This window comes from Hyperolius riggenbachi, chromosome 10 (genome assembly GCF_040937935.1).
Source record: "Hyperolius riggenbachi isolate aHypRig1 chromosome 10, aHypRig1.pri, whole genome shotgun sequence".
Classification (NCBI taxonomy): Eukaryota; Metazoa; Chordata; class Amphibia; order Anura; family Hyperoliidae; genus Hyperolius; species Hyperolius riggenbachi.
In genome coordinates, this window is record NC_090655.1 from 119,731,044 (window position 1) to 120,019,401 (window position 288,358).

At 44.6% G+C, this 288,358-nt stretch overlaps 1 protein-coding gene across 1 annotated transcript; it reads right to left on the reverse strand.

Annotated features, from left to right (window-relative positions):
- Positions 1 to 1,602: 1,602 nt before the first annotated feature.
- Positions 1,603 to 139,723, reverse strand: LOC137534116 (inorganic pyrophosphatase-like). The gene is made up of 11 exons (XM_068255487.1): positions 139,542 to 139,723; positions 97,261 to 97,325; positions 88,613 to 88,666; positions 73,113 to 73,232; positions 49,875 to 49,961; positions 46,745 to 46,871; positions 33,991 to 34,118; positions 33,229 to 33,314; positions 16,613 to 16,682; positions 6,489 to 6,528; positions 1,603 to 2,026 (listed from the first exon to the last, which is right to left on the reverse strand). Exons 1-11 carry the CDS (start codon positions 139,600 to 139,602, stop codon positions 1,995 to 1,997), a joined length of 870 nt encoding a protein of 289 aa, XP_068111588.1. The 5' UTR covers positions 139,603 to 139,723; the 3' UTR covers positions 1,603 to 1,994.
- Between the last annotated feature and the right edge of the window lie 148,635 nt (positions 139,724 to 288,358).

Below are 288,358 nucleotides of genomic sequence, written 5' to 3' on the forward strand. Positions count from 1 at the left end.
CAGGAGGTGATTGATGGGTTCTCAAGGTGTGATTAGAGGGGGGAAATAGATGCCAGCAATGCACTAGCGAGGTGATCAGGGCTGGGGTCTGAGGGCGTTCTGAGGTGTGGGCGGGTGATTGGGTGCCCGCAAGGGGCAGATTAGGGTCTAATCTGATGGGTAACAGTGACAGGTGGTGATAGGGGGTAATTGATGGGTGATTGATGGGTAATTAGTGGGTGTTTAGAGGAGAGAAGAGATGTAAACACTGCACTTGGGAGGTGATCTGATGTCGGATCTGCGGGCGATCTATTGGTGTGGGTGGGTGATCAGATTGCCCGCAAGTGGCAGGTTAGGGGGTGATTGATGGGTGGCAGTGACAGGGGGTGATTGATGGGTGGCAGTGACAGGGGGTGATTGACAGGTGATCAGTGGGTTATTACAGGGAAGAACGGATGTAAATAATGCACTGGCGAATCGATAAGGGGGGGTTTGAGGGCAATCTGAGCGTGTGGGCGGGTGATTGGGTGCCCGCAAGGGTCTAATCTGATGGGTAACAGTGACAGGTGGTGATAGGGGGTGATTGATGGGTGATTGATGGGTAATTAGTGGGTGTTTAGAGGAGAGAATAGATGTAAACAATGGATTTGGGAGGTGATCTGATGTCGGATCTGCGGGTGATCTATTGGTGTGGGTGGGTGATCAGATTGCCCGCAAGGGGCAGGTTAGGGGCTGATTGATGGGTGGCAGTGACAGGGGGTGATTGACAGGTGATTGACAGGTGATCAGGGGGGATAGATGCATACAGTACACAGGGGGGGGGGGAGGGTCTGGGGAGAATCTGAGGGGTGGGGGGTGATCAGGAGGGAGCAGGGGGCAGTTTAGGGACTAAAAAAAAAAATAGCGTTGACAGATAGTGACAGGGAGTGATTGATGGGTGATTAGGGGGGTGATTGTGTGCAAACAGTGGTCTGGGGGGTGGGCAGGGAGGGGTCTGATGGGTGCTGTGGGCGATCAGGGGGCAGATCAGTGTGTTTGGGTGCAGACTAGGGTGGCTGCAGCCTGCCCTGGTGGTCCCTCGGACACTGGGACCACCAGGGCAGGAGGCAGCCTGTATAATACACTTTGTAAACATTACAAAGCGTATTATACGCTTCCTATCCGGCGATCGTCGGGTTAACAACCCGCCGGCGCTTCCGATTGGCCGGCGGGTTGACGGCACGGGTGGGCGGAGCCTATTGCCGGCGGATGCGCGCGCATTCCAGCGTGCGATCCCCGGCCAAAGAGTGCCCCAGGAAATGACGCCATTCTGCGTTACGTGGTCCTGGGGCTGCCACTTTGCCGCCGCCAATATGAAGTAGGCGGTCGGCAAGTGGTTAAGTATCTAAAGTTTAACCTTTTTTTCTCTCAGAGGTTTGCTTTAATGAATAGCAAAAGCATGGTTCAACACACCATAGTTTTCAGCCATTTATCTGCTCATGCATATTTATTTTTGTACACCCTTCCATGTAATACTGTTGAGTTTTTCTGTATATTTTCCCCATTTGTTGTCTCTTCTTTTCTTGTAACGCTAAATTTCATGGTTGTGTTATGAGTAAAAAAAAATAAAGGATATTAAAGAAAGACCATCAAAAGCAGCTTTATTTGTATCGGCTGTACACGAAATCTACACAGATGATGGTATATTTATTTTAATAAATTTCAGCATGTATATTTATTTTAATACATTTCAGCATGCTAGTTCAGTCTCTTGGCTTTACAAAACAAGCACGCATTGAACAAAAGCTCACATTGCTGATGCACGGTGGAGATTGCCGGTGCTACCAATATCCCATACAGAACTATAGGAGCTGATCAGTTCTAGCACAATGTTAAATATGGAACCATTTAGCGCTAATAAGGGTTAAAGCACGGTTTTACGTGGTCTTGTTTGAACTGCCAATATCTTCTCTATGTTGCATGTCCAAATGCCTGGGGAGAGGCAGGCAATTATAAAAGAGGTTTTCACCTGTTAATTAATTCTTCTGATAATAGAACCACTTGTCCACTGCATGTGCCATGAAACAGGAAAACCAGGAAAAGGCAAAAGAAAAAGAAAAACAAGTTAATTTATGGATGATAAATAAAGGGTGGTTACGCTTTGCATCATAAGCTATTCTTGTTCTCGTAAGTCTATCTACAAGCATAGGTAAGAGATTTAAAGCAACTACACAGCCACAAATTAACAAGGCATGTCCAGTGGTCAAAAAAAAAAAAAAAAGTTATACTGACTTCCCAGGGGTTTTATTTAACACACCCTCCATGTGACCACTTCCAGTGCTTTGCCATGCCCCCTTCCAGACGGGTGCCATGGCACACTCTGTATCGGAGATACAGAGTGTCAAAGAAGCGCCACAGCACTCATCTTAAAAGGGGTAGGGCTAAGCTCCGTGCGACCTCCATGGGTCTCAAAGGGCTAGTTAGACAAAAACCCCTGTGAAGTCAGTATACCGTATATGCTTATACAGGATCTTCTCAAAAAATTAGCATATTGTGATAAAGTTCATTATTTTCTGTAATGTACTGATAAACATTAGACTTTCATATATTTTAGATTCAAATACACACAACTGAAGTAGTTCAAGCCTTTTATTGTTTTAATATTGAGGATTTTGGCATACAGCTCATGAAAACCCAAATTTCCTATCTCAAAAAATTAGCATATTTCATCTGACCAATAAAAGAAAAGTGTTTTTAAAACAAAAAAAGTCAACCTTCAAATAATTATGTTCAGTGATGCACTCAATACTTGGTCGGGAATCCTTTTGCAGAAATTACTGCTTCAATGCGGCATGGCATGAAGGCAATCAGCCTGTGGCACTGCTCAGGTGTTATGGAGGCCCAGGATGCTTCGATAGCGGCCTTAAGCTCATCCAGAGTGTTGGGTCTTGCGTCTCTCAACTTTCTCTCCACAATATCCCACATATTCTCTATGGGGTTCAGGTCAGGAGAGTTGGCAGGCCAATTGAGCACAGTAATACCATGGTCAGTAAACCATTTACCAGTAGTTTTGGCACTGTGAGCAGGTGCCAGGTCGTGCTGAAAAATGAAATCATCTCCATGAAGCTTTTCAGCAGATGGAAGCATGAACCCACTTTTGAACCAGAAACAGCGGCAGAAGCGTCTGACCTGGGCTACAGAGAAGCAGCACTGGACTGTTGCTCAGTGGTCCAAAGTACTTTTTTCGGATGAAAGCAACTTTTACATGTCATTCGGAAATCAAGGTGCCAGAGTCTGGAGGAAGACTGGGGAGAGGGAATTGCCAAAATGCCTGAAGTCCAGTGTCAAGTACCCACAGTCAGTGATGATCTGGGGTGCCATGTCAGCTGCTGGTGTTGGTCCACTGTGTTTTATCAAGGGCAGGGTCAATGCAGCTAGCTATCAGGAGATTTTGGAGCACTTCATGCTTCCATCTGCTGAAAAGCTTTATGGAGATGAAGATTTCATTTTTCAGCACGACTTGGCACCTGTTCACAGTGCCAAAACCACTGGTAAATGGTTTACTGACCATGGTATTACTGTGCTCAATTGGCCTGCCAACTCTCCTGACCTGAACCCCATAAAGAATCTGTGGGATATTGTGGAGAGAAAGTTGAGAGACGCAAGACCCAACACTCTGGATGAGCTTAAGGCCGCTATCGAAGCATCCTGGGCCTCCATAACACCTGAGCAGTGCCACAGGCTGATTGTCTCCATGCCACGCCGCATTGAAGCAGTCATTTCTGCAAAAGGATTCCCGACCAAGTATTGAGTGCATAACTGAACATAATTATTTGAAGGTTGACTTTTTTTTGTTTTAAAAATACTTTTCTTTTATTGGTCAGATGAAATATGCTAATTTTTTGAGATAGGAATTCTGGGTTTTCATGAGCTCTATGCCAAAATCATCAATATTAAAACAATAAAAGGCTTGAACCACTTCAGTTGTGTGTATTTGAATCTAAAATATATGAAAGTCTAATGTTTATCAGTACATTACAGAAAATAATGAACTTTATCACAATATGCTAATTTTTTTTAGAAGATCCTGTATATAAGCTGACCCTCGTATAAGCCATGGGGCCCACTCTTCCCTCAGAAACCAGGAAAAAGTGATAAACCCCTTTGCATATAAGCCCCTTTGCCAATATAGCCCACTCCATAGTAGCCAGAAGTGCCCCCAGTACAAGTCAGAACCCCTCCCCATAGCGAGATGTGCCACAGGGATAATAGTTGTGTCTCAAGACGCCACTAGACGGGGTCATAGATATGAGACAGCGAATGCCACACATGAAGAATCCCTGATCCTTGCACGGTTGACACGTTGCTTGCACGCTCTGCTCCACAAGCCAGGGGACACAGGTAAACTTGAGCAGCGCACTCTGCACACCATGTTGTAGGGGATGGGGGGCACGGACACAGCAAGGAGCCAGCTGGCAAGAGCAGAATTACTAGTGCACGATCCTTACGCTCCTCTGCCAGTAACAAAACCAGCTCCACCATTCATTCTGCTCTAATGACTTGCATATAAGCCAAGGGGGTAACTTTTCAGCACATTTTTTTTGTGCTGAAAAATTAGGCTTATAAGCGAGTATATACAGAAACTTTTTAAGAGAACCCAGTTTATGCTGTGTTTACTTTTGGCTGTACAGTTTCTACAGAGTTTGTTTTTGTTTTTTTGAGTGAATAATCTTAACGCTCTGTGTTCAGAAAATGCTTTTGTAATGCAATTTTTTTTAAACAATTAGCTTTTTAATATGCTAGATATCTGATGCTAATGAAAAGGAATATACCTCTGTGAAACTATGCATTATAATATATTATTGTAATTTTAAGCCTTAAATCAGCCTGCTTTTTGTCAATGCATATGATGGTATGTTAGCATTACATCCCCCATACACAGTTTTGTGCATTGCATGTCAGTACTTTTTGCAATCAATATACTAAAACTACCTTGCTGGCTTCTGGCAGGTTGCATCTAATAGCTCCTTTTTGCCAGTAGAGTGGGAGTTCTTCTCCAGCAAAGCAGATCACCTGACCTGGTCCATCCCCTCCCGCTGAGAGAGACCAAAAACTTGCAGCTAGCACTGAAAATACTGTTCAGCAACAGTATTGTAATACAGCAATTCACCCTACCCAAAACCTCCCCAATGAGTTAATAAAAGTCATGTGAACCTTTTCATGCCCCATTATATAAGAGAGAACAGAGGCGCCAAAAGGATAAAAGGGGTTTTAAAGGAGCTTAAAAGCCAAAACTTGGTAATTAGAGGAGGCAGTGGTGGACTTACCCCCTCCAAGCAGACACAACACGACTGTACATTCAGTCTATTTATTAACGAACTCCAGATAAAACAAAGCAACGCGTTTCACGGGTCAGCGCCCGCTTCCTCAGGCAATAGAAAAAGGAGTTACAGCATCTAGCAAAACAAACGACACTCAGCGCCTTTGCCTATTTGTGTCTGCTTGGAGGGGGCAAGTCCACCACTACCTCCTCTAATTACCAAGTTTTGGCTTTTAAGCTCCTTTAAAACCCCTTTTATCCTTTTGGCGCCTCTGTTCTCTCTTATATAATATTGTATCCACCCTTGGTGGAGGGTTGCGACCCTTTCTACTATCTACAGAGAGCGACTTCTTATTCCTGAGTGGGGTCAGGATAATCTCCCCACCTGCCTTTACAGTGGTTGCCTATTGGTGACCCATGTTTGTGAGTATAACAACTATTACTCTTTGTCATTACCCCCTTTGTCAATACATACTACACTATTGAGGCTCTTGGTGTTCCTCTGTTTATCTCGTTTTCATGCCCCATCTTTGCCAGCAGTAACATACCACTTGCCACTGCTCTTCTATTTATTTATTTTTTAAAGAAATGTGGAGGGTGTGGCTAGGGTAAATGTTTTACATTGGCTTTTTTACTCTCTCCCTGCTTGTGTATGATAAAAAAAAAAAAGAGGCGACACACCACTAGCTGCAAATCATGCTTATATTGTGAAACAAACACTACATGTTACGGACTCGCAGGTCCTTCATCAGGTGCATAACATTATGCACCAGATGAAGGACATGCGAGTCCATAACATGTAATGTTTCTGTTCCACAATATAAGCATTATTTGCAGCCAGTAGTGTGCCGCCTCTTTCTTTTACATTGGTTTGTCCAGGACCGTTTGAGCTTGGTACCGGCCCTATTCCCAGGTTCTGTACCTGAGGTGCTGAATCCATGGGAATCCATTTAGACAGAGTATAAAAGAACTGATAAGACACTGCAGACCTGTAGTTCTGCAGTGCTGACCAGATGGTGCTCCTGCATATAACTCACTCAGGCACGGGATTACTCTGAGCTGTGGATTTCCATTCTAAACCTGACACGGGATTACCACCAAGGAGGCCAATTCTGCTAAACTACCTTTTTGACAATTTTTTGGGGCTACAAACACACACACAGCTGCCCAACATTTCTGCTTAGAAGGATGTATAAGCCTATGTACATACCATCCACCGGGGCAGATTTGGCGGGTCCACATGGAGGGGCCTGGAACAAATGAAAGTTAAAGAGGAACTCCAGTGAAAATAATGTAATAAAAAAAGTGCTTCATTTTTACAATAATTATGTATAAATGATTTAGTCAGTGTTTGCCCATTGTAAAATCTTTCCTCTCCCAGATTTACATTCTGACATTTATCACATGGTGACATTTTTACTGTGGGCAGGTTATGTAGCTGCTCCTAGCTGTTTTGGCTGTTACAGACAGCTGTAAACAGCCATTTCCTGTCTGTGAACATTGTTACATTGTGGCAGTTTGCCCAGAGTACCGCAGTACCAGAGTTTCTTGTGGGAGGGGTTTCATCACAAAATCAGTCATACAGCGCCCCCTGATGGTCTGTTTGTGAAATGCAATAGATTTGTCATGTAAAAGGGGGTATCAGCTACTGATTGGGATAAAGTTCAATTCTTGGTCGGAGTTTCTCTTTAAAGCAAAACTGTAACCAAGAATTGAACTTCATCCCAATCAGTAGCTGATACCCTCTTTCCCATAAGAAATCTTTTCCTTTTCACAAACTGATAGTCAGGGGGCTCTGTATGGCTGATATTGTGGTGAAACCCCTCCCACAGTGTGATGTCAGGATGACCGCCTCAGCCAATTTATTATTTTTATTTATATAGTGCCATCATCTTCCGCAGCACTGTACAGACTATATATTGTCTTGTCACTTAACTGTCCCTCAGAGGGGCTCACAACCGAATCCCTACCATAGTCCAGTGTTCTCCCCAGAACTTTTTTCCAGCGGGGTGGCATGAAAAAGTAGCCGGGTGGCATGAAAAAGTAGCCGGGTGGAGAAGAGATGACAGAATGCAATTCTGGCGCTTCTCTGCTTACAGCAGAGGACGAGGTGAGCTGATGGCAGCTGGGTGCTCAAAACTAGCTGGGTGGAGCACCCGGCTAAAAGAGCCTGGGGAGAACACTGTAGTCATATGTCTATGTATGTATTGTAGTCTAGGGCCAATTTGGGGGAAGCCAATTACCTTATCTGTATGTTTTTGGTATGTGGGAGGAAACAGGAGTCCCCGGAGAAAACCCACAGACATGGGGAGAACATACAAACTCCGTGCAGATAGAGCCCCAGCTGAAAGTTGAACCAGGGACCCAGTGCTGCAAGGTGAGAGAGCAAACCACTATGCCACTGTGCTGCCCAATAGTCAAGCATGTGCACAGTGCCCCACCCCCCCAAACTGCCACTTTGCAAGCGATCCACCCAGTGGATCCACTTGGCCGAGCGACAGCCAACTCAATTGTTCTCGCGCTCCCCTGCCTGCTGTCATGTATGAGGCACTCTGTTGTCGTCCGCGCCCCCCCCCCCTCCGCATGGCAACAGAATGCTTCATCAGCTACACGGTTGACTTTGCGTCTGTCAGGTGTTGGCCCATCGATCAGTGTACGGGCCTTTAGAGACACCAATTTATTGTGAGCACAGAGTATGATTACTCTACTCAGTCATCTCTCCATATCTGCCATCTCAGCTAATGGCACAAAACTACAAGCCAGAACAATGGTAAAGAAAAAAATGTGTAGGAGTCCTTTATGAGACATTTATTTCCGTGTAAAGAGCGGTTGGCTCCCTGTAAGTAATATGAGAAAACGGATGTTCATATTCTCTCCACAATTCAATATATACACGTAAACAGGTTTTTTTTTCCATGAACCAGAGTTCTCTTTTTATTCTTCAATTGTTTCTTCAGAAAGCAGGTGATAAGTGTAGATACAACATCAGACCTTCACTTCACATAAAAATAGGCATTTTTATGTGAAGTGAAGGTCTGATGTTGTATCTACACTTATCACCTGCTTTCTGAAGAAACAATTGAAAAATAAAAAGAGAACTCTGGTTCATGAAAAAAACCCTGTTTACGTGTATAAATTGAATTGTGGACATAATTTTGTAGGGGTAGAACCATACTACATTTTTTATCTTTGTCAGTAATGTTCATATTCTCTGCAGACAGCTTGCACAGAGAGAAATAGGTCTATGTTTATTCATCGCTTGAAAATGATTAAAATGTAAAACTTTGAACACTCCTGTCAACAGACTCCTTCAATATAGCACGGCAGGTGAAGGGGTATCAGACACTTTGCTTTATAAATAGTTTTTCAGATCTCCTGCAATAACAGATATAAGAGGTCCAGATCTTATGCTTGTCGATTATTTAATCACTATGTATAATTTGCTGTATAGGAATTACCATGTAATCAGAAAACCATTGTTGAATTGTCTCCACACAACGACCTGCAGGTCTTCATAAACAATGTGTCAAATAGGTGTTCTTTCAGTCTCAAGATAAATTATTTTGCTGCAGTGTAGCGGCTTTCTTAAGCAAGTTATACACCGTACAATTTGTGTTAGGCCAAGTAAATAATCAGCATCTTACTGATTTTCACTGAATGATATGAAGAGAAGGAACAAACGTCCCAATGATTGACAATGTCAAGACAGAAGGACAGTAAGGTCATCAGAAAACTGAGCTGTCTAATAGACAAAATACTGATTTGAAGAGTAATACCTGGTACACACTAAGCTAGTTCCCATCAGGTCAATGGGTTGAATCAATGTCCTACATGTCAGATTTGCTCCCAATTGAGAATGGATCGATTTTCAGATCAGTACTGCACAAAATTGATCCTGTTCTCAATCAGGAGCAGATCATACATGTGGGAAATTATGGGTGAAATACATCGATCGGACGAGAATTTGCTTTGTGTGTACTAGCCTTAGGCCTGGAACCCACTAGAAAGCTCAAAACGCTATCGCTTGCAAAATGCTACCACAAATCGCGGTTGCTAACGATTTGTGATAGTGTTTTGCAAGTGATTTTGGGAGCGATTTTCCTGCTCCTATACAATACATTAGAATGGAAATGCTCCCAAAATGCTACATGTCCTGCGATTGCGATTTGCACAATTGCTGTAGTGGGATCTGTCCCATCCATTTACACTGGCAGAGCGGTTAGGGAAATCACCAGCCATTGAAAGCGTTCCCTAAGCACTAAAAAAAATAAATGCTCAAGTGAGTTCCAGACCTTAAATCCTTTAGGATCTTGCAGGCCGTACTCGAAAATAAAAATGGTAATTATCTTATCTCACTCATTTATAAATGTTTAATATCTCCTGACAATTGCCCGGGCATGCATTTGGCTGCTGTTGGCTCTGCCCGCTTTTTCTAACCCTAACAACACAAACACTCAATGACGAAGTTTGTGAGCGTCAATAATTTGTAATATTCCCATTGAAATGATACAAATCTGATTGGCCGTTTGTGGCTCTACCCCCATTTCTGAATTTGATCCCCAGTCACCCAATGCCCAACTGTACCAGGTTTGAGGCTTGTGTCATTAACAGTGCAAGAATGGAAGCAATTTAAATATTCCCCATGAAAATTAACAGGTGAATTTTGATTGGCTGTTGTAAGCTCAACCCGCTTTCCTGAATATTAATCCCAGTCACCCAGTGAACGACTGTGTCAAGTTTGAGAACCTTGTCATTAACCGTGTAAGCATGGCTGCAGTTTATATTTTCCCATCCGCCCACGTTTTCTAACCTTGACATACAATCTCTCAATGACCAAGTTAATTAGCTTTGGAGTCCTTGGTATCAATAATTTGTATATTCCCATAGAAATTAAACAAATCTGATTGGCTGTTTGTGGCTCCACCCCTTTCAAGAATTTGAGCCCCAGTCACCCAGTGACCGACTGTACCAGGTTTGAGGTATCTGCTATTAACAGTATAAAAATGGCAGTAATTTAAATATTCCCTTGAAAATCAAGAGGTAAATTTTGATTGGCTATTATAGGCTCCACCCACTTCCCTGAATATTAATCTCAGTCACCCAGTGACCAACTGGGCAAAGTTTGAGAACCCTGCCATTATCAGTGTAAAGGCAGCCATACACTGGTTGATTGCAACCAGATCCCCCAACAGATAGATCCCTCTGTGATCAGATTTGATCAGAGAGGGATCTATTAGCTGCCCATTACTGCACACAGATTTTGAATCTATTTCAGCTTGAATTAGATTCACAACCTGTGTGGCTGATGCCTGCTCGCCACCCCCGTGTGCTCCCCCGGCCAGCAGTAATACATTACCTGTCCGCTGGCGTGAGTCCCCCGGTCCATGCTGAGACTTTCTCCGGCTGGCTTGTCTCCTCATTACTTCCTGTCCAATCCTGTGACGTGCAGAAGTACAAACAGTAGAGGGCGCTCTACTGTTTAAACTTTGCGTTGTCACAGGAGGAGACAGGAAATAATGAGGAGACAGGCCAGCCACAGAAAGTGTCAGCACAGACCAGGGACTCGCGCCAGCGGACAGGTAATGTATTGCTGCTGCTATGCTGCATCGGTTTATCGCCGCTAACGACGCGCTCCCGACCTACCATCGAGCAAAAATTTCCACCGGGAGAGATCGACAGAATCGATCAATCTCGGATGGAAATCGATCAACATTTGCGTTATCGATTTCAAAGCAGATTCAATTACAGTGATCAAATCTGCTGTATATCGGCGGGAAAGCGAAACAGTGTTTGGATAGCTTAAAGAAAATCTGTAACAAAAAAAAAAAAAGTTCCCCTGGGGGGTACTCCCCTCAGGCGGGGGAAGCCTCCAGATCCTATCGAGGCTTCCCCAGTCCACCTGTGTCCCACGGCGGTCTCGCTGACAGAGATCGGCTATTTCTGCCCATCTCTGTGCTGAGAGCCACAACAGCGCCTCCGCTGGAGCTAGGGAAGGTAAATTTATCAAGCCTCGTCAGGCTTGTCGAGCCAGGATTGCGGGTCACTTTGGGGGAGCCAGCGCTGGATTGCCTGCAACTACAGGGGAGGGGGAAGCCTCATTGGGGCCCTGAGGTTTCCCCCTCCCGAGGCAAGTACCCCCCAGGGGAACTTTTTTTTTGTTACAGAGTTTCTTTAAGAATGGCTGCAGTTCATATTTTCCCATGTAAAAAGGTTTATATTTTCCCAGTAAAATTTGTTTTGGCTCCGTCCACTTTTTTGTAACCTTGACACAGTCACTCTCAATGACCAAGTTTGTGAGCTTTCGGGTTCCTAGCATCAAAAATGTGTGAATAGAAGAAATCTGATAGGCTGTTTGTGGCTCCGCCCCTTCAGTGAATTTGAACCCCAGTCACCCAACAATTGACTGGTGCAAGTTTGAAGCCTCTGCCATTCATAGTATAAGAATGGCAGCAATTTAAATATTCCCCTTAAATATCAATAGGGAAATTTTGATTGGCTGTTGTAGGCTCCACCCACTGTTCTGAATATTAATCCCAGTCATTCAGTGGCCAACTGTGTCAAGTTTGAAAACCATGCAATTAACAGTCTAAGAATGGCTGCAGTTTACATTTTCCCATTGAAAATGAATGGCTGAAATTTGATTGGCTTTTCCTGGATTTGTAACTTTTCCTGGATTTGTAACCTTGGTCACAAAGTGACCAACTGCCCCAAGTTTGGGGACTCTGGCTTGATTACTGTGAGAATGGCAGCCTTTTACATTTTCTCCCATTGACATGAATGGGTGAAATCTGATTGGCTGTTTATAGCTCCGCCCAGGTGTGCAGGAGGGACGAGAGACCCCCAGAACATATCATCCCAGGTAGTAAGGGATCTGTATACCAAGTTTTGTTCAAATCGGTCAAGGCATTTGAGTGATTGCGGCACATACATACAATTTTATATACAGTGGGATGTAAAAGTTTGGGCAACCTTGTTAATTTTCATGATTTTCCTGTATAAATCGATGGTTGTTATGATAAAAAAATGTCAGTTAAATATATCATATAGGAGACACACAGTGATATTTGAGAAGTGAAAGGACGTTTATTGGATTTAGAGAAAGTGTGCAATAATTGTTTAATCAAAATTAGGCAGGTGCATAAATTCGGGCACAACAAAAAAGAAATTAAATCAATATTTTGCAGAAATTACAGCCTATAAAACATTTACTGTAGGTTCCATTGAGAGTCTGGATTCTGGTTGAAGGTATTTTGGACCATTCCTCTTTACAAAACTTCTCTAGTTCATTCAGGTTTAATGGCTTCTGCGCATGGACAGCTCTCTAACTCTTTAACTCTCACCACAGATTTTCAATTATATTCAGGTCTGGGGACTAAGATGGCCATTCCAGAATGTTGTACTGGTTCCTCTGCATGAATGCCTTAGTGGATTTTGAGCAGCGTTTAGGGTCGTTAGGTTTAGGGCAGCAAGATGATGTTTGAAGGTCTTTGGTGCTGGTCTGTGGGTTGACTCTTAACTGCTCTCACCATTCGTTGCTTCTGTTTATCCAAAATGTTTGCCTGCCACTTCAAGCCTTAACTTGAACTGAGCCTGTGGTCTTCCATTTCCTCAATATGTTCCTAACTGTGGAAACAGACAGCTGAAATCTCTTTGTCTTCACGTCATTTGAGAGTTGTTTTGAGTTGTTCTTCCCCGCGTGTTTACATTTTGCCGGCAAGCCGCGGTCGGCGGCTCTCCGGCTGTTCACGGAGACACCCTCCGTGAACTGACATGGAAAGGCCGCTCGATCAAGCGGCCGTTTCCATGGTAACCCGCAGACGACCAGTTTACGCCAATCGGCGTTAGCTGGTCGTCAAGAGGTTAAAGGGAACCTGCACTGAGTAGAAATATTTAAAATAAACACATGAGGTAACTTCAAATGAACATTACATAGTTACCTTGCCATCAGTTCCTCTCAGAAGCTCACCATTTTCTTCTGAAAATGATCCCTTCAAGTTCTGACAACATTTTGTCAGAACTGAAGTATATCAGTTGCTGTCAGGTATTTATCAGTTGCTGTCAGTTATAGCTGAGAGGACGACTGATGTGCCAAGTAATGTCTATGTTTCCCTATGGCTCAAGTGGGCAATGTTACAGTTTAACTGTGTGCTGACCAGGAAGCTGTTATGGGGTAATGGCCATTTTCAAAATGGAGGACGGAGAATTTCCTTGTTCACAGTGGACAAACAGGACGCGGAAAAGGGGAAAGAGATTGAGGAGTAGACTACATGGGAAGTATGACTTGTATATGTTTATTTTGACTTTTAATTTTCAGTTCAGGTTTTCTTTAAATACTCTCTCATAATTGGATTCACCTGTGTATGTAGGTCAGGGGTCACTGAGCTTACCAAGCCAATTTGAGTTCCAATAATTAGTTCGAAAGGTTTTGGAATCAATAAAATGACAACAGTGCCCAAATGTATGCACCTGCCTAATTTTATTTAAACAATTATTGCACACTTTCTGTAAATCCAGTAAACTTAATTTCACTTTTCAAATATCACTGTGTGTGTCCCCCAAACGATATATTTAACTGACATTTTTTATCTTAACAAACAACGATTTATACAGGAAAATCATGACGATTAACAAGGTTGCCCAAACGTTCGCATCCCACTGTATATAGATAATGGACATACTTAAAGAGAACCAGAGTCGGTGCGACGACGATCTCTGCCCCCACCCTCCTCCCCAGAAGTGCTATAGCTCCCCAAAATTAGCAACAAGGATTGACGCTATTTCGAAGTGTAATGGGGGGAGAGGGGGTTTTACTGTATTTGTTCTCATACACCTCGTTGAGGTTAGTTTTTATGTTTCAGACTAGTAGGAAGTAACCAATGAACAATAAAAGGTTTTAAACCAGCTTAAAGTAGGAAAGAATGAACCACTCATCTCCCTATATATTATTATTATTATTATTATTTAGTATTTATATAGCGCTGACATATTACGCAGCGCTGTACAGTGTGTGTGTGTGTATATATATATATATATATATATATATATATATATATATATATATATATATATATATATATATATATATATATATATATATATATATATATATATATATATATATCTTGTCACTAACTGTCCCTCAAAGGAGCTCACAATCTAATCCCTACCAATGCCATATGTCTATATTATGTAGTTTTTTTTTTAGGGGAGCCAATTAACTTATCTGTATGTTTTTTGGAATGTGGGAGGAAACCGGAGTGCCCGGAGGAAACCCACGCAGACACGGAGAGAACATACAAACTCTTTGCAGATAGTGCCCTGGCTGGGATTCGAACCAGGGACCCAGCGCTGCAAGGCGAGAGAGCTAACCACTACGCCACCGTGCTGCCCATTATATATGGCCACAAACCAATAATTTTACTATCAAACGTTAGACAATGGCCTCAGTTCACTAAGATCATGCTAGAGATAATAAGGCAAGAGAAAACTTACCTCCACACGTGAGAGAGTTATCTTACCTCTTCATTCCTTAAGTTACCTCTCCTGTAGTTAATTTACCTCCTCTGTAGTTAATTTACCTCCTCTGTAGTTATTTTCACATGCAGCTAATTAACAGCCTGTCTTTAACTCTGGAGTTATTTTAAGGATTGGAGAGTTAATTTAAAGACAGAAGAGTTAACTTTAGGCTTGCCTGAGGTAAAATGTTTCCTGAATACTACATGCCTTATCACCATGGTAACAACTCTAGAAGAGTTATTAAAGACAGGAGATAAGTTTAGTGAATTGAGGCCAATGAGTTTTGCAGGTAAACTTCCTACTTTCGCAAGTGTTTTTGTGCTTATCCCTGGCTAAAAAAGTTGCCTCTGAGGAAATTATGAGGCAACTATAAAATAAAGCAATTTTATTCTAGAGAAATAGCACCTTGATTTTTCTGGTATTTTTGAAACGTTATGTAAAACTAGTCCTAGAGGAAAAAAGCTATAATTACTCAGCTTTATTCATATATGCTAAATACTCTAGTGAATAAGCATACAGCATATATGGATAAAGAGGCTTTTGATCTCGACTCCTCCATAAATCCAGATAAGGGAGTTCTTTGGACGAATGCCTGTTAGAGAAATCTCTTATAAAATTCTGTACTTCGTACCTAGGAGATTACATAATCTCACAACATAATCTCACCACTACTCAAAGTTATGTTTTATAAGAAGATATTATTTTAATGAGCTACTACTGTTGCCTATATTGGCTGCATCTTGTAAATTCAGAAAATGTAATGTGCATATTATAGAAGTGGTCTATAACCTGTAAATGGCTTTAAAAAAAAAAAAAAAATCTATTCATGCAGGTATGATCAATGTGTAAGTCACATTTCTGAAGATGGTATATATAAATGTCATGCTATATGTGATCCTTGGATTTATTTTTACTAGAATAGATTTAATGGCATAGTTCACATATAACCATTTCCCCCGTAAAGTGCAATAAATCACGTTTTCTTTATATGGTACAACTTAACTTGGAGCATGCTACTGTATGGTGTCAGGCGACTAGTGATGGTCATGTCTAGGAGAACTCATGGAGAAGCATGTGATTGGTTTGATCAGCTGATATATTTACAAAACTCTGATTTGCGGTGATCACATTCTGCTTTAGCACATGATCATGACTAGCAAATCACCTGACCAAACTGATCAGATGCTTGTCCATAAGTTCTCCTAGACATGACCACCACTATATGGGGACAATGCAATGATAGCTAGGCAGAGAACTTTCTGGTCTGTCATAGCTCATCCTTCTAAAGGTGGCCACTAACGGTCCAATTACTAGCAAAAAAATCATTTGAGCGATCAGAAATTCTGATCGGTTTGGTTGTAAATAATCTTCATTGATAGGCACACTAGATTACAAACAATTTATAAAAATGTGGATTTTCTTGTTGGTTGTGATAGGAAGCAAAGATTGGTTTGTTGATGGTGTAGTGAACGATTTTGCTTCCGATCAGAATTATCTGATCGCGCAAATGATTTTTCCCTACAAACTGGATACTTAGTGGCCACCTTTAGTTACCAGGGCAAGTAGATGCTCCAGAATATATTTGATGTTCATCATTTAACAGCAAAATCACATCTTGTTGGGCAGAGAAATTAGATGCTGACGTAGATCAGAAAACCAGTAAGTGGGTTTCACAAAGCAAAGTAGATTGAGGGAAAATTCTCTTGCCTAAATTAAAATGGGTGGAAATATTTACTGAAAGGAAAACAAAAAACACAAAGTGGACTGGAGGAGTTCAGACAAAAATCAAAAGTGTATGCAATCGAGCAATAAACTTACAGTATTCACAATGCCTTGAGCTTCGTCTTGTTTGCAAATGAATGGACTTTCTTGTACGGTAGTGTTGGTGCTAAAATAGAAACAAAAACAGAACTTTAGAATATATCTTTTCCATACAGGGGAATGACAACTTCACATAGGTCATATGGATTATGCTAAATATAGCTTCTCTTGTGTACTGAAATCCAGATAGGAATGTATTAAACGTTTTGGGGGTTAGGGACATCAGGGAAAATTTGGTTAGTGTTAGCAACACTCTTTTAGGGGTAGGCAACTTTAATTTGTTAGGGGAATGTATTGGACTAAAAAAAGGTTAATGATAAAACAAAGGGTAGGGTAGGATTATGCATGAGAGAAAAGACAGGAAATGGAATTAAGGTTAGAGACACCTGAGTAGTGGCTAGAAAGACACTTTGGTTAGGGTCATATCTCACGTATATAGACTAGAAGCTGAAACCTCTTTAAAATCTCTGGCACAGCTGCTGCTAATGTTATTCAGTGGAGCTGCTGCTGTGTTAAGCCAACAACATGAAGCTCCATAAACTTGTAATTTTTACTCAAGTCCAGTATAGTTTCATCCATTCCTTAAACCCCACTACCTAACCTAGATATGTACCCCCAATCACCAAAACTATCTACATACTGCCTTAGAATTATGGGTTATGTTAGACCAATCACTCAAGGAGACTGCTGGTCTTCTTCTTACACTAGGGATAGGATCTTGCCTAGTGGATTCTGAGCTGCTGTGAAAACATGACATCCTCCACCACGAAAAGCGAAAGACCCTAGCTGGAAGGCGTACATAGAATAAAGGCACCCAAGAATTTGGGCACTGGGTAACGCTGATCGTAGAATATTGACAAGTTTACAGATATTCTACTAACATCTAAACTAGCCTAGCTCTCACACTAACCATCTATTCCTAACACTGACCTTTCCCTACCTACCACTAACCTACAGCCGAAGTGGTGTCCGGGTACAGAATAGCCAAACCCCATGCACTCGGTTACTTTTACCCCCTCTCCCCCCCCCACTGTCTTTGCTGATATTACAGTAATAGGTGCTTGGCTACACTATAGCTGAGCATCAGAAATTCAGTATAACACCCATTGGAATCGCCATAGCCGAGGAAAGCTTGGCAATACAATAAAAGAGTGCCTAATACTGCAACACCGTCACTATTCATAGCCAAAGTCCAGCTATACAATAGCCAAACTCCAGCTTTAGCATTGCCACATTCCCTACCAAATGCTGGACTTCGGCTATCTAATAGTTGAACTCCGCCGTGTGCGCCACAATTACCTTGTTGTCACCACCATTGCCACTGATTACATTCTAGTTTATAATTCAAAAGAAAAAAAAAAAAATCTCACAACACACCATTCGTATGGAAGAATAATTGTATCACTATTATCAATCACAAAAAGAATAAAAACCACAAAAACACTGTAGGAAAAAGATCGGGGGAGACAATTTGAAAACATCCCCTGAATTGGGGTAGGGTGGCTGCAGGGCAAGAATAACACGGTTGGGGCAGTAGCTAATCTGGAATGGTATAATCCCGTACAAGTAATATTACAGGCAATGGGGAATGAACCAAGTCCCACTAAACATGTATACATAGGCAGCGAATATAATTACACAGAGTACAGACAAATGCAAGAATCCATATGGCCAATAGATGTTCCAATGTATATAATCCATCAAAAAGTGCAAACAGTGCGTTAATCAAATGAGGTGCAATCATATAATAAGGGTTAAAGTGCAACCTGGGCATATGACGCCAGTAAATCTAGGTCTATGAGGCACAAGTGTGTACAAAAGTCACAAGCGTTCCCAGTCAGTCACTGTCTGACTAAAATTTGAGTAATGCAAGAGCATGGTTCAAAAAATCCACATCACCTGCCCACTGCCCCGCTCCGATATGCCGCAGCCACCCAGAAGGGGTTTGACATGTGCGTCGCCGGTAAAACACCGGCTTCCTCAGAGACCACATACCCTGCATCGCTCACATTCTCTAAGTACATCATGACTGTGTACGTCAGGAAAAGAGGAAGTGCTGCCTGGCCACGCAGCTACATTGATATGACGCCGCCGCACTGTCATGGCAGCGCGGCCAGCGTCACACCAAGGAATCAAGTCATGCGAAATATATTTTTGTATACAACTAGCATTAAGTGTCACGCAATCAGTTTCCTGTAAGCTGCTCTCTGTATGTAAATAGCAGGAGCTGCACAAGACTGGCAAACCTACAAGCTTGTTCACGCCATGTGCTGTGCTGTAAGATACAAAGGACAGAACATGGTGTGTGATCTGCAAAGGCATTGATAATGACAGCCTTATTAATAGTTACAACAAAAGCACTATGCTTCTGTAGGTCTCAATGATTTCATAGAATGAGTGCTGCAGTGGACATCAGTATGGTGACCGTGTGTTGCCTGCCTTTAATGATGTGAACACAACCTTACAATGTTAGTCATTACTGTGGCCTTTTGCCCTGTAGGAAACTAAGGGCCCGTTTACACAGACAGCAGCGCTCACAGCTGGGCACCGGGGCTCGCTGTGGTGGAGTCTGGAGAGGTGAGATCTTACCAATACAAGTGAAAATTAGAATAGCTCTACATTTACCTTTACTAACAATGACAATTCTGTGAGGATGAGCTAGAACTTTAAAAAGGAACTGTAGTAAAAATAACAATGATATTTTTTTACAATATTCATTTATTGACTATTTAGTCAGCGTTTGCCCATTGTAAAATCTTTCCTCTCCTTGATTTCCATTCTGAAAATGATGGCCACATCATTAGCCCTGCCAGGGGAGGTCTGTGGAATGCTAGTTTACTGAGTTCTGTGCACAGCGGGAGATACTGCTTGCTTGGTAGTTGGAAAGAGCAATTATTTCCTGCAATCCAAGGAGGTTTACAGACCGCAAACTGTCAGGGCCATGGTCCTGACATCATACTGTGGGACGTGTTTCGCCATACAGAGATCCCAGAGTTTCTATTTAACTATTTCAGGAGTCTTTTCTCAGTAACTACACTAGTGTGGCAAATCTACTGGAAAAAAAAAATAAAAGATTTCGAAGATTGTGAGACTAACACTGCTCATTCACTGTGCAGTTCCAAATTTCAGTATTAACTGTCACTTTTTACTTTGTGCTAGAAGTTTACATAGAGAGAAGAAATACAGGTCTCAGCAGGTGAATATTACATTATTCAGCATGTTCCGACAGGTTACATACAAATGGCTAATTATCTTGAATACTGATTACCCATTATGAGGGACTGAACTGAGGAGGAGTACAGGTCCCAGCAGGAGCATATTAATCAGCCATCATGACAAGACTGAACCAGCGCCACATCCTGTTTTAAGTTCTAGTGCAGCATCCAATTTTGAAATTCTTACAGTGTTAAAAAAACTGTAATAATTAGCCAAGCACAATATTTTGTGCATAGCAGTTTGTGCCCTCTGCAATAGAGCTTCTTATACTGGCTGAAGGGAGCCTATGTGTCCTGCACTAATATTTTGTGCGGTATATGGGCTTATGCTTATGAAGTTATTTTATTCATCTACATGTCTAAAAACCACTGTGTTTTGTTCGAGACTTTAGGACACAGGTGCCAAACTTGAGGCCTGTGGGCCGAATGATGCCCTCCTTGCCATTCTATGAGGCCCTCAAGAGCGTCAAATGTGCATCCTTGTAAACAGGAAAAGAAGGACAGCATACAGCCTTCCCATCCAGTAGTATACCAGTGACTGTTTTTGGTTGAAACATTGTTCGTGTGACCAGAGGTGCAGCAGCAACACACAGGACTCCCCAGAAAAATTAGCATGCGGCCCCCACCTGTAATCCAACCCCCCTTCCCCCTGTGGGGCTGGTAAAACACACCTACACATCTTTTACCCGACTCCATCTACCCACAGAGTGGCACAGCGGAGCAGTGCTATATTTACCTGCTCTATTGATGCGTTGTCTCTTCTGTTCTTCCCAGCAGCTGCACACTATGTGCTTCCATACCTCCAGCTTCCGATCATGTGACATGCACTAGGAGGCAGAGGTAAGCGGCATAGAGCATGGGGCTGTCAGGAAGATCAGAGAAGACCCAAAATAGCACTACAGCAGGTAAATATTAAACTGCTTTATTGCACTGCACTACAGAAGGCGGAGGAGCAAGGCCCCCACAATCACTACAATTATGCCACTTAGTTTGAGACTGTTTGACACCCCTGCTTTAGATTGTCACTCCTTTTTCTGCAGCAGCGGTTTCCTGATATCCCAAACAGTGGTCAATCATGCTGCTGCACTGCTTCCAGAACGACAGGTAGTGGGAGGTAGACAAAAGAATGCAACCGTAAAGTAACTATCTATTGTGGCTCCATCTCAATCAGCAGTGATGGATACCCTGCCACAGTGGAAGTTTACTTCACACCAACAAACATGGAACTTGATGCAGATGTGTAATGCATTGGTCAGATGTTTCAAAAGTTACAACCAAATCAGAAAAATCAATTTCAATCTCAAATAAAAAAAAATAAAAAAATTTGTATGGCATGTGGTAAAGTTCCCACATACAAACACTAACTCCCAATTTGCTAGAGATCTACCTCTACTTAGATGCTGTATTATGGCAAAGGCTAACTGTTCTTTGCTAACTACACAGTGTGTCAAATGCTGAGAACTAAATGATAAAGATAGCAGTCAACTTCACAGATGCACATGCATGTCGCTTTGGACCCTTTCACACTTGAAACATGCCATTGCAATCGTTCTTCAATCACACCGCAATTAACCTGAAAGGTCACAACACGTTACGGGTGTGCTGTGATCATTCAGGGAGGCATACTTTAAAATTAAATTATGCCTCACTTCTTTGTTAAACACGCATGGTGCACTGCAACTTGTCACCCCAACAGGACCTGCTACACTGCTATCACTGTGATAGCCCCATAGGACTATCACTGCTTCTGTGATGCGGTAAGTGTAAAATGGGCATGAGGGAGAGAGTCTTGATACCTGGTCCGGGGACAGACACGTTGCGTGGCATCTCAGCGTCTTCGGTCTTCTGCGTCAGATTCGACCTCTAGTGTTCGTGCAGGAAGTAGAGTGTGAGCCATAAAACACTACAGCCGTTGCAATGTGTTTGGCCTTGGATCAGGTACGATGCTGTTGCACCACCTCTGCTGGCGGTACTATGCAAGGGGATAAGGAGAGAGAGCGGTTGTCCACTAGACCACCAGGGAACATGCTATGGGAGAGGAAGGGTGGAGAACCACTAGACACCAGGTACGCTGTATAAAAGAGGAGGGGGTGGGGGTGGACCACTAAACACTAGGAGATAATTTCTAATCTTCTGTTTAAAATAACTTGCAGCACTTTGAAATTGACAAAAAATAAGTAAATAATAATAGGTGAAAAAGTACTGTCAAAATTATTCAGTGTACAGTGGGCTTGCAAAAGTATTTGGCCCCCTTGAAGTTTGTCACATTACTGCCACAAACATAAATCAATTTTGTTGGAATTCCATGTGAAAGCAATACAAAGTGGTGTACACGTGAGAAGTGGAACGAAAATCATACATGATTGCAAACATTTTTTAAAATTAAATAACTGCAAAGTGGTGTGTGCATAATTATTCGGCCCCCTTTGATCTGAGTGCAGTCAGTTGCCTATAGACATTGCCTGATGAGTGCTAATGACGAAATAGAGTGCACCTGTGTGTAATCTAATGTCAGTACAAATACAGCTGCTCTGTGACGGCCTCAGCAGTTGTCTAAAAGAATATTGGGAGCAACAACACCATGAAGTCCAAAGAACACACCAGACAGGTCAGGGATCAAGTTATTGAGAAATTTAAAGCAGGCTTAGGCTACAAAAAGATTTCCAAAGCCTTGAACATCCCACGGAGCACTGTTCAAGCGATCATTCAGAAATGGAAGGAGTATGGCACAACTGTAAACCTAACACAAGGCCATCCACCTAAACTCACAGGCCGAACAAGGGGAGCGCTGATCAGAAATGCAGTCAAGAGGCCCATGGTGACTCTGGAAGAGCTGCAGAGAGCTACAGCTCAGGTGGGAGACTCTCTCCATAGGACAACTATTAGTCATGCACTGTACAAAGTTGGCCTTTATGGAAGAGTGGCAAGAAGAAAGGCATTGTTAACAGAAAGCATAAGAAGTCCCGTTTGCAGTTTGCCACAAGCCATGTGGGGGACACAGCAACCATGTGGAAGAAGGTGCTCTGGTCGGATGAGACCAAAATGGAACTTTGGCCAAAATGCAAAACGCTATGTGTGGCTGAAAACTAACATTGCACATCACTCTGAACACACCATCCCCACTGTCAAATATGGTGGTGGCAGCATCATGCTCGGGGGGGGGGGGGGGGGGGGGGGGGGCATCTCTTCAGCAGGGACAGGGAAGCTGGTCAGAGTTGATGGGAAGATGGATGGAGCCAAATACAGCTCAAACTTGGAAGAGAACCTCTTGGAGACTGCAAAAAAGACTTGAGACTGGGCGGAGGTTCACCTTCCAGCAGGACAATGACCCTAAACATAAAGCTAGGGCAACAATGGAATGGTTTAAAACAAAACATATCTGTGTTAGAATGGCCTAGTCAAAGTCCAGATCTAAATCCAATCGAGAATCTGTGGCAAGATCTGAAAACTGCTGTTCACAAACGCTGTCCATCTAATCTGACTGAGCTGGAGCGGTTTTGCAAAGTAGAATGGGCAAGGATTTCAGTCTCTAGATGTGCAAAGCTGGTAGAGACATACCCTAAAAGACTGGCAGCTGTAATTGCAGCAAAAGGTGGTTCTATAAAGTATTGACTCAGGGGTCCGAATAATTACGCACACCCCACTTTGCAGTTATTTGTAAAAAATGTTTGGAATAAGGTATGATTTTCGATCCACTTCTCACATGTACACCACTTTGTATTGGTCTTTCATGTGGAATTCCAATAAAATTGATGCATGTTTATGGCAGTAATGTGACAAAATGTGGAAAACTTCAAGGGGGCTGAATACTTTTGCAAGCCACTGTATTTCCCTGCTACCTGGTGGTTTGAAAGGATATTTTTACCCACTGTCAAATAAAATGCAACTTGGAGAAAACTAAGGAGAAAAGGTTAATTGCATATGGTCCCAGGTATCTTGTATGATGGAGCGAGGAGGGGGGGGGGACCACTAGACCACAGGTATGCTGTATATGGAGGGGGGACCACTAGACACCAAGTACGCTGTATGGGGAGTGGGGGCCACTAGACACCAGGTACCCCAGTATGGGGGAGAAAGGGGGGCCGCTAGACACAATGGAACACTGTATAGGGAAGAATTGCTATATGGGAGTGTTAGTGGGTATCTTAAAAGTAGTGGCCTAGGTTTCTACCCTAGGCTTATACTCGAGTCAAACAATTTTTCTGATGCCTGAAGGAAAAACTAAGTACCTCGGTTTATACCTAGATCAGTTTATATTAGAGTATAAATTGTAGTTGAGAAATATTAAGTCACTTGTGATATACCCAGAGAGCAAAGAGTTGATGACAGAAAATAAAACAATTTAATCTTGTAAAAAGATCTGAAAATGTATGGGATTTAACACCTATGATCATTCATAGACCATGAGAAAGAAAAAGGTCTCCTGACATTTATGCAATTTCTATGCATACAGCTTAAATAAGAATGCAGGTTTCCAGAAGTTAATAAGTGCCAAACAATCTACAACACTAATTTAATCCTCCTGGACCATAAATCTTTGGTATACATTCTGTAAACAAAATACATTATACAGAAACAAAGTGTGCATTTTAGCAGAATTTGTGTAATGCCATGTAGGAACATTACCGTATTTTGAAACAATTATGCTAGAATTTATTTAGCAAGCCAAAACACTTGTGGTTTAACTGAATAAAACATCAAGTATAAAACACTGCTGATAAAACATTTATTTTCAAACAATAAGATTGGTTTCCTGCACTGTATTATTAACTGAGGGCTGGTGCACACCGAGCGGCTTTTTCCGCGTTTTCAGATCCGCTTGCGACTGCGGATCTGCTTGGTCAATGTATCTCAATGGGGTGGTGCACACCAGAGCGGGAGGCGTTTTGCAGAAACGAAAAATGCCTGGGTGAGGCATTTTTTGGATTTTGGATGCGTTTCTGCCTCAATGTTAAGTATAGGAAAAACGCAAACCGCTCTGAAAAACGGCACTTCAGAGCGGTTTTGCAGGCGTTTTTGTTACAGAAGCTGTTCAGTAACAGCTTTACTGTAACAATATATGAAATCTACTATACTGAAAACCGCAGCAGCAATCCGCAAAACGCTAGCAGAACGCCTCATAAAAATAAAAAAAAGCGTTTAAAAATCTGCTAGCATTTTGCGGATCTGCTAGCGGGTTTTGGTGTGCACCAGCCCTGAATGTTTATTTAGAAACTGCTTTTACTCCTTTTCAAGTATTTCCAATATAATGCACTAATCTTTAGAGAGAATTTGGCTTTTTGTGGCTACAATGGAGCTGCTTCAAGCTTTGTTCATTACAATAACTTGCATTTTGCAACAAACACACCTCCCTTGGTATAACAGTAGGTGGCACTCTGTGCTTAAAATCACATCGATATACTCAACGGGCAGGGGAATATTTTCAGTACATTTCTGAGAAGAATGCTGCAGTTTGTAAGACAATAAATTAGTAAATAAATGTGACTTGCCACTAAAGACTCCCTGAGGGCAAAATAACACATCAGACTGTGCTTTAATCAGTGTGACGATGGGAGATCATGTTGGAACGGACTTCCTATTTGTTGACTATTGCCTTGCAATTAAAGCAAGAACACCACAAAGTCAAGGATGCAAGTTCTTTACTATAACATTTCTTTGAAACTAATGACATATTTGAAGCTATATATAATTAAATGAACTGAATTATTAATTATATGGAGAAAAAAAATGTATATGGATTTTAAAATGAGATGTTAAATTCTCCAAAGGAAAACCAATTACAACTTTTATGCTACCCACCTCAAGAAAGCCTGTTTTCTTACTAACAATGATGTAGTGCAAAATCGTGTACTGACCCCATCTGTATAGATAAGTGTTAAAGGGAAGCCGAGGTGAGAGACAGATGGAGGCTGACATTTATTTCATTTTAAACAATTGCCTGCCAGTCCTGTTAATTTACTGCCTATAAAGGGAACCTAAACTGAGAAGGATATGGATGTGTCTTGTTTAAACAATACCAGTTGCCTGGCAGTCCTGCGGATCTCTTTGGCCACAGTAGTAGCTGAATCACACATCTGAAACAAGCATGCAGCTAATCCAGTCTGACTTCAGTCAGAGCACCTGATCTGCATGCTTGTTGAGGGGCTGTGGCTGAAAGTATTAGAGACACAAGATCAGCAGGAGAGTCCGGCAACTGGCATTTTAAAAGCAAAATCCATATCCTTCTCAGTTTAGGTTCCCTTTAATACTTTCAGCCATAGAAGCTTTTAAAATGAGACAAATATGGCAGCCTATATAGGTCTCTCACCTAGGGTTCCTTTTAAAGGCCCATACCCAGCACGCACATTTTCTGGTGACGTTTCATGAAGATTGGCCATTTTCCCTGATATTTGCAACATCTTGTAACATGGTTTAATTTAAATTAGTTAAACTACGTTTAGCAATTTACGGCAATCACAACAGTCATGACAGTTGCAATCACGGATGATCGTTCTGATCCCTGTAGATGCAAAAGTATTATGATTGTATCGCACCTGACGTGTGCTGTCATGCGCACCCATGGCAATGGATGGCTAAGGGAACAATCGTTCATCGAACCACGTGTCACCAGTGTTTCCCAATCCACCTTCTGCAGTCTTATGGATACATAGCTTAAGGCTTAGGGCTCATTCACACTACAAGAGCTTTTCTAAGCGCTTGTGATTTTAAAAGCTCTTGTTAATGTTATCCTATGTGAGTGTTCACACTGGATAGATGCAATTTTGTAAAAATCCTCCATAGGATTGCATTAGCAAGAGCTTTTAAAATCTCTGGCGTTTAAAGAGCTCTCGTAGTGTGAATCAGCCCTTACTCTACACGAGGCATGGTCAATGAGAAGCAAAATGTTTTTGAGATTATGCAGTACTATACAAATTTTGTATGCAAATTTATGCAACTTGAAAATGGACCAATTAATTTTACCTCAGCAGGATTTGACTGGTTACTTTCAAATTAATGCAGTATTATGCAAATTTATGTAGCTTGAAAATGAACCAGTCAAATCCTGCTGAGGTACAATTCGATTGGTCCATTTTCAAGCTGCATAAATTTGCATAATGTAGGATCAACTCGAAATCATTTGCATTTCATGCACCATCCCTACTCTACACATACGTATAGAAAGGTGGGCACACACTAGTCAACAGTTCTAGTCAATTTAAAGGATAACTGACCTGAGGCAAAGCTACCAAATGTAAGCAAAGAGGTATGTTCAGGCTGGATCCACATACCACTGTGTCCTCGCCGTTTCTCTCCTTGTTTTCTGTGGTTACTTTAATCACTCCTCGAAAAATTAGACTTTTGACCAAACTAACTCTCAGACAGAAAGAGGCAGGCTTGCTGTGATGTTCCCTCCTATCAACCTTCCAGTCCCTCTCCAAGGTATCATCAGCAAAAAACAAAAACAAAAATCAGCTTTCTCCAGCCTCTTGCAGCCGACTGTCCCACGCTGACAGCTCCGATCTCCGCCGCCATCCCAGGCTCCCCGCACGGTGCAGATACCGACCTCGAGGTCGTCCTTACTGCGCTTGCGTGAAGCGCCGCTGTCAATCAAGGCCACGGTGTCCCCGGCTTACTGCGCAGGCACAGAACTTCTGAGGATTGGACAATGCATGGAGGTATGTGGATCCACCATGAACATACCTAGTTAGTTGGGCCCCAGGTCTGCCATATTGAGTAGAGACAGCAAAACTGACTGGATCACTCTTAAGCAGTGTCAAGGTTTCCTCTAACCAGCACAAGTCGATAACATTTTTGTAGTGCATTACCTTGCATAGTACCAGGTTCAAATCAACTCCAATCAGATCACCACCAAAACAAATCATTTTATTGGGACCACCAACATTTGTTAGTGATTGTTTTAAAGATAACCTAAAGTAAAAAAAAATAAAATGAGATGAACTCACCTGGGGCTTTCCTCAGCCCCCTGCAGCCGATCGGTGCCCTCGCAGCTCCGCTCCGATGCCTCTGCACCCGCCGGCGACGACATCCGGTTTGGCCATCACCGGCCGACAGGCATGGGAACGCGAGTGATTGTTCGCGTTCCCAGCCTGTATATCGCCCCCTATGCTGCTATTGCGGCTTCCTGGCCGCAATAGCAGCATAGGGGGCGATATACACGCTGGGAACGCGAACAATCACTCGCGTTCCCATGCCTGTCGGCCGGTGACGGCCACACCGGAAGTGTTCGCCGGCGGGTGCAGAGGCATCGGAGCGGAGCTGCGAGGGCACCGATCGGCTGCAGGGGGCTGAGGAAAGCCCCAGGTGAGTTCATCTCATTTTTTTTTTTTTTTTTACTTTAGGTTCACTTTAACCAAACTGTGGTGATTTCAGCTATTACTTGACCATATGACAACTGGGAATACCTTTTCTTCCCCTTACACTTTCAATTTTTTTTTTAATTTTTTATTTTACACATTAGGACTTAATGAATAATCATCTGCTTTTCTACATGTAAAATTATTTAAAGCAAACCCGAACTGGTTGAGAAACAAAATGTAGATACTTGTCTAAAATGAGGAAAGCCTCTGATTGCTCCAGAAGCTTCACACATTCTCCTCCACCATATTGACCCTATCGCCGCTGGCTGGGACCCTCTTAGTTTGCCGCCACGTTTTCCTTTGTGCATGAGCGTGGTCATACTGCACCTGTAAGAGTATGGCCAAGCCTCTGCCGTGGCACAGAGTCACTTCTGCTTATTGCACATGTGCAGGAGTACTTGTGCAGGCACAGTACAGCCACACTTGTGCAGGAAGGGGAGTACAGCCATGAGAACATACCCAACATACCCAACAAGCTCATCGATATGTTCATTGGGTTTGTGCGTAGCAGCAAAGAGGTCATGAAGGAGGATATCCAGATGCTTTCCTCTAAGTGAGGAGCTTTTTTTTTTTTTTTTTTTTTTTTTGGCTGGTTCAATTTCAGGTGTAAACACAGACTCCACCAGGTTATTGAACAAAAGTAAAGGAAAAATGGAGAAACCATGTGTGAAAAACAAGTCACATGATTCAATAGCTTGTAGAAACACCTTTAACAGCATTAACTTTTTCTGTATGACCATTAGTGCCTGAGTCCACTGGCGCAGTTGTGTCAGCTTTTCTGTTACACATCAATGTTACAGATGCTGAAAAGCAGATAGAAGCAGACTTGAGTTGACTGCGTTAGTGGGCTCAGGCCCTAAGTCTGATTATTGTGGAGGAATTTTGTCCTAGTAGGCTTTACATTGCTGCAGGTCATTGAGATTTGTGGACATTCATTTTGCACAGCATTTTAAGGTCCCTCCACAGCATTTTGATCAACTGATGTCTGGACTTATTGGGCGATTGCAACAATTTTTTTTAAGCCATTTTGTTTGCTTGTCCTGTTGCATGACCCAATATTAGCCTGGCTTTGACCGTTTCACAAATCACCTTACAATTTACTTATTTTGGTGTACAGAGATGAGTAATTGTTCCCTGTTGTGGCCTACTTTGGTTTCCTCAGTACAAAAAGGACATGGTTTCATAAGTCTTGTGGTTTGTTTAGATGCAACTTTGCAACCTGAGCATTTCTTTTTTCTTTTGAGAAGAGGCTCTTTCCTGGAAACCTTTTTATAAAAGTCCCAAAATGTTCAGTCTTTTTCTAGTTGTACTGCCATGAATCTGTATCAAAAGTTATTCTAATTAGTCTGTAATTAGAAAACCTGCCAAGGACAATCACAGTGTCAGAGTTGCAAGAAGGGATGGGGAACAGCTGGTTAATGATTACTACTATTCAAAGCATCTATAGAAGTGATTATTACAAGCACAGGACCAATAGAGATAATACTGTGATAGAGGGTGGACCCTTCGGGCCCCTCTGGCCCAAGGGCCCCGATGCGGTTACCTCTGCAACCCCTATTGCTACGCCACTGTAAACACATATGAATGGCGCAAAGCAAGGTACCAAAACGTCTATATTTATACACAAAGCCACTGTTGCTGATTAGTTTATCACATGCATTTGATTAGCAGCACTTGGCTGCTACAAATGCTCTTCCTGTGAAAGTGGAATCAATATACTTTTTCACACATTCTGTATTTTGACCTAGTCTTTGTAAAATAAAGAATGACAAAAGTAATATGTTATGTGAAGTTCATCTATGGTGGTATGCATCTCTTTTTCAGACCTGCTAAGAACCAGATTTTTCCCCCTAATATTCAAAAGTTTAGAATTAAAAGAGTACTTTTTTTCTCATTACTGTACGTACTGGAAAAAGTAAGCTCTTCTTGCAAAGTTTTTTTTTTTCTTTTGTTGCACATACACTATAAAAATGATAATATTTTTTTAATGGCAAATTATTAAATTTACATGCGGAACTTGGCACTTTAAAGGAGGAGTAACTCCACTTATGTTACTTCTTACTTTTGTTTTTTTTTCCCTATGACAGGTGCATACTATAAATGAACTTCTGGGACTTGTAAGACAGCGCAACCTTTTTTGAATAGATCTTTAACCTCGTCTTTACACAGAGTTTCTGTGTCCAGCTTGCATGGGTGGTACTGCAGTCCATCAATTTGCTAGTCAGTATTGCATGCAACACACGTCTTGTCTCACTGAACACTTCCACGTGTCTATAAAGCTATTCACAGACATGAAATGTCACACAATCCAGCAGAGTGAAGTCAAAGGTAATGAAATCTGGCAGGTTGGCAAACCTTGCCTGATTGCTGTTACATCCCCTGTTGTAACGTATCATCCTAGGTGTCTGCGTGCCACCAGAGATGGAATTATACTCCCCCCGCCCCCCCACCCACTTACAGCCGTACTGTTTATATATACTCTCTGTTTAGATCATTTTACTTTTTTGGTTGTGTTTACGAACGTGGCTTCAATGATTATATTGATTGGAGAATTGACCCCATTAATCCACATCTTACTAGTATTTATAATAAAACGTACAGTGACAGTGCTCGTCATTTATCACATTATGTAAGAAGAACCAACACACAGCTTGGTTACTGAAGACAAACCGCTAAAGGTTGTAGAGTGGGGGTCAGAACAGCAACAAATGCAATTATTGAAGGTGGCATGGGCTGGCATGAGAGTTGGGGTAGTGTAGTACTGTAAGTAGTACGCTCCCCTTGAAGACCTTGGGTCCCGGGCATGAATCTTATCCAGAACACCATCTGCCCAGAGTTTGTATTTTCTCCCCATGTTTATATTAAATTATACACAAAGTACTTTAGAATTTTCAGAAGCATAATAACACAATACATAACCAATTCATAAGGGTAGGTTAACTACTATAATTTATGAAAGCATATGTGTATGCGCTGGCGTTCTCCTCGCTGTTCAACCAAATGTAAGTTACACATGGTTTTTGCTTAGCTGCTCCCAAGGTTTTAAATTTAGGTTAGGTCACTTGCCCGGAGGTTTGCCTCACCGTGGCGCAAGTGTCTAGTATAATATACCGTATTTCGCGCCGTATAAGACGCTCCGGAATATAAGACGCACACAGGTTTAGAGGGCAAAATCCAGGGAAAAAAAAAAAGATATAAACTAAACCTGGTGCGTCCATATTTCAGGAGCGTCTTGTACATGACCTCCCCCAAATGGTGTCCTCCTGTGTCCTGCTGTCTGCCCCCATGTGTCCTGCTGTCTGCCCCCATGTGTCCTGCTGTCTGCCCCCATGTGTCCTGCTGTCTGCCCCCATGTGTCCTGCTGTCTGCCCCCATGTGCCTGCTGTCTGCCCCCATGTGCCTGCCCCCCATGTGTCTACCACCAGGTTTCTGTCCCCCATGTGTCTGCCCCCAGGTTTCTGTCCCCCATGTGTCTGCCCCCAGGTTTCTGTCCCCCATGTGTCTGCCCCCAGGTTTCTGTCCCCCATGTGTCTGCCCCAGGTTTCTGTTCCCCATGTGTCTGCCCCCAGGTTTCTGTTCCCCAGGTGTCTGCCCCCAGGTTTCTGTTCCCCAGGTGTCTGCCCCCATGTGTCTGCCCCCAGGTTTCTGGCCCCCATGTGTCTGCCCCCCATGTGTCTGCCCCCCATGTGTCTGCCCCCAGGTTTCTGGCCCCCATGTGTCTGCCCCCAGGTTTCTGGCCCCCATGTGTCTGCCCCCCATGTGTCTGCCCCCAGGTTTCTGGCCCCCATGTGTCTGCCCCCAGGTTTCTGGCCCCCATGTGTCTGCCCCCCATGTGTCTGCCCCCATGTGTCTGGCCCCCGTGTGTCTGCCCCCAGGTTTCTGGCCCTCATCTGTGTCTGCCCCCCGTGTTTCTGCCCCCGTGTGTGATCGCCGGGTCCCCCCTGCTTGACCCCCTCCTCGTGTCCTGTCTGTGTGTTCTCGCCGGGTCCCTCTCTAATTGAGAAGAGGCAGCTGCTTACCTCCTCCATCTTGCTCGCGGCGATTGAAGACATCCGGCTTCTGTCGGGCGGCTTCCTCTAGTGCCGGGTTGTAATGACGCGTCATCGATGACGCGTCATTACAAGCCGGCACTAGAGGAAGCCGCCCACAGGAGCCGGATGTCTTCAATCGCCGCGGGCAAGATGGAGGAGGTAAGCAGCTGCCTCTTCTCAATTAGGGGGGCCCGAGCGCACACGTTGGGGACACGAGGAGGGGGGCAAGCAAGGAGGGGGAGGAGAGGCCACAGCAGGACGCACAGGCAGGGAATCCCCGACGGCGGGTCGCGGTTCGTATCGGCGGGTGTTCGTAAGTCGGGGATTCCCTGCCTTTGCCGTATAAGACGCAGGGACTTTTTCTCCCCATTTTTTGGGGAGAAAAAGTGCGTCTTATACGGCGAAAAGTACGGTACTTTGCATGCAAACCATATTGGAAGCTAAAGTTCCTCCTAGTTTAATAAATGTTAGCACTTGTCTTGGATGCAGGGCATGCATTTTTCAGTCTAACAGAGGCAGTGTATGCCTGTGCGATTAACCATTCAATTGCAACATATGTTTAGGGACGCGCAGCCTTTCCCCCCACCTTTTCTTAACTGTGTAACTATGTAACTGTCAGGTTAGCTGCTCCCAGCCCCTCCTCCTGAGTTTCCTGTTTGCATAATAAGTAGTAGCAGATTTGCATATGATTTGCATCTGAATTGAATGCAAGGTGTGCAGAAAATCTATTTAGGTGCTGCACACTGAGCTGGTGGTCATTTCAGATGCAGCCTTAGTGGTATGTGCTGGCTTTCTCCTCGCTGTTCAACCAAAAGATATGTAATGAAGCTGCATATTTTAATTGTAAATGCATTAAAAAGCAAACTGGGCAGCAGCCCAATTTACAATTCTCATATCAAACAATGAATTACAAACACAGGATATGGTTCACACAGAGCTTATTAGAAGCAAGAATTCCACAGATGTTTAGAAGCTGCCACGATCTGTATAGAGGAAGGCAAAGCACTCACCAGTTGATTTCCCCTCCATTTGTCTTTTTGGTCACCAGTGCCTTCCAATGAGCATGGGTGCATTTAATCACGTCTATGGCGAAGTCCTGTAAATATAATAACATACTAAAAGTAATCAAGACATTTTATTTGCTTCACTCGGTTTCTATCGTTACTTATTAGTTAGCAGACATTGAAAAGAGAACAGGACAACACAGTTATGTCTGAAATAAAGGCTTGCAGCATTAATTACTCTAGAAGCCGGCATAAATGAGATACTTCTCAGAGATCGCTCAGATGATTAATGCATTTGCAGAAACAGCTCATTGTTGTCATCACCCTCTGCAACTAAACCGGCATCTCTGCCTGAATTCCAGGCTTCATCCGCCTCTGTGGATGAACCGAGCTGCCATTCACGCACAGTATGGGCAAGCACAGAATCAGATATTAACAGGTCAGAAAACGCGCAATCGAATTCATTTTCTGATTGAGGGTGTTTATCCTAGCACTTACCCACGCAGCGTCTGAATGACAAATCCATTTACACACAGAGCTGAAGGCAGCCTGTATATTGGTGCAAGAAAGAGCTCAGATGAGTTTCATCTGTAACTCATCTCCACAAGCCTCCAGCTATAGAGGATATTGGTCTTATCACAAGTTTTGCAGTCATTTTAGGATGTAATTACAAGATTCAGCATACACGGTTATCTTAATGGGTCCGCTTTGTGCTTTATACGTATTCTTCACATATTCTGATACAAACTTAACAGGCATTTGGGGTACCTTATTTTTAAATTCTGCATCAAAGGCGAATTGGTTCTCCGGTTTTCCATCGGGCACTTTGTATCTTCTAAACCAGTCTACAGTAGATTCCAGATAATTGGGTTTCAATCTTCTGACATCTTCGATGTCTAAAGCAAAGCAAATTATCTTCAGCTATTAGGTTTAATTCAAGGAACGTAGAGATGCTTGGGGCTGCTATTTAGCAACACTTAACAATGGGGACTCTGGGGACCGAAGGTTGACAATAAAATAGATCTTCTATTCATTTTATGTTCACAGCTGTATTTTGCAGATGTCAGACTAATAAGGAATAATAAACCCTTTATTAACAAACACCAATAGGTAAGCGATACTTTCTATAGATGGTAAACAGTGCCTTAAAACAAATATGAAGCGAAGAAAAAAAACCCTTATGATATAATGAATTGTATGTGTAGTACGGTTAATGAATAGAACATTAGTAACAAAGTAAAGAGTCACATATTTTTATTTTCATTATATAGCTTTTTTATAATATCGCACCTTTCTATCACAGTAGCAGCTTTGTAACCACACTCTGGGCCATATGCAATTCACTTTTTCGCCTGAGTTTTCTTCTAGGGGATAATTTTTCATCTTCAATTTAAATTAACTTTTTAGCACTTTGCAATGGACAAAGTACCAAAAAGTAGGGTAAAAAGTACTGCCAAAATTATTTTGAGTATTTGTTTGCTTGCTGGTGGAGCCAAAGGCATTTTATTTACAAGCTGTGAAAATATCACCTAGGAGGAAACTCAGGTGAAAAAGTGAATTGCATATGGCCCTCTGTCTTTTTAGCTATAAAGCAAAGCAGAAATAATGACCTTTTTAACTTTCCTGCAGTAAAACCTTATTTAACCACTTGCCGACCGCCCACAGCCAATGGGCGGCGGCAAGGGCTGGGCCCAAACGGCCGCAATACGTCCATCGGCGGCGGGCGTGGTTATGCGCCGATCGCGTCACGCGATCAGGCGCCGGCGACAGGCTCCGCCCCCCCTTGCGCAGTAACCCACCGGCCGTTCGGAAGCGCCGGCGGGTTACTAGCCCTTAGATCGCCGCATGGAAACCGTAGAATACACTTTGTAATGTATACAAAGCGTATTATACAGGCTGCCTCCTGTTCTGGTGGTCCCAGTGATTGAGGGACAACCAGGGCAGGCTGCAGCCCCCCCAGGTAAGCACCCAAGCACACTGATCTGCCCCCCCCTTCCCTCTGATCGACCACAGCACCCATCAGACCCCCCCCCTCCCACCCCTCAGACCCCTGTTTACACCCAATCACTCCCCTAACCACCCTTCAATCACTCCCTGTCACTATCTGTCAACACTATTTTTTCTATTAGGTCCTAAACTGCCCCCTGGGGGCTCCTGATCACCCCCCCCCCCCACACTCTCAGATCCTCCCCAGCCCCCCCCCCCCCCACGTGTACTGTATACATCTATCCTCCCCTGTCAATTACCTGTCATTCACCCGTCAATCACCACCTGTCACTGCCACCTATCAGATCAGACCCTAACCTGCCTCTTACGGGCATCTGATCACCCTCCCACACCATCAGATCGCCCGCAGACCTACCCTCAGATCACCTCCAAAGTGCATTGTTTACATCTGTTCCACCATCTAATCACCCACTGATCACCCATCAATTACCTCCTGTCGCTGCTACCAATCAGATCAGACCCCTATCTGCCCCTAGGGCACCCAATCACCCGTCCACACCCTCAGAACGACCTCAGACCCCCCCACCCCTGTGTACTGTATACATCTATTCTCCCCTGTAATCACCTGTCAATCACCCGTCAATCACCTGTCACTGCCTCCAATCAGATAGGACCTTAACCTGCCTCTTACGGGCATCTGATCACCCTCCCACACCATCAGATCGCCCTCAGATCACCTCCAAAGTGCATTGTTTACATCTGTTCTTCCATCTAAATACCCACTGATCACCCATCAGTCACCCCGTCACTGCCACCAATCAGATTAGACCCCTGTCTGCCCCTAGGGCACCCAATCACCCGCGCACACCCTCAGAACGACCTCAGAACGACCTCAGACCCCCCAGACCTCCCCCCCTGTGTACTGTATACATCTATTCTCCCCTGTAATCACCCCATCATCACCTGTCACTGCCTCCCATCAGATCAGACCCTAACCTGCCTCTTACGGGCATCTGATCACCCACCCACATCATCAGATCGCCCGCAGACCTACCCTAAGATCACCTCCAAAGTGCATGGTTTACATCTGTTCCGCCATCTAATCACCCATCAATTACCCTGTCACCACCTGTCACTGCTACCCATCAGATTAGACCCCTATCTGCCCCTAGGGCACCCAATCACCCGCCCACACCCTCAGACCCCTGCCCTGATCACCTCGCCAGTGCATTGCTTGCATCTATTCCCCCCTCTAATCACACCTTGGGACACCCATCAATCACCTCCTGTCACCACCTGTCACCCCCTAGCACACCTACCCATCAGATCAGGCCCTAATTTGCCCCGTGTGGGCTACTGATCACTCGGCCAAACCCTCACATCACCCTCAAACCCCCTTCCGATCACCTCCCCAGTGCATTGATTTGCATCTATTTTCCCCTCTTACCACCCCCTGAGACACCCATCAATCACCTCCTGTCACCCCCCTAGCACTCCTATCCATCAGATCAAGCCCAATACAACCTGTCATCTAAGAGGCCACCCTGCTCATGACTGGTTCCACAAAATTTGCCCCCTTATAGACCACCTGTCATAAAAATTTGCAGATGCTTATACCCCTGAAAAGTCATTTTGAGACATTTGGTTTCCAGACTACTCACGGTTTTGGACCCCTAAAATGCCAGGGCAGTATAGGAACCCCACAAGTGACTCCATTTTAGAAAAAAAAAAGATACCCCAAGGTATTCCATTAGGTGTATGACGAGTTCATAGAAGTTTTTATTTTTTGTCACGAGTTAGCGGAAATTGATTTTTATTGTTTTTTTTCACAAAGTGTCAATTTCCGCTAACTTGTGACCAAAAAAAAAAATTCTTCTATGAACTCACCATACTCCTAACAGAATACCTTGGGGTGTTATCTTTCTAAAATGGGGTGACTTGTGGGGTTCCTATACTGCCCTGGCATTTTAGGGGCCCTAACCCGCTAGGAGTAGTCTAGAAACCAAAGGCCTCAAAATTACCTGTGAATAGGACGTTTGGCCCCTTAGCGCACCTAGGCTGCAAAAAAGTGTCACACATGTGGTATCGCCGTACTCAGGAGAAGTAGTATAATGTGTTTTGCGGTGTTTTTTTTACACATACCCATGCTGGGTGGGAGAAATCTCTCTGTAAATGGACAATTGTGTGTAAAAAAAAAAATCAAAAAAAAAAAAATAATTGTCATTTACAGAGATATTTCTCCCACCCAGCATGGGTATATGTAAAAATACACCACAAAACACATTATACTACTTCTCCTGAGCATGGCGGTACCACATGTGTGGCACTTTTTTGCACCCTAAGTGCGCTAAGGGGCCCAAAGTCCAATGAGTACCTTTAGGATTTCACAGGTCATTTTGCGACATTTGGTTTCAAGACTACTCCTCACGGTTTAGGGTCCTAAAATGTCAGAGCAGTATAGGAACCCCACAAATGACCCCATTTTAGAAAGAAGACACCCCAAGGTATTCCGTTAGGAGTATGGTGAGTTCATAGAAGATTTTATTTTTTGTCACAAGTTAGCGGAAATTGATTTTTATTGGTATTTTTTCACAAACTTGTGACATAAAATAAAATCTTCTATGAACTCACCATACTACTAACGGAATACCTTGGGGTGCCTTCTTTCTAAAATGGGGTCATTTGTGGGGTTCCTATACTACTCTGGCATTTTAGGGCCCTAAACCGTGAGTAGTAGTCTTGAAACCAAATGTCGCAAAATGACCTGTGAAATCCTAAAGGTACTCATTGGACTTTGGGCCCCTTAGCACAGTTAGGGTGCAAAAAAGTGCCACACATGTGGTATTGCCGTACTCCGGAGAAGTAGTATAATGTGTTTTGTGGTGTATTTTTACACATACCCATGCTGAGTGGGAGAAATATCTCTGTAAATGGACAATTGTGTGTAAAAAAAAAAAATCAAAATTGTCATTTACAGAGATATTTCTCCCACCCAGCATGGGTATGTGTAAAAATACACCCTAAAACACATTATACTACTTCTCCTGAGTACGGCAATACCACATGTGTGGCACTTTTTTGCAGCCTAACTGCACTAAGGGGCCCAAAGTCCAATGAGCACCTTTAGGCTGCTTACACACAGGGACGTTACAGGCGCACGTTAGTGCAGCCTGTAACGCTCCCCCAACGTACAGCAATGTAACACAAGTGGGCTGTTCACACTGCGCACGTTGCGTTACATGTAACGCTGCATGTTCTTCCGAAAGTGCAGCATGCTACGGCGTTACAGCGGCTTAAGCCGCGTTAGACTGTTTGCACATGCGCAGTCATGTTGGGGAGGAGTGGAGAGCGGCCAGGCACATGGCTAATTAATATTCACTTTGTACTTCCTGGCTCCTTTCCCGTGCCCCAGCCGAAAATCAAGATTCTTGGCATCGAATTTGGACCTGGTGACTATGGTCATCAAAATTGGGTTAGTAGGCTGAATGATGTCAGCACCAAAGTAGCACGATGGAAAGGTTGGAAATTGACCTTTAGGGAAAGGGTGGACCTGATCAAGAGCCATCTGGTTCCAATCCTCTTATATGTCAGCTATGTTGCAGTTTTGCCTCAATCCCTGTATGCAAGGATCTGTGATCTGTTTTTCCAGATGCTCTGGGGAAGTAGATTAACCTATTTTGGTTCCTGGACGTAGAAACTACGTCCAGGAACCATGCGCGCTCCCGCGGCCGATCGCACGCGCACTCCCGGCCGCGGATTGGGTAGCCACGGAATCAATGTATCGGGCTATGGTGCCCGATCACTGATTCCTCTCCCCCGCTGAAAAAGCGACAGCTTCTCTTGGAAGCTGTGCTTTTTCTGGCCGTTGCCTTCCCCCTGCGTCAGTCTAAGCGCGTGTTACGCTTAGAGTGACGTCATGTAAACAAACTCATGGCCGCCATCTTGTGGCCAAAAAGTAAAACTACAACTAAAAGTATAAATAATTGAAAACAACACACAATTACATTATACAACTATAGTTTACATCCCACCCTCCCAAAAATACCCAAATAAAATGTTTTAATATAAAAAAAAACCATTACAATAAAAAAAAACATGTAAATATAAGGGTCTAAACTTTTTATATATCAATGTAAAGATGAAATATTTCTATATTTTTTTTTTTATTTTAAACTTGTAAATAGTGATAGATGTAAAACGGAAAAAATGCACCTTTATTTCCAAATAAAATATTGTCGCCATACATTGTGATAGGGACATAATTTTAACGGTGTAATAACCGGGACATATGGGCAAATACAATATGTGAGTTTTAATTATGGAAGTACCGTATTTTCCGCCATATAAGACGCACTTTTTCTCCCCCAAAAATGGGGAGAAAAAGTCCCTGCGTCTTATACGGCAAAGGCAGGGAATTCCCAACTTGCGAACGCCCGCCGATACAAACCGCCGACCCGCCGCCATTGGGGATTCCCTGCCTGTGTGGGCGATCACTGTGCCTGGCTCCCCCGTGTGCCACAGCTTTTCCTTTCTATTTTCCTCCTGCCCCGCTCCATGTGCGCAAATCCCACGTGTCTCCGATATGCCCACCTCCTCCCCCCTTGTCTCCAATATGCCCCCCCCCCGTGATGCCCACCGTAAATCCTTCCCCCCTCCGGGTCTGCAGCTGTAGCGGCTTACCTGATACATGCCGCCGCGAAGTCTGCAGACACCCGGCTACTCCATGTGTTCCCTCTACTGCGCGGCTTGTACTGATTGCGTCATCAGTAGCCGCGCAGTAGAGGAAACATATGGAGTAGCCGGGTGTCTGCAGACTTCGCGGCGGCATGTATCAGGTAAGCCGCTACAGCTGCAGACCCGGAGGGGGGAAGGATTTACGGTGGGTATCTCGGAGACACGGGGGGGGGGGGGGGCATATCGGAGACACGGGAGGTGGGCATATCGAGAGACGGGGGGGGGGGGGGAGATGGGCATATTGGAGACACGGGGGAGGTGGGCACATGGAGGGGGGCAGGAGGAAAATAGAGGGGGAGAAGTGAGGCATTCGGGGGAGCCAGTCAAAGAAGGACATGTGGGGGAGCCAGGACACATGGGGACAGGACACATGGGGACAGGACACATGGGGACAGGACACATGGGGACAGGACGACACATGGAGACAGGACACAGGAGGACACATGGAGACAGGACACAGGAGGACACATGAAGACAGGACACAGGAGGACACATGGAGACAGGACACAGGAGGACACATGGAGACAGGACACATGGAGCCAGGACACAGGAGGACACATGGAGCCAGGACACAGGAGGACACATGGAGAGAGGACACAGGAGGACACATGGAGACAGGACACATGGAGCCAGGACACAGGAGGACACATGGAGCCAGGACACAGGAGGACACAGGGAGACAGGACACAGGGAGACAGGACACAGGGAGACAGGACACAGGGAGACAGGACACAGGGAGACAGGACACATGGAGACAGGACACAGGAGGACACATGTGGGAGACATGACAAAGGACACATGGGGAGAAGGGGCACACAGGACACATGGGGGAGATGGCGCACACAGAAGGGAGACATGGGGCACACAGGAGGACAGATGGGGCACACAGAAGGACAGATGGGGCACACAGGTGGAGAGATAAGGTACAGAGGAGGACACAACATGTTCAAAGATGCTCCTGGAATATAGACGTACCAGATTTAATATATATTTTTTTCCCAGGTTTTTGCCCTCTAAACTTGGGTGCGTCTTATATTTCGGAGCGTCTTATACGGCGCGAAATACGGTATGTATTATTTTAAATCTATAATGGCTGAAAATTGAGAAATAATTTTTTCCGTTTTTTCTTATACTTCCTGTTAAAATGCATTTACAGTAAAGTGGCTCTTCGCAAAATGTACCCCCCCAAAGAAAGCCTAATTGGTGGCGGAAAAAACAAGATATAGGTCAGTTCATTGTGATAAGTAGTGATAAAGTTATAGGCTAATGAATGGTAGGTGAACATTTCTCAAGTGAAAACGACGGAACGTGAATGGGTTAAACATCATGCGTAGAAGCATCACCTACAGAGCCAGGCGGGAGGGTGGCATAGACATGGTCAACCCAATTGTTTTCTTTACTCTGATTTTTATTAAACACAATCTTGGTAATATGTTTGCAGAGAACCAACCTGACTGGGTAGCATCTTTCGGACCTGGTTTGGGACTTACCTCAACAGTTGGGAAAGTGGTGGTCCAGTGAAGAGACTGGCGTCACGTTGTGTCTATCTTCCGACCTATGTTATGTGCTTGAGAAAATTAAGGCAGTGGGGATTGACTGTGGAGGATATCAAATCGGTCGAGAGGCGTGTCCTTACGAGCCGGGTGGTAGACTCATACTTTCATAAGCCACTGTACCTGAGAGATTGCCCAAGCGTAAAATTGGAGGAGGGTTTGCGACTTCTTAATTCACCGCGGATTCCAAATAAATTGTGGGATATTGCTTGGCTCTCTTTTCATGGCAAGCTTTACGTTAGAAGTAATGTTAAGTGCTTGAAGGTGGAGGCACGTGGATGTCCTCATGAGGAGTGTGGTGGTGTTGAGGAATCCATGGACCACTTTCTACTTCATTGTCCTTTTAACGTTGAAGTGTATAAACAGGTGGGTGGAAGCCTAGGTATTCCCTTTCTGGAGCGTCTAAGTTACGCAGAGTGGGCGTATGGAGCATTCAGACACCACCAGGGTTTTGATTTATGCACCTTATACTTAGTCAGCTTAGTTGTTAGGCAGCACACATGGTTGGCACAGTGTCAGGTACCACTTAGGCATAAAACCATTCCTGTTCAGGTGGTGGTAGGCAATATTCTGGGTGAGGTATCTAGGATCCGGGACTTGGAGAGGCGTAGTTTGGGCAGAGGTGCCTGGGTTCTTGGCAGAACATCAGGCCTCCTTAGCCTATCTCCGTCTCTTATGGGTGAGCTTTCTGTTTCTTATCACCCTTTTCAGTTTTTTTGTTTTTTTTTCATACCTTTTTTGATGATTGGCCGCAGACATAATTAGTGGAGCTATCCCTCCAACTAACTTATGGGTGTCTTTGTTTGTCCTGTGTTGATTTTGATATTTTTGTCTTGGTTTACCCCTCCTGCATAAATGGCAGAATGAGTGGTTATTGTTTCTGGTGATAGTCACTTGTTGGGTGTAGGGTGATGGATTCATGTTTCCTGTTGTCCTGTCTGGTTTTAAATGTAGATTGAGTATTCTTCTGCTCAGGGAGTTTGTGATATGGATAATTTATCAGCTTGTGTAAATAGTATTGTTGCTAATACATTATGTATAGGATATACAATGTATATATCGATTATGTATGTTTTGCTTTTGTGATCCTTTTGATCACGAATATCATTATTATTTATTGTATTGTATATTTTGTATATATTTTTTCAATAAAAATCAATATTCAGTGCACGTTGTGACGTGCAGTGTTTACTTCCTGGTGCGGCCGCTCTGTGCGGCGATTGGCCGGCAGGACCACGTGATTGATGCCGCATGCGTCCAAGAGTACGCATCACGGACGCCAGAGTGAGCTGCACAACGCGGCTCACTCTGACGTGCACATCGAAGAGCACCAGGCCTTGCGTTAGGTGCACTTTATGCGACCTTAACGTAGCACCTAACGCAACGTCTTGGTGTGCAAGTAGCCTTAGGCTTCACAGGGGTGCTTACAATTAGGCACCCCCCAAAATGCCAGGACAGTAAACACACCCCACAAATGACCCAATTTTGGAAAGTAGACACTTTAAGGTATTCAGAGAGGAGCATAGTGAGTCTGTGGCAGGTTTCATTTTTTTTTGTCGCAAGTTAGCAGTAATGGAAACTTTTTTTTTTGGTCACAAAGTGTCATTTTCCGCTAACTTGTGACAAAAAATAAAATCTTCTATGAACTCACCATGCCTCTCAGTGAATACTTTGGGATGTCTTCTTTCCAAAATGGGGTCATTTGGGGGGTATTTATACTATCCTGGAATTTTAGCACCTCATGAAACATGACAGGTGGTCAGAAAAGTCAGAGATGCTTCAAAATGGGAAAATTCACTTTTGGCACCATAGTTTGTAAACGCTATAACTTTTACCCAAACCAATAAATATACACTGAATGTTATTTTTTTTAATCAAAGACCTGTAGCATAATAAATTTGGGCAAAAATGTATACAGAAATTTTACTTTATTTTAAAAATGTCAGCACAGAAAGTAAAAGAAAAATCTTTGACAAAATTCATGTCTTTTTTGATGAATATAATAAAAACTAAAATTCGCAGCAGCAATCAAACAGCACCAAAAGAAAGCTGTATTAGTGACAAGAAAGGGAGGTAAAATTCATTTAGATAGTAGGTTGTATGACCGAGCAATAAACCGTGAAAGCTGCAGTGGTCTGAATGGAGAAAAAGGCTCTGGTCCTTAAGGAGTAGAAAGACTGTGGTCCTCAAGTGGTTAAAGAGAATCTGTAAGAAAAAAAAAAATCCCTCTGGCGCATACTTACCTCGGGAGGGGGAAGCCTCTGGATCCTAACAAGGCTTTCCCCTGTTCTCCCTCCAAGTGCCAGGGTCCCACGAAGGTGCAGGGAGGTAAAGGTTTACCTACGGCGAAAGGCAAAGTAGCCACTCTTCATTTGGGTTAAGGTGGAAATAGCTGACCTGATCGATCCACTCTACTGCGCAGGTGTGAGTTCTTTTGCCCCTGCGCAGTAGAGCGGATACAATCGGGCTTAGCTATTTCCGCCTAGCTTCAACGAAGAGCAGCTACTGCGCCTGCACTGGATCCTGGAGATGTAAATAAATCAAGCCTTGTCATGCTTGTCAGGTGGAAGATTCGGGGGAGCCAGCGATAGATTCCCTGAAGCTACAGGGGAGGGGGAAGCCTCCTTAGGACCCTGAGGCTTCCTCCTACCAAGGTAAGTATCCCCCAGAGGTTTTTTTTTTTGCCTTTACAGAGAGTCTTTAACCACCTGGGTGTTACAGACGAGCTCAGCTCGTCCAGTAACGCCGCGGTGGATTGCTCAGGCGCTGGTGGGCCGATTTGCATAATTTTTTTTAAAACATGCAGCTAGCACTTTGCTAGCTGCGTGTTTTCCTGATCACCGCCGCTCGCCGACGATCCGCCGCAAAAGAGGGCCCCCCCCCGCAGACCCCTTGCACAGCCTGGCCAATCACCGCCAGGCTGCGCTATGGGGTGGATCGGGACTCCCTCTGACGTCACAACGTCGATGACGTCATTCTGTTCGTCGTCATGGCGACAGGGGAAGTCCTACAGGAAATCCCATTTAGAACGAGATTTCCTGATGGTGGGAGGGAGAGAGCAGGGAGGGGGGAATCAAGTAGCCTGCGCTAGGCTAGCTACATAAAAAAAAAAAAAAAAGAAAAAAAAAAAAGGTCAAAAAACTCCTCCCGCGGCCGTGCTTAATCAAAACGCCAGGAAGGTTAAAGTCTCTCACCGTTTCTTGGCTGTTTAAGTGCTTCAGAAAACAGGACTAGATTAAACTCAGTTGGGTTGATTAGCTCAGAAAAGCTCTTTTGCATAGATAACTGAAGTTTAACTTTTACTGTGCTGAAAACAATAGGAGACTCTGTTCTTTGGTACTGATGCTCCATTTCTTAGCTGTACTACTCATACAATTCATTATCTTATAAGTAAAATTTTGCTTCAGGTTTGCTTTAAGTGCCACAAGGGTTCACACTGTACAGTTCAACACTGTTCAATGAACACCCCCCCCCCCCCTGATCTATTAAACGGATCAGTTTTTATTTGGGCATCACTTTGTCATCCGTTGCAGACTCACTTGCGCACCATTTGATGGAATGGACCAAACTGATCTGTTCGTATTGAGTAATGTGAACGTATCCCATTGATTAACATACGTTCTTTTTTTTTAATGACAGCATGAACCGTCCCATAGGCTGTCTGTTTCATTTTATGATCTTTGCTATAAAAAGTAGCAGCTAGAAACGGAGTACTCGGTTGGTAATGCTTTGATGTTTTCAGTCTATAGTGTATTATTTTCTTTACATGCCCAAAGTTATAATATATTCAGTCACACACTGTTCTATAGAGGAATACACTGACATAGGTCACAGGGAAGGCTTTCCTGTCATTGGTATGCAAGTATACTGTCAACTAAAAGCCTAGAAAGAATGAATCATGAATGCATGGTCAGTATTCATTGTTAAATTATTCAGTTGGGCAGACCAACTTGTGAAAGAGGTTCACCCTTACTCTGCTATACATGGTCTATGATCAGCATGCAAGCTGAGAGTACGGTCACCTAGGACAGTTCCAGCCTTGATTCTGCCTGACAATAGGATGGCGAGATGCTTTTTCTCAGCTACATGCTGTGATCACATCATCAAAACAGACTTCCATCCTCAAGAGAAATGCAAGTACAAGGCTCTGACAGTTCTTCAGATCAGCTTCATAGTCATTCACAAATAAGAGGAAAACATTCACATGTCTGGTGGTTCCAGGTATGCTTACGGACTTCTAAATATGGATTGTTAAATTCTTGCATAAGCCCATTTATGACCGGCTTTCGTTAATGGGACCCGGTTATGGTCATCTTGAAATTGCTGATTTTCTGGTGTTTGCCAAAGTGCTAGTGCAGGGTCTCCCTGTGGAAGCATACTTCCTGCACGGTTGCGATTTGTACCAAAGTGCACTTTACCCCTTTAGCAGCCAAATCAAGTAAAAACAAAAAAAAAAAAAAAAAAAAAAAAATTATTTGGCTGCAGTGCCAAACTTTTCCTGCCACTGGGGAAGTGTGCCTTCCCCAGCCTGGCAGGCTCGGCAGGGAAGTAGTGGTGGAAGGGAGCACTCATACATACCTGTCCAAACAGCTGGATCGTCGTCTTCTTTCTCCACCGTGGCAGCAATGTACTCCTAGCAGGTCTCCTCGGTTCCGATCACATGGTATGACATGTGATCGGCATACAGGAGACTGTCATTGTTACAGCGCCACCCGGTGGTGGAAGAGTCTCTTCCATCACAGGGTGGCTCTGCACCGCTGACAGTCTCCTAGATCCCGATCATGCGATCGGAAGTGACTGGGAGCCAGAAGAACTGATGAGACTGCAGAGTCATTGGTGGAGGAAGAGAAGCTGGCCGGAGCAGGTAAATATAGCTTTTTACCCCCACGCTCTAGGCAGCCAAAAGAGTTATCCTGTCAGAGGTTTACACTGCACAAGCAGCTTCAAACGAGTTCTTTTGTTTGAAGCTGCCATTGAGTTAAAGGAGAAATCCACCAAATGCCATAAGATGGTGTGGTAGAGGAGATTCTTAGATGACCCTGAGTTTAGACTAACGTGAGGAGTCACAGAAAGAGAGAAAACACGGTTTATAATTTACTGCAAATTTTTATCCGATTATATGCAATGTGTAGCTATATTTGCTTAGTTTATCAGTTCATTCTGTAGCTTGCCTAAAAAATGTCCACCATGGAATGAAAGTAACAGCACAAATATCTGAAGATGTTACTGCACAGGTAAATTGTTGCAAGGTTACTGACGTGGGTAAAAGATTACTTGGAACTGCTTACCATTATAGAGAGAGGCTTCGGGGTCTTCAACATTTATAACCATAATCTTCCAGTCTGTTTCTCCTTCATCAATAAGTGCTAAAGTTCCAAGGACTTTAACTTTAATGACTTCTCCTCTTTCACATACCTATGAAATAAAGCAGCCAAGGTATTTAAGGCAAACTTGCTTTAGCAAGAGAGATGCTTTCTCCCTCTGATGTGTGGGTGACTATAAAAGCAGGTTTAACAAAAGCATACTTGTATGGGGCCTTGGTAAAGTATTTCTGTGAAAGGGAAAATATAAAATGGCATCTGGATGATTTCTCATTTCATCTTGTTTATATAAAAAGCACCATTTTACAAATGAAAGTTTAATACTTAAAAGATACTTTAGTCTAAAAGAAAAACAAAAAACAGGGCACCAGGCATGTGTAGTGGGCTCTCCTTATGCCCACTGCTCCCCCTGTTATTCGGTACCAACCCTCCAAAGCTACTTCGTGGTCGGGAGGGTCGGCAAAGACTGCACAGGCTTTGCCCTGCGACGAGTGTCCTTGATCAGGCACCCACGGCCAGGAGCACTCTGCACTATGTAGTGCGCATGCGCAAGGTGCTTGCACGATCGAGGACACGCATCGCCAGACAGCGACTGTGCAGTCTTCGCGTACCCTCCCGACCAGGAAGTAGCTTCACAGAGCCAGTACAGAGTAACAGACTAAGGTTTCCTTTAATGCTCCAATTGCACCTGCATACGTGGGTGCATTCGGTGAATATTTTAATGCAAGCCTGCCATGAAAGAGGATATGCAATATCAGATTTAGGAAACCGGAGTTCTGTGAAAAAAAAAAATACATATCTGGGGCTTCCTCCAACACTCTTCAGGCTCATCGGTCCCTCGCCGTCCTCCCAGGCCATCTGAATCCTCCGCTAGGTAGCCTGGTAATTCCTACAGTCAGTGGTGGAGGAGGGGGTGGGGCGACTGTGCATGTGCGACTCGGCCGTGTGCCCCATTGCGCTCCTGTCGCCGGGAGCATTCTACGCCTGGGTAGTACTACTGCACAGGTGCAGAATGCTCCAGGTGACGAGAGTGCAACAGGGGGAGCCCACATGGCCGGACTGCACCTACGCCGACTGAATCAGATGAATTACCGGGCCATCTAGCAGAGGATCCAGGTGGCGGAGGAGGACGGTGAGGGACCGATTAGCCCGAAGGGGGCTGGAGGAAGCCCCAGCTATGTAGGTGGGGTTTTTTCACAGTCTCAGGTACACTTTAAGGCACAAAATCTTGAATGAGACTTAAAAGACCATGGCATTTGATTGGAACTCACCATCTGCAACTCCTAGATCTTAAAGAGGAACTCCAGTGAAAATAATTTAACAAAAAAAAAGTGCTTCATTTTTACAATAATTATGTATAAATGTCAGTGTTTTCAGTGTTTGCCCGCTGTAAAATATTTCCTCTCCCTGATTTACATTCTGACATTTATCACATGGTGACATTTTTACTGCTGGCAGGTGATGTCACTGGAAGGAGATTCTGCATGCTTTTTTGGCACTTGTAAACTGCTGTAAATAGTTGTTATTTCCCACAATGCAATGAGGTTCACAGGCAGAAAACTGTCAGGACCATTGTCCTGACATCACCCTGTGGGGGGGAGGGGGGGGGGGGGTTCACCACAATATTAGCCATACAGAGCCCCCTGATGATCCATTTGAGAAAAGGAAAATATTTCTCATGGGAAAGGGAGTATCAGCTACTGATTGGGATGAAGTTCAATTCTTGGTTACAGTTTCTCTAAAGTGTACACAAGTCAAAGCTTGGGCCAGAAATCACATACCTAAGAAGAGTGAAGCCTCTGGATCCTATAGAGGCTTCCCACTGCGCCATCCGGTCCACAGTTGCCGCGTGTGGATTGGCCAAATATTGAAGACAAGGGTGTATCGGTAATCTGATCGGGGATGCACTCCTCTTCTGGCACGAGTGGCCAAATGCACAGGCATGGCCATGCTCATGTCAGAAGAGGAGCACAGCCGCGATCAGCTGGAGAGTCCCAGGCAGCAGCAGTGGACAGTGTGGAAAGTCTCGAGGATCCAGAGGCTTCCCTTTCCTTAGGCAAGTATGTCACCTGGATTTGCGTTAACTACTCTCGTATACATTAATGGACATCTGAAGAGAGGAATATGGAGGCTGCCATATTTATTGCCTTATAAACAATACCAGCTGCCTGGCATCATGATAATCTTTCATGCATCAGAAGTCTCTGAATCACACACCTGAAACAAGCATGCAGCTAATCCAGTCAAACGTCTGAACTGCATGCTTGTTCGTAGAGGCAGAGGATCAGCAGACCAACAAGGACTTGCATTGTTTAAAAGGAAATATGTCAGCTTCCATATTTCTTTCACTTCAGGTATCATTTCCAATGTATTTTAGTAGTGAACATTATGAAGAAATTCTCTTCCAACCTTAATCCACGCCTTCATCACATAGCTGGACTATTGCAATGCCCTCTATGTAGGCCTTCCAAATAAAGACCTACACCGCCTGCAGCTAGTACACCGCCTGCAGATAGTACAGATGCTGCAGCAAGACTTAACAGCCAACCCCATCATTGCTACATAACACCAATCCTTTGCTCACTACACTGGCTACCCATAAAATGGAGAATCTTTTTCAAAATTGGCATGCCAACATTCAAATCCCTACACGACTTAGGCGATGAATAAAAATTTGTTGCAACTGTGTCACACCTCCCACAACCTCAGATCAAAAGGATCCAATAACTTGACCATCCTCAGAGGTCAACTAAAAACCTTTGGAGCCAGAGCTTTCAGTCATGTTGCCCCTACTCCGTGGAATGCCTTGCCAAACTTAATCAAGACAGCTCCAACCCTGGACAAGTTTAAATCAGAACTGAAAAGCCATCTGTTTAGTCTGGCATTTTGCTCACATAACTTTCCCCCCGTTCACATCACTATGTACTGATTTAAGACAAGCTTTTGCGCTTTGGGTCCTTAGGGAGAAAAGCGTTGCACAAATGGTTTGTTATGGTAGCAGGAAAAAAAAAATGCATTCCACATCTTTATTCAGCAATACTAGTAAAATATCAATATTCATCATTTCATATTTACCAACTCTTCATTACTCCCGTACCTTGGTCCCTATTTCGCATACATCAATAGGGTCATTGTCTCCTCCAAAACCAGTATTCTGATCAACGTGTGATGGATTTTCCCAAGTCTGAAAGAAAACAGCAACGGGATAGCTGTTATTTTCTGTAATTATGGCCACAGAATGCAAAGCTAGATAATTTAGGTTTGCAGAAAGGCTGGGAAATTATGTCTTTGTATAGGTAAACAAGCCAATTCAAAAGAAGAAAAACCTTTTCAGTGAAGCCAGGCATAAATAGGCCCAATATACAAATGCACCTCCATTAGGGATATCACAAGAGATAGAGTTTTGTTTAATTTTGAACTACATCCCGAACTGCCTGAGCTTATTTAAAGAGACTCTAACAAAACTGTGTAGAGTATGGCTCTCATACTACATGGAAGGGGGTAAATTGGTCTGTGATCTTGCATTTTCCAAAGACTTTTATCTCAAGTGTGTATGAAGCATTAGTCTTAGTCGTGGAGAGGGCTGTTATCTGACTTTTATTATCTCAACTGTAACACTTTTTCTCTGCCAGAGGAGAGGTCATTACTTCACAGACTGCTCTGAAAGACTCATTTTGAATGCTGAGTGTTGTGTAATCTGCACATATTATAGAATGATGAAATGTTAGAAAAAACACTAGATACCTGAAAATAAAAGTATGAGAATATTTTCTTTGCTGCTAATCTTCTAGTAATTATTCATAGTACACAACCAATTCACTATATCATATTTTTTTTTTCGCTTCAGTGTCTCTTTAATTTTAAGAATAATGAGATGTAGAATAATTTTTCAATGTATCTTAGTCACATTAGTCACATAAAAAATAAGTAGGGACAAGTTCAATCCATCGTAAAAAAAAAAAAAAAAAAGTCATTTTCAAAATTATGATCAAACTTAGGAAAGTTTCAGCAAGAAAACTTACAAAACACCCACTTTTGAGTGCCTGTTTCCACTTGTGCCACGCGTCTGCTAGACATGCATCGGCACTTCCGAGTCTGCGGGTACGCTATGGGATTCGCAGCCTCCCGCATCAGTTCGGATGGAACTGCTAGCACAAGAGATTCGGCCGACGGCGCTATTCATCCCTATGGCAGAGTTTCCCTGTGCGATTTGCCTGCGGGGAAACTCTGCGGATTCGACACTGTCTCAGTGTCAGTGGAAACGGGCCCTCAATAGCCTTGGTTGTTAGCATTCCATAATGGTGACATTGTTAGCATTTTTCTGACCTCCTGAATGCTCTGGGGTTATGCAATCAAAGAATGGCACTTTAACGATTAGCGCAGAAAAACAAAAAAACAAAAGAAAAATTGGTCTGCAAAAAAGCCAAAGGCGCACCTTGAGAATAATGGATTGCTGTGCATAGAGCTTGTTATCAAATGACATATGTGACTAATAATAATAATAATAAATAATAATAAGTTAAGCAATACAATTTTGATGTGTCTTATAGATTGGACCAGTCACAAAAATAGGTGCAGTACAAACCTAATATATGACCATTACTCCCCTTCCCCACCAATATTTGTAAATAAAAGAATAGCTTATGTTAGTAGGTTGTGAAAAGTGATTATTGTTTACTTGTGATAGGGATGGTATGCTTTTCTCCTGAATGCTCACGTTATGCTTCACACCTGCTGCAGTGCATAGCACAGTGCATGTACCAAACAACTAAAGCCCCATACACACTAGATGGAACTCTGCCGAGGTGAACGATAATGAGCACCTATGCCAAGTAATCCAGCGTGTGTACAGTACTGACCATTCATCTGACAAGGGTGAAGCCGAAAGATGGTTCACCCACCTCCCTCTAGATAATTTTGTCTTATTTTCAATCGTTTTTATTAAATTTTCATTAAAAGAAATGAACATCTTGTATCAAAATACAAATGATATGAAAGTATGGGTACAGTAACAAGATTAAACAGCAAACGCCCCTACTAGATTGACAATAGAGTACATGTTATTTGCAATCAATAGGGAACGTGTAAAAAAATAATAGATAAATGTAACAAGAAAGGTAGTTGTTTACCAGCTGTTAACATAATAAACCAACAAGATACTTTGTAAGGATATATTTGAAAAATATGGGGGGGGGGGGGGGGGATCTAGGAGATATGAAATTAGAGGGTCCCAGATTTTATGGAATTTACCCATGTTATTTAACCCGGCTCTTAGTTTCTCGAAAAAGAATGTATCCAAGTCTATTTTTAATAGAATCAAAAGATATGGACTGAGTATTCCAGGCTTCTGCAATTTTAATCTTAGTGGCAGTGAAAATGTAACTAACAAGTTCATTTTGGGTAGAGGATATGTTAGGGTATGGACAACCAAGCAGGGTACATAGGGGATCTCTGGGGACCAGAGCATTAATTAGAGAAGACGCCCATGTGCACACTCTCATCCAGATCCTACGGACCTTTTTACAGTTCCACCATATGTGGCCGAAGGTACCTGGCATTTTGCATGCCCTGAAGCATTCACCCGAATGACCTAAATTAAGTTTAGCTAGCCCAGGCCTGGGCAAACTTGGCCCTCCAGCTGTTAAGGAACTAAAAGTCCCACAATGCATTGCAGGAGTCAGACAGCCACAGTCATGATTCATGAAGGCAAATGCATTATGGGATTTGTAGTTCCTTGCTTCATTGCTTGGGTTAAACTCCTCTACACTGACCCTTATGCCCGGATTCGAATCAATGGATGGATCTCTGATGCCTTTCCCATATGGGAAATATTCCCAATGGATGGATCTCCGATGAAGATTGGGAGGAGGCTCTTGAAGATTCTGCTACGGTTTCCCCCCACATTCCAGACAGGCTACTTAGTCTCTATGTGGTGCATCGAGCCTACCTCACTCCGGTCAGACTAGCTAAATTCCGTACTGGATATTCACCCCTATGTCCTAAATGTGCCCTGTCCCAAGGCACCTTTTATCATAGGATATGGACCTGTCCCGAGGTAAACATTTATTGGCAGCAAATTATCAAATTCTTAAACAACAAAATGGGCTGCTCTGTTGCCCTTGACCCTAAACTCTGCCTACTTAATATGATTTCTCATGACACTCATAATAAGTACACAAAAACTTTTCTGCTTAATGTTCTGCATATAGCTCGCAAGGTCCTTAGACGGCACTGGATACAACCCTAGGTCCCTGAATTAATTGACTGGATAAGGGCAGTTAACTTAATTCTTCCTCTTCACAAGGCCATTTATTCACGTAGAGGGACTGAGCGCAAATTTCACGCCATATGGGATACCTGGGTTAACTCACGCTATACACGATGCAAAATCTGAACTGTCTATTAGATCTCTACACAGCTTGTGATGCTGCAGTTCGGGTGGGGTGGGGGTGGGTTTGTGGGGAATTCGTCTGCCTACTGTATATACATTTTCATTGTTTGATTGGGTTTGTTGCCATGTTATAACATGTCTCTTTGTTGGTCAATTTATTCTGTCATCTGAAGGCATCCTCTTCTGGACTTTTTAATTATTCTAATACCTACACAATATTTCAATGTTCTACTCCATTAACCCATAAGTCTGTCAATACAAAGTAATTGCCGCCTGCGTGCGGTTAATAACTACCCTGTATCGTACTGCATTATCTTCAATAAAGTTGACATGTTAAATAAAAAAAAAAATAATGGCTATAGCTGCAGTTTGGGCACCGTAAAAAAAAAAAAAAAAAAAAAAAAAAAAAAAATATTACGATGAAAACATTGTAATTTTTCCGCCAGCAGTAGCTGGCAGACAAATTATGTCTTAGGGCACATTCACATTAGGGAGATTAGTGGGTGATTCCCGCTTATCGCGAAAGAGCTAGCGCTTTTTAAAAGCGCTAATGCTATTCTACCCTATGACAGTGTTCTCACTGCCGCGACTGGCACTGATCGTGGGAGATTAAGATTAGCGCCAATCGCAAATGCGGTACCTGCAGCATTTTTGGAGCGAATCTGGAGAGATCACGGTACAGTGCTTATAAATCGCTGACCACAATTGCTCTGAAATCGCAGAAGCGTCCATCGATATTTACAGTGTTAATCGTGGTAAAATCACTTGAGCAAACCACTAGTGTTAAGCGCTACAGTTTTGCAATTTTAAGTGTGAAAGGGCCCTTACCCCTGAGTCATTGGCAGTCTGGAGGGGCAATAGTAATTAATGCCATCAGGACTTTTGCAGGAGCAGGGTAAGCAGTTTTTCGGCTCTACCCTGCGCTCAAATTTTGTTGGCACTTTAATTACATGAACACTTCAGGTAGACTATGTGTTACAAATACTGTAGTAATACAAGAGCTTTTGGAAAGTTCTTTACACATACCTTTTGTTAGCACATGTGCTGTTTTCACAGTGGACTGTGGAAAGGCTGTGAAAATCAAAAGAGCTGATCCACTGCTTGACTTTGCTGTGCTACCGTAGTATTAACCTCTCAGGAACTGAGAAGAAACACCAAAAGTGTAGTTTGATACTGAAATATCCCTGAAGTTGTTGAATGTAGGGAGCGGATATGGAAGATTTCAATTGTACTTGCTACAATGGCAACTTGAGATTTTCCAAGTGGTCTTATATAGCAGTGTCAGGGCACAAGATACAGCTAGTTGGCTTTATTGTGTTTGAAATTGATTAGAAAGGATTTAAAGAGGAGCTGTCAGCCAAATTATCTCAGAAAAAAACAACACATAAGTAGATAAATACTTCCTCTACTTACATAACATATGATTTTAGTGATTTTCTACAGGAAAAAAAAAAAAAAAAAAAAAAGAAGAGAAGAAAAGAAAAGAAATTCTTAGCATTTCCCATTTTCAGTGTGGCTATTTTAAAGCCAATATTTACATGTAATTTCCTCCCTTACTCTCCTCTGCCTGATTGTGTATGCATTGCCCGCCCTTCACTATAGAAAGTGGCCAATACTTTTCATGCTGAGACGATGTAGAGAGGAACAGAGGTATGGAAGGGGAAAACAGGAGGGAAAGATGCATCAGCCAATCAGGCTGCATTAGTGGAGTCTGAGGGGAAGTAGAGAAGCAAAAAAGGACAACCCAGCATGCCCTGCAACTTTCTTTTTGTGTACCAAATCTTGTGTGTACCAAATAAGAGTCAGGTAAACTGGGGAATGATCATTTATTAACAATAAAAGTAATAGTGATTTTAACTTTTGAATTGCCTGGTTAGCATCCTTATTACTTGTTTACCAGATAAAAATAAAGAATTGATTTTTGATTTTATGCCCGACAGTTACACTTCAAAGCTTAGCACTGTAAACCTCTGCCCCTAAAGCTTGTACACATGCAAAACAGACATTGACCGCTTGGGCTATCATGGGCGAGAATCTAGTGCGTCTTCCGAAGATGCTTAAAGAGAATCTGTATTGTTAAAATTGCACAAAAGTAAACATACCAGTGTGTTAGGGGACATCTCCTATTACCCTCTGACACAATTTCGCCGCTCCTCGCCGCATTAAAAGTGGTTAAAAACAGTTTTAAAAAGTTTGTTTATAAATAAACAAAATGGCCACCAAAACAGAAAGTAGGTTGATGTACAGTATGTCCACACATAGAAAATACATCCATACACAAGCAGGCTGTATACAGCCTTCCTTTTGAATCTCAAGAGATCATTTGTGCGTTTCTTTCCCCCTGTTCTCATGCACTGAAGTTTCAGGCTGCTTGTTTCTTCCTGCAAACAGCTTTGCCCTTGTCTGTAATTCTTCAGTATGTGAAAGCCCAGCCAACTCAGAGGACGATTTATCCAGCTTGTAAAAGATAAGAGAGAAGAGAGAAGCTGCTCTAATCCTAAATAACACACAGACAGTGTGCATACAGGGGCCTGGAATGGGGAGTTCATAGCAGAACCACAACACTGAAGAACTTGGCAGCCTTCCAGACACAGGCTGACAAGTCTGACAAGAGAGAGATAAGTTGATTTATTACAGAGATGGTGATAGTAGAACATGCTGCAGTAAGCCAGAACACATTAGAATAGCTTTTTGAACTTGTAGGATGATAAAAAACAGAATGCAATTTTTGTTACGGAGTCTCTTTAAAGGGAATCTAAACTGAGAACGATATGGATTTTTCCCTTTTAAAATAATACTAGTTGCCTAGCAGTCTTGCTGATCCTCTGCCTCTAGTACTTTTAGCCACAGCCCCTGAACAAGCATCCATAGCAGGTCTTCTGCCTAAAGTCAGACTGGATTAGCTGCATGCTTGTTTCAGGTGTGTGATTCAGCTACTACTATAGTTAAAGACATTAGCAGGAGAGTCAGGCAGCTGGTATTATTTAAACGGAAAAAATCCATATCCTTCTCAGTTTAGGTTCCCTTTAAATACCTGTTTAAAGCATCAGATGTAATTATAGCCCAGGTAAAAATAGCCCTCATGCTGCCAAGCAATGTACCAACTACCAGATGAAGTGGGAAGTGTCACATTGTGGTGGCATAGTTCCAACAACGGACTTTTGCCGTTTCAGATGGCATCTCCGTCCTTTGTCAAGTAGGTAATGCCCAGGCACCAAGGTTGATACATTGATGAACAGGTTAATGGTCTTTCTAGCTGGTCCACTGCATGATATACAATTTCTCTAGAGAGGGAATATGGTAGACAAGATGCAATTTGTATCTACGAGTTCAGTAAATTATGCTGGTGCCAAGACAGTCATTGATTATATGATCTGCTATACATCCACAGAGTTATGGTACAATCTGATATGGAATGCCAAAACTCTCTCCCCGAGACAAGCGGGCTGACCCCAGCCTGGGCTTGGGTTGCAAAAGATGAGTTCATCTACACTTTCAACAGGGAGACACAAAAAGGTCTGACCCACAGACTGTCTGGGTTCTTTCATGCTGACTTCAACCCTTGATCCAGGCATCCTGGATCAATCTGCTAGCCCAGCTGGACCTCAGACTCAATGTGGACTACGTATTAACAAAAAGGACTCTACCAACTTCTTGGACTTACAATTTCAATGGACACTGCAATTCCATAGACTGCTCAGGCTTTATCTAGTTTGTTTGTATATCAACTCATTCTTTGGTTAGTTAATTTGTGACATTTTTCTGTAGGCTCTTATGTAAGTTGACATAAAAGAAATTATTAAAATAGTTTCAGTCTAAGCACTTGTACGGAATATAGCCTGATAAAGTCCAAAAGAGGTTCCGATTTCCTTCTATACTATCCCAAAATATTTTTCCCCCTGTGATTGTTTTTCCAGGAAAAAAAAAAAAAAAAATTGTAAATGGCATTAATTTATATTTCATAATATTCATTAAATTATACTTTTCAATCATTAAAGAATGACTAACGTGCATCAATTATATGAGACAAGTATTAAAAGTAAGCAATTACAGGCTGTAATAGACTGACATAATTATCTTTTGGCTATATTTTCAAATCAATTTAATGGCACCTGATTAAAATAAAAAAATATTTACAGTACGATGGTTGTGTATGTGGTGCATGTAACTCTTCATTTGCAGCAATTAGGAAAGTAATGAATTACTAATCAGTCATTTTAATCAGCAATGGAAATGTTCGTTATATGCTGGCTAGAGTTTTATAGACCAAGTTATTTATACTCTTTAGGCTTAGGATGTAATTGTTTTACTCACAGCAATCATTTAGCAAGGATAAGAAGAAATCTAAATAAGTCATGATCACTAAAAGGCGATTAAATATAATGAAATAAAACAGTAAGTTAATAAAATGAGGTTTTAGGTACATAAAACTTTATGAAATAAAGAATAAGTTCTTGAACTTACAGGATGATATGCTTCCCCTCTCAACAAAACAAAAGTAAATAAAATTGATGCAGACATTGTGCGTGCACAACAGAACCAGAACATCTGATCCATGGCCTGGCCATGAATCTTGAGTTAATTAGGAGGAATACCTACAGGCCACACCCACTAAATGATGCTGTTTATTCAAACTTTCAGATCATCTGGAAGTGTGAAAATCCAATATATTTACTTTAGCAAGAAAGGTCTACAAAGCATTAGTTTATAATAGGTTACCGAGCAACCAAGAGGAGAAATCGTGAGGTACTTTAAGAAAAAAACATTTAAACCCTACCAGTGTTTACAGTTTAACCTCCTTGCGGTATGCCCGACACTGTCGTGTGTCGGGCATACCGCCGGCTGTCCCCAGGAGGCCCCATTATAATTTTAAGAGATCGTGTAGTTGTAATATCTTCAGCTAGCACTAGGCTAGCTAGCAATGGTGTTAGATTTCCACGGACACTGCGCTCTCAATAGGTTTCTCCAATCTTTCAATCCTCTGTACCTTTATGCTCCAATTGTTAACATAGGGAAAAAAAACAAACATAGCGTTATTCTGTAAATAGCAAATGAATGGGGAATATATCCATTTCTGTCTGTTTTCTTGAAATGCGCTTTAGTAAACAACCCATCTTCTTTCTTATATATATCCAGATCCAGAAAAGAGACCCTGTTCATATCGCACTCAGCAGTCAGCCTTATGCCCATCGCATTTTCATTTATCCATTCCATATATATTCCTAGGCCTTCCTCACCCCTCGTCTATATTATGAACAGGTCATCTATATAGCATAGCCATTTTTTTACTCCAACACTCATCTCTTTTTCTAATACCTCACATTCCCAATTATCCATAAATATATTTGCCAGGCTCGGAGCACAGTGTGGTGGAAGGTGAAAGTGTTTAAATCAATGGAGAGTAAACGCACAAGCTGTCTGTGGGTTGGCAGCCATTACAGAGGGTGAGGAGCTGTGATACCTGTCTGTGGTGGGACCACATGAGAATTTAATTTCACGTGGTGTAGTCATTTGCTATTTACAGAATCACGCTATGTTTGATCCCCTACAATCAGGATTTCGGCCAGGTCACTCCACCGAGACTGCCCTCACCAAGGTCGTCAATGACCTCACGCTTGCCAAGGCCGAAGGAAAATACACTATCCTTCTCCTCCTAGACCTCTCATCAGCATTCGACACTGTTGATCACTCCCTGCTACTCCAGTCACTGCAATCTGTGGGTATCCAAGACCGTGCCCTAGCATGGTTTTCCTCCTACCTCTCAAATCGCTCCTTCAAGACCTCCTTCAATGGTTCCTCCTCAACCTCCTTCCCACTTTCAGTTGGGGTCCCCCAAGGCTCTGTTCTTGGTCCCCTGCTGTTCTCCATTTACACCACCTCCATAGGAAAACTCATCTCCTCTCTGGGTTTCAACTATCATCTATATGCAGATGACACCCAGATTTACCTCCATACCACTGACCTCTCCACCACCACCATGGAGAAGGTACCCTCTGGTCTCTCAGCTATTTCATTGTGGATGTCTGCCAGGTTCCTAAAATTAAACCTGGATAAGACTGAGCTCCTAATCTTCCCGCCCCGTGCTGCTTCACCCCCCACTGACCTCTATGTCACTGTCAATGGCACAATCATTCATCCAACCACACAAGCCCGCTGCCTGGGTGTCACCCTAGACTCGGCCCTCTCCTTCACCTCCCACATCCAAACCGTAGCTAGAGCCTGCTATTTCCACTTACGCAACATATCCAAGATCCGGCCTTTCCTGACCCCAGACACTACCAAACTCCTTGTCCATGCCCTCATCTCCCACCTGGACTACTGCAACTCACTCTTGTCAGGCCTTCCTCAAAACCGCATCGCCCCCCTAAAATCCATCATGAACGCAGCAGCCAGACTCATCTACTCCTCCCACCGCTCTGTCTCCACAACTCCCCTACGCAAATCCCTTCATTGGCTTCCAATTCACTTCAGAATCAACTTCAAGATCCTATGTTTGGCATACAAATCCTTACACAAGTCCTGCCCAACCTACATCTCTGACCTGGTCAGCAGATATACACCTGGCCGCCCACTTCGCTCCTCCAACGACCTCCTCTTAACCACCCCACGCATCTCGCACTCCCATGCCAGACTGCAGGACTTCACTAGAGCTGCCCCTATCCTGTGGAACTCTCTCCCGCTGCCCATCAGGCTCGCTCCCACCTTCAACACCTTCAAAAAAGCACTCAAAACTCACTTCTTCAAGGAGGCCTACATGAACTCGACACTACCTTAATCCTTTCTGCCAATAACTTCTTGATGCACCCCCTCCTTTTGTGTCACCAGCCCCTCCCTCTAGATTGTAAGCCTTTGGCAGGGCCCTCTTCCCTTGTGTATCATACTTGACTGTGTGCACTTTACCCAGAATTTGGAACTGGTAATTTTTTTACCACTACCATTCCAGTTTATGATCTGGCATTGTACTATTATCTGCATTGTGTTGTGTATCGTATTGCTATTACCTGTATTGTTGTATCTATGGTCCGTTACCTGTATTGTTCTGTCAACCCTGTTATCATTGTCTGTAAGCCTATTTATTGTACAGCGCTGCGTAATATGTTGGCGCTATATAAATCTAATAAATAATAATAATAATAATAATAATGTTTGTTTGTTGTTTTTTTTCCCTATGTTTCCAATTGGAGCATAAAGGCACAGAGGATTGAAAGATTGGAGAAACCTATTGAGAGCGCAGTGTCCGTGGAAATCTAAGACCGGTACACTTGTATGTTTGGTGGAAAAGGACTGCGATCCAATATAGATTATATTCATAACAAGGATTTTTTTTCACAGGTGGACAATTATTGGAGGTGCCAGACACCTTGTGGGGAAGTGTGGTGTTATATAGACACATTATAGGCCTGTTTTATAGGGCGGGAATATTGCACTATTGAGCGCACTTTATTGATAATAGCTAGCAATGGTGGCTGGCATCCCCCTGATTACTTCTGATCCTCCCGATCGCCGCTAAATACATCACCCCCACCCTGGATCCAGCGATGGCGCAGCCTCCCTGCACATCTCTGGTCCGCTCTATGGGGAGGATCGGGTCTGCGCATAACATCATGACATCACGTTTTATCCTCCCCATAGAGAAGAGCGGAGCTATCCGGGGAGGCTGCGCCGATCGCTGGATCCAGAGGGGGTAATGCATTTAGTGGCGATCGGGGGGATCAGAAGTAATCAGGTGGATGCCGGCCACCATTGCTAGCTAGCCTAGTGCTAGCTGAAGATATTAAAATTACACGATCACTTAAAATTATAATGGGGGACTGTTGGCTGCAAACCCTCCGGCGTGCGTAATGCCCAGGAGGTTAAAGAACAACTGAAGTGAGAGATATGGAGGCTGCCATATTTATTTCTTTTTAAACAATACTAGTTGCCTGGCAGTCTTGCTGATCTATGTGGGTGTAGTAGAGTCTGAATAACACCAGAAACAAGCATGCAGCTAATCTTGTCAGATCGGACAATGTCAAACACCAAATCTGCTGCATGCTTGTTTCAGGACCATTGGCTAAAAGTATCTGAGGTAGAGGATCAGAAGGACAGTTAGGCAACTGGTATTGCTTAAAAAGGAAATAAGACAGCCTCCATATACCTCTCACTTCAGTTGTCCTTTAAGTACATAGTACTCCACCATTATGTGTTCTCCCTTTGTGCATTCTTCTACAGTGATAAGGGTACTTTAAATGTGAGCCTTTGCTACATATTGATACCACACGGTGCCTAAAAGTACTTTAAGGCTGCTTACACACCAAGACGTTACAGGCGCACGTTAGTGCGCCTGTAACGCTCCCCCAACGCACAGCAATGTAACACAAGTGGGCTGTTCACACAGCCCACGTTGCGTTACATGTAATGCTGCACGTTCTGTGCAAAGTGCAGCATGCTACGGCGTTGGAGCGGCTATAGCCGCATTAGACTGTTTGCACATGCGCAGTGGGGGGTGGAGAGGAGGCGGGGAGAGCCAGCTACAGTAGCCGCGCACATGGCTACTTAATATTCACTGCACTGGCGGGCGCTGATTGGCCGGCGGGACCACGTGATGCGGAGTGTCTCGCTCCGCATCACGTGGTCCCGCTGGCCAATCAGCGCCACTCTGGGAGACATTATAGGACTCGAGCCGCCTAACGCGGCTCACTCTACCGTCGGCTCTTGCAGCACCATACGTTGTGTTAGGTGCACGTTATGCGACCTTAACGTGGCACCTAATGCAACGTCTTGGTGTGCAAGAAGCCTAAGTGCCATATAGCATACATTCATGTGCACGCAAGGTGCTCTCCACTCCCAGGTGTAAATTAAAAGTGGGCTTTCATTTCTAGGACCTGAAGCTCTGCCTCTTTTTGCTTCTGCCCCTATCTTATCCAAACCACTAGTAACAGTGACCTCATTGGCTCATGGGCAAAATGAAAAGTGAAGGAAAATTTCAATGGAAGGCAAGTCAAAATATATTGTCTGGGTAGGTCCAAAATAGTGCAGGCAACATTTCAGTTCCAAACAGGTGCATGCTAAAGTAGCAGTCTTTGAAACACTCTCAGTTTTTAACGTATGGGAGCTTTTAACTACTCAAGTAAGGCATTTTTTAAAGCGCTTTATACATTTAATATCAAATAAGTGAAATAACTTCACAAACACACTAAATACTTATATGATCCACTAGACAGCCACAAACCTTATATAATAAACATGCTAAAAAATAAAGGAAGAACCAGGAGATAGGTCATAACCTTACACATTAATAATGTTCCTTCCAGCACACATTCATTCTCAGAACACTTCAATCTTTGCATAATGGAAATACTGCAAGAATAGTGCTGGTTTGTGGACTGCATTAATGGAAGGAAAAAAAATATCACTGGGTTATCAGTAGTTATTGCCTTCCTTGCCGCCACCCAGATAAGTAAACCTGACTGCCACAGAGACGCCCTAATGGATGCTTTATATTAGAAAATAGTGTGGGTGCGACTAGTGTTTTCTCCTTGAAAAAGAAATATACGGTGCATGAATTCTTGTAAAGCATAAACCACATCAACGCACAGTTTGAGCAAAAAGTGCAACACCAAACCATAATTACAGTGCCCAGGATTTTGTAAATGGATTCATAGATTTAACTGCGTTGTGTTTGTGGTTATAACACTTACGTGACACTGAAGCAAAAAGAAAAAAACAACCCAAAAAAAACAACACCTTATGATATAGTGAATTGTATGTGTAGTACGGATAAATAATAGAACATTAGAAGCAATGAAAATAATCTCATTTTTATTTTCTGATATATACCTACTCTTTTATAACATTGCATACTTCTGTCATATTTGCAATTTACAAACCATACTCTGCTCTGTTTCATAATTTAACATACCATACAGAGAGGATGACCCTTTGAACTTTTACCAGTAAAATCTTATCTGAAGCAGTTTTTCACTGTTTCTTTGATGTAGAAGTGCTTCAGAAAACAGCACTGTAGCCGATCCTAGTTGGGTCGGAGAGCTCAGAAAAGCTCTTTTGCAGAGATAACTGAAGTTTTTCTCAACTGCTGTTGTACTGGAGACAATTTGCGAATCATTCCTTTGCTACTAATGCGCTATATCTTAGCTGCACTACACATGCAATTTATTATATATCTTTTTTTCCGCTTCAGTGTCACTTTAAAAGGGACGTATCCAGGATGTTTTTCCCAAGAAGAGTAAATATTTCCAATGTAACCTGCAGCCAAATAGGGCCATGAAGAAACCTGTACCGATTAGAATGTAAAAGATGCCAATTTTATCCCTAAGTAAAAAGGCAATTGCATGGATGCGGTGCTGACTGACTGATACTTTCTGAAACAAATTTCAATTAATAAATATATAAATAAATAAATAGAGCGAGATAGACATATATAACCAAAAATTGTTTAGGTTACGTATGAAAAAAAGTGCAGAGCAAAACACTCTATGCAGTTGCACATCTAATTGTTTTCCAGCCACTATTGTGGCCTAATATAACCCAAGTGATGGCTGTAGTAATTGCCAGAACACCATGCTGATTTACAACCATGTATTTTACAGTATATGGAAGATCTTAACACTAAGCTGCTGCCTGTAATTTTAATACTCAAAATTTGACAATTTTAAACCTATAATTATGCGGTTGTGAAGTGATTACGGTAAATGGTCTTCTGTAGTTTTCTGCAATTATTTTAATAGCAGTAGTTTAGCATTATTTCCTTTTTGAAGTAATCTTGTTTATCTTTAATTTCACAGAGTGGTTTTATTTGGTAATTTTTTTTTCAATCATTTATTGAATATTGAGAAAAAGGAAAAATAGAACAATTCAAATTATACATAAACATATATAACCAAAGTAAACCATTTATCATTGCATGTGTTTACCGGAAGAACAAGGAGACATGTAAAGAGGGACGTGAGCCTTCCCTCTCCTCTCTCCCGCTGCCCTCGGGTGCAGCGCTGGCTCCAGTGTTTGAATCCCCTGCCACAGGGGACTTCGGGAACAGAGTCCTCTCAAAGAAAGGCAGCGCCATAATGCGCACGCGCGAGAGAGTATACTGCATGTGCAGCATGGAGCAGCCAGTCTTCGGGAGCACCAGGGGCCGGATTTAGGCCAAGGCCACCTAGGCCATGGCCTAGGGCACCACAGGAGGGAGGGCACCAAGCAGCAGGCTAAACTGTTGCAGCATTTGCAAGCCTCGGTACTCTGTTGCTAGCTGTCTGTGCAGCAGCCACCTTGCTCTTTGTGCACGTTTGCATTGTGGCCGGTGGCTATGGACTTGAGCAGCATTGGAGACAGAAAGGAAGTGGAAGCTTCTGCACTGGAGACGAGGGGAGAAATGAGTGACACAGATGGCTGCTGCGGTGTGAAGGCGAGCTGGCTACCTATACTGAAAGGAAGGATTAAGCAGTAATCTGGCTAACCTATACTGAAGGGAAAGGGGTAGGAGTCATCTGACTACGTATACTAGAGGGAAGGGGGAGGGGACATCCAGGCTACCTATTATTGGAGAGAAGGAGGGAGGGGACATCTCGCTACCTATACTAGAAGGAAGGGGGAGGGGACATCCGGCTACCTATACTAGAGGGAAGGAGGGAGGGGACAACTCGCTACCTTTACTGAAGGGGGGCGGCTGGTGACAGTGGCCTAGGGCGGTAAAGAGTAAAAATCCTGCCCTGGGGAGCACTCAGGATCCCAAAGACATTCCGAAGCCTCCTTCGGCAGCAGAGAGAGCAGTACAAGACTAAATTAGTCAAGTACTGCTCCCGGGGACAGTGCTGCACTGAGGGCATCGAGAGAGGAGAGGGAAGGCAATATAGGACCCAGAGCCTTCCCTCTCCATAGGAAAGTATCTGGCTTTTTTTTTTAATACTCGGGTTCCCATTAACTTTAAGCTTTGCGATTAGCGTGATAATGGGTAATAAGTCATTTTTGAGAGGTAGAGAATTTAGCTTAGAATATATGCTAGGGGGTATTGAGTATTGTCTGTATATGTGGGTATCGTCTATGTGGTAGGAGGTACCTACCACCCACTGACTTGCGTGGGAGACAACCATACCAAGTTATTGATATGAATCAGGTGAATAACAATCTATCCAACGTGGGCCTTTCTTTGCATGCCTACCTGATTTGGGCTGCCTGATAGTAGCGTTTTGGGTTTGGGACCCCCGGGCCTCCCTCTGGATTTTTTTATGTGTCATTTTTAAATAACAAAAATTGTCTTTAAAAAAATATTTATTTCCTACAGTGTATATGCGTGAAATTCTTATCCTGTAAACAAAAATCAATGAACAAATGTAGTTATTCAACCCTGTGGCTCTTCTCATATGTACTGCATCTCACTGCAGACCCATGAGAATGTAAAAAAAACAAAACGACCCTTAAATTTCGGCTATGGCGCAAGTGCACACGCTTGAGTATGTGTATAGAAAACTTGCTGGCCATAAAACTTACCACTAGTGCACACAGCAAAGCAGTGTGACCACTGGCAATCCAATCCATGCTCCATTTTAGAATTGCGCACGAGTCTCTATTCATTTCAGTTGAGAGGCAAAAAGCTTTGGTGATATTTATGTATTTTTCTGTTCGGTTATTTTAAAATTACACAATAGCAAACTTTAAACTTCTATTTCAGGAATAGAAATACAGAGGTCAGAGATCCCTACACATTGTTGCAGTTCACAGTTTGTAAATGGGATGATCACAAGAAAATCTGATTGCCTTGAAATCCAATGTAAAGAATAAACACCCGTGTCTTCTAGGACTTTAGTAAAACCTATGGTTTTCTGACACAGAAAGGATATGAAGATAGGGTGATCTGACTCAAGGCAGACTCCACTGGCTGCATGCATGACTTAAGTAAGGCTCTCAAACTACTTAAAGGATACCCGAAGTGACGTGTGACATGAGATAGACATAGGTATGTACAGTACCAAGCACACTAATAACTATGCCATGTTCCTTTTTTTCTTTCTCTGAAAGAGTTAAATATCAGGTATGTAAGTGGCTGACTCAGTCCTGACTCAGACAGGAAGTGACTACAGTGTGACGCTCACTGATAAGAAATTCCAACTATAAAACACTTTCCTAGCAGAAAATGGCTTCTGAGAGTAGGAAAGAGATAAAAAGGGTCAATAGTTCATAGATGTTAGCTCTGGCATACTTCAATGAATGGGTCATTGAGAAAAAAAACAATAAGTAAAAAAAACAAAAAAAAAAAAACTTAGAGTGGATTTAAAAATAAAACTGTGGAATATCTTAAAAAGTCATTTTTAGGAGAAGGAAGAAAAATACAACCGTTTATTTCATTCGTTTATTTTCACTTGGGGTGTCCTTTAAATAAAAGCATTAGCACACTAGCCAAGCAAGTGGCTTTTTTAAGGGAATAAAGATAGTAGTCTACATATTCCTCTCACTTCAGGTGTCCTTTAACCTTCCTGGTGGTAACCCGTAGTTCGGGGTCAGCTGCGCAGGAGGATTTCTCAGGCCCTACTGGGCCGATTTGCATAATTATTTTTTTTTTTGCTGCACGCAGCTAGCACTTTGCTAGTTGCGTGTGCACACCGAACGCCGCCTCTCCGTGCCGATTCGCCGCTACCGGCCGCCCCTCCCCCTTGCGCAGCCTGGCCTATCAGCGCCAGGCAGCGCTGAGGGGTGGATCGGGACTCCCGATGACGTCATCCCGCCCGTCGCCATGGAGACAGTGGAAGCCCTCCAGGAAATCCCGTTCTTTGAACGGGATTTCCTGATCGCAGATCCCCAGAGGCGATCGAAGCGGGTGGGGGGATGCCACTGCACAGATTTTATTTTTTTTAACACTGCTGCGCTGCCCCCTGGCGGTTTTTAATAGACCGCCAGAAGGGTTAATCATACACAATACCATTCGCTATGACAGAGGATGCAGCATGGTTTGAAACATTCTAATGTCTATGGTGAATGTCTCAGCTGATAATTAAAAAGAATATAATAAGTGATTGCCTGACTAATAATTTAAAACCATATTTGTAAAGTACCATGTCATAAGGGTTAATAAGATTCCAATTAAAGCCATGGAGGTCCTACAGGAACAAAGTATAGGAAAGTCTCCCTGGGGGTCCTTCTACACTAGGTGCAGGGCGATGTGATTTGGGAGTGGGTTTGGGTGGGGGGGGGGGGGGGGGGGGGGAAGAAGAAAGAAAGAAAAAAAATCGCACCGCAGTTGAAGAGTTGCACCACGTGTTAGGGCCTGTAAACACTGCTGCGCTTGCGCTGAGTTCTTAAAATTGCATGCGATTTTAAAACCGCAGGCCTTCATGAGAATAGAAAAAGCACAACGCACCAGTGTGTACAGGTCTTCACGATTTTCAAAAAGACCTTGCGATTAAAAAAAAACTCATGAGATTTGAAAAGCGCAGCGCAAGCGCAGCAGTGTGTACGGGCCCTTATAGCCATGGGGCGACCCAAGGAAATAGAAGAAACAAAACATGTAGACTTTTAGTGCACTTCTGGTATTACAGCGGAAGTCGCATGGTAATGGGCGCCAGCTTGCGAGTTACCTGAAGCACCACATCACATCGCAGGCAGTGTGTCATGTTCCATTGCCTGTAATAGCATTGTGAGGAGCTGCAGTAGAAGATAGTACAGCGATGGCACACATTGCACTGGTGTGAAAAGGACCCTCATGAGGATGGAGACAGCAGTAAAAACTGAAGAGTATGAGCCTTTCTTAGCTGAATTCCAGATGTTTTTATTTATCAAGCTGCCTTCTCATTATTGGCTCTTAAAGACATTTGTTCACTCACTGTTTAGAAATACTATTTATATGGAATAGTGATGCATGTAAGACTAAATATATCCATGATGCCCCCTACAAGGTGATCTGGTATGAAATGTGTTACTTAATGAACCTCAGTCGCGAAACTCTTAACATTTAAAATATATGTAAACATATACAATTAAGAAGTACGTTTCTTCCAGAGTAAAATGAGCCATAAATTACTTTTCTCCTATGTTGCCGTCACTTACAGTAGGTAGTAGAAATCTGACAGAACCAGCAGGTTTTGGACTAGCCCATCTCCTTATGGGGGGTTTACAGGGATTTCTTTATTTTCAAAATGCACTTAGTGAATGGCAGTTGCTCTGTCCAACTGCCAAAAAAAATAAATTAAAAAAAAAAAAAGTATACGGTGAGCAGGGAGGCTGGCCAGCATCTTTGTATAAATCTTTTTCAGGGAGTGCGTTTATAAAAAGGTAATGCTGAGAATCCCCTATGGAGAGAGGGACTAACCAAAAATCTGTCGGTAATGTCAGATTTCTACTACTTACTGTAAATGTCAGCAACATAGGAGAGAAGTAATGTATGGCTCCTTTTACTCAGGAAGAGACGTATTTATTTGTATGTGTTTTGGATTTTAAGATTTTCGCGACAGTTACTGTTTAACTACTTATTGACCGCGTCATGCCGATGGGCGAGACCACGGTGGCAGCCCCAGGACTGCCTAATGCCTATTTGCAGCAAGTCCTGGAGCTGCAGTTTACCAGGGAACGCTTGCACGGTTGCACGAGTGTTCCCTGACGGTTCACGAAGCACTGCGATCGCGGCTAGCAGACTGTTCAGAGCAAAAAGGGGAAATAAATCCTCTGTTTACATTTGTACAGCGCTGCGATCTCCTGCAGTGCTATACGGGGGACATTTGTGCTGTCCCTCAGAGCAGCTCGTAAGGCGTGGCCTATGAGAGGCGGGGATGAGTACCGATCGCCGTCCTATGGCGATTTAGGATGGTACGGGGGGAGGGATGGAGAGGCAAGAAGGGAAAAGCCTCTATAATGATAAAAAAATAAAAAACAAACAAAGATTGCAGCAGTGATCAGAGACCTCCTACAGTGTGTTCTATTAAGGACAAGAAAAGGAGGTAATATTAGTTTGCTTCATTGTATCCATTTGATTGCTTTGTTGTGTCTATTGCCCTCCATTGTGAAAAACTTCCTGGTCACTAGAGGGGTGTAAGCCTGTGGTCCTGAAGTGGTTAAAGCACTAGTCTGACCAATTTATATAGGATGCCTTTAATCTCCAGCAGGTCATGGGTGTTTGAATCCCGGTTTCCTTATTTGGAAAGCAGGATAATGCCATGCACAGCAGTTCAGCGCCATTGCAAGCTGAGAGGTATGGAGTGGTGTTCCATCTTGCGCTTCACTTGAAGCAGATGCTTCCTCCTTTAAAGCCAGAAGGAGGAAGAGTTTCATGAAACACATTACGTGGAACACAACTCCTTGACTCTCTCCACTCATTTGTGCTGAACTGCTGTGCATGGAATTATCGGGTTTCCGAATAAGGAAACCCAAATTCTAACACTAGTCATAGGCATGAGCCAAAAACTCTATGGACACCATTTATCATTATGCATGGTTCTGGCTATTAAGGTGAGCTGGTATGTTGAAACTCCCTAGAAAGACCAGTTCGCTGTTATTCAGCCCGTAGATATAGGCTTATGCATTCTGGATCTGAAAACAAGCTTGTGCGATTTCAGAGTAAGATTTAAGATTTCTATAACTTACTGTAAGTCACAGCAACATATGAGTAAAGTAATTGATAGCACATAGGCAATTCAAAAGTTTAAAATCAATTTCACTTTTTTTTTTCCAAAAGATTGTTAGTCCCATACCCCCAGGCTCTTTTCTCATACGCATGCCGCAGAAGAGAAGTTGTAATCCATGCTAATTAAGCCTGATTGGCTGAAGCCTCTGTCCCTCACCGCTGTTCCTCTCTGATTGGCCGCCTGTTTTTGGTCACTTGCAGCTGCTAGGACGCAGGGAGGGGGGCCAGAAGCTGTCCCCTATCACTGTCCTCAGCCACCCTCCTGTTCTGGGGCCCGCTCCGCACTCCTGCTGCATCCCCCCTTGCATCCCCTCTCCTTCCCGCACTATTACTCAGCAATGCGGGGAAGAATAAAAGCAGTGCACACAGAAAACGTGGGCAGTGCAATACATGTGTTATGCAAGTGGAGCAAGTATGTATCTACTTACATATGTGTTTTTTTCCCTGGCATAGTATGGCTAACAGTTGCACTTTAACCAGTGGTACACTGCTGCCAGAAGGACCAGTAATCTTGCTGTGCGCTGTCTGCACACAGCAATATTGCTGCCGCATAGAGCATCAACCCTAATAAGGTTTATCATTCATCCCTCATACAGTACCATATCTGATTACCTTGCCTATTGGCGAATTTGGGATTACCGAGCTGATCTGGGCAAGTACAAAATTATTATCTGTGGACAAAATGCATAGACAGACAATTTGGACCCAATTTTGACTTCATTATATTTAGCTTGATTTTTTAAATGTGTGGTGTTCCTCATCGATGTTTAATGCATTGAGTGACACAATGATGATAAATATGGTATAATTAATAGACTTATTTTGTTGACATTTGTAAACAAAATGTCCTTATTTGGAGTCGATGGGTTTACAAGTTTTTGCAGAGACCTCCATATTGTTTTTCCCACTTGGTTCTCTCTTGGTTAGTATTGGGACACTGACTAAGGTTATTTCAATGAAAGATCTTCACAGTATGCAATAGGCATTCAGTGTGTAGTGCATTCCCTAAAGCCTGTACTTATACTACATGCATGTCACCTGACATTGCTGAGCCGAGGCTGTACAGACGCATTCTAAGGTAATGCAATCATGTGGCAGGCTGGGTGAGCAGGAAAAGCAAAGCTATCGGTTGTTGCTCAGTCAAATTGATTGGGGAAGGGGCTGCTGTACACATGGCGGATTGTTGGCAAAGGCTGTCGCTATTGGCCACCACAGCTGATGAACTGGTTCCAGACCTTGGTGATTGAAATCTATGCCCGGTTTAGCAGCTGTTATCCCTGCCAGGGCATAGATTTCAATCACTCAATCATTCATGCTGCGCAGTCTTGTCGCTCATGCACTGCTGCAGCCTGTTCACTCTGCTGTCACACTAACAGAAGAGCACCTTATCTCGTCAGGAGGCAGTTTCATTGGCTCCTGACCACGTGATCATTGTGAGTCAATCAGTGATCACAGATTATTTTTTTTTTTTTTTTTTTTAGAAAAACCAAATCTCTGGTCCATAAGGGGCCAGGGACTGCCAGTAGTGGTTAAACTAGCGTGTGAACAGGGATTTAGTTTGAATTGTAGGAATTAGCAAGTTTACTTTTATAAAGTACATAATTTAACCTTTTGGAGACCGCCGCAAGTAAATCCTATGCCACACCTGTGGCTGTCCAACTCTGATGCGGCGTAGGGTTTATGCTTCCACTCCAGACGCGATCGTGCCCACTTGAGAGGGGAGATTAAGCTTTCATATGTCAGCTGACATCTCCCCTCAGTGATCAGAAGCCATCGCGATTAGATCCAGATCACTACGATTGCTGGACAACCGTAGTGATCACTATTAGAGCAGCAGGGATGCCGGCCAGAGCAGAGGGGGCTAGAGCTGCTCATTGCTGGAGCCTGAGAGGATAGTAAAGGCTGCTGGCAATACAGGGGACACCATGCCTAGCCATCTATAGTGGGGATCCAGCTGCCTGATCCCCCAAACACGTCCCCCCCCCCCCCCCCCGGCATGTAAAATGGCCTGGTCCTTACGAAGCTGGTCCCGAGGGTTAAAGTGTAACTATAAGGCATCGAAAATCAATTCTTTATTTGTATCGGGTAAACAAATAATAAGGATGCTAACCAGGCAATCCAAAAATTAAAAATCATTCTTACTTCTTGTCCATAAAAGATCATTCCCCATTTTCCCTTGCTCTTATTTGGTACATCTGCCACATAAAGGAAGTTGCAGGGCATGCTGGGTTTTCTTTTTTTTTTAATTCTTTACTTTCTCCTCATACTTAACTAAGGCAGCCTGATTGGTTGAAGCCTCTTCCCCCTTCTGTTTTCCCCTCCCACACCTCTGTTCCTTTCTGATTGGCCAAGATTTCTCATGCTGAGAAGCTGCAAAGTCACACAATAACAATGCCCTTACTAGTGCAGAGCTGAGTGGGAGTGCCTGAAGACTGGTAGGAGGGCGGGCAATGCAAACACAGACAGACAGAGTAAATGAGGAAATTATGTCAGGATTGGCTTCAAGGTAGACAGATTCAAGACAGAAAATCCTAAGGATTTTCTTTTTTTTTCTATAGAAAAATCACTAAAATCAAAATGTAAACAGTGCAATACATACTGTATGTTATGCAAGTAGAGCAAATATTTATCTATTTCTATATGGGGTTTTTTTCTGAGATAATATTGCTGACAGCTTCTCTAAGAGCCATGAATGCCGTCAGTATGGACTTTACTTCACTCTAAAAAGAAAAAAATTCTAGCTACATCAGTGTAATACCAATCATCTGGCTATAACAGTTTCTGGGTCACAAAGTCAGGACACCAGCTTTGTGCAAGATGGATGACAAAGGTACTTCAGCAAGTGGATAAGCATTCCTGACAGAAAACTAGAATTATTTTGAAAATGGTCAATATTGGTAACTTCCATATTTCTCTAATGACCCGTGTACTTCAAATTTTCTACACATAGTTCTTTCTTTCTTCTACCAACGTTATAAGAGTGCCTTGTGTGCCGAGTAATTGAAGGTTTACTGCAAAAGAGCCAGTAAACCCCACTGTACACATACCGAGGATAAATCAAGGATGAAATGAAAATCACAGAAAGGAAGAAAACCACAGCAATGAAATCCTGAAAATAGCTGTGCTTTATTACAGGGCTGCTTTCAGGAATCCTTTGGCATAAGCATTAGGTTTAGGCGGACGTGCTAGCATGGTTCCACAAACCTCCTTGTTTTATAAAAGAATACAAAGCAAAGAAGGACTCAGTGTTTGCCTTATTTGCAGTACTCGTATAATGATAGGAAACATTGCTATTTAAGTTGCTGCTTACACAGAATTTGTGGCTTCAGACACGTTATTACCTGAGGGAGGGCTCCGTAATTCCATATATAGCCCTTGTGAGGGAAGACGTTGGCAACATAACGCAGCTTGCCTTTCTTTACATCTTGTTTTATGGGGTTCAAGGGATCTTTTGTGGCGATCTGTAAACATAAGGAGAGAAATTTGGATGCATTTGTACAAATAACTGTAACCGAGAACAGAATTGGTTTCTTGGCTGTAGATCACATTATCTGGGCCCAGGGAACATCAGAGCAGCAATCAGTGTTGCACGGGAATACAGAAATTCTTTGGTTTGTCTGTTAAAAGAGAACCTGTCAACACAAAAATGGGGGCTGTCATAGTTGGGTTGGTTTTAAAGTACACCTGAACTGAAAGGTATTTATTTCCTTTTAAACAATATCAGTCAGAAGTTCCCATTATCCGGAACTTAGACAACTGAAAGTCTCAAATGGCCAACATGCCTGAGGGGATAACGGGAACCTTTTTGGGGGGCTTTTTAAGGTTTTTTTGGTAGGCTGAAAAATACTTACCAAGCCTCCAGCAATGTCTGACAGCTTTCCTGCACCTCCTAGCAGCTTCCGGCATCTGTGTACGGAAGTCGGTGGGTCAGGCGATACGCCAGCTTGCATGCACAGGGGAAGTGACTCCACTGTACCTGGCATCCTACTGATGCCTTTGGCTGCAGTAGTGTCTGGATCACACACCTGAAATGAGCATGTGGCTGATCCATTCAGACTTCAGTCAGGAACACCTGATCTGCAGGCTTGCTCAGGGTCTATGGCTAACAGTTTTAGAAACAGTTCAGCAGGACTTGCCAGGCAATCACATTATTTAACCACTTCCGCTCAGCCTACTGGTTTAGATGGCCTAGGTTTTTTTTTTTTTTTTTTTTTATTATATAAACCCACCTTGGGCTCCCTTTAAAGAGGAGCTGTTAGGTATAAGGTCTCAGAGAAAATAAACACATATATCAGTAGCTAAAGATTGGCTGTACTTACATTACATATGCATTTCACTGTCCACGTTTGGATTTCACAGAATTTGTATATAGTATATGCAGAGATAGATGCTCCTGACAGCTCATGGCAGGCTCCATGTTTTTCTATCAAATGTGTCGTCATGTCCTGGCTGCTTCCTGATCACAGATAAGCTCGTTCTTGAACAACACAGTGTGCAGTGAATATTAATGAGCCATGTGGCTAGGAACAATAGCTGACTCCTGCAGAGTACTCTGCCCCGAGATTTATCAGTGCTACACAGCTAGACTGATTACAAGCTTCTGTAACGTCTCATTAGCAGCCGAGGGGAGGGCCCCAGAATGCTTTGCAGTTTAGCTGCGGCTTGCGTCTTTATGGGTCTATAACAGCCTTTCTGATAAGCACACATCAAAGGTAGCTGAGATTTTTATCTTCACTAATGGCTTTTGAGCTTCCTTCTAAACTGTTTAACACAGGAGAATAGAGGTTTAAATTAGCTTCTGCAGCCTGACAGTTACTCTTTAAAAGATGACAATTTAAAGGGAACCTAAACAGAGGGATGTGGAGGTTTCCTTTTTAAACAATACCAGTTGCCTGCCTGTCCTACTGATTTCTTTGGCTGCAGTGGGTGGCTGAATCACACACCTGAAACAAGCATGCAGCTAATCCAGACTGACTTCAGTCAGAGCACCTGATCTGCATGCTTGTTGAGGGGCTGTGGCTTAAAGTATTAGAGAGACAGGATCAGCAGGAGAGTTAGGCAACTGGTATTTTAAAAAGAAAAATCCATGTCCTCAGTTTAGGTTCCCTTTAAAGGCAGTCATCTTAATTGTGGAATCCCAGATCTGTAACACAAATGAAAGCCAGAGAATACTCATGTCCTTGCCTATATGTGGACTCCAAACCAATGACCAGTCCCGGGTGTTAATTAAAAATTTTGGTAAAGAGATACCTCAGATTTCTGTCTGCACTCATTCACTTTCAAGGGTCAGGTTGATCAAGGCATTCGAAACTCGAATAAGCACATTTTCATACAGACAACTAAAGCTGAACACCAGCTGACACATTAAAGCCTCCTATCCAGACAAAGTAATGTAGCATGAGCATCCTGCTACATGCAAAATTCAAAAGGTGAACAACTGCCTGCCTAGACTGGGATGAATTGGTGTGGCATTTTATATGCTCCACACCACTGATAAAACCACTGTGTGACTTATGCCTAAACATGGCAGCAGTTGAAAAGCAGTCAAAAGTAAGTGAAGAGAGCACCTAGACCTGGCCTTTAAGTCAGTTAGCATGTGAAACATTTTCATAGAAATATACAGGATCTTCTAAAAAAATTAGCATATGGTGATAAAGTTCATTATTTTCTGTAATGTACTGATAAACATTAGACTTTCATATATTTTAGATTCAAATACACACAAATGAAGTAGTTCAAACCTTTTATTGTTTTAATATTGATGATTTTGGCATACAGCTCATGAAAACCCAAATTTCCTATCTCAAAAAATTAGCATATTTCATCCGACCAGTAAAAGAAAAGGGTTTTTAAAACAAAAAAAGTCAACCTTTAAATAATTATGTTCAGTTATGCACTCAATACTTGGTCGGGAATCCTTTTGCAGAAATGACTGCTTCAATGCGGCGTGGCATGGAGGCAATCAGCCTGTGGCACTGCTCGGGTGTTATGGAGGGGCCCAGGATGCTTCGATAGCGGCCTTAACTCATCCAGAGTGTTGGGTCTTGTGTCTCTAAACTTTCTCTTCACAATATCCCACAGATTCTCTATGGGGTTCAGGAAATCACATGGGAGTGGAGAGGGAGTTAGTAGTCAGGTTAGTAAATAGGAACTTGCCAGGGCTCAACGGAGGCCCATTTATGACATCATGCACTGTTGTACAGATAAAAAGGCTATAAACTATACAGCTATACTGCCAATTTGGGACCCAAATGCTCACTACAGGGCAACTTTATATTGTATGGGCAGAGTACAAGTCTCACATCTCTCTCTTGTACTTGGTAGTGACAGATACAGCATGTGATGCCTGAAAATTATATTTATGGAGGAGGAAGTAGTTGGATAGCTATTTAAATTTGAGATCTGTTCCAAAGCATGTGGAACACTGGAACAGAATGGAATACTGCAGCCTTTAACCACTTGAGGACCCACCCTTTACCCCCCCTTAAGGACCAGCGCTGTTTGTTGTGATCTGTGCTGGGTGGGCTCTGCAGCCCCCAGCACAGATCAGGGTGCACGCAGAGCGATCAGATCGCCCCCCTTTTTCCCCCCTATGGGGATGATGTGCAGGGGGGGTCTGATCGCTCCTGCGTGCAGGCTAGTTGCGGGGGGGGGGGGCACCTCAAAGCCCCCCTCCGCGGCGACATTCACCCCCCTCCCTCTCCTACCTCTCCCTCCCGGTGATCCGGGCTGCACAGGACGCTATCCGTCCTGTGCAGCCAGTGACAGGACGTCCCCTGTCACATGGAGGCGATCCCCGGCCGCTGATTGGCCGGGGATCGCCGATCTGCCTTGCGGCGCTGCTGCGCAGCAGCGCCGTACAATGTAAACAAAGCGGATTATTTCCGCTTGTGTTTACATTTAGCCTGCGAGCCACCATCGGCGGCCCGCAGGCTATTCACGGAGCCCCCCGCCGTGATTTGACAGGAAGCAGCCGCTCGCGCGAGCGGCTGCTTCCTGATTAATCAGCTTGCAGCTGGCGACGCAGTACTGCGTCGCTGGTCCTGCAGCTGCCACTTTGCCGACGCACGGTATAAGCGTGCGGTCGGCAAGTGGTTAATTTAAACAAACTAGGAGGGAGACACCTCCCTCCTCCCCCCCCTCCCAAAAAAAAAAAACAGTTTAAAAAGGCAAGATGAACTTACTTCAAGAAGGAGTGTCAGTTCAACAAGCAAGTATTATAAAGATACAAAGACAATGTATTTTGTAGGCCAAACCCGCTTCTTCAGGTCCGTATAAGCTCTGAGCTGTGTTTGACTTACTCCAAGACATTGCGTAGGGACCTGAAAAAAGCTGGTTTGTACCACAAATCAATATAGGTCTCTTAATAACTACGTGCTTGTTGAACTTGGCTTATGAATAAGTGTCATTTCATCTTACCTTTAAACAGTTTTTAATCATTTTATTTTTGAGGGGTGCTATACTTCCAGTTTGTATTTCCCCTTGAGGGAACATCTTTGTCAGGTCTTTATTGTTTAAATTACCTGCAAGTGTATTTTTAGGAAAGTAACTAGAACCATCTTCAGCAGGGGTAGTTAACCTATGGCTCAGGAGACAGATGTGGCTCTTTTGATGGCCCCAAAATTAACGACCGCTCCAACTGTCGCACCCTGGATCCGGTGAGGTCCAGTGAATTTGTATGATGAGATCCTTGCACTTTGATTGGCCCAACAGGCTGTCTGTCACTTGACAGGCAGCCTATTGGGCCAAAGTGTGGGGATTTTGTCCTACAAAGTGAATTGAGCCCCCATGTCAGCTAGCTATTTGTACAAGCAGTTAGTCGGTATTTCTCCTGTCTGGTTCTCGGGGAAATTGTTGATGTTGCTGAAACCCAAAAGAAGCTGAAGACTCGTCTGACACTGCCCGGAGGATCAACTATACACATCACCATGGCAACAGGGACGTAAGCCCTCTGCTGCGCATGCGCCAGTTTGAAACATATTGTATGGCTCTCACAGAATTAAGTTTTAAAATATGTGGAGTATATGGCTCCCTCAGCCAAAAAGTTTCCTGACCCTTGATCTACAGGGTGATCATTCCAGGCCTATACAAGGACAAAATGATGGTGACAAAGTCGCTCTACAATGGTTGCCATTGTTGCAACCCCGTTTTGTGAGTATCCCCTTTCTTGAACATTTCCCCTTGAACAGATATACTACACTATATGGGGCTCCGTGTTACTCTATTTTCCTGTGGAAGACCTATAGATTATCCAGACTGCTGCTTTTAGGCCCCTTTCACACACTAAAGAATTTGTGTGCGATATCCATTTTGGCGAACTCCCATTCGCTACTTATCCAAGTCAATAGTATCCCATCAGATTCACGTTGTAAGACCTAGGACCCATCAGCAGCACTTTTCTAAGCTTTACAAATCACAAGCGCTTAGAAAAGCGCTGCTAGTGGGTCCCAGGCCTTATGCAAATTTTCTGTAGGGAAGAAAAAAAAAAAGAAAGCGGTCTACATGTATGCTTTTTTTAACACCAGACATGAGAATTGCATAGAAGTCAATGAGAATTTGAATTTTCACATTCCAAACACAAAAATCTGCAACAAACAATGCAAAAAAACTGCACAACGCTGAATTGCAGATACAAAAAAACAACAAACAAAAACAAAAAAACGCAGCCAGAATCCACAGGGATAAGTGTGAAGACCCCCGTAATGCAACAGCTTATCCTATACACTCACCTAAAGAATTATTAGGAACACCTGTTAAATTTCTCATTAATGCAATTATCTAAAAACCAATCACATGGCAGTTGCTTAAATGCATTTAGGGTGTGGTCCTGGTCAAGACAATCTCCTGAACTCCAAACTGAATGTCAAAATAGGAAAGAAAGGTGATTTAAGCAATTTTGAGCGTGGCATGGTTGTTGGTGCCAGATGGGCTGGTCTGAGTATTTCACAATCTGCTCAGTTACTGGAATTTTCACGCATAACCATTTCTAGGGTTTACAAAGAATGGTTTGAAAAGGGGAAAAAATCCAGTATGCAGCAGTCCTGTGGGGGAAAATGCCTTGTTGATGTTAGAGGTCCGAGGAGAAAGGGCAGACTGATTCAAGCTGATAGAAGAGCAACATTGACTGAAATAACTACTCGTTATAACCGAGGTATGCAGCAAAGTATTTGTGAAGCCACGACAGGCACAACCTTGAGGCGGATGGGCTACAACAGCAGAAGACCCTGAATACAAATAGGAAAAAAAGAGGCTACAATTTGCACAAGCTCACAAAAATTGGACAGTTGAAGACTGGAAAATGTTGCCTGCTCTGATGAGTCTCGACAGAGTTAAAATTTGGCGTAAACAGAATGAGAACATGGATCCATCATGCCTTGTTACCACTGTGCAGGCTGGTGGTGGTGTAATTGTGTGGGGGATGTTTTCGTGGCTCACTTTAGGCCCCTTAGTTCTAATTGGGCATCATTTAAATGCCACGGGCTACCTGAGCATTCTTTCTGACCATGTCCATACCTTCATGACCACCGTGTACCCATCCTCTGATGGCTACTTCCAGCAGGATAATGCACCATATCACAAAGCTCGAATTATTTCAAATTGGTTTCTTGAACATGACAATGTGTTCACTGTACTAAAATGGCCAGATCTAAACCCAATAGAGCATCTTTGGGATGTGATGGAACAGGAGCTTCATGCCCTGGATGTGCATCCCACAAATCTCCATCAACTGCAAGATGCTATCCTATCAATATGGGCCAACATTTCTAAAAAAAAAATGCTTTCAGCAGTTCTGAAGGTGAAAGGGGGTCAAACACCGTATTAGTATGGTGTTCCTAATAATCCTTTAGGGGAGTGTAGATTGCTACATGACAGAGTCTGGTAAAACCAATGCACTTTGCAAGCCAGGTGATAAAACAGAACATAGTAACAAAAAGAAAAAAAAAAATACCCGGACACACCTAAACAACTAAAATTTAATCAGTCAACAGAAAAATGTGCTGTCAGGAAGCCTCATAGAAAGGTGGAACATCCATTAAGGTACAACATAAATTCTTGCTATCTAAAGATGGGAGTACAAATAAAATGTATTTATTTAACTTTTTATATGACAGCACTTCTAGCAAGATCATCAAACTCTGAACACCAGTAAAGCAAAGTCTCAAAATCTTCGAGTTATGATCCAATCATTACATTTAAACTTATGAAATACCTCAATTCACAGCTATATGTAACTATCTTTGTCAAAATACTGCAGACATCTTTACAGAACTTTATGAAGCATTTAAAATAAAGAATTCATTAGCTGCTCTAGTGCTTCTGTAATTTAGAACACATCCTCTGGGTGTTAGGAAAAACAAAATACAATCTCCGCAGGGAGAGAAGCTGGCTAATATAAAATGCAACAAGCACTATTCAGAAATAAATAAAATTTAAAAAAAAAAAAAAAACACCACTAACGAGCGTGGTGGGGGTAGGGGTGGAGGGTTGGGAAGTGGAACCACGTCAACAGATGAGATATAATTGAATAAGATTCCATAACTGGCAGTATGTGAGAATCTCTTCTACAGGTGGTATTATCACCTATTTAAAGTGGAACTCAAACTAAACTATTTTTCTTACTTTGGCAAGCCGGTAAAGTTTAGAATGTTACTTTGTATGAATAAGGTTGCTCATCAGAGCTATAAACAAAAAGGTTATTAAAGCGCAAAAACAAAAAACCCAACAATCAACAATTGAATTGCACTAAAAAAAATAATAAAAAAAATAAAAATAAAAAAAAAATGAATGTATCACCTGGTAGAGAGAGTTCTTAAAGTGGGATAAAACTACCTATTCTAAAGGTACATACATTTTAAACTGTTTCCTACATCTGAAAAGGTTTTATTTTTAACACCTGAGAAATACAAATCATTGCTAAGCAGGAGAAGCGAGTGCTCTGCCGTTTGCCCAGCCTCCTAATTGTGCTCCCCAGTCTCCTCTGCCAAGGTGATGCGTTGCCATGGCAATAGCTGTGTTACTGCAGTCCGGTCTGAATTGCCTGGCTTTTATGTGCCCAGTATTTGGAGAAGGAGAAAAGATGTCTGAATAACGGATTTATCCCAACTAATACTCTAAAATAAACTCTAGCAAGCCAGTTTATAAAAGTGGTGACCCGCATCTGATCGGAAAAGTGTGGTTGTTTCTGCAGCAATAATGGCATTTTTCGATACATATTAATTTTTATAAAGGGGCAGTTCCCAGAATTGCCACTTTATATAGATCTCCACTGACAATAGTGGTAACTGGATTAAGAACTTTGTTCTTTTGCTGGGGATCAGCACTGCATGCCAGTTGGTCTCATACAGCTATTCTCCTAGCAAAAAGCAACAGTCCAGGAAGACAATCTGTTACACCACTCAAGTGAATGGCACTGCAGATCACCATTTATGGCAATTATGGTGGGCAACCATCACCATAAAAAAGAAAAAGAATGCCCCTGGTAATCTTCAAGATGCAATCATTTGATTTTTTGAAGCTAAAGAACATTTTGGAATCCACCTAATTTTCATTGATTGTTTATGGAACATGGGAAGCCTCTATTCAAAGGCTTCTTTCTAACTAGGTAAGTAGATAACTTTTTGTTACTCTGCCCATTAAGGTTCACAGAAGTTGCAATAAATTAACCACTTCAGCCTTCAGTGTTTTTTCTCTTTATGCATCATTTCAGCGCTCCACCCATTCATTCGCCAATCACTTTGTCACAATGAAATTTATCTATATCTTTTTTTTCCACCACCAATTAGGCTTTCTTTGGGTGGTACATTTTGCTAAGAATTATTTTTATTCTAAATGCATTTTAATGGTAATCTAAAAAAAATAAAAATCCGTATTTCTCAATTTTTAGCCATTAGAGTTTCAAAATACATTCTACCATAATTAAAACCCGTGTATTTTATTTGCCCATTTGTCCCGGTTATTACACGGTTTAAAATTATGTCCCTATCACAATGTATGGCTCCAATATTTTATTTGGAAATAAAAGGTGGTGCACTTTTTCAGTTTTGTGTCCATCACTATTTAACAAGCCCATAATAAAAAAAAAAAATAACAGTAATACAATACAATAACAGTAATCTTGACATACATACAGTATATAAAAACTTCAGTTTTTTATGCCAAATATTTATTTGGGTACTATGGAGGAGTGTGGGAGGGAAGGAGTTAATTTTAAATGTAAGTGTGGATCTGTATATATAGATTGTAAGCTTGCAAGGGCAGGGTTCTCTCCCTTTTTAGGTCTTGGAAATCATTACACATTTTATTCATGTTACTTTTATCACTGTCATTACCACTTCTGTATTTTGTATGCTGTATCATTTTTTGTATTTTGTCACTAATTATGTATCTTGTATTTTAGTGTACACCATTGTCTGTATTATGTACCCCATGTTTGTTTCTTACTTTGTACAGCACCACGGAATATGTTGGCGCTTTATAAATCAATAATAATAAAAATATTATAATAGAATATAGGAAGAAAAATGTATGGGGACATCTCGTGGCCAAATAGTAAAATTACACCTATATACATATACATATTAAATAAAGTATGTAGGTGTAATTTTACTATTTGGCCACAAGATGTCCCCATACATTTTTCTTCCTCTGGGTGCTTTTAGCACGCGAGCAGGGAGTAATGTAAGGGCTTGTTCACACTAAGGGTGTTTTTTTTTTTTTTTTTTTTTTTTTTTTTTTTAAGCGCCAGCGATTTTCAAAATCTCCCCTAAAAGCGCTTGTGCAATGATTCCCTATGAGAGAGTGTTCACATATGCGTGGTTTGATTCCGATCTGCTCAAAGCGCTGACTGTACAATTTTTGTGCAATTTGCCTAAATGGAGGCTATAGGGAAATCGCAAAACACTTGAAAAAGAGCTTTGCATAGAGATTTTCCCATCCCTTTTAATAATAAATACATTGTATATATTCTTTTCCGGGTCAAAGAGTTCACTTCCTGACTTGCGTTAGGAAATGAAAAATCAAAATCGCTCTGCAAAAGCACTTAGAAAAGCAAGTAAACGCTAAAAATAATCGTGCACAAAATTGCAATTCGCTGGCGTCAGCGATTGCGATTTTACATGTGAACAAAGCCTAAGTGTAACTTACAAGCTAAACAATGACGCAGGCATCTCATTGATGCCAACCATTTACACGCGGGCCTAGATCAATGAATGGGAACTTTGGCAATTTTTTTTTTTTTTAAATAAGTGTGTTATATGGGGATGGGGAGTGGGCAGAATGGGTTAATGGGCATGTTAAAGCGGTTTAAAACCCGGACATAATATTCAATAAAAACATGTTTTCCTACTTTTTTACATGCCATACGGTTATATTTGCATTTGTGCATAAGTATTATTATTCATTTAGATATTATAGGTTCCAAAAAGTACCGTTTTTTGCTTTGTGAGCTGACTGAATAAAACCAGTTATTAATAAAATGCATTCATTCATTCATTCATTCAGGCAGACATGCTTTGACTCTGTGTTGAGCTGCTTCTCCAGTCAGAGAATGGGTCACATTCCTCACTTGATACATTTAGTACACAAGATAATCTACAACTTCAGATGCGTCCACATTTCACTACACTGAACTTTCAAGCTCTGTGTGTAACCCTTCCAATGCTGGTCTAGTAAAAAAAAAAAAAAAATAAAAATAAAAAATAAAAAATAAAAAATGCTTGTTGCATATAATATGCTGTAAATAATGTTGTAGAGCAAAGATGAAATGCTGGGTTATATTCCGCTTTAACCACTTGCCGACCGCCTACTGCAGATTGGACGGCGTCAAAGTGGCAGCCCCAGGACCATGTAACGCATAATAGCGTCGGGACCTGGGACACTGTTTTGCCAGGGATCGTGCGCTGGGATGCGCGCGCATCCGCCGGCAATAGGCTCCGCCCACCCGCGACGTCAACCCGCCGGCCAATCGGAAGCACCGGCGGGTTGTTAACCCGACGATCGCCGCATAGGAAGCATATAATACGCTTTGTAATGTTTACACAGTGTATTATACAGGCTGCCTCCTGCCCTGGTGGTCCCAGTGTCCGAGGGACTACCAGGGCAGGCTGCAGCCACCCTAGTCTGCACCCAAACACACTGATCTGCCCCCCCCCTGCCCCCTGATCGCCCACAGCACCCCTCAGACCCCCCCTGTCCACCTCCCAGACCACTGTTTGCACCCAGTCACCCCCCTAATCACCCATCAATCACTCCCTGTCACTATCTGTCGACACTATTTTTTTTTAGTCCCTAAACTGCCCCCTGGTGACTCCTGATCACCCCCCCCCCCCTCAGATTCTCCCCAGAGCCCCCCCCCCCCCCCCCCGTGTACTGTATTCATCTATCCCCCCTGATCACCTGTCAATCACCCCCTGTCACTGCCACCCATCAATCAGCCCCTAATCCGCCCCTTGCGGGCAACCTGATCACCCACCCACACCATTAGATCGCCTGCAGACCCGACGTCAGATCACCTCCCAAGTGCACTGTTTACATCTGTTCTCTCCTCTAAACACCCACTAATTACCCATCACCCCCTATCACCACCTGTCACTGTTACCCATCAGATCAGACCCTAATCTGCCCCTTGCGGGCACCCAATCACCCGCCCACACGCTCAGATTTCCCTCAGACCCCCCCCCTTATCAATTCGCCAGTGCATTATTTACATCTGTTCTTCCCTGTAATAACCCACTGATCACCTGTCAATCACCTATCACTCACCCTGTCACTGCCACCCATCAATCAGCCCCTAACCTGCCCCTTGCGGGCAATCTGATCACCCACCCACACCATTAGATCGCCTGCAGACCCAACGTCAGATCACCGCCCAAGTGCACTGTTTACATCTGTTCTCTCCTCTAAACACCCACTAATTACCTATCAATCACCCCCTGTCACTGCTACCCATCAGATTAGACCCCTATCTGCCCCTAGGGCACCTGCCCACACCCTCAGAACGCCCTCAGACCCCAGCCCTGATCACCTCGCCAGTGCATTGCTTGCATCTATTCCCCCCTCTAATCACACCTTGAGACACCCATCAATCACCTCCTGTCACCACCTGTCACCCCTAGCACACCTACCCATCAAATCAGGCCCCAATTTGCCCCGTGTGGGCTCCTGATCACTCGGCCATACCCTCAGATCCCCTCAGACCCCCTTCCGATCACCTCCCCAGTGCATTGATTGCATATATTTTCCTCTAACCACCCCCTGAGACACCCATCAATCACCTCCTGTCACCCCCCTAGCACTCCTATCCAACAGATCAGGTCCAATACAACCTGTCATGTAAGAGGCCACCCTGCTTATGACCGGTTCCACAAAATTCGCCCCCTCATAGACCACCTGCCATCAAAATTTGCAGATGCTTATACCCCTGAACAGTCATTTTGAGACATTTGGTTTCCAGACTACTCACGGTTTTGGGCCCGTAAAATGCCAGGGCAGTATAGGAACTCCACAAGGGACCCCTTTTTAGAAAAAAGACACCCCAAGGTATTCTGTCAGGTGTATGAAGCGTTCATAGAAGATTTTATTTTTTTGTCAAAAGTTAGCGGAAATTGATTTTCATTGTTTTTTCACAAAGTTTCATTTTTCACTAACTCGTGACAAAAAAATAAGATCTTCTATGAACTCACCATACACCTAACGGAATACCTTGGGGTGTCTTCTTTCTAAAATGGGGTCACTTGTGGCGTTCCTATACTGCCCTGGCATTTTAGGGGACCTAAACCGTGCGGAGTAGTGTAGAAACCAAATGCCTCAAAATGACCTGTGAATAGGACGTTCGGCCCCTTAGCACACCTAGGCTGCAAAAAAAGTGTCACACATATCGTATTGCCGTACTCAGCAGAAGTAGTATAATGTGTTTTGGGGTGTATTTTTACACATACCCATGCTGGGTGGGAGAAATCTCTGAAAATGGACAATTGTGTGTAAAAAAAAAAAAATTCTAAAATTTGTCATTTACAGAGAGATTTCTCCCACTCAGCATGGGTATGTGTAAAAATACACTCCAAAACACATTATACTACTTCTCCTGAGTACGGCGATACAACATGTGTGGCACTTTTTTGCAGCCTAACTGCGCTAAGGGGCCCTAATTCCAATGAGTACCTTTAGGATTTCACAGGTCATTTTGCGACATTTGGTTTCAAGACTACTCCTCACGGTTTAGGGCCCCTAAAATGCCAGGGCAGTATAGGAACCCTACTTTAGAAAGAAGACACCCAAAGGTATTCTGTTAGGAGTATGGTGAGTTCATAGAAGATTTAATTTTTTGTCACGAGTTAGCGGAAAATGACACTTTGTGAAAAAAAAACAATTAAAACAATTAAAATCAATTTCCGCTTACTTGTGACAAGGCATAAAATCTTTTATGAACTCACCATACTCCTAATAGAATACCTTGGGGTGTCTTCTTTCTAAAATGGGGTCATTTGTGGGGTTCCTATACTGCCCTGGCATTTTAGGGGCCCTAAACCGTGAGGAGTAGTCTTGAAACCAAATGTCGCAGAATGACTTGTGAAATCCTAAAGGTACTCATTGGAATTAGGGCCCCTTAGCGCAGTTAGGCTGCAAAAAAGTGCCACACATGTGGTATCGCCGTACTCAGGAGAAGTAGTATAATGTGTTTTGGGGTGTATTTTTACACATACCCATGCTGAGTGGGAGAAATCTCTCTGTAAATGGACAATTGTGTGTAAAAAATAAAAAAAATAAAAAATAAAAAAATTGTCATTTACAGAGATATTTCTCCCACCCAGCATGGGTATGTGTAAAAATACACCCCAAAACACATTATACTACTTTTCCCGAGTACGGCAATACCACGTGTGGCACTTTTTTGCAGTCTAAATGCGCTAAGGGGCCCTAATTCCAATGAGCATCTTTAGGCTTTACAGGGGTGCTTACAATTTAGCACCCCTCAAAATGCCAGGACAGTAAACACACCCCACAAATGACCCCATTTTGGAAAGTAGACACTAAGGTATTCAGAGAGGAGCATAGTGAGACCGTGGCAGATTTCATTTTTTTTTTTTGTCGCAAGTTAGAAGAAATGGAAACACTTTTTTCCCTTTTTTTTGTCACAAAGTGTCATTTTCCGCTAACTTGTGACAAAAAAATAAAAATCTTCTATGAACTCACCATGCCTCTCAGTGAATACTTTGGGATGTCTTCTTTCCAAAATGGGGTCATTTGGGGGGTATTTATACTATCCTGGAATTTTAGCACCTCATGAAACATGACAGGTGCTCAGAAAAGTCGGAGATGGTTCAAAATGGGAAAATTCACTTTTTGCACCATAGTTTGTAAACGCTATAACTTTTACCCAAACCAATAAATATGCACTGAATGGTTTTTTTTTTTTTTTTTTTTTTTTAATCAAAGACATGTAGCAGAATAACTTTCGCGCTCAAATGTATAGGAAATGTTATTTTATTTGAAAAATTTGACAAAATTCATGTCTTTTTTGATGAATATAATAAAAAGTAAAAAATCACAGGAGCAATCAAATAGCACCAAAAGAAAGCTGTATTAGTGACAAGAAAAGGAGGTAAAATTCATTCAGATGGTAGGTTGTATGACCAAGCAATAAACCGTTAAGGACTGCAGTCATAAAACCCCTTAAAGTGGAACTTCAGCCTAAACAAACATACTGTCATTAGGTTACATTAGTTATGTTAATTAGAATAGATAGGTAATATAATTTTTTACCCACCCTGTTTTAAAAGAACAGGCAAATGTTTGTGATTCCAGAGGGCTGCCATCTTTGTCATGGGGCAGCCATCTTTTTGGTTGAAAGGAGGTGACAGGGAGCATAAGACACAGTTCCAACTGTCCTGTGTCCTGATAACCCCTCCCAGCTGCACGCACTAGGCTTCAAATGCCAAATTCAAAATGTAAAAAAAAAAAAAAAAAAAAAAAAAATTGCACCAAAACAGCAGAACAAGAACAGCATCATCAGAAATCCCATCATGCTTTGCACAGCATCAGGGGAAAAATGCCCGGGCAGTTTTCTTCTGTGCAGCTAAAAATGAGGCTTGTATAAGAGAAACAAAGTTCTGATGCTGTGAGACTGTTAAAGAAACACCAGGCCTTTTCAGTGCTGCTGAGTCAATTTTTAGTCTGGAGGTTCACTTTAAGGACCAGAGCCTTTTTTCCATTCAGACCACTGCAGCTTTAAGTGGTTAAGATATAATTTTGTAATTTGCGTAATTTTTTTGGGGGAGGGGAGAGGGGTATTTATGACCCCTAGATCCCCACACTGAATCTCAGCATTGTGTGTGCAGGGAAGCACACTGCAACAGGTTAGTTACCAGTTCCTACATGGCCTCTTTCCAGCAATCCATCTCTCTTTCTCTCAACAGTTACCATGTGACATCACAGGCCAACCATTGAGAAATGGATAGAAGGCTCAGAATGAACCCATGCAGAAACAGGTATACATGCCCAGTGAAAATATGCTTTTCTGCACTAATATCTGCATGGAGGGCTGTACCCAAAATATTTGCGGCTGGAAGAGCTATGGTTAGTACAGATGGGGTGGGGGTGAGGTGGGGAGAGGTGGGGCTAAGATTATATATGGTGGGCAAGGTAGAGAGGGGTATAGTTATACTTGTTATGGTGGAGGAAACATGGCTAAATTTGCTGTGTCAAATTTATACAAAACACTTTAACATTTGATCCTGTCACATTGGAAATTATAAAAGAATTGATACTGGCACATCACACTGGAGAACCTTGCTGAAGCCACTGCAGCCATAAGAATAGTAGACTATTTTCCATTTAAACTAACCTCCATCTTGGCATTTGTCCATCTTGGTACTTCTACAATCATGTTGAATATGCCCTGCAAAACAAAACAACTTAATTAAAATTGGCTTTTTAGGAGTTAAACCATTATAGGAAGGTACAAAACAAGAAAATAAACATCAATGATGAACTAAATATCTTCTAAATGTGGGCATATTGCCATAAATTACAATTGACTAAACCAGCTGAAAAGCAAATCCTGTGTTTTCTTCGGGTTAGCTTTAGTTCATCATTATGATTTTTTAAAACCTTTCACAAAACTCTACAAGGGAACTGCAAGCAAATGAAAGGAAAGAAAGATGTGTAGCTTGAGGCAAAGAAATGCTCCAGTAGATGACCTGGGTGCGCCTCAGCAATATCTTCATCTACAATAATGCATTTCAAAGAAAGAAGTAAAATTCTGTGTCTTCAAGACAGCTGGTAGTAAATCATGTCTGTTTATATATGTGGTTCATCTGAGCAGATTCTACCTTCCTCAGGGAAAGCCTGGCTCAGCCAACACAGCTGGCAGTACAACTGTAATGAGAGGGATATGGGGGCTGCCATATTTTTTTCCTTTTAATCAATACCTGTTGCATGGCTATCCTGCTGATCCTCTGCCTCTAATACTTTTAGCCACAGACCATGAACAGATGATCAAGCAGGATACCCAGGAAACTGGTATTGCTGAAAAGGAAATAAGTATGGCAGCCTCCATATAGGCCTTGCTTCAGTTGTCCTTTAAGGCTTTGTTAACATCTAAAAAAAAAAAAAAAATCACAATAGCTGACGCCAGCGCCAGTTTGTGAATTTTTTGTTAGCGCCTCCCGGCGCTTACCTGTGTGCTACGCTTTTGCAGAGCGATTTGTTTTTTTCACTTCCTTATGCAAGTCAGGAAGTGAACTCTTTGACCCAGAAAAATATAAATACAATGTATCGCTATACAAAACGCTTTTTCAAGTGTTTTGTGATTTCCCTACACCTTCCAGGCAAATCGTCCCACAAATGGTAAAGGCAGCACTTTGGTGAGCGGATTGGAATTGAACTGCTCATATGTGAACACTCTCATAAGAAATCCTTGCACAAGCGCTTTTAGGGCGATTTTGAAAAATTGCTGGTGCAAACAACAAAACAAAAAAAAACACCACATCCCTCATGTGGGATCATATACAAAGCATTACATTGGCCAGAGCTTTTCAAATTACAAGTGCTTAGAAAAGTGCTGCTAGTGGGCGCTAGGCCTAAGCGTTATTGAGCTATTATTTAAAGCAGAGTACAAAGCTATAGAAATGTTTAATTTAGCAGGCTTGCTCAAGCTCTGACAGATTTTCCATATCAAGCACGTGAAGCAGCTTTACTATTGCTATTACAGCTCAGGCAAGGCAGATTTTAAAATTGTCCGCTCGCCACATTATTAAAAGGAAATAATGTATACAATTCAGTTGCTTATCTCTATTTTTGTTTACTGTAACAAATTCCTTTCACTCTGAACTGAAGGCAGTCTGCTCTAATCTGACAGCAGAATGAGCGGGGAGGGGAATAAAAGGTAGAAAACCGAGAGCCCAATATAGAGTAGCTTGTATTGGAGGAGTGCGAATGATAATGATGAAACGTAAGTATTGTACTTACAAACCAGGGTTACCTCCAAGGTAACCACTGAAAAGGCAGGTGGGGAGACCAAGCCTGTCCCCACTCTGTGGATAGAGGAGAAAAAGAGGGTGTACCACCCTTCCACCAAGGGTGGATTATTGATGTATAGAGCTGTACAGAGGCGCCAGTAGGATAAAAGTCACTAAAACGTTTAAAACGTTCGGGATGCGGTGGTGGACCAGCCAACCCAAAACAGACACAGGTACTGTCGATTCAAGTAATAAATAATTTATTTATATACTCCAAAGACAAGTTGCAACGCGTTTCACGGGCAAAATCCCGCTTCCTCAGGCAATACACAACTGGAGTAATACACAGCACGGAGTCCAAAATACGCTTGGCACCTCTGCAAAAAAGTGCCACACATGTGATATCGCCGTACTCGGGAGAAGTAGTATAATGTGTTTTGGGGTGTATTTTTACACATACCCATGCTAGGTGGGAGAAATACCTCTGTAAATGACAATCTTTTGATTTTTTTTTTTTTTTTTTTTTTTTTTTTTTTTACACACAATTGTCCATTTACAGAGATATTTCTCCCACCCAGCATGGGTATGTGTAAAAATACACCCCAAAACATTGTACTACTTCTCCCGAGTACGGCGATACCACATGTGTGGCACTTTTTTGCACCCTAACTGAAGATGGCAGCTTCCATATTCCTCTCAACTCACATTCCCTGGAAAGAAAGAAAGAAAGAAAGAAAGAAAGAAAGAAAGAAAGAAAGAAAGAAAGAAAGAAAGAAAGAAAGAAAGAAAGAAACAAACAAACAAACAAACAAAAAAGCGCATCAGGCTTCTAGTCCCTAAATGTACTGAAAATAAAAATGACATGCACCAACTGTAATAAAACACCGAAATGCTTTTCATTTACAACCAGTCAGAATAATGTAATGGTTGTACAATGACTGAAGAATTATTGCCCTTTACCACTTCCAAGTCAACAGGTTTTCAGTGAACCAGCTAACATGAGCAAATATGTCTCTGTGATATTGATTTTTCTCTTAGGAATATTAATGCTGCCCAGTGCCGGCTCCAAATCCCATACCTGATACAATGATAAATACTGAACGGGTAAATGTTTAGTACTGCAGGGGGTTATTTTTCCCATAAACTGCACTCTAGCTGCTGTATACTGAAGGTTGCCAATTATAAGAGGGAACTGGAGACCTCAGATTGAAGATGAATTTATTGGAGGCCACTAAGGGCATTAATGGACCTTAATGTTCAGGATTCCATTATCAAAGGCAGGGGCGTATCTACAGGGGGTGCACATAGGGCACCTGCCATAGGCGCCCCTTGTCATTCACCTGAGGGGCGCATCCCCAGTAAGCAATAAATCACCACTTTAGGTCTGTGTCCTGCTCCTGGCATGCACAGGTGCACCTTCCTAAATAGCTGGGTTGTTTTCTATCATGCCTCACGCCCACAGAAGAAGAGGAGAGCGGGACTGTGTGTGAGCTGCCGCTGCGGCTTGCCTATTCACTTCCGGTCTGGTCCTCTCCACTGCTCTGTCTCCAGCATCTGTGGTCGCCATAGCAACGTCGGCGACTCGGCTCCACCTGCTGCCTCGCTTTCCCGGCGATCCTCCTCCCCCTGATCGGCTTGCGCATTCTCTTCGGACCACACAGTCCTCTCTGCTGGGCTGGCCAGCGTAAGTGGTCGCCATAGCAACAGCGGCCAGCGCCACTTTAGATTCCCTTCCTGATTGACTGCCTCCATGCTGGAGCTGCTGGGGGTGGGAGAGGAGGGACAATGCATGTATGTAGTAGCAGGCGGTCAGGTAACAGTGCACATAGATTGAGTGCGCACACCAACTGTCGTTGAACAGGCTAGTGGTCCCACCTTCCACCCTCATAGTTCTCTGGTGTCTAGTAGTTTCCCCTTATTGCCCCATATGGCTTTCCTAGTGGTCTAGTGATTCCCTCCCCAGTATATTCTGCCTGGTGGTCTACAGTGTCCCTCTCTATATAGCTTCCCTACTGGTCGAGTGGAGCCCCCCTTCTCAATAAAGCTTCCCTAGGGGTCTGGTGGTTCCTCTCCTATACATCTTGACAGGTGGTCTAATGGTTTCCTCCGTTCCTCCACAATAAAACTTCCCTGGTGGAGTCAGTGACCCAGCCTGTGCCCCAGTGCTATCCTGTGCATCCCCAGCATGTAATGCAGACAGAGGCGTATTTAGAGGGATGCTCCTTTGCTGCACCCCCATGCCAGCCCCTGTGCCTCCCCATCGTCAGGCTTCAGATCAGATTAATTCTGTAATTTGGGGAACATGGATACTTAATTTATGTAGGTAGGGTGCACTTGGCTTGGTGTAAGAAAAGAGGACAGAGTGAATATGAAGAAATATTTCCAAAAAAGTAACTTTAGCAATACACAGAGTCCAAAAACACACACAACACATGTATGCAAGAAAGGATGCTGTTTTTAAAGTGGAAAGGGGCTCTGACCAGAAGGGGGGGGGGGGGGGGAGGGGGGCACAATTTCAGTTTTTGCCATAGGCTCTATATTACCCAGATACGCCCCTGATCAAAGGTCTCATGCACTGTGGGGAGATATAGCCTCCCTGGGAATTATAGAAAATAAGATTGATTACAGGATGACATGTTTTATAAGACAACCAAAAGCCATAAACAATTTAGGAGCAAAAAAAAAAAAAAAAAAAAAAAAAAAAAAAATAGACATGCTCTATTATTTCAATATAAAAAGTACTGTAGTATACAGGGCTGTGGAGTTTGAACAAAAATCATCAGACTCCGATGACTCATTTATGAAACCACCGATTCAGACTCCAGGTACCCAAAATTGCTCCGACTCCTTAGTCTAATTTTTACAAAGGCTATGGATTTGGTTCAAAAATCATCTGACTCAGTTTATTGAATCCACCGGTACCCAAAATTGCTCCGACTCCTGGACTCCACAGCCCTGGTAGTAGAATTCAGCTTGTCAAAGTTTAATTTATCGCAGTATGGAATTAGAAGATTTATTTATATTATATAAAATAGTAAACAAGTCACTGCAATAATTATCAACGCAGAGTATGGAATAATTTTGGTCATAACCATGGCTCTGTTTTGGGCAGAATGGAGAAATGAAAAATGCAAGATATTTTAGTTATCATGCATGTATTTGAATGCACCCTTCCAGAAAAATTGCTGAACTTTTGCTTTTATAGAAGTGTATACACTTGCTGATTGGTTTGTTTACACGTGCTGAGTGGCACATGACTGTTACTTACTCTCTTATTTCCTATAGAGGGGCTTCCACAATTTGGACTTACTCTTTGTTAAAGTACACCTGAACTGAGAGGGATATGGAGGCTGCCGTATTATTTTTAAACAATACCAGTTGCCTGGCTATCCTGCTGATCTCTAGCTGCAGTAGTGTCTGGATTAGCTGCATGCTTGTGTCAGGTGTGGGATTCAGTGGGCCTTCAGTCAGATAGGGCTGGTGCACACCGAGCGGCTTTTTGGGCGTTTTCAGATCCGCTTGCGGCTGCGGATCTGCTTGGTCAATGTATCTCAATGGGGTGGTGCACACCAGAGCGGCAGGCGTTTTGCAGAAACGAAAAATGCCTGGGTGAGGCATTTTTTGGATTGCGGATGCGTTTCTGCCTCAATGTTAAGTATAGGAAAAACGCAAACCACTCTGAAAAACGGCACTTCAGAGCGGTTTTGCAGGCGTTTTTGTTACAGAAGCTGTTCAGTAACAGCTTTACTGTAACAATATATGAAATCTACTATACTGAAAACCGCAGCAGCAATCCGCAAAACGCTAGCAAAACGCCTCATAAAAATAAAAAGCGTTTAAAAATCTGCTAGCATTTTGCGGATCTGCTAGCGGGTTTTGGTGTGCACCAGCCCTAACATCTGATCTGCAAGCTTTTTCAGGGTCTAAGGGCTGGTGCACACCGAGCGGCTTTTTGGGCGTTTTCAGATCCGCTTGCGGCTGCGGATCTGCTTGGTCAATGTATCTCAATGGGGTGGTGCACACCAGAGCGGCAGGCGTTTTGCAGAAACGAAAAATGCCTGGGTGAGGCATTTTTTGGATTGCGGATGCGTTTCTGCCTCAATGTTAAGTATAGGAAAAACGCAAACCGCTCTGAAAAACGGCACTTCAGAGCGGTTTTGCAGGCGTTTTTGTTACAGAAGCTGTTCAGTAACAGCTTTACTGTAACAATATATGAAATCTACTATACTGAAAACCGCAGCAGCAATCCGCAAAACGCTAGCAAAACGCCTCATAAAAATAAAAAAAAGCGTTTAAAAATCTGCTAGCGTTTTGCGGATCTGCTAGCGGGTTTTGGTGTGCACCAGCCCTAAGGCTGGGAATCAGGGATGGGCTCAAATTCGAATTCGGGTGAATCCGAATAGTTGCTATCCAGATTTCACCCAGTTACCTGTGCGGGGTGGGCGGGGGGTTCAAGCTTACCTGACGTCTCCTTCGGTCCGTCCCTCGGCGCCTCCCACAATGCGGTCCACGCACGGCACGTGAATACAAACATTTCCTCCTTTAACCCGGAAGAAGGAAGTGTTTGTAATCACATGACCGCCGCGTGGACCGGATTCACCCGAATTTGAGCCCATCCCTGCTGGGAATACACCACGAGTTATTTTGGCAGATAGATGGCTCGATAGTTAATTTCCAACATGTCGGATCTGATTTTTTTTTATTTTTTTTTTATAGAAGTGAATGGAAACCGTTCAGAAAAACGTTCGGAAAATCGATAAGAAAAATCGGCCGAAAAATAAATAAATAAATAGTGTATTCCCAGCGTAAGTCTAAAAGTATTACAGACAGAGGATCAGCAGGACAGCCAGGCAATGTGCATTGTTTAACCACCCTGGCGGTAAGCCCGACAGTGATTGCATGGCCCCGGGAGGATTTTTGCCTATAAAATGTTATTTATAGTCTTCAGCTAGCACTTCACTAGCCAAGTATACCCCCCCCAAGTGCCTCCGGTCCCCTCTGATCGCCGCCGGTATACGTACCCCCCCCAGGGATCCCGCGATGGCACAGCCTCCCAATCAGCTCTCGGTTTCGCTAGTCATGCCCGATCGTCGTGACAGTGAAGCTGCGGCTCTCGCGGGATAGTGGACGGGTAAATATTACCGGCATCGATCGGGGGGTGGGGTGGGGGGATGGGGTTCAGAGTGGACCGGAGGCACTTGGGTTGCATACTTGGCTAGCGAAGTGCTAGCTGAAGACTATAAATAAAATTTTATAGGCAAAAATCCTCCCGCGGACGCAGACATTGAAACTGCGTACCGCCAGGGAGGTTAAAAGGAAACAAATGTCAGCCTCCTTATCCCCCCTCTGCTCAGATGTACTTTAATGACAAGGAGAGTATATCAATATATTATTTTATGTCCTGATGCACACAAAAAAACCCCTTAAATTGAAAAAGTGGGTGTATTTTCTTTTTCTCGAGACTGCGAGTATCAGGTGTTTGTTGTTAAACATTCTTTACTTCTAAAACTAGTGCAAGGGGACTGGAAATGCCCCCTAAATATTTGTAATTTTTTATTTTTTTTTTGACTGGAGAACGGCTTTAATCTCGGCTATAAAACGCATCAAACTGGATGGACTCTAAAATCGTCAGTTGAAAACCTTTTAACTGAATGGCTCTCTTCATCTTTGTTTCTTACTGCCAGTATTATATGAACAATTTGATGAGTTTCATGACTTGACGCCTGGATAAGTCAGCTCCTGTGCTTCTTGGCAAACAGAAAAACACATAGGCTAAACGTTTTTGCCAGTCAGAAGAACGGAGTTATCGAGCATTGGCAGCCAACAAAGGAGTCAGTTATATCTTAAAAATGTGAATTTAAAAATGATAGAAAGGTAGGCATGTGCTATGTGAAAATATTAGATGTTAGATTAAGTATTTATATATCAAACCTAATATAAAAAAAATGAAAACAAGGACATTGATAATGTTCACCAGTTATATCAACTGCATATTGACTGGAAGTATCTTTACCCGAGGTGAGAAGGATATGGAGGCTGATATGGGGACATAACATCACTGCAGTGCATTCTGCCTGCACAATTAGGAAATTGCCCGCACGAGCTGACCGGCATTTGATAGAGGGGGGGCGACACTAGCACTAAGTTAAAACTCGGGTACAAGCTGAGACCCCCACTTTTGGGGTAATTTTTTGGTCCTAAAATTTCAGCTCATACTCGAGTATATACGGTACTTTAAACAACATAGGATCCATCTATATGATTGTTTGTCCGTTGACCTCAGCAAAGCCCCGGATCAGCCAGGTTCTGGAGTGTATTACCGCCTCCTTGCCCAGAAAGACATTAGCCTTTAACTGTCTCACAAAGAAAGGCCACGGGTTCAGAGCTCAGCTAAAGATTACACAGACGGCATGCTAGGTAGTTATAACTTCAGTGTTCCCTAACCCCCCCCCCCCCCTGAATTTTTTTCCAGCTGGGTGGCATGAAAAAGTAGCCAGACGGGGCGCAACCGAGGAAATGCAGGGCTGGCACTTCTCTGGGTCCCTCTGCTTACAGCATCGGAGGAGGATTAGGAGGCAAACCTATGACAGCCTGGTGGAGCACCCGGCTAAAAGAGCCTGGGGAGAACACTGAACTTGAAAACATTAGCGTACCGCTTGGTATTTTTGTTACACCACAGGTATGCTTTTAGTGTTCCAGCGTGCTGTGAACGTGTTTAGAGTGCAGCAGTTGTGTTTGCATATACAGTATACTGACCACATTCATCAGCAACTGATTCCACACTTACTTAAATTCCAGCAGGATATGCATACCCACCTTTGTTCTTCTGGTAATTCAATAAGTTATTTAACAGAAGAGGCTACGTTGGTTTATGCAATCCTTGAAAAACCATGAAAGAATTTTCATTTCCAGCTAACAAAATGACTGACATTTGCTTACTGCCCACACCTAAAACAACTGTGCAATTCTGGTTGCGATGTTACATGTAAACAAGCCAAACTGAAAAGGTGTTAAAACAGATATATATGCTTACCTTGGCTTCATCAGCATACAAAGGAATATCATGGAATGGAGAGATGTATTTTCCTTTGCAGTCTTCTACAAAAGAGAAAAACAAGATGTGTTAATATTTGTACAACACATCTAATATCCATATCAAATACTAAGGCACAAGGAGTCCCACCCTCTTGCACAGTACCAGCTTCTGTACAGAACATTCAAATAATAAAAAAGCAAGAGGTTTGTTGCACTGGGGGTCACAGGCTTGTCTCCAACACCATGAACATCCATTGCTAGAGGTTTCTGAAAAGTACTATACCATTATTGCTATCAACACAATAAAATAGTATTGTACCACCCCTTAAAGGGAACCAGAGGGCCCGAAAAATAAAAAAAAAAGATTCTATACATACCTGGGGCTTCCTCCAGCCCCATATGCACGGATCGCTCCCACGCCGCCGTCCTCCGCTTCCTGGATCCGCCGGTACCGGGTCCCGTCACCTCCGGCGGACGCGGCCAATTGTCCGCATGAGCAGGGGCTCCCTCCATACGCTTACGCGTGCAGCTGCACGCGTAAGGGTATGCCGGGAGCCCGTGATGCGGACAATTGGCCGCGTGCTGCCGCCGAATGGCCAAAACTACGGGACAGCCGGATACAGGAAGCGGAGGACGGTGGCGTGGGAGTGATCCGTGCGTATGGGGCTGGAGGAAGCCCCAGGTATGTATAGAATCTTTTTTCTGGGGCCTCTGGTTCCCTTTAATATTATGACCAATCAATATCAAACAAACAGACAATAGGGGTTTTCTTGGAACCAAATGTTCTCTTATTTATTCTTCATTCATAAAGTCTTCAAATTGCGGAGATGTCGTATGGATACAAATTCAGAGTTCCTATTCACACAAAAGACTGCCCGACACGTGTTTCATGGCCAAAAGCTGCTTCCTCAGAGGCACACTGTGTACAAACATCCAATGGTCCAAAGTCAAGACACCACAATCTGTATAGCAAGAGAAAAAGGCTCTCAACGATGGTTCCATGTATCCATGGACTAAAGGGAGGTCCTTTTTCTCTTGATATGCAGATTGCGGTGTCTTTGGACTTTGGATGTTTGTACACAGTGTGTCTCTGAGGAAGCAGCTTTTGGCCATGAAACACGTGTCGGGCAGTCTTTTGTGTGAATAGGAACTCTGAACTCCTTAAACATTGGCCCTTATTCAATTCAATTTTTTTTCCCCATAGGAGAAACATTTTCACCTGTTTAAAATTACTTTTCAGAACTCTGCAATTAAAAGTACCAAAAAGAAAGTGAAAAGGTGCAGTCAAATTAACGTATATAAGTGTATTTTCTGGTTTGCTTATGGCTTTAAAAGCATTTTATTGATTAGGTTTGAAAATATCAACTAAGGGAAAAAAAAAAGTGATTTCAATAGGTGCCATCGACTGGAGTTATTAGACAGTTTACCATTTGGTGGCAAGTATGCATGGGTCATATTGGACCATACTAAAAGTTTACTGAATTAAGTTTTGTGACTGAAGGCATGTGTATGACTACAGTGAATACCCATTAAAAAAAAAAAGTAACTCAAAACTGAGCAAGGCTAATTCTATCAGCAATCAGGAAAAAATGAATGTAAACAGTGCAAAGAACCAAAGTAATGGACAGAATTTATTTTTCACAATTCAGATACTGTATGCTGGGAACTGCAATAAAAGTTATCTTCTTCACTGTCTGAACTCTGCTGCTGGTTGTGTCAACTTGACTCAGGTGTGTCCAGGCTACTCAGGTGTGTCCACTTGACAACTACCATACTATACTTTAGAATCTCAGCAGTGCAGAGGAAGTCATATACAGTGTTTCCCTGAAAATAAGATAGTGGCTTATAGTGGCTTATAGTAATTTTTTGTCCAAAAGATGTGCTAGGACTTATTTTCAGGAGGGGTCTTATATTTCTATCAGGAAGTGTATCAGCAGAATATTTCCTGTCCCTTTGTATTGTGCTGTGTGTCCTCCTGCCTTCCTCACTGTTCCGCCTCATCCTCTGCTGGATCCAAAGCTATGCTACTGTACTGATCAGGCACCTGCCCTGTCATCCCTGCACACAGCTGATAACCTTGCTGTGTGCTGGGATGACAGGACCTGTGCCCGATTGGCACTGCACCGCTGTGTCCCTGCTTGCTAGTCGCCTCTTCCTCATTTCCGGGGTAGGGCTTATATTTTGAGCATGCTTGAAATTCCAACTAGGGCTTATTTTCAGGTAAACATAGTATCTATATGAAGAGGTAGGGCTTCCCAAGTTGACAAGCTGTGTCTAGAGTTCCTAAGGCTTTACAGAGGTGCACAGCTGCAGGTATGCACAGCTTTACAAGGGTTTTTTTTTCCTTTTTAATCAGAAAAGTTAATTTCCAAACTCAATATTTAAAACAAGCTACATTACTACTTTGAACAAGGAAAATCCTGAAAGCGTTTGCATTTATGTGTTTAATTTTGGGTTTAGTTAGGCTTTAAATAAAGCCATGTCAAGCTTGTAGGATTACTTATCTTTTCCAAATGACCTAGAAAGAAAACATCAGTAAATACGGCCCAGTTTGTAAAAACCCTTCCATTCACATTGCTAATATGCAGTTGTGTCTAGATCTTACTTAATGGATGCTGGTAGTTCAGAATATAATGAGCTTCCCAGGATCCATTTATTAGCTGCATTCTTTATAAATTCCAAGCTCAAGTAAACAAAGACTTCATCTCCTGGGTATACGCTATACAAATAAGCACAGCAAGAAGACAAAGACAATTTCATAGCTGACAACAAAAAAAGGTTACCCAGACAACAAATCAGCGAATGCCTGCAGGCTGCAGAAAATTCATTTGAAAACCGAGCATTTGTTTAGTGCAAGTTTACAATAAAGTTAGTATCAGAACTTCTATAAAAAGGGTAGGTATGTAACTTAGAAATTGAGGAATAGCTCTTCGAGGACCACTGCACTGATACAAGGCACTCAAGCTTAAATGTGAACATTTTTATGGGAAATGTTATTTTATTTACACATTCATATAGCACTGACAATTCTGCCATAGTACAGAACATCAGATTGTTAAATAATTTACAATCCCATAGGGGAGTTTACAATCTAACGCCTATCAGTTTAGGGACTGTGTTTTAGCAGAAGGCAATGCAAGCAAACCTAAACCAAAGTTTAAAATTAGAATTTAAAAGGTTGCTTTCACATTATAATACTTTTTTTGTTAAAGCAGATCCAAGATGAAAAACTATCTATAACAAGTAACTTGTGTATATACAGTATATTTATATATCTATATATATATATATATATATATATATATATATATATATATATATATCTATATATATATATATATATATATATATATATATATATATAGATAGATAGATAGATAGATAGATAGATAGATAGATAGATAGATAGATAGATAGATAGAGCTCTTATCTAAAGTTTAGATCGTTTACACTGCATATCTAGCTGCAAAAGTTTAAAAAGTGTATGATTATTTATTCCTGTGATACAATGAGGGCAGTCACATTCTTTTTGTCATATTGTCACAGTCTAAGGGCTGGAGATGGTATCGGCTTTCTTGTGTGTAAACTCAGTCCCCTCTCCTCCTCCCCTCTGCCTTTAAAGTCAATGGCTAGTAACACTTCCCCTCCTCCTGCCCAGACTGAGATCCTGTAAAGCTACATACACACGTCGGATTTTTGCAAACGACCGGTCGTTTGGACATCAAATCGGGCATGTGTACAGTGTCGTTCAGCTGATAAGACTGGACTTAAGCGATCCGCTTAAGTCAAGTCTTATCAGCTGAACGACAGACTGTACACACGCCTGATTTGACATCCAAACGACTGGTCGTTTGGACGTCCAAACGACGGGTCGTTTGCAAAATTCCAACGTGTGTATGAGCCTTAAGCCCTTGCTATTGTCTGAAAATGCCTTGGCACTCTGAAAACCTGTTGGAGTGGCTTGTTTAGTTTATAGGGAATTAAAGTATTAAAACAAAAAAAAGTATTTGGCTTGAGGAATGCTCTATAAAGTATAGGAAAGGAACAATTATGCAATGAGTAAAAGTTTATCTCGGATCCACTTTAAGGCTGAGACTACCTGCTGATGCTTAAAGAGAACCTAAAGTCAACCAAAAAATAAAATTAGATTAACTCACCTGGGGCTTCCCTGAGCCCCCTGCAGACGATTGGTGCCCTCGCAGCCCCGCTCCGATGGCCCAGGACCCGCCGGCGAACACTTCCGGTTTGGCCGTCACCGGCCGACAGGCATAGGAACACGAGCGATTGTTCACGTTCCCAGCCTGTATATCGCCCCCTATGCTGCTATTGCGGCCTCCTGGCATTTTTTTTGTTGCCTTTAGGTTCACTTTAATGTGTTCATAATATAACAAAATAATGGAAACACCTAACATATTGGCATCATAATCTTTGAACAGGTTTTAAGCAATCAAAACTTGACATGTTAAATTATTTGTTTATTATCTGTAATTTTATATGTTTAATTAAATTAATTGTGTTTTTTTACAGATATTTAAACAAAAGTTGGTTATAATTTATAAAAAGGCAGACTTTCAAAGAGGCCAAATTGTTGGTGCTCGTATGGCAGGCGCTACTGTAACAAACTGACCGAATGCTTGGCATTTCAAAAAGGTACTGTCTCAAAAGTAATGACTGCCTTTGAAAGAGAAGGAAAAACGTCCTCAGCAAAGCACAGTTGTGGCTGAAAATCAAATTTGTCTGAGAGAGACCGTCGATTCTAAATAGAATTGTTAGAAAAGCTTGCAAGACCACGACTCCTAAAATCACTGCAGAGCTGAACGAACATCTACAGAACCCAGTTTCCACAAAAACTGTTCATCGGGAGCTGCACAAATCTGTATTCCACGGAAGAAGTGCAATTAGAAAACCTCTGCTCTCAAAGACAAATGTTTCAAAGCGTTTAGAGTGGTGTAGAAACCACCAGAATTGGTCCCTCGAGCAGTCGAAATATGTGATTTTCTTTGACAAATCATCGTTTACCTTTTTTCCGACCTCCGGCCGAGTGTACGTTTGGAGACAGCCGAAAGAAGCATTTCATCCAGACTGCCTTCTCCCAACCGTAAAACATGGCGGGGGTTCTGTGATGATCTGGGGTGCTATTTCTTGGAAATCTGCTGGGCCAATGATTTCCCTTCATGAGAAAATTAAAGTGGAATATAATCCAGAATTTCTTCTTTGCTCTAAAAGATTATTTACAGCATATAATATACTAATGTTTTTTTTTTTTTTTTTTTTTTAAGTAAAACAGCATTCAAAGGGTTACATCACAGGGCTGACTCTTCTGCAGGGAGAACCTGCATCCGAACTGCTGTTAAGCTTATCTTGTGTACACATTCTTTACTTGATACATTTATGTAAACATTCTCTGGCTGTACAAGACTTCAGCTGATGAGTCCTGGGGTGAAACACAGATCAGAAATCACTGGTGGCTACATTCACAACAGAATTACAACAGTTATGAATAAAATGCACCAGCAGCTTTAAAAATAAATTAACTGAACTTTGGGAAGTTATGTCTAAATGAATAACTTGTGCACAAAAGCAAATATGATAATTGTATGGGTTATAAAAAAAAGGTAGGAAAACACATTTTTGTTGAAAATTGTCAGAGTTTTAAACCGCTTTAACAGCCGAGACCATTTAGGAATTTTGGGCGACCAAGTTCATCCTATGGTTCAAGAAAGGTTTCCGGAGAGGAATGCCATCTTTCAAGATAATAATGCCCCAATCCATACAGCTAGAATTGTTAAAGAATGGCATGAGGAACATTCTAATGAAGTTGAGCACCTCATCTGGCCACCACAATCCCCAGACCTCAACATTGAGCATTTATGGTCGTTTTTAGAGATTCAAGTAAGAAGTCGATTTCCACCACCGTCGTCTCTAAAAGAACTGGAGGGTGTTTTGACTGAAGAATGGGCTAAAATGCCTTTGGAAACAATTCACAATTTGTATGAATCAATACCTCGGAGAATTAAGGCTGTAATTACCGCAAAAGGTGAACCTACACCATATTAAAATATATTTTGTTGATTTTCAAGGTGTCTACATTATTTTGTCCATCCCCTGTAGAATATTCATATCAAGTTTTCAGTGTCACTTTAAAATGGATTAAAAAAAACAAAAAAACTAAAAAACAATTTTATATGCAAATCTAATCCTAAATAGGACTATTCTAGAAACTCATTCTTTTGATTATAAAAAGTTTAAAAATCTAGGTCTGAAGTTTTGGATTGCCTCAGGTGAATAACTTCAGCTTTTTAATAGGTCAAGACAAACCTTGACCTATTGAAAATGTTATCTGTTCGCAGCTCTCAAGTGTTTTTCCTCAGCAACACCGGAGTGTGACTTCTAATTACTGGTAGTTACCAGTGAGAGGCAGGGAACACACTAAGCAGAAACGCTAGCGTTGCGGAAACCACTGCAAAAACGCACATAGTGCAAGTCAACAGGCCGCATGTACTTGCGTTATGCAATGTGCGGTTTTAAAAACGCTGGTTTTGTTGCATATTTTTCAAAAATGCACATAATGAAAGTCAATGGTGACGCAGAGACATTGCGCTTTTTTAAAAAATAACACAAGTTTGATGATGTATTTCCGCTTCCTATTACCATAAAAAGCATATAAAAAACACAAGCAAAATGCATATGTGAACCGCAAACACATTAACCACTTGAGGACCTAGGGCTTTCTACCCCTGAAGGACCGGCCACTTTTTTTCCATTCAGACCACTGCAGCTTTCACGGTTTATTGCTCGCTCATACAACCTACCACCTAAATGAATTTTGGCTCCTTTTCTTGTCACCAATAAAGCTTTCTTTTGGTGCTATTTGATTGCTCCTGCGATTTTTACTTTTTATTATATTCATCAAAAAAGACATGAATTTTGGCAAAAAAATGATTTTTTTAACTTTCTGTGCTGACAGTTTTCAAATAAAGTAAAATTTCTGTATACATGCAGCGCGAAAAATGTGGACAAACATGTTTTTGATAAAAAAAAAACCCATTCAGTGTATATTTATTGGTTTGGGTAAAAGTTATAGCGTTTACAAACTATGGTGCAAAAAGTGAATTTTCCCATTTTCAAGCATCTATGACTTTTCTGACCCCCTGTCATGTTTCATGAGGGGCTAGAATTCCAGGATAGTATAAATACCCCCCAAATGACCCCATTTTGGAAAGAAGACATCCCAAAGTATTCACTGAGAGGCATAGTGAGTTCATAGAAGATATTATTTTTTGTCACAAGTAAGCGGAAAATGACACTGTGAAAAAAAAAAAAAAAAAAAGTTTCCATTTCTTCTAACTTGCGACAAAAAAAAAAAATGAAATCTGCCACGGACTCACCATGCCCCTCTCTGAATACCTTGAAGGGTCTACTTTCAAAAATGGGGTCATTTGTGAGGTGTGTTTACTGTCCTGACATTTTGGGGGGTGCTAAATTGTAAGCACCCCTGTAAAGCCTAAAGGTGCTCATTGGACTTTGGACCCCTTAGCGCAGTTAGGCTGCAAAAAAGTGCCACACATGTGGTATTGCCGTACTCAGGAGAAGTAATATAATGTGTTTTGGGGTGTATTTTTACACATACCCATGCTGGGTGGGAGAAATATCTCTGTAAATAACAATTTGTTAATTTTTTTTACACACAATTGTCCATTTACAGAGAGATTTCTCCCACTCAGCATGGGTATGTGTAAAAAATACACCCCAAAACACATTATACTACTTCTCCTGAGTACGGCGGTACCACATGTGTGGCACTTTTTTGCACCCTAACTGCGCTAAAGGGCCCAAAGTCCAATGAGTACCTTTAGGATTTCACAGGTCATTTTGAGAAATTTCGTTTCAAGACTACTCCTCACGGTTTAGGGCCCCTAAAATGCCAGGGCAGTATAGGAACCCCACAAATTACCCCATTTTAGAAAGAAGACACCCCAAGGTATTCCGTTAGGAGTATGGTGAGTTCATAGAAGTTTTTATTTTTTTGTCACAAGTTAGCGGAAATTGATTTTAATTGTTTTTTTTTCACAAAGTGTCATTTTCCGCTAACTTGTGACAAAAAATAAAATCTTCTATGAACTCACCATACTCCTAACGGAATACATTTGGGTGTCTTCTTTCTAGAATGGGGTCATTTGTGGGGTTCCTATACTGCCCTGGCATTTTAGGGGCCCTAAACCGTGAGGAGTAGTCTTGAAACAAAAATGACCTGTGAAATCCTAAAGGTACTCATTGGACTTTGGGCCCCTTAGCGCAGTTAGGCTGCAAAAAAGTGCCAATCATGTGGTATCGCCGTACTCGGGAGATGTAGTATAATGTGTTTTGGGGTGTATTTTTACACATACCCATGCTGGGTGGGAGAAATACCTCTGTAAATGACAATTGTTTGATTTTTTTTACACACAATTGTCCATTTACAGAGAGATTTCTCCCACCCAGCATGGGTATGTGTAAAAATATACCCCAAAACACATTATACTACTTCTCCTGAGTACGGCGATACCACATGTGTGGCACTTTTTTGCAGCCTAGGTGCGCTAAGGGGCCCAACGTCCTAATCACAGGTCATTTTGAGGCATTTGTTTTCAAGACTACTCCTCACGGTTTAGGGCCCCTAAAATGCCAGGGCAGTATAGGAACCCCACAAGTGACCCCATTTTAGAAAGAAGACACCCCAAGGTATTCCGTTAGGTGTATGGCGAGTTCATAGAATTCCCGCTAACTTGACAAAAAATAAAATCTTCTATGAACTCGTCATACACCTAACAGAATACATTGGGGTGTCTTTTTTCTAAAATGGGGTCCGTTTCTGGGGTTCCTATACCACCCTGGCATTTTACGGGCCCAAAACCGTGAGTAGTCTGGAAACCAAATGTCTCAAAATGACTGTTCAGGGGTATAAGCATCTGCAAATTTTGATGACAGGTGGTCTATGAGGGGGCAAATTTTGTGGAACCGGTCATATGCAGGGTGGCCTTTTAGATGACAGGTTGTATTGGGCCTGATCTGATGGATAGGAGTGCTAGGGGGGTGACAGGAGGTGATTGATGGGTGTCTCAGGGGGTGGTTAGAGGGGAAAATAGATGCAATCAATGCACTGGGGAGGTGATCGGAAGGGGGTCTGAGGGGGATCCGAGGGTTTGGCCGAGTGATCAGGAGCCCACACGGGGCAAATTAGGGCCTGATCTGATGGGTGTGTGTGCTAGGGGGTGACAGGAGGTGATTGATGGGTGTCTCAAGGTGTGATTAGAGGGGGGAATAGATGCAAGCAATGCACTGGCGAGGTGATCAGGGCTGGGGCCTGAGGGCATTCTGAGAGTGTGGGCGGGTGATTGAGTGCCCTAGGGGCAGATAGGGGTCTAATCTGATAGGTAGCAGTGACAGGGGGTGATTGATGGGTAATTAGTGGGTGTTTAGGGTAGAGAACAGATATAAACACTGCCCTTGGGAGGTGATCTGACGTCGGATCTGCGGGCGAACTATTGGTGTGGGTGGGTGATCAGATTGCCCGCAAGGGGCAGGTTAGGGGCTGATTGATGGGTGGCAGTGCCAGGGGGTGATTGATGGGTGATTGACAGGTGATCAGTGGGTTATTACAGGGAAGAACAGATGTAACTAATGCACTGGCGAATTGATAAGGGGGGGTCTGAGGGCAATCTGAGCGTGTAGGCGGGTGATTGGGTGCCCCACAAGGGGCAGATTAGGGTCTGATCTGATGGGTAACAGTGACAGGTGGTGATAGGGGGTGATTGATGGGTGATTGATGGGTAATTAGTGGGTGTTTAGAGGAGAGAATAGATGTAAACACTGCGCTTGGGTGGTGATCTGATGTCGGATCTGCGGGCGATCTATTGGTGTGGGTGGGTGATCAGATTGCCCGCAAGGGGCAGGTTAGGGGCTGATTGATGGGTGGCAGTGACAGGGGGTGATTGACGGGTGATTGACAGGTGATCAGGGGGGATAGATGCATACAGTACACGGGGGGGGGGGGGTCTGGGGAGAATCTGAGGGGTGGGGGGGTGATCAGGAGGGGGCAGTGGGCATTGGGGGAGATAAAAAAAAAATAGCGTTGACAGATAGTGACAGGGAGTGATTGATGGGTGATTAGGGGGGGTGATTGGGTGCAAACAGGGGTCTGGGGGGTGGGCAGGGGGGGGTCTGATGGGTGCTGTGGGCGATCTGGGGCAGGGGGGGGGAGAAATCAGTGTGCTTGGGTGCAGACTAGGGTGGCTGCAGCCTGCCCTGGTGGTCCCTCGGACACTGGGACCACCAGGGCAGGAGGCAGCCTGTATAATACACTTTGTAAACATTACAAAGTGTATTATACACTTTGTATGCGGCGATCGCGGGGTTAACATCCCGCCGGCGCTTCCGTATAGCCGGCGGCATGTTGCGGCGGGCGAACGGTGACAGGCGCCAGCGGAGGATCGCGTCACGGATGACGCGATCGCTCCGCCCATGCCCTTAGAAGGACCGCCGCCTCTGTGGGTGAGCCGGTCCTTCAGGGCTCCACTTCCCGGCCACCTCTGTGCGTTAGGCGGTCGGGAAGTGGTTAAAACGCACGCAAAATGCAAGAAAATGTATGTGCGGGGGTGTGCCAATCCAGCCCCGCGATCCCGTCTAAAAGACGTTAAAACACCGGTTGCTAGATTGTCAGACGGTAGTGATGTGACAGTGTGTGCCAATCCCGTGTAATCTGCTCCCGTTACCAAATCGGGGAATAGTCACCTCCGATGGTTGGAAGTATGGTGAACAGACTGACGCTACAGATTGTGGACAGCGTAGCGACAATATGTAATGTGACAATCACTCACCAATCCCGTATTACTAGGCCACTGTTGCAATGCAGGTCTCCTGCACTAGAGACTTCTCTAGGCAGATTCACCGTGTGCATAGTAAACTGTTAGGATTGGTTGGAGGTGCCCACACATGTACAATCCCTATTGTGTGTACAATCGGTAAACTAAAAATATTGATTTTGTGCTGGAAAAATCGGGTAATTTCACTGCCACCACTCTCATGTTAGGGAGGAAAGAGACTCCCGCTAGCTATTCCTAGAAGGAAGAATTTACAACCTATAACTAGCAAAACAACAATTTATAAGAAAATAATAAAACAATGCAGTAGAAGGACTCCTCAGAGGGTAGATTCTTTGTACCAACCATCAGATGACCAGAACAGGCACAAGACTGAACGATAAAATTTTTAGTTTTATTCTAAAACTACATAACTCACAGTATACTTTAACCCACAGATAAATATACCTGTCAGACAGAACACATTGGTTTGATAGAAAAAAGGGGAGAGATGAAAAGAAACAGAATGTCTTAATATACAGTTCAAATACGGTTATTGGTAGTCCATGCGGCAATCGCAAGTCTTTGGAGAAAGTCCAAGATGGCCAATTGTCATGCTCTTTTTGGGAAATAAGCCAAGTGATTTTGCCAGTGTCCAGCTGGCTGTCGGTATATTATTCGACAAAGATTTTAGATGAAGGACCTTGACATAACATTTATATCTTGCTTTTCTCCTGGCGGACTCAAAGCGCCCAAGAGCTGCAGCCACTAGGACGCGCTCTATAGGCAGTAGCAGTGTTAGGGAGGACTTGCCTAAGGTCTCCTACTAAATAGATGCTGGCTTACTGAAAAGGCAGAGTTGAGATTCTGTTCCTGTTTTGTCCGGTCTCTGTGCCCATAGGTCACACCAAGAAACAGAATGCATATTCACACTCAGCATAATTTTACAAATCATTTGATACAAAACATGATGACAATGGATGGCTCATAACACAGTTTTTGACTTCCACCGTTTGTAGCACAGGTTCTGGAAGATCCAGATGGTTGAAAATCTCTCAGGACCAGTGGCACGTGAAATCCAACACACTCTGCGAATTTGAAGGACCTGGTAGCCTTGTAACACCGGAAATATTACAAAACTGTGCCCATTCTTAAATATAGTTTTTAAGGTTGGTTGAACTTTTGGAAGTCCCCAGCTGAAGTGATAGGGATCACTCCTGTCTCTGTCAAGTCAGGCCAGAAGGCAGCTACGTGTCGGAAACCTGCTGGGTCGGTTCCTAACAGTCTAGAGAAGGATGCTTTTTATGAGCTTCTGTCCACCTAATCTCTGATAGATGGCCTAAAAACTCTTCCAGGGATGCTTGTGACCAGCTTTTCACACTTAGGTGTAAGGTTCGGTAACTAGAAGCTATCAAAGAGCCAGGGAGAAGAGACGGGAAAAAAAATATGACATTTGCATTTGTTACTTGCAATGACATTTGCATTTGTGACTTAAATGGCGCACACGCTGTTTTCTCCGGAACCGTGTGAGCGTGACACCTCCTGGGGGGAAAAAAAAAAAAAATTGCGGAAGGACTGGTCACACAAGACCACGACTGAAACAATACCAACTTGCTACTTGGGTTCATTACAGCGGGAAAGCCTGGGTTCCACATGACCTTGTGAGGTTGCCCTTTTTGTGTTGGTCGGTAATTTAGCCAGGATGCTACAGGGCTTGGCAAACTTCCTGTAGTACCCCACTGCTCCCAGAGAGGCCTGTACCTCTCATGACAATCTGATCTGCGTCAGGTTCATTGGTCAGATTGGCAGCTGACAGCTGTTTTAGTACCAGGGATGAGTGATCGCAGTGTTGCTCCCATGAAGGGCAGAACACATGTCATCTGGGTACGCGAATGTACAACCGTGCTTGCCTCCCAACAGGTCGTTCCACGCCTGTTGAAAGGTGGCTGGGGAATTAATCACACCAAAAGACAGCCGCTTGAGCCATTTAGGTTAAATGGCAGGAGGAATGTGGATTCCAGGTGCGCCTCAGGAACAGTTGGAATCTGCCAGTATCCGTGCTTCTGATCCATGATTGTTAGATAGTTGGCTGATGCCAGCCAATCCAACAAATCACCGAGGGGAGACATGGGATACGCATCGGTTATTGTGAGGTCGTCCGGCCTCCCATAGTCCTCACAGAACCTGGCGGCCTGTGGGCTAGATGATTTGCAGAGGACAGCCATCTGTAAAATCTCCTCATACTTCAACTTTACTTCTGCTTGCACCTGGGGAGGGGTGTGATAGGGGAGCTGCCGTAAGGGCTTGTAAGTCCCCGGGTCCCTTCTGTGAACTGCTGTACTTTTCTACCCAAGGTTTTTGTGAAGGTTTTGAAATGCGCTTCAACGAGGCCTTCTGGGAGTACGAGAGGTTGGGGGGGGGGGGGTTACATTTCCCTCATCTGCCAATTCTCGCGTGGCTATACACTCCTAGTACTTCCTGCATTTTGTCTGCATGGGCTTCTAACTATGCTTTCACCTGGGGTGTATGCTGCCTGGGGAATGGGTCCACTGGAGTTATTACCATTCTCCCTGTACACCTCTGATTGAGCTTCCGCTGCTGGTGGCTTAGCGGTTTGGCCACTAAGCACATGCAGGTTGTAGTCGCACTGTAGTATCCTCACGGATGTGGGACTACAAATCTCAGCCAGCTGCCTAGCCCTAGAGTGATCAGAGGTCAGCTGCTGAAGATCAAACTCTGGGGTCAGAGCTGACAGGAATGCCTGTATATGCTCTGAGCTCAGGTTACCAACAGTACTGTGCAGGTCTGTCAGCACAGGTATACCACAATAAACGTACGTGTGTGTGTGTGCGCGTGTGTTTTGATAATTTACCTCAAATCTAATTTTGAATTCACTAAGGTGTTATAGATTTATTGAACGTTTTACCGATAAAACATTTGATAAATTTATAACACCTTAGTGAAGTCAAAATTAGATTTCTTTCGATAAAGTGTTTGATAAGCTTAGTGAATTGAGGCCATTGCTGGAAACCAAACCATACTTTGGACTGCTGTTTGTATGGCTTTGGCTTAAATGAACTGTGTCTGAATAAGCTGGACTATTACTACTACTATATGGACTACAAAGCTGAAGTAAGCTTGCCATTTATTTTCCAATGTGTGCTGGAGTAAGCTGTTTATATTACTGCTGCAAAATAAACAGACTTTGTGTTTTATACAACTGTGTACTGCATGCTGGCTGCGACCTCCTAAACTTCACAGTAGTTTTAGAATAAAACTAACAATTTTATCATTCAGTCTTGTGCCTGTTCTGGTCATCTGATTGTTGCTACAAAGGATCTACCCTCTGAGGAGTCATTCTACCGCATTGTTCTATTATTTCTTATAAATTGTTTTGCTAGTTGGGTTGTAAATAACAGTTTTCTTCTTTTTTTTAGGAATAGTTAGCGGGAGTCTCTTTCCTCCCTAAAACCAGAGTGGTGGCAGTAAAATTACCCGATTTTCCAGCGCAAACTTGATATTTTTAGTTTACTGATTGTACATACAATCCAGATAGTACATGTATGGGTACCTCCAACCAATCTTAAATGTTTACTATGCACACCACACAGTGAATCCGCTTCCAGAAGTCTCTAGTGCATGAGACCTGCATTGCAACAGTGGCCTAGTAATATGGGATTGGTGAGTGATTGTCACATTACATATTGTCGACAGCGTTGCGACCAATCACTCACCAATCCCATATTACTAGGCCACTGTTGCAATGCAGGTCTCATGCACTAGTTGGGTTGTAAGAGTGTGCAAAGCAGTAATCAAAGCAAAAGGTGGCTACTTTGAAGAACCTGACATATTTTCAGTTGTTTCACACTTTTTGGTTATGTACTATACTTCCACTTGTGTTAATTCATAGTTTGGACGCCTTCAGTGTGAATCTACAATGTTCACAGTCATGAAAATAAAGAAAACTCTTTGAATGAGAAGGTGTGTCCAAACTTTTGGTCTGTACTGTAGGTGCACAGCAATTTACAGTTGTAATAGTGGAATTTTAAAGTGGCACTGAAGCGGGGAAAAAAATTATGATATAATGAATTGGTTGTGTAGTACGGATAATTACTATAACATTAGTAGCAAAGACCATATTCTCACATTTTTAATTTCAGTTATATAGTTTTTTTTTATAACATTGCATCATTCTCTAATATTTGCAGTTTACACACTACTCAGCATTCTAAATGATTTTACAGAGCAGCCTACTGAATTTTTGAACCCTTCTCTGCAGAAGATAAAAACAAAAACAAAACAAAACCTGTGAAACACTTAAGATAACAAGCTTCAGAAGACAGAGCTCTCTGGGAGTCATGGAGCTCAATGGCTCTTTTGCATAGATAACTGGAGTTTCTCAACTCTGTACAACCTGTACTGGAAACATTCTCATTATGTCTCTGCTCCTAATGCTGGGAATACATGGCTCGATTTTCACGCTCGATTGTGTAGGCGACTTTCTTCCATTCGTTTTTCTTATCTTTTCCCATTGTTCCCTATGCAAAATCGAGCATGAAATCGATCAGGCGGGAGATCGGACATGTCGGAAATGATCAATCGAGCCATCTAAATGGCGCAAAATCGAGCCGTGTATTCCCAGCATAATGTTTTATTTCTTAGCTGTACTACACATACCAATCTTTACATGATAATTTTTTTTTCGCTTCAGTGTCTCTTTAAATTTGACCTTTCATAATGGGGAAAAATAAATAAATAAATAATATGGAGTGGAATTGTTGGATGGGAAGGAATAGTACAGAAAGCACAGTGGTAAAAACAAAATGTGATTATAAACAAACTGTCACATGTTTGGCAGATCCACGGACTGCAGAAATCGTATCAGGTCAAAAGCAGAGTGAAGATTAGTCTAGGCACCTCTGGGAAGCAGGATCAATGACAGGGCAAAGTACCATCTATGTCCAGTGCAGCAGGCTGTACAAACAGGACTCGGTTACTAATATTTGATGCGAACGCACTTGGAACAACGACAATCATGCAGAAGGCAGTGAGACAACACTGATATCTGTCAGACATGACTATGGTAATTTGTACTGAAAACATCCTTCTGGCAGACGTTTTGCATATATTCCTTATGCAGATAGACCTGTGAAATCACTTTAGGCTTTTTAAATTAGATCACTGCTGTATATTCATAAACTGCACTTAATAAAACCACACATACATCTTGATTAGGTGGCAGCAGTCAATGTTGTCTTTGCTCTACAGTAGCTCAGGGATTTGGAGTTTAACAACCTCACTGAGGCTCTCTCTGCCAGCCTGGGGGATTACACAACAAAGCATCTCGTGTGAGAAGTCAAGATGTCCAAGGTTATTTATAACCGGAAAGCCTATCAAATGATTAAAGGAACAGACCTCAGCGGTCACTACACTGTATATGGTGTGGTGGCATTCCATATATTACTTCACTCTTTACAGTTTGAACTTTACATACAATACATGCAAAACGCACACACTCTAGCTAGTAAAGAAGCCAACTCACAGAACTAGTTTGACTAATATATATATTATGGCAGGGGTGCCCATTAGGTAGATCGCGATCTACTGGTAGATCGCGAAGGCCTTCATGGTAGATCCCGACCCCACTATATTTTCTATTCTGTATATACAAGTGTGCTCCTAAAATTGTACATAGGTAGATCACTTTGACTTGCTAATTTTTAAAAGTAGCTCACAAGCCGAAAAAGTGTGGGCACCTCTGTATTATGGCATCACATTCACAATGGGTAAAATTACTTTCAATTATTTTCAATAGTGCAGCATAGACTATTTATCAGACTCTTCATTAGGAACATAACTGAAAATTAGATTCTAATGACCTGCTGCGGTATATTCTGTTTTATTACAATGGTTAACATCAAAAGCTCATTAACAGAATTCAAAATCATAACAATAGCACTTGAAACAGAGGTCCAAGGCCTTAGAGGATTATGAAGGCATCAAAATAAGATAAACAGCTAAACTTCTATAGTTTGGGCTCCTGTGACACAAGAAATAATAGCTTCCTGAATGTAATTCATTAGTTATCTACCATTGAGGAAGATAAAAATGGGAAGAAACACACACACACACACACACACACACACACACACACACACACACACACACACACACACACACACACACACACACACTTGAGGTAAATGAAAAAAAAAATCCTTTGTATATTGTATGTTACGGCCAGAACTCGAAGTTTGGCCACTTCGCGTTGTGGTGGGGAGGCGGAGGCGGAGGCAGCGCCGGGGAACATGATCGGAGCCGCCAGGATTCGGCTCATTTCGGACCGCACATTGACCGGCCAGAACCCGAAGTGGCCAGCCACAACGCGAAGTGGCCAAACTTCGGGGTTCTGGCTGTAACATATATACTAAATCATACATAGACGGACAAAAAGTAGGGATAATAAAAATTGCACCCTGCAGGAAGAAAACACAGAGACAACAGGAGCCCAAATGGTGCAGTATGTCACAGTACCAGAAGCATGTAAAAAATGTGAATGTATTATACTCACAAAGGTGGGTTGCAGAAGGAGAAGGAGATGTATAACCCCGACTCCACTCGGGTGACCAGACAGAGCTGGTGATGGTCGCACTCTTGATAAAAAGCAAACCTCAAATGACCTAAACTGGTCAAAGAGGGTTGATCCCCCTCCAAAAGGAGGGTGAAGGCACAAGGTAAAGGGGGAAGAGGCGCCCAGAGCAGATAAAATACGTTAAAAACAAATAAAATGAAAAAAGTGAGGTGGCTTAACTCAATGAAGACAAATTCACGTATTAATAGAATTTTATTGCAAATAAGGCGCCTTATTTGTGGCTACAAGCACTATTAGGCACTGCTATTTGGCCTGAGGAAGTGGGTATGCACCCACGAAACGCGTTGCCAGTGCAATAAAATTCTATTAATACGTGAATTTGTCTTCATTGAGGTAAGCCTCCTCACTTTTTTCATTTTATTTGTTTTTAACGTATTTTATCTGCTCTGGGCGCCTCTTCCCCCTTTACCAAATCATACATAGGGTCAAGAGCTCCAGCCAACTCTTTCCAGCTTCCTCAGGTCCTAATAAGATCAGGCTAAGAAAACATAATGCTTTAAAATATTTCCATGAAAAAAGATCCAAAATATTGTCCGATAGCCGAGTAATCAGAGTGCACAAATGACCAAATGTCTTCGGTCACATGACCAGGGCTAACTGGATTAATTGAGGTCCTTTTAGGGTCTGTGGGCATGGCTCCTGCTTGGACTGCAGCATGTTGCTTTTCAAGGGGCAGGTACAGACTCCCTCTGAGAGGATTATAGCCTATAACAGGCTATGGTACAGGAAGAGGCCAGTGTCTGGGCTCCTGAATAAGTACTTTAAAAGCAATGTATTTAAGAGCAGAAAATCAAGGAGCATATGAGGGAATGGAGAAAACAAAAAAGAAGCGCTCCAATAGTGCATTAAATTTTTTTAATGAGGCTATGCAATAGAAAATTGCACTTACATTTAGGTTTCTTTAAAATCAGCGTGTAGCGGCCTGCCCACAATCGTAACCCTCTGCCGTGGTCTGACCAGGACCCGGAGATGCGACATTGTTGTTCCACGTTCCGCTGGCTGCGGTGTCGCCAGGAGGGGAAGGAGGGGGCATTACCGCTCACGTAAATGCCTCCACGTTACAACAGTGTAACGTGGAGGCATTTACATGAGTAGTCACGCCCCCTCCTTCCCCTCCTGGCGACACCGCAGTCAGCGGAACAAGCCAGACCGCGGCAGAGGGTTACGATCATGGGCAGGCCACTACACGCTGATTTTAAAGAAACCTAAATGTAAGTGCAACTTTATATTGCGTACCCGCATTAAAAATTTTAATGCACTATTGGAGCGCTTCTTTTTTGTTTTCTCCATACACTCCGAAGTGCTCCAAGGATAACACCTGTCATTTTTTGCATAAGTGACTTTAGCCTAGCTAGTTAGCGCAGGGCATTTTTTCTTTGACAGTTTGTTAGCATATGAGGGAATGTCTGACATGTTGATCAAAGCTGGAAAGCTGAGGATTCCTGCATATTACTATGGTTGATACTGTTCAGGCATGTATTATGGGCATATTCAGGCTCACAAGCACTATGCAGATAGTGGGTGGAATCAAGTCTGGGACCCAAGCATTACTTAGGCACCATCATCAGTGTCCGATCAAAAACTCCTATTTGGAGGTCTTTTTTGCCTGTAGCATGGACAAAGCTATGCTCACTCTATAGTTCTCAGTAGAAGCAAATCAGCATAATTAGCTGTAATAAGTTGCATCATCTTCCCAAAGCTGTTCTATTACACAGTGGACAGAGATTGGGGAATATTTACTGAAATATTTCCCAAAGCATTTAGAACCTCTGTACAAAGCATATATTGGAAACAAAAACCAAACCAAATATATATCTATATCTATATAAATAATGGATATCATTTTAAAGCTCTCTTTCTCCTCTTTCTGACGACACCTAAATCATCGCCCTACGATTTAGTTTTCTCTATTTTCGCGAAATCGTGGCCATTTCAATCGCGAAAATAGCGAAAACTAAAAGAGATATTATCTATCTCTCTATCTTTTTGTTTTCGCAATTTTCGCGATTGAAATGGCCAAGATTTCGCGAAAATAGAGATAACTAAATCGTAGGGCGATGATTTAGGTGTCGTCAGAAAGAGGAGAAAGAGAGCTTTAAAATGATATCAATCTTTCCATAGTTACATTGTATTACACAGGGCGACTTTTTCCTAAAGTCAGCAGCTCCGTTGTGCAGCTGCTGACTTTGGAGAAAAGTCGCCCTGTGTAATACAATGTAACTATGGAAAGATGGATATCATTTTAAAGCTCTTTCTCCTCTTTCTGACAACACCTAAATCGTCGCCCTACGCCTTTTAGCGAAAACTAAAAGGAGTAGGGCGGCTGTTTATATATCATTGGAAAGAGGAGAAAGAGAGCTTCAAAATGATATGCATCTTTCCATAGTTTCTGCACTGCTCGGAGTCCCTTTAAAGAACAACTGAAGCAAGAGGTATATAGGAGGCTGCCATATTAATTTTCTTTTAGGCTACTTGCATACCAAGACGTTGCGTTAGGTGCTACGTTAAGGTCGCATAACGTGCACCTAACGCAAGGCCTGGTGCTCTTCGATGTGGACGTCAGAGTGAGCCACGTTGTGCAGCTCACTTTGGCGTCCGTGATGCGTACTCTTGGACGCATGCGGCATCACGTGGTCCCGCCCGCCAATCGCCGCACAGAGCGGCCGCACCAGGAAGTAAACACTGCACGTCACAACGTGCAGTGAATATTAATTAGCCATGTGCCTGGCCGCTCTCCGCTCCTCCCCAACATGACTGAGCATGTGCAAACAGTCTAACGTGGCTTAAGCTGCTGCTGTAACGCCGTAACATGCTGCACTTTCGGGAGAACGTGCAGCATTACATGTAATGCAACTTGGGCAGTGTGAACAGCCCACTTGTGTTACATTGCTGTGCGTTGGAGGAGCGTTACAGGCTGCACTAACGTGCGCCTGTTGTAACGTCCCTGTGTGTAAGCAGCCTTAAACAATCCAAATTGCCTGGCTGTCCTGGTGAGCCTCTGTCTCAAATACTTTTAGTCATAGACCCTGAACAAGCATGCAGATCAGATGTTTGACTTAAAGAGGAACCTTGTCCAAGGATTGAAACTTCATTCCAATCAGTGGCCTTTCCCACACAAAAGCTTTACCTTTCTCATATAAATCAAGGGGGGGGGGGGGGGGGGGTCTGTATGGCTGAGAATATATTATATAGATAGATATAGAGAAGTGTGTGTGCGTGTGTCTCTCTCTAACACACACACACACACACACACACACACACACACACACACACCTCTCTCTCTCTCTCTCTCTCTCTCTCTCTCTCTATATCATGGATGTCTGGACTCATGTTACAGCAACATGAGTCTAGATGGATGTACAGATTGAATGCCCTTGCACCAGTTGGATTTTGGAGAATTAAAAATATAGGAAGAAAAGCTGAGAGTGAGAAGAGAGGACAGTGGACGAAGCTTGCAAGGGGGCAGGTATAACGCGTAGGTGGGAAGGGTCTGACCCTGCCCTGAAGCTCTGTGTGAGCTACCTGTGTGGAGTCTCCAGAGATCTGGAACAGCGTGCAGCTGCTTCTTATTCTACATGTGGCTGCATGTGAACTTGTTCACAGCTGACTCTCATTTGCAATGGAGTAATCAGTTGAGCAGCCCCCGGCAGTGGGTGAGATCCTTCCAACATACAAGACTGTTTACAAACGCGCACACGTGGATCTCTCACTCATTACATCATTAGCCGACCCTCTCCGTCCCCTCCCTCTGAAGATTCTGAGTTTGGTACCGGAACCCGAGTGTGTGAGTGGGGGTGTAACTATGTATGGGAGCTCTCCACAGATCAGCTGATAATTTTATAGTTTCAAACATGTTTTATTTGCTGAAGGTTATCACAAGTTACAGAAAAACATTGAATAAGACATTTTTAATCAAAGGGGGATTAAAAAAAAAAAAAAAAAAAAAAAAAAAAAAAAAAAACACACAATGGACTTGTCAACTAAAGGGAACCAATACTGGTGGGTCATTTAACAGCAGGTGCTTCTGATACCATTGCAATTGAAAGGAGTCGATAATTTGCTCCATTATAGGAGCCACTAGATTAGAGCCCCTATAAAGAATCTATAAAGCTTTCCCATACCTCAAAGAAACGCTTGGTGTAAGGGTATTTTTGTAGAGATTGTTGGAATTTAAGTATATGCTTGAATTCTGGGCCCTCAGTTTCTTTAGATAAATGGTCTTAGTAAAAAGACTTGCTATGCAGAGTTTCTCTTTAGCCACTTCACCCCAAGGTTTTTACCCTAACGGACATGAGCGATTTTCACCTTTCAGTGCTCATCCCTTTCATTTGCCAATAGTTTAATCACTACTAATCACAATGAAATGATCATATCTTGTTTTTTTTCACCACCAATTGGGCTTTTAGGGGTTGATCTTTGTTTTCAGTATTTACTTTATTTTCTATGCATTTTAAAGGGGAAAACAAGGGGAAAATGGAAAAACAAACAAAAAAAAAAAAAAAAACACACACAATTTCTCAAATTTCATCCCCTATGTTTTTAATATAAACACTGCTACGGTACATAAAACCCACACATTTTATCTGCGTATTTGTCCTGGTTATAACAAGATTTTAATTATGTCCCTAGTACAAAGTATGGTGACAATATAGTATTTGGAAATAAAGGTGTAATTTTTTAAAATGTTTTTTTCACTATTTTCACGTGCACAGGAATGCACGTGCATGTGCGGGAGCGCACGTACACGCAGGAGCGCGCGCGCAGCAATGCATGACGTTTTCAAAACGTCCTGGAGCCATTCAGAGGCTCCAGCAGGACGTTTTAATACGTCTGCATGTCACTAAGTGGTTAAGGAGGATTTCTCTAAGGCTCAACACACACCATACAATCTAGGTTGTTCAATCTTACCACTTTCATGTAGTATAAGAGCTTATCCAATCAATCATCCAAGGTATTTTCAATCTGTTGGCCCTTATACTACATAGATTTGGTAAATCTGTACAACCAAGATTGTATGGTGTGTGTTGAGCCTTAGAGAGAGAAATAGAGGCATTTCTAGAAGCCCTATGTTCAGCAGAATTTTTTTGCACATATGCCAGACTAGCTAACGGCAAGCCACAGGAAACATGAGCTTGTTGTCCTTTGAACAGTAAATTTGGTCAGCGAGACCCATAAACATATTCAGCTAGACCAGGCATGGGCAAACTTGGCCCTCCAGCTGTTAAGGAACTACAAGTCCCACAATGCATTGCAGGAGTCTGACAGCCACAGTCATGACTCATAATGGCAAATGCATTGTGGGACTTGTAGTTCCGTAACAGCTGGAGGGCCGAGTTTGCCCATGCCTGAGCTAGAACATACCAGGGATATATGACCTCATTTTGGGGTATTGTTCCTTATCATGCAGGCTATATCTGAGTATGCACAGTGTCCTGTCTGTTACATGACTACAGCAGCTAATAGTTGGTTCCTGTGAGCTTCTACAGGTGATTGACAGATATGACACAATCATGATACACCCCTAGGTACTGTATATGTCACATTTAACTCTTTTGAGGCTAGTATATAAACCCAAGCTGGAGGTACAGAGCTCATTTCCAGTTTCTTCTAGTTACTTTCTACTTATATTTCACTTCCTGTCATTTATATGTATGCTGTATATAGGCTAAGTGCTGTCTTAGCGCAACGTAGCATAGATGTTCATAAGAGAAGGCCTAGTCTATTCACAAGGAATGGACCAAGAGCATGAAAACGGTTAAGGCGACTTACTACTTATTGATTGCGTCGCTGAGGCAACGGACATTTAACCAGTTAATGACAATGTAACGTATTAAAACATCATGTTTTAGCCTGTTAAAGGGAACATGAAGTTTTAATATGTCACGCATTCCCGCCGCTGCTCCGCACATGTGCGCGCCGCTAACGCTGCCATTTCCATCGGGATCCCGTGTTGATTGAATGGGGAAGAGGTCCTCTACCCAATCGCACTGCCTGGAATGAATGGACGTGACCGCAATCAGCGGCCACCTCGATTCATAAAACAGGAAACCGTTACAGTTTGATAAAGTGTAAATTTAAAAAAAAAGAAAAAAATGTGAACACTTCCTATAACGGAGTGTGTTACTAGCTCCATCTTGTGGACAAAAAGTAAAATGACACATACAGACACATACAGATATACACAATATTAATATAATACAATTAAAAAAAGCTTCCAAAGCTTCCCTCCCCTCCCCCCCCAAGAAAAAAAAAATTATACATAAATAAATAGTTGCCTTAGGAACTCAGCTTTTTATAAATCTATATTTTATGAGAGAAAATTACTTTTACTTTACTACATAGGGGCTTGTAATTATGGACCGGACCAAAAATAAATAAATAAAAAAAACACCTATATTTCAAAATATATTGTCGCCATACATTGTGATAAGGACATAATTTAAACGGTTTAATAAGCGGGACAACTGGGGAAATAGAATGTGTTGCTTTTATCCACAGGAGAACATTTAAATTTTAAAACTATAATGGCCGAAAACTGAGAAATAATGAATTTTTTTCCATTATTTTTGTATTTTTTCCATTAGAACACATTTAGAATAAAAAAAAAAAAAAAAAAAAAAAAAAAAAAAAAACTTAGCAAAATGCACTACCCACAAAAAGCCATATTGGTGGCGAAAAAAAACCGAGGTATAGATCATTTTCTTGTGATAAGTAGTAATAAAGTTATTCGGGAATAAAAGGGAGTAGCACTGACAGGTGAAAATTGCTCTGGTCCGTTAAGGTAAAAACCCTTGGGGGTGAACTGGTTAACGAAGATTGCTGATGAACACTCCTGTATATCTGTTTTAACAAATTCCTTAATATTTAAAGATGTCTAATCAATTTTATCCCCTTTGCTGCTGAGACAAGTGTCCAGTTATCACAAGTTCTGTGATATGGTGCCGAACAAAGGTGTAGTGTTGTCCATAGCAACCAACAAATATTTATTACAGAGATGTCTTTATGCAATCCATAAGGAATACATGATATACCAGTAGTTTTAATATAAATTGTGCTAGAGTAGGAGAAATCCAGTTTTGTAGAATAGTTTTCTGAGCTACTGCAGAAATGATCACTGGCAATTTTTTTTCTGCACCTTTCCCGACTCTTGTTCCTTCCATTTCTATGATGCCAAAGAGGGCCCAATCTGGCGTAAACCGTACGTAATGCAGTAGATGAATGGTATAGGTCACTATTTGGTGCCAATTTTTTTTCTCTCTCTCTGCAAGTCCAGAAATTATGATATAAATCCCCATGGGCTAAGCCACATTTAATACACATACAATCCATTCTGGACTCGACCCTTCTGTGATGAATTTCAGCCTTTTTTTTATTATTTGCTTTTCAACAGTGGTTATACAGCAACAAGAAAGCACAGTACTTTCTTGTTGCTGTATAACCGCTGTTGAAAAGCAAATTTAAAAAAAAAAAAAAAAAAGGCTGAATTCCATCACAGAAGGGCCGAATCCAAAATGGATTGTATGTGTATGGACTGTATTGCAATGGAGACTTGATGTCACTCCTACCTTAATCTGTGACTCCCTGTGATCGATTGGACACAGTCTGAGGCCCGTGGACTTTTCTTTGTTGTACGTTGGACTAAGCCACATTTAAGGCATGCAGGAGAGTCTGACAAGACATTTGGAATCACTTTTCTGGTGAAATTTAAGCCTAACGGTATTATTTTGATCCATCCAAACATCTAAGAGCATACAGATGGGTTAATTGGCTTCCCCCCAAAAATTGGCCCTAGACTATGATACATACACTACACTAGAGATATGACTATGGTAGGAATTAGGCTGCTGCTGCTGCTCTCACTGTAACAAGTAGAGTGGGGCCGAACTTCCGATTTTAGGTTCGCGAACCGGGTTCGCGAACTTCCGCGTAAGGTTCGGTTCACGTAAAAGTTCGCGAACCGCAATAGACTTCAATGGGGATGCGAACTTTGAAAAAAAAAAATTATGCTGGCCACAAAAGTGATGGAAAAGATGTTTCAAGGGGTCTAACACCTGGACCCCCAGGTGGAGGAGTGGGATACATGCCAAAAGTCCCCGGGAAAAATCTGGATTTGACGCAAAGCAGCGTTTTAAGGGCAGAAATCACATTGAATGCTAAATGACAGGCCTAAAGTGCTTTAAAACATCTTGCATGTGTATACATCAATCAGGTAGTGTAATTAAGGTACTGCTTCACACTGACACACCAATCTCACCGTGTAACGCACCGCAAACAGCTGTTTGTGTAGTGACGGCCGTGCTGGACTGGTGCGCACCATGGCGAGAGTGCAGGTTTTGGTGGCTTTACAGCCCATATGGTCGCCTGGCTGATGTAGCTGAATGACAGAACAGTGACTGTCCAGCTGATCAAATTTGGTCTGACCACAATGAGGCAACGACCTTATTATCGTGGGTGTGCCCCCCGAGACACTCATCTAGGTGCCGGTCATTGCTTCATTGTGATACGCAAGCCCCTTCACCACGGCGGGTTCACTGAACACAACAGGTATACAGTGGCGGGTTCACTGAACAGGAATACAGTGGCGGGTTCACTGAACAGAACAGGTATGCAGTGGCGGGTTCACTGAACAGAACAGGTATACAGTGGCGGGTTCACTGAACAGAACAGGTATGCAGTGGTGGGTTCACTGAACAGGTATGCAGTGGTGGGTTCACTGAACAGGTATGCAGTGGTGGGTTCACTGAACAGGTATGCAGTGGTGGGTTCACTGAACAGGTATGCAGTGGTGGGTTCACTGAACAGGTATGCAGTGGTGGGTTCACTGAACAGGTATGCAGTGGTAGGTTCACAGTACAGGTATGCGGTGGTGGGTTCACTGAACAGGTATGCGGTGGTGGGTTCACTGAACAGGTATGCGGTGGTGGGTTCACTGAACAGGTATGCGGTGGTGGGTTCACTGAACAGGTATGCGGTGGCGGGTTCACTGAACAGGTATGCGGTGGCGGGTTCACTGAACAGGTATGCAGTGGCGGGTTCACTGAACAGGTATGCAGTGGCGGGTTCACTGAACAGGTATGCAGTGGCGGGTTCACTGAACAGGTATGCAGTGGCGGGTTCACTGAACAGGTATGCAGTGGCGGGTTCACTGAACAGGTATGCAGTGGCGGGTTCACTGAACAGGTATGCAGTGGCGGGTTCACTGAACAGGTATGCAGTGGCGGGTTCACTGAACAGGTATGCAGTGGCGGGTTCACTGAACAGGTATGCAGTGGCGGGTTCACTGAACAGGTATGCAGTGGCGGGTTCACTGAACAGGTATGCAGTGGCGGGTTCACTGAACAGGTATGCAGTGGCAGGTTCACTGAACAGGTATGCAGGTATCCAGTGGGCTCACTGAACAGAACAGGTATGGTGGGCTCACTGAACAGAACAGGTATGCAGCCAGGAACAAGCTAAGCCTAACTAATCTTTCCCTATGAGAGACAGTCTGCAGCAGCTCGCCCTACTCTCACTAACGCAGGCACACAAGTGAGCGTAATGGCCGCCGCTGCCTGCCTTTTATTAGGGGGGGGGGGGGGGGGGGGAGTGGCTCCAGGGGCTAGTGTAGCCTAATTGGCTACACTGGGCCTGCTGACTGTGATGTAGAGGGTCAAAGTTGACCCTCATGGTGCATTATGGGGCGAACCGAACTTCCGCAAAAGTTCGCCTGCAGGACGCGAACCACTGAAGTTCGCATGGAACCGTTCGCAGGCGAACCGTTCGGCCCAACTCTAGTGACAAGAGGCTGGTGGTTGAATCTAAGTGAGAGAAATGTCAAAAACATTTTACCACATTGATTTTTTGCTTGTCATAATCCATGTGCGGACTATGAAAGTTATAGTAATGTGTAATTGCCTTGGGTATCAAACTCTACCAAAAAAAAAAAAAAAAAAAAAAAAAGCATTGTGTCCAGCGTGTTATTCCAGTCTTTGTCAGACAACCTTGGTATAATTTGAGAGATGTACGATTTAATATGAAGGACTGCTAGCGGGTTTCCTCGAATAAATGTGTGTTTTGTAGCATTCAGTTCAGAGGCAGTGGGGGTGATTTCCCTGGGAGTGAGAGGTCCGGCGCCTGCCCGCTCTTCCCTCTGGGTATCGCATGGTGGTTTGGGGGCCCCAGCCAGTGAGAGAGACTGGGGCCCCCGGCTGTCGTGCAAACCATTGTTTGATTTTTATTTTTTGCAGCTTCCAGGATGCGGTTGACAGGTGAGTGGTTAGGGAGGGGACCGTGTGGGAGATGTGCCTACACAGGGCTTTCCTGTAGAATCAGAATCAATTTTATTTTCGCCAAGTAAGTTTGCACCTACAAGGAACTGGTCTTGGCAGTTGCTTAACAAACAAACAAAAACAATACAAGGACAGACAGTGTGTATATTAGAAGTCAAGTATAGTGGCAGTAAGCAATGTGAGAATTGTTCATTTATAGTTCTGTGCTGATTACTATCAAGTCCTAGCAGCTCTAACGTGGTTCAGCATTTAGTATGGCTACCGCTTGAGGAAAAAAGCTGTTCATGTGTCTAGAGGTTTTGGTAGCGATTGACCGGAATCTTACTCCTGAAGGCATGAGCTGGAAGATGGAGTGAGCTGGGTGAGAGGGGTCAGAGGCAATTTTGGTTGCTCTCTTTCTACACCTGCTAGCGTAAAGATCCTGTAGGGAAGGTAAGCTACAGCCAATTATCCTTTCCGCTGTTCGGATGATGCGCTGCAGCCTCACCTTTTCTAATGTTGAGCAGGAGCCGAACCATACAGTCATAGATGATGTTATGGTGGATTCAATGATTGCAGTGTAGAACTGCACCATTAAATTTTGAGGTAGGCCAAACTTTTTCAGCTGGCGTAGATGGTACATCCTCTGTTACGCTTTCTTGACTATAGTGGCAGTGTTGTCCCATTTTAGGTTTTGTGAGATTGTGGACCCAAGAAACTTGAATGACTCTACCTGGGTTGTTGTGGAACACTTCCGCCTTCCGGGTTGAAGGAGGAAGTGTTTGTAGTCACGTGACGCGCGTGGAACGCATCGTGGCAGGCGCCAAGGGACGGACGAAGAAGACGTCATGATAGGTGAGCTTTACTCCCCCACCCACCCCGCACAGGTGATTTTGAGTTTGAGTTTAACTAGGTGAAATCCAGATAGCAGCTATCCGAAAGGAATTCGGGTCCGGAGTGGAGCAACTCTTTTCTGGGTAGGATATACCTAATAAACATGTTTTCCCAGGACAGATCTCTTTAATTGCTTGTATAATTGAGGTTTAGTTTAGAGCATGGAGAAGGTGCAATATTTGGACAGTCTTATTCCCAAGTCGAACATTTCTGATCTAGCCCAGGAAATAGGAATTTCACGCCACCATTTTGGCTTAGCTTTAGGGGACAAATATAACATTACCGGTTTATGTGGATTTATGTGATAGCCAGAAACCGATCCAAATACCTCTATATTAAGTCAGATTGAGGAACTGCCTGTTTGGGATTACCAATATATAATAAAACATTGGCAAATGCCATGGTTTTAATTTCCGTTGTACCCATCTTAACACCTACAAGAAAGGGGGCTTGTTCAGTCAACCTCAGCACGGGATTCAAGGTGAGATTAACCTCCCTGCCGGTATGATAGTCATGCGGCGCAGGGCCGCGGGAGGTTTTTTTTTTGTGTTTTTGTTTTAGCATGTAGCTAGCCTAGCGCTAGCTCCATGCTTCCCTCCTCCCTGCGGCATCAGCTGTGCCCCTCCGATCCTCTCCGGTGCATAATCCCAACAGGAAATCCCGTTCTGAACGGGATTTCCTATATGGGCTTCCCCTGTCGCCATGGCGACAATCGCAAAGACGTCATCGACGTTGTGACGTCAGACGGGGACCCGATCCACCCCTCAGCGCTTCCTGGCACTGATTGGCCAGGCTGCGCGGCGGGTAGCGGCGATCGTATAGAACACGCAGCTAGCAAAGTACTAGCTGTGTGTTTGCAATAAAATAAAATGATACAAGTCGGCCCAGCAGGGCCTGAGAAATCCTCCTGCGTGGCATAGCTGAGCTCGGGCTCACCGCCAGGGAGGTTAAAAAGTAAGGTCAAGAGGGGGCAACCCTGCTTCATCCCTCTTCCCATAGTGATTGGCTGAGATAACTGGTCATTAAAAAGTAGTGAAGCAGCAGGACTTTTGCATATCTACTGAATTGATCTGGTAAAAACCTCTTGTATCTCCCTTCTAGACATAATGGCATTGAGAGCCGGCCATATCACTTTGTCAAAAGACTTTTCAGTGTTTAGGCCAGGTATGGGCAAACTTGGCTCTCCAGCTGTTTAGGAACTACAAGTCCCATAATGCATTTGCCTTTAGGAGTCATGACTGTGGCTGTAAGACTCCTGCAATGCATTGTGGGACTTGTAGTTCCTTGACAGCTGGAGGGCCAAGTTTGCCCATGCCTGGTCTAGGCTCAATAAGACTCCTTTAGAATTGTGGGCCTTAATGGTGGTTGCTATACCTATTGCAATGTGTCGCCCCCCTCGTAAAGCCCAGTTGTGAAGGTGTGAATATGAGGGAGGATTAGATATAGCAATAATTTGTCAAAATGTTATCAACATTGAGAACCACAGGCTTACACACCCCTAGTGACTAGTCTAGTTTTTACAATTCAGCTCACTGCAGCTTCAACAGTGTGCTGCACGTCCATACAACTTATCACACAAATGTATCTGGCAAGGAAATAAGCAGCGCTACTTAAAGAGGAGCTGTTAGGTATAAGGTCTCAGAGAAAATAAACACATATCAGTAGCTAAAGATTGGCTGTACTTACATTACATATGCATTTCACTGTCCACGTTTGTACTTCACAGAATTTGTATATAGTATATGCAGAGATTGATGCTCCTGACAGCTCATGGCAGGTTCCATGTTTGTCTGTCTCCTATGAAGCCAAATGTGTCGTCATGTCCTGCTTGCTTCCTGATCACAGAAAAGCTCGTACTGAATAACACTAGTGTGCAGTGAATATTAATTAGCCATGTGGCTAGGAACAATAGCGGACTCCTGCAGTGTACTCTGCCCGGAGATTTTTCAGTGCTGTGCGCTGGACTGAGTTACAAGCTGCTGAAACTTGATCCTGTAACTTCTCCTTAGCAGCCGAGGGGAGGGCCCCAGAATGCTTTGCAGTATAGTATGTGGGTTGCGTCCTCTTGGGTTTAACAGCTTTGCTGATAAGCACACATCAAATGTAAGAGAGATTTTTATCTTCACTATTGCCTTTTTGGCTTCCATCTAAACTGTTTAACACAGGAGAATAGAGGTTTAAATTAGCTTCTGCAGCCTGACAGTTACTCTTTAAAGTGAACCTTAAGTCAGGACTGGCCACGCGTAGCTTTTTCCGCATTCCCGACTGCAATTAGCGCTATTGCAGGCCGCAACGCGTACAAAAATACGCGTTGCCGCATATCTATGCGTTCGTAATGCTGCAACGCGTATTTTTGTACGGTAGGGAATGCACAAAAAGCTACGTGTGGCCAGTCCTGGCGGGCCTGTCTGCAAAAACGAAACTAGCTGGCAGCGGGGGACCAGAGGGTTATTGAGTGGCTGCGAGGGCACAGGACTGCTTCAGGGGGGGCTGGTAGAAGCCCCAGGTGAGTAAAACTCTTTTTCTGGCTTAAGTGTCTCTTTAAAAACAGATAAGTGCCTACCTGCAAGAGAGTGCAAGCCCCACTTGTGGGGTAAAATACACACCTAGCATACACATGACCTGTCTACCACTGGAGGATGTTGGTTTCCTGTAACAGCTTGCATGCTACTTGTTAAGTACTCGTCCCTCCCACTGCGGAGAAGTCATCCCCCATGGGAGGGGACCTAACAGTAACTAAATCCTAACCTATGCATATGCATAGCCTGGGTGCACCACCAAGTAAAATTGAAAATTGTGCAAAAGGTGGATCAGCCTCTGAATGGCCTCCGTTCGCTTGCAGTTTCTGGGGGAACTCAGCGCACCTCTGATTGGAGGCCATTCGGAGGCGGCCTGGTGATGCGCTGATCCACCTTTTGCACACAAATATATCTGCCCTCCTTTTCTTGCCACCAACAGAGTTTTCTGTTGGTGGCATCTGATTGCTGCTGCGTTTTTTATTGATCCAATAGTAGCGATCGTCTCTCATAGGCATTAGCCTATGAGAGCTATCGCTTTGTGAGCTGCTCCAAGGGAGAGCCAAATGACAGGGCTGTCCCCCGTACAGCGCTGCACTAGATCATTTGCAGTTTTTAACAGCCTGTCAGCTCCGATCCGGCTGGCAGGCTAATCTTGGCAGCCTCCTGTGCCCCCTGCAGGGAACGAGCGCCCGCTCTCGTTCCCTACTAATCTCACTCATCGCTAGATGACGCAATCCTGGGTTACTTCATTAAAGAGACTCTGAAGCGAGAATAAATCTCGCTTCAGAGCTCATAGTTAGCAGGGGCACGTGTGCCCCTGCTAAACCGCCGCAATAGCGCCGCTAAACGGGGGTCCCTTGACCCCCAAACCCCTTACATACACTTGGTCGCAGACTTGGTCGCTTCTGGAGGCAGGGGTAACGGCTGCAGCCCTGCCTCCAGTCGCGTCTGTCAGCGGCGCATCGCCGCCTCTCCCCCGCCCCTCTCAGTGAAGGAAGACTGAGAGGGGCGGGGGAGAGGCGGAGATACGCGCTGACAGACGCGCGTGGGGCAGGGCTGCGGCGGTTAGCCCTGCCCCAACCAGGAAGCGCTCCCCCGCATTACGGAGGGGATTTGGGGGATCAGGGCCCCCCGTTAAGCCGCGGGATAGCGGCGGTTTAGCAGGGGCACACGTGCCCCTGCTATCTATGAGGTCTGAAGCGAGATTTATTCTCGCTTCAGACTCTCTTTAAGCAGAGGCTGAGCAATTCAGCCAAACGCTTAAGAGGGCTTCAGTCGCATATAGACAAAGGCTATATGACCAGCGATGGGCACCAGCATGCAGGAATCTCCCTCTCATCCTCCCTCCTGATCCGTGCTGTCTGGAAGTGAGCATTCCTTTTGTTTGCCAATCCTGGGTTAGGTGATCCAAGGAGAGCCACTGTGCTATTGGCCTATAGGAGGTTATCGCCTCTGGATCTTTTTGGGTTTTAAAATCAAGGAAGTATAGATATTAGTAAAGTAAGAGATGTCTGGGTTGTCAGTGATTGTGTTATACAGCTCAAGGAGAGTAGGCGTTACCAATGGGAGTAGCAATTTTAAGAAAACCTGAACTGAAAATAAAAAGTCAAAATTTCCATACACAGGTCATACTTACCTCCTATGTAGTATATTCCCCAATCTCTTTCTCCTCTCCTGCGTCCTGTTTGTCCACTGTGATCGATGGAATTCTTCATCCTCCAATTTGAAAATGGCCATTATCCCGTCCCAGCTTCCTGGTCAGCACACTGTTAAACTGTAATATCACCCACTTGAGTCATAGGGAAACGGACATTACCTTGCACATTCAGTTGTAACTGACAGCTGCTGATATAAAACTGACAGCAACTGGTGTATTTCAGTTCTGACAAAATATTGTCAGAACTGGAAGGGATCACTGTAAGAAGAAAATGGTGAGCCTCTGAGAGGAACTGACAGTGAGGTTAGTATGTAATATTCATTTGCAGCAACGTCATGTGTTTATTTTAAATAAATTTCCTCGATTCAGGTTCCCTTTAAAAAAACAATTCTACTGGTTAGCCATCTGGACCCAGCGTTTTGTGTTTGGTCATGGTCTTTATAGCTCCCACAGCTGATAATTTTTAAATGGTGCTTTAACTGTGCCCTTTAGCTAATTATAGAACAATTAAAGATGCCTTTTTGATAAATTTTACCCTTGAGCGTCGTCGCCTTATTGCCATTTTGCATACAATTCCTTTTGTTGATGCTGCTCCCACCAACTATTGGCAGTTATAGGACAATACAATAACATTTCTATAGCGCTTTTCTCCCATAGGACTCAAAGCGCTTAGGCTCTCTCAGATTCAGTAATTGGTAGTAGGATGAAGTATTCACACAACAAAAGTTATATTTCTGCAAATGCCAAACAGAACAGGTGGGTTTTCAGTCTGGATTTAAACACGTCCAGGGATGGAGCTGTCCTGATCTGTTGAGGTAAGGAGTTCCAAAACGTAGGGGCAGCATGACAGAAGGCTCTGGGACCAAAAGTTTCCAAGTGGACTCTGGGTATGACTAGGATTATTAGAACCTGTGGATCTGAGATTGCAGGGATTGCTACGCAGCTGCAACATATCTTTCATGTATCCAGGGCCCAGATTATTCAGGGATTTAAATGTCAGTAGGCCGATCTTGAATAGGACCCTCCATTCTATAGGTAGCCAGGAGGGAGTGCAGGACTGGCGTTATGTGGCAGTGACGGGGTTGGTTGGTTAGCAGTCTGGCAGCAGTATTCTGTATCAGCTGTAGGCGGTACAAAACCTTTTTTTGGAAGGCCAGTGTAGAGAGCATTACAGTAGTCCAGTCGAGAGGACAGACTAACTTGTGGTTGAGATAGGTGTATCCTTTGTTAGAAGAACAAAAAAAAAAAAAAATAAAACAAAAAAAAATTTTTTTTTATAGGATGTCGCCACCAATGATAAATATCAGAACAATAAAGAAAATCAGGGAGAGGAAAACAATACGTCTCAATAAATCAATATTGAAAAAATTAGCAATGTTATGCATTGTCAATACCATTCCTCTTGAAGTTTGACTGCATTTGTCGCATGCTTGTTTCAGAATTCAGACACTACTGAAGCAAGAAAGAGCAACATGATGCCAGGCCACTGGTATTGTTTAAAAGGAAATATGGCAGCCTCTAGATTTCTCTCACTTCAATTGTCCGTTATATTACGTACACATGATGCAAATTCCTGTAGGATTGATGGGTCGAAACGACAGTTTCCAACATGTTTGATCTACACCCGATCGATAATGGGATTGAATTTGTGCAGCAACGGTCTGAAACCAATCCAGTGACCATGCCCACATTCTGATGCGTGACCACGCCCATTTTCCAGCACACGGAGCAGGGCTTTTTAGGGCGAGTCCACTCCCCTCTTATCTCAGGATTAGACCCCTGGGTGCAGTAGCATCACAATAGCTTATACACCTACTGTAGTTTGAAGGACAACTGCAGTGAGAAGAATATGAATGCTGCCATATTTATTTCCTGTTAAATAATACCAGTGACTTGGCAGGCCTGCTGATCTAACACCAGAATCGAGCATGTGGCTAATCTTGTCAGATCTCACAATGTCAGAAACGCCTGATCTGCATATGCTTGTTCGGGGTCTATGGCTAAAATTTATTAGAGACAGAGAATCAGCAGGACAGCCAGGCAACTGGTACTGCTTAAAACTTGGCAATAAATATAGCAGCTTCCATATCCCTCTCATGACAGCTGTCCTTTAAAGCAATACAATCTAGTTAACAACTTAGATCTACTTTCAGCATCACAATTCCATACTGCTTTCAATGCAAGCTAAAGAGAAAAGCATAAGTGAGGCCTAAAAGCAGAATACGAGAAGAAAAAAAAAAAAAAAAAAAAAAAAAAACACACACAACCCAAGCCAGTTTTACAGGTAATTGTGTGAATTCCACCAGCCTAAGATATATCTTCGTAAACCACACCCATAGTGTATGGCTACTTCTGGTCAAGCTCAGATGAATCATAACTCAAATACGGTGAGAGCACACTTCTGAATCACAACACAGCTTTATAATTGCTGGTTTCTAACCAGTATATGTTTATCTCTGCCAAGCTCAAAGGTTCCTCTTATCTAACTAATCTCAGGATACTAGTTGGAAGTCCAAAAAACACACTTGAACTGAGCTTTCCACCACTTTAACTCATCCCTGGAGATGATCAATGAGATGCAAATATTCCAGCTTAGAATGCGACAGGAGGGAGGGTAAACTAGGAAGTCACAATGGCCTCAATTCACTAAGCTTATCTGTCTTTAATAACGTTTCTAGAGTTATCACCATGGTGATAAGGCATGTAGTATTCAGGAAACATTTTACCTCAGGCAAACCTAAAATTAAACTCTTCTATCTTTAAGTTAACTCTTCAATCCTTAATATAACTCCAGAATTCTAACAGGCTGTTAATTAACTGCGTGTGAAAATAACTACAGAGGAGGTAACTTAAAAGGGAAGGTTCAAGCAAAATAAAAAAAAAATGAGTTTCACTTACCTGGAGCTTCTACCAGCCCCATGCAGCCATCCTGTGCCCTCGTAGTCACTCACTGCTGCTCCAGTCCCCTGCTGGCAGCTTGCCAACCTCGTTGTTTACGCATTGAACCAGTATTGCGTAAAAATGTATGTGTTAATGTTCCTGCACTAGCGGGAATGCGTAAAAATGTACGCAATGCGGCCCGCCGACCTCCGATGTTGGCAAGCTGCCAGCGGGGGACTGGAGCAGCAGTGAGTGACTACCAGGGCACAGGATGGCTGCATGGGGCTGGTAGAAGCCCCAGGCAAGTAAAACTCATTTTTTTATTTTGCTTGGACCTTCCCTTTAAAGAGAAACTCCAACCTAGAATTGAACTTTATCCCAATCAGTAGCTGATACCCCCTTTTACATGAGAAATATGATGCTTTTCACAAACAGACCATCAAGGGGCGCTGTATGACTGATTTTGTGCTGAAACCCCTCCCACAAGAAGCTCTGAGTACCGCGGTACTCTGGGCAAACTGCCACAATGTAACAATGTTCACAGACAGGAATTAGCTGTTTACAGCTGTCTCTAACAGCAAAAACAGCTAGGAGCAGCTACATAACCTGCCCACAGTAAAAATGTCACCATGTAATAAATGTCAGAATGTAAATGGGGAGAGGAAAGATTTTACAATGAGCAAACACTGACTAAATCATTTATACATAATTATTGTAAAAATGAAGCACTTTTTTTACTACATTATTTTCACTGGAGTTCCTCTTTAAGTAATGAAGAGATAAGATAACTCTCTCACTGTGTGGTGTTAAGTTTTCTCTTGGCCCATCTCCAGCATGATCTTAGTGAATTGAGGCCAATATCTGATTAACTGGACTACAAAAGACGCATAGACACCTACTATTAGTGTCATCCATAATGCTGGGAATACGCCATGAGTTTTAGCAAATAGATGGCTCGATAGATAATTTCCAACAGGTCCGATCGGATGTCTATGATTTTTCTGATCAATTTTATCAGGGAAGTGAAAGGAAATCGATCAGAAAAATTATCAGAAAATTACTGGACAGTAAATCTGCCGAAAAAACTCATTGTGTATTTCCAGCATAAGGATGAGGCTTGACCCTTACGGTAACACTACAAGGAACAAGTGCTATACACAGACTAAATACAGGCACATCTCTTGAATATACCCAAGCTGTGTATAGTGTTTCTATGGAGAAGAGGGGCAATTGCACTAAGTGGCTTCTGGTAGGTGAAGTAGAGAGGAGAACAATGTCCTCATTTCTCAATAGAATCCTTATGGGCCCAGACTTCAGGACCTGAACTGACATGAGATAAACATGTCTATGGACGGCTGTGTTAGTTATGCAACATGTCCATGATAGTGTAAAGACACTTTCTTTAATCATAGCTCTCATCACGGCTGAGAATTAGATCTCTTTATTACCTGCTGTGTGTGGTATAGTGCACAGGTTAAGGGCACTGCCTTTCACATGGGAGACCAGGGTTCACAACCTGGCTAGGCATACATATGAATTGGCCGCCGGGAGACTTGGGCGCAGGATACAGCCGGTATGGCTTATCCTGCTGCTGCACAAGTTCCCGGCGGCGTTAAATACTATTCCCCCTCTAGGTCCACGTGGATAGTGGGGAATAATGTAATTCGGCTTCCAGCTATTACTAGAAGGCGAATTACATTGTTTTAGAAGCAACTTCAGCTTTGTCTTCTGACGGCGCCAGAGTTACTGACTGTACGCCGCTATAGCCGTAATTCCTATTACGGCCTACGGTGGCGCGGGTTGTGCCCAAATCTCCTACGCTATAATCACACCGCTCGCTGGCTAGAGTCAGTACCTATTTAGTAAGGAGTTCAAGGCAAGACTACCTAACACTGCAGGGTGTCCTCTTGAGCGCATCCCAGTGGCTGCAGCTTTGAGTCGGACAGGATAAAAGCGCTATACAAATGTTAGGATGATTATTATAGATTTACAGCGTACCTGAAATGAGAGGAATAAAGAAGCAGTCATCTTAGCCCACCCGCTGAAAGCTGCTCCATTGTACTTTGCTACATTGTCCCTCTTCACAGAGCATTTTGCATCATTCTGGTATACCACAGTCATATGCCTGTACCCAGGTAACAAACATTGCTCCAACTCCTCAGCCCTGCAGGCTACACTAATGGGGTGTGTGTTTTGTATGAATTGAGCCTTTTTTGCTTTTTGGCATGTTTCTTGTGATTGTACAGTCACATTAGAAAGTAAATAGTATAGTTTCTGTCCAAGTTCACATGTGTGCAAAAAACTGACAGCATGCAGCAATTTTCTGGATGCGTTTCACGAATAATGTATTTCAATGCAGAACGCATTTGCATACCAGTTAGGTATATCCAGTTTTTGCGTGCATTTTTTGGAAACCAATACCCACAGATCGCTGTTGCCCTATTTAGGGGTGACTTTGAGAAAACAAAAATGTCCAGGGTCCATTCTGGCATGAAGCAAAGCGATCACCTATTTAGAGGGACGACGTCAGAATAGGTAAGTAATTAACCTTGTGGCCCCCTCATTAAGACAGTATGTCCTGACAGGCTCTGACACTTTAACCTTGGGCACTTTTGAAGCTGGAACTGAACACACAGTTTACAGTGCATGTTCAGTTCCATTACATGGTGCTGGAGGAGGGCTACTTTACATTAGAAAATGCATACTTACCAGTAAATCTTCTTGCCTAGTGTTCATTGCCTAGTTCATAATATGCACCATTGTGCATCTGCACAAGTCCACCACTCAGTGGACCAGTGAATATCCTCCCTGGGAGGGATGATTCCCATTGGTCTGTTTCAATCCAATAGGTAGCCCAATATATGCTTCTGCTGGGGCTACCATCTGTATAGCAGCGGTGACAAAGCAGGAAGTGACAAAGAAAGGCAGAAGTTGACAGAAGAAGTCGTAATGCTTAGCAGGTTAGAGCCTTAAAGAGAACCTGAGTTCAGAAACAGATACTTACCTAAGGAAAGGGAAGCTTCTGGATACTATTGAGGCTTCCCTTGCTGTCCTCCAATCCGCAGTCACTCACCAGGACCACCTTAAACATCTGGGCCACGCTCTTCTTCTGACACAAGCGTGGCCAGGCTGCAGCTGTGCAAGCATAGACATACCCACGCAGTAGCATAGAGCCACGAGCTGCTCCGGCTTACTGTGCAGGTACTCGTGACAAAAGAGAAGCGCAGTCCCAATGTGCATGCAGACCAGCCTTTGTCAGCAATCTTGTAGGATTTCTGTGCTTGGTGATGGGAAGATGCTGAGGGAAGCCTCAATGGGATCCAGAGGCTTCTCAGTCTCTCTTTCGAGGACTTTTTAAATCAGTGTAGTGCTCAAGTGTTTTGTTGTTCCTTCCTTCATGTGACAATTAAGTCATTTTGTGGGACTCTAGAAATGAGCAACAGAAATAAAAGGGCCCAGAAACAAAAGGCAACTTCTTGCTGCTCTCATGGTTGCCACAAATAACAGGAAGAGAAATATCCACAGCACAGACACAAAAAGTTTTTTTCCCAAAGCAGCATAAAGTTTTATAACTTTTTATAGTTCTTGTGTTCTAGTGGTACCTCTCCCCTGTTGAAAGCTCCCCCACCCCCTCAATCCCACCTGCATCTCCACATGATGGAACTAGTTTTGGTAACAACTCTGGTGGTCCCACATATAAGTATGACATGGCACGACTCTCCACAGAGTTATGGCCTGTCTCTTCTGCACACAGTTACAGTATGCTTAGATCAACAAGCTGCAGAGGGATATGTGGTGATTTACTTGGGGCTGAACTGCACATGTGCAGAAGGACTATGGGCAGGAACAGAGGACCCGTTGAAAAACTCGAAGAGACAATCTTCTCAACACCACACCAGCACAATTCCTCTTGTCTCCTGTGATCTCCTGCCACATGACCAGCCACCAACATGTACATACACCAACTGATCAATAAGTAAGGGAAAAATATGGGCATCAGTAGATGAAGAAAGGACAGAGGCGGGAGCGCACTGGTCGGACAGGACAGTGCCCTCCGCTAATTAGGTGGGGTTTGTTTTATATATATTGTTTACCTTAGGAGCGCCCAGGTGCTCAGTTTCCTCGAGGCCAGGTGCCCACATGGCAGAAAACGCTTGCGGTGGGAAATGCTGCATAAAGTCTATGGGACACAGAAGGACCAGCATTGCACTTGCCATTTACAGTAAGCGCTCTGCAGACGCTGGTAGTGTTGCATAATATGCAGGCTGGCTGCCAAAATGCACATAACGAAATTCTATGGTAACGCATATGCATTGCGTTTTTCATTAAAAAGTAAAGACCTGTGATGTGTTTCAGCTTCCTGTTGTCTTCCTAATAACACTGCAGGGTGGCCTCCTGAGCGCGTCCCAGTAGCTGCAGCTCTTGAGCGTTTTGAGTCCGACAGGAGAAAAGCGCTATACAAATGTTCAGATTATTATTTGCATGCATAAAAAAAAAAAAAAAATACATATGCATTTTCCATTTGCAAACGCTTAAAAACACACGCAAAGCACATGAAAAACAAGTGTGTAAAAAAAAAAAAAAATGGAAACGCACCATTCAAAACACTTTTCACGCTATTGTCATATGTGAATCCAGCCTCTAAAAATATAAAACTATGTAAAGTACCGTATTATTATTTATATAGCGCAGACATCTTCCACGGTGCTGTACAGAGTATATTGTCACTTAACTGTCCCACAGAGGGGCTCAAATTCTAATCCATACCATAATCATATGTCTATGTATCATGTAGTGATTGCAGTCTAGGGCTAATTTAGGTGGAAGCCAGTTAACTTATCTGTAGGTTTTTGGATGTGGGAAGAACAAGAGCGCCCTGAAGGAAACCGCATAAACACGGGAAGAACATACAAACTTCTTGCAGATGTTGCCCTGGTTGGGATTCGAACCAGGAATCCAGTGCTACAAAGCGAGAGTGCTAACCACTACAACACCATACCTGCTTCACTGAAGTTAGCTCAGTTTTAAAATAAAACCATGACATAGCAAAAGTCCAAGCAAAGTGTACACGGGGTTTTAAGAAACAATTTCACGCTTTATTCTTCGAGTCACAAATCTTCTGGATGCAAGGTGTAGGCATAATTCAGAAGCCCAGTTCACAAAAAGACTGCCTGAAACGTGTTTAATGGCCTATCTTCATTCTGCAGCTGCTCTAGCACGGATTCAGCATTGATTGCTTGCTCTATAATTTATCACAGATTGCAGTTTGGTATTTATTCTATGATCTGCAACCAATGTTCATGTATACTGTATGCCTCTGAGGAAGAGGCTTTTGGCCATGAAACACGTGTCAGGCAGTCTTTTTGTGAATTGGATTTCTGAATTATGCCTACACCTTGTATCCGCAATCCAGCAGATTTGTGACTTGAAGAATAAAGAGTGAAATTGTTTCTTAAAACCCTGCATTCTCTTTGCTTAGACTTTTGCATATAGTGTATAATTTTGGGGTGGAACTGTACTACTTACATCTAGGCTATAAAACCATGACATTGCTATTGTTTATAATTACAAAAATTGAGGTGGCCATACATCTGTAGATTTTGCAGCCGATCAATCATGCAATTTGATAATTATTCTCAAACCAGATGAAAATCAGTGCCGCCAAAAGCATACCCAATCGACAATGCAACCAATTTTAGGCTGAAATTGGTCACATGTATCAACTGGACATGCTTGGGCCAATATGCTTGATTGGGTGTGCAGCGTTAACAGCATGTGATAATCACAAACTACGAATGTGATGTACATTATACCCCCCACCCCGATGCCCCTACATGAATATTTTATTTCTCCAGTGTCAGCACTCCTCTTCCAGATTCACACCCCACGTGGTTGCCAACATACTGCATGAGGGGCGTCTGTGTGACTTCATCAGGCCGCTGGAGACAGTGGCCGGGAGCGGTAAGAGGGGCACCATAAAGCCAATTACCAAAAGATTTCATGCTGAAAATGATCAGGAATTGGCCAGTGGTTTGGAACAGCCCAACAAATCGTTCTCTAATCAGAGAGAGCATTGTCTATTGGTCAACCAATAAAATCACTAGATGTATGGGTACTTTAAGTCATCACTTGTCATTCTCCATATTCAGTGTTTGTTATTAATAAGCCTAGAATACCTGCATTCAGATGATAATGAGTAAATGGGACACAACTAGTGGGAATACAGACAAAGCACTGAGAATAATCAGCTCAATGTACCATTTTATCCCATACACAGTGGAGATAACATACAATCCAAGCATCTGTAAAAAGGGGAAACAATTACTATTGCAAGAGCAATATCAGGGGTGCACCACTTTAACCACAAGAATGAGTACACCAACATTGGACCATAACGTATCGTGTGTTAACACTGCTAACAATACAATTCACATACAAAGAACAGTATCTCACAGCATGTTCCACCTGATCCAGCCAATTCACAGCACACCACACTATTAACAGGCACATGTAGGCCTTCTCATATGAGATCTTGTCCCATCTGTCCTCCATGCTGTCATACATACACAGCTCCCACACCACTGGTACTCACTGTAGTATAGCCTGAACTCCAGACTGTTGGCGCTGGCCCTCTGTTCAACGCTGTAAGCCATGATGCCGCTTCTGATGCACTTCTAATGCACTGCCAGGAGGACCGGGAGACACTGAGGACAGGCCGGGGAGCGCTGAGCTCCAATATTCACACACACCTTCTTGGGGGGCCTCATCCGATTGGCTGGAAAGGACACGCAGGCGGACCCTTCCGCCGGCTCCTGTCAAAAGAAAAACTACGCCCAGCGGTTTTTTAACCAATGAGAACGCAAATTCCAGAGAACACAGGAGGTGTGTGTGCAATGAATGAATGAGATGTCACGTCATGCGGGCAATCCAAGGCTGGTATTAAGCCCGCCTACCGGCTGACGTAAGGGAGTAAGTGCCAGCGCCACGTGTTGTGACAGGGAGCTCACACTGTCTGAAGGCTGCATTCTGCACTATATGCCATATGTTTCCGTATCATCCGGGCAATCAAGTGAAGTTCTCGTACGAAGTCTCGGCTAGTCTAGCCGTAACGTCTAACAAATAATAAGTGGCTTTATTATGCCCCTCCAAGCATAAAAGCGACATGTCTAGAAATCAGCAGAACTGTGGATGGACTCCTCTGCCCAAGTTATCAGTACTACTGTACTGGCTAGCCTCCCCTAAACCCCAGATATTATTATCAGAGAGTCCCTCCCCTGGAAAGCAGCATTATATAACCTTTCATGAGGGGCAAACAAAGGATTTTCAATGGGGGATTCCTGAAAGGTCTCCCTCAGCCTTGCACAATACAGTGTAATAATATGGTAGGACATCATGCTGGGTACACATAATGCAATTTCCCGACCTTCTGACAACGGTATTGATCAGGAGCACTTTGGATACTGATAATAATGACAGCCAACATTGCTAATGGAGGGGAAAGTGAAGCATTCACACAGCAGGACAAGGGGCTGTGCTCATTCCTGACTCTGTTAAGTTCCCCAGAGCTGCTCCATGCTCTGCACACACACTGCTGCTCCATGCTCTGCACACACGCTGCTGCTCCATGCTCTGTACACACGCTGCTGCTCCATGCTCTGTACACACGCTGCTGCTTCATGCTCAGTACACACGCTGCTGCTTCATGCTCTGTACACAGCTGCTGCTTCATGCTCTGTACACGCTGCTGCTTCATGCTCTGCACACACACTACTGCTCCATGCTCTGCACACACACTGCTGCTCCATGCTCTGCACACACGCTGCTGCTTCATGCTCTGTACACACGCTGCTGCTTCATGCTCTGTACACACGCTGCTGCGCCATGCTCTGTAGGAGTGGCTCGATAGTTTAATGGTTAAGGGCTCTGCTTCTGACATAGGAGACCAGGGTTCGAATCTCGGCTTTGCCTTTTCAGTAAGCCAGCACCTATTCTGTAGGAGACCTTGGGCAAGTCTCCCTAACACTGCTACTGCTATAGAGCGCCTCCTAGTGGCTGCAGCTCTGGCGCTTTGAGTCCACCAGGAGAAAAGCGCAATATAAATGTTCTGTGTCTGTCTGTACACACGCTGCTGCTACATCCAAAGTCAGCTGTAGCAGGGAAAGAAAGGGGGTGGTGCTGTGAGCTACAGGATGCCTGCAGATAGTCTAGTGTCTCAACTTGTGCCTGTCCCCAGGCACTGCACCAGCCCTGGTCTGAGGGGGGATTCTGGGCAGCTGTAATCCCCCCCTGCGTTTGCCTATGCATGTGCCCCCAAAGCAGTAACAGCTGACCTTCATGTGCCCCTCTTCCAGACAGCACTAGTGTACCTAGTAATCTTTCAGCCCCCCACCCCACAAGATATATTAGGAAGTCTTTGTGCCTCTTTCCCTGGCTTCTCCATAGCCCCCATTTCTTTATTAGGTAGCCTTTATGCCCCCTCCCACCCCCAATAAGAAAATTGGTGCAGCAGCTTAAGGTACTATACCTGCTTTAAGCCTGGGGCGTAGATGGAAATCACTGGACCCCCCTGTGAAACTTTGGATGGGGCCCCCAATCCCCCACCCTCTCCTGCTTATTGCACAGGTAAACTGAGAACCAATGTTATTCAGTTGGCTAGTGCATACTTGAAAACTTGGGTTTTCCCCATGTAGATAAAAAATAACAGCAGTGAAACACCAAGAGCATTTTCTCTATCAATTACATTAGCTTCTTGGATAAAATGTGCATGTTTTCACACATACACATAGGCCTATATGCAATTCGCTTTTTCACCTGAGTTTTCTCCTAGGGGATATTTTATAACTTGTCAATAAACAGCATTTTAAACCACCAACAAGCAAAAAAATACTCAAAATAATTTTGATAGCACTTTTTACTTACTTTTTGATACTTTTTCCATTGCAAAGTGCTAAATAGTTATTCTAAATCAAATATGATTGTTTTTCTCCTAGGAGAAAACGCAGTTGAAAAAGGGAATTGCATATGGCCCCATGGTGTGCTCCCAGCCTCAAGCTTATTCACTCACTCTGTCCATCTCATGGGGCAGAACTGGCTCTGCAAAATTCTCCATCATCTTCACAGTACAGAGCACTTGAGGAGGGGTGGAGAGGCTGGGGGCCCTGTCCTGTGCTTTACACAAGACCCTGCTCCACAATGAATAAGGACGGTCTACAGATCTTTGTCTACAAACCTTTGTATGATTCCTTGTTAGTGATGGAACAAATGCAGCCATTAGAACAACTATGCAGAGGGCAGAAAGCTTGTTCTCTCCATGCCCAGACTCCTCAAGCATCACTACAGTACACAGCACTTGGGGAGGGGTAGAGAGGCTGGAGGCAAAGCAGTGCTATACACAAGACCCTGCTGAGCACTGAATAGGGACTGTGTACAAATCTTTGTCTGCCAAACTTTGTATGATTCCTACGTATGATACGCAGTCAACAATTGTGCAGAAAGTTTTTTCTCTCTCTGTACCCTTAGTTGTCAGTCTTTCAGGCCGGGAAAAAGAAACATCTCTCCACATGGGGCCCCCTGCGGCTTCTGCCCCAACCTGCGGCTGCATCCCTTGCAGGGTCTGTTGTTACGCCCCTGCTTTGAGCCTTGGGGCAGGTGACATCCACACTTCTCACTTCCATGCACTGTGCAGCCTCATACTTCCTTACTGCTCCTGTCCTCCTGTCATCCGACATGCATCAGGAGCTGCAGGGTGATATGTGTCTGTACAGTGACTGGCTGAAGTTAGATAATTGTGGGCCTGACCTGCTGCAGGAAGCGGTTTAAGGGGAACTCCAGTGAAAATAATGTAAAAAAAAAGTGCTTCATTTTTACAATAATTATGTACAAATGATGTAGCCAGTGTTTGCCCATTGTAAAATCTTTCCTCTCCCTTATTCACATTCTTACATTTACCACATAGGCTATCATTCATAAAGCATTCCCGCATGCGGTAATGCTGAAAACAGCTGACTTTACCAACCACTTTGCAAAATCTTCATTCAAAAAAGCTGTTACCACATGAAAAGCTGACATTCCCGAGCAGAGCGGGAAATTACCGCCTTGTGCGGGGGGGGGGGGGGGGGGGGGGGGGGTTATCTCAACACATGTGACTAAATGTCAATTCATAAAGATTAGAGCAAGCAGTATGAGGACGGGGAATACCGCTCCCTTGGATGTGGCGATAAGCATGCTAAGTTAATGGAGACAGACCTCCCAGGCAGCAGCAGTGAGAGCGGAACACAGAGAAAATGTATCAACTCAGGCAGCTTCTAGTGTTACCGCAAGCTTAGAGCCAGCCTATTTCGGGAAATCACCGCACTGCTATCACAACTGTACACGTTTTTATGAATGAGCATACAGAAGTCTAAAATACCGAATGTGGTATTTTCCGGCCCAGTTTTTCTTTACCGAACACACTTTCTGAATAATAGCCATAGTGAAATTTTTACTGCTGGCAGGTGATGTTAGTGGAAGGAGATGCTGCTTGCTTTTTTGGCAGTTGGAAACAGCTGTTATTTCCCATAATGCAGCAAGGCTCCCACAGTGTGATGTCAGCACCATGGTCCAGACATCACACTGTGGGAGGGGTTTCACCACAATATCAGCCATACAGAGCCCCCTGATGATCCATTTGTGAAAAGGAAGATTTATCATGGGAAAGGGGGTATCAGCTACTGATTGGGATGAAGTGCAATTCTTAGTTACGGTTTCTCTTTAAAGTCCCATACCAAGGGTGGTTGAGAGGAGTAAGCCCACCTTGTTTCGGGCCATTCTACAGTCACTGTGGCTGTAGTTACACTCCTGAGAACCACCCTTATGTACCATAAGGGACAAAATGAGAAAGCAACAAACTGAGTAGGCAAGTTAGTGTTGCCTTGATAAAAGTGGCCATGGCCACTAGGGATTGTGTGTAGGACCAAATATTGGGCATAATGTAAAAGTATATTAATCTACATTTTAAATTAGATATTAATGCCAATAAAAGCTGATAATAAAACCGATTTGCAAATTGCAATGACATGCAGAGAATAAGAGGGTCTCGGGCATCAGGTGTAGGCTCAGGGAGTACTTGGGAAAACCTCTGAAGCATCCAGAGGCTTCCACCACTTAGGTAAGAAGAACCTAACATTTAAATGTTTTTACTCACAAGGTTTAAACAAGCATTTACAAAGTTAACAAAGTATGACGCTCAACAATCAGATTGTCAGGCTTGCCTGATATCTGCTATAGGTCAGACTGTATGTACTTGTGACTGACACATAACCTAGCCCTAACATCTGCTCAAAACTCCTGCCTAACAACAGACTAAACCCCTGGCTGCAGGTAGATGTCACATACAACCAGGCCAGATAGCAATATACCAGACTATAGTTAATTGAGACAATGTAGCAACAGTCACCTGAGGATTCAGAGATGAGGCAATCAAGGGAAAGTATCAATATCCAAGATACGTGGTCAGACAGGCCGGAGTCGGGCAGGCAGCTTTCATGCAGTTCCTAATACAATCCGAGTTTGACAGCGAATCAGTCAGAAGCGAAGTCGGAGACAAGCCGGGTCGGGAAGCCAGAAGACAGCGTAGTCAGGAACAAGCCGAGTCACAACAGGAATCAATCTGCAAGGAACTGATACAGCAAACTGCACAGCACTTGGCGTGAGCGTCACTCAGCTACGAGCCCACCAACGGCTATCACGGGCGAAGACTGAGTGCGCTCACATGGCACATATACTAGCAACATCCAATCAACAAAGCAAGATTCAAAACTCTTCAATCCAGTTGCGGCGTGTCAGCAGTCAGCTGACATGCCGTTACACATGTGGTGTAAGGTCGCGGCAGGCCGCCGCCGGCGGCCCTGCCACTGACTCACATTGTACAGCCATCCCTGCCGCTGACTTACAGGCGAGGAGGGCGGCAGGCAGAGGACGCGTTCCAGTACGCGCTCTGTCCAATACATCCTAGTCATGTGACTCCCTGCGTGTCAGCCGATCAGCTTACACGCCGTCGCTGGATTGGCTAATGCCTGTATTTGTAGCTGGTGAGCGCGCTCAGTCCTTGCTGGTGATAGTCTGTACTGAGCTTGCTCCTGAGGCGCTCACAGCTTGTGGATTGTATCTAGCGTTGTATCCTGCTTAAGCTTTGTTCCAGTTTGTCTACTGTTGCTGACTCGGCTTGAACTTGACCATGCTTCTATTTGTCTACCCGTTGCTGAACCCGGATTGTTTAAGGATTTCGCGTGAACACTGCCTGCCCTGATCTCGGCCTGTCTGACCACGCATCTGTATTGTGATACCTACGCCTTGATTGCCTCAGCCCTAAAGGCCTCAGGTGACTATTGCAAGCATACTGTATTACATCTATTGCTACCTTGGTGTGTGCTATTTGGCCAGCTTGTATGTGACCTCTACCTGCAGGGGTTTAGCTTGTTGTTAGGCAGGAGCTGGATTAGGTGCCAGTCATATGGGCATACAGTCTGACCTATAGCTAGTCCCTGGCAAGCCTGACATGTGGTTACTGTTTACCACGGTGGAGCGCATATTGAGGACGCGTCCGCCGACTAGCCAACAGGGAAGGAGCGCTGCGCGCTCCACTGACCTCATAGCGCCGCCGCCTGTCAGGAGCTTGCGGGCCAGGCAAATTACTAGTGTTCCTATGAGATCTTACAGTACCCCCTTCTCCTAGGAGTGGACTCAGAACACTCCAACCTGGGCTTCCCAGGATTCTTCTCATAAAATTCCCTAATGGCTGACTCAGCATGCACCTGACTAGCAGGAATCCAAAATTTCTCCTCTGGTCCATATCCCTTCCAGTCAATCAAAAATTGCAGAGAGTTTCTTACCAAACGAGAGTCAAGAATTTTCTCAATTTCATATTCTTGCTCACCATTGACTTCCACAGGTGGAGGGGGTGGGCCTGAAGTCTTATAATTGGCAGCAGACTTCAACAGTGATATATGAAAATAATTAACACCCCTAATGTACCTGGGTAATTTGATTTTATGTTACCTGGTTAATTTTCTCTAAGACTGGATATGGACCAATGAACTTGGGTCCTAACTTGGCGGAGGGTTGACGTAGTGGGATCTGACAGGTTGAAACCCAAACCAAATCTCCAGGTTTAAATTCTTGCTCAGTATTTCTGTGTATGTCAGAAAACAATTTCTGGGTGTTTACAGTATTCCTGATATTCTCTTGTACTTGTTTCCAAATTTGGTCACATCTGGAAGACCATTCATCTAACTCAGGAAGATTGGAAACCCCAGAGAGTGCATTGAACTTGGAGTTAGAGCCATAAACAATCTGAAAAGGAGACATCTTGGTGGAACTACTAACCTGATTGTTCAGGGCAAATTCAGCAAATGGTAGAAATTGTACCCAGACTTCCTGACAACCAGAAACAAAACACCTCAAATACTGTGCATCACGTGACTACAAACACTTCCTCCTTCAACCCGGAAGGAGGAAGTGTTTGTAGTCACATGACTGCCGCGTGGAACGCATCGTGGGAGGCGCCAGGGACGGACGAAGAAGACGTCAGACAGGTAAGCTTGAACCCCCTGCCCACCCCGCACAGGTTTACTGGGAGCTATCCAGATAGCAACTATTTGGGTTTCTCCTGGATTCGGATTTGAGCATCCCTAGTTAGGAGACAGCTTACAAGCAGAAATGATACACTTCCTGGGAATTATGGACTCAGGTTCCATTCCATATTATTGCTTTCTTTCAAAAAACATCTGAATAAGGCATCAGCCTTGATGTTTTTTGATCCAGGTTTATATGTGATGTGAAAATCTGGAGAAAAATAATGCCCAACGAGTCTGTCGGGAGTTTAAACGTTTGGTGTTTTCAATATAATGCAAATCCATAGGAAAGGTGCCTTCTATAGAGACAGTCTATAAACAATACACTTCACATCCAGATATGATGCATATATAAATATAGAAGTTTATTTAGGACTTATCCAAAAACATCACAAAATTTAAAACCTCCCTCTTAAACCGGTTATAATCGGAAATCTCTCCAGGGACCGGGATCACTATGTGATAGTGGGCAATCAGACATATAACTGGTGCACAAAAATATATTATTGCACAGATCCCTTAGCAGTATAAAAAAGAAAAATACTGTCACTAGATGAGGGCAGAAGACATTGGGTTTACCGGATCCAGTACTCATGCTAAAACGTGCTCTCAGAGGCGTACACTTGCATATGAGGAAGAAGAGAGCAGAGGCACTGTGATAGCAAAGTGAGGTACTTTTTAATCCACGGCATAAAACACAGCAGGGTACACAGTGGGGGTGAGGGGATGCCTGACAGCTGTTTCGCTAAGAACGCTTCTTCAGAGGCAAAGATAAGGAAGGATAAGGTTCCTTATCTTTGCCTCTGAAGAAACGTTCTTAGCGAAACAGCTGTCAGGCATCCCCTCACCCCCACTGTGTACCCTGCTGTGTTTTATGCCATGGATTAAAAGGTACCTCACTTTGCTATCACAGTGCCTCTGCTCTCTTCTTCCTCACAGATCCCTTAGCTAAGTACAAAAAATCACCATAATGATTCAAGAAACATATTGTAGGGGTCATCGGGGCTGGGTATTAGATGGGAGGTACAATTCACCAGTATTTGGACTGTGGTCCCTTTAACCTCCCTGGCGGTAAGCCCGAGCTAAGCTCGGGCTATGCCGCGCAGGAGGATTTCTCAGGGCCTGCTGGGGCGATTCGCCGCATTCAAAGTGCTGTGCGCGCAGCCAGCACTTTGCTAGCCGCGCGCACAGCTCGATCGCCGCCGCTCTGCGGCGATCGCCCGCACGCAGCGGCGAAAGAGGGCCCTCCCCCGCCAGAGCCCTGCGCTGCCCGGACCAATGGGTTCCGGGCAGCGCTATGGGCTGGATCGAGTGCGCATGACGTCAGGACGTCGGCTGACGTCCATGACGTCATGCCGATCGTCGCCATGGCGACAGGAGAAGCCAAACAGGGGAACGCGTTATATACGCGCTCCCCTGTTTGCTATTGATGCCGGCGACGATCGCACTAGAGGGCCACATGCGCCCTCTAGTGGTGTTTCATGTAGCTACCACTCTGGTAGCTTTACATGAAACAAAAAAAAAATTTAAAAAAAATGTTTTTTTTGCCCATTTGCAAAAAAAAAATTAACCGCCAAGGAGGTTAAAACCTTGTGTGGTCCTAGGAAAGGAGTCCGGATTTTGGTGGCAGCAAGCAGTTGCTGCTTGTGTTTTTTTCTTTTCAGGGCCGGACTCCTGGGATGGGAGGGAAGGAAGGGCAGGCCTTCCCATCCCACCTAGGTACACACCTGGTTGTCAGTGGGGCTGAGAGCCTCACAAATGTGGTGTTAATTAGATGCTAATTTATGCATAAGAAGCAGCCTCACAGGCAGTCTAGAGAGAGGTGTTGGAGCAGTAGCATGTCTGCTACAGAATCTCCTGACAAGGAATATTGGAGATCACTTGATGGAAGTCAAACCATACACTGGTCTGTTGTTAGTATGGCATTGGCCTGATGGAAAAATGAACTTTGTTTAAACATGCTGGACTTTATACTACAAAGCTGAAATAAGCTGACTGTTTATTTTCCACTTTTTACTGCTGAACTGAAGCTGTTTATCTTGTGCTGCACAATAAACGGACTTTATTTTATACATCTGTGTACTGCGTGCTGGCTGCGACCCCTCTAAACTTTACAATATATAAATACAAAAATCCATCACTGCAAAAACCATGCATGTAAAAAAGTGCTACGTGCTGCCTAAGTGCAAAACAATCAATAAACTTTTCTTCACAGACAGGGCCGGATTTGTACTTTTTACCGTCCTAGGCCCACAATCTCCCGCCCGCCCCATGACAACAGTGGTGTTAAGATAGCGTTATCCACAAAGGGGAAGGGGGAGTGGTTAGTGATACTAATAGATCAGGAGGATATTAGGCTATGATTATAATAGGATTAGATTGTGAGCTGCTCTGAGGACGGCCAGTGACATGACTATGTACTCTGTAAAGTGCTGCAGAAGATGTCAGTGCTATATAAGCACAAAATAATAATATGGAAGGACATTAGGCTATGACTATAGTAGGATTAGATTGTGAGCTCCTCTGAGGACAGTCAGTGACATGACTATGTACTCTGTAATGTGCTGCAGAAGATGTCAGTGATACATAAATACATAATAATAATATGGTAGGGCAGTAGACTATGACTATGGTAGGATTAGAGTGTGAGCTCCTCTGAGGACAGTCAGTGACATGACTATGTACTCTGTAATGTGCTGCAGAAGGTGTCAGTGATACATAAATACATAATAATAATATGGTAGGGCATTAGACTATGACTATGGTAGGATTAGACTGTGAGCTCCTCTAAGGACAGTCAGTGACATGACTATGTACTCTGTAATGTGCTGCAGAAGATGTCAGTGCTATATAAATACATAATAATAATATGGTAGGGCAGTAGACTATGACTATGGTAGGATTAGATTGTGAGCGCCTTTGAGGACGGCTAATGACATGGCTATGGGGGGTGTTATGCTGGGAATACACGGCTCGATTCTGAGTCCTTTAGATGGCTCAATACATAATTTCTGACGCGTCCGATCTCCCGCCCGATTGTTTCGCCGGCCGATTCTGCATTGAGGATAATGGAAAAAGATAAGAAAAACCAGCAGAAGATAAGAGAATCGGCTGCAGAATCAAGCGGGGAATCTATCGAGCGGAAGAATCAAGCGGCAAAATCGAGCTGTGTATGCCCAGCATTATAGACTGCAAGATAGGATATAAAACAGAGGGGGAAAGAGCACTATATGGCAGAGAGGGGAGATGAAATGACAGACAAAAAAAAGGGTATGATGAGGAAAATGTAGAGAGAGTATTACTGTTTTTATTCTGTATTGCGTTACAAATATAGATAATATGAACTTACTTAATCACCATTGTCAAAACATTTCATTTATAAAAACTAGAACATTTATCAAAAATAGAAATTTATCATTTCTATTAACTTTAACTCTTAGCAATACGATTGTATTTCCACGTGGCATAGTAGTTTGTAGGGGAAGAAAGACAAATAATCAGCAGCAGCCCCCATTACCTTATCTTTATTGCAGGTATCTCGCTGCAGATATCTTTGTAATTGCTTCCTTGCCATTTACTTTCCAGTGAAGTCTTCCCCTTGTTTAGGGCTGATAGCATTTCTCAGTGGCTTGAATCTCCCGGCTGTATGTGTGACAAGCAGCCCGGAGAGGAAGGGGGCGTGGCTGCACAACACACAGCTCCGTACAAGAGAGAGAGGAGGACTCAGGGAGCGACAGGCATATTCGTCATTGTGAGTTGCCTGCAGCCCCGTCACTCCCTGCTGCTTACATCCTGTCTGCCAGTCCCAGCCATCCGTGGCCGCCCGCAACTATTTGCAGCAAGTTCAGAAGCAGGGCGGCCCCGGATCGGGTCTGGTTGGATGCACACCAGCAGGAGTATACTCTGTCCAGCTAAAGGCCAGCCACTGCTAGGCTGAAAATGATAGTACTATTCTACTGCCCACAACTCGCCCTTCCAGATTCAGGCGCCCTAGGCCAATGCCTATGTTGGCTTGGCTGAAATCCGGCCCTGTTCACAGAAGTCTCAAAAGTACATAGAAGAATCAATCCTAGAACAAGGATGAGTTGGCTATACAATAATTGTAATATAAAGTGCTGGCGTGTGTGCTTACCAAATTGTGTAAAAGGTCCCGGCTGCTGGAGGGAGAGGGGGGAGGTACGCCTTGCACGGTCGCAGCACCCTGCTGCTTCTAAGGAGGATATCTTGCAAAGGATTTGGGAGCCCTCATATTGGTTCCTACATGCGCGCTCCGGTCATGCGTGGCCACGCGAGACAGTTTTTGATGTTTTTGGATAAGTCCTAAATAAACTGTTATATTTTTGTATCATATCTGGATGTGAAGTGTATTGTTTATAGACGGTCTCTATAGAAGGCACCTTTCCTATGGATTTGCATTGTGTTGTATAGCCTCCTAGGGACGCATTATCATGTGCATGAGATTAGCTCTATTAGCAGTTGTAGTAATTGGCGTTTTCAATATACTCTAGGTTCTTATGATCTGTATAAATGGTCACAGGATTCAATGCATCTTCCAACCAATGTCGCCATTTCTCCAAAGCCAACTTAATGGCTAATGCCGGGCATACACTTTTCTGGATGCAATTATGCGCCGGATCGAGCCGCTGGCTCGATGCCGGCGCATCCCCGCTCGTACGCGCATGTGCGCGGATCATTTCCCGCTCGTCCCCGCCGGCGCTCCTTATCAGCTGCTCGATTCCCCACTATTGTCCGCCGGCGGGGATCGAGCGGGGAATCTATCCGGCAGGTCATCGGACCTGTCAGATATGATCAATTAAGCCCATCAGCGGCTCGATTGATAAGGAAAGAAAGTGCCGTGTATGCCCAGCATAATACGTCTAAATTCCCTATATCATAATTTCTCTCAGCAGGAGAGAACTTCTCAAAAAAAAAAAGCACAAGGATGGAGTCTCTCAGGACTACCAGAATACTGAGACAACACAGCTCCCACTCCTATCTCAGATGCATCCACTTCTACAACAAATGGTTTTCTGATCCCAGGGTGGGTCAAGATAGGAGCGGAACAAAAGACCATTTTTAACTCTTTAAATGCCACAACAGCCTTAGAACTCCTGTTAGATGGGTCGGCCCCTTTTTTTGTAAGGTCAGTAAGAGTAGCCACATAACTGAAAAAATGACTGATACATTTTCTGTATAAATTGGCAAACCCCAAAAAACATTGTAAAGATTTAAGGGACTTCCGAGGTCAACTCTAAAAAAAAGTTAAATGCCTGCATCACATTTGAATGCATGGAGGACCCCGTCCGCGCCCTCCATGCCGTTCTGTCGGGTCCCCGCCGCTCAATAGCCATGTGGCCATGTTAGTGGAGACAGGAGAGCCCGACCCGGGCCGTGCAGTCGGGAGCTGGCCCGGGGGGCTATTGAGTGGCGGGGACCCGGCGGAACGGCACGGAGGGCGCGGACGGCATCCTCCGTGCCTTCAAATGTGATGCAGGCATTTAACTTTTTTTTTAGAGTTGGCCTTGGAAATCCTTTAAAGCTGTTGGGCTGAGGCCAATCTAACACAGTTTTGACCTTTTCTTGACCCATGAGCAATCCTGCATCTAAAATTACATAACCCAGGAATGTGAGTTGTGTCACTTCAAACAAACATTTCTCTATTTTTGCATACAACCGATTTTCTTGTAGTTTCAATGACACTTTTTTAACATGATCGCGGTGTTCCTAGTTGCATTGGTTCTTCCATATTGTTATCATGATTGGAAGAACTGAGTGCAGGAATTGATGTATGAGGTTTCCCTTGTGGGCGATGTCTGACCCGCCTGTCGACAGGCTAAAGTCATAGCACTTTCAAAGGAATCAGGTACTGGATGACTGACAAGGATATCATTAATGCTATCAGAAAGTCCAAACAAAAATTGATCCATGAGTGCAGGATCATTCCAATTGGTGGAAACGGCCCAACGTCTGAATACTGTAGCATAATCTTCTTCATGCTCAGGCGGTAAGCCATAGGCCCAAGACTGTGGATCTCCTTGTAACAGAGATTGTAACAAAAGAAAACTTTTGAGATTCAGTACCAGAGGATTGGGAAATCACTTTAACTATTTAAGCCTTCTGAATGTAGAGACTACGTCCAGAAGGCCATGTGCGCTCCCGGCCGCGGATCGTTAGCCCAGGAATCATTGAATTCGGCCATGGTGCCCGATCACTGATTCCTCTCCCCGGCAGAAAAAAATGACTGCTTCTCTCGGAAGCCTTGCTTTTTCTGCCTCCTACGTCCCTCTAAGCGTGCATGTTACGCTTAGAGTGACGTCATGTAAACAAACGCAATGTTGCCATCTTGTAGCCAAAAAGTAAAACTACATCCACATGTAAAAAAAAATAAAAAACACATAATTACATAAAAAAATGACTTTTTACATCCCACCCTCCCAAAAATACCCAGCTAAAATGTTTAATAAAAAAAAACAAAAAACATTACAATAAAAAAAAACAAAAAATATTTACCAAAGGGTCTAAACTTTTTAAATATTCATGTAAAGATGAAATATTTCTATTTTTTTATTATAAGCTTGTAAATAGTGATGGATGCAAAACGGAAAAAATGCACTTTTATTTCCAAACAAAATATTGTCGCCATACATTGTGAAAGGGACATAATTTAAATGGTGTACTACCCGGGACTATTAGGCAAATAAAATACGTGGGTTTTCATTATGGAGGCATGTACTATTTTTAAACTATAATGGGCAAAATTATTATCCTGTTAAAATGCATTTACAGTAAAGTAGCTCTTAGCAAAATGTACCACCCAAAGAAAGCCTAATTGGTGGCGGAAAAAACAAGATAGAGATCAGTTGTGGTAAGTAGTGATAAAGTTATAGGCTAATGAATGGGAGGTGAACATTGCTCGGATGCATAAAGTGAAAACGACTGAAGGCTGAAGTGGTTAAAGTAGGACAGACAGTTGTTCATGAAATTGCTGAATTGATTTCTGCCGCCAGAGAATTTTTTCGGAATCCATGTTTGATTTAGGTATAATAGTTAGTGGAAGGACAGAACGATCCAGAGTAGCAACTGGTGCTTCAACACGTGTTAAAGTAGCAGTCAATTGACTGATTTGCATTTGTTGAGCAGAAACTTGTTCAGTAAGGTTATTGACTGTCCCAGTTAGCAACAATATTTGTCGTTGTAATTCCTCAATGTGGAGACTCCCCGTAATCTCCTCTTTAGGGGATTTTTCTGGCCCGTGATACTGTCAGGCTTGCCTGATATCTGCTATAGGTCAGACTGTAACTACATGGGACTGACACATAACCCAGCCCTAACACCTGCTCAAAACTCCTGCCTAACAACAGACTAAACCCCTGTAGGTAGATGTCACATACAAACTGTCCAGATAGCAATATACCAGAATATAGTAAAGTGAGACAATGTAGCAACAGTCACCTGAGGATTCAGAGATGAGGCAATTCCAGGCGAAGTATCAATATCCAAGATGTGTGGTCAGACAGGCCGGAGTTGGGTCAGGCGGCGTTCATGCAGTTCCTAAAACAATTCGGGTTTGGCAGCGTGTAATCCGTCAGAAGCGAGGTCGGAGACAAGCCGGGTCGGGAAGCCCGAAGACAGCATAGTCAGGAACAAGCCGGGTCACAACAGGAATCAATCTGCAAGGAACTGATACATCAAACTGCACAGCACTTGGCGTGAGCGTCACTCAGCTAAGAGCCCACCAACGGCTATCACGGGTGAAGACTGTGTGCGCTCACATGGCACATATACTAGCAACATCCAATCAACAAAGCAAGATTCAAGACTTTCCAATCCAGTTGCGGTGTTTCAGCACTCAGCTGATACGCCGGTACACATGTGGTTACTGTTTACCACGGCGGAGCGCGTACTGAGGATGCTTCCGCTTACTAGCCAATAGGGAAGGAGCGCTGTGCGCTCCACTGACCTCAGAGCGCCGCCGCCTGTCAGGAGCTTGCGGCCCAGACAAATTACTAGTGTTCCTACGAGATCTTACAAAGATCATAAAACCATCAGGATTAACAGTCCCGGGGCCATATGCAATTCACTTTTTCGCCGGAGTTTTCTCCTAAGAGATAATTTTTCATCATTGATTTAAAAACACCTTTTAGCACTTTGCAATGGAAAAAGTAACAAAAAATAGGTGAAAAGTACTATCAAACTTATTTTTAGTATTTGTTTGCTTTCTGGGGGGTTAAAAGCTATTTTATTTACAAGTTATGAAACTGTCACCTAGGAGAAACTCAGGTGAAAAAATGAATAGCATATGGCCCCCAGTGTGTAACATGCACTCAACACAGTCCCAAGACTCCCAATGTAATGTCTCTTCCAATCCGTTGTTCCTCTAAAAGTACAATCAATAGATTAGATTGAGCTCACCAGACACTGTGGCCGACCACAACAGATCAGCAATCAGCTATTGATTGTACTTTTAGAGGAACCACGGATTGGAAGAGACATTACATTGGAACTGTGTTTAGTGCATGTAATGCTGGGAATACACGGGTAGATTATACGCCGGAATCGAGCCAGCAGCTCGATGCCGACACGTCCCCGCTCGTCCCTGCGGCCGCCTGGATCGATTCCCGCTTTGTTTATTGTATTGTCCTGCCCACCGGTATCGAGAGCGGAATCGATACGGCGGGGTATCGGACACGTCGGAAATTATCAATCGAGCCATCAGCGGCTCGATTGATAATAAAAAAAACCGTACCGTGTATCCCCAGCATTACACACCAAGACTGTTAATCCTGATGGTTTTATGATCGGTTTATCTGATTGTTGAGCGCCATACTTAGTTAACTTTGTACATTTAAAGGGACATACACATCCCAAGAAGTGGCGAACCAAACAGAGCGATTTTTGGTATTTTGGTATTGGAGGCTGCAGGCTGTATATTTATCAGTGGAGGGGCAGTAAAAGCGCATGGCTTTGAGTAATAATATTAATTAAACAACCATTTGCATCTTCCAAGTTATGGAGTCTTTCCGATTCTTCTTTCTGTGGGTAGACACCTCTTCATTTAAGGTCTCAACAATCCTTTTCTTTTAGAGATTACTACCATGTGGGTCATTGGGCATCGTGACATGCAGGGCAGTGAACTCCTGACCCTGTCCGTTCATTCAGGTGCTGAACAGCGGTGTTCAGATGTTCCAATTTACTTTGCCGATTTTGAACACCAACTACTTTTAAACTTAAAGGGACTCTATCGATTAACTTTTTTTTCAATTGAGATAGGAAATGTTTGGGAAGTGCTGCTAAGTACTGGTGTATACATTTCACTGCTTATCTATTTGATTACTGTTATCTCTAATTCCTTTCACATTTTTCTGGATGGTAGTGTGCTGACTAGGCTGACTGACTGTCGGCAGACTAGGCCATTAGGGGAGGGGGGAAATTCCCTCACAGTGTATCTGTTAACTCTGTGTGCAGAGAGCTCAGTCAGAGACAGGCAGAGCTTTCTCTCACAGAGAGCAGAGGAAATGTATCTTATGTGCAACATAAACATTTGTAATGCTGTAGTGTGTGAAACCTGATACATGTTTTCAAATAATCTTCTTCAATATTACACTGTTCTTAGCATGTCAGACTGCAGAGATTCACACCTCTGCAAATGAGACATTCCAAATGTAGCAAAAATCTACACACAATGGATTAAAGCTTTTGCCTTTGATATTTAACATGAATAGTAGGAAAATATTAACACAGCTACTTAGACGTTATTTGTACGTTGCCATTTAAGGCCCGGTTCACATTAGCGGTCGCCGTCCGGAATCGCCGTGCCGGAGCCGGACCGCATGCAGAACGGACGGAACGGACGCACGGCATAGCAATGAAAGCCTATGCGTCCGTTCACATGCGTCCGTTTCGTCCGGACCGGATCCGGCCCGGATCCGGACTCCGGCATAAGACCCAACATGCGCTATTTTTTGGTCCGGCTCCTCCGGCAGCCGTATCCGGAGCGGAGCCGGACTGCACCATCCGGCCAATACAAACCAATGAGAACCGGAGAGCGCACAACACACTGGCTAAAAATCCGGATGTTCTACCCCACTTCCTATGCGTATTGTAGCGGCGATTTTGGATGGGGACACATGGGAAAGCATTTTGGAGTGGAGCAGCAGTGACTTTAAACGTGCTGGAGATGTTGGCAGTATGTCGGAGGTGGAGGTGAGTGCTAAACAGCGGAGGGCCTGATTCCACAGGTCCACCTTCTGCTGACCTCCCAGACCCCAACATTTTTATTCTATTTCTACTATCTTTTGCCAAACGGATCCGGATCGCATCCTGATGAACACCTGATGCAACCTGACCGGATCCGGATCGGATCCGGATCCGAACCGTACGGTTCCGATCCGGATCCGGTCCGGATCCGGTCAGGTCATCCAGTCCGTTTGGCAGAGAACCGCAAGTGTAAACCGGGCCTTAGAACACTTGAACATTGATAGTATTCATTTAACACTCCCATTCATCTCATGGCAGGATATGGTTCATTCCAGTGGTAAACAGGGTGCATGGATGCTAGCAGCTATATGTCTGAACCGCCCCTTAGTATGAGATTTATGGAAAACCAGAAGATAGTGCCATGGTATTATGGGAAGATGGGAAGTGCTAGCGTTGGTCAAATTTCACTTAGGCAGCCTTCACATTTATCCCTGTGAAATGGGCCATTTCCACCCTTTTTAAATTTTTGGAATTCTGTGTTTTCTATTTTTCAGCTCCAAATCTTCTTTTGTATGTGCGTGTTTTTTATGTGATTTTTCAGAATGCTATTTTTCCATACATACCAATGAAGTTAATTTAGTTAAAATCAGAAGCGAATTTCACATCAAAAATGAGATTTTTGTTCTGCTATTCCATTGACTTGCATTTGTAAGTGAATCGCAAGTATGCTATGGAAAAAAAAGCATACATGCTATACATTTTTTATTTTTGCAAAAAAAAAGACGGATCTGAAAAATTGCATAACAACAGAGTCACCTACGATGCCATTCCCTACCTAAATGCATCGCAAAACATAAGTGCCAATGCAACACACGTTCAGATACTTTTTTAACAATGCATTTGCAATTCCATTCATACGTTTGCATTGCAACGCACATATGCTGACAAAAACATGCATGAGGACATTAGACAGTGCAGTCTATGCACTGATGTCCCCATGGATCGTGTCACATTGCGGTTCGGTATTTGGGGCAGAAAGCATGGAATGTGGATAAGGGGCCTTAACTTGCATTGGATGTGCAATGAATGCAAATTCACAAAAAACACAAATGGCACACAAATTCTGTTACGTGTGAAAGGGGCGTAAGGTAGGTTTGATAGCAGTTTATTTGGATTAGACCCAATGTTGATCAACTGAATGGCAATGGCTATTAAAGGCCCAGTGCTCCTAAGATATGTCATAACTCCAAACCATAACATCAGAAAAAATTTTGAATGCAGGATTAGCATCTTTATCACTTAATACACTCAGACCAGTTGCTGTTGAAATTTGATTTTTAGGGTTACAATCCCACTTTATCTTAGTAAATGATCTTTTTGTCTTTCTTGTACAAATAAGTATGCTAATCTAGCTAAAACACCCTACTCCCCTCGCCTCCACCAATCTGCACTTTACTTTGTACAAACCTTGGGTCACAATATGCCTAGGTTAAGGTTTAACACCAAAGCTAATAGACACAATTTCATTAAAGTTTTTTTTTTTAACTAATAATACAGTTTGCTAGTAGAGTGTTTCTTAACAATTTATTGGTATGTACCTCTTTTAAAACCCTGTGCTCACCAAGTACCCCCTAGCATTATCACAAGTACCCCTTGACAAATATATATTTAATCGTAATACATTATAATTGGTTCTAAACAATTTCCAAGAAGTTACTATTGCTTTTAATTAGATAAAATACTAATTTGGTGATGTTAAAATAAGATTTATAATGTTCTAAAAATTTGTTATTCTTAGTTAATTATATCAGGCCCGAGTACCCCGTGGAACTATCTGAAGTACCCCCTGGGGTTGGCATGCCACACGTTGAGAGAACCTAGGTGCTAGAATATGTATTCTTGTTGCCAGGGGCGTAACTAGAAATTCCCGGGCCCCCCTGCAAAAAAAAAAGAGCCTCCTCCCCCCCCCCGCCTGCTCAGGGCCTTTTTGGGGGGCAGGAGGGGTCGCAACATAGGATGAGAGTGTGGCAGCACTTCGGTGGGGAGGGGGGACATTCCCCCCCCCCCTCACCTCGGGCTCTCCTCTCAGCGCTCCCCTCCTGCAATCAATAGTGGCAGCGGCGGCAGGCTGAACACATACCTCCTTCTTGCTGGAGGTTTTCGATCTCTAAGAGCTTCATGCTTTCATGCTACTTCCTGTTTACATAGGAAGTAAGATTAAGCACTTAGTGATCGAAACCTTCGGCATGAATGAGGTATGTGTTCAGCCTACCGCCGCTGCCACTATTGATTACAGGAGGGGAGCGCTGAGAGGAGAGCCCGAGGTGAGGGAGGGGGGGAGAATGTCCCACCTCCCCACTGATCTGCCACCCTCTCCTCTTATGCTGCGACCCCTCCTGCCCCACAAAAAGGCCCTGAGTGGGCCCAGGGGTCGCATCCCCTATTGTTACGCCCCTGCTTGTTGCAATGTGTTGCTTTGTTGTTTTGTAATTTATATTAGTTATATCTTAGTTTTTGTAAAATTCTAACAGGAGAGACTGAATCACAAAAGTTTGCAATAGTTTTGGTTGACACGTCCTGCTGGAGACCATACTACTGTAACATCCTTCTTGGCTGGCAATAGTTACGGAGCTGTGAGAGTTAATCATGTTGCTGCAGGAGAAGTGGTGCTTTTTGCCTTCCATGTCCTTTGCTGAGATGAGATCTTCTATCTTGGCCTTATAGTTTGAATTCAGCAGTGTGGCAATACTATAGTCATCATTGCTGTTCATTTGCTCTACGTGAGGGTAATTCTCAGAGCAATCCAACTTGAAAGCAATTATGTGTCTCAAAGTGCCCATGACCAATGCTGACTAGGACCCGGCTTCCTGTGAGTCAGGAAACACCACAGTGTCCTTTACCTGCTCTTCCCATCCACAGACAATTATTTCAACAGAGTAGGTAAGATCTCTGACAAGGTCTGACAAGGACAAAAGCATATGGGCATAACAGCCACCACATCAGGTGGGATCTGTCTCCGATCGGCTGGTGTCCCTTTACCATCAGTCATCTGTTTGCATTCTACATTTGTGTTTTTTCCCTACCCCATGACCTTTACAGATTGAATCCAGCTTGTCTTCCATTTATCCTGATTATGCCTGCCTTGTCCTTAGCTTGTGTACAAAGTATCTGCATGCCCTGACCTCTGGCATACTCCATGATAGTCCCTCTGCCTGTCAGTCCTGTAGCAGGCATCTGGTTTTGCTGCTAATATTTGTCACCCAGATATCGCCATACAGGTGGGTGACGCGGAGACTCTATCGCCATTGTTTGATCTGTGACAGTAACTGCAGAAATAGGAGCACTTGGGAAAAGTACATTTAATGAATGCAATATCATCTATTGAACAGAAGAGTTGTACTGAATATACAAGCCAAACTGCCATTTTCCAGCCTACAGAAAACATGCGCATTGGGTGGATATGGATGATTCTTACATATGTATTGTAGTAGAGAAGATAATGAAAGCATGCATTCAAATATGCAATGCCACTGTATGGAATGACATAGCTAATGGAATGTTCTTTGATAACAAGAAAAGTAGGCAGTTAAATATCATCAGTCTTCAAAGCTGTACTCCAGGCAAAAGATTAAGTTTAGCAATAATTATATAAGAGTGAAATCTATCTACCTTTACCTTTTCTTACTTGCCTCAGTTGACTATGAATTCACATAGAGTGTAAAATGAAAGCTGCCTCAGATCATATTACTCTTTTGTGAGCTCTATACAATGTCTAGTCATTATACAAAATGCACACTTTCAATATATCCAAGGTTGTTGAAGAATGAGAACAATACAGACCATTATAAAGGAAAGTAAATTGTGTCATTTTCCTGAGTGTACCAGGAAGTCATATAACTCAAGACTTGTTCACCTGTATGGCAGATACTGTAAATGTAATGTACAGAACTCAAGGACAATGAAAAAGGTAAATGAAAATACAGTAGAATCCCTTTATAGTAAACTACCAGGAAAAGTAGTTTACTATATCAAAAGTTTACTATGGGCTCCGTTCACAAAACAGCCCTGCAGCAGCAGCACGAGTTAAAAACAACTTAGGAGCTGTATGAACGCTATGTGGGGCCATGCTGCTTAGCATGCCTTTCTTAGTTACTGTGAGAAAACGCGGAAAAGCCGCCGTGAGTACTCAGAGCAAGGCGGCTGATTCCGTGTCCAACATGGCAGGTTGCGCGCGTGAGTCTGCATCCACTGGCATGATGGAGCGCGAGGAAACCGCCGCATGCTTTGTGAACAGGGCGGCGGATTCTGCATCAGACGCGGATGTTGGCACGCATAGGCATAGTTCTGACAGTACTGCTGAACGCGGAGGAACCGCCGCATGCTTGGACAGCGGTGTGGCTGGTTCCGCATCCAACACAGCAAAAACAGTACAACACATGTCTGGTGTGGCTGGGACTGATAGTCCACACAGGTTCAGGAGGACGCGCACGCGGAGAGGCAGAGCCTTTATGACAGTCAGAAGGGCGTCAGCTGATCAAGCCGGTCAGCTGACAATTCCAGCAGTTTTCATTGGTCCAGCACTTAGGGGTGGAGCTGGAGAGCGCTGGGGAATATATACTGGGTGCTGGTCATTTCTCTGGTGTCTGGCGTTGCGATCACTACGTGGTAGCACTCAGACCTTCAGTCAGTATCTGTGTTATTATCTAGACCAGTTTCCAAGGTGTTGATGACCAAGGAGCTCACACCTTAGTCTAGGAATCCTGTTACCATCTGTATTATTATCTAGACCAGTTCAGGGGTGTTGATGATCTAGGAGCTCACACCCAAGTCTAGGCATTGTTGATTATTTGTTATGACCTTCTGCTTTCCTGACCACTCTTCTGATCTCTGATTAGGTACTACGCTATATCTGATACTCTGTTGCCAAACTCTGCTAGTCTTAGGATTCCGCATCTGTCTCCTGTCTCTGTACCATATCTGTCTGTGTGTTAACGACCTGGCCTGGAGATAGTTCCCAGTCCTGTCAGTGACACTTTACCTTTGGTGTCACTCACTCTCTCATCCTTCCCACTCTCAGCCTGGCTCCGCCCCTTGGGGAGCTTCAGACCAGTGGAAGGAACCTGTTCTCTGAGCAGTATCTTGTACTGCCCAGCACCCTCTACGCGGGTGCTCTCCTCAAAGTATACTGTTGCACCAAACACTCATATTACTCAGGTGTCCAGAGGTTAGAGATATATCTGATTATCGGTGATACTGCAGATCATCAATAATCGGGTATATATCTGCATTCTCGGTGATACTGCAGATCACCGGTAATCAGATCCTCTCTGTGTTACACCGATCGTTGCTGAATTCTTCAAAGGCCAGTTTAATGGCTAGGAGCTCCCTGTTGCCTATATCGTAGTTTTTCTCTGCTGGTGAAAACCTACGAGAGAAATAGGCACACGGGTGTAATCTTCCCTGCAACCCAGAGCGCTGAGACAGCACAGCCCCTACCCCGACCTCCGAGGCGTCCACCTCCACAATAAAGGGATAGGAGGTGTCAACGTGTCTCAAAATGGGTGCAGAGCAAAACAATTCTTTCAAAGTGGATAAAGCAGCCAGGGCTTCGGGGGACCAGTGGTTGGTATCTGCCCCTTTCTTTGTGAGACTGGTGAGGGGTGTTATGACTGTGGAGTACCCCTTTATGAACCTTCTATAGTAATTGGCGAATCCTAAAAATCTCTGGAGAGATTTTAGTCCTACTGGCTGAGGCCATTCCAGAACAGCAGAGACCTTGGCAGGATCCATAGAAAGTCCCGAGGTGGAAATTATGTACCCCAGAAAAGTGACTGATGTTGCCTCAAAAATGCATTTCTCCAATTTAGCATAAATCTTGTTCTGTCTTAGCTTGTTCAGAACAAATTTAACGTGAGCCCTGTGTTGGGTGAGGTTGTCTGAGAAAATAAGTATATCATCTAGGTATACCAGGACAAATTTACCCAACACTTCTCTGAATACTTCATTAATAAGTTCCTGAAAGATGGCAGGGGCGTTGCACAACCTGAAGGGCATCACCAGGTACTCGTAATGCCCATCGGGTGTGTTAAAGGCCGTCTTCCAATCATCGCCCTGTCTGATCCGCACAGGTTGTCGAAAAGATCTTAGCATAAGTGACCTGAGTGAATAAATCGTCTATCAAAGGCAATGGATAGCGATTTTTTACTGTGATCTTATTCAGACCTCGGTAATCAATGCATGGCCCGAAGGCCTCCGTCTTTTTTCTTTACAAAAAAGAAGCCTGCTCCTGCAGGTGACCGGGAAGGGCGAATGAATCCCTTAGCTAAGTTTTCACGGATGTACTCCTGCATGGCCACTTTTTCCGGCCCAGATAAATTGTAGAGATGACCTCTAGGGGGCATACAACCCGATCGGAGATCAATGGGGCAATCGAAAGGGCGATGTGGAGGTAGTTTATCGGCAGCTTTGGGACAAAACACGTCTGAAAACTCAGCATATTGTTCCGGAACTCCCTCTAAATGAATCCTGGTCTGACCCTAGGTCACCTTCACTAAACAATGATGGAAACAATGGGCTGACCAGCTTGTTAGCTGACCAGTGGCCCAATTTATCTGAGGAGAGTGAAGGTGTAACCACGGCATGCCAAGGATGACTGTGGAAGTTGTCATGTGTAACACAAAAAACTGCAATTTCTCCCTGTGCAGCACCCCTATAGTGACCTCCACCTCTGGTGTTTGAGACAGAGGATGGTTACGTTGCAGGGGGGAATCATCCACTGCCGTCACCTGGATGGGTGGTTCTACCGGGGTGAGTGGAATAACCAATTTCTTAGGAAATTCGTAATCCATAAAATTAGCCGCTGAGCCTGAATCAATGAAGGCCTCAGAGACTTCAGTTTTTTCTTCCCATGTAATCATACAAGGAAGAAGTAACCGTTTATCCTCTAGGGGTAAGAGTTGTACGCCTAGGGTATTACCCCCAACTACTCCTAGGCAGTAGCGTTTCCCGACTTTTTAGGGCAATTCTGCACTCTATGACCCCCCTCTGCACAATAAAGACACAACTGCTCAGAAATCCTGCGTCTCCGCTCCACTTGAGGCAATCTGGACCGACCAATCTGCATTAGCTCGGGTGGAGGAGAAACAGAAGGAGGTGGGGTCACAGGAGGCGCAGCGTAGGACAACATCTTAACATTGTTTTTACCCAGGGTCTGCCTTTGATAACGCAACCTGCGATCAATCCTAATGGCCAAGGAAATGGCCTCATCGACGGTTCTAGGTTCAGGCTGACTTAACATTAGGTCAGAAACCTCATCTGATAACCCTACTAAGAAACAGTCTAAAAGGGCATAGGTGTCCCGCCTGGCTGAAACTGACCACCTCCTAAATTCTGCAGCATAGTCCTCGACCGGACTCTTGCCTTGACGCAACAATTTGAGCTTCCGCTCAGAAGTCGAGGCAATGTCTGGATCATCGTAAATTATTTCCATAGCTTTAAAAAATTCATCGACCGAGGTTAAGGCTAAATCTCCAGCGGGTAGACTGTACGCCCAGGTCTGAGAGTCGCCTGATAATAAAGTCTTAATGAACGTGACCCTTTGCACTTTTTCTTATGTTCTACCTGTCTGCAAATATCTACAAGTTGCATTGCAATATGCATCCTCCCAGTGTACCACACTCCATATTCATTTCACCTGCTCTGCTTTCCTCACCTTACTCAGCTTCTCATGAACTGTTAGCTCTCCTGAAATCTCTCTCTCCCTCCAGCAGCTCAAAAACCTCACAAACATTTAAATCCCATTCACATTTGCTTACTCTCTCCCTCCTACTCTTACTTGCAGCTGGTGATATATCACCCAATCCTGGGCCACAGCCTGCTGCCAGACAAGCATCCCCTGCAGACCTGCTTCATAAACTTCACAGCCCTCTGTCCACAAATAACCTCAACAATCATCCTCGCTCCAACCTTATTTCCATCCATCCCACCCACAAACACATGCTCCCCCTACCCTGCGGTCTCTGGAATGCCAGATCCGTCCGCAATAAACTTACAGCAGTCCACGACCTCTTCCTCTCCAAATCCCTCACCATCCTCGCACTCACTGAGACATGGCTCACCCCCTCTGACTCTGCCGCAGAGGCTGCCCTCTCCTACGGGGGGCTTCACCTCACTCACACCCCCAGACCAGACAACAGGACTGGGGGAGGGGTGGGTCTGCTCCTCTCCCCATCCTGCACCTTCCGTGTCCTCACCCCACCTACCTCTCTACAATTTAAATCATTTGAGGCCCACACCATCCGCCTCTACCACCCCCTCCCTGCCATTGTTGCGGTCTTATACCGCCCTCCGGGCTCCACCCCACAATTTCTCGATGACCTTGCCTCCTGGCTCCCTCACATCCTCTCCTCTGACCTCCCCACCATCATCCTTGGGGATTTCAATATTCCCATCGATGAAGCCCAGAGCTCTGCTGTGACCCGGCTACTCACCATTGCCAACTCACTTGGACTAGTACAACACGCCAACACCCCCACTCACACTGCAGGTCACACTCTCGACCTTATATTCACTAAATCCACCACCATTGCACACCTTGGCATCGCACCCTTTCCACCCTCAGACCATCACCTTCTCACCTTCAACCTCCTCACGAAAGGCACCTCTAAATTAGCCACCCACCCACCTGGTCGATGGCAGCGAGACCTACGCAAGCTCAACCCTAGTGTCCTTGCTGACCCCCTCCATGCCCTCTCCTCCACTCTCCCCACCCTAACCTGTCCTAATCTCGCAGCAGCTCAGTATCGCCAAACTCTCTCATCAGCCCTAGAGAAAGCTGCTCCACCAATATTTCGCCGCAACCGACCCCCTAACCCCCAGCCCTGGCGCACTACCCATACTCGCAACCTCCAGAGGAAAACACGCGCCGCTGAACGGAAATGGAGAAAAACTAGACTTAACCAGGATTTCCTACAGTACAAGACCAACCTGCTGCAGTTCCACACTGCCCTTGCTCATGCGAAGCAGGAATACTTTAGCAAGCTCATCGGAGCACAAGCTTCCAAATCCCGGCGTCTTTTTGCCACTTTCAACTCCCTGCTTAAACCAACCCCCCCACCCTCCGTTTCCTCCCTCTCTGCCACAGATTTAGCCACCCACTTCACCAACAAAATTGTCTCCATCCGCCAGGAAATATCCAGTCTCCAATCTTCACCTCCCACCCCCTCCCAACCAGCTCCTCCTCCACCCTATCCTCCCCTCACATCCTTCACTCCTACTACCACTGAGGAAGTCAACCACCTACTGCAGACTTCCCATACCACTACTTCCCCCCTTGACCCCATCCCTTCCGATTTACTCCAGCCTCACTTCGCGGAATTGGCCCCAGTCCTCACTACCCTGTTCAACCTCTCCCTATCCACAGGCACCTTCCCCTCAGACTTCAAGCAGGCCACTGTACTACCCCTGCTCAAGAAACCCTCCCTCGACCCTTCGCTACCCTAAAACTACCGTCCTATCTCCCTCCTCCCCTTTGCCTCAAAACTCCTTGAGCGCCTGGTTCACAAACGCCTGACCCAGTACCTCAATGCCAACTCACTGCTAGACCCACTCCAATCTGGATTTCGGCCTGCCCACTCAACCGAAACTGCTCTCACCAAAGTGGTCAACGACCTTGCCTTAGCTAAAGCTGAAGGTAAATACTCCATTCTCCTCCTCCTTGACCTGTCAGCAGCTTTTGACACAGTAGATCATCCCCTACTCCTCCAGTCCCTCCAGTCCTTGGGCATTCACGATCTCGCCCTGTCCTGGCTTTCATCCTACCTCTCCAACCGCTCCTTCACGACCGCCTTCAATGAGTCCTCTTCCACCCCCAACCACCTCTCGGTGGTCCCCCAAGGTTTGGTCCTTGGCCCCCTACTGTTCACCCTATACACATCCTCCATTGGCAAGGTTATCTCCTCCATGGGTTTTAACTATCATCTGTATGCAGATGACACCCAGATCTACCTCCACACCCCTGACATATCCACCACTACCATGGACAAGGTCTCCTCCTGCCTATCAGCCATCTCCTCCTGGATGTCCGCTAGGTTCCTGAAACTAAATCTAGACAAAACGGAATTTATGATCTTCCCACCCCGGCCATCCACGAACCTCCCAGATGTGCATGTCACTGTTAACCACACTACCATTCGCCCTACCTCTCAAGCCCGCTGTCTGGGTGTCACCCTGGACTCCGCACTCTCCTTCACTTCCCACATCCAAAACCTCACTAAGTCCTGCAACTTCCACCTTCGTAACATCTGTAAGATTCGCCCTTTCCTGACCTCTGCCACCACCAAACTCCTCATCCATGCCCTCATAATTTCCCGCCTTGACTACTGCAATGCCCTGCTGTCTGGTCTCCCTATGACCCGAACAGCCCCACTGCAGTCCATCATGAATGCGGCAGCCAGAATTATCCACTGCTGCCATCGCTCCACCACGGCGGATCCCCTCCTAGAATCCCTCCACTGGCTTCCTATCCAGTCCAGAATCAGATTCAAGATACTGTGTCTGACCTACAAATCTGTCCACAAAACCTGTCCAACCTACATTTCCGATCTTACTCAGAGGTACACACCTAGCCGCTCACTCCGCTCTTCCAATGAACTTCGCCTAACCGCCCCCCGAATCACCCAGTCCCATGCACGCCTCCAGGACTTCTCAAGAGCTGCTCCAACACTATGGAACTCCCTACCTCCACCCATTAGGGCAGCCCCCTCCTTCAACATCTTCAAGAAAGTCCTCAAAACTCACCTTTTCACTCTGGCCTACCACCCCTCACAAGTGCTCTAAACCTACAGCTGAACTCTGGTCCCCTACCATTCGTGTCCTTACCTCTCCCTCTAGATTGTAAGCCTTTGGGCAGGGTCCTCCTCCTTTTGTGTCCTACCTGATCTTGCACCTCCATTACTGTGCACCCATGCTATGCATCTGAGTGAACCTAACCTGCCTAATCTCCATGCTCCATCCAGTGACTGACTAAGCATTACCTTGTACTCATACTATGGTGTGTGATCTGGTTTTCTTGTATTCCTGTATTGTCATATTGCTGTATGTCACCCCTAAATATTGTCAGTAACCTAAATTAATGTTCAGCGCTGCGTAATATGTTGGCGCTTTATAAATACAATAAATAAATAAATAATAAATAAATATATAGTTCCTGAGGATCTAGGTCTCAACTCAAAGTATGACAACACTCTACTCCTAAAATTTCGGAAGTCAGATCTGTGACCAGAAAATTTTTCAGGTACAGGCATGCGTGTGTCTGTGCTAGGAGGGGATCGCACTTCATCCACAGCCGTCTGGAGGGTTTGAAAAGACCCGGACAAAGCGTCAATCAACGCCCGGTGACTACCCAGAACTTGGTTGATGGTATCCACCGAAGTGGCAAGTGCACCCAGACGGTCGGTGTGTGCGTCCATTTGCATTTTGGGTCTGGCGTTCAGCAGTACTGTCAGAACTATGCCTATGCGTGCCAACATCCGCGTCTGCCGCGGAATCCGCCGCCCTGTTCACAAAGCATGCGGCGGTTTCCTCGCGCTCCGTCATGCCAGTGGATGCAGACCCACGCGCGCAACTTGCCGCGTTGGACGCTGAATCAGCCGCCTTGCTCTGAGTACTCATGGCGGCTTTTCCGCGTTTTCTCACAGTTACGTGTGCATTTACATAGCAATGCACTCTGCTTTAAATGCCAGGTTCTGTAATGTACCATCCGCAACCACGATACTTCACTAATGCGGACGCTACTATGTTAATTAAAATGCGTTTCTATGTAAATAGCATGGGTAACTAAGGAACGCACACTAGGCAGCATAATCGCGCCTAGCGTGCATACAGCACCTAAGCTGTTTTTAACTCACGCTGCTGCAGCAGTGCTGTTTCGTGAATCGAATTAGAATTGGTCATACTTTGTTTATTTATACAGTAGCATTTAGTGGGACCTGAAGACTGAGTTTACTATACCCAGAGGCTTACTATATCAGAGTTTACTAAAACAAGACTCTACTGTAACACTGTTTTATAGCCGTCTCAAGGAGGGAAGAAGGAAGTGTGTATAACCGTGGCCTGGAGTCACACCAGCATCCAAGCATACATGCCAGAGACAAGTTTGAGTCTAGCTTAATGTGTACACTTGAGACAACATAGACACCAGCTATCAGAGCTTCTGGTGCTATTCAAACTATGGGGGCCAAGGGAGGGGGATAAATGTTAGAGGGCAGCTAAATGATAAGAAGCTGCAAATACGGTGTGGAAAGGAAGCAGTGGCGTAGCTAGAGATCATGGGGCCCCATAGAAAAACTTTCTTGGGGCCCTCAGGTGTAGGCACTTAAAGAGGAACTGTCGTGAAAATCTTAAAATGTAAATTCTTGGTCCCAGTCTATTTAAAGAGGAACTGTTGCAAAAATCTTAAAATGTAAAACACATACCAATAAGATGTACATTTCTTCCTGAGTAAAATGAGCCATAAATTACTTTTCTCCTATGTTGCTGTCACTTACAGAAGGTAGTAGAAATCTGACATTACCGACAGATATTGGGCTAGTCCATCTCTTCATGGGGATTCTCAGCATGGCCTTTATTCTTTATAGAGACATTCCCTGAAAAAGATTTATACAAAGATGCTGGCCAGCCTCCCTGCTCACCGTGCACTTCTTTAGCAGTTGTACGGAGCAACTGCTATTCATTAAGTGCTTTTGAAAATAAAGAAAACCCTGAGAAGCCCCCATTAGAACATGGGCTAGTCCAAAATCTGTTGCAGATTTCTACTACTTACTGTAAGTGACAGCAACATAGGAGAAAAGTAATTTATGGGTCATTTTACTCTGGAAGAAACATACTTATTTGTATGTGTTTACGTGTATTTTTTAAATTTTAAGATTTTCGCGACAGAGCTCCTTTAACCTTTTCGGGACCAGGTGAAAAGATCCTACGCCGCACATGTGGCTGTTCTAGCCTGATGAGGCGTAGGATCTACGCCGGCCCGCAGTTTCCGCTCCCGACGCGATCGTGCGCACCCGGAGGGGAGATTAAGCTGTCATATGACCGACATCTCCCCCGAGTGATCAGCAGCCATCGTGTATGGCTGCTGATCACGTGATCACTACGATCGCCGTCCAATCGTAGTGATCAGTTTGACAGCTGCGGCGGCAGGGGGGAGAAGAAGAGGATCCACTCACCTCCCTGCCGTTCCCACGACGATCGGCACCCCCTTAGCTCTGGCCTGCATCTCCGCTCCGTCTGACCTCAGCGCCGGGTCCCGGCTTGATGACGTCATCAAGCCGCGACCCGGAACTGATCGTCAGACAGAACGGAGATGCCAGCCGGAGAAGAGGGTCCCGTGCGGCTCATCGCTGGAGCCTGGAAGGTGAGTGAAGGCTGCTGGCAGAAGGGGGGGCACAGGCCACCATGGGGGGACATAAATACAGCCAACCACTGACGGGATCCGGCCGCCTGACCCCCCCAAACGCGCGCACCCCCCTCCCGCGCAAAATGCCTGGTCCTTAAGGGGGGGTAGACGGCCGGTCCCGAAGAGGTTAAGCAATGCCCCTACACTATCGATATGAGTTACCTTCATTGGGCAATTTACGTTCTTATGCAATAAACATATAATCCATGGGAATTTGAGACAAGGCCAGATGGTGGAAAAACACAAGTTCGTTAATGGTGAATACATGAAGTACCCACTGGGCTTCCCTATGCTCCAGGGCCCCATAGCAGCTGCTATGGCTATTGCTATGCCCCTGAAGGGAAGTGACTGTGGATGCAGGTGGTAAGGGACTCCCATTTGCCCTTATTGACTAACATCATTTGATTAATATGATTTGACAAACATCACTGAAGGATAACTAGAGATGCTTGTGATGCCTGTGGTGGACTGTATGTACAGCTGAGTGTACTGCAACAATACAATACAAGCCAGTGATTAAGTTGTGCTGAGAGATTCTTATGCCTCTTAAGCCTGCTTTCTTAAGAGGTATTGTATCAATTGGTTCGCAATTGGAGTGCATTACAAATTGGTTCCTGTTTGCGCCAACGAGTGTTGAGACATATCAGCTCCACCTAACAGGCACTTGTGGAACTAGGTGTTTTAATACCGGCAAGTTTGCACCCATTTTGCCAGTCCTTCAGTGGCTTTTGGCAGGCTTGTGCCTAGCCTGATTTTCACAGATTATCAGCTTTTCAAATTGTGTCTCTGCTGTTGCGGTTAATACTATATTGTTGCACCTCATATTTTCATACCGTTGAGTTATTGTAACATATGCGGCTGCGGGCACGCAGGGTGTCTCCGCAGCCGCTTCGGTTCCCTATTCAGAGTCTTTTTCCGTTCCCTCGGCGTCTAGCACGCCGAGGACGGAATTGTCATTTGCACATAAGGTTTCTGTATCGCGTGGCCGCGTGTGTAGAGGGGACCTTTATGCTGGGAGGAGGCGCGTCAGCTGACCCGCTGGTCGGCTGACGTCAGAGCGGACGTTCGCCACTCAGGATTGGCTGATTTAAGAAGGTGCGGCTTGGAGGTTTTCTCTGCTTCTTAAGCCGTCGCTGCTCACTCACAACTTGCCTGCGGTTGCAAATACTTATGTGCTAGCGCTCAGACCTTAGACTAGTATCCGGTGTGCTTTGATCTGGGAGGGAACCAGATATTTCACACAAGACTAGGAGATTGTTTACTGTATATTATTGATATTCTGTGTATGACTCTGGCTAACCTCTGACTCTGCTAATTGCTATTCGTCTTTGTACTTCTGCCCATCTGATCTAGTTGCCGAATCCCTGCCTGATTACCTACTACTCTTTTGCCTTCTGACTCTGTACTGTATCTGCCTCTTAGTTGCCATACCTAGCCTGTCTGACGCTCCGACTCACCAGTGGGCCCTCGCCACTGGTGAGGTATTCTTAATAGTGCCCACCAGCTCCTCTGGTGAGGCTCAGCTAAACTTATTGTTACTGTGTTCTATAAGTACCCACCAGCTCCTCTGGTGAGGTCTTGCAAACTTATCGTTACTGTGTTCTAATAAGTCCCCACCAGCTCCTCTGGTGAGGTCTTGCTAAACCTATTGTTGCTGAGTTCTTTAGTGCCTACCAGCTCCTCCGGTAAGGCCCAGTCTATTGTTGCACCAAGCACTACACATACCTTGTATCTTGCCAGCTATACGTGTATTATTGGTGATACTGCAGATCACCACATAATCAGGTATAGCGTCTGTATTATTGGTGATTCTGCAGATCACACATAATCAGACGTCTGTGTTGCTACACCGATCGTTACAGTTATACTGTTGAATGCTAGTAGCGTTAGGGCCCGTTTCCACTATAGCGTTGCGGAATCGCCGGCGAATCACCGCAGGCAAATCGCATGCGGGTGCGATTCCGCATGCGTTTTTTGCCGCGATTTCGCATAGGTTAGGGTGATGCGATTTTAACCATGTCACTGCCTGTGTGAATTAACATGGGTACCTATGCGAAATCGCATGCGAATTCGCGGCAAAAAACGCATGGGGAAAACGCATGCAATTTCCCTATTAAATACATTGCGTGCGATTCACCTGCATTCCACACGCAGGCGAATTCTGAGGGCTGTGCCGTGCAGAAAAATCCTGCACAGAAAAACGCACAGCAAAACTGACAAGTGGAAACAGGCCCATCCACTTGTATTGGCTGTGCGAATCTGCATGTGGGCAACGCATGCGGATTCGCGATAGTGGAAACGGGCCCTTAGTAGAGTGTTGTACCATGTTAGCTATCAGTAAAAGCAAAACGTTTTGAAACAGGATGATACTATTTACTAGTGGCAGAAACAAAACTTATACATTGGTTCAACTCTCTAGATAAAGGACTGACCAAGAATAGACTTTTTTCATATTGGTATGAGGATGATGGTATTTAATGCCATAATTCCTTTTCAGCCTAGGCAAGTATTGCATCCATTCTGCATGTAACTTGTGAACTTTACAATGCCTTTGTACCTGTGAGGCCTGCTGAATCCATTGCTTTATAACAGTTCCTATGCCCCAATCTCTTCCGCAGTCTTCACCTTGTGTGTTGCGTTCCTCGGTCAGCCAAGGGATAACAAGTGCATCGTCCCAACACCCGGTTACACCTAGGCCTTGATACGCACAAGGTATAGGAACTGAAGGCCGTAAGACAGTGGTACCACCAGAACCACACAAGACAGAGACAGGCAAGAAAAGACAGTCCAGGTCAGCAACAGGTGATCAGAAATAGCATGGTACAGAATCTCAGTGCATAAGCAAATCCAGTAACTATCCAAGGGTCATAAACGGTAGATCAGAATAACACGCACTGTTCCAAAGGTCGGTCCAGGCAGCAATCCAATAACAGGGTCAAGTGGCAAAGCAAGGTTGTACACAGTAATTTCACAAATAATATCACACCCAGCAGAGCAGAACAATGAACATTGAGCAGAGAAGGCTCTGCAATGAGCAGAACAGGCTTAAAGAGACCCTTCCGCTCATGCGGAAAAAGCTACGCGTGGCCAGTCTTGACGGGCCTGTCGGCAAAAATGAAACTAGCTGGCAGCGGGGGACCAGAGGATTAGTGAGTGACTGCGAGGGCACAGGACTGCTGCAGGGGGCTGGTAGAAGCCCCAGGTGAGTAAAACTCATTTTTTTCTGGCTTAAGGTTCACTTTAAAGAGGAACTGTCACGAAAATCTTAAAATTTAAAACACAAAGATTTCTACTACCTACTGTAAGTGACAGCATCATAGGAGAAAAGTAATTTATGGCTCACTTTACTCTGGGAGAAATGTACTTCTTATTTGTATGTGTTTTAAATTTTAAGATTTTTGCAACAGTTCCTCTTTAAATAGACTGGGACCAAGAATCCTAACAGCCTGTTGGCTGTTCCAGTGATGCTGTAGCCTGTGCCTATGGCTGCCAAAGGGAATAGGATTAGGGAAGAGCAGCTTCCTCGTCTATAGCTGCTGTGAGCTGTGCACACACACACACACACACACACGTGTGTATGGTCCCATGGAGACTTCATGCTGGCTGGACTCGGAAGCAGGCTGAGAGGGAATAAGATAAAGGAAAAGACACACCTTTTAAGACAAGCTTATAATTTGCTATAGCTGGAGTTTAAAGAGTTTAAAGCTCATTGCCTCATCTGCTAACCCCTTTGTCTACTCCCTCTGTGTCTCAACCTCACTACCCTCTAGATTGTAAACTCGCAAGGGCAGGGACCTCCCACTTTTGTTTCCGGTTTCTGTGCAATCTATCAAATGAACATCTATCAGCATTGGTGATGTTATTCAAACTACAAATCGTATCTGTACTTCTGTCACTGGTATGTATCTATGCTTCTGTCAGGGACTCACCTCGGGGATCCCGCGATGCTGCCGCCTCCGCTGGTCTCCATGCGGGCTCCAGCACTTCCGGGTTCGCGCCGTCCTCTCGCGCGCACAACAACCCCGGCGTCCATAGCAACAGGGGTGTGCGCGCGCAGCTAGGGAATGAGCGGGGACGGACGCATAGAGTCAAGCGTCCGTCCTATACGCTCAGAAGACGTATCACATAGTCAGCTGACATTATCAGTCAGCTGACAAGACAGAGGGCTCCTGTTGGTTGTGTCAGCTGGTATTACAGCTGACACTTAGGCAGGGATCATGCTGCATTTTGATTGGTTGTGGTGTGAGTGGCCGGCCACTGATTGGTTGAGTGAGATATTTAAACCTGACTTCCTCTCCAACACATTGCCCGTGATAGCTTGTGTCTTGCTTGCTGGGTGTGATTCTGCTGTGGATTTTCTGTGTACCGATTAAGCTTGGATATCGACTTCTCTTTGATTGCCGCCTGACCTGACCCTTGCCTGAATATCGACCATTCTGTGATTGCTGCCTGAACTGAACCTTGCCTGGATAACACTACTCTTGATCGCCGCCTGTACTGACCTCTGCCTGGACTCTGACCGTGTAACCGTTTGTTCCTTTTGTACCTCGATATTTCTGATCTACCGTGTATGACCTTAGATTGTTCTGGACTGTGTTTAACTTCCTGTTGGATCTAGAGGATTATTTGCTCACCCTGCATTCAGCCCCAATACTTTGCACACTAAAGGCCTGGGTGTAACCGAAGTCGGGCAGGTGTTGTCTCCTCACCTCCTGTTCAAGCGGGGACGCGCCACATAGGGTGAAGCGTGTGGTGATAGATTGGGCCATTGGGGCTGATTTGTGAGTAGATATTCTGACAGGTCTTACATTATCACGGGCCCACTCCCCAAAAATCAGCTATGAACGTTGACGGGGAACGTTCTCAAATGGAGCTCCTCTGTGAACTGGTGGCTCAGCTCAGAATTTCAGTGGAAGAGGTTCAGAAAAATTATTCACAAATCCAGGAACAGCTACGCGCTCCAGGCACTCCTCCCACTCCACTTTTGGCGGCTGCAGCCGTATCCGCTCCTGTTCCACCCCCACCAGTTGAGTCTGCCCCTGCACAGGCTCAACCTCTTGATCATCAAGTACCGGAACCCCGACTCCCCTTACCAGAGAGGTTTTCTGGGGATCGTTCAAAATTCAGACTTTTTCGGAGTGCGTGTTTCTTGCATTTTTCACTGCTCCCCAGAACCTATGCCAGTGAAAGTACTCGAGTGGGAGCAATTATTTCTTTATTACAGGGAGAACCTCAGGCCTGGGCGCTCCGGCTAGTTGAGCAGCAACATCCAGCTCTTGCTAGTACCACTACACTCTTTGAGGCCTTAGCTGAACTCTATGAGGACCCCGGCAAAGGAGCTTCAGCCGAAACTGCTCTTCAGGCTCTCCGTCAAGGCAGGCGACCGGTGGAAGAATACGTGACTGAGTTTCGCCACTGGTCCGGAGACACAGCATGGAATGATGCAGCTTTGAAACATCAGTTCAGGTTGGGACTTTCAGAGCAATTAAAGGAGGAATTGGCCAGGGTAGGAGTTCCTGGTACGTTGAAGGATTTGATTCAACTCTCCATCCAGATTGATCGACGTCTCAGGGAGAGACGCCAGGAAAGGGACTCATCCTTTAAACCAGCCTGGTCTTTATCAGTTCCTCCAGTTCCTGTTCCAGTAGCTGTTCCCTCCTCGCCCACTTCTGATGAACCTGAACCCATGCAGTTGGGTGTTTCTAGACTGTCTGTGATCGAGAAAGCTAGGAGGAGGAAGGAGGGATTATGTCTCTATTGTGGGGGCCCGGGGCATTATGCTCAGAACTGTCCTATTAAAAGGAAGAAACAGGAAAACTCCAGCGCTTAGGTGAGGCCGAGGAAACTCACCTAGGCGATCAGGTATTTCCTCTTAAATATGACCGAGTATTATTACCTATTGATATTGTCCGAGGTGGCAAGAGTTACCAAGGTCAAGCATTTGTTGATTGTGGAGCTGCAGGTAACTTCATGGATCTAGCTTTGGCACAGGAGCTTGGTGTTCCTGTTTCTGTTTGTTCTGAAAGATTGTATGTGACAGCCATTGATGACACTCCACTGCAAGCTGGCCAGCCAATTTCTGTCACCTCTGACATTTCTGTAAAAATTGGTGCACTACATTCTGAAATACTGAAATTTTATGTCTTGAATATTCCCTCTAGTCCCATCATCTTGGGGTTACCATGGTTAAGATTGCATAATCCTATTATTGACTGGCAGTCAGGTCAATTGATTAAATGGTCTTCATATTGCAATAATAATTGTCTCACACGTTTATGTCTAGGGGCCACGTGTGTGGAGGAAAAATTACCAGAAGTTTACCATGAATTTATTGATGTGTTTTCCCCTCAGGCCGCTGACAAATTACCTCCACACAGGTCTTATGATTGTCCTATTGACCTTTTTCCAGGAACCATGCCACCTAGGGGAAGGTTGTATAGCCTTTCAGGGCCTGAAGACAGGGCAATGAAAGACTATATTAAAGAAAACCTGGGCAAAGGGTTCATACGCCCCTCCTCATCCCCTGCGGGTGCTGGGTTTTTCTTTGTCGAAAAGAAGGATGGTGGGTTGAGGCCTTGTATTGATTATAGGGGTTTAAACAAAATTACTGTAAAAAACCGCTACCCTTTGCCGTTAATTGAGGATCTTTTTGCCCAGGTAGCCGGGGCTAAGGTATTTTCTAAATTAGACCTCAGAGGTGCTTATAATCTGATAAGGATCAGACAGGGGGATGAATGGAAAACGGCCTTTAATACCAAGGATGGGCACTACGAGTATTTGGTAATGCCGTTTGGGTTATGTAATGCCCCAGCTGTGTTCCAAGATTTCATCAATGATGTATTTCGTGATTATTTAGGACGTTTTCTGGTAGTGTATTTGGATGACATCTTAATTTTTTCCTCTTCTCTAGATGAACATCGTGAACATGTTAAGAGGGTGTTACAGAAACTCAGGGAAAATTGTTTATACGCTAAATTGGAGAAATGCGAATTTGAGATTCAAGAAGTATCCTTTCTAGGTTATGTGATGTCTAGTTCTGGCCTAGCCATGGACCCTGCCAAGCTCTCAGCAGTATTAAACTGGCCCCAACCCACTAATCTGAAGTCCTTGCAACGCTTCCTTGGGTTTGCTAATTTTTATAGAAAGTTTATTAAAAATTTTTCCCTCAAGGTGGCCCCATTGACGGATCTCACTAAAAAAGGTGCAGATCCCTCCAATTGGACCTCTGGAGCACTAACAGCTTTTAAAGAATTAAAGGAAACCTTTTGTTCTGCCCCAGTTCTGACCCATCCTGATGTTCAAAGACCGTTTGTTTTGGAGGTAGACGCCTCAGAATTGGGGGTGGGGGCAGTACTTTCTCAATACACTGGTTCTCCTGAATGTCTCCACCCATGTGCCTTTTTCTCTAGAAAATTTTCTTCCGCTGAGCGGAATTATGACATTGGTAACAGAGAGCTCTTGGGGGTTAAACTAGCGTTTGAGGAGTGGAGACATTGGTTAGAGGGAGCCCTTCATCCTGTCACAGTTTTTACAGATCATAAAAACCTTGAATACATTGAGAACGCTAAAAGACTTAATCCGCGACAAGCTCGATGGGCTTTGTTCTTTTCGCGTTTTAATTTTACTATAACGTATAAACCTGGGTCAAAAAATGTGAAGGCGGATGCTCTATCCCGTAGTTTTGGGATTCCGGAGCCGCAGGCTAGGTCCCCTGAAACCATCATTCCTAAACAATATATCATTGCGGCCATTAATCTGTCCCCAGACCTCTCAGAAAAGTTGAAGTTTGCTCAAAGGAGGGTTCCACCAGGGAAACCAATTGATTGTCTGTTTGTTCCCCCTCACCTCAGGTTGCAGGTCCTGCAACAATTGCATGAGTCTAAAACCACAGGTCATCCAGGCGAGAAGAAGACACTTAATCTCTTAAAAAGACTGGTGTGGTGGCCTTCCTTGAGCAGGGACGTGTGTTCGTATGTTAAATCCTGTTCTGTTTGTGCCCGCAGTAAAGTTTTACGTACCAGTCCTCAAGGCACCCTCATGCCTTTACCTGTTCCACTAAGACCATGGACACATATTTCCATGGATTTTATTGTAGATCTGCCCAGTTCTCAGGGTAATACTGCTGTATGGGTTGTAGTGGACAGATTTAGCAAAATGTGTCATTTCATACCAATGCCAAAATTACCATCCGCTAAAGAATTAGCTCAACTTTTTATTTGCAACATTTTTAAATTACATGGGATCCCTGAAAATATTGTATCTGACAGGGGGGTTCAATTTGTGTCACGGTTTTGGAAGGCCTTCTGTAATTGTCTAGGAATTTCGTTGTCATTCTCTTCAGGGTACCACCCAGAAACTAATGGACAGACAGAAAGGACCAATCAGAATTTAGAGCAAATTCTGCGATGTTTCGTAGCCAACTGTCAGGAGACTTGGTCTGATTACCTGTCCTTTGCTGAATTTGCCATCAATAATGCTGAAAATGCTTCCACTAAAATGTCTCCTTTTCAGATTGTTACAGGGTTGCATCCAAAATTTTGCTCACTGTCTCCAACTTCCTCTGATCTTCCCGACCTCGACAATTGGGTTGCTCACATGGAGTTGGTTTGGAAACAGGTTCAGGAGAACTTAAAGGTAGCAGGGCAACGACAAAAGTCATTTGCTGACCGTCATCGGTCTCCTGAACCACAGTTTGTGCCTGGGGATATGGTTTGGGTGTCTACTCGAAACATTTCGCTTAGACAACCATCTACCAAATTAGGACCTAAATTTATTGGTCCCTATCCAATATCTCAAAAAATCAATGCCGTGACTTATAGAGTCAAGATGCCGAATTCCCTCAGGGGGGTAGATTCATTTCATGTCTCGTTACTGAAATCTGCCGTTAATTGTGATCAATCTGTTACTCCCCCAGATCCTGTGATGGTCAATGGTGAAATTGAATATGAGGTAGAGAAAATCTTAGATTCACGTATTGTAAAAAAGTCACTACAGTTTCTGATTGATTGGGAGGGTTATGGTCCAGAGGAAAGGTCATGGGTTCCTGCTAGACAGGTTCATGCTGATCAAATAATTAAAGAATTTTATGACAAATTTCCTTTCAAACCCCGATTAGAGTGTCCAGGGGCCACTCCTCGGGGGGGGGGGGGGGTAATGTCAGGGACTCACCTCGGGGATCCCGCGATGCTGCCGCCTCCGCTGGTCTCCATGCGGGCTCCAGCACTTCCGGGTTCGCGCCGTCCTCTCGCGCGCACAACAACCCCGGCGTCCATAGCAACAGGGGTGTGCGCGCGCAGCTAGGGAATGAGCGGGGACGGACGCATAGAGTCAAGCGTCCGTCCTATACGCTCAGAAGACGTATCACATAGTCAGCTGACATTATCAGTCAGCTGACAAGACAGAGGGCTCCTGTTGGTTGTGTCAGCTGGTATTACAGCTGACACTTAGGCAGGGATCATGCTGCATTTTGATTGGTTGTGGTGTGAGTGGCCGGCCACTGATTGGTTGAGTGAGATATTTAAACCTGACTTCCTCTCCAACACATTGCCCGTGATAGCTTGTGTCTTGCTTGCTGGGTGTGATTCTGCTGTGGATTTTCTGTGTACCGATTAAGCTTGGATATCGACTTCTCTTTGATTGCCGCCTGACCTGACCCTTGCCTGAATATCGACCATTCTGTGATTGCTGCCTGAACTGAACCTTGCCTGGATAACACTACTCTTGATCGCCGCCTGTACTGACCTCTGCCTGGACTCTGACCGTGTAACCGTTTGTTCCTTTTGTACCTCGATATTTCTGATCTACCGTGTATGACCTTAGATTGTTCTGGACTGTGTTTAACTTCCTGTTGGATCTAGAGGATTATTTGCTCACCCTGCATTCAGCCCCAATACTTTGCACACTAAAGGCCTGGGTGTAACCGAAGTCGGGCAGGTGTTGTCTCCTCACCTCCTGTTCAAGCGGGGACGCGCCACATAGGGTGAAGCGTGTGGTGATAGATTGGGGCATTGGGGCTGATTTGTGAGTAGATATTCTGACAGGTCTTACAGCTTCCCATTGGTGTAGGTTTTGCACATTATACAGCGTCATGGAATCTGTTGGTGCTCTATAAATACATTTTATAATAATGATGATAAGGGACCGGGCCCTCTGCAGTTGTAGACATCACGCCAGCTTGACTCGGAAGTCGGCCCGCCAGCTCTAGGCAGAAGTGGACTCGCTGTCAAAATGATTGGAAGGTAAGTTCCTTACAGAGCCAGTTATGTGAGGATATAGTAAACAAAGGTTATTGTCTGTTTGTCATAGATTAGCTAACATCCTCTCAAGACCCTGTTTAGATGTATTTGTGTTAAACTTATGAATCCCTTTTTGATGTTGCATGTATATAGCTATCTGCTCTAACAAGTCGAGTTTGAGGAAGGCTAAGTAGCCAAAAGCTTACTCTTATTATTTTAAGTTAGCCAATAAGTATTGAAAGAATTGTACATTTAGACCATATTGAGGATTGGAAATGGGCAGCAAGAAACAAAGAGACAAAAAAAAGCAAAGACTAAAAGGAGCAAAGGTAAAAGAAAGATGTAAAAGGAAGTGAGAAGGATCTAACAAAATACAATACAAGTTCCTTGGACTCTCTTTTTCGGGGAGAGAATGGTGGTGACACCAGACAGGCATCAGGTGTAAGTAAAGGTAAAAAGGGGTCACAGGAAATAACGGATACACAACAGGAAGAGATTGGAGGGAATTTTCAGGGAGAATATGAAACTTCACCCTCCAATAGTCATTGTCATCATCACCAGTCAGTATCATCATTGTCAATGACGAGAGACACAGTGATGACCTTTAGGTCCGGAGAAATAAGTGAAGAAGTTTGGGGTATGAGTATAAAAAACACTTGCCAACTCGGGATGATCTTGAAACGTTTCTGGAGAGATTGGAAAAGACTTTTAAAAATGAAGAAGAAGAACTAAGACTTTGGTAATAGTTAAACAAGTTGTGGTCCTAGAGTAGGGTCAGACGAAATTATGGAATAAAATAAGTGACTTAATATCTACACAATTGGATGATTACAAAAACAAATCAAGGAGACAGAACATCAGAAATAAGGGCCTGTCAGAATCTGTTAAGAATGAGGAATTAGATCAGACTGTACAATGTATCTTCAAAAAAATACTGAACTACCCAAATGCCTCGTACACACCATGCAATTTCCTGTCAGATTGATGGGTCGAAATGATATTTTCTGACAGGTCCGAAGGATTTCCAATCTTTTTTTTTGATCGATTTTGTACAGATGTGATTGGAAAATCGATCAGAAAAACAATCAGAAATCAGATCAGACCTGTCAAAAATTATTGATTTGATCCGTTGACCTGATGAGAAATTGCATTTTGTATACCAGGCATAAGAAAGAGATATTGAAATAGAGAGAATTCACAGTGACTTCACAGTTAAACTCAGATAAAGCAAGGCCTAGAGATATAATTTGCAGACTTTTAAGATTTACTGAAAAAGAAAGGATAATGAATACTATGAGAGGGAGCAGCATATAGATTTCAAAGGAGCCCAAGTCTCTTTGTTCCCTAATCTGTCAAGGAGAACACTTCAGCAAAGAAGAGCTTGAAAAGCTGTGTTAGGTGAGTTAAAGAGAACCCGAGGTGGGTTTGAAGAATATTATCTGCATACAGAGGCTGGATCTGCCTATACAGCCCAGCCTCTGTTGCTATCCCAAACCCCCCTAAGGTCCCCCTGCACTCTGCAATCCCTCATAAATCACAGTCACGCTGCTGACAAACAGCTTGTCAGAGCTGGCTGTGTTTATCTCTATAGTGTCAGTCTGCTGCTCTCCCCGCCTCCTGCAGAACTCCAGTCCCCGCCTGCATCCCTTCCCTCCCCGCTGATTGGAGGGAAGGGACGGGGGCAGGGACCGGAGCTATGCAAGAGGCGGGGGAGCAGCTGAGACTGACACTACTGATGTAAATACAGCCTCACAGCATGGCTGGGATTTATGAGGGATTGTAGAGTGCAGGGGGACCTTAGTGGGGTTTGGGATAGCAACAGAGGCTGGGCTGTATAGGCAGATCCAGCCTCTGTATGCAGATAACATTCTTTAAACACACCTCGGGTTCTCTTTAAGGAAAGCTCATATTGTATACAGATGAAGGTACCCATTAGCGTTAATTGCAAAAAAGAAAAAAAAAGATGGGAAAGTGGCAACCCTCAGAGATAAAGAAGACTTGAAAATTAAATAAAATGGATCTTCTCACTAATTGGTAGCCAATGAAGAGCTTGATGGAGAGGAGCAGCAGAGGAAGAGTGAGAAGAGAGATGAAGGAGATGAGCTGCCAAGTACAGATTGGAGCGATGGCAGTCTGTCCGTTGGTAGTCAACAAGAGTTGATGTTTTTATTTTTATATAGTGCTGAGATATTCTGCAAAGCTTTACAGAGTATATAGTCAGGACACTAACTTTTCAGAGTAATTAACAATCTAATACCCACCATAGATAGCATCATAGTCTAGGGCCAATTTAGGGGGAAGCCAATGAGCCTATCTGTATAATTTGAGACTTGGGTGGAAAATGTAGTGCCCAGAGGAAAATCACCCAGATACAGGGAGAACATACAGACTCTGTGGCTGGGATTCGAACCAGGGAACCAGCACTGCAAGGCAAGAGTGCTATCCAGTACAACGTGTGCAATCCATAGCCTTAGTAAGGAAATTTGTTTCTTTAGGTGTGTGTGTGTGCCATCTAGTGGATGTTTCTGAAAATTGCTGCACTTCTACTGAGAACCTCAACTCTGACATTGAGCATTGTTCACTGCTACTGACCCCCATTGCCTACGATTATGTAACGATTGCGGGTTTCTACTTCCGTGGTCAGCGCACAAGACGCGCGATGACACAGCGGAAATCCTCCACAAACGTGTAATTTGGAGAACCCAGGTTAGGTGCAATGCACCGGTAGAGGGCAATTCCCACCAGCAGAAGGAGCTGTGGAGTGCAGACGATCACACCCGCTGCACGGCCACAGATGACAGATGGGAATTCTACAGATCAAGGCAAAGTAGGGCACGATAGCCCTCCAAAAGAGAGAGCACAGAGACAGACTAAATGTGTGTTCTCCAATCTAGTCGCCGCCCAGCGACGGCGAACACACATTCGCAGAAATGAGAGTGGGAACGCAATCACAAGAGATGCGATTGCCAGAAGTGACAGAAGGCAGAACAGAGCAGAGTACGAGAATAGCAAAGGCACAGCAAACAACAATGAGAAGATAAAGAAAATAACAAACGCTAGCTAAACGCGAACACCGCACTCATTCGCAACAGCGAACGCGTTTCATCACGATCACCGCGCATTAAGCACCCAGTGATAAGCGTGCCACCCTAACTGACCAATGACACACAAACACGAAATAGAGAATGCAAACGCTTGCTAACGGTTACCTCACCGAGCCTAGAGCAAGCGTTCATATTAGACAAGACAGACAGACAGGTGGGGCTGCCAGTAGCAACCACTGCTCTGGCTAGCACCCCTAAGGCAGAGATACAGAAGGAGGCACTGCCACTACCACTAGGGCAAGTGCGATCCAGACAGATAAACAGAAGGGGCTACCAGTAGCAACCGCTGCTCTGGTTAACACTCCAAAGGCAGAGATACAGAAGGAGGCCCTGCCACTACCATTAGGTCTAATGCGATTCAGACAGATGGAGCAGCCAGTAGCAACCGCAGCTCTGGCCTACACTCCCAGACAGACAGAACGATTCCCTGTCGACCGCCGCTGGCGACAAGGCAATCGAGACACAGAAGGAAGCACTGCCACTACCATTAGGGCTAATGCAATCCAGACAGATGAACAGAAGGGGCTACCAGTAGCAACCGCTGCTCTGGTTAGCACCCCCAGACAGACAGAACGATTTCCTGGTAACCGCCGCTGGCGACAGGACAATCACCATGGGCGTCCGCACGTATGGCAAATTGGGGCATCTGCCCGACCCTGGCCGCCCGCTGCCCCCCCTGGCCACGTGCCCATGCGGCCAGCAGGAGGGGAGCAGTGCAGAGAAGAGGGAGAGCTATGGGCATAGTGGGGAAGGGCGGACGTTTTCCCCCCCCCCTTCCCTCACCTTAGGGGGCTCAACCTCCCTCGCTCGCTCTCCCCTCCGGAGTCCGGAATGATGTGTGCAGCGGCTGGGCAGCGGGCGGAACTTACCTTGTCTCGCTCCTGCGCCGGAAGTTCTGGTGCCGCACTCTGGTCTGGACCAGACCAGAGTAGCGGCTAATCCATCCGGCGCCTGCGACGAGACGAGGTAAGTTCCGCCCGCTGCTCAGCCGCTGCACATTTTGTTCTGGACTCCGGAGGGGAGAGCGAGCGAGGGAGGTAGAGCCCCCTAAGGTGAGGGAGGGGGGGGGGGAGACGTCCGCCCTTCCCTACTATGCCCATAGCTCTCCCTCTTCTTTGCGCTGCTCCCCTCCTGCTGGGGTTTCCAATGTAAAGATAAAAAGAGTGGCACTCACTGACGAGAGGGATAGGGTGCCCAAGCCTCAAAGGTTCCCCGCACTATGGGATCCAACTGCAGCAAACAAGAAGGTAGATGGAGGCTGGCACTTCCAAAAATAAGCTCTTTTATTGAAAGATTAAAAGCATGTGGCTATACGGCGACAGCCCGCTGTTTCAGGACTCAGCCCTTCTTCAAGCCGAAGTATCCACCTGGATACTTCGGCTTGAAGAAGGGCTGAGTCCTGAAACAGCGGGCTGTCGCCGTATAGCCACATGCTTTTAATCTTTCAATAAAAGAGCTTATTTTTGGAAGTGCCAGCCTCCATCTACCTTCTTGTTTGCCCCTCCTGCTGGGGCACACCTGGCTACCTATTCTGGGGACATATACACCTGCCTACATATACTGGGCACATATACACCTGCCTACATATACTGGGCACATATACACCTGCCTACATATACTGGGGACATATACACCTGCCTACATATACTGGGGACATATACACCTGCCTACATATACTGGGGACATATACACCTGCCTACATATACTGGGGACATATACACCTGCCTACATATACTGGGACATATACCCCTGCCTAGATATACTGGGACATATACCCCTGGCTACATATACTGGGGACATATACCCCTGGCTACATATACTGGGGACATATACCCCTGGCTACATATACTGGGGACATATACCCCTGGCTACATATACTGGGGACATATACACCTGCCTACATATACTGGGGACATACACACCTGCCTACATATACTGGGACATATACCCCTGCCTACATATACTGGGACATATACCCCTGGCTACATATACTGGGACATATACCCCTGGCTACATATACTTTGGATATATACCCCCTGGCTACATATACTGGGGACATATACCCCCTGGCTACATATACTGGGGACATATACCCCCTGGCTACATATACTGGGGACATATACCCCCTGGCTACATATACTGGGGACATATACCCCCTGGCTACATATAATGGGGACATATACCCCCTGGCTACATATACTGGGGACATATACCCCCTCGCTACATATACTGGGGACATATACCCCCTGGCTACATATACTGGGGACATATACCCCTGGCTACATATACTGGGGACATATACCCCCTGGCTACATATACTGGGGACATATACCCCTGGCTACATATACTGGGACATATACCCCTGGCTACATATACTGGGGACATATACCCCTGGCTACATATACTGGGACATATACCCCTGCCTACATATACTGGGACATATACACCTGCCTACATATACTGGGACATATACACCTGCCTACATATACTGGGGACATATACCCCTGGCTACATATACTGGGGACATATACCCCTGGCTACATATACTGGGACATATACACCTGCCTACATATACTGGGACATATACACCTGCCTACATATACTGGGGACATATACACATGCCTACATATACTGGGCACATATCCCCCTGACTACATATACTTGGCACATATACCCTTGAATACATATACTGGGCACATATACCCTTGACTACATATACTGGGCACATATACCCCTGGCTACATATACTGGGCACATATACCCCTGACTACATATACTGGGGTCATCTATACCTCTGTCTACATATACTGGGGACATATACCCCTGGCTACATATACTGGGGACATATACCCATGGCTACATATATTGGGCACATATACCCCTGGCTACATATACTGGGCACATATACCCCTGGCTACATATACTGGGCACATATACCCCTGACTACATATACTGGGCACATATACCCCTGCCTACATATACTGGGCACATATACCCCTGCCTACATATACTGGGCACATATACCCCTGCCTACATATACTGGGCACATATACCCCTGGCTACCTGTTCTGGGGACATCTCTACCACTGGCCACCTATTCTGGGGACATCTATACCACTGGCCACCTATTCTGGGGACACCTATAGACCTGGGGCTACCTATTTTTGGGGAACCACTGCTGTCAGATTGAGTATATTTTGGAGAGGTGTCTACCATGTTAAGGGGGCATTCTGCCTATTTATGTGAAATGCTATTTATGTGCCTCATGACTGCTGAATTTGTCTTGTTGGGGGCCTCATGGTTACTTAATTTGTCTTGTTGGGGGCCTCATGATTTGTTGGGGGCCTCAAGATCACTGAATTTGTCTTGTTGGGGGCCTCATGATTGCTGAATTTGTCTTGTTGGGGGCCTCATGATTGCTGAATTTGTCTTGTTGGGGGGGCCTCATGATTGCTGAATTTGTCTTGTTGGGGGTCACATGATTGGTAACTGCGAGACTATGGAAAAAGATGAATCATGATCATATGAGACAATAGCATTAAGCCTACTTTTTCAGCTTTTTAAAACAGAAAATGAAACTGGGAGGTTCTAAAAAAAATTAATACATTTTTCAGGAGTCGGATGGATGAAATTGTTTATCTTCACAGTTTATTTTCAACTTGAATTTTCCATAATGTTCATGTATGAGTTAAAACGTTTGTATTTTAGTTTAAATTGCTGTTGGCACTTTGTGATAGTAAAGTGACTTTGCAGTTTGGGCACTCGACCTCCAAAAGGTTCGCCACCACTGTCCTAATCTAATGTCCCACCATTGCTAAGTTCATGTAAACTTGTCTCCACCCACGACCACACCCACATTCTGGTTCATGACCACACCCATTTATCGGCGCGGCGCGCTATGCGCGCCTCGTGCCGTACCCCATTTCTTGGCGCGCTGCGCGCACCACACGCCGCCACCCCAAATGTTCGCCGCGGTTCGCCGCCCCGCTTATTCCTCCCCCCTTTTTGCCCCCCCCCTTGGAAAATTTTCTGCGGACGCCCATGACAATCACAACAGAAAGACAGTACAGGCAAAACAGATTATACAATCCGACTGCACTAGAGGGAATGCCTAGTACAGTCCCAAGAATTACTCTAAGATAATCTTTAACAAACAGGCAGGGCTGACACTCTAGGAGAGTTTAGCAGTAACAAAGCATTCAAATGACCAGCAAAGGATTCTGGGAGAACATGGTATTTATACTGCCAGCCTTCAAAGGAGGCAGGTAGGCAATCTGCATAACAAATATATGCAAATTCCTCAGCAGCAGAGCAGGTCTGAAATTTGCAAAGCAAAGACAGGTCTCTTTTCCAGAGACCTGCAGCCCTTAGACTTAAGGAATAGTCAAACTGCTGTCTGCCCGTGCAGCCAGCTGAGCGGATCATTACAGATTACTGGTTATCCTGCTTGATATCTGTCTTGAACCCACTTGTCTTCCTGGACCCCGGACCTAGCCTGGTGCTTTGGAGGAGGTTTATTGATGATGCCTTCTGTATTTGGAGGGAAACACAGGATAGCCTAGTGAAATTTTTGGGTTGGATCAATTCTAATGAATACAATCTCAAATTCATGGGAGATTTCAGCACAGAATCGGTCAACTACTTGGATCTCACGATGTTCCATGAAGAAAAGAGGATGATGACTAAAACGTACCCTAAACAGGTTAACATCAATAGTTACATCAATATTGACAGCTGTAACCATTTAAAATGGCTTACAAATATTCCTTTAGGGGCAATTTTTGAGGTTGAGGATGTATCAGATTGGACGACTATCAAGTAGAAGCACATACATTGCAAACCAGGTTTGTAGAAAAAGGATACCCAAGAGATATAATATTGCAAACCAGGTTTGTAGAAAAAGGATACCCAAGAGATATAATTGATGGTGCTAAAGAAATGGCAGAACTCATTCCATGGAAGAACCTATTGGCAGAAAGTCTAAAGAGAAATGACTGTATTAGTAAACATCCCAATGTGATTTTGAACTACTTTACACCTCACAAGCACCTAGAGTTAGGAAAATTACAGAGAAATATTGGAACATCCTGAGAGAAGATTATTTACTGACCATGTTACTGCCTGAACATCCGGGAATTATTTTTAAGAGGTCTAAGAATTTAGGGAGCATTTTGGCCACCACAGTAAAGAAGCATTCTGAGAGCAGTCAGCAAGGTTATTTTAAGAAATGTGGGTACTGTAGGGCATGCAGAGAAACTGGATTACCTGTTGAGAGAGTCAATGAATTTATTTCCACCTCTAATCGTGAAAACTTCTGCATAAAGGATGTGATGAATTGTGACACAGTAGGTGTCATTTATGTATTGACTTGTCCCTGCCAGAAGCAGTATGTGGGCAGGACCAAGCACTCTTTGAAAGATAGGGGGAACATTGTGCAAATGTAGCAAAAGGAAATAAAAAGCATCCTCTATCAGCGCACTATAAACAATACCATAACTGTTCCTTGAAGGGATCTAAATTCAGCGCTATAGAAAAAGTGAAAAAATCACGGAGGGGAGGTGATTTTATACTAGAAATGTCAAGACATGAAACATATTGGATATTTAGTTTGAATACACTTGTTCCACATGGCTTGAATAAAGATCTTGAGTTGTATGCATTTGAATAACAAAGTTATGCAGCGCTGCAATTGTCTTGATAAGCAAGCCTCCTGTCCCTCGTAGCTAGCATTGAGAAAGGAAGGCGGACCTTTCAAAATGCGTCAGCGATTGGCAGTTCTGTGACGTCACGTACTACGGGGAAGGAGGCGTGCACCTTCAGCGTTCGGCAAGTGTGTACACACCAAAGACGGGCAACTCTTCTGCATCTGTCAACGCGGATCCGCCTCTGTATCCCCGCTTGTAGCCGGGCAAGACGCTTGACGCTGCTGGACTCATTTCAGTAGTCAGTCTAGTCTCTCCCGCTTAGCTACCTGCCGGAGCGAGCGGCATAGAGCGGCTCCATATCATTCACTACCAATCCTATGAAGGATTGTGAGTATCATATACCATCTGTACGTATTTGCATATTAATTTTCAAGTTCTGGAGCCTAATTAAACCAACATTGGATCTAACCTATAGCGGAGGATATACCTCAGGAATATTCAGTGCTTGATTTTAATCTGTGGAATTGTGGAATCACTCAGGGATCAACCATTGACATACCAGAAAGGATCTGTCAGTCTGTAAAGCAATATATCAAAGTACTATCATCAATTTACAGTGCACTGTGTAATTTAGTAATTTTTATAATTTAGTAATTTTATAATTTCATAATTTTTTACAATCATTGGCCATTTTTTTCCCTACTGCAGTAGGAGGATCTATATGTTATTTGTTAGGATTGGTGACATCAGGGCAAATTTCAGGGTTGGAGTGTTATGATCATGTCTGCAGCGTTTACTGCTGGCTGCAGTGGTATTGTAACCCAAGCAGTTCTGATGTCATTACATGCATTTTCTTGCATAGTTTGGTTTGCACTTAAACTAGTTGCTGATTCCATCTGCAGTCACTCTGAAATTAATGACAGTTTAACATGCTCTTGTGTAAACAAACATTGTCTGCTGCAGTGGAGGGGCAGTCCCTTTCCTGCAGGCTGCATATCATTGTCTGCCTTTTCCTGCTATCAGCCTGTGATTAATTACCATTCACTTGTGTGGGAATCTGCAGGTCTGCTCCCATTGGATGACCTCAGTATAAAGAACTGCTTCCTGCAATGTCTCATGGGCTACCATAGTCTCAGATTCTATCTGTTACTCTGCTCGTGCCCCACCTCGTTCCTGGTCCGTGTGGACTGCGCTGACTCCTGCGAAGGGGTCAGCGAGTCCTCCTAGTTCTGCTCTTGTTCTAGAAGTTGTTACTTGCTTGTCTTGTGTCATATATTGGTTCATCGCCAATATATACGCATACTTGCGCATTTTGTTATTTTCCTTGAATTCGTGTTACGTTGATACATCAGTGTCGCTGATATATACGTACACGAACTGTTTATTTCCTGTGTTCCGTTAGTCAGCGTTCCAGCACGCTGAGTTAGTTATCCTGTTCCTGGTCCTGTTTGTGGATTGCGTTCATCTCTGCGAAGAGATAGCGAATCCTTCTGAGTCCTGTTCCCTGTATTACTCCAGTCTTAGTCAGAGTTCCTGCTTATGTCATATATCGGTTCATTGCCGATATATACATATGTTAGTCAGACGTTACGAATAGTTTCATTGATAGCTGTAATTGTAATACGCTAGGAAATCATACTTATTGTATATTTATCTGTGTTACGTTCATCTATCTTGATCCTGCTATTTTCTGACTATCCTGTCCTGTCTTTGTGAGGCACGCCATCGCCGCAACGCATTGGCTGCCTCATTCCAGTCTGTCTGGTTTTGGACGCTTGCTGTCGCTAAGTAGCCGCTAGCTAGCAAGCGTTCATTCTGTCTACTTGTTCTGATCTCCTCAGTCCTGGTTTATGCGCTCAGCGCTACTTTGCGCTGAGACGTTATTACGAAAGTGTTGTTTGTGGCTGTTCGGATCTGCACCGGCTCTGTGCACCACAATCTCCTATTGGAGTCAGTCCTCTCCTCCACTAAACTGGGGATATCCTGATCCCTTGTGCTGGTGTGTGTACCTCCTTCACGTCAGCTTATGTGTTGTATGCTGACTGTGGAGATTACACCTCCAAGCTTAACATTGAGTCACTAATGCTATTGTGATTGTTCTTAATAAAACGTATAAGATTTTAAAGATCTCATCTAGCGCTGTCTGGATTACTATTATTAGTGTTGGGCGAACACCTAGATGTTCGGGTTCGCGAACGTTCGCCGAACATCGCCGCGATGTTCGAGTGTTCGCGCCGAACTGGAACATAATGGAAGTCAATGGGGACCCGAACTTTCGTGCTTTGTAAAGCTTCCTTACATGCTACATACCCCACATTTGCAGGGTATGTGCACCTTGGGAGTGGGTACAAGTAAAAATATTTGAAAAAGAGCTTATAGTTTTTGAGAAAATTGATTGTAAAGTTTCAAAGGAAAAACTGTCTTTTAAATGTGGAAAATGTCATGTTTCTTTGCACAGGTAACATGCTTTTTGTCGCCATGCAGTCATAAATGTAATACAGAGAAGAGGTTCCAGGAAAAGGGACCGGTAACGCTAACCCAGCACCAGCAGCAGCACACGTGATGGAACAGGAGGAGGCGCAGGAGGAGAAGGCCACGCTTTTTGAGACGCAACCCAGGCCTTGCATGAGGACAAAAAGCGTGCGGATATAGCAATGCTTTTTGCCACCATGCAGTCATAAATGTAATACAGATGAGAGGTTCCATAAACAGGGACCGGAAACGCTAACCCAGCAGCAGCACACGTGATGTAACAGGAGGAGGCGCAGGAGGAGAAGGCCGCGCTTTGAGACACAACAACCCAGGCCTTGCATGAGGACAAGAAGCGTGCGGATAGCATGCTTTTTACCGCCATGCAGTCATAAATGTAATAAAGATGAGAGGTTCCATAAACAGGGACCGGCAACGCTAACCCAGCAGCAGCAGATGTGATGGAACAGGAGGAGGCGCAGGAGGAGAAGGCCACGCTTTGAGACACAACAACCCAGGCCTTGCAGGAGGACAAGAAGTGTGCGGATGGCATGCTTTTTACCGCCATGCAGTCATAAATGTAATAAAGATGAGAGGTTCCATAAACAGGGACCGGCAACGCTAACCCAGCAGCAGCAGCAGCACACGTGATGGAACAGGAGGAGGCGCAGGAGGAGAAGGCCACGCTTTGAGACACAACAACCCAGGCCTTGCATGAGGACAAGAAGCGTGCGGATAGCATGCTTTTTACCGCCATGCAGTCATAAATGTAATAAAGATGAGAGGTTCCATAAACAGGGACCGGCAACGCTAACCCAGCAGCAGCAGACGTGATGGAACAGGAGGAGGCGCAGGAGGAGAAGGCCACGCTTTGAGACACAACAACCCAGGCCTTGCAGGAGGACAAGAAGCGTGCGCATAGCATGTTTTTTACCGCCATGCAGTCATAAATGTAATAAAGATGAGAGGTTCCATAAACAGGGATCGGCAGCGCTAACCCAGCAGCAGCAGCAGCACACGTGATGGAACAGGAGGAGGCGCAGGAGGAGAAGGCCACGCTTTGAGACACAACAACCCAGGCCTTACATGAGGACAAGAAGCGTGCGGATAGCATGCTTTTAACCGCCATGCAGTCATAAATGTAATAAAGATGAGAGGTTCCATAAACAGGGACCGGCAACGCTAACCCATCACAGATGGTCATTGATTATGTTACTTGGTTGGGGTCCGGAAGTGTTGCATAGTCGTTTCCAATCCAGGATTGATTCATTTTAATTTGAGTCAGACGGTCTGCATTTTCTGTGGAGAGGCGGATACGCCGATCTGTGACGATGCCTCCGGCAGCACTGAAACAGCGTTCCGACATAACGCTGGCTGCTGGGCAAGCCAGCATCTCTATTGCGTACATTGCCAGTTCGTGCCAGGTGTCTAGCTTCGATACCCAATAGTTGAAGGGTGCAGATGGATTGTTCAACACAGCTACGCCATCTGACATGTAGTCCTTTACCATCTTCTCCAGGCGATCGGTGTTGGAGGTGGATCTGCACGCTTGCTGTTCTGTGGGCTGCTGCTGCATGGGTGTCCGAAAATGTTCCCACTCCAAGGACACTGCCGATACCATTCCCTTTTGGGCACTAGCTGCGGCTTGTGTTGTTTGCTGCCCTCCTGGTCGTCCTGGGTTTGCGGAAGTCAGTCTGTCGGCGTACAACTGGCTAGAGGAGAGGGAGGATGTCAATCTCCTCTCTAAAGTCTCCACAAGGGCATGCTGGTATTCTTCCATTTTGACCTGTCTGACTCTTTCTTCAAGCAGTTTTGGAACATTGTGTTTGTACCGTGGATCCAGAAGTGTATAAACCCAGTAATTGGTGTTGTCCAGAATGCGCACAATGCGTTGGTCGCGTTCAATGTAGTCTAGCATGAATTGAGCCATGTGTGCCAGAGTCCTGCCAGAATCCTCATCATCCTCTTGTGAGCATTGTGATAGTTGTTGTGATGCATCATAGTCGTCACCTTCTTCCTGGTCTGCTTCTGCTGACCATTCGCGCTGAATTGTGGAAGTCCAAAGTGCACCGCTCTGGCCCTCGTCAGTGGTGGCATGAAATTCCTGCTCCAACTCCAGCTGTTCCTCCTCCTCTTCTTCGTCATAGCTGCTGGGGCCAGCGTTTCCTGAGGCGGATGGCCTGATGTTGGTACCATCACGCTGATCGTTTTCTCCTTCAGATTCCCCCAGTTGCATCATGACAGCTGTTTCCTTGATTTTCAACATTGACCTCTTCAGTAAACACAGCAGTGGTATGGTAATGCTGACTGAAGAGTTGTCACTGCTCACAAGCAACGTGGACTGCTCAAAATTTTGGAGGACTTGGCAGAGGTCCAACATGTTGGCCCAATCGGATCCACAGAAGCTTGGCAGCTGTCCGGATGCGCCTCGGTACTGCGCCGTCATGTACTGGACCACTGCACTCTTCTGCTCGCAAAAGCGGGCTAGCATGTGCAGCGTAGAATTCCAGTGCGTAGGGACATCACACAGCAAGCGATGGTGGGGGAGATTGAAGCGCTCCTGCATCTTGGCGAGTGCCCCCGAAGCAGTACTGGAATTTCTACAATGTTTGGCCACTCGTCGCACCTTCAACAGAAGATCGGCCACGCCTGGGTATGTCCTCAGGAACCGCTGAACTACTAGGTTCATCACCTGCGCCAGGCAAGGGATGTGTGTCAGCTTAGCCAACCTTAAAGCGCGAATGAGATTACTCCCATTATCACACACAACCATGCCCGGTTTCAGGTCCAGTGGTGCCAGCCACAAATCCGTCTGTTCCTTTATTCCCCTCCAAATTTCCTCCCCTGTGTGCTGCTTATCCCCAAGGCAGATCAGCTTCAGCAACGCTTGCTGACGCATGCCAACAGCTGTGCTGCACTGCTTCCACGATCCTACTGCTGCTGGTGCTGGGTTAGCGTTTCCGGATGAGGTACAGCTTTGAGATGCGTTGGAGGAGAAGGAGTCAGAGAGGTAGGTGCTGCTGTTGTTATCCAGTGGGAGGGACGGCGGTGCAGGTGTTTGCGGCGTGGGCAACACCCGCGCCATAGCAGGTGAGGAATCGCTGCCAGGCTCCACAAGGTTCACCCAGTGCGCGGTAAGGGAGATGTATCGACCCTGGCCGAACGCACTCGTCCAGGTGTCAGTGGTGAGGTGAACCTTGCAGGCAACGGCATTCTTCAAGCTTCGGGTTATTTTGCTGACCACGTGCTCATGCAACTCAGGCACTGCAGAGCACGCAAAGTGGTAGCGGCTGGGAACCACGTAACGTTGGATGGCCACTGACATCATGCCCTTGAAGCTGTTTGTCTCCACCACTCGATATGGCAGCATTTCGCAGGCCAGAAGCTTGGCTATGCTGGCTGTTACTGCCACGGCCCGGGGGTCATTTGCTGGCAATTTCCTCTTGCGATCAAACATCTCCGAAACAGACAACTGAATCGTAGAGCTGCACACTGAAGGGCTGTTGGTTGTTGTGTTTGATGAACACTGGGAGACTTCAAGAGCACTACTCCGGAAAGTGACAGTGTCAGCGTCTGATGTTTGTGAATGTTGTGAACCACGCAATGGCTGGGCTACTGCTGCTGCTGAGGCGGGTCTGGTGGTGAGTCTGGTGACCCCAAGGGAGGCAGTGTTGCTGGTACCCTGTCCTGCCGCGTTTGCCCACAGAGTGGGATGTTTGGATAGCATGTGGCGGCTCATGCTGGTGGTGGAGAGGTTGTTAATACTTTTCCCCCTGCTCAGGCGGGTCTTGCACACCTTGCAAATCGCCATAGTACCATCCTCAGTGCAGTCTTCAAAGAAAGTCCAGACTTTGGAGCACCTGCCTTGCTGGCGATTTCTGTTTGCGCCTCTTTTGCCTCTCACTTGAACTTCCATGCTTGTGGTGCCTGAAATTGCGCGCCGCCTACCTTGTGGCACAAGGCGAACTCGTGCAGCAGTGGGTTCTTCAACAGACTCATCTGTGCTGCTGCTACGACGGCGATGTTCTCGTTCACAAACAAAATCTGGGTCTCTGTCCACATTGTCCATACCCTCCTCTTCCATCTCCTCAAACTCGTCATATGTCATTGTGGGGGGGCGCCGCCGTGGAGTAGAGCTCCCCAGAACAACCTCTGCGCAGCTCACTCCAACGTCGTCTTCCAGATCTTGTCGGCCGACCTCCTGCAATTGCAACCCCTCCTGCCCAACTTGCTCTGGTATTTGGGTTTCAAAGTCCTCGGACTCGCCTTGCATTTCAGTGCGCAGTGCATTTCCCACAGTTCATGGTGGTGAATCCGGGCACAACATTTCTGGCTATTCCTCCATTGACCTTTCAAAGGTGGAAGTTTGTTGGGCTGGGAATAGCTCCTGCGAATACCCCATTGTGTCCTGAGGTAATTCATCGGACTGGTTATCTGGCAGTTGTGTGCGTGGTGTCGCTGCCGGTTGTGTCAGCTTTGTGCCCACTGGCTCCTTGTAACTGGCTGAGGACTCGGACCTCGTGCGTGATGTGCTGGTGCTGCTTAACCCACTGCTGGACGCTTGAGAGGTCATCCAAGTAATTATCTGGTCCTGTTCTTTTGGATTTGTGAGGGTTGTTGTCCTGGACAACATGGGCGGTATTGAGTGGGTTTTCTTAGGTGCTCCCCTGTGGCCTGTACGTGAACCGTCAGGGGAAACACCTCTTCCCTTGCCCCTCCCTCTTTCACCGGATTTCTTCCTCATTTCACTTATCCTTAAAGTACACGCTGACTGGCAGCAGTACAGTGGCAGTACAGAAATGCTATACAGTGGTGGGTGAGCGGTGTACCACTATTCCCAGCAGCGACACAGAGCACAATGCTATACAGTGGTGGGTGAGCGGTGTACCACTATTCCCAGCAGCGACACAGAGCACAATGCTATACAGTGGCGGGTGAGCGGTGTACTACTGTTCCCAGCAGACACAGAGTGGCAGTAAACACAATGCTATATAGTGTGGCTGAGCAAGGTACACAGAGTGGCAGTAAACACAATGCTATATAGTGTGGCTGAGCGAGCGGTGTAGTACTGTTCCCAGCAGACACAGAGTGGCAGTAAACACAATGCTATGTAGTGTGGCTGAGCGAGGTACACAGAGTGGCAGTAAACACAATGCTATATAGTGTGGCTGAGCGAGCGGTGTACTACTATTCCCAGCAGACACAGAGTGGCAGTAAACAGAATGCTATATAGTGTGGCTGAGCGAGCGGTGTAGTACTGTTCCCAGCAGACACAGAGTGGCAGTAAACACAATGCTATATAGTGTGGCTGAGCGAGGTACACAGAGTGGCAGTAAACACAATGCTATATAGTGTGGCTGAGCGAGCGGTGTACTACTATTCCCAGCAGACACAGAGCGGCAGTAAACAGAATGCTATATAGTGTGGCTGAGCGAGGTACACAGAGTGGCAGTAAACAGAATGCTATATAGTGTGGCTGAGCGAGCGGTGTACTACTATTCCCAGCAGACACAGAGTGGCAGTAAACAGAATGCTATATAGTGTGGCTTAGCGAGGTACACAGAGTGGCAGTAAACAGAATGCTATATAGTGTGGCTGAGCGAGCGGTGTACTACTATTCCCAGCAGACACAGAGTGGCAGTAAACAGAATGCTATATAGTGTGGCTGAGCGAGGTACACAGAGTGGCAGTAAACACAATGCTATATAGTGTGGCTGAGCGAGCGGTGTACTACTATTCCCAGCAGACACAGAGTGGCAGTAAACAGAATGCTATATAGTGTGGCTGAGCGAGGTACACAGAGTGGCAGTAAACACAATGCTATATAGTGTGGCTGAGCGAGCGGGGTACTACTATTCCCAGCAGCGACACAATGACTGGGGGGACCCTGGCTAGCGTGGCTGGAGCGCGAACTACCCTGCCTGCCTACCCAAAGCTAAACCCACAGACAAATGGCGGAGATATGACGTGGTTCGGGTATTTATTTACCCGAACCACGTGACAGTTCGGCCAATCAGAGCGCGTTCGGGTCCGAACCACGTGACCCGTTCGGCCAATCACAGCGCTAGCCGAACGTTCGGGGAACGTTCGGCCATGCGCTCTTAGTTCGGCCATGTGGCCGAACGGTTTGGCCGAACACCATCAGGTGTTCGGCCGAACTCGAACATCACCCGAACAGGGTGATGTTCTGCAGAACCCGAACAGTGGCGAACACTGTTCGCCCAACACTAACTATTATCCACTTGTCTTCCTGTTATCCTGATTATGCCGGCCCTGTCCCTAGCTTGTGTACAAAGAAGTATCTTACTTGTTGGCTGCCCTAACCTCTGGCCTGTCACTATGCCTGTCAGTTCTGTTACAGGCATCTGGTTCTGCTGCCAATATTTGTCACCCAGATCTCACCATACAGATGGGTAACATCGAGACTCCATCTTCATTGTATGATCTGTGACAGTAACTACAGGGGGAATATGTAATTGTTATATAGAAGCACTCGGGGAAAGTACATTTAATGAATGCGGTATCATCTATTAAAGCCTATTATTAAATATATAAGCCGAATGGCCATTTTCCAGCCTACATAAAACATGTACGTTTTGTTGAGGAAATATGCAAAACCACAACAAGGATTGACATAGCCAATGTAATGTTCAATGTCATCAGTCTTCAAAAGTTGTACTGCAGGCAAAAGATTAAGTTCAGCAATAATTACAGTATGTTAGAGTGAAATATCTTTACCTTCTCCTATTGTCCTCAGGTGATTCTCAATTCACGTACAAGATAAAATAAAAAAATACCTCAGATAATGCAACTCTTTTGTGAGCATTTAGCAATGTGCAGCCATTATGCGAAACACACACTATTAAACATATCCAGGGTTATTGAAGAATGAGAACAGGGTTATTGAGAATGAGCTGGAGCGCGAACTACCCTGCCTGCCTACCCAAAGCTAAACCCACAGACAAATGGCGGAGATATGACGTGGTTCGGGTATTTATTTACCCGAACCACGTGACAGTTCGGCCAATCAGAGCGCGTTCGGGTCCGAACCACGTGACCCGTTCGGCCAATCACAGCGCTAGCCGAACGTTCGGGGAACGTTCGGCCATGCGCTCTTAGTTCGGCCATGTGGCCGAACGGTTTGGCCGAACACCATCAGGTGTTCGGCCGAACTCGAACATCACCCGAACAGGGTGATGTTCTGCAGAACCCGAACAGTGGCGAACACTGTTCGCCCAACACTAACTATTATCCACTTGTCTTCCTGTTATCCTGATTATGCCGGCCCTGTCCCTAGCTTGTGTACAAAGAAGTATCTTACTTGTTGGCTGCCCTAACCTCTGGCCTGTCACTATGCCTGTCAGTTCTGTTACAGGCATCTGGTTCTGCTGCCAATATTTGTCACCCAGATCTCACCATACAGATGGGTAACATCGAGACTCCATCTTCATTGTATGATCTGTGACAGTAACTACAGGGGGAATATGTAATTGTTATATAGAAGCACTCGGGGAAAGTACATTTAATGAATGCGGTATCATCTATTAAAGCCTATTATTAAATATATAAGCCGAATGGCCATTTTCCAGCCTACATAAAACATGTACGTTTTGTTGAGGAAATATGCAAAACCACAACAAGGATTGACATAGCCAATGTAATGTTCAATGTCATCAGTCTTCAAAAGTTGTACTGCAGGCAAAAGATTAAGTTCAGCAATAATTACAGTATGTTAGAGTGAAATATCTTTACCTTCTCCTATTGTCCTCAGGTGATTCTCAATTCACGTACAAGATAAAATAAAAAAATACCTCAGATAATGCAACTCTTTTGTGAGCATTTAGCAATGTGCAGCCATTATGCGAAACACACACTATTAAACATATCCAGGGTTATTGAAGAATGAGAACAATACAGACCATCATAGAGGAAAATATATTGTATCCTTTAACAGAGTTGGTGGAAGCAACTGATATAATTCAAGGCTTGTTCAAGTATATCGCAGGTAAATGTAATGTACAGAACACAAGGGCGGTGAAAAAGATACATGATAACAAAATTCAATAACCATAAGTTCACACTTCAACAAAATATTCACTACCTGTATATTATCAAACAAGGAAAATATGAAATTGTACACTGGCCACAATGTGTGATCCTTACATTGCTTTTCAAAATTCATTTCGGATACCATTTTTGTGGTGTATGGTGCGTTCATAGTCATGGAGCAGATATGCCGACATCAAACCAACAATGTTGATTCAGGTAATACCGTTAATGACTAACTGTACATAGTTTGCACGCTTTCGAACTTTAAAGAGGAACTCCAGTGAAAATAATTTAATATAAAAAGGTGCTTAATTTTTACAATAATTATGTATACATGATTTAGTCAGAGTTTGCTCATTGTAAAATCTTTCCTCTCCCAGATTCACATTCTGACATGTATTACATGGTGACATTGTTACTGTGGGCAGATTATGTAGCTGTTCTGGCTTTAACAGACAGCTATAAACAGCCATTTCCTGTGTGTGTCATTGTTACATTGTGGCAGTTTGCCCAGAGTACCGTACGGTACCAGAGCCTCTTGTGGGAGGGGTTTCAGCACAAAATCAGTCATACAGCGCCCCCTGATGGTCTGTTTGTGAAAATCATTATATTTTTCATGTAAAAGTGGGTATCAGCTACTGATTGGGATAAAGTTCAATTCTTGGTCGGAGTTTCTCTTGAAGTTTCTTAATACAGAACTGGATCAGAACTATGCTTTCTGATGAACTGCAAAGTACCTCAGTAACAATGCAGATACTTACCTCAGTAGAAGAAAGCCTCTGGATCCTCCAGAGGCTTCCCATGTCCTCCTCCCAATCACTGCAGGATGCTGGAACTCTCTGCAAGTTTCCTGTCATGCTCCAGATCGTATTTGAGTGAAGCCTCACTTTTTAACCCTCCTAACACAAACAACCAATGTTAACCTCCACTAACGCTATCTCTTAATCCTAACCCTTTTAAATGTAGTGCCTTAACCTAAGAGCCCTTTTACACTCAATACGTTGTTATGCGTCAGTGTGCGTTAGTATGCGTTAGTATGTGTTTTTTCCATAGCAGTGCCTTGTGCTAATGCGTTAAGTGTGAACTGTGCCATAGGAAAACCTGGGCATTACTTTGAAAATCAGTTTTCTTTCAGTTATAACTGAGAGCAAGTGATAAAGTGTAAAAGGGGCCTTACTCATAATCATCTCCCATTGCCTTCCTTGGTTTCAACACTTGAGATTAATCCTAACAATTTCCAGCATCAACTGCCCAAAACGCATGCATAGAAATAGGGCGCCGGGAAATTTGGGCACCAGGTACTGCCACTAGTTGAATATCATCAATCCTACTAATATTCTACATTTACCAAACCTACCTCTCACACTATCCCACCTACTACCCACTCACGTATCCCCCTAGATACTTCTACCCTACGCCTAACAGGTTGGTCTCTTCCTGCACATTCGTAATGCCTTAGAGCTATAAGTCTGGGGCTCAAATTACACACTGGATGCCACTATAGCTAAAATTAACATTGTGGTCTATGGCAGTGTATAAATTACCAGGCGCTGCATGACGCTAAAATTATCTGCCTCAGCCCAAAACATTACTCCTTCGCCAACAAGTTTGTGGGCATAGTACTGCCTGCCTACCAACAGAATCTACTGATGACTAACTGAATGCCACTAGAATCTATTGACCACAACCTACCTGCCATTAGAATCTACCTATAACTATCTGCTTGCTTGTCACTGCTACTATATTGTCTGTGATTGATATTACTATTTTTGTTTATTAGGCGCTAACATATAACATCTATGTTATATAGTTATATAGTTATATGCTAAGTCTAAGTTTTGATGTGTGACACTGTGGCATGCCTTTTTGTGACCCAGTAATGTATGGGAAAAGGGTGTATGGCAAATTAATACCATGCCTACCGCATGCAATCTCAATTTGTGCACCCCCATGTTATGCACAATATTTGTCTTTTTGCACAATCTGTTGTGGCCACTTGCACATCTGCACCTCATTTGTGCATGTATCCAGGGGCGTAGCAATAGGGGTTGCAGAGGTAGCGACCGCATCGGGGCCCTTGGGCCAGAGGGGCCCCGAAGGTCCCTCCCCCAACTACAGTATTAGCTCTCTATTGGTCCTGTGCCCATAATAATGACTTCTATTGTTACTTTGAATACTGGTAATCCTTAAGAAACTGTTTCCCATGCTTTTCTTGCACCTCTGACACTGTAGTTGCTATTGGCAGGTTTTGGTGCACCGTATCAATTGTTATGTATAGAGTGCTTGGGGGGGCCCCATTGTCAAACTTGCATCGAGGCCCACAGCTCCTTAGCTACGCCACTGCATGTATCTGTATAAAGGGGGGGGGGGGTAATGTTAGGAGTTACCTTCCCTTGGGCACCAGATAGTTCGGAAGCAGCCTTGAGCTAAGTAGAATAAAAAAATGTCTGTGTGAGGATGCCCTCTTTCTATTACCACTTCCCAACTGGCTACTCATTTTTCTTGTTTCTGTGAACTTCCGTATACTTAAAGAGGCTCTGTAACAAAAAAAAGTTCCCCCGGGGGTACTCACCTTGGGAGGGGGAAGCCTCAGGGTCCCAATGAGGCTTCCCCCTCCCCTGTAGCTGCAGGCAATCCAGCGCTGACTCTCCTGAAGTCTCCGGCAATCCACGCTCAACAAGTCTTACAAGCTACATTTATTTACCTTCCTGGCTACAGCAGGGGCGCTATTGCAGCTCTCAGCACGGAGATAGGCGAAAATAGCCGATCTCCGTCGGGTTCAGTCTACTACGCAGGTGCAGGAGACTTGCGCCTGCACAGTAGAGCGGCCTAGCAGTGATCAGCTATTTCCGCCTATCTCCGAGCGGAGAGCCGATACATTGATGTCACAGGTAATGTCACTGGAAGGCGATGCTGCTTGCTTTTTTTTGGCAGTTGGAAACAGCTGTTATTTCCCACAATTCAACAAAGGTTCCCGCAGTGGGATGTCAAGACCTCAGAGCTGTGAAGCGCTGACATCACACTGTGGGAGGGGTTTCACCACAAAATCAGCCATACAGAGCCCCCTGATGATCCATTTGAGAAAAGGAATAGACTTCTCATGGGAATGGGGGTATCAGCTACTGATTGGGCTGAAGTTCAATTCTTGGTTACTGTTTCTCTTTAAAGTGTAACTGTCGGGCATAAAATCAAAAATCAATTCTTTATTTTTATCTGGTATACAAATAATAAGGATGCTAATCAGGAAATCCAAAAGTTGAAAGCTCTATTACTTTTATTGTTTATAAATGATCATTCCCCAGTTTACCTGACTCCTCTTTGGTACCACCGGCAGAGGTAACTTCAGCGGCGGCCCCGGGGGGGGGGGGGGGGGGGGGTTGTTTGCTATACTGGGGCATAATATACTGGCTGTAATGGGGCACTATACTAGCTATACTGGGGCATACTAGCTATACTGGGGCATAATATACAGTCTGTAATGGGGCACTATACTAGCTATATTGGGGCACTATACTAGCTATACTGGGGCATACTAGCTATACTGGGGCCCTATACTAGCTATACTGGGGCATACTAGCTGTACTGGGGCACTATACTAGCTATACTGGGTACTATACCAGCTATACTGGGTGCTATACTGGGGCACTATACTAGCTATACTGGGCACTATACTAACTATACTGGGGCACTATACTAGCTATACTGGGCACTATACTAGCTATACTGGGGCACTATAGTAAACTATACTAGCTATACTGTGGCACTATACTAACTATACTGGGGCACCATACTACCGATACCCGGGCATAATAGCTATACTGGGGCACTACCTACCCATACTGGACACTATACTAGCTATACTGGGCACTATACTGGTTATACTGGGCAATATATTAGCTTTACTGGGGTAACTGTACTAGCCATACTAAGGCAACTAAACTCCCTATACTGGGGCAGCTATGCTAGCTATGCACCCCCCGCCCCTCCCCGTAACCCGCTGCGCACGACACTGTTTACTAGGACGCTTCCCCCCCTCCTTCCCCACGGGGAAAAGGTTGGAGACCCCTGCTTTAAAGGACTTTTAACAGAAACAGCAGATTGCAGGCAGAGAAAGATGTTCAGAGAAGAGATACAGTTAGGTCCATAAATATTTGGACCGGGATAACTTTTTTTCTAATTTTGGTTCCATACATTAGCACAGTGAATTTTAAATGTGACGACCAGGGCCGGCCCGCCCATGAGGCGGGGTGAAACTTTTGCCTCAGGTGGCACTTCTGGGGGGGGGCAGCACCCGCCCGTCCGTGGGTGTGGGGGGCAACCCGAGCTGGAGGGGATAGCGGGCAGGAAGGGGGTATTGGGCTTAGCGGTTGCCTCTTATAGCTGCAGCCAGCGACTTAACTGTTTAAAGCTGGAGGGGATCGGAGGACGGGGGACCCAGGCGAGGGAGGGGGGGTCCGACCCCCCCTCCCCGCCGCCAGGCCCAATACCCCCTTCCTGCCCGCCGCTATCCCCTCCAGTTCGGGCGGCCCCTCAAACCCACGGCTTGGGGGGGGGGCGATTTCTTGAAAGCTTGCCTCAGGTGGCAAAAAGTCTAGGGCCGGGCCTGGTAACATCTCAGATACAGTTGAAGTGCAGACTTTCAGTTTTAATTCAGTGGGGTGAACATAAAAATGTGAGGCAACAAAAGCATTTTTTAACACCATCCATTCATTTTAAGGGCTTTAAAGTAATTGGACAATTAACTCAAAAGCCATTTCATGGGCCGATGTGGGCAAGTCTTTTGTTATGTCATTATCAATTAAGCAGATAACAGGCCTGGGGTGGAATTGAGGTGTATTGCTTGCATGTGGATGATTTTTCTGTGATCAGACAAAATGCGGTTGAAAGAGCTCTCCATGCAGGTGAAATAATATCCTTAAAGAGAACCAGAGACGAAGCACCCTCATGTATTTTACTACATTTATCAGTGGGAACATGACAGTAAACACCTTCTCTGCTTTTAGTTTCATTCTTATCTGCTTAATTAGTCTGTTATCAGCTGTGATAAGAATCAGTGCAGTTTCTAGGCTAAAATGCACCCAGGGCGAGGGTGTAAAAATTGCGCCCCCCCCCCCCCTGCGCGAGCAAGGTATGGGTGCCCGCAGTATAGGTTAGCCAGGTCTAGTTGCACTTAGTATAGGTCCCCCCAGTATAGGTAGCCAAGAATAGGTACCCCAGTATAGGTAGCCAGGCATAGGTGAGCCAGTATAGTTGCCCCCGCTATAGGTTAGCCAGGTAGGTGCCTCCAGTATAGGTAGCCAGTATAGTTGCCCCCAGTATAGGTTAAATAGGCAGGCGCCCCCGGTATAAGTTAGATAGGTAGCGTAGGTGCCCCAGTACAGGTTATTTAGGTAGGTGCCTGCAATATAGGTAGCCAGTATAGTGGCCACCTGTATAGGCTAGCTAGGTAGGTGCCCCCAATACAGGTTAAATAAGTGCCCCCAGTATAGGTTAGATAGGTAGCTGCCCCCCAGTGTAGGTTAGATTAGGTAGCTGCCTCCCAGTGTAGGTTAGATAGGTAGCTGCCCCCCAGCGTAGGTTAGATTAGGTAGGTGCCCCCCCAGCGTAGGTTAGATTAGGTAGGTGCCCCCCCAGTATAGATTAGATAGGTAGTTGCCCCCCAGTGTAGGTTAGATAGGTAGCTGCCCCCCAGTGTAGGTTAGATAGGTAGCTGCCCCCCAGTGTAGGTTAGATAGGTAGCTGCCCCCCAGTGAAGGTTAGATAGGTAGCTGCCCCCCAGTGAAGGTTAGATAGGTAGCTGCCCCCCAGTGTAGGTTAGATTAGGTAGGTGCCCCCCAGTGTAGGTTAGATTAGGTAGGTGCCCCCCAGTGTAGGTTAGATTAGGTAGGTGCCCCCCAGTGTAGGTTAGATTAGGTAGGTGCCCCCCAGTGTAGATTAGATTAGGTAGGTGCCCCCCAGTGTATGTTAGATTAGGTAGGTGCCCCCCAGTGTATGTTAGATTAGGTAGGTGCCCCCCAGCATAGGTTAATTAGGTAGGTGCCCCCCAGTATAGGTTAGATAGGTAGCTGCCCCCCAGTATAGGTTAGATTAGGTAGGTGCCCCCCAGCGTAGGTTAGATTAGGTAGGTGCCCCCAGGATAGGTTAGATAGTTAGCTGTCCCCTATAGTGGAGGGGGGAGCCGGAGCCGCGGGGAGGGCAGCCCGACCTCTCCCTCCCTCTCCCGGGCGCCCTCCGTGCTCCCCCCTCAGATGCAGAGCGAGCAGCCGGGAAGCGCTGTTTGCAACTCACCTGCCTGGCTCCAAGCGCTGCTCTCTCGCCGCTGGTCTGTCTCTTCTCTCTGCATACATGCTGATACACGCGGCTTCCGGCTAAACAGGAAGCCGCGTGTATCCGCAGTATGCAGAGAGAAGAGACAGACCAGCGGCGAGAGAGCAGCGCTTGGAGCCAGGCAGGTGAGTTGCAAACAGCGCTTCCCGGCTGCTCGCTCTGCATCTGAGGGGGGAGCACGGAGGGCGCCCGGGAGAGGGAGGGAGAGGTCGGGCTGCCCTCCCCGTGGCTCCGGCTCCCCCCTCCATTATAGCGCCCCCCTCCTAACAGCGCCCCGGGCGGCGGCACGCTCCGCACGGGGGTAGAAACGGCCCTGATAAGAATCCCCGACTGAGCCTTTAGGCATGGAACACACTTGCAGGGCCGTTTTCCCCTACGTTTCCCAGGTTTCCATCGGGTTTTGCGGTCGCGTCTAACGCGTGCGTTTTTCCGTGTTTATACGTTTGCATGGCATGCACTGCCATGCAACGTTAGGGAAAAAGCAGAAAACTGTGCAGTTAGAAAACGCGGAAAAAACGCGAACGCAAACGCGCACAAACGCATGCGCCGCAGCGTTTCCTGCACTAAGCTATTAATTTCAATAGCCTTTAAAATCGTGCACGTTTTTCTGTTTGCGGCAAAACGTGCAAAAACGCATGTAGTGTGTTCCCTGCCTCAGTCTAGATTTGACCTGGAATCATTATAGCTGAGTCACTCTTCTGTGGAGTCTTTTCAAGCCCAAGCCTGCCCCCCTCCTGGCTCAGATTTCCTGCTTTACATACTGAGAGCTCTGATGACATGGGAGGAGCTGCTGCTGCTGAGAGAGAATCTCTGAAACAGACAAGTGTGGCTGCAATATGATCTGTGTGCACTCTGCATAGATAATGATGATGACTGCAGTTTCATTCCTATGAGAGACACTTCCTACAGGCAGCTGCACATCATACCAAAATGAAAGCACACAGATGAAAGGCTGCAGCAGCCTTTCTCATATAGCCTAGACAGCAGCCTAGTCTTATATAGCCTAGACAGCACATCCAGAACAACTCATAACCCGGAAGCAAAAGGGATATGAGTCGGCGGCCATATTGGATTTTTCCTGGAGCAATAATGAATAAAAAACACTAAAAAAGGCATACCAGAGCGGCGAAATTATCAGGTAGAGCATTTATTCTTTACAAGCTATGGACTGATATGTTTATTTTGTGTGAAACGTTCATCTCTGGTTCCCTTTAACCACTTGCCGACCGCCCACAGCGGTCCTTTCGGCATGCCGGGGGAGCGATCGCGTCTGCACCCAAACACAATGATCTGCCCCCCCCCCTGCCCCCTGATCGCCCACAGCACCCCTCAGACCCCCCCTGCCCACCCCCAGACCACTGTTTGCACCCAATCACCCCCCTAATCACCCATCAATGACTCCCTGTCACTTTCTGTCAAAGCTATTTTTTTTATTCCCTAAACTGCCCCCTGTAGTCATGAAGGAGTCCGCACACAGACTTCACGGAGCAATTTACATCAATTTATTGTCCCATCACATGTGTGTAGATACATAGTCTGCATAATCTCCTCCTCCTCCTCCTCCTCCTCCTCCTCCTCTCCATCCAATGCAGTAGGGAATTGCAGATTTTCAAAACAGCTTATATACCATAGCTGGGATTTGAACCCAGAACCTAGTGTGTAGTAGGTATCTGTCTTACCCTCTAGACCATGACCCACACTACATGCTAAAGCTGGCGGTAGCATAAACCATACTTCCATTATGATCAATTCGATAGAAAAAGTAGCATGATTAAGGATTTGTACTTTTTGAAAAGCATGCTTATATACCATAGCTGGGATTTGAACCCAGAGCCTAGTGTGTAGTAGGTATCTGTCTTACCCTCTAGACCATGACCCACACTACATGCTAAAGCTGGCGGTAGCATAAACCATACTTCCATTATGATCAATTCGATAGAAAAAGTAGCATGATTAAGGATTTGTACTTTTTGAAAAGCATGCTTATATACCATAGCTGGGATTTGAACCCAGGACCTAGTGTGTAGTAGGTATCTGTCTTACCCTCTAGACCATGAACCACACTGCATGGTAGTAGGTATCTGTCTTACCCACTAGTAAGGCTGAGGCTGGAGAGGCTGCAGCCTCAGGGCGCAGTGTAGGAGGGGGTGCACATTGCGGAGACCCGGAGGAGGACAGGGCCAGAAGGGGCGGGCAGGCGTGTGCGCACAACGGGCGCGTGCGTCGGGCGGGTGCGCGCGATGGGTGCGTTCGATTGCGCAATGGGGGCGTGCTGCGGGTGTACGCATGCGAGCGGCGCTACTAGAATCCAATAGATTCTAGCAGGGAATCTGGTGAAAATCGATTAAACTGCAGTGTTGCACTCTTTGATGCAGCGATCTACCAATCGATACTTTTGATCGATTTTCATTCCAAATTAATCAAAAATCAATCTGACATTTTGGGGATCGATTCCCAGCAGATGAATCGAATCTGTAGGAAATTGGATGGGAAATTTGATGGTCATATGGGCACCTTAACCCAGACTTATCAGTTATGTTTTTTATGAATCAAAATCTATAAATCTAAATGAAACAACTGAAGAATGACCCATAATTGGTGATTTTGGTTCACTGAATGCTGCTGTTTAGTGTGCCGCCCTATTAAACAAAATGTCGGTCCTGATTTAGTTACACAGACCACATTACAAATACAGTCCTGATTTTGGTGCCCAAAACGTAGAACACCAGAACTGAATATGTGTGTCCTTCATTGAATGTTGCTATTGGAATGCCCAGTGGAGAGATGCATTCCTGTAAGTGAAGAAGGAACTATAAATGGACTCATCTGGTTGATTTTACATGTTTACCCAACCTATTATTATGTTCTGTAAGCCATGGGTTTTCTCCACACTGAAAAGCCCTCTTTCATCCTTTGCTGATTTTTTTTCTTCCAGATTCTTTCCATGGTTTGCTAACTACTGTTCTTCAAATGACTAATAATTGGCACAGGTTTTTTTATTTTTGTTTTAATTACTAAGGGATTAAACATCACTTGTTATGCTTTCTGAAAAATACTGTAAATACTGACTATAAATGTCAGTGCTGCTTGTGGATATTATTGGTAAGACTTTATTTGTGGAATTGAAAAGCAGTATAAGATTCTGTCCTGAGAATGCGCTGCCTTAACAGTTTGAATTAGGCCGAAGCTGTTTTTAAATCATGTCATATTTACAGCAATTCATTACTGTAATAGTTTAGAGGGCAACGGAGCAGAAAGCATTACATTTCAGTGAAAGGAATTTGCTCTTATAGCTTTCAGCATGGCCAGCTTGTTATGAAATGCATTTTTCCATGACATCCTGCAGTTATTCCATGAAAGCCTCTATACACAGATTCTGTGTTGTGGCCTTTCACCCCAACTAAACAGCCAGCTTCTAATTGAGCAGACCCATAGAATGTAATATATCTAATCTTCTTGTGTATGCCTTTGTGCATGATCACCATGTGAAGATATCTCAGGTTGTTTTCATCTCCTGTGATCCACCCAGCAACAACCATTACAGGTGAGCAGCGCTGCTCTCCCCTCCCCCATCCAGCAGATTCCTGTTTGGTATGTGCAGTGTGAAGGTTCCTACTAATGATGAAAAGTACAAATCCAGCCCTGGTTGAGACACCAACATATTTCCAGGCATCTTGCCGCTCACAGCACTGCCACCTTGCTTTCCCAGGTACAATTGACTTTGGATGTAGCAGCAGCGTGCGTACAGAGCATGGAGCAGCTCTGGGGAACTTGACAGAGCACAAAGCCAGGTATGGGCACAGCCCTGTGCCCTGCTGTGTGCTTGTAAAAAAAATGAAGTCAGGACCTTGCAGAAGGCTTTACTTTCCCCTTCATTACCAATGCCGGCTGTCATTATTATCTTTGTCCAACCTTCTCAAAATTATGATCCCGGGAGCAGATCGGACGTTTCAGAAATAATCGCCCAATTCTGTCAGTGTAGCCAACATTATGTCCTACCATATTATTATAGTGTGAATGGCTGAGGGAGACCTTTCAGGATAACCCCCTCTCGTGAAAATCCTGGGTTTACAACTGAAAGTATCCATATAAATTATATTCACCTGGTTCCCCATGCTACTATGTAGATTTGGTAAGATTGTATTATTAAACTTTTATAATTAGTGGCACCTTTACTTTTTGTCATGCTGACTCTCGGATAATTCTGCCTGTGATTCTGGCCATGCACACTGAAGGGATCTAATACCTTGTATATTGAAAATAGCTCATCTCCTGCGGCTGCCACTGTAGGACTTTCCGATATGGGATGCACTTTCTAGGAATTCCCAATAGGCCTCAGGGGGTCTTAGAGACTCCAAATTTTTAAAGGGGAACTGTAATGAAAATAATTAATGATTTCTGATCTCTGCGCCCAAATGACACTTATATTAGCTGCAGATTAAAGAGACAAGGGTAGCCTCTTCCTTGTCAAAAAAAGTAAATGATAAACAGTTTTTCTTAATCTGCGCTTCAACCTCAATAGTTATAGTAATAATTCAATACAAATCTTTGCATATGAACAAATGTTTATTAAAATAGCATAAAAACATACTTTCCCTGGTGCTGTATACACAACATCTGTGAGGCGCTGCATACAGAAAAAGGGGGACAAGGTTGTGTCCAAAAATAATGTAATAAAAATAACATAATGATTACAATTGTTTATTGTTTACAATATGTATTTATATATCATTTAGTCAATGTTTGCCCATTGTAAAATCTTTCCTCTCTCTGATTTACATTCTGAAATGTGTCACTGGTGGGGTCATCTTTAGTCCTGCCAGGTGATCTGTAAGGAATGTTCATTACAGAGAGTTCTACACACAGAGGGAAATATATCTTGCTTGGCAGTTGGAAAAAGCCGTTATTTCCTACAATTAGGTTTGCAGACAGGACACGGTGGGAGGAGTTTCACTACAATATCAGCCATACAGATCTCCCTGATGTTCTATTTGAGAAAAGGTAGAGTTTTCTCGTGGGAAATGGGGTATCAGTTATTGATCGAATGAAGTTCAATTCTTGGTTACATTTCCTTTTTAAGCAATTTATAAAGTGTAGCCCCCCTGGCGGTAATCCCAACTTGAGCTTGGGCTTCGCTTCAGGAGCTGGAAGCAGTAAGCCTGAGCTCAGGTCGGGCTGGCAAAATACCGCCACTCATATCTGTTTTGTGGGTCCCGCGCGTGATCTGCGCTGAGCAGCGGGACCCAAGCTTCTCCCCACGGCTGTCCATGGCATCTTTTAGGCTGCCGGGATCCCCATGTCATCGCTATTCTTCCTGGGACCCGGTGGCCAAACAGAGCGGCGGTGCAGCGTGACGTTCACGGGGCGGGACACAATTTTAAAGTGGACCTGAAGAGCCCTCGCCTTGTTTGTATGTTTTTTGTGCCAAACAGCGCCACCTAGAGACCTGTGAGGAAAAATCAGCCAACAAAACAAGTACAGGACACATAAATATATATATATATATATATATATATATATATATATATATATATATATATATATATATATATATATATATATATATATATATATTTTATATATTTATATTATATACAGTATATATATATATATATATATATATATATATATATATATATATATATATATATATATATATATATATATAGCTTAACATCAGTTGTATGCAAACTATTTGAGGGGTTACTAAGAGATACTATACATGACTTCATAGTGGAAAATAATCTTATTTCTCAGCATCAACATGGGTTTACTAAAGACAGGCCCTGTTTGACTAAAATGCTCAGCTTTTATGAGGTAGTGAACGCTAATGTGGATATTGGCAATGCTGTAGATGTGATATACTTGGACATTGCAAAGGCCTTCGACACTGTTCCACACAAAAGTCTGGTGCAAAAGTTGAGGATGCAAGGACTGGGGAAGAGTCTGTGTTCATGGATAGGGAACTGGCTAATGGACAGAAAACAAAGAGTTGTGGTCAATGGATCGTACTCAAAATGGGAGACTGTTAGCAGTGGGGTCGCACAGGGGTCTGTACTGGGTCCAGTTCTCTTAAATGTATTTATTAATGACCTAGTAGATGCAGTAGTGAGCAATGTTGCTATTTTTGCAGATGATACAACATTTTGCAGAATCATCAACTCTCAGGAAGATAGTGTCATATTGCAACAGGATCTGGATAGGATGGCTATATGGGCACATACATGGCAGATGAAATTCAATGTTGAAAAATGTAAAGTCATGCATTTTGGTCATACCAATGGTCTAGCACCATTCAAAATAAATGGGATACAGTTGGGGACATCAAACTTGGAGAAGGACTTAGGAGTACTCATCGACAACAAGTTAAATAATCATACTCAATGCCAAGCCGCTGCAGCTAAAGCTAACAACATTTTGGGATGCATTAAAAGGGAAATAAAAACTCGAGATGCTAGCATAATATTGCCCCTGTTTAACTCTCTAGTAAGACCACATCTGGAATATGGAATTCAGTTCTGGGCACCACATTACAAAAAAGATATTGCAGTTTTAGAGCAGGTGCAGAGACGAGCAACAAAATTGATAAGTGGGATGGAAGGTCTCACTTACCAAGAAAGGTTAGATAAACTGGGTTTATTAAGTCTAGAAAAAAGACGCCTTAGAGGGGATCTAATTAACATGTATAAATACAAGAAGTTTTAAATCAGGATGATACCATTTATTGGCTAACTACAAATGAATAAGAATAAACAAGCTTTCGGCCTTGCAGCCTTCGTCAGGTTTACATCCTGTTAGTTTGCAAGCTGGTGGTACAGACAGCTTATATAGCAGAAACAAAATTTATAAATTGTTTCAAAGCTGTGCAGAAGGGTTTGAATAAGGATAACAACTTTCTATATTGGTATGAGATTGATGATATATGAACTGTCTTAGCCACCCTAGCTGAACTTGTGAACTAAGAATTTACGATACCTCTGGGTCAATCCTAATACCAGGTCTGTGAGCAATAAAGTAAACAAGGATCCTTATCTTACCCCATTTAGATGGTCTGTTTGTATTAAGGCATCTTAACCACTTCCCGACCGCCGTATGTACAATTGGCGGCCGGGGAAGTGCACCCCGCAAGGACCGCCGTATTGACAATTGGCGGCGGTCCTTGTAGGGGCATGGGCGGAGCGATCGCGTCATCAGTGACGCGATCCTCCGCCTCCGCCTGGCGCCGCTCACCCGCCGCAACATCCCGCCGGCTATACGGAAGCGCCGGCGGGATGTTAACCCCGCGATCGCCGCATACAAAGTGTATAATACACTTTGTAATGTTTACAAAGTGTATTATACAGGCTGTCTCCTGCCCTGGTGGTCCCAGTGTCCGAGGGACCACCAGGGCAGGCTGCAGCCACCCTAGTCTGCACCAAGCACACTGATTTCCCCCCCCCCTGCCCCAGATCGCCCACAGCACCCATCAGACCCCCCCCTGCCCACCCCCCAGACCCCTGTTTGCACCTAATCACCCCCCTAATCACCCATCAATCACTCCCTGTCACTATCTGTCAACGCTATTTTTTTTTTATCCCCCACCCTGCTCCCTGCCCCCTCCTGATCACCCCCCACCCCTCAGATTCTCCCCAGACCCCCCCCCCAGACCACCCCCCCTGTTTACTGTATGCATCTATCCCCCTGATCACCTGTCAATCACCTGTCAATCACCTGTCAATCACCTGTCAATCACCCATCAATCACCCGTCAATCACCCCCTGTCACTGCCACCCATCAGCCAGCCCCTAACCTGCCCCTTGCGGGCAATCTGATCACCCCCCCACACCAATAGATCGCCCGCAGATCCGACATCAGATCACCTCCCAAATCCATTGTTTACATCTATTCTCTCCTCTAAACACCCACTAATTACCCATCAATCACCCATCAATCACCCCCTATCACCACCTGTCACTTTTACCTATCAGATCAGACCCTAATCTGCCCCTTGCGGGCACCCAATCACCCGCCCACACGCTCAGATTGCCCTCTGACCCCCCCTTATCAATTCACCAGTGCATTAATTATATCTGTTCTTCCCTGTAATAACCCACTGATCACCTGTCAATCACCTGCCAATCACCTATCACCCATCAATCACCCCCTGTCACCCCCTGTCACTGCCACCCATCAATCAGCCCCTAACCTGCCCCTTGCGGGCAATCTGATCACCCACCCACACCATTAGATCGCCCGCAAACCCGCCGTCAGATTACCTCCCAAATGCATTGTTTACATCTGTTATCTTCTCTAAACACCCACTAATTACCCATCAATCACCCATCAATCACCCCCTATCACCACCTGTCACTGTTACCTATCAGATCAGACCCTAATCTGCCCCTTGCGGGCACCCAATCACCCGCCCACACGCTCAGATTGCCCTCAGACCCCCCCCCCCTTATCAATTCGTCAGTGCATTAATTACATCTGTCCTTCCCTGTAATAACCCACTGATCACCTGTCAATCACCTGCCAATCACCTATCACCCATCAATCACCCCCTGTCACTGCCACCCAACAATCAGCCCCTAACCTGCCCCTTGCGGGCAATCTGATCACCCACCCACACCAATAGATCGCCCGCAGATCCGACATCAGATCACCACCCAAGCGCAGCGTTTACATCTATTCTCTCCTCTAAACACCCACTAATTACCCATCAATCACCCCCTATCACCACCTATCACCACCTGTCACTGTTACCCATCAGATCAGACCCTAATCTGCCCCTTGCGGGCACCCAATCGCCCGCCTACACGCTCAGATTGCCCTCAGACCCCCCTTATCAATTCGCCAGTGCAATATTTACATCTGTTCTCCCCTGTAATAACCCACTGATTACCTGTCAATCACCTATCAATTAGAGTTGGGCCGAACCTCCGATTTTCGGTTCGCGAACCGGGTTCGCGAACTTTCGCGAAAGGTTCGGTTCGCGTTAAAGTTCGCGAACCGCAATAGACTTCAATGGGGATGCGAACTTTGAAAAAAAAAATTAATTATGCTGGCCACAAAAGTGATGGAAAAGATGTTTCAAGGGGTCTAACACCTGGAGGGGGGGATGGCGGAGTGGGATACATGCCAAAAGTCCCCGGGAAAAATCTGGATTTGACGCAAAGCAGCGTTTTAAGGGCAGAAATCACATTGAATGTTAAATGACAGGCCTAAAGTGCTTTCAAACATCTTGCATGTGTATACATCAATCAGGTAGTGTAATTAAGGTACTGCTTCACACTGACGCACCAAACTCATCGTGTAACGCACCGCAAACAGCTGTTTGTGTAGTGACGGCCGTGCTGGACTGGTGCGCACCATGGCGAGAGTGCAGGTTTTGGTGGCTTTACAGCCCATATGGTCAGTCACCTGGCTGATGTAGCTGAATGACAGAACAGTGACTGTCCAGCTGATCAAATTTGGTCTGACCACAATGAGGCAACGACCTTATTATCGTGGGTGTGCCCCCCGAGACACTCATCTAGGCGCCGGTCATTGCTCCATTGTGATACGCAAGCCCCTTCACCACGGCAAGGTAATGATCACGAAGGGGAATGGGCGCATGTTCATGCCTTTTCTTTTGTTGTTGCAGCTGCCCGCAGTGCAGCCAGAAAAATTAGGCAGTCATGTACACGCACCCGAAAAATTATTACAGCGGCCGCTGCTAGCAGCGGCCTAAAAAATTCAGCAATCCGCCTGGAGTCCCGGACCCTGTTGGTGGTGGCGGAGAAGGTAGTGAAGCGGCCTGCAGGCAGACATGCTGTGTGGAGGGACTGGGAGCGACTTAGTCTTCTTGGGGCAGGCCAGGCAGCCAGTCACACGGCGTGCAGGCAGAGATGCTGTATGTGCGGGGACTGACTTAGTCTTGGGGCGGGCAGCAGCCCTCCGGGATCCATGCCTCATTCATTTTTATAAAGGTGAGGTACTTAACACTTTTGTGACTTAGGCGACTTCTCTTCTCTGTGACAATGCCTCCAGCTGCGCTGAAGGTCCTTTCTGAGAGGACGCTTGCGGCAGGGCAGGAGAGAAGTTGGATGGCAAATTGGGACAGCTCTGGCCACAGGTCAAGCCTGCGCACCCAGTAGTTCAAGGGTTCCTCATCGCTGTTCACAGCAGTGTCTACATCCACACTTAAGGCCAGGTAGTCGGCTACCTGCCGTTCCAGGCGTTGGTGGAGGGTGGATCCGGAAGGGCTACGGCGAGGCGTTGGACTAAAGAACGTCCGCATGTCCGACATCACCATGAGATCGCTGGAGCGTCCTGTCTTTGACTGCGTGGACACGGGAGGAGGATTAGTGGCAGTGGTACCTTGCTGGCGTTGTGCCGTCACATCACCCTTAAAGGCATTGTAAAGCATAGTTGACAGCTGGTTCTGCATGTGCTGCATCCTTTCCACCTTCCGGTGAGTTGGTAACAGGTCCGCCACTTTGTGCCTGTACCGAGGGTCTAGTAGTGTGGCCACCCAGTACAGCTCATTCCCCTTGAGGTTTTTTATACGGGGGTCCCTCAACAGGCAGGACAGCATAAAAGACGACATCTGCACAAAGTCGGATCCAGTACCCTCCATCTCCTCTTGCTCTTCCTCAGTGACGTCAGGTAAGTCAACCTCCTCCCCCCAGCCGCGAACAATACCACGGGAAGGTTGCGCAGCACAAGCCCCCTGCGACGCCTGCTGCGGTTGTTCTCCTGCCGCTGTCCCCTCCTCCTCCTCCTCCTCCCCCAAAGAAACACCTTGCTCATCATCCTCTGAGTCTGACTCATCTTCTGCACATGACCTCTCTTCTTCCTCCTCCTCCCCCCTCTGTGCTGCCGCAGGTGTTGAGGAAACAGCTGGGTCTGATGAAAATTGGTCCCATGCCTGTTCCTGCCGTAACGGTTCCTGGTCACGCTCATTCGCAGCTTCATCCGCCACTCTACGCACAGCACGCTCCAAGAAGTACGCGTAGGGAATTAAGTCGCTGATGGTGCCCTCACTGCGGCTCACCAGGTTGGTCACCTCCTCAAACGGCCGCATGAGCCTGCATGCATTTTTCATCATTGTCCAGTTGTCGGGCCAGAACATCCCCATCTTCCCAGACTGTTTCGTTCTACTCCAGTTGTAGAGGTACTGGGTGACGGCTTTCTTCTGTTCTAGCAGGCGGGAGAACATGAGGAGGGTCGAGTTCCAGCGAGTGGGGCTATCGCAAATGAGGCGTCTCACCGGCATGTTGTTTTTACGCTGAATTTCTGCAAATCGTGCCATGGCTGTGTAAGAGCGCCTCAAATGCCCACAGAACTTCCTGGCCTGCTTCAGGACATCCGCTAAGCCAGGGTACTTTGCCACAAATCTTTGAACCACCAGATTCATGACATGTGCCATGCAGGGTATGTGTGTCAGCTTCCCCATATGCAAAGCGGCAAGCAGATTGCTGCCGTTGTCGCACACCACGTTGCCTATCTCCAGGTGGTGCGGGGTCAGCCACTCATCCACCTGTTTCTTAAGAGCAGCCAGGAGAGCTGCTCCAGTGTGACTCTCCGCTTTGAGACAAGCCATGTCTAAGATGGCGTGACACCGTCGTACCTGGCATGCAGCATAGGCCCTGCGGAGCTGGGGCTGTGTAGCTGGAGAGGAGAACTGCCACTCAGCCAAGGAGGAGGAGGAGGACAGCGAAGAGCATGTAGCAGGAGGAGAGGAGGTGGCAGGAGGCCTGCCTGCAAGCCGTGGAGGTGTCACAATTTGGTCCGCCGCTTTCTGCTTGCCATCGTTCACCACCAGGTTCACCCAATGGGCTGTGTAGGTAATGTAGCGGCCCTGCCCGTGCTTGGCAGACCAGGCATCCGTGGTCAGGTGTACCCTTGACCCAACGCTCTTCGCAAGAGATGACACCACTTGCCTCTCAACTTCACGGTGCAGTTGGGGTATGGCCTTTCTGGAAAAATAAGTGCGGCCTGGCATCTTCCACTGCGGTGTTCCGATGGCCACAAATTTACGGAAGGCCTCAGAGTCCACCAGCCGGTATGGTAACAGCTGGCGAGCTAACAGTTCCGCCACGCCAGCTGTCAGACGCCGGGCAAGGGGGTGACTGGCCAAAAGTGGCTTCTTCCGCTCAAACATTTCCTTCACGGACACCTGACTGCTGCTGTGGGCAGAGGAGCAGGAACCGCTCAAGGGCAGAGGCGGAGTGGAGGAGGGTGCCTGTGAAGGTGCAAGGGAGAGAGCGGCATAAGCAGATGATGCACCTGAAGGAGGAAGAGGAGAAGGAGGGTGACTTTGCTTTTGTGTGCTGCTGCTGCTTTTGCTCAGGTGGCCATCCCATTGCTGTTTGTGCCTTTTCTGCAGGTGCCTTCGTAAGGCACTTGTCCCTACGTGAGTGTTGGCCTTTCCACGGCTCAATTTTTGTTGGCAGAGCGAACAGATGGCTTTGGTCCGATCTGAGGCACACACATTAAAAAATTTCCACACCGCTGAGCCACCCTGGGATGTGGGCACCTCAGCAGCTGATGCTGAAGGGCAAGTTGGCTGGCTGTACATAGGTGGCGAATCTGGCGATACATGGTGCCGGACTCTGCCACCAGCTGTTTCTGACGAAGAGCTGCCCCAGCTTCTTTCAGCAACTTCTATCCTCCTACTACTCTCTGACTCCCCCTCTGAACTGTCCCCCTCTTCATCTCCTCTATTGGGAACATACAGAGGATCCCTATCATCGTCATCATCGTAATCATCCTGCCCAGCTTCGCTTGCCTCAGAAAAATCCAAATGTGTAGGTCCTTCATCCTCCTTACACGTTACATCCATAGTGTTGTCGCGTAACGCAGACATATGAGCTGGTGAAAATTCATCTGGCTGTAACAATGGCTGTGCATCAGTGATTTCACCACCACTAAATAATTCTTGCGAAGTGTCAAATGCAGCGGAAGTGGTGCTAGTAGTAGCGCTGGTGGCTGAGCAAGATGAGGTGTTCTGTGTCGCTAAATACTCAACCACGTCCTGACAATCTTGGGAGGTGATGGGACGTGCCTTCTTCCGAGCACTGTACTGTGGGCCAGGTCCACACGAAATTACATTTACACGACCTCGCGCAGACCTGCCGGGTGGCCTTCCTCTGCCTCTGCCACTACCTCTTCCTCTTCCTCTACCTGTTTTGTCCATATCGGGTATGCACGGAGTGGTATATCACACTGCGTGCACTCACGTAGGTAGGTGGGTTCACTTAACTGCACAGGTATGCGCACTGATGCGGTGGGTTCACTGAACAGTACAGGTATACAGTGGCGGGTTCACTGAACACAACAGGTATGCAGTGGCGTGTTCACTAAACAGGTATACAGTGGCAGGTCCACTGAACAGAACAGGTATACAGTGGCAGGTCCACTGAACAGAACAGGTATACAGTGGCGGGTCCACTGAACAGAACAGGTATACAGTGGCGGGTTCACAGAACAGGTATGCAGTGGCAGGTTCACTGAACACAACAGGTATGCAGTGGCGTGTTCACTAAACAGGTATACAGTGGCAGGTCCACTGAACAGAACAGGTATACAGTGGCGGGTTCACAGAACAGGTATACAGTGGCGGGTCCACTGAACAGAACAGGTATACAGTGGCGGGTTCACAGAACAGGTATGCAGTGGCAGGTTCACTGAACACAACAGGTATGCAGTGGCGTGTTCACTAAACAGGTATACAGTGGCAGGTCCACTGAACAGAACAGGTATACAGTGGCGGGTTCACAGAACAGGTATACAGTGGCGGGTCCACTGAACAGAACAGGTATACAGTGGCGGGTTCACAGAACAGGTATACAGTGGCGGGTCCACTGAACAGAACAGGTATACAGTGGCGGGTTCACAGAACAGGTATACAGTGGCGGGTCCACTGAACAGAACAGGTATACAGTGGCGGGTTCACAGAACAGGTATACAGTGGCAGGATCACTGAACAGGTATGCAGTGGCAGGATCACAGTACAGGTATGCAGTGGGCTGAGGGCTCACTGAACAGAACAGGTATGCTGTGGCAGGATCACTGAACAGCTATGCAGTGGCAGGATCACAGTACAGGTATGCAGTGGGCTGAGGGCTCACTGAACAGAACAGGTATGCTGTGGCAGGATCACTGAACAGGTATGCAGTGGCAGGATCACAGTACAGGTATGCAGTGGGCTGGGGGCTCACTGAACAGAACAGGTATGCTGTGGCAGGATCACTGAACAGGTATGCAGTGGCAGGATCACAGTACAGGTATGCAGTGGGCTGAGGGCTCACTGAACAGAACAGGTATGCTGTGGCAGGATCACTGAACAGGTATGCAGTGGCAGGATCACAGTACAGGTATGCAGTGGGCTGAGGGCTCACTGAACAGAACAGGTATGCTGTGGCAGGATCACTGAACAGCTATGCAGTGGCAGGATCACAGTACAGGTATGCAGTGGGCTGAGGGCTCACTGAACAGAACAGGTATGCTGTGGCAGGATCACTGAACAGGTATGCAGTGGCAGGATCACAGTACAGGTATGCAGTGGGCTGAGGGCTCACTGAACAGAACAGGTATGCTGTGGCAGGATCACTGAACAGGTATGCAGTGGCAGGATCACAGTACAGGTATGCAGTGGGCTGAGGGCTCACTGAACAGAACAGGTATGCAGCCAGGAAGAAGTTAAGCCTAACTAATCTTTCCCTGAGAGACAGTCTGCAGCAGCTCGCCCTACTCTGACTAATGCAGGCACACGAGTGGCCGTAATGGCCGCCGCTGCCTGCCTTATATAAGGGGGGGTGGGGCTCCAGGGGCTAGTGTAGCCTAATTGGCTACACTGGGCCTGCTGACTGTGATGTAGAGGGTCAAAGTTGACCCTCAGGTGCATTATGGGGCGAACCGAACTTCTTCCGCAAAAGGTTCGCGTGCGGTACCCGCACGCGAACCACCTAAGTTCGCGCGAACCCCGTTCGCCGGCGAACCGTTCGGCCCAACTCTACTATCAATCACCCATCAATCACCCCCTGTCACTGCCACCCATCAATCACCCCCTGTCACTGCCACCCATCAATCACCCGCTGTCACTGCCACCCATCAATCAGCCCCTAACCTGCCCCTTGCGGGCAAACTGATCACCCACCCACACCAATAGATCGCCCGCAGATCCGACATCAGATCACCACCCAAGCGCAGTGTTTCCATCTATTCTCTACCCTAAACACCCACTAATTACCCATCAATCACCCCCTGTCACTGCTACCTATCAGATTAGACCCCTATCTGCCCCTAGGGCACTCAATCACCCGCCCACACCCTCAGAATGCCCTCAGACCCCAGCCCTGATCACCTCGCCAGTGCATTGCTTGCATCTATTCCCCCCTCTAATCACACCTTGAGACACCCATCAATCACCTCCTGTCACCCCCTAGCACACCTACCCATCAGATCAGGCCCCAATTTGCCCCGTGTGGGCTCCTGATCACTCGGCCAATCCCTCAGATCCCACTCAGACCCCCTTCCGATCACCTCCCCAGTGCATTGATTGCATCTATTTTCCCCTCTAACCACCCCCTGAGACACCCATCAATCACCTCCTGTCACCCCCCTAGCACTCCTATCCATCAGATCAGGCCCAATACAACCTGTCATCTAAAAGGCCACCCTGCTTATGACCGGTTCCACAAAATTCGCCCCCTCATAGACCACCTGTCATCAAAATTTGCAGATGCTTATACCCCTGAACAGTCATTTTGAGACATTTGGTTTCCAGACTACTCACGGTTTTGGGCCTGTAAAATGCCAGGGCGGTATAGGAACCCCACAAGTGACCCCATTTCAGAAAAAAAGACACCCCAAGGTATTCTGTTAGGTGTATGACGAGTTCATAGAAGATTTTATTTTTTGTCAAAAGTTAGCGGAAATTAATTTTTATTGGTTTTTTTTCACAAAGTGTCATTTTTCACTAACTTGTGACAAAAAATAAAATCTTCTATGAACTCGCCATACACCTAACGGAATACCTTGGGGTGTCTTCTTTCTAAAATGGGGTCACTTGTGGGGTTCCTATACTGCCCTGGCATTTTAGGGGCCCTAAACCGCGAGGAGTAGTCTAGAAAACAAATGCTTCAAAATGACCTGTGAATAGGACGTTGGGCCCCTTAGCGCACCTAGGCTGCAAAAAATTGTCACACATGTGGTACCGCCGTACTCAGGAAAAGTAGTATAATGTGTTTTGGGGTGTATTTTTACACATACCCATGCTGGATGGGAGAAATTTCTATGTAAATGGACAATTGTGTGTAAAAAAATCAAACAATTGTCATTTACAGAGATATTTCTCCCACTTAGCATGGGTATGTGTAAAAATACACCCCAAAACGCATTATACTACTTCTCCTGAGTACGGCGGTACCACATGTGTGGCACTTTTTTACACCCTAAGTACGCTAAGGGGCCCAAAGTCCAATGAGTACCTTTAGGATTTCACAGGTCATTTTGCGACATTTGGTTTCAAGACTACTCCTCACGGTTTAGGGCCCCTAAAATGCCAGGGCAGTATAGGAACCCCACAAATGACCCCATTCTAGAAAGAAGACACCCAAAGGTATTCCGTACGGAGTATGGTGAGTTCATAGAAGATTTAATTTTTTGTCACAAGTTAGCGGAAAATGACACTTTGTGAAAAAAAACTATTAAAATCAATTTCCGCTAACTTGTGACAAAAAAATAAAAACTTCTATGAACTCACCATACTCCTAACGGAATACCTTGGGGTGTCTTCTTTCTAAAATGGGGTCATTAGTGGGGTTCCTGTACTGCCCTGGCATTTTAGGGGCCCTAAACCGTGAGGAGTAGTCTTGAAACAAAAATGACCTGTGAAATCCTAAAGGTACTCATTGGACTTTGGGCCCCTTAGTGCAGTTAGGGTGCAAAAAAGTGCCACACATGTGGTATCGCCGTACTCGGGAGAAGTAGTATAATGTGTTTTGGGGTGTATTTTTACACATACCCATGCTGGGTGGGAGAAATACCTCTGTAAATGACAATCTTTTGATTTTTTTACACACAATTGTCCATTTACAGAGGTATTTCTCCCACCCAGCATGGGTATGTGTAAAAATACACCCCAAAGCACATTGTACTACTTCTCCCGAGTATGGCGATACCACATGTGTGGCACTTTTTTGCACCCTAACTGCGCTAAAGGGCCCAAAGTCCAATGAGTACCTTTAGAATTTCACAGGTCATTTTGAGAAATTTCGTTTCAAGACTACTCCTCACGGTTTAGGGCCCCTAAAATGCCAGGGCAGTATAGGAACCCCACAAATGACCCCATTTTAGAAAGCAGACACCCCAAGGTATTCCGTTAGGAGTATGGTGAGTTCATAGAAGATTTTATTTTTTTGTCAAAAGTTAGCGGAAATTGATTTTAATTGTGTTTTTTCACAAAGTGTCATTTTCCGCTAACTTTTGACAAAAAATAAAATCTTCTATGAACTCACCATACTCCTAACGGAATACCTTGGGGTGTCTTCTTTCTAAAATGGGGTCATTTGTGGGGTTCCTATACTGCCCTGGCATTTTAGGGGCCCTAAACCGTGAGGAGTAGTCTTGAAACGAAATTTCTCAAAATGACCTGTGAAATCCTAAAGGTACTCATTGGACTTTGGGCCCTTTAGCGCAGTTAGGGTGCAAAAAAGTGCCACACATGTGGTATCGCCGTACTCAGGAGAAGTAGTATAATGTGTTTTGTGGTGTATTTTTACACATACCCATGCTGAGTGGGAGAAAGATCTCTGTAAATGGACAATTGTGTGTAAAAAAAATTCACAAATTGTCATTTACAGAGATATTTCTCCCACCCAGCATGGGTATGTGTAAAAATACACCCCAAAACACATTATACTACTTCTCCTGAGTACGGCAATACCACATGTGTGGCACTTTTTTGCAGCCTAACTGCGCTAAGGGGTCCAAAGTCCAATGAGCACCTTTAGGCTTTACAGGGGTGCTTACAATTTAGCACCCCCCAAAATGTCAGGACAGTAAACACACCCCACAAATGACCCCATTTTGGAAAGTAGACACTTCAAGGTATTCAGAGAGGGGCATGGTGAGTCCGTGGCAGATTTCATTTTTTTTTTGTCGCAAGTTAGAAGAAATGGAAACTTTTTTTTTTTTTTTCACAAAGTGTCATTTTCCGCTTACTTGTGACAAAAAATAATATCTTCTATGAACTCACTATGCCTCTCAGTGAATACTTTGGGATGTCTTCTTTCCAAAATGGGGTCATTTGGGGGGTATTTATACTATCCTGGAATTCTAGCCCCTCATGAAACATGACAGAGGGTCAGAAAAGTCAGAGATGCTTGAAAATGGGAAAATTCACTTTTTGCACCATAGTTTGTAAACGCTATAACTTTTACCCAAACCAATAAATATACACTGAATGGGTTTTTTTTTTATCAAAAACATGTTTGTCCACATTTTTCGCGCTGCATGTATACAGAAATTTTACTTTATTTGAAAACTGTCAGCACAGAAAGTTAAAAAAATCATTTTTTTGCCAAAATTCATGTCTTTTTTGCTGAATATAATAAAAAGTAAAAATCGCAGGAGCAATCAAATAGCACTAAAAGAAAGCTTTATTAGTGACAAGAAAAGGAGCCAAAATTCATTTAGGTGGTAGGTTGTATGAGCGAGCAATAAACCGTGAAAGCTGCAGTGGTCTGAATGGAAAAAAAGTGGCCGGTCCTTAAGGGGTAGAAAGCCCTAGGTCCTCAAGTGGTTAATGATGTATTTATGCTTGAAAAAAATATCTGTTTTCCCTTTTGATGTTGCATGTATATAAGCTGTCTGTACCACCAGCTTGCAAACTAACAGGATGTAAACCTGACGAAGGCTGCAAGGCCGAAAGCTTGTTTATTCTTATTCATTTGTAGTTAGCCAATAAATGGTATCATCTTGATTTAAAACTTCTTGCTTTTACTGATGGCTAACACGGTACAATACCCTACTGCTACTACTATGTATAAATACATCAGAGGGCAATATAATAGCTTGGCGGATGAGCTTTTTGTCCCTAGGCCTTCTCAAAGGACTAGAGGACATGATCTGCGCATGGAGGAAAAATGTTTTAGCCATTTATTTAGGAAAGGGTTCTTTATAGTAAGAGTGATTAAGATATGGAATGCACTGCCACAGGAAGTCGTTATGGCAAACTCTATACCTGCATTTAAAGGGGGCTTAGATGCACATCTCGTATCTTCACAGCATAGACAATTGCCTTCAGATGACCCCAAAGATAAAAGTCTAAGGGGGTCAGATCGGGAGACCAGGGGGTCAGATCGGGAGACCTTGGGGGACATTCAACTGGCCCACGACGACCAATCCACTTTCCAGGAAACTGTTCATCTAGGAATGCTCGGACCTGACACCCATATTGTGCTGGTGCACTATCTTGCTGGAAAAACTCAGGGGAATGTGCCAGCTTCAGTGCATAAAGAGGGAAACACATCATCATATAGCAATTTTGGTTACCAACAAAACCCTGGATCCCTATTTCCCAGCATTGGGGCTGTCTAAAAAAAACACACATGAAAAGCTGGTGATATATATCGCCCATCCAGTACCGATCCCTGGAGTCCTGTACATATCCCCCCCCTTTGCCTCAACCCGGAGGAAGTGGAGGCACCTTGGGAAACCATACAGTGTACACGGGAGAGGGCATCAGCGTTTTGATGCAGTCTCCCGGGTCTATGTTCTACCATGAAGCTGAACTCCTGGAGAGCAAGGAACCATCTGGTCACCCTGGCATTGGTGTGTTTATTTTTTTTCATCCATGTCAGAGGGGCATGATCAGAGACGAGGCGAAATTTTCTGCCTAGCAGAAAATACCTCAGGGAGTCAAGAGCCCATTTTATGGCTAAACATTCCCGCTCCACGACTGCGTAATTTCTCTCCACTGCTGTCAACTTTCGACTAAGGAAAACAACGGGATGTTCTTCCCCATTGATTTCCTGTGACAGGACTGCACCCAGTCCTACATCAGATGCGTCCGTCTGGACAACAAATTCCCGGGAAAAATCTGGTGCTACAAGTACTGGGTGCTGACATAACGCAGACTTTAATCTCTGGAAGGAGTATTCTGCACCTTCATTCCATTTCACCATGACTGATTTGCGACCTTTTGTCAAATCAGTCAAAGGGGCAGCCAGAGTGGCAAAGTTGGGTACGAACCGCCGGTAATACCCGACAAGGCCTAAAAACGCCCTTACCTGTCTCTTTGCAAGTGGGCGGGGCCAACTCTGTATGGCCTCAATTTTGTTAAGCTGAGGCTTCACCAAACCCCTACCAACAGTGTACCCCAAGTACTTAGCTTCCTCCATCCCGATGGCACACTTCTCGGGGTTTACAGTGAAACCCCCTGACCTAAGGGAGTCTAAGACTGCCTGTACTCTGGGCAGGTGAGAGTCCCAATCTGTGCTGAAAATGACTATGTCATCAAGATAGACGGAAGTGTACTTCTGATGGGGGCGAAGTAATTTATCCATAGCCCTTTGAAAGGTGGCTGGGGCGGTATGCAAACCAAAAGGCATCCTCTTATACTGAAAAAGGCCATCCGGGGTGGAAAACGCGGTTTTCTCCCTAGCTCCTGGGGTTAGGGGTACTTGCCAATACCCCTTTGTTAAATCTAGAGTGGTAATGAACCGGGCTGGACCTAGCTTCTCTATCAGTTCATCTACCCGGGGCATGGGGTAGGCATCAAACTTTGAAACCTCATTCAGTTTTCGGAAATCATTGCAAAATCGCAGAGTTCCATTTGGCTTTGGGACCAATACAATTGGACTTGACCACTCACTCTGCGATTCCTCAATGATGTCCAATTCCAGCATCTTTTTTATCTCATCCGAGACAGCCTTCCAGCGGGCTTCTGGGATGCGGTAGGGCTTGACACATACCTTCACACCTGGCTCAGTAATGATGTCATGTTCAATGACATGAGTAATACCTGGCAATTCTGAGAAAACTCCCCTATTTCTCTGTAAGAACTCTTTAACCTGTTGAACCTGAGGAGTGGACAACGTTGCTGACACTTTTATGTGTTCCAGCCCAACTTTGGGCTCAGAGCTTGTACTTGCCAGGGCAGGCTCTGGTTCCCAATCTCTCCAAGGCTTCAACAAGTTCACATGGTAGATTTGGTATGGCTTCCGTTTCCCTGGTTGGTGCACCCGATACTTCACCTACTTTTTCTACCACCTCAAATGGCCCTTGCCACTTGGCCAGGAACTTGCTCTCCACAGTGGGTATTAAGACGGCCACCCGGTCTCCCACTTGAAACTGACGAACTCTGGCCGACCTATTATATACCCTCCTTTGTGCCTCCTGAGCACTCTGGAGATGCTCCCTGACCAAGGGCATCACTTTATCAATCCTGTCACGCATTAAGGAGACATGTTCCACAACAGTCTTATGTGGAGTGATCTCATTCTCCCAAGTCTCCTTTACTATGTCAAGCAATCCACGGGGTCTTCGACCGTACAGCAACTCGAATGGTGAAAACCCAGTGGATGCTTGAGGAACCTCTCGTATAGAAAATAACAGGGCCGGTAGCAAACAGTCCCAATCCTTACCATCCACTTGCACCACCCTCTTTAACATGGACTTAAGGGTTTTATTAAATCTCTCCACCAATCCGTCTGTCTGTGGGTGATAGACAGACGTCCGCAGCTGTTTGATTTGGAAAAGCTTGCAGAGGTCTGCCATCAACCTAGACATGAAAGGGGTGCCCTGATCAGTAAGGATTTCTTTGGGGAACCCAGTCCTGCTGAACATATAAAATAACTCCCGGGCAATAGTTTTAGAAGCTGTATTCCTCAGGGGTACTGCTTCTGGGTACCTAGTGGCATAATCCAAAACCACTAGGATATACTGATGACCTCTAGCTGATTTAACTAGGGGGCCTACCAGGTCCATCGCAATGCGCTCAAAGGGCACCTCAACTATGGTAATTGGCACTAAGGGGTTACGGAAGTGAGACACCGGAGCAGTTAATTGGCATGTAGGGCAGGAAGCACAATACCTCTTAACATCAGACTTCAACCCTGGCCAGTAGAATCTGTCAGCAATTCTTGCCTCTGTCTTTTCTGCCCCTAGGTGTCCCCCTAATACCTCATTGTGGGCGATTTCTAGGACTATCTTTCGGTAGGGCTGAGGAACCAGTAATTGTTGCACCACCTCTGAGCGCCCCTGAGTGACACGATATAACAAGTCAAAATCCATAGAGAAGTGGGGGTACCTCTGCTCAGCTCCAGGCTCCTGTGGTACCCCATTCACTACAGAAACCTGTTCACGGGCGTGAACTAAAGTGGGATCCCGCATTTGAGCTGTGCCAAAGGCCCCTCTAGATACATCTAGACCTGGACATATGAGATTGGGGAAGGCTTCCTCCTCCTCCTCCCCAATCATCACCTGTAATGGGGAAATTTCCTCATCCTCAGAGGATAACACAACCTCTTGACCAACCTCACTTACGTCATTCGAGGTTGACAGTTCCTGCCGGTCTAGCCTAGGAACCGGAGAAGTGTCGTTTACATCATCACAACAACCCACATCATTTAAGACATTTTTGGACATTCCCCAGAGTTCCTGAAACAAAGGAAAGTCACGCCCTATTATCAAATCATACATTAGGGAAGGCACCACCCCTACTTCATGAGTCACACGTCCACAAGCAGTGGAGACAGAGATTGACACCAGGGGGTATGCCCTAGTGTCACTGTGTATGCAAATGACCCGGAGGGTCTTTCCTGCTGGTTCAGTTTTCCTCACTAGTCGGGCATGTACCAGAGTTACCATGCTCCCCGAATCTAGTAAGGCATTTACAGGCAAGTCATTAATTAATGCAGCACACTCAAACTGCCCTTCGTACACAGGACATGCAGTGCAAGCTAACTTTGCAAAGAAAGAAACACGGCGAGCAGCATCACACTGCATTGGCACTTCCTGCAAGGGGCACTGAGCCCTAGTATGTCCCCAGGCCTGGCACTTCCAACACTGCACAGGGCCAGCTTTCCTGGGTAAAACAAATGCCTGAGGATCCTCACGGCTTCCAGGCCGCATGCCCAGATCAGGATTCTGTGGAGGTCCTTCCTTATATACGGTGGATGGCTTTGTCCTCCGTGTAGCAGGAGAGTCCTGGTGTCTGGTAGGTCCCAGCAACTCCTCCACAACAGTGAATCTTTCCACCATGTCGACCAGCTGATCTGCAGACTGGGGATCCCCGTGGCTGACCCACCGCTGCAATGCACCAGGAAGGGACCTCAGGTATCGGTCCATGACAATGCGCTCCACCATCTGGGGTCCGGTCAGGGTCTCCGGCTGTAGCCACTTTTTCACTAGCTGGATTAAATCATGCATTTGGGATCGAGGTGGCATATCCGGAATATACCTCCAGCTGTGTACACGCTGTGCTCTGACCGCTGTGGTTACGCCCAGGCGGGCTAAGATCTCTATCTTGAGGGCATCATACTCCTTAGCCTTTTCTGGTGGTAGGTCAAAGTAGGCTTTCTGTGAGTCCCCAGTTAGAAAAGGCGCTATGATGCCTGCCCACTGCTCTTTAGGCCACTGCTCCCGCTCTGCAGTTCTCTCAAAAGTGGTTAGGAATGCCTCAACATCATCAGAGGGTGCAAGCTTTTGCAGGAAATGACTAGCCCGGATAGAGGTCTGGTTACTAGGGGCAACAACAGGTTGACTCCGCCCCTGAGATAGCTGCTGCACTGCCTCGGCCAGCATCTTGGATTGAGCCTCTGTGGATTTCCGCAAGGCAGTTGCTTGCTCTTCAGTAGTCTCTCGGAGCGCTGACAACTGTGCCTCCGTTGCTTGCTGCTGTACTGCCATGCTTTGCTGCAACTGCACGGTAGCTAAGGCCAGCTGTCGCACTAACTCCTCCATTGCAAGTATGATACTGGCCCTTTAAATGTCAGTTTTTCAAAAAGAAAAAAAAATAATAATTTTTTTTCCTCTCTTTAACGGCTTGCCCGCATCCTCCACCACTTGTGATATGCGGGGGTTTTGGGGATCAATGCAACCACAGGGAGGCAGCCGTAAAGTTTCAAAAACACAGTCTATTTATTGTTTGTCAAACCAAAACTGGCTTCCTGCCAGCAAACAAAACATTGGCTTCTTGCCAGCAAACAAAACAGCAGTTTATCTTCAGCAGTAAGGCAACAAGATAGTTTCTCTTCAGTACAACATACACAATACAGTCCAGCACCCTTGCATGGGTACTCTTTACCAGTCTGAAGAGGTCTTTGTAATCCATAGGTCTCTGGGCAGTACAGCACAGACTCCAGCCTTAGCTCACATATCCTCACAGCTCACAAACTGACTCAGGAAAAAGCCAACGCCCAGTGTGAGACCTGTGCATTAATAACCTCTCCCACCAACCTTCATTGTCCAGCCCCCCTTGCTGGGAGGAATAGATGGACCCACCCAACCTTCCATCTATTCCAGGATCCAGGCCCTGGGAAAAGAAATAAAAGATGTTGGCAACCTGCTGGTTACCAACAAAACCCTGGATCCTTATTTCCCAGCATTGGGGCTGTCTAAAAAAAACACACATGAAAAGCTGGTGATATATATTGCCCATCCAGTACCGATCCCTGGAGTCCTGTACAATATATATATATTATATACACATACATATACCCACACGTGTATATATGTTAGCATTTCTAATTTCTCCTCATTATAATTTGATCTCTCCCCTGTGTCACCTGACTGCCATGGCAGAGATGGCAGATAAGCTCATTTGAAAGCACAGGATGATATCTTCCATGCATGGAAGACATTGCAAACAGTTTGTGACAGGACATTTAATCGGCACTAGGGACATTGCAGAGATCTTGGGAAGTGTATGGAGTGTGTGTGTTAAGCCAGGTACAGTTGCTCCTAGTTTAGCTAGGTGCCCCAGTATAGTTATCCAGGCATAGCTGCATCTCATGTAGGTAGCTAGGCATAGGTGCCCCCCATAGGCAAACGCAGGGGGGGGGGGGGGATTACAGCTGCCCAGAATCCCCCCTCAGACCAGGGCCGGTGCAGTGTCTGGAGACAGGAACAAGTTCAGACACCAGAATATCTGCAGGCATCCTGCAGCTCACAGCTCTGCCCCCTTTCTTTCCCTGCTACAGTTCACTTTGGATGTCGCAGCAGCGTGTGCACAGAGCGTGGAGCAGCAGCGTGTGTACAGAGCACGGAGCAGCTCTGTGGAACTTAACAGAGTTAGGTATGAGCACAGCCCTGTGCCCTGCTTTGTGAATGCTTCACTTTCCCCTTCATTACCACTGCCGGCTGTCCTCATTATTATCTGTATCCAAACTGCTCCTGATCTATCCCATTGTCGGACGTTCGGGAAATTACATTATGTGCACCCAGCATGATGTCCTACTATATTGTATTATGCGTGGCTGAGGGAGACCTTTCAGGAATCCCCCCTTGACAAACCTGGGTTTGCCCCTGCCCCCAGTATAGTTTAACAAAGTATATATGCCCCAAATATAGGTTAGCTAGGCATAGGTGCCCCCGTATAGGTGAGCTTGGCATAGGTGCCTCCAGTATAGGTTAGCTAGGCATAGGTGCCCCCAATATAAGTAGCTAGGCATAGGTGCCCCCAATATAGGTAGATAGGCATAGGTGCCCCCCATATAGGTAGCTAGGCATAGGTGCTCCCCCATATAGGTAGCTTCCCTCTGGGCATGCAGCGCCAGTGAGGGGGGATCCAAACAATGTGGTAGAGGAGAGCTAGGGAGGAATGGGGTGGGCTGGGAAGGAAGGGGGTGGGGAAGGACGCTGCTCTCACTTGCCATGCCTCTCCCTTCGCCTCTGTTGATTGCCTGTGTGCTGCTCTCCACAGGGCAGCAGAGACACACAATTAGTTGGTATGGCGGCGCTGCACAGTCAGCACCTGGCATATTATTTTAAAATGCAGACCGTGATCTACCCATCAGTCCTTCGCAATGTACTTGTAGATTGCAATTGATGTAATGGGCACCCCTGCCCTTATTCAATTCACCTTTTCTCCTAAGTTTTCTCCTAGGAGGTATTTTTTCATCTTCTCTTTCAAATAACTTTTTAGCATTCTGTAATTGAAAAAGTATCAAAACGTAGATGAAAAGGTACTTATTCTGAGTATTTCCTTGCTTGCTGGTGGCTTAAAAGGATTTTTTATTGATAAAGTGTGAAAATAAATCACCTAGGAGAACTGGGTACACCAAGTGGAATTGAACATAGGTGAGAAGCAAGTATGGAGAGATAATTCACAAGATATTTTTTGTGAATCATCTCCTTTATATGTAGGACCACAGCACAAAATGACTTAAAGTGGGCCTGAACTCTTGCAAAGGACAGAAGGATAACATAGAGAAATGCACCCTGTATGTATTTATTGAGTTTAGCCTGTCTAATTCTTCCTCATCTGTGTCTAATCACAAGTTGTAATTTGATCTCTTCCCTGGGCAGGGACGGATCGGGGGGGAGGGGCAGGCGGATATCTTGCCCCAGGCGCAGTTTGTTGAATTCTTAAAAAGAAATGAACAGCACTACTTACAAACAGATAAGTGCCTACCTGCAAGAGAGTGCAAGTCCCACCTGTGGGATAAAATACACACCTACCATACACATGACCTGTCTACCACTGGAGGATGTTGGTTTCCTGTAACAGCTTGCATGCAACTTGTTAAGTACTCGTCCCTCCCACTGCGGAGAAGTCATCCCCCTTTGGGAGGGGACCTAACACTAACTAAATCCTAACCTATGCATATGCAAAGCCTGGGTGCGCTACCAAGTAAAACCGAAAACTGAAAATTTCGCAAAAGGTGGATCAGCGCATCACCAGACCGCCTCCGAATGGCCTACAATCAGAGGTGCGCTGAGCCCCCCCAGAAACTGCAAACGCTCCCTGAACCCAAACAGAAGCTCTGCATATACACCAAAAGCAAGGCTGCTAAGTGGGAGCAGCTGACCAAAAATGAATTAAATTAGTACATAGCAAAGAAATGAACAGCGCTACTTAAAAACAGATAAGTGCCTACCTGCAAGAGAGAGCAAGCCCCACCTGTGGGATAAAATACACACCTAGCATACACATAACCTGTCTACCACTGGCGGATGTTGGTTTCCTGTAGCAGCTTGCATGCAACTTGTTAAGTACTCGTCCCTCCCACTGCAGAGAAGTCATCCCCCTATGGGAGGGGACCTAACACTAACTAGGCCATTCAGAGGCGGTCTAGTGATGCGCTGATCCACCTTTTGCGCAATTTTCGATTTTTGATTTTACTTGGTAGCGCACCCAGGCTATGCATATGCATAGGTTAGGATTCAGTCAGCACTTGTCTGTTTTTAAGTAGTGCTGTTCATTTCTTTGCTATGTACTAATTTAATTTAATTCATTTTTGGTCAGCTGCTCCCACTTAGCAGCCTTGCTTTTGGTGTATATGCAGAGCTTCTGTTTGGGTTCAGGGTGCGTTTGCAGTTTCTAGGGGGGCTCAGCGCACCTCTGATTGTAGGCCATTCGGAGGCGGCCTGGTGATGCGCTGATCCACCTTTTGCGCAATTTTCAATTTTCGAATTCTTAAAAAGGCGGCAAAATTTGGATGGGGAAATAAACACTTGGCAGTTGGCAGCATTGATAGATGGGCGCGGGAGCGTGACGCAACGACGCGTCTGGCTTATGTGTTGCTTGTAATGACGAGTGACACTCGTCATTATCAGCAGGGAGATCTCTAGCTCCTCTGCGGCATTCCCCCTGTTCTATTCCCCCCCCTGTGTATAGCAATCCCCCCCTTCTTCCTCTTCGAGGGTGGCGATTTACTGACCCCCCCCCCCCTTTGTTGCAATCCCCCCTTGTTCCCCTCCAAGGGTGGCAATTTACTGACCCACCGTTTGTTGCAATCCCCCCTTTCATCCACCTCCGAGGGTTACGATTTACTAACCCCCCCCCCCCCCCGTGTGACGACCCCCCCGCCTGCAGCTTACCCTGTTCGGTGTAATAATACATACCGAGCCTTCGATCCTGGGGATGGATGTCACACAAGCTCTGCGCTGCAGCTCCGTCTTCCCTGCTGAGGACACAGGGACTCTGCTTGGTGACGTCACTAAGCCGCGTGTCTGTGTCCCGACAGAGAAGAAGGAGCTGCAGAGCTTGTGTGACATCCGCAGGATCGAAGGCTCGGTATGTATAGTTACACCGGGCAGGGGATGACTGCAGGGGGGGGTCGCCACATGGCAGAGTTCAGTAAATCGCCACCCTCGAACAGTAGGGATAAGAGCATAGGCGCCAAAACCTGACCTTGGTCTAGATCTGTCCCTGTCCCCGGGTCACCTGACTGCCACGGCAGATAAGCTAATTTGAAAGCACAGATGTTAACAATATGTCTGTTTCCATGAAAGCAGGAAATAGAAATTGTGCAATTGTAGGATTTATTTTAGCTGTAACAATTTTTTTTCTTTGAAGGTTATTACACTGTTGTGTATCTTTTTAGACAGAGAGGAAGTTTTGAGTTTAGGTCCACTTTAATGTGGTACAGTGGTTTGAAAGAAGATATACAATACTATTGACTAGATGAGTACAACAATCACAATGACAAAAGACTGAGCCAACACAAAAGAGCCATCTAGCTGGGAAAACTCATCATCTGCATTAGCTGATAGATAAGGAGGATAGAATAAGAATAGCTAACCAACGTCAAAGAAAATATTTCACAAAGGAAACACTACACTTTCCAAAATGAAATAACACAAAGCGTACTGGAAACATGCTTTTACATTCTTATGCCTTTCCACAAGCAATCATAGCTCTTGTTAGTACCTTTATACTTATACGAGATCTTCATGTAGCACTTAGGCTGGCCACACACCATGCAATCTGACAATCGAACAAACATCTTTGTACTTTGAGGTCCAATAGATTGGCTGTATCTTGGATATACTGTTAAGTTAAGCAGTCATTATTTATCTGCACTCAGTTGGACTAGCAAAGCAGAGGAAAAGCTACAGAGCTGCTTTGACAGTAACTTGGTCACCCCCAGAGTCCACTTTACAATCTTATAAGCCAGAGTTTTCTGTGGTGCTGCCCCTATCCTTTGGAATTCCATACCACACTTAAACAATACAGCTCCAACCCTGGAGGCATTAAAATCTAGATTGAAAAGCCACCTTTTTTCCTTGATGGCTCATTCCACCCCACACCTAATTATTGATCTGAGAAATATCTATGTGCTTTGAGTACTATAGGAGAAAAATACTTTACAAATGTCGTTGTTGTTGTTACAAATATGGTAACAGACTTAATGAATACACATGTTTTTATATTTCAAGGATTTTATTAAAATTTTTAACATGATTAACAAAATAAAAATCATGCAACTTTATCACAGATATAATGTGCATCACAGATACAGATTCCAAGCATATAGCAATGTGTCACAAACACTACCGTCTTTGTTAGTGTTCAGAATCAGATTCACAATAACATTAATTCGTTTATATATCCAGTTGAATGCTATGAACGCTGTTGCTATACAGACTGAGTCCAACCTCAGAAATCAGCACTGAAAGAAGAGTCAGAACAGAGGAAATAAGAAAACAAAGCTCAAGCAGAGAATTGTAGGAAATTTAAAAGTCACCTATAGCCCCAGGGGCAAATACCCAGACCCACCCATATCCAGTTACCATCATCTGACTCCATGGACCCCACATCTAGCAAATGGGCAAAATGGCAGTTTTGAAAATTATTAAATAAGAGAAATTAGGGTTTTTTTTTTCCATGAGTGTGACAAATAGCACAGAAAAAGAAGAGTGAGCTGCAGAAATACGGTAGTGCATGCTCATTTCTCCTCAATTTTTAAACAATGTAAATAGTGTGTCCCGCAGGCCTTGCTCAGCCAACAGACACAAAGAGACCACCATTCCCCAAATAGTCAAACACAATATAGAAAGGATTAGGGCTACCAGGGCTCAACCACAGAGTGCTTATAGCAGCTGAATCTCAATTTATTCAAATGGCAGAATACACAGACAAACACCAGCACAATGTTTCGGGTCAACACGCCCTTTCTCAATTGCCCATTGCAATGCAGGGAACATTCCACTAAATACAAGTGGATAATAAGAACATGCCCCCATGCTGGGATGGGTACCAATTTAGTACATACCAGTAGTTAACCCATGAATAGTATTACAAGTACAGCAATAACCAAAATGTTTCAAAAAGTATTTTAGTGAAAATTCATTACTTTGAGAACGCACCACTGAATCTGGCTCACATCATAATCTATCTCCTGAAAATGTGTGCCTAGTAGTTGTTCTACCCCCTTTCTTTGTGCCTGGTTTGGCTGTGCTTACTCTCTTCTGGGCTTCCAGCGTGTGTCCAAATGTTAATTCTATGTTAGTTTAGTCTCACCTTGATCAGGATATTTGATCAGGTATATCACAACCACAGAGTCGCAAATTACAAAAATGGTGCATAGGGCACCTGTATGAGGGTGTGTGATTTCTGCACCTTTCATAATACCAGAACAGTGCTGGCAGTTGAGACATGGGCAAGTACAACACTGAGGGGGACCCAGAACTTTGAGAAAGGGCGTGTTGAATATTCAGTTGTTATAAGCACTATGTGGCTGACCCTGGTCCTTTGTACATAATAGTAGCTAATACAACCTTAAAGAAAACCTGAACTGAAATTAAAAGTCAAAATAAGCATACACAAGTCATACTTACCTTCCATGTAGTCTACTCCTCAGTGTCTTTCTCCTGTCCCGCATCCTATTTGTTCACTGTGATCAAGGGAATTTTCCGTCCTCCATTTTGAAAATGGCCATTACCCATAACAGCTTTCTGGTCAGCACACAGTTAAACTGTAACATCGCCCACTTGAGCAATAGAGAAACATGGACATTACCTGATACATCAGTTTTCCTCTCAGCTATAACTGACAGCAACTGATATTTTACTGACAGCAACTGATATATTTCAGATCTGACAAAATATTGTCAGAACTGGAAGGGATTATTGTCAGAAGAAAATGGTGAGCTTCTGAGAGGAACTGATGGCAAGGTAACTATGTAATGTTCATTTGAAGTTACCTCATGTGTTTATTAAATATTTGTACTCAGTATAGGTTCTCTTTAAGTTTGCGGTCATTTACACAAATTGGAGGCCATCACTATAATGTTAAAGCTGAAATCAGCCCATCCCAATTTGCGGCATTCATTGGGCATGCTTTTACCTCATTTCTGCCTTGTGGCTTCCTGCAAGTCTTTTTAGTCTCTTGAGCTTAAACTTTAATGGTAATATTTAGTTGATCGTCTAACTGGACCAGCATGAAGCACCAAAGTAAAAATGCAATGGCAGTGCATCAAGCTGCAATTTCAACTTAGAGAATTAATCGATGACCTATTCTACACTGAAAATAACAACCATACCCATGGTCACCTTCTTCCAAGAAATTATATGGCACTGGGTGGAGTTCACCTTCAATATCCATCCATGTCCCACGACCAGCAACTTGTAACTCCACAGACTTCTACTGAACCTAGCTACAAGTTACAGCTACAGTTATGGTACTTGAGTCAAAGGCTTCTTACATTGCTGCAATCCCTCCTTGCTGCTAATGTAACATTAGTGATTCTGAAGTTGTGATAGATGGCTTGCAGTAATAGCAAGAGGACATTACCTTAGTGCTGTGGTCATTATGAAGGTCCAAGTAGTGCAACCACTTTGATACTTTTTAGAGCCAAAAAACATTCAGTTTTTTAATAAAAGCATTTGTTTGTGGTCCAAATTCCACTGGTAGGCTTGGCCCAGTACACCACCAACACCTTCTTGGTAGGTACAGCCCTGGTTGGGAGAGGCACAGTTCAATAAAAGTTACCCTAATAAAAGAAATAGACAAAAACACCATAAAGCATGTCTAGTAATTACTGTCTTTGGTTGTGCAGGTCTGTAACTAACCTGATCAAACACGAGAACACCTAAAAATATAGAAAACACAGTTCATGAACACATAATAATTACAATGATACTTAAAGTTAACTATAATTACAAGGCATGAGCTCTGTCCAGTGGTGAATCAACATTAGTTTGTACGCTTTCTTTCCATGAACTTGAAGTGGCATAAGGTTTACACATTTTCATAAAGTCCACCTTCAAGTTGTGCCAGACGTCCAGGACCACAACGATTTAAATACATTTGTATGTGTACACAACCATTTATTTCTATATTGAACATCTGTGTAAGCATTTCAAGATTGCCAAGTTTCTACAGAAATGCACACTCAGGCTGGTTTGGCAAACAAGAAGAGAACAGAAAAACCCACACACATACACAAAATGTGATTTACAAAATGATAGAAGAATAAGAAATGAGAGATTTCATTAAAGCCTTCGCCTTAAAATATCCTGGAATGTACAATGAAAGAGGATCCCAAAGCCTCCGAGCCTCTAAAAAAGTTTGGTTACTGAGAAAGATTTTGAGTTTTTGTTAGTTTCTGAGTTGGCATCTTTCAGAGCTATGTAGTTTTGCTTTTCTTTCCCTAATTGAAGAGACTACAGAATACCAAACGCAAACACGATGTCTTTTCTTACATAATCTTGGTTTTGATTTTCTTTTCAGTTGTATTTAGCAAGTTAAAAATTCCAGGAATGCATTCAATGTCTACCTTTCCAGCGTTTTCATGTGTATGGTTGCTAAATATATGAATCTCATGGAATAATCCTAGGTCTCATCTTTAATTCTCCTTAACATAACTATAAGCAACTCAGTGGCTTAACTACAATTCATGGGGCCCCAGCGAAACGTTGATAGGGTCCACCGCAATGCTTATACCCCTTCCCTGATCTCTCATTGGTGCCCTTCACGACCTTCAAGCCCATCTCACAAGCATCGTAAAACAAGTGTGGCCATCATGATCTGTACATCCATAACAAGTGTAGCCACAAAAACACCTGATCTGAAGTATAGTCCCCTGTATAGGGGATAGGGAAAGTTTGTAGTTGAGGCCCCCACAGTTCTGGGCCCCCTGTGATCACAGGTGCTGCTCTCCTCTAGTTACGCTTCTGTTGCAACTATATCTGCAAGCTAGAAGTGTGCACATTTTATTTAACACAATTTTGACTATTCTTTTAATTTAGAAGCTGGTACTAATAATATTATCCTACCAATTCAGCACATAAAATACCAGAAAATGGAACACTTACTGTATATGCAAAAATGCACCCAGGGCCCATGATAATTTGAGCTCAGTGCCCTTTCCACCCAGCAGAAGAAAGAACAAAGTAGGCGCTTTATCCAGAATACTACATTTTGGAGTCTTTCTTTCCTTTTGATCATGCTTATAAGAATACTAAAAAAACTATTGCTTGTATAATTTTATGGAATCTATTTATGTCCATGGCAAACCGGCTATGGTATTTGTATAATTACTGACATCTTTTGTTGCTCTTTTACAGATTAAATAGACTTCATTGGATTTCAGAGTTGTTCATAATCTAATCCCTACCATAGCCATGTGTCTTTCATAGACCAAAGCCAAATTGGGAGAAATCTAGTAAACTTATCTTTTATTTAAGTGCTTGGCTAGGAAGCCAAAGCAGATATGAACCAATTCCGTGCCTGAATTATGCACCCCCCCCGAGTTGCTACAACTTGGAGGGGGAATAGTAATCATCATGGGCCCAGAGTTTGTGGAAGAACAGGGTGAGCCATTTTTTTTTACTTCACTTTGCGGCAAGATGGACAACGCTTAGAATAATTACATCCCTCTGTCTACCATAGGAATTTGGGAAACTCCTGGATCCCCATTGTGGACCATATGTCTCCTGGAAGTATAGATGTTCCCTATTGGAATATGGGTGACCACTGCCTCCCCAATGAATAAATCCACCCCCACAGAAACATTGCTGTTGAGCAGTTGCCTGTATTTAAAGAAAAATATTTTCTGGCACTTGTCATGTTCTTCCTTCAAGTGTAGCATCACAATCCTCTTCAAACTCTACCGCTGGCCTGGAACTACAGGAGTGGCTTCAGGAGATGCAGCTGCAGTGCAGGACCATCCTCTGCTTTTTCCCATGGCAATGGGGAAAGGAGGTCTATTTAATTCTATATAAATGTCAAAAAGAACATGAAATCCCTGAAGGGTTCTTACAGAACCCCAGATAGTGAAACCCTGGTTGAGAATCTTCAGTCTAAATCCCGGAGTTCTGCCAGAGAACCTCCCCTTAGTGAGAGAGAATTGGCAGATTTGTCCTGCTGTACCAAATATCCAGTATGTGGACACAGAGGAGCTCACTGAATGTTATTCATGCAATGCATTAAATCAAGGCTTCGCAACCTAGTCCTCAAGTACCTCCAACAGTGCATGTTTTAAAGAAATTCACAGAGACAGTTAATCAGCACTTCTGATACTCTAATTACCTCGCTTGTGAATATGTGCAGTTTCCTGCAAACCATGTACTGTTGGTGGTATATGATCTTCAAAATTTGTGCTTTCATGCTGGCGGACAGAGATTAGCACTGCATGTTTTCCTTACTTTATTTAATCTGTATGGCTGTAACTGAATATCATTAGAAATACCTTCCATTTGTTGATTAGTATGCCTAATACACATTCTATCGAGCAACCTGAAGATCATGCCAGGCCACCAGAAATGCAAGACGTCTAGTCTCAAATGCCTTAGCTGTAAGGCACCATTGTTTCTATTGACCTGAAAAAGTGGGATATGCCCACGAAACACAATGGCCTCAATTCACTAATCTTAACTCCTGTCTTTAATAACTCTTCTGAGCTGTTTTACAGTTATCACAATTATATCACCATGGTGATAACTGTAAAACAGCTCTGAAGAGTTATTAAAGACAGGAGTTAAGGTTAGTGAATTAAGGTCATTAATGGCCTTAATTCACTAAGCTTAACTCCTGTCTTTAATAACTATTCTGAGCTGTTTTACAGCTATCACAATTATATCACCATGGTGATAACTGTAAAACAGCTCTGAAGAGTTATTAAAGACAGGAGTTAAGTTTAGTGAATTGAGGCCAATGTCTTTTACGTATTGTGCTAATAAACTTCCATTTCCAAGGCACTATTCAATTCTTCAGGAGAGGTGAGACAACCTCTGCCTCTCCTTTTTTTTATTGTTTTGGGTGCCTCCACCCACCAGTCTTTTACTTTGTAACTTGCTCATAGTGAGAACCGAAGACCTTACTTGTGAGGTCCAGACCTCTCTTCATGTATGGCTTCATCAGGCTTTTACTCAGGAGGAAACCTTTATTTGCAACTGAAACAAAAGGGTACAGGCTCTCTCCCAACCAGAAAGACACAGACACTGGCGGACTGAAAGCGCTGAGAGGTGCAGCCACTAGGGCATGCTCTATAGGCAGTAGCAGTGTTAGGGAGTTTTTGTCCAAGGTCTCCTACTGAAATAGGTGCTTGCTTACTGAACAGGAAGAGCTAAGATTCAAACCCTGGTCTCCAGTGTCAGAGGCAGCGCTCTTAACCAGTACACTATCCAGCCACTATTATTTCCAGGGTACTAGTGTGTACTAGTGAAAGAGGCTGGGTGATTCCTATATAACCATCCAGAAACCCCTGTTTCTTTACAGAGTTCTCGAATATTGTGGAGCATAAAAAGCTTTTATTTGATCCTATATTTGCAGCCCCAAAACTATATTTGGTGTCCATGATGGACATCAGGTTTACATAATTTAGTTTTTAGAATTAAAGTACTTGGCGGCACTGTGCGGTAGTACGTGCATATATGTGTGATTACTGTCCAGAGCAGTTGAAGTTTTGGAATCTTTCACTGCTCTGCTGCCACGGCTGTTGGATGAATGTGGACTTGAACCCCCCCCCCCCCACCACATTCCCCCAGATGACATTACAGGTGTCATTCATCACTTTAATGAACGTATTGTGCTAATAAACTTCCATTTCCAAGGCACTATTCATTTCTTCAGGAGAGGTGAGACAACCTCTGCCTCTCCTTTTTTTTATTGTTTTGGGTGCCTCCACCCACCAGTCTTTTACTTTGTAACTTGCTCATAGTGAGAACCGAAGACCTTACTTGTGAGGTCCAGACCTCTCTTCATGTATGGCTTCATCAGGCTTTTACTCAGGAGGAAACCTTTATTTGCAACTGAAACAAAAGGGTACAGGCTCTCTCCCAACCAGAAAGACACAGACACTGGCGGACTGAAAGCGCTGAGAGGTGCAGCCACTAGGGCATGCTCTATAGGCAGTAGCAGTGTTAGGGAGTTTTTGTCCAAGGTCTCCTACTGAAATAGGTGCTTGCTTACTGAACAGGAAGAGCTAAGATTCAAACCCTGGTCTCCAGTGTCAGAGGCAGCGCTCTTAACCAGTACACTATCCAGCCACTATTATTTCCAGGGTACTAGTGTGTACTAGTGAAAGAGGCTGGGTGATTCCTATATAACCATCCAGAAACCCCTGTTTCTTTACAGAGTTCTCGAATATTGTGGAGCATAAAAAGCTTTTATTTGATCCTATATTTGCAGCCCCAAAACTATATTTGGTGTCCATGATGGACATCAGGTTTACATAATTTAGTTTTTAGAATTAAAGTACTTGGCGGCACTGTGCGGTAGTACGTGCATATATGTGTGATTACTGTCCAGAGCAGTTGAAGTTTTGGAATCTTTCACTGCTCTGCTGCCACAGCTGTTGGATGAATGTGGACTTGAACCCCCCCCCCCCCCACCACATTCCCCCAGATGACATTACAGGTGTCATTCATCACTTTAATGAACTTGAGGAAGGAACATTTGCCAGTTTCAAGGAAATTGCAGGTAGGAGAACGCAAAAAGCAAAACATAAACTCAATCACAGCACATTCCGACACAGTGACATTGCACTTTGTATAGATACACTAAACTTAGCACAAGATCACCAGCAGGCATTCTCGGAGCAGTGCTTTTCAGCGCTGCTAAATTTGGGCGCTGCCAGCACCGCCATAGACTATAAAGGGATTCAGTCTATAGCGGCGCTCAGTGAGTAACGTCGGCGCCATCAGAAGACGGAGCGAAGGTTGCTTAAAAATCATAATAATTCGGCTTCCAGCAATCGCTGGAAGCCGAATTATTTCATTCCCCCACTATCCATAGCGGCCTGGAGGGGGAATAGTAATTAATTCGGGCCGGACTTGTGCAGAAGCAGGACCAGCCATATAACAGCTGGATCCTACGCCCAAGTCTACCGGCGCCAAATTCAAATGTACTCGGCATTCTTTGTCAGAAACAGAGACACACATATTCATTATGTATACACTGTACAGTGCTGCGTAATATGTCGGCGCTATATAAATACTAAATAATAATAATAATAATAAATAATAATTATGTTCCAGTACAACAGAGGCCGCAGCAACACCATGAGTGCATTCAAATTATCCACCAACATCCTGGCAAAAGTCATGCTGGAAAGCTAGGCTGTGCAATGAGATAAAATGCCAAGTGATCAGGGGTTGTATAGTGTTTCTCTGGTGACCCACTCTCATATTGGCTGTAGGCCTTCTGTGCAGTAGACGGGACAGTATTTCTAAATTTCAACCTCATCTATAAAGTGACATAGTATTCCACCTTGACATTGAAGCTTTAACACACCTTATCTTCTCTGCCACATGAAAACAAACAGCCGCTGGGACAGTTCCTCCAGTAATTCCAGAATTTAGCACAGTGTGTCTATTTTGCAAATCCATAGGTTTCAGACACCTAAATGCTTGGTTTTGCTGCCAAGCACACAATAAATGCTCAAAAAATGCCTGGAGAGCTGTATGCAAATGCTCTCTGTAACAAGACCTTTTTACTTTGTTTTACATAAACTTTTGCCTTAAAAAAAGTTTTCTTTGTATGATTTTCATACCTGTGTTCATAATTTATCCATTTGTCATGGTCTTGCTTAAAGAGAACCCGAGGTGTGTTTAAAGAATGTTATCTGCATACAGAGGCTGGATCTGCCTATACAGCCCAGCCTCTGTTGCTATCCCAAACCCCACTAAGGTCCCCCTGCACTCTGCAATCCCTCATAAATCACAGCCATGCTGTGAGGCTGTGTTTACATCTGTAGTGTCAGTCTCAGCTGCTCCCCCGCCTCCTGCATAGCTCCGGTCCCTGCCCCCGTCCCTTCCCTCCAATCAGCAGGGAGGGAAGGGATGCAGGCGGGGACTGGAGTTCTGCAAGAGGCGGGGAGAGCAGCAGACTGACACTATAGAGATAAACACAGCCAGCTCTGACAAGCTGTTTGTCAGCAGCGTGGCTGTGATTTATGAGGGATTGCAGAGTGAAGGGAGACCTTAGGGGGGTTTGGGATAGCAACAGAGGCTGGGCTGTATAGGCAGATCCAGCCTCTGTATGCAGATAATATTCTTCAAATCCACCTCGGGTTCTCTTTAATACATAATTATGTTTCATGTATAGCTTGATTCAGTGTTTGTTCTTTTTTTAAGCACAGGTTGCCCAACACCAATGGCATTTACATACACTAAGAACTAAAGCACAAAAGACAAGCGGGTAAAGAATACTGTTCTGCGTCATAAAGAATGATAAGTATGTCATGAGTCATCCGCAGACAGAATACATCTACGGTTATTAATTGCTATCACATTTCACAAGTGTTTTGCAATAGCGCTATTATTCATATGATCTCCCAGACTTCCTACTACATCAGATTAATATATATGTCACATCACGCAGCTACAGTAATTAACAGTTTGCTTAAGAATACACAGCTCCTGGAAACAGCTATTTGCTAGAAGTGACAAGAGCAAACGGATGCACGTTCAGTTACTTAAATGATTCATACCTAGAAAATTGGGCTTTGCAGATTTTATTTTGCATTTCTCGTCACAAACTTCTGAAATTAATTCAGTGTGTGAGGGCTGCTAAAGTAGATAAGTCATTTTAAATAAGCATTGGGTGCCAATTGGGATTTAACTTTCACGGCAGTAATAACAGCTGTGATCTAATTCTTTTTTTTCTCTGGCAAAGCTGTTCTTCGCTCATTTTTATATAAACAAGATCCATTCTGCCGAGGGGTGGATGAGTGTCCATGCAGCTGTGAGCTTTTTGGTGGCTGTGCCTGGCTGCAGCCGAAGCAGGTAAAACGGGTGCAGGAGGTGCCCTGTTAAAAATGTTGCCAAAGCTATGATTAGCTGCTATAAATGGTCATTTGGGCTCATGCTATTTACCATTTATAGACAGGTCTTACTGTTTCTAGCCACTTAAAGCATCTATTTAAAGAGACACTGAAGCGAAAAAAATATATATGATATAATGAATTGGTTGTGTACTATGAATAATTACTAGAAGATTAGCAGCAAAGAAAATATTCTCATTTTTATTTTCAGGTATATAGTGTTTTTTCTAAGGCCCGGTTCACATTAGCGGCTGCTATCCGGAATCGCCGTGCCGGAGCCGTGCCGGAGCCGGACCGCATGCGGACCGGACGAAACGGACGCACGGCATAGCAATGAAAGTCTATGCGACCGTTCACATGCGTCCGTTTCGTCCGGACCGGAGCCGGACCGGATCCGGACTCCGGCGTCCGTTCCAACATGCGCTATTTTTTGGTCCGGCTGACGTATCCGGACCGGAGCCGGAATGTTGCATCCGGCCAATGGAAACCAATGAGAACCGGAGAGCGCACAACACACTGGCTATAAAAACCGGATGTTGTACCACACTTCCTATGCTGACTCTATGGTATGGTGGCCATTTTGGATGGGGACCACATGGCACCAGCGTTCACAGAGTGGAGCAGCAGTGACTTCATGCTGGAGCTCTTTGGCAGCAATATGGAGCAGGATCTGTCTGATAGCGAGGGGGTGAGGCCCTACACATCAGAAGACCTCATCCTACAGGTGCAGCAGGTACCAGCCCTGTGGGACAAGGGGGATGCGGACCACAGCAACAGGGGCGTAGCAATAGGGGGTGCAGAGGTAGCAACCGCATCGGGGCCCTTGGGCCAGAGGGGCCCCGAAGGGCCCTCCCTTAACTACAGAATTAGCTCTCTATTGGTCCTATGCTCATAATAATGACTTCTGTAGATACTTTGAATAGTGGTAATCATTAACAAACTGTTCCCCATCCCCTTCTTGCACCTCTGACACTGTAGTTGCCATTGGCAGATTTTGGAGGGCCGTCAAAATTGTTATGTATAGAGTGCTTGGGGGGCCCCATTGTAAAACTTGCATCGGGGCCCACAGCTCCTTAGCTACGCCACTGCACAGCAACATCAAAAAATGCAGAGGCCTGTGGAAAAAAATTGCCAAGCTGTATGTGGAGGACTTTGAGAACTTGAGCAAGAGACAGCAAGGCACAGAGGGTATGTTGACTAGAAGTTTTTGGGGGGGGCTTGTGGTTTAAGCTTGTGATGTATTCCACTTTTGCTATGGATTTGTGTCACCCACGTGTTGCCCACCCACCCGTGGCCCACCCACCTGTTCCCCACCCACCTGTACCCCACCTGTGATGTATCCCACCCACCTGTACCCCACCTGTGATGTACCCCACCTGTGCTGTATCCCACCCACCTGTGATGTATCCCACCCACCTGTACCCCACCTGTGATGTATCCCACCCACCTGTACCCCACCTGTGATGTATCCCACCCACCTGTACCCCACCTGTGATGTATCCCACCTGTGATGTATCCCACCCACCTGTACCCCACCTGTGCTGTATCCCACCCACCTGTGATGTATCACACCCACCTGTACCCCACCTGTGATGTATCCCACCTGTGATGTATCCCACCCACCAGTACCCCACCTGTGATGTATCCCACCCACCTGTACCCCACCTGTGATGTATCCCACCTGTGATGTATCCCACCCACCTGTGATGTATCCCACCCACCTGTACCCCACCTGTGATGTATCCCACCCACCTGTACCCCACCTGTGATGTATCCCACCCACCTGTGATGTATCCCACCTGTGATGTATCCCACCCACCTGTGATGTATCCCACCCACCTGTACCCCACCTGTGATGTATCCCACCCACCTGTACCCCACCTGTGATGTATCCCACCCACCTGTACCCCACCTGTGATGTATCCCACCCACCTCTACCCCACCTGTGATGTATCCCACCTGTGATGTATCCCACCCACCTGTACCCCACCTGTGATGTATCCCACCCACCTTTACCCCACCTGTGATGTATCCCACCTGTGATGTATCCCACCCACCAGTACCCCACCTGTGATGTATCCCACCCACCTGTACCCCACCTGTGATGTATCCCACCCACCTGTGATGTATCCCACCTGTGATGTATCCCACCCACCTGTACCCCACCTGTGATGTATCCCACCCACCTGTACCCCACCTGTGATGTACCCCACCTGTGCTGTATCCCACCCACCAGTACCCCACCTGTGATGTATCCCACCCACCTGTACCCCACCTGTGATGTATCCCACCTGTGATGTATCCCACCCACCTGTGATGTATCCCACCCACCTGCGATGTACCCCACCTGTGCACATAAAACATACACAATGACCAATTATTATACATCAATTTATTGTAAAAAATTAATACATTTAAAATCACTCAAAAACTTGAAACTCCAAAATAAACACATTTCAACAAAACATATTAAAAACCAAACATTCACCCTCGTCCTGGTGGTGTGGTAAAATAAAGTCTCAGTTGGTCCCTGTTCCGCAGTGACACTACCCTTGGCCTGGTTGCATACCTCCGCAGGGGCATTAGTGGAAGCACATTCGGGGGTTCCGGAGTCTCTCTTTCCTCCTGCCGCACAAAGTTGTGGAGGATGCATGCTGCCTTCACCACGACAACTGCGTTGCCCGGTTTCAGCAGCATGGGCGTGTGGAACACCCTCCACTTTGACACCAGGATCCCAAATGTGCACTCCACCATTCTCCTTGCACGGCTCAACCGAGCATTGAAGTGTAGCTGGCTGGCATCAAGTCCCCTGTCTGGGTACGGACGCATTACATGGTCGGACAGGGCGAAGGCCTCGTCCCCCACAAACACATAGGGGTAGGCCGGTGCCCTTGTCCCAGGCCAGGGTCTGTCACGGGGGAGACGCAGTCTGCCTTCCTCCATCAGCCGGCAAAGGGTCGTACGCTGGAAAATTCCAGAGTCATTGGAACTACCGTACGACCCCACATCCACGTACACAAACTTGTAGTCCGCATCTGCCACTGCCATTAGAACAATGCTGAAGTATTTTTTATAGTTGAAATAATGGCTGCCACTCCCCACGGGTTTCTGAATCCGGATGTGTTTCCCATCCAGTGCGCCAACACAATTAGGAAACTTGCACTCGGTCCAGAAGCCCTGGGCGATCTCCTCCCATTTCGTGGTGTCCGGCACAGGCATGTATCTGGCCCTCAGTCGCGTCCAAAGGATCCTCGAAGTCCTCACGACGATGCCTGCCACCGTGCTCTTCCCGATACGAAATGTGACATGTAGCGATGTATATGTTTGTCCAGTTGCGATGTACCTACAAGAGAAATAATCGAAATCAATTTTTCATGTCGTTACAGGAGAAAGGTTCAAGACAAGGTGGCGCAATATACGGGATGCATATGTGAAATGGCTACGGAAGAAAAAACTTGCCGAACGAAGTGGCAGTGGCGGGGGAAGGCGACAAAAAGACTACCAATTTGCCAAGCAATTGTCTTTCATCAATGCAAGCCTGGAACCTAGACTGTAAGTACCACTACTGTGGGCAGGAACTGAGAGCTCATTTACCATGACTTCGGCCATGTATTGCTATGGCCTCAATTCCCATGGCTAGCGAACTTTTCTCACAAGCTTTATCAAATGTTGGGTAGAAACGGTTGATAAAGTGATTGCTAGTGTTTGCTAGCTCTGTGAATTGACGCCACATGCTGTTTGGCACACCAATAAATATTGTTTTTATCTACAGGACTGAAGACAATTTGGAGCAAGAGGAACCGACCCAGGAGGCACGGTTCAGCAGTGAGGAGAGCTTGGTGGATGATGACGTCGCCGATGTAACCTATTGCCCCGAGGAGAGGAGTAGGAGGAGGGAGTCCTTAATCCCAACTCTCTCCTTTGATGATGACTTGGCAGAAGAGAGCTTGGATGTTGAGGTTGCAGGACCGAGTGTGGAAGAAGCTGAACCTCCACAATCGACCGCTATGGAAGCTCCAGGGGAACAAGAACAAAGTGAGGAGCACCGAGAGACTGCAGCACAACCAGCGCGCAGGGCAACCCCGACACAGGCCAGAGGACGGGAAGATGCTGCCACACCACCAGTGAGGACCACCACACCAGTGAGGCGTCGAGGTACCCTCCCCCCAACAAGGAGAGAGACAGAGTCCGAGATGTCCGGGGCTGTCTCCGGACTTCTCGGGATTCTTCAGAGCCACCAAACTCTCATAACCCGGCAGTTGCAAGATGAGGACAGGGGCCATATCATGGAGCAGTACAAGTCCCACATCACTTCACTGCAATGTGAGCTCGACGCTGTACATGGGCACTACAGGGACGAGCTTAAAATGATTCATGAGATGCACAGAGGAGAAATCGACCAACTGCGTGCGCAGCATCATCAGTCGGTGGGCCAGCTGCAGAACATGATGCAGCAAATGCATCAACAAAGCAAGGAACTACTGAAATTGCAGGCACACCCGTGTTTTCACACTGTGATGTCTCTAATACCATATCTGGAAAAGGTGCCTTCCCAAAACCTGATGGCGTGCCATTCCAATTTGCTGGAGGTGATTAAACAGCACATGGACATGCCATTATTGCAACCACCAATTTTTAGACCCCCACAACCAACAGCGGTGCCCACCTGGCAATCATCACAGATGTACACCGGCTACAGAGGCAGTCAATATGGGCCACCGCTGTCAGGGTCCAGCTCATCCACGACCAGCACCCAAGAGAGTCCAGTTTTCCAGGCAGCAACTCCCACCTTTTCTAGTAGTGGTGCCGATACAATTTGAAAAAAAAAGTCAAATTGTTCCTGGACATGCTCCTCTGAATACCTCCGATCCTCGGAGGAAGGATACCATCACAGGGCTTTTTAACTTTTGGTTTTGCTGGACTTGAACTTTAGGGCCTGGTGTCCCCGAAAGACACTACCTGGGTCACAACCTTGTGCCTGTTGCACTGCACCTGTAGTCCTGCACCTGTGCCTTTGATTCCTCTTGTTCCTTACTTTGTTGATCCTAATCACTTGCACAAGACCCTTGGAGCCATGGGTGAAGGACACCTTCACTGGTCGGTGAGAGGCCTAGCCTTTTCACTGACCTGTGTCCTTCATCCATGGCTCAGAGGGTCCTGTGCCAGTCGTTAGGTTTTAGAAGCACTAATAATTTAGGGCCTGGTGTCCCCGAAAGACACTACCTGGGTCACAACCTTGTGCCTGTTGCACTGCACCTGTAGTCCTGCACCTGTGCCTTTGATTCCTCTTGTTCCTTACTTTGTTGTTCCTAATCACTTGCACAAGACCCTTGGAGCCATGGGTGAAGGACACCTTCACTGGTCGGTGAGAGGCCTAGCCTTTTCACTGACCTGTGTCCTTCATCCATGGCTCAGAGGGTCCTGTGTCAGTGGTTAGGTTTTAGAAGCACTAATAATTTAGGGCCTGGTGTCCCCGAAAGACACTACCTGGGTCACAACCTTGTGCCTGTTGCACTGCACCTGTAGTCCTGCTCCTCTGCCATCGGTTCCTCTTGCTCCTCACTTTGTTCTTGTTCCTAACCACTTGCACAAGACCCTTGGAGCCATGGATGAAGGACACCTTGACTGGTCGGTGAGAGGCCTAACCTTTTCACTGACCTGTGTCCTTCATCCATGGCTCAGAGGGTCCTGTGCCAGTGGTTAGGTTTTAGAAGCACTAATAATTTAGGGCCTGGTGTCCCCGAAAGACACTACCTGGGTCACAACCTTGTGCCTGTTGCACTGCACCTGTAGTCCTGCTCCTGTGCCTTTGATTCCTCTTGTTCCTTACTTTGTTGATCCTAATCACTTGCACAAGACCCTTGGAGCCATGGGTGAAGGACACCTTCACTGGTCGGTGAGAGGCCTAGCCTTTTCACTGACCTGTGTCCTTCATCCATGCCTCAGAGGGTCATGTGCCAGTGGTTAGGTTTTAGAAGCACTAATAATTTAGGGCCTGGTGTCCCCGAAAGACACTACCTGGGTCACAACCTTGTGCCTGTTGCACTGCACCTGTAGTCATGCACCTCTGCCATCGGTTCCTCTTGCTCCTCACTTTGTTCTTGTTCCTAACCACTTGCACAAGACCCTTGGAGCCATGGATGAAGGACACCTTGACTGGTCGTGAGAGGCCTAGCCTTTTCACTGACCTGTGTCCTTCATCCATGGCTCAGAGGGTCCTGTGCCAGTGGTTCGGTTTTTGAAGCACTTCAATTTATTAGGGCCTGGTGTCCCCGAAAGACACTTGGGCAGCTATGCCCTACAACTCTTCCAGCACAAAGTTGGTGGTTGGTGTTCCTTAAAACTGACCGGGCTATACCATAGATATGTTATTTTTTTGTCTTCCATGTTGGAAGAATGTTTCCATGTTGGAAAGTGGTTGTTTTTGCAATAAAAAAATTTGTTTTTACATACCTCAGTGTGATGAGTAGTTGTTCTTGTGGTGTGACTGCTCTCCTGAACGTGGTATCCTTCTTCCTAAGGTCATCCTTCACCATCTCCAAAAGGGTATCAAACCTGTCAGGAGATGGAAAGGAAGAAGCTGTAAAGTATGTTGTGGGACAAGGTGTTGGGTGGAGGATGGGGGAGGTGTGTTTACAGAGGTTTGGGAGTGTTGTGGAGGGTGGGGGTGTACTGTATAGCTAGGTATACAGGGGTGTGGGGGTCAGGGTGGTGTGTTTAGCTAGGTATACAGGGATGAGGTGTTGTGGGGGTGAGGGTGGGGTGTTTAGGAATGGTGGGGGTTGGTGTATTTAGGCCTATATACTTACAGGGGAATAGACATCCGAGTGTAGCTGTAGAACTTCTGTGGGTGTCGTCTGAGGTCCCGGTAGAGGGCCTGGAACTCTCCCTTCCTCTGCCTCCTGGCTAGTAGAGGGTGCACCCACCATCTCCTGCGAGGAGCACGCCTTCTCCCCACATAGTAGTAGGTAAACAACAGGAAGGAGAGAATTCCCAGGTAATAAGCGTAAAAAATGACTGGATCCATGGTCCCAACTGCTGTCTCTGTATCCAAGGATGGTCTCCACACGTCCAGCTGTCTCCAACAATGACCCCAGAGCTTCTGCTGACCTCCCAGAACGCCAGGTATTTATACAGGTTGTTATCTCTTTAAGAATCCGGATCCGGACCGGAACCGTGTTCATACCGCACGGAAACCGTATGCAACCGGACCGGATCCGGACCGGATCCGGACAGGAACCGTACGGTTCAGGTCCGATCCGGCTCCGGTGCGGTCCGGACATCCGGTGCGGTTTTTGCAAAACCGCAAGTGTGAACGGGGCCTTACATTGCATCATTCTCTAATATGTGCAGATTACACAACACTCAGCATTCAAAATGATTCTTTCAGAGCAGTCTGTGAACTAATGACCTCTTCTCTGGCAGAGGAAAAGTAAAAAATTAATTAACAGTTGAGATAATAAAAGTCAGAAAACAGCCCTCTCCACGACTTTGAAAGTCGTAGAGCTTAATAGCTTTTTTGCATAGAGATAACAACTGGAGTTTCTTAAATCTTCCTGTACTGGAAACAATTAGACTGATGTATCTGATCTTAATGTTTTATTTCTTAGCTGTACTACACATACAAATCATAATATCATAATTTTTTTTCGCTTCAGTGTCTCTTTAACATTCATAGCCGATAATTGCCGCTTTATTGGGATCTAAGCAGCTCCTGGCTTCAAATAGCTGAAAGGGCTGCCTCCCTGCTACCTTTCTACTGCCATTATCCAGGCTAGGTGTGAAATTCTACAAGTGTGACTAATGTTTTCTGTTTGAAGTACAGTGGGAAAGGCTCAGGGTTTGTGTGTGGTCAATTAAGTCTAATTAGGTGCTTTCTTATCTGCCTTCCATCATCTGTTGCTCCTCCGTTGGCAAGCAAGGACAGAAGAAGTAGAAGGATACTGCCTATTTTAACCCTTAAATGTAAAAAGATGAGGTAAAATGAAAGTAAACCACATTTTTAGAATGTATTTTTAATTTGCTATAGAGCTGCCCTGGGAGTTAAAAATGATGTTTGGTTCACTTTAAGAATGACGCCTATGGCAGGGAAAATATCAGGGGTTAAAGAGAAACTCCAGTGAAAATAATGTCATAAAAAGTGCTTCATTTTTACAATAATTATGTATCAATGATTTAGTCAGTGCTTGCCCATTGTAAAATCTTTCCTCTCCATGACTTACATTCTGACATTTATCACATGGCAACATCTTTACTGCTGGCAGGTGATGTCAATGGAAGGAGACACTGCTTGCTTCTTTGGCACTTGAAAACAGCTGTAAACAGCTGTAAACAGCTGTTATTTCTCACAATGCAAAAAGGTTCCCACGGTGTGATGTATGAACCATGGTCCTGACATCACACTGTGGGAGGAGATTCACAACAATATTAGCCATACACAGCCTCCTGATTGTCCGTTTGGGAAAAGGAAAAGATTTATCAAAGGGGGTATCAGCTACTGATTGGGATGAAGTTCAATTCATGCTTACGGTTTCCCTTTAAGGCTAGGAGGCGAGAGTCTTTAGTATTAGGAGTGTGTGGGGTCCATAAGGGTTAAAGTTAGGCATCATGGGGGGAGGTTAAACTTATGCACCTACAGAGGGGCTACAGTTAGGCACAGGGGGGCGGGGGTGGTGGTGGTTACGGTAAGGCACCACGGAATGGGGGTTAGGTACCACCAGGGAGGTCTTACAGTTAGGCATCAGCAGAAGGAGTTAGGTCATAGTAAAACATCGGCAAACATTACCAATATTTTCCTATCATAATTAAATAGTAGAATATTGGTAATGTTACTAATATTCTACTAGCAGCTATCCTTTTTACCAGGCACTTTTTTTTACATGTACATGCCCTTCATAAGGCTAAACAGTCCTGCTTATAGAAGTGGTATGGCTGCAGATTGATGCCATCTGCCCCACATCACAGTCCATCTGGAGTCCTGGCACAGCTTGAGTGTGTGTGGGAAAATTTTATCACTGCTGTAGGAAATGAGCAAGCCATTAGGTATTTTTTTTATTTTAACCTAGAAAAAAAATATTGCAAAACTTGTATAAAGTACAAAGCTTTGTACATACAAGATACAATATGTTCAAATGGCCAACATAATAACATTTCATCCATAGCAGAGTTATATTGGTATAGGGAGAATAAACAGGAAATGAAACCTACAACATGTGCCTTATAACAGTCGAGGTTATGAAGAGTTAACATATAACAGCAACATAAGGCGCCAGAACCATGAGCATCAAGGATTGTAGAAAGTGAACAGAGGCTCCAAAAGGATAAAATGTGCTAAAATGTTTAAAAATGTTTGGGAGGCAGCGGTGGACTCACCATCCCCAAAACGGACACAAAGCTGTCGGTTATTAGCAAGATACATTTATTCACATACTCCAAGTTAAACAGGCGACAGCTTTGTGTTCGCTTTGGGGATGGTGAGTCCACCACTGTCTCCCAAACATATTAAAACATTTTAGCATATTTTATCCTTTTGGCGCCTCTGTTCACTTTCTACAGTACCAGTGTCCACCCCTGGTGGAGGGGTGTTTATTCCCTTTTTTCCTGATCTACAGATAGCAACATCTTAGTCCTGAGCGGGGACGGGCTTAATCTCCCCGCCTGCATGTACAGTGGTTGCCTGCGCGGTAACCCTGGTTTGTGAGTATACTTACTTACATCTTAATATCTCACCCTATTCCAATACATACTACACTATATTGGGCTCTCGTTTTCACCCTTCTTTCTGAGCATCAAGGATGGTGGTGAAGTAATAGCTGTACCCATTATTAAAGTGCCACATGCCAGATAGCTGCTTTCACCTATTCTTTCATCTTTCCCAAATTTGGAGGAAATCTTATCCTGGTTTCTGTGAGTGTATACTAGTTTTTTTATGTGCTAGAGCGGAGTCCACACACTTAAAGTGAGTCTGAAGTGTAAATTAAAAAAAAAAAACGGATTCTCACCTAAGGAGAGGGAAGGGCCTTCCCGTTTCTCCTAAGTTTCCCGCATTCCAGCGCTGGATCCCCCATTAGCAGTCTCCGACTGATGGGACAGAGACTGCACATTTCTGGCACTGCAGAAGGCTTCGTCAATCTTCAGGAACCCGAGAGCTCCCAAAGACGGTGACCCTGTACTGCGCATGTGCGAGCACATATTCTGGGAGGGCGGTAGAAGATGTGGGGGAGGAGCTTAAAAAGAATTGCTCTGCCTTGGGCCCTTTATGATCTTATACCGGCTCTGCTATTTATTGGGGGACATATGCTGCCTGTTATTGGGGGACATACGCTGCCTGTTATTGGAACACACATGACAATTGTTTACCGTATTTAGGAGTTACAATGCTGTATTAGGAAACATATGCTGCCTGTTATGCTATTGGGGATGCATGCTAATTGTTTATATTATTGTGAGACGCATACTGCTTGTTCATCTTATTGCAGAACACATGCTGCTTAATTTTGTTATTGCAGCATAATTATATTATTAAAATGCAAATGTGCGCACTGCTGAACCACTTACTAGATACGACTGAGCGACGTGCAAATTGGTTAAATATACAGTATATGCCAAATCCAGAAAAGAGCATCAATTTAAATATAACCAACCCTAAATATAAAGAATCACTAATAATATTATCAATATCAAAAAAGTTTATTTCTATTAATTAAAGTCATATCAAAAAGGTATTTTCTATACAGCAAAAAAGAACAAGAGCAAGGCAGGCAATGTTACTTGCAAGCAAACCTCCACTGTCCAAGAATCCATAAGTAGTTATATACTGTAGTTAGTCTCAAATCTGGGGAGGGTTGGGTTCATTTTGTATGTTTAGAAATATGAGTAGGTTTTTTTTAATATATTTTAGTATATAGGTGCTGAATTACCTTTACAACAAGTGTGCCTCATTAATACGTCGCCAACAGCATGTAACTTAGGTTTGCACACTTTTATGTTATGTCCATCACTTGGCTGTACCCATGATATGTTGTTGAGCCCGCTAGGTTCACCACAGCGAGGCCACTATTGGCTGTGTCTGCTTGTGATTCTGTGTAAGGATTGATCACATAATGTGTTTTAGCCCATTTCCTGCTGTTAGCTCCACCTATGTAAAGAAAAGGCCATGGTCTTTTCTCTCACCTAGCTTTGCTTTGCATTGTGGGAGCCAGTGATATTCTCCCCTCTGTTGTGGTCCATCCCAGCAAGGTATGTGTGGGATTTTACCAGCTCATGAACTGGAGGGCACAATGCTTAGGTGGACTGAGGAACAAGATGGTGGTGCCGATAGAGATTTTGATGTAAATCTCTACTACTCACTAAGATATGGCAGATGTTCTGTATTTTACCTGAAACTAACTTTACAGAGGACATAGACTAAATATGAGTGTTGTCATTAGTGTTGGGCGAACACCTAGATGTTCGGGTTCGCGAACGTTCGCCGAACATCGCCGCGATGTTCGGGTGTTCGCGCCGAACTCCGAACATAATGGAAGTCAATGGGGACCCGAACTTTCGTGCTTTGTAAAGCTTCCTTACATGCTACATACCCCAAATTTGCAGGGTATGTGCACCTTGGGAGTGGGTACAAGAGGAAAAAAAATATTTGAAAAAGAGCTTATAGTTTTTAAGAAAATTGATTGTAAAGTTTCAAAGGAAAAACTGTCTTTTAAATGTGGAAAATGTCATGTTTCTTTGCACAGGTTACATGCTTTTTTCCCAGCAGACACAGAGTGGCAGTAAACACAATGCTATATAGTGTGGCTAAGCGAGGTACACAGAGTGGCAGTAAACAGAATGCTATATAGTGTGGCTGAGCGAGCGGTGTACTACTATTCCCAGCAGACACAGAGTGGCAGTAAACAGAGTGCTATATAGTGTGGCTGAGCGAGGTACACAGAGTGGCAGTAAACAGAATGCTATATAGTGTGGCTGAGCGAGGTACACAGAGTGGCAGTAAACAGAATGCTATATAGTGTGGCTGAGCGAGCGGTGTACTACTATTCCCAGCAGACACAGAGTGGCAGTAAACAGAATGCTATATAGTGTGGCTGAGCGAGCGGTGTACTACTATTCCCAGCAGCGACACAATGACTGGGGGGACCCTGGCTAGCGTGGCTGGAGCGCAAACTACCCTGCCTGCCTACCCAAAGCTAAACCCACAGACAAATGGCGGAGATATGACGTGGTTCGGGTATTTATTTACCCGAACCACGTGACAGTTCGGCCAATCAGAGCACGTTCGGGTCCGAACCACGTGACCCGTTCGGCCAATCACAGCGCAAGCCGAACGTTCGGGGAACGTTCGGCCATGCGCTCTTAGTTCGGCCATGTGGCCGAACGGTTTGGCCGAACACCATCAGGTGTTCGGCCGAACTCGAACATCACCCGAACAGGGTGATGTTCTGCAGAACCCGAACAGTGGCGAACACTGTTCGCCCAACACTAGTTGTCATCAATGTTTATTTTTCTATTACGTTTTTAAGGCCTCTTTCACATCAGAGCTGGCATTGGAGAACGCACAACGCATACGTTTTGTTGAATGCGTTTTAATGCATTTTGATATGCGTTGCACTGCAGTGAGTGTACGTTTTAATGTGTTTTCAATGCGTCACAGCACATAGTAAAAGGCTGCCTTTTATGCCTGCGTTGAAAACGTTTTTAAAACGCACATAGCTTTCACTTTATATTGACTATCATTGTAACGTGTAACGCTAGCGTCGGACGAAAAATCGCTCCTGGGTGCGTCGTACCGCACCGCACAAAAACGCAGTGTTATATGTGAAAGGTAAAATGAAAGTCTACGGACTTTCATTTTACCTTGGTAAACACAAACTTTAGCCGTTGCGTCAAAATGCAGAAAATCTGCGCACATGTGAAAGAGGCCTAAGGGAACCTAAAGTGGAATAAAGGTGGCCAGTTTAACTTACCTGGTGCTCTTTCCAGCCCCTGCAGTCCTCCTGGTCCTTCGTCATCACTTCACTCTTCTCCCTTCAGCTGCTGTGCCCCTCCAAAAGCTGTCTGACTGGGCATGCGCTTCTCCCTTCAGCCGCTGTGCCCCTCCAAAAGCTGTCTGACTGGGCATGCATAGCCCCTGCTGCATGCCTCCTCGATCGCGCTCTCATAGCTGAGAACGTTCAGCCCATTTACAGTGGCAATTTTTACAAACTGCACAAAATGCTTGTGGCCAGGGGAGTGTGGTCAGGAGATGCATGGCCCAGGGCTGCTTTCAGAGAAACACAGGGGCTGAAGGGAGAAGAGCGGAATGACGACGAGGCGGACAGCAGGGGGCTGGAAGAAGCTTCAGGTAAGTTAAACTGGCCACCATTAAGTTCCCTTTAATGAAGCAGCAAGGTCAGGGAATAGCTTCTAATTTTCGGCTGAACAATATTTGCCTTGCATATTGGCTGATGCTGCATGACTTATTCATTAGCTTTTCATTCCTTTTAAATAAGATTTCTAAAGTGCGTAGTAGATGAAATAAAAAGAAGGCATAGAAATGACCCTTAAAACAGTGTTATTAGTTATTTTTCTCTAGTTTTCAACATGTGAGTTTATATTGAATTGTGAAAAAGTGAATATGCACATTGAAATAATAAAAGTGACCATTGCTCACCTCATTATAAGGCATGCCAATTTCCTGGTTGCTGTGGTTATCCTCTTTTTTTTTTTATCTGACTCCACTCTGCCTAGTTCTAACTAATGAGCAAAGTCTTACAATAGTCAAATGTTTCCCGTTTCTATTTAATGAAGATTCCTGTAATGCATTTTCCTTTGAGTTGCTATGCTGCGCTTATTTGTATTTTTGGCCAGGTAGATCTCTAATGAGTTATGTTTGGGCTTAGTGTGTAAAATAATGAAGGTTTGATCAGCTTGAGGAAGGGCTACCTACCTGCTCAAAACCTTTGTCTGTTATACTGGCTGTGAGGAGTATTACATAGTGGAATAAGCGGGAATACTCCCTGCTGTGCAGTTGAACCACTGTGTCTCTCCAGTTTTGTGTCCTTAATTTTGCATGTCTTTTTGTTTTCCTTTATGTCCAACCCCATCTTGCTGAGTTTGGTAAGGAGCGTGCATGGTATGAAAATGTATCCCAGTGTCACCTTTCTAACACCGCCCCCCTTCTGCAGAACTTGGCATTGTAAAGTGCTGCAGGAGCATATCATGGTTATCTGACAGTAGTTACATGTCTAAGGCCAGTCCAAGGTGGCATCTGAAGAAAAGTTGCCAAAGACAAATACGCTTCTGCGGCATGCTTCAGTGCTGAACTCTCTAGGATTGTGTCAATCTTCAGTTTCATCCAGACAGAATTAAAACTGTCTGGACATTGCAGTCCAAACCCCTGTTGGAAACCCCAGCCTATAAGTACATCTTATGTCTAAAACGTATAAGCATCTATGCATTCCTGCTGGATCAGAGCCTCTTTTTGAAAATGCATAAGGAACAGTTCCGGGTTCTAGTCTCTATTGCACAAATTCCAAAAATGTTCAAAGATGTCTATTGTCTAATTGTTCTACAGTAAAATACATGTATACACAGTTTTGTTAAAATGATATATGTTACAGTCCGCATCCGGCTAACCCATCTGATCTCTATATGATGAAACTGACCCACTGTCCGTGATTCTGTGCTCGCCTATCAACCATAATGGCACAATAGACACCCACACATGCTTGGAAGATCTCTTCTTGCTTGAACTGTTGCCTTAGGAAGCAAGCTGGACCCAACAAAAAATAATCTGGTAAATTTCCTGCCTTCGGTTCAGTCTTTACGCCCCAATCTCTACCATAGTCTTCACCCTATGTGGCATGTCCCCATTCAGCCTTGGGAGACTAGACACACTTACCCAGCACACACTTACACCCAGGTCTTAATGCGCAAGTTATAGAGACTGAATGGGGGAAAAAGAGATACCACCAGAATCCAACTCAGTAAATCACTGACAAAGAGAAGTCAGACAGTCCGGCGTCAAACCCAGTGGTTAATAAAGTATCAAGAAGCAGGCAAGCTCAAAGTGGGATGACTAGCCAGGGATCATACACATAATATCAATCCAACTGTAATCACGAAGCGAGCAAGAGGTTATCCAAGTCCAGGCGGGGGTCAGTCCAGGCAGTAATCCAGAGTAGTCAATATCCAACAAATCAGATCACAACAGATAGCAGAAACGCACACCCAGCAGCTAGCCAACAGGAACTAACGCTAAAACAGGTGTGGAGCCCAGACAGGAAGAGACCTTTTATGTAGTAAGCAGCCAATCAGGGAGAAGATACAAAACGGACACACTAGGATCTCAATTAGCCCAGTGTGATCTAAGGAGGAACTGGCTGCAAGCCAACTGCCATACAAAGCAGACTCACCCTAGTTCTCTACCCCTAGTGAGCAACAGGTAATCTGCTGCAGCATCTATAGCTGTCACTAGGTGACAGCAGTGCTCCTGCGAGCTCACCTTCTTACAGGCCGATGAAGAGCATAACAAGAATGCGCAATGTAAGCATGTATCTGCCATGAACCAGCTGAGTTTCAATTCCTAACAGTGCCTAAATGCAATTTTGACCTGTATTCATCTTTATTTACTTTTTATGGGGTAAGTACTTTAATACTGCAGTCTCATATCTAAGTACACTTTTTAGTTCTCTCTTGGCATCTCCCATCATGTCCTATTATGCTAGGTTTCACCACAGCTGATTCAAGTGGTTTTCTGGCCACTTGCCATACTGTTCCTACAGTGACCAGGAGAGACCCTAGACCTTGTACCACTCCCTCTCGTACCACTATCTCCATTCACCATCTTGCATCTCCTAAAGTACTATACTCAGCGGCCTGCGTGGGTCTACCTTTTTAAACCTGCACCTGACCCGCATCCGACACTCTTTCTTATATAACCGCTACCCGCTCTCGACCTACAAACCTCCAGAATTGCGACTTGACCCGCAACCCACCTAATGCAGCCATGAAGAGCGAGTGGCAGAGAGCTGTTATCATAAAACACGGGATGGTGTCAGTGTTGCACCGCCACCCGGTGGTGAGAGAGGGGTGATGGAAAAGACTCTCCCACCACCAGGCGGCACTGCAATGCTGACATCATCCCCAGGGCTACTATCACATGTCATATCATGTGATCGGAAGCCAGGAGACATGTCGGCAGTACAGCGGTGTCCTGGGAGTAGGAAGATAAGAAGCTGATCCAGCCGTTCTGGACAGGTAACTATAACAGCTCTCTGCTGCCGTTTTACTCACAACCCGACCCACACCTGCAGCGTACTACCCGCAACCCGACCTGCACCTGCCCACAAACAAAAATGGGTACCTGAACCTGACCTGCATTTCGGGTATCCGCTGGTACCTGACCCGATGCAGGACTCTACAGAGAGGCTCTCAGTCTATTGTTGTCTCTCTTTATTTATTTTTGAGGTTTAAATATAATACAATTTGATACATTTCACACATTTTTCTGTATTTTTAAGATTTTTTTTAATATGAAACAAACACATACCTGTATTTTCTGTAATGAGAGCCAATTTTGTATATTTTGTCTATGCTCTGTTAAACGCCCTCTCAACAGATGCACCTATTGTCTCCACCCCCACCCTTTAGATTGAAAGCCTCTGGCAGGGCCCTCCTCCCCAATGTATCCAGCTTGATTATGCAATATCACTGTCAATCACCCCTCTTGTGGACTGGAACAGTCTCTATTTTGACCTAAAGCCTCATACACACGGGGTACGGCTGTCGCGTGTTGCGGCGACAGGTCGCTCGTGTGTATGACGCGCGCGCCCCGAACCGTAGCCCGTCGAGCTGTCGCCAGGCGATTGACATGTTCAATCGCCGGCTACAGCTGTCGCTGCAACTTCGTCGCAACTGTCGCTAGTCCGCATGTGTATGCGGACTAGTCACAGCAACCCACACACAGCACACAGAGCTTCCAGCGGGGGGGGGGGAGGAACCTCGGCGACAACTTCCGCCGCATCGCTAATCCCTCTGCTGCCGTGTGGATGTAGAGGGACTGTCGCGCACATGCTCCCGTGTGCTAGCGACAGCTACAAATGTACCCAGCTTTAGACACTGTACTGTAATCAAATCATTTGCATGATCTTGTTTTGTTGTGAGTTTTCTGTATGTCCTACTTTGTATGTTAACCTATTTATCTATTGTGCAGCACTGCGTAATATGTTGGCGCTTTATAAATACAATAAATAATAATAATGCTTCTTTTGTGAATAAATATATAAAATTGCATTACTTTTGAAAGCCTCTTTTTCTATAATCCACTTTACTGCATTGAATACATTTACAAATAGTATTTTACACATTTGTCAACCCAGGATAATGAAAAAGCTTTGAAGCGAAAGCTAACTGAATTATGTTCTTAAGATTGGATTTTTTAAGGACTCATTTAAGAGTTCAAAAAGCTAAACTTCTTTAACAGACCTACCAATAACCATAAATAAAGTATATCTTAAGAGGGAGCTCTGTTATGCATCATAAAAGCATCTGCATGTCACAAATCTATACTTCACATAAAATAAAATTCATACGTTTTATTTGGAAATATTTTGATAAAAACATCAGGCAGAGTTTGGCCGATTGTAGATGAAACGTTTAAAAGAAAACAGATAAACATACATTTAAGAAAAGCAGCTAAGTGGATTCAAACTGGATTTTACCAGCAGCACTGCCAGCACAATTTCAGATATTTACAGAAGGAGGAAGGAAAGCTTATATGCTACGTCTGGGATTGAGATAAATGAGAATAGAGAATTTTATTTCTTTTAAAATATATTAGTATTTTCATAAGGTTTTCTTTTTAAGTTTTAATTTTAAACAATATATATGTATCTTTTATTATTTTCTGGAAAACCATTTTGTATGGAAGATGCACATATGATATGTTGTATTAGTACACGTTATAGAAATGTATACAAAACATGTGGATCTATATCTGCTTTACTGCACTTTTAAACTCTGCACATGCTCATCCCAAACTTGGGTTCACATCATATTTAGTTGATCCAAGGTGAAAATAAAAGTCCATCTGTCATCAGAGTCAACAATTCTGGTGTCATGAACCCACCTCCTGCTCAATCCCATGGTGGGTCCAGTTCCTCTGAGAGCCGGCTCATAAAGCGGAAGGAGTCACTTCTCACCTTGGTGCAAGAAGGTAGAGACGTAGTGCATTCCCTCAGGCACTGCATAGGGAGATCACCCACGTCCCCTCTATACTGCGGGTAAAAAATTAAGTCCAGGAAGGAGATGAGTGATCTCGAAATTGGATTGGAAAAGGTTAAGTAAACCAGAGATGAAGTACACCAAAGGATATTTACAGTATATTCTGGCATATAAGACTACTTTTTAACCCTTGAAAATCATCTGAAAAGTCAGGGCTCGTCTTATACGCCGGGTGTCATTGATGCTGGGTGATACGCCCTATCCTGTTACCGACTGTCAGATCTCGTTGCTGAGGACTGCAGTGAAGTGGCGCAGGCGCACATGTGCGAGATCTGAGAGGCAGAGAAGGAAGTAAATATTATACAAGGGTGGGCCAGAAGGTTGAAAGAGGCGTGTTTTATGGGCACAGCATGATCTATTCTTCCATACCACTGTGATAAACAGGTAGACAAGGAGACCTGACCAATCCACTTAGGGAGAGTTGACCAATCCAACCAGTCAATCGCCTATATACTGGGTACCACATACAGCACAGCACCAGTATCTGTTCATACATAGCACTAGTACATGATTTTTAAAATTTTTATTTGGTGTGCGTTGGAAGAGAGGGGTAGTCTTGTACAGCGAGTATATCCCAAACTCTATATTTTAACTGGAAAAGTTGGGGGGCCGTCTTATACGCCCAGTCGCCGGAATATACGGGTACTTGCCTGGGGTTTCCTGCACCCCCCTGTAGTCCCTCTAAGTCCATCTGGTCTTCTCTGTTGTGCAGCTGTGAGGTCCACACTCCATCTCGGTCACAGGCCACTGTCCATGCACCCCTCGATCTGCAAGGCCTATTGCTGACCAAGGCACCGTGGGTGGTTAGGTGCTGTAGTCAGGGTCGGACTGGGACACTAAGGGCCCAAAAGGAAAGCTTTAGCCTTGGGCCCGCCATCCCACCCCCCCATTTTAGGCTCACATACGCATGTACTGTAGACATTTTGCACTATATATATATATATATATATATATATATATATATATATATATATATATATATATATATATATATATTGTGAAGTTTAGAGGGGGTCGCAGCCAGCACGCAGTACACAGATGTAAAAAACAAAGTCTGTTTATTGTGCAGTAGAAGAAAACAGCTTCAGCTCAGCAGTAATAAGTGGAAAATAACAGTTCAGCTTACTTCAGCTTGGTAATATAAAGTCCAGTAGGATCAAACAAAGTTCAGTTTTCATCAGGCCAATACCATACAAACAACAGAGCAGGGTATGGTTTGGCTTCCATCAAATACTCCAATATTCCTTGTCAGGAGATTCCACAGCATACATGCTACTCCTTCAACACCTCTCCTCAGACTGCCTCTGAGGCTGCTTCTTAAGCATAAATTTGCATCTCATCAATACCATAATTAGGGAGGCTCTCAGCCTCACTGACAACCAGGTGTGTACCTAGGTGGGATGGGAAGGCCCGCCCTTCCTTCCCTCCCATCCCAGGAGTCCGGCCCTGAGAAGAAAAAACCAAGCAGCAACTGCTTGCTGCTAAAATCCGGACTCCCTTCCTAGGACCACAAAGGGTTTTAAAGTGACCATAGTCCAAATACCGGGGAAATGTACCTCCCATCTACTACCCAGCCCCGATGGCCCCTACAATATATATATATATATATATATATATATATATATACATAATTTGGTAGGACATTAGATTATGGTAGGGAATATATTGTGAGCACTTCTGAGAACAGTCCCCAACAGGGAGATGTCCACATGCGGCGCACGCAGCGTGCCGCAGCAAAAATAAATGGGTGTCACCACGCACTGGAACATGGGCGTGGTCATGATGGGTCATGGGCAAACCTTAAAAATACACATAATAACAAAAAATACACAAAATAAGTAGCGGTGTTATTCACAGAGGGTGGGTCCGACCAGATACATTTTAGATAATTTATCAAGTAGTCAAATGCAGCAAAATAAAAATATTAAGTAGTCAAACACCTCCAGATAAAATAATTAAGTAGCCAGGTGCCTTACAATGAACAAATTAAATAGCCAGGTGCATCAAAATAAAATAATTTAGTAGCCAAATGGGCCCTGTATACATAAATTAGGTAGCCATGTTCCCCAAAAACAGAAGTGGTCATTATTAGGTAGCCAGTGCTGGCTGGGGAGGGCTGGGTGCTTTGCTGGGCGGCCTTAGAGTATGCAGGGCCTGGGCCTGAGGCAAGTGTCATATGAAACAAACACAGAACAAACACAGAACATTTATATTGCGCTTTTCTCCTAGCGGACTCAACGCGCCAGAGCTGCAGCCACTAGGACGCGCTCTATAGGCAGTAGCAGGGCCGGCCCGCTCATAAGGCAGGGTGAAACATTTGCCTCAGGCGGCAGATCTGGGGGGGGCGGCACCCGCCTGTCCTTGGATGCTGGGGGCCGCCCGCCGAGCTGGAGGGGTAGCTGGCAGAAAGGGGGTATTGGGCGTAGCGGTGGGAAGGGGGGTCGGACCCTCGCCTGGGTCCCCCGATCTGCGCTGCTCCTCCAGCATTAAACCAGCGTGCATATCATTAAGAGGCAACGGGCGGGGGAATCACTCACCTCTTCCGCGTTCCATCGTGTGCTCCACTGACGTCACTTCCGGCAACGCCGCCCACTGTATTGTAAGTGGACGGTCTTGCAGGAAATGACGTCAGTGGAACGCACGATGGAACGCGGAAGAGGTGAGTGATTTCCCCGCCCTTTGCCTCTTAATCATATGCACGCTGGTACTTAACGCTGGAGGAGCAGCGCAGATCGGGGGACCCAGGCGAGGGAGGGGGGGTCCAACCCCCCTCCCCACCGCTAGGCCAATACCCCCTTTCTGCTCGCTACCCCTCCAGCTCGGTGCCCCCCACGGCTGCCTCAGGCGGCAAAAAGTCTAGGGCCGGCCCTGGGCAGTAGCAGTGTTAGGGAGATGGACCCAAGGTCTCCTAATGAATAGGTGCTGGCATACTGAACAGGCAAGATTCGAACCCTGGTCTCCTGTGTCAGAGGCAGAGCCCTTAACCATTACACTATCCAGCCAAGAGCCTAGAGCCTGAGTATAGTTGTCCCCAGTATAAGTAGCCAGCTATAAGTGTCCCCAGTATAGGTAGCAAGTTATAGGTGTCCCCATTATAGGTAGTTAGCTATACGCACCCCCAGTTGAGGTAGCAAGCTATAGGTGTCCCCAGTATAGATAGTAAGTTATAGTGTCCCACTCCCCAGTATAGGAAGCCAGTTCTATAGATGCCCTTAGTATAGGTAGCCAGGACTATAGGTGCCCCCGGTATAGGTAGCAGGTCTATAGGTGTTTGGCGTGCACGCTGCCCTCTGGCTTCGTTACATAGACGACGTCTTCCTCGTCTGGAGGGAACCAAGGAACAACTTAGTGACATATCTGGAGGATCTAAACGTAAATTCAAGAAATTTGAAAGTGACGTACAGTATAGAAAATGACAAGTTGTCCTTTTTGGACGTGATGATAATGAAAAGAGGAGGAAAATTACAGACAACTGTATTTAGGAAAGAGACTGCTGGAAATACATATCTTCATGCCTCGAGCTTTCACCAGAAGAGTCAAAAATGGGGCATCCCTTATGGACAACTCGTAAGGATACGTCGTAATTGCTCGGAAGAGGAAGATTTCGGAGTCGAAGTAAATACAATGTGTGACCGTTTTAAAAAACGCGGGTATCCTGAACAAGTACTAGACAACGCCAGAGAGCGTGTCGGTACAATTGATCGAGATGATGTTTTGAAAAAGAAAAATAGAAGAAAACATGATGGACAGGGGAGGGTGAGATTCATAACTACGTATGGGTCTCACTGGCCCCAACTGAGGAGGGTGCTAGAAAAACACTGGCACGTCCTGAGTTTGGACCCTGATCTTCTGAAAATTGTAGGCCCTTATCCGCTGATGACCCCACGTAGGGCTCCGAATCTTAAAGACACTCTGGTGAAAGCTGAGGTCCACTCTAAAAATATTGATCCAAACTGGGTAAGAGGGTTTCTTGGCCCTATCCCGACTGGGATGTTCCCATGTGGATCTTGTAGGTATTGCAAATTAGTGGAGAAAACAAGTGAGTTTGAAAATGCAAGAGGAAATAAAAAATATGACATCAGAAGTTTTGTGAACTGTAACTCTGAGGGGGTAATATATATGATTTCCTGCCCATGCGGACTGAAGTATATAGGGAAAACAAAAAGGAAGATAAAAGAAAGGATTGGAGAACATGTAGGAAATATCGTTGCTGCAGATGAAAAAAGCCCACTAGGCACACATTTCGCAATATTCCATGATAGCAATCCAGACTGTCTGAGGTATAAATGTATAATTAAACCAAAAAGGAGTACAAGGGGTGAAGATTTTGAAAAATTGTTATATCAAATAGAGAATAGGTGGATATATACCCTAGGAACATTGATCCCACGAGGACTCAATTCTGAGTTAAATTTGGTCCATTTCCTAAAAGAATATGGGTAAAAAGTAATATTATTGCTGTTAGGAATAAGTAGGCATGCCCATCCCTTAAAATAATGGGTTTAGAATAGGATAACCTTGATTTGAAGATAAGTCTGGATTGCAGGGATGCTGGGAAGTGTCTGCCAAAATATTATAATTTGTTGATTGCAAGTTCATCTTATTATATAATTAATTTTAACGTTAATGGAATTGGCATGAAATACCTGTTGAAAACAATTTTGACATTTAACGGGAACCCAAGCTGAGGGATATGGGGGCTGCCATATTTATCTCCTTTTAAACAATGCAAATTGCCTGGCTGCCCCCCTGATCCTGTGTCTCTAATACTTTTCACCATAGACCCTGAATAAGCATGTAGTAGATCAGGTTCTGTCTGACCAGATTAGCTGTGTGCATGTTTCAGAGTTGTAACTCAACTGTAACGGGCAACTTGTATTTTTTTTCAAAGAAATACATATTGGCAGCCTCCATATGTCTCTCACCTCTCCTTTAAACTGTTAAGCTTGGGGGTGTAATCTCCACAGTCAGCATACAACACATAAGCTGACGTGAAGGAGGTACACACACCAGCACAAGGGATCAGGATATCCCCAGTTTAGTGGAGGAGAGGACTGACTCCAATAGGAGATTGTGGTGCACAGAGCCGGTGCAGATCTGAACAGCCACAAACACTTTCGTAATAACGTCTCAGCGCAAGGTAGCGCTGAGCGCATAAACCAGGACTGAGGAGATCAGGACAGGTAGACAGAATGAACGCTTGCTAGCTAGCGATTACTTAGCGACAGCAAGCGTCCAAAACCAGACAGACTGGAATGAGGCAGCCAATGCGTTGCGGCGATGGCGTGCCTCACAAAGACAGGACAGGAGAGACAGGAAATAGCAGGATCGAGATAGATGAACGTAACACAGATAAATATACAATAAGTATGTTTTCCTAGCGTATTACAATTACAGCTATCAATGAAACTATTCGTAACGTCTGACTAACATATGTATATATTGGCAATGAACCGATATATGACATAAGCAGGAACTCTGACTAAGACTGAAGTAATACAGGGAACAGGACTCAGAAGGATTCGCTATCTCTTCGCAGAGATGAACGCAATCCACAAACAGGACCAGGAACAGGATAACTAGCTTAGCACGGGTGTTCACGATACGCGCAAACTACCAAAACGTGCTGGAAAACTGACTAGCTGAACACAGGAAATAAACAGTTCGTGTACGTATATATCAGCGACACTGATATATTAACGTAACACGAATACAAGGAAAATAACAAAATGCGCAAGTATGCGTATATATTGGCGATGAACCAATATATGACACAAGACAAGCAAGTAGCAACTTCTAGAACAAGAGCAGAACTAGGAGTACTCGCTGACCCCTTCGCAGGAGTCAGCGCAGTCCACACGGACCAGGAACGAGGTGGGGCACGAGCAGAGTAACAGATAGAGTCTGAAACTATGATAGCCCATGAGGCATTGCAGGAAGCAGTTCTTTATACTGAGGTCATCCAATGGGAGCAGACCTGCAGATTCCCACACAAGTGAATGGTAATTAATCACAGGCTGATAGCAGGAAAAGGCAGATAATGATATGCAGCCTGCAGGAAAGGGACCGCCCCTCCACTGCAGCAGACAATGTTTGTTTACACAAAAGCATATTAAACTGTCATAAACTTCAGAGCGACTGCAGATGGAATCAGCAACTAGTTTAAGTGCAAACCAAACTATGCAAGCAAATGCATGTAATGACATTAGAACTGCTTGGTTTGCAATACCAGTGCAGTCAGCAGTAAACGCTGCAGAAGCGATCATAACAGTACCCCCTCCCTTAAACGCGGCCTCTGGACGCCTATGAAAACTGATATATTTCTCCTGAACCACCCAAACCAAAAAATCAGAAGTGGGAAATCCAGCAAACTGATCTGACTGAAAATTCATGAAGGTCGGATCCGTCCGACAAAACCAAATTCCCGAATCAGTCTCACCAAAACTAGACCAATTGGAACCAGAACCTACCGAACCAGCACTACAAGCCTCAGTGTGACACCCATCAGAACCACGACTTCCAGAAAACAACCCCAAGAAACTCTCTGCGCGATACCCACCGCCTTCCAAGGACTGTCCAAAAACGCCAAAGCCTTTGCAATGCCCACCGGAACTGTCCCTACCAACACAAAACCCACCGTTGAACCAGTCCAAGGTACCAGGACAAGTTTCCTCAGAGATCTCCCAGAACACTTGGAAGCTCCAAAGAGATCCCCACAGGTCAGAACGCCCCTTAGGCTCACATGGAGAACTATCAAGAACCCCTATGGAACCCAGGGCAACTCCAGAGTCAGGGTCACAAGGACAAACATCAAGATCAGGGCTTTTAGGGACCAGAACCATCTCCGGGCATGCAGGCCAACCGGCAACATCAGAACATGTCTCCACTAGGGAAGCACGTGAGCACGCTAACACAGACACATCTGGGCAGTCTGGCATACGAAGCACATCTGGGCACACCGGCACAAGAGAAACCTCTGGGCATGTCAAGGAACTGCGAACCTCAAAGTCAGTCAAGACAGGACCGAAACCAGAACTGGGCAAAAAAAAATTCATCATGACTAGACTTCATAGTTACTGGATTCTCACTAAAAACTGCAGGATCAGACTTAGATGTCGCTGATTCCAGCAGGGTTATTAACAAATCATGTTCAGGGGCATTTACAAGACAGGGCAAATCTTCTGATGTATGCACTGAACTAGACAGGGTTCCCATAGCTTCTTCTGGACTAGACAGAGACTCATCAAATACACTGGACTGGAGCTCATGAAGGGCTGCAAAACAAGTCAATATTGCAGCAATCCCCACTGAACTAGGCAAAACTGAGTAACTCACTGGACAGGAAGGGGACTCAGGAACTTCTGCCACACCGGCCAGAGAACCAGAATTTTCCAGGATACAGGGCTGGGTTTCAGAAACACTCATTAACCCGGACTGAAATTCTGAGATTTCTATTATTTTTTCCAGCGAGTCAGAATTATCCATGTTACAGGGCAAGACTTTTGAAACATTCAGAGGACAGGGCTGGAGTTCCTCGGCTGTTACAACACTGGAGAGGGACTCAACAACATTGGTTAAATCAGACTGTGTACAGGGCAAGGTATCTAACACACTTGCTGACGAGGACAATATTTCAATGGCTTCTGCTTCGCTGGGCAGAAATTCATCAAGTTTTATTAGAGCAAACTGTAATTCCAAAACAGCTGCTAGACAAGTGAATATTACTGCAACACCAACTGAGGTAAGCAGTGCTTCAGCCTCCTCTGCTAAAGGGTTTAAAGTATCCAAAGTACTGGGTGAAGCATAAGACTCTGCGACCACAGCTTCACTGGACAGGATCACTGAACAGTCCATATTGCAGGGCAAAACCATGGAAGCACCTGCTGGACAGCATAATGATTCTGTGACCTGAGTTTCATTGGAGAGATCTACTGCACAATTCATGGTACAGGGCAAATTTATTGGAAAATTTTCTGAACAAGGTAATAATTCTGCGATTTCAGGTTCACATAGCAGATGCTCTGAGCTATTCACGAAACTAGAGCGAGGTGTAGAAACAGGAAGATCAAGACACAATGTTTGCGCATCTGAATCACCATTCATTTGTAAAATTGGAAAATTCAGATGCTGGGGTTCTGAGTTTACTAGACAGGATTGCTGGGACTCGGAAACTGATGTAGTGCATCTATTGGCATCTGCTGGATCAGACAGGAGTTGAACTTTATTAACACAGGTAATTTCTGCAGAAGTGTTTGCAGAGACAGGCAAGATTTTTCTGGTGTCTGTTTCACTAAACAAAGAGTCATGAGTACTGGCTAGGCTGGACTCGAAAGTCAGCAGGACCTCTGGGTCCTCTGCTGAGAAATTTGTGCAGGGCAAGATTAAGGAAGTATTAGTAATTTCTGTCTTACTGGGAAGTAACACTGAGTTATCCATGGTACAGGGTGGAATTACAGGAACTTCAATTTCACACAAAAGGAGCTCAGAATCACTCGCTGAATCAGCCAAAGGTGCTGAAGCAGGCGAGTCCTCAGGAACTGAGGAAGTGGAACAATCTCCACTTGACAGTGTGTCTTCCCTGGTATCAACTGATTGAATTGCATAAAAATCGTCCAGAATCATTCTCCACACATCGATCAATGGAGCCACAAAGTCATACCCACACACACCAGTTTTTATTAGGTTATAAGCAGAATTAATGCATGCATTCAATACTAATTCACTTTTTGCACTGTAAAACTGACAAAATGAACTTGCATCTTTCTTCCATTCATAGACCAGAGCTTCCATCTCTCCTTTCTCAAATGGAGGATCCCATGCATATTTAACAGCTGAGCATTCCGGCTGATCATAGTTTGCAAATGTGTTAGTGGCAGAAACATACATTGGGTTATTTAGCAGGTGATTGGCCGATTTCTTATTCCTAAGGATCTCCAATACCTGTAGCAAGTATTGAACTGTAGTGTATGCAAATTTCCCTTGCTGCACGAATAAATTGATCTGTTCAATACTCTGTAATATATCTTCATAATCATATTCAGATAATTCATTTAAACAAGAACCTTTATTTTCCCTGGCTAGCAATGAAAGCTCATTAGTAGTTTCATAGGTCCATTTGACTCCCCTGAATGGTGACTGAATTTCATTATCTGCTAATGGTGGAGTCTCGTTACAGATCTGATGCGCAGTCGCCAAGGGCAACGACTCCGCTGATTGTAACGCTTTTCTTTTGGAGCGTTTACGTTTGGCTTTAGACCCTGCTGCCTTAGCAGAAGAAAAGTTATCAGAACAATTATCTGCTTGCTGATTATTTTTGTAGGCAGTAGAAGGAGCAGCTGATTGACAAGCTGCCAGGAGCTTATCAAAAGGGCTAGGCAAATCGGTTTTGCGCAGCCAGTTATGGATCACAAACGCTAGAAATTCCAGTGGTCTTTCTTTTAAATTGGTATGATCCAAGACATCGTAGGCCCACTGAAACAATCTTCCCTTAAATAAAACATAAACTAGCTGGGGGGCCCACGTTGAAACAGGAGTAGCCTGGAGCTCAGGATTGGCCAGGAACCTGGCACATTCAGAAAAAAACTCATTTTCTGTTTCAGAATTGAGCTTCTCAAATTTCTTAAAGGAACAGGAACCATAACAAACAGTGTCATTTTTGCTGGGAACCCCCCCCCCCCACAATGGGGATTGGTAATGGGGCTATCATAATGTTAAGCTTGGGGGTGTAATCTCCACAGTCAGCATACAACACATAAGCTGACGTGAAGGAGGTACACACACCAGCACAAGGGATCAGGATATCCCCAGTTTAGTGGAGGAGAGGACTGACTCCAATAGGAGATTGTGGTGCACAGAGCCGGTGCAGATCTGAACAGCCACAAACACTTTCGTAATAACGTCTCAGCGCAAGGTAGCGCTGAGCGCATAAACCAGGACTGAGGAGATCAGGACAGGTAGACAGAATGAACGCTTGCTAGCTAGCGATTACTTAGCGACAGCAAGCGTCCAAAACCAGACAGACTGGAATGAGGCAGCCAATGCGTTGCGGCGATGGCGTGCCTCACAAAGACAGGACAGGAGAGACAGGAAATAGCAGGATCGAGATAGATGAACGTAACACAGATAAATATACAATAAGTATGTTTTCCTAGCGTATTACAATTACAGCTATCAATGAAACTATTCGTAACGTCTGACTAACATATGTATATATTGGCAATGAACCGATATATGACATAAGCAGGAACTCTGACTAAGACTGAAGTAATACAGGGAACAGGACTCAGAAGGATTCGCTATCTCTTCGCAGAGATGAACGCAATCCACAAACAGGACCAGGAACAGGATAACTAGCTTAGCACGGGTGTTCACGATACGCGCAAACTACCAAAACGTGCTGGAAAACTGACTAGCTGAACACAGGAAATAAACAGTTCGTGTACGTATATATCAGCGACACTGATATATTAACGTAACACGAATACAAGGAAAATAACAAAATGCGCAAGTATGCGTATATATTGGCGATGAACCAATATATGACACAAGACAAGCAAGTAGCAACTTCTAGAACAAGAGCAGAACTAGGAGGACTCGCTGACCCCTTCGCAGGAGTCAGCGCAGTCCACACGGACCAGGAACGAGGTGGGGCACGAGCAGAGTAACAGATAGAGTCTGAAACTATGATAGCCCATGAGGCATTGCAGGAAGCAGTTCTTTATACTGAGGTCATCCAATGGGAGCAGACCTGCAGATTCCCACACAAGTGAATGGTAATTAATCACAGGCTGATAGCAGGAAAAGGCAGACAATGATATGCAGCCTGCAGGAAAGGGACCGCCCCTCCACTGCAGCAGACAATGTTTGTTTACACAAAAGCATATTAAACTGTCATAAACTTCAGAGCGACTGCAGATGGAATCAGCAACTAGTTTAAGTGCAAACCAAACTATGCAAGCAAATGCATGTAATGACATTAGAACTGCTTGGTTTGCAATACCAGTGCAGTCAGCAGTAAACGCTGCAGAAGCGATCATAACAAAAACAGATCTGAGATGAAAAACTAACTATAATAAGTAACTTGTCTATATATCTTATCTAAAGTTTAGATAGTTTGCACATCAAAAAAAAAAAAAAAAAAAAGTTTGCACATCACATCTAGCTGCAAACAGCTTCAATAGTTTATGATTATTTATTCCTGTGATACAATGAGGGCAGCCATGTTCTGTTTATCACAGGCTGAGGGCTGGAGATGCTATCAGCTTGCCTGTGTGTAAATTCAGTCCCCCCTCCTCCTCCCTCCTCCCCTCTGCCTCTGAAATCTCTGGCTAGTAACCTCCCCCTCCTCCTGCACAGACTGAGATCCCATAAGCCCTTGCTACAGTGCCAAGGCACTCTAAAAAAACTGTGGGCGAGGCTTGTTTAGTTTTTAGGGAATTAGAATATTAAAACAAAACAAGAAAAGTATTTGGCTTGAGGAATGCCCTATAAACTATAGAATAGGAACACAATTATGCAATGAGTAAAAGTTTATCTCGGATCCACTTTAAGGCTCATATTTTTGCAGCTAGTTAAGCAACTAACTGAATTTTAAAAACTTTATTTCTTCCATGAGCATGAATTTTTACAACTTTCCCTCAGGCTATAAAATGTAAATCAAGAGTCTTCTCATATGTACCGATCAATTCCATTCACTTGTCAAGATTTAGATTCGAAGACTGCGAGATGAACAGCGGCAGGGTCACAGAGACAATATTCCCAAATCTTGTCAGCATTTTGATTCTTTTGAGTTCATGTCCTTTTTGATGAGTTGTGTGATTTTGCAATATTGATTTTCTTAGGGAAAAAAAATTATATAAAAAATATTTGATTTATGAAATTCTTGCTGAAATATAAAAACCGTGTTAAAGAAAACCTGTATTGAGAAAAACTTCACCTGGGGTGGGGGAAGCCTCCGGTTCCTATTGAGGCTTCCCCCGTCCTCCTTGATCCCACGGCGGCGGAGATAAAGCAGGGATGTAATTATTTACCTTCCCGGCTCCATCGCAGGTGCAGTATCGGCTCTCCGCCTCGGAGATTGGCGGAAATAGCCGATTACTGTTGGGCTGCTCTACTGCGCAGGCGCAAGTCTCCTGCGCCTGCACAGTAGAGCGGACCCGACGGAGATCGGCTATTTTCGCCTATCTCCGTGCCGAAAGCCGCAACAGCACCCCCACTGGAGCCAGGAAAGGTAAATAAATCAGCGCTTGTCAGGCTTGTCGAGGAAAGATTCCGGGACACTCTGGAGGAGCCAGCGCTAGATTGCCTGCAGTTACAGGGGAGGGGGAAGCCTCATTGGGACCCTGAGGCTTCCCCCTCCCAAGGTGAGTACCTCCCAGGGGAACTTTTTTTTGGTACAGGTTCTCTTTAAGGGGAGTTAGCCCAACTTAACCTAACACATTTGTTTTAAATGGGCCGTTGTAGGGTTAGTAAAACTATTGTGGAATCATTGTTTTCACTGGAACTTTTCCTCACACTGAATAATTTAGATAAACAGCAAAAAATACTTCACTGATGCTGTATGCGGTCCGGTGTTAGTCATGGTGAGAATGAAAAGACATAATATGTTTAGGTGATACCTGTGACAGACGGTTGCGTGACCGCAGCCGCGTCCTTGAACCACCTGTGCAGAACATCCGATCGCAATCGATTCTCGGCATCGAATGCAATTAAGATCTAGATTGGTTGTGTAGGAGCATCTGCAGTCAATCTGGACTCTCTCTTTTCTCAGCAGAGAGATAGCAGTACTTAGGTGCAGGATGTCTTTTGATTTGCTAATTAGCTTGGACAAGGCTTGTGTCCAAGGGAATGTTTACTTTTTAATTACCTCAGGCAGATGTCAATAGCCCACCATTTGGTGAGCCCTTTTCATACAGGGAGAGCTAGGAAGCTACTCACAGCAGGAGGCCCATTCAAAACCTGCTTTCCCACAGACTTCATGGCACCGATAAGGACAGATATGAATGTATGTGGGTTATGGTTTCTCACCTATTATATGGAGACCGTATATCGCACAGCTATAAAATTCATATAGTCTTATTCGTTAAAGTCTGCCCAACGCGCTGATATAACATTCATGGCAATATCTCATCCAGTTATTGCGGTATGAATCTTCTCAGAAACCTGAGAAGCTACCCAAGTCACGTCTGATATCATATTAATCTGTATTTTCCGACAAGTATGAATCTGTTATCCACCTAAATATGACATGTATCGTTTATGAGTTACGGCATTTTATAAGTTTAAACCTAAAATCTCTCAGAGGGAATGAACTGTCATTGGTGGGTAATTCAGAGGGGGCCGGCGTTGCCACGCCCCCAAACCAGCTTCATCAAAAGCACCTGGCCAGGAGGCGGACCTCATTCCTACATTTTCCACCTTCATGAGAGCTGCTGCCACTTTGAGGAACAAGTAGCGGCCATCTTGTCTGAACTTTGCTCTGATCTGAAACAAAGAATTTTGCTGAAATTGAAACCAAGGACTTTATGATTTTCCCTCAAAAGGACATCTTTCCATGAACCTAAGTATTTTATCCTTTTCTTTTCATACTGCGCTATTAATGTCTCAATAATTGTTGATTTTAATAAATTTCTGTATATATTAATTATTTATATTGCTTTCAATAAACCGATGCTATCGTCAGTTGTTGTTCCAGCTACCCTATTTTCAGCCATACAGAAACTGAACCCGGGTCTCTGAAGAGACGCTACTCTTGTACTGATTCTAGCTAGACAGAATAGAGTGTGTTTAACCGTTTTTATTTGTAGATCTAGGCTCAGACAGTCAGTGGGCTCCTCTGTCCCATGGTAACAGAGGTGGTGGCAGTTATACCCTGAAATAGTGTGTAAGTTGTAATTACCATAACCCACAGGCTCCCTTCTAGTCGGGCTGCTGCCCAAATTCCGTCGGCTTATGCCCACTGATCGCGACCACAGCTTGCATGATCTGTGTGCTGAAACCGATTGGAAGGCAATTTGTGGTCTGGCCACTACGTCCAGAAACCATGCGTGCTAACGCGCGCTCCCGCGGCCGATCGCGCGTGTGCACGCGCACTCCCGGCCGCGGATTCGGTAGCCACGGAATCAATGTATCGGGCTATGGTGCCCGATCACTGATTCCTCTCCCCCGCTGAAAAAGCGACAGCTTCTCTCGGAAGCTGTGCTTTTTCTGGCCGTTGCCTCCCCACTGCGTCACTCTAAGCATGTGTTACGCTTAGAGTGACGTCATGTAAACAAACTCATGGCCGCCATCTTGTGGCCAAAAAGTAAAACTACAACTAAAAGTAAAAAAAATTGAAAACAACACACAATTACATTATAAAACTATAGTTTACATCCCACCCTCCCAAAAATACCCAAATAAAATGTTTTAATATAAAAAAAAAACCATTACAATAATAAAAAAAAAACATGTAAATATTTACCTAAGGGTCTAAAGTTTTTAAATATCAATGTAAAGATGAAATATTTCTATATTTTTTTTTATTTTAAACTTGTAAATAGTGATAGATGCAAAACGGAAAAAATGCACCTTTATTTCCAAATAAAATATTGTCGCCATACATTGTGATAGGTTACCAAACACACAAATGGAGAAACTCACTCCCAAACAGTTCTCTGCTGCTTTATAAAGCAGATGAGAGGGAATATCCTGCACGCTGGTGCCCCCTGCTGGTCATATAGCCATTGTCTATATGCAACTGAAGCCCTCTCCAACTGACTGGCTGACTTGCTCAGCTTCTGTTTGATTAATCACTGCAAGCTAGGTGTAATATATGTGTGCACTTCTCATTGGCTTATAAGCAGCCTGCAGGCTTTATAAAGCAGCAGAGAACTGTTTGGGAGTGAGTTTCTCCATTTGTGTGTTTGGTAAGTTTTAGAGCAGTAGGAGACAGGCCTTGGGGGTGGCAGCTCCAAGGGTTTGGCTGCGCTCACATATGGTGTTAGATGCTGGTTCTGGGGCCCCGGGCAGTGAGAGTTCCCGGGGCCCCAGGCTGGCTCATGCACCATTGTTTTTAATTTTATTGTAGTATCCCATGCAGTTTAGTTAGGAGGGGGGCAGATGAGAGGGAATATCCTGCACGCTGGTGCTGGTCATATAGCCATTGTCTATATGCAACTGAAGCCCTCTCCAATTGACTGGCTGACTTGCTCAGCTTCTGCTTGATTAATCACTGCAAGCTAGGTGTAATATATGTGTGCACTTCTCATTGGCTTATAAGCAGCCTGCAGGCTTTATAAAGCAGCAGAGAACTGTTTGGGAGTGAGTTTCTCCATTTGTGTGTTTGGTAAGTTTTAGAGCAGTAGGAGACAGGCCTTGGGGGTGGCAGCTCCAAGGCTTTGGCTGCGCTCACATATGGTGTTAGATGCTGGTTCTGGGGCCCCGGGCAGTGAGAGTTCCCGGGGCCCCAGGCTGGCTCATGCACCATTGTTTTTAATACATTGTGATAGGGATATAATTTTAATGGTGTAATAACCGGGACATATGGGCAAATACAATACGTGAGTTTTAATTATGGAGGCATGTATTAGTTTAAAACTATAATGGCTGAAAACTGAGAAATAATGATTTTTTCTGTTTTTTTCTTATTCTTCCTGTTAAAATGCATTTACAGTAAAGTGGCTCTTAGCAAAATGTACCCCCCCAAAGAAAGCCTAATTGGTGGCAGAAAAAACAAGATATAGATCAGTTCATTGTGATAAGTAGTGATAAAGTTATAGGCTAATGAATGAGAGATGAACATTTCTCAAGTGAAAACGACGGAACGCGAATGGGTTAAGGGGGAGAGTGTGTCCCCATCATGCATGTGGTGGAAGTTTTCCCCTACACAGTGTGTATTTAAGCACAGGGTGTACTGTTGTTGAGGTTTACCCGCTATGTATTCACAATTTTCTCCCTAGGAAAGTACCATGGTACTTTCCTAGGGAGAAAATTGTGAATACATAGCGGGTAAACCTCTACAACAGTACACCCTGTGCTTAAATACACACTGTGTAGGGGAATACTTCCACCACATGCATGATCGGGACACACTCTCCCCCTTAAGTTCCCTGCTCACCAAAATGCTTCTTGCTCTAAGGCGTACAATGGATTTGTGAGATATGCACTTATAACTTTTATATTTGGCACGTGTAACGTAGTGTGGAGCCTGTGAGCCATATTAAAAGAGTTTTTTACGCTATGAGAAGCGTTTTTTTTACTACTGAGGAGGTAATATCCAGAAGCACAGCTGTATTGAAAGTGATTATTTGTGAGGAGAATAACTTTACTTTCCTAACTTTGGACAGCAAGCAGCAAACTGAACATTGACTGACTGTTGGGTACTAGGGTGGTGAGCTCTGTATCAGTTATTATACATATAGTATGAGAGCTTGCCAACTCAATATATGCATAGTATTCAATATCTGTTGGCCCTCACTCATACTACATAGAGACGGTAAAATTACAGCCTAAAGCCTGGTACACACTATAAATTATAATTGGCCAATCACTGATCAATATTACCATGCAGTATGAAGGTCTACCTACACAATCTGCGTATAGTATTCAATATCTGTTGACCCTCATACTACATGGAGGTGGTAAAATTGGTAATTGATTGGCCAATATTAATTGAAAGTGTGTACCAGGCTTTGTTTTCTATACTGTGGACCTAGACAGCAATGAAAGCTTAGTAGCAGTTCTAGTGTGGCCCTGCCCTATTCAAATTTCTCCAGAAAGTTTTTTTCTTCATTAAGTTTGCCACACTACAGTTAAAATGTAAACGCTTTCCTTTCAGGGCATCTGCTTGTCATCTAGACTAAAAGTGCCATTTAACGATACAATCTTGATTGTACAATCTTGCCAAATCTATATAGTACAATTGGCAAATGCGCGAATGTACTTTGGATGGATACTTTAGGGTAATTTGCACATGTGACAATTAGACCATCAGAGGAAGCAATACAGTTTACGTTATATTTGTTATAGCAGCTGTAGATGGATGACATTGATACAAGTTTCCATTAGGAAGAAAATCCATAAAAATAATCTTTGAGAATCTATTTGTAACGATTGCGGAATCGTCTCCGTGGTCAGCGCACCAGACGTGCGCTGACGCGGCGGATTTCCTCCACAAGCGTATTATAGCGGACACCCAGGCTAGGTGCTATGCACCCGCAGAGGGCAATTCCCAACCGGCAGATGGCGCTGTGGAGTGCAGGCGAACACAGCCGCTGTACAGCCACAGATGCCAAATGGGAATTGTACAGATCCGGGACAAGGTACAATCAGGCAGGGCTGGATAGCCCACAGGGAACAGAGCAAAGGGACAGAACCAATGTGTGCCCACCAAATTAGTCGCCACCCAGCGACGGCGAACACACAACGGCGGAAACGAAGTAGGAAACGCAATCGCAAGAATGGCGATTGCCAATAGCGACACAAGACTGAGCAGGACAGAGCACAAGGGTAGCAAAGGCACAGCAAATAATACAATAAGGAGATACAGAAAATAACAAATGCTAGCTAACCGCGAACACCGCACTCATTCGCAACAGTGCACGCGGTTATGCGCGGTCTCCACGTGATAAGCACAATAGAGACAAGCACGCCTAACTAACCATTAACAGACAAACATGAAACAGAGGACGCGAGCGCTTGCTTAACGATTACCTCACTGAGCCTCCAGCAAGCGCAGCAGACAAGACAGACACATGAAAACAGGGACAAGCGACAGAAGGATCCCCAGCGCTAGCGAAAAGTGGCTAGTGCGATCCCAGAAGACAGAACAGAAGGATCCCCAGCGCTAGCGAAAAGTAGCTAGCGTGATCCCAGGAGACAGAACAGAAGGATCCCCAGCACTAGCGCTAGGGCGAGTGCGATCCAAACACACGGCAGACAGAACAGATGAGGTAGGCAGAAACAACCGCTGTTCCAACCTACACTCCAGACTCAATCAGAAGGATCCACAGCCGCTAACGCTAGGGCTTGTGCGATCCAAACACAAGACAGACGGAACAGGCAAAACAGATAATACAACCTGACTGGGCTAGACGGGGAGCCTAAAGCAACCCCCAGGAATTAACTATACTAGATAGCAATGGCTGACACTCCAGCAGTGTCCATCAGGAACAGACCATGGAAGGGAAATGTCCAGCAAAGCATTCTGGGAGCAGAATGCTTTTATAGTGCTAGTCATCAAAAGAAGGCAGGTAACAGATTTGCATGACTAATGTATGCAAATTTCTCAGCAACACAAGCTGCAGAACTGACAGAAAGTCTCTCTTAAAGAGACCTGCAGAATGCAGACGTGAACAGTGGTCAAAACGCTGCCTGTCTGCACAGGCAGCTGAGCAGATTCTCACACTATTTGCTTAAAGAGGAACTGTAACGACAAAACGTCCCCTGGGGGGTACTCACCTCGGGTGGGGGAAGCCTCCGGATCCTAATGATTCCCACGCCGTCCTCCATCCGTCAGGGGTCTCGCTTCAGCCCTCCGTGCAGCGGTGACGTCAATATTTACCTTCCCGGCTCCTGCGCAGGCGCTCTGACGGCTGTCGGCTCCGAAGTAGGCGGAAATACCCGATCGCCGTTGGGTCTGCTCTACTGCGCAGGCGCCGGAAGCGCCTGCGCAGTAGAGCGGACCCGACGGAGATCGGGTATTTCCGTCTATTTCCGTGCCGAAAGCAGCCACAGCGCCCCCGCTGGAGCCAGAAAAGGTAAATATTGAAGCTACAGTCGGCTCTGTCGCCGGCTGTTCGGAGGGCTGCAGCAAGACCCCCGTGAGACAGAGGACGGCGTGGGAAGCCTCATTAGGATCCGGAGGCTTCCCCCACCCGAGGTGAGTACCCCCCAGGGGAGGTTTTTGTTGTTACAGAGTCTCTTTAAGTGGTGGTTAGGATAATATAGATTTTAGTTTAGATTTTTTAGTTAGTTCTGAGTGAATATTCCATCTTTAATACAGAGTCTCCCGGCTAGCATAAACAGACCGCTGATAATATGTTCTAGAGCAGAGTTTATTAACATAATGTACAATATACATCCCTGACATTTCTTCTGAACATTGCAGGAACATCGGTGTAGAACTGTTATGGGGTGTAGGGTCTTGGTGCATCTCCATGGGCATCACCCTGGTGCTGTTGGGATGTCAGTGCTGTATGGTTCCTGGAGTGAGGGTATGGAGATGCCCCAGGGAAGAGAAGCCACTGCACAGTGCCATGCCCACACAAGTTAGTTAAAGTGTCACTACGGTGGGGAAAGTCAGGAGTGGTGGAGATCACAGTATGGGGGAGACCCAGAAGAAAGGACACATTTGAAAGGGGGTATGAAAAGTGCTGGGGAAAAGAGCATGAATGGCAGAAGTGAGAGATTGATTTCTTGTTATACTTTGATAAAAGTTGTTTCTTTTTCTGGGCAGGTGGAACATAAAAAACATAAAAAAAGATTATACTAAAGAAAAGATTTCAGTTATATAGTTGTCAGCAATATTAGCATAAGATCTAATGGAAAAAAATCAAGTCAACCTAACTTTTAATGGATTTCTTCAACTGCCTGGCACAACACAGCTCATCAGAATTCAATATGTAAAATGAATATAACTGTAATTTGTTTTTCCTGCCATTTGAGTAACATCCCTGTGTAGTTGTCAGCAGGGAACATTCTCATCACTGACAAAAGTTGCAGAAAACTTAAAATCCAAAGCTAGAGATGGTTGGATGAGGCGTAAATGAAAAAGCAAACAACACAGACATTTTATCTACATTTATTATATTTAAAGTAAACCTGTAGGGAAAAAATGCCCCTCCATTAACTTACTTTGTGAGGGGCAAGCCCCTGGATCCTAATGAGGCTTCTGTTCTGTCCTCCTCAACCAGCTTGTTCCAGCGCTGGCCCCCCAACAGTGACACAGACCACAACATTTACAAACTAGTGGCTTCCCGCTCGGGTTCCAGCGGAAAGAGCCAAGCCCCATGGGGTCCGCTCTCCAGGGCAGGCGCAAACCACCTGGGCAGTAGAGCAGACCCGATCAGGGTTAGCTATTTCCACTGGAGCCCATCAGAAAGCCTGCGCGCATCTCTGACAAGCCTTTGTTGGATCTTTCGGGGTCCCAGCTCTGCATCCCCTCTGGTGAGGACGACGGGGAAGCCTCTTTAGCATACAGAGGTCCCTCCTCTTGAAGTAAGTATCTCCTATGGGCACTTTTTTCCCTTCAGGTACACTTTAAAATACGAAAACACATGGTCTAGACTTTAAATTGACTATGCCCTATAGTACAAATATTGTAGCAATATACACCACTGTCTAAAATCTAATCGTTTATTAGGACTATATCTGTACAAGTTTCTTTAGGTCTTTTTTCAGTTCCAGGAAAACTGAACCTGGAACTTAGGAATATATAAAACAGTGTGCTACCTTGCGGTAGGAGGAAAGCTCAGGGAATCTCTGACTTGAGCGTTTTGCTGGGGGATTGTTGTACACAGCAGTTCTAACTAAGATTTTTCAGCTGCCAGTCATATGTCTATGCACCTAACTGGGCAATTGAGTATTGACAACCTGTGCAACTTCGAGTATTTAGAGCAATATGCTTGTGAGGGTCAGCTACACCCCGCCCTGTAAATTTGCGGAGGCCTGGGGTGATCATCAGCGATGAGACACCCTTCCTGAGCCTCACTGCTGCCTCCAGGCAGCACACTAATTTATACATTTCTAATCAACGATTAGATTGTAGACAGTGGTGGATATTGCTAAAATGTTTGTACTAAAGGGCATAGTCAATCTAGACCACGTTTTCTTATTATTTTTCCCTGTACTTTAGTCGGCTGTGTTGCATTACTCTTTAAAGGGGCACTATGGCAAAATTTTTGTAAAATTTAAAATATGTGCAAACATACAAATAAGAAGTAAGTTTTTTCCAGAGTTAAATGAGCCATAAATTACTTTTCTCCTATGTTGCTGTCACTTACAGTAGGTAGTAGAAATCTGAAAGAAGTGACAGGTTTTGGACTAGTCCATGTCTTCATAGGGGATTCTCAGGGATTTATTTATTTTCAAAAGCACTTAGGGAATGGCAGTTGCTCTGTCCAACTGGAAAAAAACTGTGTAGCGAGCAGGGAGGCTGGCCAGCATTATTGTTTAAATCCTTTTTAGGGAATATCTTTATAAAGAATACAAGCCTTGCTGAGAATCCCCTATGAAGAGATGGACTAATCCAAAACCTGTAACTTCTGTCAGATTTCTACTACCTACTGTAAGTGACAGCAACATAGGAGAAATGTAATTTATGGCTCATTTTACTCTGGAAAAAATATACTTCTTATTTGTCTATGTTTGCACATATTTTAAATTTTTACATTTTTTTGCCATAGTACCCCTTTAGGGTAAGAAGTGTTTTTATAAAAGCCTTTCGGTAATCAAATAAACTAAATGCATGGTTGAGAGATACACACCTGTCTTAAAGAGAACCCGAGGTGGGAATTACTTTTACTATTGGGGCACAGAGGCTGGTTGTGCGCACTAAGACCAGCCTCTGTTGCCCCATCGTGTGCCTCCATGTCCCCCCTGCTCGCCGCTATACCCCCCGCATTGCTGGCGACACGCAGCGTGTCGCCAGCTCAATGTTTACCTTGCGCTGTCAGTCAGCGCTGCTCCCCTGCCTCCTCCGCATCGGCGCACCCGCCCGTGTCCCTTCCCTCCTGCTGATAGGAGGGAAGTGACGCGGCGGGTGGCGCCGATGCGGAGGAGGCGGGGGAGCGGCGCTGACTGACAGCGCAAGGTAAACATTGAGCTGGCGACACAGCCAGCAATGCGGGGGGTATAGCGGCGAGCAGGGGGGACATGGAGGCACACGATGGGGCAACAGAGGCTGGTCTTAGTGCGCACAACCAGCCTCTGTGCCCCAATAGTAAAAGTAATTCCCACCTCGGGTTCTCTTTAACTGCAGGAATTTTTCCCAATTCTGTCCTGAGTTGCTGTCTGGATTTGTATAAAAAATCACATAAAAATTTGTCATGATTATTGATTATTCAGTTTACCAGTTTGAAAAGAAATAAATGAACAGAATATTTGTTCATGGCAAGGTTTGGCAGTCTCTGTGGCCCATCCCATAATACCCTGGTCTACCGCAGCATCAGTGGTTGGTAGTGAGTGGGATAGTCCCAAGGATTCACTTACTTTTCTCACATGCAAATTTGTTATTGGATATTTGTTTACAATAAATACATTACCAAATGTAATTTTTTTTGTCAGACTAGTTTTCTTTATTTTCTATGAAGACTTTTATTGGGAATAAAACTCTAAAGAGTTCAGAAGCTTTTAAGCATCAGTGTATAAATAGTAGTCTTATACAGCTTTGATTATGTGCACCTTGACTATGAAATCTGACTCTAATAGTGATATTATTTTAAAATGCAGTGAGCTAGACAGCAGCAATTTTTTCGCAATTAAAGGATTTCCTAGCAAAAAAATCATGTATGTGTAATTGACTATCCCTGAGAACAATAGATACAAACAATCAAAACCAAAAAGTTAAATGTCTCAAATAACATCACAATTTGTAAAGTTTAACGTTTATTATAAAATCCTCATAGACAGGTATGTAAACGTAGATATAAAATATCCTAATGCCACGTCAATGCACATTGGATGACCTGTTATCAGTCAGTGACAGTGTGTGTTATCACATCTTCCAACAGATGCTCAATAAACCCACTTGCATGTAGTTATCCAGTTAGGTCAACTACCGTATATACTCGAGTATAATCCAAGTTTTTGAGACCAAAAAAGTGTCCCAAAAGTGGGGCTTATACTTGGATGATAAGTACAGAGGCCCCCCAAGTGCACCACCCTCCACTGCAATGTGAAAACCAGAGGTGCACGGTAACGACTATATCCTCCTCGGCATGTGCAATGTGCCTGAGTGGAATTCGGGAGAGACTTCTGTGCCGCCCATCCCCGTGCTATAGTTCCTGAGTGTCCCCCAGGCATATGCGACGGTGGTGCATCTGTCATTCACGATCGGTTCCTTGTATGTTCCCCCGGGATGTATGGCATACACAGCAATCGTCCGTCTTTCTTCCCTCCCCCCTTTGCCTAAGTGTCCCCCAGCATGTGTGGCATATACAGCGGTGAGCCATCTTTTTTCCCTCCCCCGGTGCACAAGTGTCCCCATGGCATTTGCGTCTGTCAATCACCGATCTACGCTGCTTGGAATCCCTATTGTAGCCGTGGTATCTTTGCTATGGTGACCTCTAGTGGCGCCTGTCATCACGTCATAGAGATGAGACTGTGGTTATAAGATGGAGAGGGATTTCAAGCAGCGGTCAAACATATTCAACAGCATTAGTCTACTGTTAATAAAAGTCAGTAGAGCCTGTATTTTATGGTGATCTAGTAGAGCCTGTATTTTATGGTGACCTGAAGAAGCAGGATAAACTAACAAAATGAATATTTTTTTGTGCAATAAAACTGAAAATTGTCCAGTAAAAAGACTGGTGTATGTCTTCAAGAGACTTAAGTCAACAATACCTTTCTCTTTTAAACTGTTTTTAATTGTTTTATATCACTTGGGTGCCTCCTGTTAGAAAACCCAAGGTTACATTACTACAAATGTGATCTCTTGCAGCAATGTGTAGGGACTGAAGCAAGTGTGCATTTTGTAGTTGAATGTCGGTTGGGGATGATTTTTACAATAACTTGATCCACACGGCGGAACAGTTGTCTTTCCTTTTTTTCCTTCCCCTTTTCTTTACCATTATATGTTGCCGTAGGCATATAAAGGCTGGTCTGCTGCTTGGAAGGCAAGAGATTAACAATTATTTTTCTTCTTAGATCCAGTATTGTTGCAGACTATTTATCACTCAGTAAGTGTACATTTAATGATTTTCATGAACAAATAACCAGTGTAAATGGTGCTTCTTTTATGCTTTTCTACAGCTAGGTTTAAAATAAATTGTTTGATATTCTGTACTTTGCTTTTTAACCATTTTAAAAAGGCAGTTTATGTACTGTATGGTGTGTGCATGTTTGTGTGTATGTTTGCTGATTGCACCCCTTTCACCTTTTTTTTAATAACACTACTCTCTATACTTAGTTTCCTTTTGACAATTTGCATACCCATTATAAACTTTTTTTTACTTGTGTGTGCTGTGTAGAGCTAATTACAAAAGCGAGTGGTGTATGCAATAAACTGCGTAAAAAGCAGAATTATGTGGGTAAAGTGTTATGCACGATGGTTAATGCATTGCATGTCATGTATTGCATTCTGCCTTACTTATCATGCGGTAAAACTTTACACATGTAATTCTGCATAATGCAATTTATTGCATACACCCCCTAGTGACTCAGAAGATTTACCTGTTTTACTGTATATCTGAGCAACCAGCTCATTCCTTCAGGTTATCTAAGTATGTGGCTGGGCGATCTAAAGTGAATGGAAATGAAACAGGGAGTTACAAAGTAGGTGCTAGAAAGAGACATTCTATGCTAAAAATAAGGTAATCTAAGCAAGCTATCCCTTAAATCTATCTAGTTGGATCACACCTGGGAGAAGGTCTTCCAGCATCCGAGGCTGAGACACCAAAGTGGGTTCCCCACCAGCCGTCACATATCTGATCAGGCACGAGACTTAAGATGCCCATACCTGATTACATTTTTTTAGGGTTTTTTTTACGACCAGAGAAATCTGATCAATTTTCCATTTCATCGAATAATCAGAAAAAGTAAACCAATATACCATACACTTATGACTGATTTGTCCAAAAATATCAAACAAACAATCAAATAAAAATGTCAGTTTATTTCTCTAGCTCATTTTTTTTACACTTCCAATCAGATTTTATAAAAAAAAAAAAAAAAAAAA

What these genes read in the sequence shown, in the direction of transcription:
- LOC137534116 (XM_068255487.1), bottom strand. Translation starts at nt 139,602, where the DNA reads ATGGCTTACAGCGTTGAACAGAGGGCCAGCGCCAACAGTCTGGAGTTC. An exon ending in TGTATGCTGATGAAGCCAAG is followed by an intron (nt 88,667 to 97,260) that starts GTAAGCATATAT and finishes TTTGTTTTGCAG; the next exon opens with GGCATATTCAACATGATTGT. An exon ending in AATGGAGGGGAAATCAACTG is followed by an intron (nt 16,683 to 33,228) that starts GTGAGTGCTTTG and finishes TTTCTATTTTAG; the next exon opens with CACCAACACTACCGTACAAG.